At 39.1% G+C, this 288358-nt stretch overlaps 2 protein-coding genes, 1 non-coding gene and 2 pseudogenes across 10 annotated transcripts; 4 read left to right on the forward strand and 1 right to left on the reverse strand.

Moving 5' to 3' along the window:
- The first annotated feature begins 14320 nt into the window (after positions 1 to 14320).
- Positions 14321 to 14427, forward strand: LOC139039571 (U6 spliceosomal RNA). The gene has a single exon (XR_011492910.1). It is a non-coding gene; the product is annotated as a U6 spliceosomal RNA (small nuclear RNA).
- Positions 14428 to 49973: 35546 nt separating this feature from the next.
- Positions 49974 to 191954, forward strand: RIC1 (RIC1 homolog, RAB6A GEF complex partner 1). Of its 7 annotated transcripts, none has more exons than XM_070480446.1 (26): positions 49974 to 50395; positions 91958 to 92065; positions 111367 to 111446; positions 126864 to 126971; positions 135860 to 136002; positions 136281 to 136414; positions 142360 to 142451; positions 147717 to 147805; positions 153799 to 153943; positions 154621 to 154669; positions 156265 to 156417; positions 158187 to 158390; positions 162993 to 163031; positions 163337 to 163447; positions 164412 to 164501; positions 173046 to 173206; positions 174191 to 174326; positions 179929 to 180045; positions 180519 to 181247; positions 183329 to 183487; positions 183577 to 183716; positions 185280 to 185566; positions 186560 to 186751; positions 189318 to 189495; positions 189649 to 189837; positions 190646 to 191954. In XM_070480446.1, exons 1-26 carry the CDS (start codon positions 50252 to 50254, stop codon positions 190932 to 190934), a joined length of 4266 nt encoding a protein of 1421 aa, XP_070336547.1. In that variant the 5' UTR covers positions 49974 to 50251; the 3' UTR covers positions 190935 to 191954. The 7 variants fall into 7 exon arrangements, with proteins under 7 accessions (XP_070336547.1, XP_070336548.1, XP_070336546.1 ...); XM_070480445.1 differs by having other exon boundaries at positions 49975 to 50395; positions 136278 to 136414; XM_070480448.1 differs by lacking the exons at positions 49974 to 50395; positions 91958 to 92065 and adding exons at positions 122028 to 122136; positions 124983 to 125081 and having other exon boundaries at positions 136278 to 136414.
- On the forward strand, positions 130556 to 131041 carry LOC110144626 (cytochrome c oxidase subunit 7C, mitochondrial pseudogene; annotated as a pseudogene).
- A 3815-nt stretch (positions 191955 to 195769) lies between the features above and the next one.
- ERMP1 (endoplasmic reticulum metallopeptidase 1) lies at positions 195770 to 250067 on the reverse strand. 2 transcript variants are annotated; one of them, XM_070480453.1, is made up of 15 exons: positions 249629 to 250067; positions 247986 to 248287; positions 244156 to 244283; positions 243427 to 243532; positions 227732 to 227878; positions 226968 to 227060; positions 224390 to 224602; positions 221649 to 221869; positions 218682 to 218856; positions 218119 to 218309; positions 213951 to 214103; positions 211681 to 211898; positions 210992 to 211107; positions 199098 to 199261; positions 195770 to 198972 (listed from the first exon to the last, which is right to left on the reverse strand). In XM_070480453.1, exons 1-15 carry the CDS (start codon positions 249982 to 249984, stop codon positions 198808 to 198810), a joined length of 2748 nt encoding a protein of 915 aa, XP_070336554.1. In that variant the 5' UTR covers positions 249985 to 250067; the 3' UTR covers positions 195770 to 198807. The 2 variants fall into 2 exon arrangements, with proteins under 2 accessions (XP_070336554.1, XP_020760251.2); XM_020904592.2 differs by having other exon boundaries at positions 211681 to 211883; positions 249629 to 250066.
- A 37985-nt stretch (positions 250068 to 288052) lies between these two features.
- The window catches only part of LOC110144624 (ubiquitin-like FUBI-ribosomal protein eS30 fusion protein), a 387-nt pseudogene continuing 81 nt past the window's right edge, over positions 288053 to 288358 (forward strand).

Consider the following 288358-nt stretch of genomic DNA (forward strand, 5'->3'; position numbering starts at 1 on the left):
AAGTATTTTCATTTTTGCTGTTAGCATTTGCTTTGTCCAGACTTGTACATCATCTCAGTATAGTTGTTAACATGTCATTTTCTGTCCTTTTTTCAAATTCATCATTGTACATAAGTTCACAGATGAGCTTCCCAGGTGGTGCTAGTGGTAAAGAACCTGCCTGCAAATGCAGGAGACATAAGAGATGTTCAGTCCCTGGGTTGGGAAGATCCCCCTGAGGGGGGCGTGGCTACCCACTCGAGTATTTTAACCTGGAGAATCTCATGAACAGAGGAGCCTGGCAGGCTACAGCCCATAGGGTCTCAGAGTCAGACATGACTGAAGTGACTGAGCATGCATGAGTAAAACCACAAATACATTGCTGACTGGGCTTCCTAATTATAATTTTTAATGGATGCATGGGTCACAGATCCATGATGAGCTGGAATTGGGCCCAAAATTTGTTTATCACCTGATCACTCTAAGCCCCTATTTTGACCATTAGATCACAGTGGTATTTGGGGTTCCTAAGGATTAGTGTGATTTCAGAGCAGTGTTTTGGAATCCCTGAAAAGTTTGGATATTTCCATTTCTCCCAATGCACAGACACCTTAGTAAATGACTATGTCCTTTTAGGGATATTTTGGAGGAAGACCTCCGCTAAGTATTTGCAGCATTGTTGCACAGTCCTTTCTTAAGGGTCCATCTTCAACCAGGAAATTCAGATCTGTGAACTGGTTGGGTCTAGGAACTGGGTAAGAAGCTGATTCTCAATTGTGGTAAGTCAAATTTCTATCATATGGGTCAAGTAGTGTTTTGGTAGGCCAGCCACCCACCGCCCCACCCCCCAACTCTGGGATCCAGTCATCTCCACTGAAATCAGGAAGCCCATCTCAGTGGCAGCATTACCCAGCATCAACTTTGGCCTACAGAAAACAGCTCCTTGGAGGAATTCAAGGTTGCTGGGGCTCCCTCACTAACGCATTTCTCAATGCTTTAATGGGGGAAACATTCCTTGGACCCTTTCAAGGTGAGGAAAGACACATAGGTTACATGATATATTACTCCATTATTCCTATCTCCCTAAGCCATTCAAAATTCATGAACCGTGAATTTCCAGATGTTCAAGCTGGTTTTAGAATGGGTAGAGGAACCAGAGATCAAATTGCCAACATCCACTGGATCATCGAAAAAGCTAGAGAGTTCCAAAAAAACATCTATTTCTGCTTTATTGACTATGCCAAAGCCTTTGACTGTGTGGATCACAACAAACTGTGGAAAATTCTGAAAGAGATGGGAATACCAGACCACTTGACCTGCCTTTTGAGAAACCTATATGCAGGTCAGGAAGAAACAGTTAGAACTGGACATGGGACAACAGACTGGTTCCAAATAGGAAAAGGAATACGTCAAGACTGTATACTGTCACCCTGCTTATTTAACTTATATGCAGGGTACATCATGAGAAACGCTGGGCTGGAGGAAGCACAAGCTGGAATCAAGTTTGCCGGGAGAAATATCAATAACCTCAGATATGCAGATGACACCACCCTTATGGCTGAGAGTGAAGAGGAACTAAAAAGCCTCTTGATGAAAGTGAAAGAGGAGAGTGAAAAAATTGGCTTAAAGCTCAACATTCAGAAAACGAAGATCATGGCATCTGGTCCCATCACTTCATGGAAAATAGATGGGGAAACAGTGGAAACAGTGTCAGACTTTATTTTTTGGGCCTCCAAAATCACTGCAGATGGTGATTGCAGCCATTAAATTAAAAGATGCTTACTCCTTGGAAGGAAAGTTATGACCAACCTAGATAGTATATTAAAAAGCAGAGACATTACTTTGCCAACAAAGGTCCGTCTGGTCAAGGGTATGGTTTTTCCAGTGGTGATGTATGGATGTGAGAATTGGACTGTGACGAAAGCTGAGTGCCGAAGAACTGATGCTTTTGAAGTGTGGTGTTGGAGAAGACTCTTGAGAATCCCTTGGACTGCAAGGAGATTGAACAAGTCCATCGTAAAGGAGATCAGTCCTGGGTGTTCATTGGAAGGACTGATGCTGAAGCTGAAACTCCAATACTTTGGCCACCGGATGCGAAGAGTTGACTCACTAGAAAAGACCCTGATGCTGGGAGGGATGGGGGCAGGAGGAGAAGGGGATGACAGAGGATGAGATGGCTGGATGGCATCACCGACTCGATGGGCATGAGTTTGAGTAAACTCCTGGCATTGGTAATGGACAGGGAGGCCTGGAGTGCTGTGATTCATGGGGTTGCAAAGAGTTGGACACGACTGAGCGACTGAACTGAACTGAAATGAAGCCGTTAGAATCCTTTCTATACATTATTCCAGAGAAATTCTATCAAGTTGATATCATTGAATGTATTGTTGAACATAGGTTTCTGAGCCAAGCCAACTGAGCCACTCCAAGCTGCTCAAACTAATACATTTGTTTTACCTAGCTTTTGCTGTATAACAGAACTTAGTGGCTTATGTTTATCATATGTTTTTATGATTTTGTAGATTAGTAATTTGGGCTGGACTCAACTGGGGCGTTTCTTCCTTACATGTGAGCTGGGCTTACTCATGTGTTTGCAGTCAGTCTGGTGGCTTAACAGATTGGCTGAAAGATGCTGGTCTCAACTGGCCTTACATGTCTTGGAGTTGCTGCTGATTGCTAGTGGGCCTTCTGCCTCCAGCAGGTTAGTCAGGCTTCATCAACATGGAAGCTGGTCCAGAATAGGAAAAAAGAAGGCAAGCCCCAACATGCAAAAGTTTTACAGGTTTCTGTTTGCATCAAATTTGTTCCAGTCTTATTGGCCAAAGCAAGTCAGACAACTATGCCAAAAACCATTGTGGAAGGGGTTACATAAGGCACAATATACAGAGTGGCATGATTCTCTGGGGGCTATTATTGTAACAGTTTATCATAGCATTAAGTCCAAAAATCTATGGAAAGTGTATTATATCAAGGCTACCTAAATTTGGCCCCAACCCAATGTTATGTTCTGTTCACCTTGGTCTGATACCTTAGAATCCACCCTCTGTTATATTAGATATGTTTCTTCTAATATAAATTTGACCAAATCTTGCTATTCTTTTGGAGTATAACCCTCTTCCTCCTGAACAAGACTGTGCCCTTCTCTCCCTAAGCAGGCTGGGATCTGACTCCAGATAAAAGACTGAAGGCCATGAAAGTTGGGAGCAAAGGAGTTTAAAATGAATAGGGATCTCCATGCAAGGCAACTGCTCCATATATAGTCATTACAGATTTTCAAGCAAAGGAAGGCTAGTATCGTCAAATAGGAAAAAAGAGGCTTATTCAAAGGAAGCTCAAGGATACTTGGGAGATTCAAGATTCTCAGCTTCATCCAAGTTCACTCAAGTGTTTCCATTTCTCAGAGTCCTATGCCTTCCAAATTACTGCCTAAACTTTGACATGTGAGACTTGGCCAGTATGTGGATGCTTAGTTTGGATGTGAATGTTTTAGATATATCTCCTATATGTAGAGGGAATAAGAGATACTCTTAGGGGCAGCCTTAGGAGCCCTCTGATGCCCTGAATATGATTTGAGTTGAAAGATATGAGCTTGTAATTTTTTCCCTGCAAGCACCATATCAGCATCAGAAGTAGCCATCTCACCTTGCATTCCTTATAGTCATCTTCTCTACCATAATGATCACATACAGCAGTTACTTGATCTAAACCAGCTGCCCAGTGGCATTAAACCTGAGAAGAACAGATGATGATGTCATCTGTCATCAATAAATCATGATGTCATCACATTTCATAAATTACCACTTCCCATCGTCCATTGGTGAAGAGCTTAGCTCTGAGTGAAAAGCAAATGAATCCAGATTCCTGGTTTGAAAGTCTGTCCTGAGACCACTCCTAGTATCAAATACTGTATCAGCCAGGGTTCAATCAGAAAAACAGTGTATTTCATATTAGGAATTGGTTATAAAAATATTAGAAGGCAGAAAGAGTAAAAAGTGATACTAAGGAAACCCAATATTAGAACTGCAGAGAACAGTTCCCTTTCTGCTGTGTGCTGCTACAACACATTCAGGAACTAGAAATAGGAAGGAATTCTCCCCCTCCCACATTCCAGTCCCTGAGGCTTCCCATTTATTAAACAGGAAGCCAGCTGGCAAAGAAGGCTGGTAAAGAAGGTTTACTGAATGAGAGCCCTACCACCAGCTGGGCAGAATAGAGGAAGGTAGGCTTAGAACCAAGAACAGTTCAAAGGATCTCGTTTCTGGATCAAAACTTACCTGGGTAAAGGAGATGTATTCCTTGTGAGAGGAAAATGCAGAGATGATGAATTCCAATTGAATTGTAGGACAAGGAACTTGCCTAAACTTTGTGACAACTCACCACATAACAAGAGCCCATTATGTATTTCTTGATTCAGTCAGTTCAGTTCAGTCACTCAGTCATGTCAGACTCTTTGCAACCCCATGGACTGCAGCATGCCAGGCCTCCCTGTCCATCACCAACTCCCGGAGTTTACTCAGACTCATGTCCATTGAGTCAGTGATGCCATCCAACCATCTCATCCTCTATCATCCCCTTCTCCTCCCACCTTCAATCTTTCCCAGCATCAGGGTCTTTTCCAGTGAGTCAGCTCTTCGCATCAGGTGTTCAAAGTATTGGAGTTTCAGCTTCAACATCAGTCCTTCCAATGAATATTCAGGACTGATTTCCTTTAGGATGGACTGTTTGGATTTCCTTGCAGGCCAAGGAACTCTCAAGAATCTTTTCCAATACCACAGTTCAAAAGTATCAATTCTTCAGCACTCAGCTTTCTTTATAGTCCAACTCTCACATCCATACATGACTACTGGAAAAACCATTTCTTGATTAATTGAGTAAAAAAAATAGCAACTAGGAACTGCTTTGGCCATGAGTGTAGAACAAAATTAACTTATTTTAACATGCACTTTGCAGAAGAAGTTATATCACTTGGTTACAAGCAAAAGAATTCTGATGCAAACTGGCTTAAATTAAAAAGCAGAACATGTCAGCTTATGTTAACTGAAGAGTCAAAGGTGCTGCTAAAGTTACAGTTGGGCAGAGACGTCTGACAGTATCTTCTGTATCTCTCTACTATCTCTGTCCAAGTTCTCTCCACTATCTCTTCACTCTGTTGCCTTTTTGTGACTCTACATTTGAAAATCATCTCCCTTTGTGATCACAAGGTGGTTGCAGTAGTTATTAAACCTTCCATGTTCAAATCTACACACACAAAAAAGCCATTTTGCCAGCATTTGCAGCAATTCATGTATTAACTCTAGACAAGTTTATGTCATGTGCCCTTTCCTAAACCTATCACTAGAAGAAAAAGAATATGTGAGTGATGTCTTAAGTTTGGAGCTCCACTCAACTGTTGTTGTTGTTGAGTCACTAAGTCATGTCTGACTCTGTGATCCCATGGACTGCAGCACGCCAGGCTCCTCTGTTCTCCACGATCTCACAGAGTTTTCTCAGATTCATGGCCATTGAGTCAGTGATGCTATCTAACTGTCTCATCTTCTGCCACCCCCTTCTCCTTTTGCCTTTGATCTTTCCCAGCATCGGGGTCTTTTTCAGTGAGTCAGCTCTTTGGATCAAGTGGCCAAAGTATTGGAGCTTTAGCATCAGTCCTTTCAGTGAATATTCAGGATTAACTTCCTTTAGGATTGACTGGTTTGATCTCTTTGCAGTCCAAGGGACTCTCAAGAGTCTTCTCCAGCACCACAGTTCAGAAGTATCAATTATTTGAAGTTCAGCCTTCTTTATGGTCCAGCCCTCACATCTATACATGACTACTGGAAAAATCATAGCTTTGACTATATGGACATTTGTCAGCAAAATGATGTCTCTGCTTTTTAATATGTTATCTGGGTTCCTCATAGCTTTCCTTCCAAGGAGCAAGAATCTTTTCATTTCATGGCTTCAGTCACCATCCACAGTGATTTGGGAGCCCAGGAAAATAATATCTGTCACTGCTTCCACGTTTTCCCCATCTCTTTGGCATGAAGTGATGGGACTGGATGCCATGATGTTAGTTTTTGAATGCTGAGTTCAAAGCCAGCTTCTTCAGTCTCCTTTTTCACTTTCATCAAGAGGATCTTTAGTTCTTCTTTACTTTCTGCCATTAAATGGCATCATCTGTATATCTGAGGTTGCTAATATTTCTCCCAACAGTTTGATTCCAGCTTGTGATTCATTCATCCCAACATTTTGCATGATGTACTCTGCATATAAGTTAAACAAACAGGGTGACAATATACAGCCTTGACATACTCCTTTCCCAGTTTTGAACCAGTCAGTTGTTCCACCTTCAATTCTAGCTCTTGCCAATCAAGTTTCTCAGGAGACAGATAAAGTGATTTGGTATTCCCATTTCTTTAAGAATTTTCTACAGTTTGTTGTGATCCACACAGACAAGGGCTTTGGTGTAATTAATGAAGCAAAAGTAGATATTTTTCTAGAACTCCCTTGCTTTCCCCATGATCCAACAAATGTTGGCAATTTGATCTCTGGTTCCTCTGTCTCTTCAAAACCTTCCTTGTACATCTGGAAATTCTTGGTTCACATACTGCTAAAGTCTAGCTTGAAGGATTTTGAGTATAACCTTGCTGGCATGTGAAATGAGCACAATTGTAGTGTAGTTTGAACTTTATTTGGCATTGCCCCTTTTTTCCACTCAGTACATGTGAACTGAAAGTGTGGAGTATGGTAGGACCCCAAATTATAAATGGATGCTGGAGAGGAAAACCAATGTCTACCATCAAAGCCAGTTATTTAATCAGTCAGCAGTTGATGAGCTCTAACTATCCACAAGCCTCTGGTAATTTAAGATGGCTAAATTATGGTCTTTGTCGCTCACCACTAGGCTGAGAAGACAAAGATGAATGTAACCCTCGTATCTGCCAGATGTTGGCATAGATGGATATGAATCCTAGTGATGTCATTTGTGCTGAGATGTTGGAAGTGGCCAGATGTTTCTCTGGGCTTCTCCTAGAATATATTGCACAAGATGTCAGAAGCCTATTCTAAGAAAAGCATTGCTCTCACATTAAGACCCTAAGGAAAAATACTTCCAAAATATCACATTTTCAAAAGTTGATCATCCTGCCTTTTCTGATGATGTATTTCCTACCTCTATGGTATTTAGATGTGTTAAAGTGTGGGGGAGGGTTTGGACTATACATTATTCCTTTTGTTGAGCTTGAAACAATAGATAACCAATGTCATAGTGTCAGTATCCATCATGAGGTTAATTGTTTATCATTGTAGCTAACTTTCATACCATGTGCCAGACATAGTTCTAATGGCTTTACATGTATCACATTATTTAACCTTTACAGTTGAATGAAACAGAGGCTATTCTTGTCTCCACTTTCATGTAAGCCAAGTAAAGTCCACAATAAAAGCTCACATCACATAGAAGAACTAGACCTCAAGATTCTGCAGGTTTCCCTTGGTCCTAGTCATGTAATACAGTCAAGCTTACACCACATGGTACTTGTAATTACATATGTGTTTGGTTTTCTCCAAAAGCCTGCATCATACCTAGGAATAGGAGCTGGATATTTATTCATTTACAAAGTCCTAGAACCCAAACCCAAATGCAATACCACTTCAGTATTCTTGCCTTGAGAATCCCATGAACAGTATGAAAAGAGAAAAAGATAGAACACTGAAAGATAAACTCCCCAGGTCGGAAGGTGCCCGATATGCTACTGGAGAACAGTGGAGAAATATCTGAGGAAAGAATGAAGTTCAGTTCGGTTCACTTCAATCACTCAATCATGTCTGACTCTTTGCAACCCCATGGACTCCAGCATGCCAGGCTTCCCTGTCCATCACCAACCCCCGGAGTTTACTCAAACTCATGTCCATTGGATCTGTGATGCCATCCAACCATCCCATCCTCTGTCTTCCCCTTCTCTCCCTTCTTCAATCCTTCCCAGCATCAGAGTCTTTTCAAATGAATCAGTTCTTCGCATCAGGTAGCCAAAATATTGGAGCTACAGCTTCAGCATCAATCCTTCCAATGAATATTCAGGACTGATTTCCTTTAGGATGGACTGGTTGGATTTCCTTGCTGTCCAAGGGACTCTCAAGAGTCTTCTCCAACAGCACAGTTCAGAAACATCAATGATGCAGCCAAAGATGGAGAAAGAATGAAGTTACAGAGAAAAAGCAAAGACAACACCCAGTTGCAGATGTGAGTGGTGATGGAAGTAAAGTCTGATGCTCTAAAGGACAATATTGCATAGGAACCTGGAATCAATGTAAATTGGAAGTGGTCAAACAGGAGATGGCAAGAGTGAACATCGACATTTTAGGAATCAGTGAACTAAAATGGACTGGAATGAGTGAATTTATTTCAGATGACCATTGTATCTACTACTGTGGGCAAAATCCCTTAGAAGAAATGGAGTAGCCCTCATAGTAAACAAAAGAGTCCAAAATGAAGTTCTTGGGTGCAATCTCAAAAACAACACAATGATCTCTGTTTGTTTCCAAGGAAACCATTCAATATCATAGTAATCCAAGTCTGTGCCCCAACCAGTAATGCTGAAGAAGCTGAAGTTGAACAGTTCTATGAAGACATACAACACTTTTTAGAACTAACACCCAAAAATGTGTCCTTTTCATTATACGGGACTGGAATGCAAAAGTAGGAAATCAAGAGATACCTGGAGTAACAGGCAAATTTGGCCTTGGAGTACAGAATGAAGCAGTGCAAAAGCTAAGAGAGTTTTGCCCAAAGAATGCACTGGTCATAGCAAACACCCTCTTCCAACAACACAAGAGAAGACTCTACACATGGACATTACTAAATGGTCAATACTGAAATCAGATTGATTATATTCTTTGCAGCCAAAGATGGAGAAGTTCTATATAGTCAACATAAACAAGACCGGGAGCTGATTGTGGCTCAGATCATGAACTGCTTATCGCCAAATTCAGACTTAAATTGAAGAAAGGGAAAACCATTAGACCATTCAGGTATGATCTGAATCAAATCCCTTACTATTATACAGTGGAAATGACATCAAATTCAAAGGATTAGATCTGATAGAGTGCCTGAAGAACTATGGATGGAGGTTTGTGATATGGTATAGGAGGCAGGGATCAAGACCATCCCCAAGAAAAAGAAATGCAAAAAGGCAAAATGGTTGTCTGAGGAAGCCTTACAAATAGCTGTGAAAAGAAGGGAAGCTAAAGGCATAGGAGAAAAGGAAAGATATACCCATCTGAATGCAGAGTTCCAAAGAATAGCAAGGAGAGATAAGAAAGCCTTCCTCAGTGATCAATGCAGAGAAATAGAGGAAAACATTAGAATGGGAAAGACTAGAGATCTCTTCAAGAAAATTAGAGATACCAAGGGAACATTTCCTTCCAAAGATGGGGACAATAAAGGACATAAATAGTATGGGTCTAACAGAAGCACAAGATATTGAGAAGAGGTGGCATCAATACACAGAAGAACTATTCAAAAAAGATCTTCATGACCCAGATAATCACAATGGTGTGATCACTCACCTAGAGCTAGACATCCTGGAATGTGAAGTCAAGTGGGCCTTAGGAAGCATCACTATGAACAAAGCTAGTGGAAGTAATAGAATTCCAGTTGAGCTATTTCAAATCCTAAAAGATGATGTTGTGAAAGTGCATCACTCAATATGCCAGCAAATTTGGAACACTCAGCCGTGGCCTCTGGAAAAGGTCAGTTTTCATTCCAATTCCAAAGAAAGGCAATGCCAAAAATTGCTCAAGCTACTGCACAATTGCATTCATCTCACAGGCTACCAAAGTAATGCTCAAGATTCTCCAAGCCAGGCTTCAACAGTACATGAACCGTGAACTTCCAGATGTTCAAGCTGGATTTAGAAAAGGCAGAGGAACCAGAGATCAAATTGGAAAAATTGAAAAAGCGAGAGAGTTCCAGAAAAACATCTACTTCTGCTTTATTGGCTACACCTGAAGCCTTTGACTATGTGGATTCCAACAAACTGTGGAAAATTCTTCAAGATATGGGAATACCAGACCACCTGACCTGCCTCTTGAGAAATCCATATGCAGGTCAAGAAGCAATAGTTAGAACTTGACATGGACAAACAGAGTGGTTCCAAATCGGGAAAGGAGTACATCAATGGTGTATATTGTCATACTGCTTATTTAACTTATATGCAGAGTACATCATGCGAATTGCTGGGCTGGATGAAGCACAAGCTGGAATCAAGATTGCCAGGAGAAATATCAATAACCTCAGATATGCAGATGACACCACCCTATGACAGAAAGCGAAAAAGAACTAAAAGGCTCTTGATGAAAGTGAAAAAGGAGAGTGAAAAGGTACACTTAAAACTCAACATTCAGAAAACTAAGATCCTGGCATCTGGTCCCATCACCTCATAGCAAATAGATGGGGAAACAATGGAAACAGTGAGAGTCTTTATTTTCTTGGGCTCCAAAATAGCTGCAGATGATGACTGCAGTCATGAAATTAAAAGACGCTCCTTGGAAGAAAAGCTATGACCCACCTAGACAGCATATTAAAAAGTAGAGACATTACTTTGCCAACAAAGGTCCATCTAGTCAAGGCTATGGTTTTTCCAGTAGTCATGTGTGGATGTGAGAGTTGAACCATAAAGAAAGCTGAGTGCTGAAGAATTAATGTTTTTGAATTGTGGTGTTGGAGAACAGTTTTGAGAGTCCTTGGACTACAAGGAGATCTAGCCAGTCCATCCTAAAGGAAATTAGTCCTGAATATTCATTGGAAGGACTGATGCTGAAGCTGAAACTCCAATACTTTGGCCACCTGAGGCAATGAACCATTGGAAAAGACCCTGGTGCTGGGAAGGATTGAAGGTGGGAGGAGAAGGGGATGACAGAGGATGAGATGGTTGGATGGCATCCCTGACTCGATGGACATGAGTTTGAGTAAACTCTGGGAGTTGGTGATGGACAGGGAAGCCTGGCGTGCTGGAGTCCATGGGGTTGCAAAGAGTTGGACACGACTGAGAAACTAAACTGAGAACTCAAACCAACATTGGCTCATAGAAGATCTTAACAAAATACTATGGAATTGAATTGAGGACAAAAGCAGAGAGTCTAGGAAAAAGAGACCAATGTGGAAAATTGTAATTATGAATCTCGAACACATCCAGTGGCAAGGAGTCCCTGTCCCCTCTAGCACATGCATTCCTACTACCTGTGTGGTCTGTCCCTCCATTGGTGATGTGTGCATTGGATTCACATTGCTTGATGACCAGCCATTAACATTATCCAACCACCATCCTCTCTTCCCACCCCTTCGTAATTCTATAGCTCCTGAGCAAACTGATTATAATCTGGCTTTTCATACAGATTTTTCTATGGGAATAGAATGTTGTGAACCAATTTCTGATATGCACGTTGATGGTATTTCTTACTATTTTGAAGTCCTAGGAATTTGGTTACCATGGTCCAGTTTTTTAGTTTAATTCTGAGTGTCCTGACAGAATCAAATTTCTGGCTTTTACGGTAAGACCTTGGTGATGTCAACTTTTCCTGTAAGGACACTTATGGTGGTCATCAGCTGCCTCCTACAACACGTGTTGTCTATAACTGTGTATTCTCAAAAGCAGGCTCCACTTAGGAGAGGCAAACTCAAAGAGAGCAGCATGGTTTCTGCTCAGTTCTATTTGTTCTATAAAAATAGAATTCCATTTTAAAACAGAACAGCTGCAAGAAGTACAGAGGAAGCAACCAACGCCTGAGATTTTGTGCTGTACAGATCAAAGAGGAATATAATCAGGCTGCTAGTCAAGTTAGGCAACATCCCAGTGTCTCAGTTCCCCTTGCTTTAAAATTCAAAAAATGAAAGGCTTTACAAGTCATTTAAAATTCAAGTCAAAACAAAACTTAAGTAGGCCTTTTAAATCATTACATTGGCAAAAATGTTTTTAAATTTTAACACATAATGCTCCACAATGCGTTGTTAAATTGATAGAAGTTGAGCCTGGTGGGATATAGTCTATAGGGTCACAAAGAGTCACACACAACTGAAGCGACTTAACACACACACACACACTGAAGTCATTAGTGGTCATATAAATCGGTACAAATTTGGGAGGAAGGTGATTTGTCTATAGATCAGGGCTCTTAAAGTTTTTCATACCATTTGCTTAAGGAATTCTACATATTTTAATCTGAGGAAATAGTGGAAAAAAACACAGAAAAAGCAATAAACATGGAGAGGTTAATTATGAACGTAAATAAATAAATATATATATATATATGACTTTTTTAAAAGCTTTGCCATAACACTGAAAGAAAAAAAGGTACAAAACTCTATACTTGCTTTGATTACTCAAGTTTTTAAAAAATGAAGTAGAAAAAATTATTGAATAAATAGCAAGAATCATGTCAATGTTCATACTTTCATCCAAAAATACCATTCCAAGGGTTTTTTGAAAAAGGAAATCCATAGACTGACGTAGAATACGTTATTATATGAAAACATACATTACAGTGTTACCTGTTGTTGTTTAGTTGCTAAGTCGTGTCCAACTCCTCTGTGGTTCCATGGACTATAGCCTGCCAGGCTGCTCCATCTATGGGACTTTCCAGGCAAGAATATTGCAGTGGGTTGCCATTTCCTCCTCCAAGGGATCTTCCCAACCCAGGTATCAAACCCGGGTCTCCTGCATTAGCTGGTGAATTCATTACCACTGAAGCATCAGGGAAGCCCATACAGTGTTATCTGCTGCTAAGTTGCTTCAGTCGTGGCCGACTCTGTGCGACCCCATAGACGGCAGCCCACCAGGCTCCCCCATCCCTGGGATTCTCCAGGCAAGAACACTGGAGTGGGTTGCCATTTCTTTCTCCAAAGCGTGAAAGTGAAGTCGCTCAGTCCTGTCCGACTCTTAGCGACCACATGGACTGCCTCTGTCCATGGGATTTTCCAGGCTAGAGTACTGCAGTGGGGGTGCCATTGCCTTCTCTGATACAGTATTATCTAGCTGGCCCCAAACTGGAAATAATCTGTCAAACAAAACAGAAGGGAATTAGCCATAGTGATATATATTTGCATTACAGATCACTATCTAGTTTTAAAAGTGACAGTTATAAAGATTATGTAGAAATATGAAATAACTATGATATAATTTTAAATAGAGAAATAGTTTCTATATATTGAACGCTTACCATGAGCCTGTCATTCTGTTACTCAATTTATATACATTATCTCTCTTTGTGCTCACAGAACCTGATAAGTAGGTAGAGTGCTATCCTCAGTGTCAGTAGACAATTGTAACAGGGTTGCTTAATAATTTTCCTGAGTTCACACAGCTAGTAGTCAGACCTAAAGTTAACTGCTATCAAAGCCATTTATCCTTAACTAAAATGCTATAAAAGCCCTAGACACCTAAGGTAGTAAACAAAGGTAAATATAATATATACATATATGGAAAAAAAGAGAAAATCAGAGTGGAGCAATGGTGTTCAGTTTAGTTCAGTTCAATCACCTCAATTGTGTCCAACTCTTTGCAACCCCATGAACTGCAGCACCCCAGGCCTCCCTGTCCATCACCAACTCCCAGAGCCTACCCAAACTCATGTCCATTGAGTCGGTGATGCCATCCAACCATCTCCTCCTCTGTCATCCCCTTCTCCTCCTTCCCTCAATCTTTCCCAGCATCAGGGTCTTTTCCAATGAGTCAGCTCTTCGCATCAGGTGATCAAAGTATTGGAGTTTCAGCTTCAACATCAGTCCTTCCAATGAACACCCAGGTGCAATGGTGTACATAGTCTCATAGTAATTGCTTCCCTTCTATTACAATGTTGAGTACAAACAAACTAGCAAATAAAATGTTAACAGTGAGAATTGGACATAAGTATGGAAAGAAGTATACTAAAGTATTAATAGAGTTTTGTTAAAGTGGTAGACTTCAGTGTAATTTTCTCCTTTTCTCTATTTTACAAGATTTTTGGGTAATGTATAGTGCGTCCCTGGTAGCTTAACTGGTAAAGAATCTGCCTGCAATGCAGGAGCCACAGGCTTGATTCCTAGGTTGGGAAGATCACTGGAGAAGGAATAGGTTACCCACCCCAGTATTCTTGGGCTTCCCTGGTGGCTCAGATGGTAAAGAATCTGCCTGCGATGGTAAGACCTGGGATCGATCCCTGAGTTGGAAAGATCCCCCGGAGAAGGGAGCAGCTACCCACTCCAGTATTCTTGCCTGGTGAATTCCATGGACAGAGGAGCCTGGCAGGCCACAGTCCATGGGGTCACAAAGGGTCAGACACGACTGAGTGACTCTCACACTTCACATAAGACTTCTGAAAAATACTTTAAACGCTCACTTCAGCAGCACATATGCTAAAATTCGAAAGATACCGAGAAAGATAGTATGGCTCCTGCAGAGGGATGACACACAATTTCATAAAGCATCACACACACACACACACACACACACACACACACACACACACACATCTGTCCTCTGTGATACAGAAACCAGAGCTCTGTAAAACTTACTGATCATTGAAAAGCTGTCATGTTCAGAAACAGCAATGGTACTCCTGGCGGTGTGTTATTAAGAATACAGTATATCTGTCATTTCTTTCAAAATTCTTGGGGTTACTTTCCATAGAGTCCTATTTTTTAAAACAGGTTTGAGAAGACAATCTAAAAGCTGATATTCCTTCCTGTTTTTTTTACTCCCTTCCTCTCCTTTCCTTTGCTTTTTTAACTGTAGAAGTTGTGTGGTATGGTGATAATAGTAACTCTCTCTGTTTATGTGATAAGTACAGGGGAAATTTTATTTTCATTACAGTCTTCCTGTATTTGAAAGGTTTTGAAAAACACATTTAACAATTTAAATCTGAAAAATTATCTTTAAACTTAGCATTCTAAATTATTAAATTTGAAAGAGTTTAAAAGTATTTTTGAAATTTTAGAAATGCTGTGTTTATTGAAAATCAAAGCGTGGCACACATACCAAAGTATAATGATATGTTTGGCAAAAGTCTTGTATGCACAATTCATGGTTTTTCCCTTTCTGATACAAACTTTCACCTGTGTTTTGAAGAGACTCTAAAGAGAAACTAAAAGGAGAATTTGCTAAGTGAAAGTTTGAGAGGGTTCTGGGGTTGCCAACATCCTGCTGCTTCATTGAGCTTTGCGTTGGTGGCGTTGGTCTCTGTACACACTGCCTGGCTGGGCTGCAGACAGAGCGCATGGTACTCAGGTGACAGCACGAGCCGGCTCTGGGGAGTCATCCTCAAGAGCCACCCTCCTAAAGGCAGGAAATTCAGGGCTGGGGAGCGAGAGGGGTCTTTCCAAAACACAAAAACTCTCCTGAGTGTTCTAAAAATGAACAGGAGGAAAGAACAGTGATTACTAGATGCTAAAATGTGACATTTGAAAGTGTTAGGAAAAATGCCAGACTGACAACTCCAGCTATATCCCCCCGAGTCAAAATGAAAGTTCAAGCTCAGGCTGATAGAGGCCCTATTTTCTCAATGTTCATCAGCGTGATGGGAAATTCATCGGACTACCCGGACAGCATGTCCTCCCTTTCTGAGCTGCTGGGAGGAAAGGTTTAGTTCCCAGGATCTATCCAGTTCTGTCTTGAAAGTCTGAACCTCAATCAACATTGTGTGAGATACAAAGTCTGTATTAGGTATGCTTCACCCTGGGGACTTTATAGGAAGTGGGAGGAATACATCATACATAGCAAAAGTTGTATAAAAAACAAGGCCACATAAAATTGTCTGATGTGTGGAACAGACCATAAAGCAAAGAAATTCAGAGTGGATGGGAGCTTCTACGGAAGGGAGAAGCCCTAGAGACCTGAGGGGAGATGAGAAATGCACTGGGCCTGGAGGATTTTTCATGATGAGTGAGGAGTAATGGGAGCAAGGCTGATATTAAAAAAAAATCACCAGGCATTACGAACAGGAGTAAGAAGGGAGCAAATAAAACACAAACTAATTCTATCAACATTAGTGACAAATCATCATCATTTTAAGCTAGATTCCTGTGACAAGTTAAAATTTGCAAAAGATTTTAAAAATGTATTTATTTTTGGCTACACTGGGTATTTGTTGCTGTGTATGGACTTTCTTTTAGTTTCATTGCTCAGGCTTCTCATCACCACGTCTTCCCTTGTTGCAGAGGACTGGCTCCAGGGTGTGCAGGCTTCAGCACTTGTGGACGGTGGGCTCTGGAACTCTGATTCAGCAGTTGCGGCATTCAGGCTTAGTTGCCCTGCAACATGTGGAATCATCCCAGACAAGTGATCAAATCCATGTCTCCTGCTTTAGCAGGCAGATTCTTAACCACTGGACTACCAATGGACTCCCTGACAAGCATTTTTAAATGTGTTTTGATTCTGGTTGAGCAGCTAAGTCGTGTCTGACTCTTTTGTGACCCCATGAACTATAGCCCGTGGTATTTCCCAGGCAAGAAGACTGCAGTGGGTTGCCATTTCCTCCTCCAGGGAATCTTCCTGATCCAGGAATCAAACATGTGTCTCCTGCATTGGCAGGTGGGTTCTTTACCACTAAGCCACCTGAGAAGCAGCCTTCCTAACAGGTGAGGGAGTAGGGAAACTACTCCTATTTCAGAGATAAGGAAACTTGGTTCAGAGAAGTTAAATAACTTGTCCAATTTACTCCATTTCTTTTTTTAGTAGCATTGCCAGTTTGGTAATTCAGGGAAGTGCCAAGGACACAGAATATCTTTATTTGTAGCATAGCATATAATAAAGTATTACATTTGTATGCATGTGAATAAATTAATATGATTAGAGAAGAAGTCAGGCTGACAAAGCAACTGTTAAGAAATTGACTTCTTTCTGGAGGCTTAATATGAAAAAATATGACTGATACCATACTTGTAAACTATAACTGTGCCACAGCTACAAGTGCAAGCTGAATTGAAATCCAGTTGCCAAAGACTAAGGAGAACTTCAGAACCACCAATAGCAGGATATTGTCCAAAGCCGGGAGAAAATAGTCTTACTGTCTTCCGACTATGTCTACACCTGACTGCATCTAGAATGTTTGGTCTATTCTGGGATCTATCTGTTAACTGGAACACTGATATGTGGAAATAAATCTGCACCAAAGATGGTAATGGGGCTGGAAACCACCATTACCTAGTAATACCTTAAAAGTTGGGTGTATTTCTCCTGAAGAAGGGTTATTAAGGGAAGACACGAAAGTCAAGTTCAATGGGTACAAGTTACATTTAAGTAGAGTTTCAGCCAGAACTGAAAAGGACTTGCTTACAACTTGAGATACTCATCAAAAGTTAACCTCCCAGTTCCTAGAAATAGTCTCATAGCCTGGAAATGCCATTTTTCATGATGCTCTAGAAGGCACTCTTTTTTAGGAGGTAAATTTATAAGGTCTCCTTCTTTCTCTAAAACCCTATGATTTCTCAGACTAGCCATTTTACTTCTCTTGTGGGAGTGGAGTTAGGATGAAACAGTTCTTAAATTCCCTTCTTGCTCTCTCCTTCTATGCAGTATCTCATTCTAAAGTTCAGCCTCACTTGTGTTTCACAGTGATATCAGAGACAGGAATCTTTCATTTCAGCTTGACTCCCAAGATCCTATCCTCAAATGAACTTACCACTACCAACTGAAATATGTTCTTAAAATCTTCTAGTCAATCTATCATCAAGTGAGTCAGCTTTTCAAGCTTAATTGGTATGGTTCCTTAATAACTATGTCACTTTGCCATATTCCTTTTTTAGCATTATTTTTTTTTTCCTAAACTCTGTTGTTAAACTCAAACATCCTGCTTTCAACACTCTTTGTATCTAAGAACATAGTGGGGCTGATGACAAAGGATGAGAAACTTGTAAAGGGTAACAGATATCTTCCTTTTGACTGGTAGATGTTGTCAGAAGTAGAGAAGGACTGATGTGAAATTCTGGGCTTGACCTTAAGGCAGTAACTAGAAGTCTTAGGAGTATCATCTTAAAGACTTGCCTCCAGACAGGATCAGTCACTGTAGGAAAAGTAGGTGGCTGTGTTTGCATGTGTTCTGAGGGATTCTGGGAAGTCCCTACCCTTTCCCCTACATGTATACCTACCCATTGCTCCCTCCTTCTGTCTTTAGAAATAATTTCATTTAGGCCACAAAGTCTTTTAAGACTTTAAAAAGCTCCTTGTTCATGCTAGGTGGCTTCAGGTGTGTCTGACTCTTTTCAACCCTATGGACCGTAGTTCCTCCAGGCTCCTCTGTCCATGGGATTCTCCAGGCAAGAATACTGGAGCGGGTTGCTGTGCCCTCCTCCAGGGGATCTTCCCAACCCAGGGATCGAGCCCACATCTCTATGTCTCCTGCATTGGCAGGCAGGTTCTTAACACTAGTACTACCTGGAAGCCCAATAAGCTCCTTAGGAGTTATTATTTAGCTCAACCAGGGCAATACACCAAGACTTGAGAGAAAGAGCATTGTTGGAGTCTAAAGCTATGTTTGGAAGGTGAAGTCATGGGAAAACTGGACTCTTATCCTTCCTTATTTATTTTACCACTGATATGGCGTAAGCACTATACTGGGCACTAGGGATACAGAGATAATAAAACACCATCCCTGTCCTGAGACAGGACACAGAAGGTCACAGAAGCCCCTCTAACACAGGCGACATCGTATGTAAAAATAAGATACTACAAGATGACTAAAATGGGTATGTGTGGGTGGAACAGCCCACGTTTTTACCCTGGTACTGACTACCCTGGTAGTGACTTTACCTTCACTCACTAAGGGGAATGGCCAGAACCTGCTGGTGTGGTCATGAGGGCACCAAATCAAGGGAGGGAAAAGTGGGAATTCTGTAAGAACTAGAAGGAAGTCGAACACAACCTCTCAGCCAAATGTTGGAGCCGTGAATTTTTGCTGCAAGGTTTTATGTTTTCTAGACATCATTTACAGATTTCAGTAGGAGTCACTCTGGGCAATACTGGTCAGGGTGAAGAACTAGAATTCTCAGAAACTTTCTTGTGGAGCTTCAGACAGAGGAAGGCTGATGAGGGAAATAGCGTGTTGTGGTTCTCAGGCTCCTAACCTCAAAACACTGAAGGATAATGCAACACTCTCCATCTGTAATAGCAATGGCTTGGGTAGATATTCACCACCATTAGGGGTATGGGGCAGAATACTGTGGAGAAGCGGGAAATGGGGAGTAATTTCATAAAGGCCTAGTTGAGTCTGTCTGTTCCTTTACAACCAGCCTTAAGGCTAAGAGAAGGTGTAGACCTGGGTTGAAGGCAACTCTGCCACTAACCAGCTACATCACCAGAGGCAGCTGATGCTCTCTCAGCCTTAGTTTCTTCCTATGTAAAATAATGAATCTTATCTGGCTGTATTTTGAAGGAATTAAAGATAATACATTGAATTTCCTATCACAGTTAGTATATAACCATAGAGCCAGAACTTAAGGAACCCTTAGCTACTAGTATAAGTAATTTGTATTAAAAGCTGGATTGGGGGATAACAGAGTCTGCTCAGCCAGACTTCATGCAGAAGTGAAAATCCTGGGATTTGCAGAAAATATGCTCTTAACAGTAAATGCCCTCTATAATGAGGTATGACAGCTTAGGCTGGGGGCAAATATTTCATGAAATCTTAATTGCTAGAAATAAGAAGTTGAGGTGCAGAAATGGGGAGAAGCTCCTTGTGTTTTTAGTTTTCTGGGGTTTTTTAGTTTTTCTAGAAGAAAGATATTAAATTTACATTTGAGATGGATTATTTCAGGGTAAAAAGATTAATAAATTTTTTTTAATCATGTAAAGGTAAAGCCAAGATCCTGATCTGGAACAGAAAATTTGAGACCATTCATTCCTTTATTCCCACAGTCCCAACCTTTTTGACACTAGGGATTGGCTTCATGGAAGACAGTTTTTCCAGACCTAGGTGGCAAAGGTGGGGGGCACAGAATGGTTTAGGCTATAATGCAAGCAAGTGGGGAGTAACAGATGAAGCTTCACTTGCTCGTCTCCTGCTGTGAAGCCAGGTTCCTAACAGGGCTAGGGGTTGGAGACCCCTGCTTTATTCACTTGGCAAATTTGAGTACTTGCTACATACATTGCACAAGGTAGTGAACATAAAAAGCAATGATTATGCAAAGAGGTTGTCTTTGTAGTGAGTAGAATTACAGTCTTGAACCTGTGTTTCCTTGGGGTCTGGAAGGAGAAGCCTGGTTAATGGACTCTGGCCTACAGGAAACTTGGTCCCTCCAGCATGGCAGCAGGATAGGGACTGAGAGATACCCTTCCTTTGAGACGAGGATAGGAAATGTTCTGGGCGTTCCCAGTGGCTCAGCAGTACAGACTCTGCCTGGAATGCAGGAACTGCAGGAGACATGGGTTCGATCCCTGGGTCAGGAAGATCCCTGTTTCGCATAAATTATATCATTTAATCCTTTGCAAGGGTTTCCCCAGTGGCTCAGGCATAAAGAATCTGCCTGCAGTGCAGGAGACGCAAGTTCAGTCCCTGGGTCAGGAAGATCCCCTGGAGGAGGGCATGGCAACCCACTCCAGGATTCTTGCCTGGAGAATTCCATAGACAGAGGAACCTAGCAGGCTACAGCCCAGGGGGTCACAACGAGTCAGACATTAGTGAGCATGAACACATACATAAGCCCTTACAGCAGTGTGGCAAAATAAGTAAGGTCATCGCCTTTCTCTGATGAGAAATGGGAGCTGAGGGTCCTGTGTCCAAAGTAGCACAACCAGCAAGTAGGTAGCAGTCCTGGGGTCCAAGTACAGGTTTGTGTAACAACAAATCTCTTTACACCAAACCACAGAGGAAAATGTATGTTGGGAGAGAAACATAATTAAAATGGAAACCATATTAGGAGATATGTTTCTGCTTCCAAGCAAACATAAGTAATTACATAAGTGGACGATGACCTCCAGTTGTAACTAAAACCCAAGACTCAAGGGGCACAGGTTCAGACACTTCCTCTCCACCTAGAAAACTGCCGCAGAGGAAAAAGAAGTGGTAAAAAGCAGTTTCAGGTAGATCATGACAAAGTCAACTAATTTTTCTTGGGTGATAGGAGTAAAGGAGCCGTATCCATCTGTCCTGGGGAAGCAAACAGTTGCCTCCAAGGTTAATGTAAATCTGTTGTTTAAAATACAGGTTGTTTTATATATACAGCCCCAAAAGTTAAAGCTTAAAAAATAATCCCTCATTCATGCAAAATCATGTTGATGTATAAAGGCACATCTCTGGCCACAGCTTGATCATTTGCAGCCCTCTTATAAAGCACCAACCACACAGGGCTTTGTAGACCAGTAACAGTTGGTGGGTGGGCACAGATGCATGAACCACACTTTGACAGCAATGACACTTTCACTTTCAATTACAACACTCTTAGCATGGGCTAGTCAAAGGAAAATCCACACATTTAAACCTCAACATGGTCTCCACATATCAAATATCAGTGAATTCTTTCTTTCTTCTTTTTCTTTTTTTTTTAAACTCAAGCAATCTGTGGGGTCGCTTCAAAGAAGTCTTTAGTTCCTACAGACTTTCTGAAAGAAATGAGAGACACTAGGAGGTCTCAATTATATTTTCTTTCCGGTGACTGCTGCATAAATCTGAGCAAGACTGTTATTTTTTTTTTTCATCTCAAAGATTAGATTAATGTTGCCGCTGGCAGCACAAGGGTAGAATCTTGATGTTGTGCATTTCTTCCCTGTTTTCCCCGTCTCCTGAGCCTGTACCCACACACAGAAAGAACACATAAGCTAAGCGACTTACTCATCCCAAGCATTTGAACTGGTCTTTTTATAGTCATACTGTGGAATCTGTTTAAAAAACCATACCAGACACCACCATGCCATCCACTTCACCTTTCTTTTGTCATCCATGTTTTGTGGTAACGTGGTTTTCTATCACAGAATGATGACACTCTTGCCCTAAGTGGTTTCTGTGATGAATTCCCAGACAGAGTTTGGGGAAAAAGCATTATTTCTCTTTTGCTTCCCCTACCCCAAAGGTCCCTTCTGTGTACCTCAAACGCTTCAGCCTAGTCTTCTCCTTTTGAGGGGAAATTAGTCAGTGGCTCATAGGGATATACCCCAGCTCTTACCTCAGTGGCCAACCAAAACCAGAACGGGCCCCTCACTCAGTCAGGTCCAATCATGACCTTCCACAGACCCTGCAGCCATACTTGAACCTGTATTTTCTCCCCCCTTAGGAATCCCCTTGGAGGAAAAGAATCAGGGAAACCACATGCAGAGGGGTGAGCAGAGAACAGAAACCCCAGAGCCTTCCAGATTCAACTGTTCCTACTGTCCTGATGAGCCTCCCAGGGCTAGAGAGGAAGAAGATCTAGCACAGGGAAGAGAGTGGCTTTTAGATCCCTTGGGGAAGGGATCTCTTGGGCTCTCCCATGAGATCTGAAAGTATGTAGAAATCCCTGCAGTTACCAGGAAAATGTAGATATCCATGCCTGACAAATAACTCGCGCTCAGTATATACACTAAATAGTTGAATGGTTGAATGAATAAATGGGCAAAAAAAGCAGAGGAGAGGATGAAGCAGCACTTCACAGATCACTTTCATTTGCCTTCCTTCCTGGGCTCTTTTTTTTCAACATTTTTATTTGTTTATTTGATTGTTTGGCTGTGCTGGGTTTTCACTGCTGCCTGCAGACTTTCTCTAGTTGCGTCAAGCAGGGGCTACTCTCTAGTTGCAGTGTGAGGGCTTCTCATTGCAGTGGATTTTCTTGTTGGGGAGCACTGGCTCTAGGCTCGCAGGCTTCAGCGGTTGGGTCCTGTGGGCTCAGTAGTTGCGGTTCGCAGAGTTAGTTGTCCTGAAGGATGTGAAATCGTCCCAGACCAGCGATTGAACATGTGTCCCTCACTGGACCGCCAGGGAAGCACAGCGGTTATCCTTTTTCTTGTTTGCTCTTCACCCTTAGAAATAGCCGTGCCACTTTGCTTTTCTTATTTCCTAATTACTCTCTTAATTTTTTCCCAGATGTTTCATGTGCATTGATTTAAAAAGCGAGATCACACAGAAGAGCTAATAATGCAAAACAATCCAGTTACAAGGAAAAGCTCTATTCTTTCAGCTTTAATCCTTTTCTCCAGAGGGAGACAGTTTTAACTCTGTTAACTTCTGCTTGTTAGAATGCAGGTTCAGATTCAATAGGTCTTGATGAGGCCCAAGATTCTGCACTTCTACTAGTTGCCTGGTAATGCCAAAGCTGCCCTATGGAGGAGTCTAGAACTTTGAGTAGCAAGGACCTAGACCATTGATATAGTGTCTTCTAGGTTCAATTCTTGTCAAATCTCTTCCATCCTCATTCCCCCACTCGGCACTCTGCCATCTATGAGTCTGAGACTCATAGAGCCTCAAACATGCCGTGCTCTTCAAACCTCCATGGCTTTGTACATCTTCCCTCTGCTCCTCAGCCCCTTCACTGAATGAGCTTCCTTGTGTCTCAGCTCATACTTGATCTCTTCTATGAAACCTCCCCCAGATTCCCATCCTACCAGATGCTCAGGCCCTCTCTTCTCTGTGCTCATCACACTGTAGATAACATGGTGTTTCCATGTCCAGGGCTATTGCATAGGATTGCTCAGGTTGTGCCCAAGGATAAGGATCCCTGGCCAAGAAAGCAAGAGGGGCTGAAGTCCATCCTGTTCTCTGCTTGCTGCATCAGTGCAGGTCACGTGCAGAGCTGCCTCTGCTAGGAGGCAGGGATGACTTTTCCTGTTTCACACAAAGGTACCATATGGGGTGGTTTTCTGTCTTTTCTACCAGATGTGGTATCCTTGAGGAAGGAATCAAGTCTCTTTCACCTTTATGTTTTTATTTACTAGCATAGTGCCTGTGACAGTTCAGTCTTTAATGAAATGTTTGTTGAATGGATAAATGATAAGAAAAAGAAATGAAGAACTACCGAAAGCAAAGCACAGACAATAATTTCACTCAGTTCTAAAATTAACTGAATTGTAAACAAGAGGTCTGGAATTTGCTAATTTCTGATAAAAAGGCAAGGACTTCAAAACTCCACTTTGCTAAAGAGGATGGTCATAAGTATTACTGAAAAGATATAAAGGCTATAGTCAGCACCTTTAGAAGACTCATCAGAACCAGTAAAGAAATAGGCTGCCCAGAATCAGAGCTAAATGGTCATGTCTTTTCAGACCTAGGGAAATATGAGGAAGATTCTGAGGATATTATTTGGTCATAAGATTTAGAGACTCCTAAAATCAGCAAGAAGGTCCTGAGAACAAGAAGAAGTGATGACAAAAAAACATGCATAGAGGGGCTGAAGTCAGAAACAAAACAGAGAATGCATTAGATTGTGAAAATGAGATTCCCATGACTGCTAGGAGCCTGGGCTTTATTGAGAGAGGCACAACCCAGATAAAGAAGCATCTTGATACGGATCTTTTAAATGGGGTCCATTCAATCTGCTTTGCATGAGCTCCTTGGGTGTTTCCACAGAATGTCTCTCCAATAAGACTGGAAGCTTCTGGAAGTTGAGACCAAGGCTTGGACACCTTTTATCTTCCTGAGAGTGTGTGATACTCTATGAAATGAAGTAGGTGCCAGACATGCAGGGAGTTTACAGCTGTCGATGACCATAAAGTAAGGAAGTGCAGAAGTGCTAGTCATCCTCCGCCAAAATAGCAATTTCACCTCAGCACTGAGAAAGAGATTCCTTTGAGAAACATCCTGATACGTTGCAAAAACCCAGCCTGGGCTTTGCTTTCTTACATCATCTTATTTTCATTAAGGCCAGTTTCTAAGATACAACTGGTGGTTCTGTAGTAAGGGGAACTGAGAATCTTAAATACTGTATGCTACCATGTGATAGCATGGTATAAAATGTTATTCAAAACAAAACCTAAATTAAACACACACAAAGGAATGTAGGATAAGGTCATCAAACTTACATGTACCTCTCACCAAGATTTAACCTCAGATCTCCAACAAACAAATTGGAGGTGTTTGGAGCATCTGGGGCCTTATCTTGTCATCTAAGGGGTTTTCTGGTCTAGTTATCCAGCACCAGCACTTGTGATCAGTGTGATAAAGAGTCACTATCAAAAAGAGTAGAAATGAGGTCTTTCTGACACATCACCATCATGAGACTTACCACTGATTACTGCCCAGGACCCATGGACAATGCTGGAATTGAGTATTGAGCAATTGCAAAGTTTCCTCTTTTTAAGGCATAAAAAGTGCTAACTTCATGTCTTTATTCCCTGGGGCATTTCTAAAAGGAAGGCCAGCTAATTAACTTTTTTTCTTAAGAAAATCAGCCAAATAGCAAATACTCATTTTAAAAAGACTTTCAGTTATTAAAAAACTCATTCTCATTTTAGGAAAAAAAAAATTAAAGTTTAAAGAAGTCCAAAAAAAAAAAAAAAAAGAGAGAGAGAGAAAGGTTATGGCAATCCACCTACTGTCACCAGCTAGGTGGATTCTTTACCAACAGATCTACCCGGGAAGCCCAGCACAACTTTACCAATGTCTTACTGTAACTTTTCAAGTCATAGAGAAAATCAGCACCTGAAAACTATTCTCATGCTCAGTGGGTAAACCAAATGTAGGCTATGCTCTTACACTCTGAGTTCAGTTGAATTGTGCAAGTAAAAAATATTCTGGAAATCTTAAATGCCAAATTCAAAAATTAAGAAAATATATGACTATTGATCACTTCTTTCAATGGATGACAGTGCAGATTTCCTGATCTGTCCCATGGCTGTCTTTTTAACCAAACAGGAAAGGTTTTGACATCCTTGTTTGCTGTTTCCACATCTTGAAGAAAAGCTGAAAGCACCTTTCTAGATACTGGCTGGCACACACCAAAAAACTCCTTTCAGGAAAGTTAGAGAAATCCCAGAATGTTATTTATCAAGCAGTTCAGGTGTATCCTTTGAAAAAGGTTGACTCTGCAGATTTTATTACTTATACTGTCACCTATAAGACATTTCTTCTGAGTGTCCATAACATTTTTACTTCTTATATAGCTCTTTGCGGGGGGGGGGGGGGGGGGGGGGGTGGGTGGGGTGGTGGTGTTATTTACCCAGTTCTCAGAGGAAATCTGAAGTGATTTACCACCTTTGGAAACCACATAGTAGGCTGCTAAATTTCTTACTCTGTGATTCAGAATTGCTTTTAAGCTGAGTTTTGAGGCTGTAAACTTCAAACTCTGATTTAAGCACCAAAGATATTTCAGCCAAACTGTGTTGCTTGGCATATAAAAAGCGACAGTAGCAACCACAAAATTCTTACAGAGTGTCAGGACCTATTTTTTGTGCTTTGCTACCGTAACTAACTCACACTTAAGCTTCATAATAAAATCCTCACAATCATCCTATGAACCAGATACTGTTATTGTTCCCATTTTATATATGAGGAACAGAAAGTAATTTGCCCAAAGTCACAGAGTTGTTAAGTGGCCAAGCCGGTGATAGGAACTGGCCATCTGTCTCAGGGTCTATGCTTCTAAGTCTCATCTAGCAATCCACCCCCACACCAGTTGAAAATTACATTGACTCCTTCTAGCCACCCTCCTCCAACATGAAACCCACTGAACCTTGCCAGGTTCAGTAAAGCTGCACTCTCTTAACAACCCCTTTCCCCAAGGTCCATGGGAGAAGCCGGCTATTTGCCCGGGGAAGCCTGTCTGAAAGGGTTTGTGTGTGTACACACCTGCTCAGTCGTGTCTGACTCTTTGCGGCCCCATGGACTGTAGCCCACCAGCCTCCTCTGTCCATGGAATTTTCTAGGCAAGAATCCTGGAGTGGGTTGCTGTACCTCTTCCAGGGAACCTTCCCAACCCAGGTATTAAAAACCCTTGTCTCTATGTCTCCTGCCCTGGTAGCTGGGTTCTTTAGCACTAGCACCACCTGGGAAGCCCTTGAAGGGTTTTAATGGAAACTAACTCAGTCTGTCACTGGGGAGAGAAAGGTGAGTTTTCTTGTTCATTTAGCGTGAAAAACCTCTAAAACTGACAGATTTCCTTCCCCCTCTCTGTTGCCAACAGCTACGGGTGAGAAGGTCTCCTGGGTATATTTCACATGATCTGCATCATGTAAAGAAATGTCATGTGCCCTCAAAGAACACAATAACTTCTCACCTCAGCTTTTCTGCTAACTGCAGATTGCATCTACAGGAAGAGTGTAAGGGGAACGAGCAGGAATTATAAAACTCTGTTGATGACGTAAACAAACCTCATCAGCTTTTATTTTCTCAGCTGGGAGGGCAACCCACATGATTAAAGCCAAGAAAGCAACTCTCAAGCTGTTGTATTAACAATTCTGTTCTTTGGAGGAGACATCATAAAAAACCTTGGGATGGTAGAGCTGGAACTCTTTTAGCATCATCCCCCACATTTTAAAGATAGGGAAACTGAGACCCATAGGGGACTCCTGGCCTGCTCGTGATAACACAACTAATTTGTGATTTAAAAAAATATGTATATATTTCTTTTTGGATTATTTTCTTTAAAAAAAAAAAAAGAACAAATTAATTAGCCACTTGGCCTTCTAGAAATGGCTCATGGCATAAGGTTCATGACATGAAGTCAGCATTTTATTGCCTTACACGGAGGAAACTGCAGTTATTACCTCCCATCCCAAAATGGTTCATTTTAGGCCCTAGGGACTACACACTGGCATGAAAATGGGGAAGTGTCTTGGTCTTTGGTCACATAACTACTGTGCCTCTTACTCTCTGTTGCTGGCTGGTCCTGTAGCCTCTGTTGGGCTCTTTTGCCCTCGGCAGGTTGCAGAGATACTCCCAAAACGGTCATCTCTTTTGATCACAGGTCTGCCACAAGGAAGTCCTGTCACTGCCCTTGAGACTGAAGGGCCCAGGCCAGGCTCCCACAGGCAAGCATCCAGGCTTCTCCCACCAGAGGTCTCAATCCCTTTGGAGTACTATGCACAATTGCAGTCAGATCCCCTGCACTTATAGAACCTCCTGCCCATCTGTTCCTCCCAGTAGCCTATCCATGCCAGTCTCGTGCCTTCTCCCTTCTCCTTAGGGTCTGCCTACTTCCTTTCCCCTCCTCTTGCACAGCTCCAGTTCTTACCATCCCAGACACTTTCCAAAGTAAGGGTTATAATGCAACCCTCAGACTAGGAAGCCCTGACCTGGAGTAGAAAGCAAGATCCCTGTTATCCTGAACCAATTATTTGTGTAATGTCTGTTTAATGTCTGACTCTCTTCAGACTATGAAGACAGAATGAAATTGAGGATTAGGATCAGGTTAAAGTTAGAGGGAGACTTAGGATCCTTCTGTCTGTTCATTTTTGCCTCCCCTCTGCCAGCTCAGGGCCTGATAAATAATAGTCACTCAACACATATTTTCAGAGGCGAGAAAGGGGGGAAGCTATTACAGTGGTATTGAAATAACAAGTTGAAATAACAGCAGTACTGAAGTAACAAGTGTCTGATTCAAGGTAGTCTTAGAGGACATAAAGAGGAAGGAGTGGGAATGAAGTTGAAAACTATTAGAAAGAAATAATTTACAGGATTTGATAAGAAATTTGCCCTGAAATATGTGAAATACAGCAGTCATGGGTGATTCTGAGATTTTATTTACTTATTTTGCTGCACTGGGGCTTCACTGTAGCACATTAAGCATGTGGGATCTTAGTCTCCAACCAGGGATCGAACCTATGTCCCCTGCATTGGAAGGCAGATTCTTAACCAATGGACCACCAGAGAAGCCCTTATCCTGAGGGTTTTTTAAATGAACTTACCTAAATGTGCTCTGGGACTGTGGGAGAACTGAGTTGGTTTTATTGGCAAAGAATGGAGGTTGATGAAGGGCCTGTGAACAGTGAGTCTAGTTTGGAAACTGTAAGGCATCTGGGGAGCATGTGCAGCAGGCAGATATATCTGTGGGTCTCACTGTTTTAAATACATGTGAACAGGAAAACCAAAATCAAACTGTGAGGTGGGAAGAGTTGTCTTTAGAAAGTCCCTTCTCTTTTAGGACCCATTGCAAGGCCCCAAGTTCCCTAATTTTTTGCCTGTTTTTCTTCATCTACATCTGTTTTTAAGAAGTGATCTGATCATCTCGATGACCTCAGTTTAGAAGACAAACTGTTGATGAAACACAATGAGTTAGTTCCTCAGGTTGTACTGGAATGCTCGAATGGAAGCACAGCCTCAAACCAAAGAAATGATAGTAACACAACCAGTAAGAGGCAGTGCTCATGTGCCTCCTCGTGTACCCCAGGCACTGCATCAAGCCCCTGCTGCTCTCTGCAACACCATGAGGCAAGAATCTTATCAGAGAAAACTGAGGAACCAAGAGGCTAACTGACTTGCCCAAGGTGCCAAGGCCTACTAATAATAAAGCAGGAAACTACCCTGGTGTTGGGGCTCTGGAATCCATTCTTGTAACCAGTATACTGGGAATGAAAGTATAATGGTGGAAGTTTAAGAAGAGTGGAAAAGTGCAGTAAATTTTTCAGGGGAGGGACCCTAGTAAGATTCAGATCCCGTTGTGCAGCTCACTGCAGTTTCATCCTTCAAACGGATGACCACGATGACATGGGTTCTGCCGAGAATTAGCCTTAGGCAATGTACTTAATCTCTTTCAGTTTCATTTTCCTCACAGGAGAAATGACCTGTGTAAAAGGTTATTCCTTATAGCAGCATATAGGGATGATGCTGGAAACAACCTAAATGTCTACTGAGGGGACTTGCTTAAAAAAAAAAAAAAAAAAGATTGTATACTTATAAATGGAATATAATGCAGCCATAAAAAAGAGTAAGGTAGAGGTCTATAAGCTGTTATAGAGTGATTTCTAGTATATATTGTTGTGGAACAATACAGTATGCCAGCAGTGCCAACCTTTTTGGCACCAGGGACTGGTTTGGTGGAAGACAATTCTTCCATGACCAGTGGGTGGAGGGGATGGTTTGGGGATGATTCAGGTGCATTACATTTATTGTGTATCTCAGATCATCAGGCATTAGGTCCGGAGGTTGGGTACTCCTGGCATATGCTACAATTTAAGTATATAATGGTGATAGGGCTATATGGGCTTCCCTGGTGACTGAGTGATAAAGAATCTGCCTGCAATGCAGGAGACTCTGGAGACGCAGGTTTGATCCCTGGGTGGGGAAGATCCCCTGGAGGAGGGCATGGCAACTCACTCCAGTATTCTTGCCTGGAGAATGGATAGAAGAGCCTGGCAGGCTACAGTCCATAGGTTAGCAAGGAGTCAAACACGACTGAAGTGACTTAGCACACATGCATATACATTCATTTATGCTTGTATGTGAATACATACAGGTGAAAGTGAAAGTGAAATTCGCTCAGTTGTGTCCAACTCTTTGTGACCCCATGGACTGTAGGCCATGGAATTCTCCAGGCCAGAATACTGAAGTGGGTAGCTGTTCCCTACTCCAGGGAATCTTCCCAACCCAGGGATCAAACCCATGTCTCCCACATTGCAGGCAGATTCTTTACCAGCTGAGCCACAAGGGAAGCCCATACATACAGGAAACCTGTAGAACTGATTGCTTCAGGAGAACTGGGTGGCTGGGGGACAGAGATATAAAGAGGAAGCTTGCACCTATCAGAATACCAGCAGAAGTATACTCAAAAGGGAGTTGAAAGAAAGAATGAGTTACAAAGGTGTGGACGGGGGTAAGCACCCAACAAAGGATGGTGGTGTGTCCACCCTTGGACTAGCTACAGAGGAAAAGTCATTACCATGCCTGGGCCCTAAGGGCAATAATGCTTACTTGAATCCAGAGAGAGAGAGAGCTGTAGGTATAGAAGAAGCCAGGGCACAGAAGCCACAGACTTTGAACCCACAGCCCCGCAGAGAAGGCACTGGGGTTTAAGTAAAGACCCTGACTCCATTCTTCTCCTGTCCTCCTATCTCTTGCCAGGGCCGAGAACGCTGTAAGTGCACCCTCACAGAAGAGCCTCTCGGGGGCTGAGGCAAGTGGCATTGGGTCTGGAGGGCAGAGACTATTCACCACAGAAAGGGCCTGTATAGCCTTTGACCTTGTATGTTTAGAAACAAGTGAATATATAACTTGTGTGAAAGTAATAAATTTTGCACACATAAAGAATAAATTAAAAATAAAGCATAATTAGGGATTAGAGTGAAGTGAAGTCGCTCGGTCGTGTCCGACTTTTTGCGACCCTGTGGACTGTAGCCCACCAGGCTCCTTGGTACATGGGATTTTCCAGGCATGAATACAAAAGTGGGTTAGAGTAGATGGTTGCAATGTCTCTCCCCCCACCTCCAAATTCTATTTATTTGATGTGTGAGTTTTTCACCTAATGACAATCCAGGGCTCCACCTAGTGTCAAAGCAGCGCTTCACTGCATTCTAAGCAGTTTCACTAGAAGGGATTCTGGGGCAGACATGCTGACTGCCCCCAGTCACTGGTATGTAAGTAGTCTTCACTGTGTTTTATACCCACTTGGTGAATGATCTTATCCCCTGAAAGTAGAAAGTAATTATTTTGAGACACAGAATATTTGTTGTTATTTCTCTTAGAGAGGTAGTGAAGCTTGAATTTTAATTCAATTTTGAACTAAATAGTTAAGATTCCCCTCCCCCATATTTCAAACTGTTAAATAAAATTAGAGGTAAACAGCATGTGATCTAAGATAGTAAATCTTCCATAAGCCCACTTCTGAGCTTGTCACTTCTCTGTTCATAAGTCCTTAGTGCAGTAATTCTCAACCCTGGCTACAAAAAAAAAAAAAAATGTATTTCTTGGGGAGTTTTAGAAAGCTCTTACTGGAAATTCTAATTTAACTGGTTTGAGGTCTGGGACTCAGGCATTGATCTTTTGTTTGTTTCTAAAATCCACAGTGGGTGTAACGGGCCACCAGGCTGGGAGTCCCGGCTTTAAGGATTTGTTGCTGTCTATGAGGTGTGTTTCCCTCACTACCCAGACTGTGCTCTTTTCACTTGAGGCAAACTAGGTTACATGTAAGACAGTTTTCCACTCTCCATGTTCTGCTCATGCCAGCCGCTCTGCACCGCTCATGCCTTGAATGTTTTGCCACCCCTGCCTGCATCTGCTGGCACAGTCTTACCTATCATCCCTGACCCTGCCTTAAGGTTGTACCTCCTCCAAGGTCCCCCTGCCCCACGTTCCCAAACAGCTGTCTCTTCCCCCTCTGAATCCTTGAAGATTTTAAAATAACTTTTTTTATTTTTTTCTTAGTAGAAAATGAATGTATTTATACAGTATTCTCTTTATTTATCAAATTGACAACAATCAAAAAGTCTGATACAGTAGTCCCCTCTTACCCATGGTTTCACTTCCCATACTATCAATTACCTGTAGGCAACCACATTCTGAAAACATTAATAGAAAAATCCAGACAAAAACAATTGATAAGTTTTAAATTATGCATTCTTCTGAGTAGCGTGATGAAATCTTGTACCACCCGCTTCATCCCACTTGGAAAGTGAATCATCCCTTTGTCCAGCATATCACCCCAAATGCTAATTTTAAGTTTATTTTAAAAAGATAAAATATCTGGAGCAATTTTGGGTTTATCTAGAAATGCAAGGGAAGTTAAATACTAGAAAATAAATATAATTCACCACATTAAAATTAAACAGGAAAGAACATATGATCATCCTAAATATGCTGCTGCATATTTAGTAATATGTAATATCCCTAATGATGGAAAAATGAGAAGCAAACTCTAAAAAGCTCAGGAACAATGTAAGTCCATTTACTTCTATTTGGTATTATAATATATTTCTTAACTAGTGTGGTATTACAAGAAAAAGAAATAACAGAGCACAAAGATAGGAGAAGCAGTAGCTGGTAAAAGTATTAGGATGGTCTTTTTTTCATAAAAATATAGTTGTCTACATTCCAGTGAATCTTCGGGTAAATGATTAGTAGTGATAGCAGAGCTCAGTAACATGGCTGAATAGAAGACCAATATACAAAATCAAATATACTTCTAAGCGCCGGCAAAAAAGAGTTAGAAAATACAATTTTGAAAAAAAAATGCAGTTTGCCATAACAATTAAAAAAACATAAGCGACCTCTTTCATAAGGCCTATACGCAATAAATTCCAAAACTCTATTTGATGAACATCAAGGAAGACCTATCACAGAAATACATGGTGGAAGATGTTCAATAGGAAGACTCTTTTGTGAAGTCGCCAGTTCTCCCCAATTTGACCTATAGATTCAATGTAATCTAATTCCAAATCCCGTGGGATTCCCGTCCCCCAACCCTGACTAAAACTGATAAGCTGATTCTAAAATTTGTACAGATAAAACAAAAGTTGATATATAACAAAGACTCTTTTGGAGAATAAGGTAGGAGGACTTGTATCAGATTTCAAGAGTTTATCAAGTCTTAAGAATGAAGAGAGTGTGGTACTGATGCTGCAGTAGACAAGTGGATTCACGGAATAGTAGAGATTCCAGAAGCAGATCTATGTATTTATGGACATAATATAAAAGAGGAGTGGTGGAGTTCCCTGGTGGTACAATGGATAGGAATCAGCCTGCCACTGCAGGGGACACAGGTTCAATCTCTGGTCCAGGAGGATTCCACAAGCTGTGGAGCAGCTAAGCCCGCACACCACAGCCACTGAGCCTGCACTCTAGAGCTTGCAAGTCGCGACCACTGAGTTTGACTGCTGCAACTACTAATGCCTGCATGCCTAGAGCCAGCGCTCCGCAACCAGAGAAGCTACCATGATGAGAAGCTCACGCACCACGACTAGAGAAAGCCTGTGCACAGCACCGAAGACCCAGCACCACCAAAAACAAACAAATAAAAAGGAGAAGTGGTATGGAACATACTATGAAAAGGAAGAATTAGTCAATAAGTGGTGCTGGGGAAATACAGGGGGAAAAAGCAGATTCCTACCCCATGGGCATATAGGAAGTGAATTCTAGTTGTACTAAAGACTTGAATGGGAAAGCTGATTTTTAAACATCTAAAAGGAAAATAAAGAATAGTATCTTTATGCATTTGGGGTAGAGAAGAATTTCTTAAAACACACACACAATCTTATCCAAGACTGACAACTGAAAAGATCAACAAATTTGACTCTACTAAAATTAAAAGATTTCTGTTCTTCAAAAGACCCCACAAAAGAACTTGTAGACAAACCACAAACCAAGAAGAGATATTTGCAAAATATATAACTAGTGGTGTGCTTGTAAATGTTTTAAAACTAAATTTCCAGGGGAAAAAGCCATGATTTGTAGGGTTTGATGTTTACCATGGAGGAAATAATCCCACCATAGCCTATTTCAAACTACCAAAACGATGTCTTACACACAGTTTGGAAGAGATGCACAAAATTACTCTTATGAGACCGGGCAAGCCAGCTCCAGTGCACCACTGCATATTGCATTAAAGGATTTGTTTCCAGAATATACGAAGAACTCTTTCTGTATATCAATAATTAAACATCAAGCAATGCCATAGAAAAATGGGTAAAAGACATGAATAGTCATTTTACAGAAGAGAAAATGTGGAGAACAGAAATATACAAAGATTCTCCACCTTCTTTAATAATCATACAAATGTTATAATTAAGATTACAATAAGAAACCATATATACTCTATAGGTGGGTTAAAACTAAGAAGTACATTAATACTAAGAAATTGCAAAGACTTGGATCAAGAGAAACTCTTTTTCTTAAAACTTTTTACTTTGTATTGGGGTGTAGCTGATTTATGTTGTGACAGTTTCAGGTGAACAGAGAAAGGACTCAATCATACATATACATGTATCTATTCTCCCCCAAACTCTTGTCCCATCCAGGCTGCCACATAACAATGAGCCAAGTTCCATGTGCTATAGTTGTTGTTGGTTATTCATTTTAAATATAGCAGAGTGTACATGTCTATCCCAAACTCCCTAAATATCCCTTCCCCCCATACCTCCCACTGGCAACCACAGGTTCGTTCTCTAAGTCTGTGAGTCCAAGAGGAACTTTTAAACAATGCTTCTGTGAGTATAAATTGGCACAACTACTCAAGAATTTTAAAATTTTATTATCTTAAAAGTTGAATATTTGAATACCCTACAATCCAGAAATATGTACTCTTTAGGCATCTATTTTAGAGGGATTTTAGCACAAATATACCAGAAAGCACAAACTTGAATGTTCATGGTGGTATTTCTATAATAGTAAAAAACAAACACATAAAATTCAGTCCAAATGTATCAGTCAGGGTTTGTTTGAAGAAGCAGAACCACTGTGAGAAATTAATGCAATAAGGGATATATTATAGGGGATTTAACTGTATGCAATTGTAGAAGCTGGCTGCACTGTCTATGTGAAGCTGTTGTTCCTATATCTGATACTAGAGCTAAAGTCCACAGGACAGGAAGACAGGATGTGAAGTGGGGGGAGCAAGGACATACTAGAACCCACAAGGGTAGACTGGAATCTACACCAGTCTTTCCCTCCTCCCAAACCCCTGGTGACATTCATTGTGGAGTTAAACACATACCTGGCCCAAGAGTTGGAGAAGCTGAAGCTGACAATTTGAAAGAAATTGGGGAGCTATGGGCCTGCAAGGACTTCCTCCATATAAGGAAATAGGGCCACTCCTTCACTGCTACCTCTTTACTGAGCACAAAATGTCACTGTTTTTTCACATAACCCTGAGAGGCCCAGAGAAGTGAAGTGACCTGTAACCTATGGAAGCCTACTTTTAAGCAATGTCTTTCTGCATCTTTCTGCATTTCTTCTCAAGAGAGTTCATTTCAATATTTTGGATCTGAGTACCTGCTATTCCTCCTCTCCAAAGGACATTCCTGACACAGGTTCTTGTGCCTGTTGCCTCTCATGATACCGTATAAGCAGGCTTAGGTAAAAACGGATCTGCTAAAAACAGATCTACTTATATGATTAGCCTCCAAGGAAGTTCCTTATTCCACTGAAAAGAGATGTCATCTTAGGACTGATTTCCTCCTGAATAACATAATCTTATTCTAAATTTGAACAATGCATCCAAATGTACATTTTATTTAAATTGAATTGCTGGCTTTGAGCTAAGAACAAATTCTCAAACCTCTGTCCAAATCTGGTACCAAATTATCCATGGTTACTCTGCAACTACTAATCTAGGGGGGAAGCACTCCTTGGCAGAAGAGGAAGTCAGTTCCCAGCCTTCATTTCTCTGTTCTCAGAGACATCCGGATGAAGTTTAAATCCATTACCAAAACATAGCAATAGAATTAAAATTATTTAAGGGAGAGACTAAGTCTTTGCCAATTCATTTATTTTGAACAATAATAATACAATAAAGTTCCAGTACTGGAAAAGAATTTGGCTAATATTCTTAAGAACAATATCACAATGTTAACTTGAAGTGCCTTTTTCTCCCTCTGTATATAAAAGCGCTGGGCCAAGGGTAAGTAATCAGAAGTGAATGCAATTTTATATTAGATGTTTTGGTGTGGCTTTAGATTTTAAATAACAAATACTTTAGTTTAAATCATTTCAGTGAGTGAAAATCTGATTCTATAAGGTAACAAATTGGAAGTTAGTGATTTTAAGTTGCAATTCTTTTCTCTGTAAAACTATTTGTCATAAAAGTCTTCATATGGTGAGTTCTGCTACTGACTTTAAAGTATAATTTAACGCACCGAAATATGATTCATAGTCCAGTTTTTCAGAGATGTATTTTTTTTTACAAAGTGAGATATGTTAGTATTTCTTTCATTTCTAAATCTCTTTCTCTATTCTTTTTTGCTAATTTGTTTTTACTGTAAGATAATTTTTTATAAATACGGTACTTACTGAGTTATATTCTGATATGGTTATTATTCAGAAACCCCAAAAGAGAGAGATAGACAAAGTTCCTCCTGCAAGGCAGCCATTGATCACTTAAACCACCAGTCAACTGAGCAAAAGACAGTTCTACATACAGGCAATAATAGACTGCTTTGACCCTCTCTTTCTTTACTCCTTTGGGTCTAGACTTAAGGAGTTAAGGTATCTAGATATTTGTACCTGGGCTCTGGGTACCTGCCATGAGAACTGGGTTCAAGACAGAGATTAAGGTAAGGAAGTTTATTAGGAAGTGCTTTTGGAATCAAACCAATCTATTGCTCTGGACTAGGCCAATATTATTGTTTTGTTTATTAATTTATTTTTGGCTGCACTGGGTCTTCATTGCTATGTGCTGGCTTTCTCTAGTTGCTGAGAGGGGGCCTACTCTCTAATTTCGATACATGGGCTTTTCACTGCAGTGGCTTCTCGTTGGGGAGCGTGGGCTGAAGACGCAGGGGGATATAAGATCCAGCTGTTCCTTTCCATGTGGATATTCTCTTTTGAATGTTGATTTTGGAGGATATGTGTTTATTTTAATTAAAGAAGGCAACATTTTTTTAATCAAGGGCCTATAAATATTAGTGGCTAAACATTTTCAAAATTTGAAATTCAATCACAATCTTCATCATCAAAGAGTGATTTAGAAAAAACACAGCATTGTTATTGAAACAAATTTACTATGTTTTCCAGACACTATCTGAAGAATTAAAAAACTGGTGGCTTTTACTTTTTGGAAAATACGATACATTTTCTTCTCAAAGTTTCCTTTTGTTTTTGCCTTATGCCCCTCATAGCTCTCTCCATACCCTGTGTATCACTTTCCAAAATCTGTTCTTGCTGTCAGGTAGAGATATTTAGCAACAAGGAAAAATCTAAGCAGGACTCACCCAGTTTTTATATCCTGCATGGCTGAACTTTAATGAAAGTTTGAGTTTTTCCAAAAGTCTGGTATTCACTGACTGGGGAGGAAAACCAGTTTGGAGAAAAAGGGGAAAAAAAAAGCCTTCAGCATGTGAACCATGTAATTTTATTTGAACTCAGGAATTCCAAAAATACTTTCTTATTGAAAACACAGTTATGTTTTTGTGTTTAAACTTGTTATGGAGAAGGATAAGTGCTAGTTCTTTCCTCCACTACTTTTTCTCATAAATCTAAAAAAAATCAAAGCTGAATGGCTGAGCAGAAAAATAATATGGAGGGGATGATTCGGACCATGTCCTGTCCTGAAACCTATGCCTTCCTTGGGAGATCTGTATCTATTTTGTGGGATCTACTGAGCCCCACTCAGCTTCAGATAACCCTTTCCCCCTCTGATGAGAATTCAGGGCTCCCTCTGGCCCGGTCTTCAAGACTAGTTGGCTCACTGTTCTGGTTGTTGACGTCAGTGTAAATGCTGAGCCAGTAGCAAGACTAGAACTTCTGGGTTCCTGCAGGGCAAATTGGCCAGGCAGAACATTTTAAGGTCTGACTGGGTTTAAGGGGATCCAGTGTTAAGAATAATATTAATAACTAGCATTTTGGGGAATATATACTAGGTGTCAGTCGCAATACCGGGTGTTTGTTGTTTTCTTTTTTAAATGTGAATTACCTTATTTAATCCCCACAACAATCCTTTGTGGAATTTGACACTTAGGGAAGTTTAAGAACCCAGAGTTTGAAACCAATCAGCCTGTCTCCAGAGCTCTTGATCTTCTTCCCTATTCTGCGAGCCCTGACATTTATTAATGGGTCTCCATGTACTAGATTGGAATCTCAGGCACCAGTGTAACAGATGCTGTTGGTGCCCTGCCCAAGTCTCCTTGAGGCTGTACCAGCAACTGCACCACCTATCAGTGACTTTCTGTAGTGATGAGAGGTCCAGCTGTGAGTATGAAGGCTGGGTATGTGGAGATTTAATGCCTCGCAGGAGCAGCCCTTAACTAATGATTGGTAGGAGCTGGTTTATAAATCTCCAGCGCCCTTGCTTCTCAGATGCAGTAATTCGGAAGTATGGGATCTACACTGTTTCCCAGAATTCCCCAAAGGGACTAAGCACCTGTTACCCACAGTGCTCATGTGCTTGAAAACACTCTCCTCATTGGTTGTCTTCCCATCCTTGCTTATTTCCCTGCTGGCATTTCCTGATACCAACACCCAAATGAACTGTTGGCATGTGTATTCTTGTTGGCTTCTAGGGGAACCAAAACGAAGACAAGGAGTAAAGGAAAGGAGGGTCTGTGAAGAAGGAGAAGGCAGGTGGAGGAGCTGCTGCATTTCTGGAAAGAGCACGGGGTTGCTTCTGTAGAAAGCAGCCTCATAGGTTCCCTGCTCTTGAAGGTGACAGTGTCTTTGTGAGACATGAGAGAAAGGTTTCGAAGGATTATTGAATATTGACACGCTGGATGGTTCTTTTATGGCTCGGGCGGTGAGATGTTCGTCAGAGGTCTCTTTTCCTCCATTGCTTTTAAGTGTACATTTGCCTAGCGTTTTAGTTGGAAGTAAGAGAAGCTTCCCTGGTGGCTCAGATGGTAAAAGAATCTGCCTGCAATGCAGGAGACCTGGGTTTGATCCCTGGGTTGGAAGGATCCCGTGGAGAGGGGGATGGCAACCCACTCCAGTATTCTTGCCTGGAGAAACCCATGGACAGAGGAGCCTGGGCGCTACAGTCCATGGGGTCACAAAGAGTTGGACACAACTGAAGCGACTTAGCACAAACGCATTCCAGGTAAACTGTTTTTTATTTCCTTGATCATGGAAGGACGTGGGCTTAATAACAAATATATACAGGCAGTGGCCAGCTTCTTCCAATACACCTGGCTGATAGAAGATGTTTCCTTCTACCTGGTTAAGGTAAAAACCTGGAGGGAGCTCTTGCCACCTTTGTCAGTTTTCTTGTCTTTATTACAGAGGGGACAACCTCTGAGAACAGTGAGCTTGCTTGGGATTGGGAAACTGTAGGTTGAGGGGAGAAATTATAATGCTCCCTTCCTCAGGGTCCTGCAAAAATTGCTCTCTGATGGGAAGCAACAGACAGCACGCAATCAAATCCCAAGGGCCTTTCACAGGAAACAACCTGCATTTGCTCACTTTCTAAAAATGCCCACCAGGTAGGGGAGAGTCTTCCTTTGGTGAATCATGTATTGAATGATGTGGTGCATTAATGTTGTTGAAATACTATCCAACTGCTAAAAGGCTAATTCCTTGATTCACTTTATAGATTCAACATCCTACCTAAGTGATGCAATTCCTTCTTCCCTCTCTTCCATCCACTGCTTATTAATATTTTCACATGACCTTTTGGATAGATCCAACCAGTCCATCCTAAAGTTGTTAAGTGTTCATGTTCCGGGTTCAAGTTTTGACTCCACCACTTCCTTCTTTACTCTGAACCTTGAGCCTTTCTGAGCCTTAGTTTCTTCATCTGTAAAATAAGGATAATAATAGCTACCTCATATGATTGTAAGGATGATAAACATTAAGTATTATCAAGGCTTAGAGCAGTATCTAGCACATAATGAGAGCTGAATACTAGTTATTATTATTATTATCATTTATTATTATTAGTGTAATTATCATTATTATTAGTGTAATAGCACTAATCATTAGGAAGTTCTTTGTGTCTAAAGCAAAATATGCTTGTAAGGGCATAGATTACTCTGAGCTTTCAGTCTCCAGCATCACTAAAAAAAAGAATCTGATAAGATAGATATTAGCATCTCCACCCCACAGACGAGGAACAGTTTAACATAGTTTAGAGGGCTAGCAAGGCAACACAAAGGTGATGAACAGGGCCAAGTAGTCCATAAACATGGGCTCCACTCACTCATGAGGACCACTATTGAATGACCTAAGGTTACTTCAACCTCTTGGTATCCTCTGGCCTCTGCAGTGGAGTTGTTACACCCGTTGGATAGCTCTTTCGCCAGGAAATCAAGAAAATTCAGATTTACTGGAAGAGGATTCATGCCCACCCTTCCTGAGAATCCAGTGCACCAGGATTTTGACTTGTTTGTATGTTGATAGGAGAACTGTATAGAGATTCTAGCCTACATACAGAGTACAGACAGAAGGCACTTTAGCTTTTAACTCCTAATCAACCCTTTATTAACTCTTATTAATATGCATGAGAATCCTGTGGGTATTTATTTAAAATGTTAATTCTTGGGCCACACCGTGAAGGGATTCTGACTCAGGAAGCCTGGGATTTGGTCATGGAATCTGCATTTTATTTTATATTGTTTTGTGTGTGGCAGATTCTCTTTTCTTGTTTAAATTGAAGGATAGTTATATACAATATTACATGTTACAGGTGTATAATATAGTGATTCACTATTTTAAAGGTTATACTCCATTTATGGTTATCATAACATACTGGCTATATTCCTTGTGCTGTACAATATATCCTTGTAGCTTATTTTATATACAATAGTTTATAGATATATGCATTTTAAGTGTATCTCCAGACAGTTCTGATGAAGGTAATAAGTGGACCACAATTTGGGAATACTGATCTCCTCAATAACAAATTAACATACAAAATAGCTATTTTTTCTGATTAAAAAAGAAAAAATATTACTATTTTTCTGCTTATAAAAGAAAAAAACAGAAAATGCCAAGAATGAAAAAGAAAAGAAAACTATGCATCATTATATTTTCTAGAGATGAGTACTGCAAATATTTTGATGGCTTTCTCTTTAGTTTTATTTTTTAATGTGTAGCCACTTTTTCATATCCTATAGTACTTATAATCAAGTGTATTAAATGTGGTTTCATAGATATGTTCCTTTTATATTAAGTCTTTAGTGGTTTTATAAATTAATTTTGTGTTTTAAATACATGTAAACTTACTCTATGAAATCTACTTATATTCTTGTTGAGGCTGGAGATCAGACTAGATAATATTTCAGGCCCATTCTGATCTCATACTTGTAAGATTCGTGTAATTCTTTGAGTGTAAGAACTAACCCCATTCAAACTTGATACAGAATCTAAAATTACATTCTCCAAAATGTAAGCTCAAAGATTTGCTCTTGGGCTTTGTCTTTCTCTACAGATCTGCTGATGTGACATTGTATCAAAGGTAATAATAACATTTGTTCAAAGATGGTATACACATGCCAACAACTATGTAAAAAGCTGTTCAATATCACTAATCATCAGAGAAATTAAAATCAAAACCCAAAATGGATATTATCTCACATCCATGAAGATAGCTACTGTTAAAGAAGCAGAAAATAACAAATGTTGGTGAGGATGTGGAGAAATTAAAACCCTGTGCACTGTTGTCTGGATTGAAAAATGGTACAACTTCTATGAAAAAAAGTATTGGAAGTTCCTCAAAAAATTACAAATGGCACTACCATATGATCCAGTCATCCCATTTCTGGGTATGTATCTAAAGGAATTGAAAGCAGGAACTTGAACAGATGTTTGTGCACCAAAGTTCCCAGCAGCTTTATTCACAGTAGCCAAAGTGTAGAAACAACCCAAGCATCCACATATGGATGAATGGATAAACAGAATGTGTAATATATTTATACAATAGGCTATTTGCCTTAAAAAAGAATGACATACTATCACATGCTACATACAACATGAATGAATCTTAAGGACATTATACTAAGTGAAACAAGCCAGTTGCAAAAAAGACAATTATTGTATAATTCCATTTATATGAGGTGGAAACTAAACTAGTCAAACTCACAGAAATAGAAAGTAGAATGGTGGTTATTAGGGGCTGGGAGGGAGGGGGGGAAAGAAGCTATTGTTGACAAGATATATAGTTTCAGTTTTGCAAAATGGAAAAGTTCTGGTGATCTGTTTCAGACAGGGTGAATATACTAAAAATAGTTCAGTTCAGTTGCTCAGTCATGTCCGACTCTTCGTGACCTCATGGACTGCAGCACTCCAGGCTTCCCTGTCCATCACGAATTCCCGGAGCTTAGAACTCCCGGAGCTTAGAACTCTCGGAGCTTATTCAAACTCATGTCCATCGAGTCGGTGATGCCATCGTCTTTCGTCCCCTTATCCTCCTGCCTTCGATCTTTCCCAGCATCAGGGCCTTTTCCAATGAGTCAATTCTTCACATCGGGTGACCAAAGTATTGTAGTTTCAGCCTCAGCATCAGTCCTTCCAATGAATATTCAGGACTGATTTCCTTTAGGATTGACTGGTTGGATCTCCTTGCAGTCCAAGGGACTCTCAAGAGTCTTTTCCAACACCACAGTTCAAAGGCATCAGTTCTTTGGCACTCAGCCTTCTTTCTGGTCCAACTTACACCCATACATGACTACTGGAAAGACCATAACTCTGGCAAAGTAATGTTTCTGCTTTCTAATATGCTGTCTAGATTTGTCACAGCATTTCTTCCGAGGAGCAAGCATCTTTTAATTTCATGGCTGCAGTCACCATCTGCAGTGATTTTGGAGCCCAAGAAAATAAAGTCTGTCACTGTTCCCATTGTTTCCGAATCTATTTGCTATGAAGTGATGGGTCTGGATGTCATGATCTTAGTTTTCTGAATGTTGAGCTTTAAGCCAGCTTTTTCACTCTCCTCTTTCACCTTCATCAAGAGGCTCTTTAGTTCCTCTTCACTTTCTGCCATAAGAGTGGTGTCATCTGCGTATCTGAGGTTATTAATATTTCTCCCCGCAATCTTGATTCCACCCTGTCATTCATCCAGCCTGGCATTTTGCTTGATGTACTCTGCACATAAGTTAAGTAAGCAAGGTGACAATATACAGCCTTGAAGTACTCCTTTCCCAATTTGGAACTATTCTGTTGTTCCATATCTGGTTCTAACTTTTGCTTCTTGACTTGCATACAGGTTTCTCAGGAGGCAGGTAAGGTGGTCTGGTATTTCCATCTTTTTAAGAATTTTCCAGTTTGTTGTGATCTACACTATCAATGATGCAGAAGTAGATGTTTTTCTGGAATCTCTTGCTTTTTCTATATCCAACAGATGTTGGTAATTTGATCTCTGGTTCCTCTGCAATTTCCAAATCCAGCTTGAACATCTGGAAATTCTCGGTTTATGCACTGTTGAAGCCTAGCTTGGAGAGTCTCATTTGCATCTATTCAGTTGAGTCAGTTCAGTCGCTCAGTTGTGTCCGACTCTTTGCGACCCCATGAATTGCAGCATGCCAGGCCTCCCTGTCCATCACCAACTCCCGGAGTCCACCTAAACCCATGTCCATCAGTGATGCCATCCAACCATCTCATCCTCTATCGTCCCCTTCTTCTCCTGACCTCAATCTTTCCCAGCATTAAGGTCTTTTCAAATGAGTCAGCTCCCTGCATCAGGTGGCCAAAGTATTGGAGTTTCAGCTTCAATATCAGTCCTTCCAATGAACATGCAGGACTGATTTCCTTTACGATGGGCTGGTTGGATCTCCTTGCAGTCCAAGGGACTCTCAAGAATATTCTCCAACACCACAGTTCAAAAGCATCAATTCTTCGGGGCTCAGCTTTCCTTATAGTCCAAATCTCACATCCACAAATGACCACTGGAAAAACCATAGCCTTGACTAGACGAACCTTTGTTGGCAAAATAATGTCTCTGCTTTTTAATATGCTGTCTAGGTTGGTCATAACTTTCCTTCCAAGGAGTTACTGTCTTTTAATTTCATGGCTGCAATCACCATCTGCAGTGATTGCATCCATTAAGGCTTATTAATAATAAGCCATTCTGGCTTTATGGTTAATTAAATGATTCTTAGCAAAATTTAACACTGTTTACTGTGAGGAGGACTTTGGACAAGGTAGACTGGTTAATCACATTTTCATTTACTGACATTTAAAAAAATTTAAATGTTTGTACTTTTCAAATCAAAATTTCAACCATATGGAAAAGTAGAGTGAATAACATGTTGAGTTCCCTAGTAGTCATCATTTAGCTTCAAATATAATCAAGTCATGGCCAAATTTGTTTCATACATACTTCCACCTTCTCCACTCACCCTCAGATTATCTTGAAGCACAACCCAGGCATCGTATTATTTCAGCTGAGATATTATCAATCTTCAGGAGGGCATAAATGCAAATCAAGAATCCATCCCAGAAGCAAATACATTAGCAAATATAAATACAAAAATATCATACAATTTTAGTATATGTGCTGCTGAAGCGAGCACCAAAAATAAAATACAAAAAAAATACAAAAATACATGTGCAAAAATATCATAAAGTTGAATGTTTAAAGCATATTAAACAATCCAAAACTAAAGCAGTATCATATTCAGTGAATATTGTGATAGGCTCTTATAGAGGTCCCACCAAGTTGGGAGTGGTGTGCGCAGAATCAGAATCCAGTCAGTTATGTACCGTCATAAGAAGTCTGTGAATGTGTGAAGGGCAGAGAGCCTACTTTTAGTTTGATGACTCAGAGTGCTTTTCCTCCTAATCCTTCTCTCGCCAGTCTTGCAACAGTGCCTGAAGCTCCACATTAGTACATTGCTTTCTTTGATTTGCCTGAGCTGTAGGCCTCACTTAAAGTGAAAAAGTGGGGCATTATCAATCATTAGCAACTTAACTTTGTCTTATGGAATTTTTTCTCATTACAAAAGTAAAATGTATTCTTTATAGACAGTTTGGAAAACACAAAAAAAGCCTCCCAAAGAACATAAAAAAGCTCCCATAATCAGGGGTCAACACCAATATTTTAGTGATTTTCTTCTATTTTCTCCTAGGCATTTTTAAACATTTTTTTTCATGAACATGGGATATTTTATATACCGCCTTTTTTTCTGCTTTCATTAGTTCATAATATATACTGAATATACTTCTATGTGATTAAATTTTCTTCCCCATCATAACTTTATTTTTGCAAAACATTTCATTGTAAGGAAGGACTATAGCTAATGTCTTTTGAAGGACATTTAGGTTATTTCCTCTTAGCTACACCTTTGTGGGGTACATTCTTAAAGCTAAACTCTGTACATACTGGTGTTTATTTCTTAGAAAATCACCAAAGGAAAAGAAATTGTTGGTTCCAAAGGAAGCGTATCTCTAAGCTCTCTCTCTCTCTTTCTAAAAATTTAATACCAGCTATTCTCTGAGCTTCCCTGGTGGCCCCGACAGTAAAGAATCTGCCTGCAAAGTGGGAGCCCTGGGCTCTGTCCCTGGTTTGGGAAGATCCTCTGGAGAAAGGCATGACAACCCACTCCAGTGTTCTTGCCTGGAGAATCTTAATGGACAGAGGAGCCTGGCAGGCGACAGTTCATGGGGTCGCAGAGAGCCAGACACAGCTGAGCGGCTAAGCACACAGCACACCAGCTACTCTTTAGAAAAATTGCACCAGCTATTCTTCCAGCAACAGTGTATAAATGTACCTCTGTTCCTGTGTCCCAACACTATTGCTTGTAATTAAAAAGAGTCCATTAGTTTGAGACATGAAACTTTGTACCTATTAGATTTCCCTTACACTTCAGTCTTAGAGCCAGACATCCTGGAATGTGAAGTCAAGTGGGCCTTAGAAAGCATCACTACGAACAAAATTGTGGAGGTGATGGAATTCCAGTTGAACTATTTCAAATCCTGAAAGATGATGCTGTGAAAGTGCTGCACTCAATATGCCAGCAAATTTGGAAAACTCAGCAGTGGCCAAAGGACTGGAAAAGTTCAGTTTTCATCCCAATCCCTAAGAAAGGCAATCCCAAAGAATGCTCAGACTACCACACAATTGCACTCATCTCACATGCTAGTAAAGTAATGCTTAAAATTCTCCAAGCCAGGCTTCAGCAACACGTGAACCGAGAACTTCCAGATGTTCAAGCTGGTTTTAGAAAAGGCAGAGGAACCAGAGATCAAATTGCCAATATCTGCTGGATCATCGAAAAAGCAAGAGAGTTCCAGAAAAACATCTATTTCTGCTTTATTGACTACACCAAAGCCTTCGACTGTGTGGATCACAACAAACTGTGGAAAATTCTGAAAGAGATGGGCATACCACACCACCTGAACTACCTCTTGAGAAACCTGTATGCAGGTCAGGAAGCAACAGTTAGAACTGGACATGGAACAACAGACTGGTTCCAAATAGGAAAAGGAGTACATCAAGGCTGTATATTGTCACCCTGCTTATTTAACTTATATGCAGAGTACATCATGAGAAACACTGGGCTGGAGGAAACACAAGCTGGAATCAAGATTGCCGGGAGAAATATCAATAACCTCAGATATGCAGATGACACCACCCTTATGGCAGAGAGTGAAGAGGAACTGAAAAGCCTCTTGATGAAAGTGAAAAAAGGAGAGTGAAGAAGTTGGCTTAAAGCTTAATGAACATTCAGAAAACTAAGATCATGGCATCTGGTCCCATCACCTCATGGGAAATAGATGGAGAGACAGTGGAAACAGTGTCAGACTTTATTTTGGGGGGCTCCAAAATCACTGCGGATGGTAACTGCAGCCATGAAATTAAGACGCTTACTCTTTGGAAGGAAAGTTATGACCAACCTAGATAGCATATTAAAAAGCGGAGACATTACTTTGCCAACAAAGGTCCATCTGGTCAAGGCTATGGTTTTTCCAGTGGTCATGTATTGATGTGAGAGTTGGACTGTGAAGAAAGCTGAGTGCCGAAAAATTTATGCTTTTGAACTGTGGTGTTGGAGAAGACACTTGAGAGTCCCTTGGACTGCAAGGAGATCCAACCAGTCCATCGTAAAGGAGATCAGTCCTGGGTGTTCATTGGAAGGACTGATGCTGAAGCTGAAACTCCAGTACTTTGGCCACCGGATGCGAAGAGTTGACTCATTGTAAAAGACCCTGATGCTGGGAGGGACTGGGGGCAGGAGGAGAAGGGGACAACAGAGGATGAGATGGCTGGATGGCATCACTGACTCCATGGGTATGAGTTTGAGTAAACTCCTGGCATTGGTGATGGACAGGGAGGCTGGCGTGCTGCAATTCCTGGGGTCGCAAAGAGTCGGACACGGCTGAGGCCACTGAACTGAACTGAACTGAAACACCTTAGTCTTAGCTCAGAATAGAGTTCAATATGTTTGACTTGAAAGTGACAGTGGTGTGCGGAAAGGAAGAGAAGGTACATCCAGAGCATAGTAATTGCTAGTGTGTTTTACAGATTAATGCTAGACTGTGATATCTGAAAGTTGGAAAATCCCATTCATAGGGTTTCTATCACAATGGAGAGGGGGACTCTTAAGTAAGGGGGTTGTAGAGAGAGTCAGATATTTCACTTCTCCCTCGACAGGGAGAAAGGGCTATAGGATTTCACTGTCTGGAGCAACTACCACAGGTCAGTTCAATCTAGAATCACTAGATCTGTAGAAGGAAGACCAGTTCTTTTCAGAACTGGTGACTTTAGGCATGTCCACCACTCTGGTCCTGTTAACATCACACCAATATTACCTACCTTGAAGATTAGCTGTGGAACAAAATCAAGTCATGCAGTTGAAAATATTTTGCAATCCTTAAATGCTACAAGGAATGTGTTCGGGAAATTATATTATAAATCAGCAAGTAAAGTTAAAACTGAGTGCAATGAAAAGTACTTACAAGTTCCTTAAACTGTGTGAGTGCAGTTAAATGCTAACATTTAGGAGGCACGTGAGAACAAAGACCCTCTGAAGGAGAGCTGGGAGAAATACACCCTTAGGAAATTTTCAAGTGGAATTGGTGCCCTCTAACTTAACTTTAATTTCCTCTCTCTTTCTGCCAAATGCATAACTGAATCTGAGAATGTTAGATGACTGTATGATGCAACTGTGTTATTTTTCTACAATTTTATATTAGCAAGTCAAGAAACTGCTCTGGGCCTCTTTGTCTAATGGTGCAGTTTAGTTTTATCAGGGTTTCATCCAAAGCTTCCTTTGACAAATATTTTCAGTTTACCAGCCTTACTATTTAATATGTTCCAGGCTGCTATGCTGTTTGTCAGGAAAAAAACACCAGGAAGGAGACACAGTCTGGCCACAAGAGGCTGGTGAGTGGTGAGGCAGTTTAAACTTTGCTTTGAGGAATCCTGGATTCTTTGATCACCTTCTGGGGAATGCAGTGAATGTTTAGGAAAATTATGGAAAGTTGCATATTTTGCTATGAGTACCAGCTAAAATACTACATCTGATATGGATTAAGTTACTTTTTTCCTTTCTTGCTGTTTATTTATTCATGTGAGTTAACTTAAAAAAAAAAACACTTGGGCTGACTCTTAAAAAAAACCAAACTTTTAATTGAAACACAGGGAAAAATTCAGACTGTACAAAGACGCAGATAATGATAAAAAAGTCTTTTAATCCAGAACCCCATTCCCCTACTCCACATTCCCTCGCCACTCCTACATCCTCCTTTTCAGAGGTAATCCCAGGGTCAATGCTTAAAGGAACTCTTACTGTTAAGGTGATCCCTGGGGTCCAAAAAATTAAACATCGAACTACAGAATCGCTAAAGGCAGTTCCAGTTCCAATATTAAATCACATACTCTACTGAGAGTGCAAAAGAGAAAGCCTTGCCTTGTCTAACATTATGGCTGGTAAATGGACACAAGATTGCAAACCGAATTTAAAAATATACACTACATTTAGAATTCCTGAAGGACAGAAAACAGGATTCAGGCACTTTCACGGCAAGTGATTTATTTATGATTTGAAATAAAGGCCCCCTCTAGGGTGTAAACTCCATGAGGGCAGGAACGTCACCACCAGCTTTCATTGCAGACCTTGGCATACAACAAGGGTTCACTGGATGAGGGACCCCACAACCCTGCACAGAGACCGCGGCCCACAAGCCAGGACAGGAACTGGAGCAGCAAACGTCACGTGAGTCGCCCTCCCCTGCACGTGCCTCCCGACCCAGGCGATGCAGCTCCGGACCCACTCCCACCAGAGACTTCACCAATCAGGGAAAGAAAGTTAAATTTGGCCAGGCAAGGGGCAGTCCCAGATCGTAGTCGCCGAGTAGCTGCGTCTTGCCAGCTCGGCCCACTTGTCGCCGAGTCCCAGGCACTTGTCCTGCCTGCCAGCCCTGACTATACACCCTACATAGCAACTGGGAGGCGCAGAGGAGCCAGAGCAGGGCAAAGCGCATGCGTGTTGAGCTGAAGCCCAAGGCGGAGTTTCAGACAGCAGAGTGGAGCGAAGATATCTCCAGTACGCACGCGCGCAGCAGCCCTCACAGGCAAGACACACGCGGCGCGGCGTGGTGACGCCAGTGCGGCCCGAGGAAGGGGCGGGACCAGGGCCGGGGAGGGACTTCCAGCTCCTCCCGCCCCCTCTCCATCCAGGCTCTCCCTCCCCCTCCTACCCCCACACTGGGCCCCGTCTGCGCTGGGTTGCCTTCGTCGCTTAGCGTAGTGTCGGCCTGGTCCGGCCCGGCCAGAGGGCAGATGCCCGGAGCTGCCACCGGCGCCGCCGCCGACTCGGCCGGTGGCGGTGTGGGAGACGGGCGTCCGACCCTGGGCCGCTGAGTGTGACGGACGGGGCCGGGGGCCGCCTGGCGCCGCGGCGTCTGAGGCTCCGCGCGGACCATGTATTTCCTGAGCGGCTGGCCCAAGAGGCTGCTCTGCCCTTTGGGGAGCCCGGCCGAGGCGCCTTTCCACGTTCAGTCCGACCCCCAGAGGACTTTCTTCGCCGTACTGGCCCCAGCTCGCCTCAGCATCTGGTACAGTCGGGTAAGTAGAGCCTCTCGCCGCTTCCTCCCGGCTTCCCGGCACAATCCCGCCCCCAACTTCCACCCAGAGTCTGGGACCCCTGCCCCTTCGCACCAGACCCACTCGTCTTCGCCGTCCTTGTTCCACCTCCTTGGCTGCGCGAACCCCCGGATCTGGACACGTCCTCTGGCCAGGGCTCCGGAGTGGATGCCGTCGCTGCTGCCCCAAATCCCTGCACCTCCCTGCGTTGGGCCGGCGGCCGCGCACTGTGCGGACCCCACGCGCTCCTTCGGCCGAGTCCAGACTTCCCTTCCTCTCTCTTCCCCCATTCGCCGAGGAACAAATTTGTTTAAACTTTCCACAACTAGGAATCTGGCCGCTGTTGTGTTCCTAGTCCTACCTTGCTTTAAAGGCCATTGTTTTGAAGTTGGGGAAAGCCTGTTGGGCTTTACCCAGTCAGTGCCAGACTTGACATGCGGTGATAACATTTCTAGCAACTACAGCCAGAGGTTTTTTTTTTTTTTTTTTAACTGAAGGTCTGGTAACCCAATTCCTCGCCTTACCCCAACTTCTCTCCACTTTTAGGTCAGTTATTTTCTCTGCAGCTCTTGGACTCTCCTGTAGAGAATTATAGGGGGGTTAGTAGGAGCGGAAGTGGGACTCAATCTGTCCGCTCGCCTCCCGGTATTCGCACCTGGAAGTAATAAGATTTGGGAAGCGCTTGAACCGGTGTAATGTTTTTGCTTTGTGTGAATCGTGCTTTTTTATTTCTTGTATCTAATTAGTGAGTGGTTGAAAGAATAACTTAAAAAATAAGTGTTGGATTTCCTTATTTTCCTTGAACGCTGCTACAGATCTGTTTATGAGCAACAGAATAGAAGATAAAAATTTCCCCCCACCCTCCCAAGAGAAGGCGGTACTAATCTATGTCAGAGTGAAGTTGTTATCCGTTGAGAGCTGATTTTTACCAGGTGGAAATAGGTTTCGACCTTAGCTTTGTTAGATACATGTGAAATACTGGGTTTAATCAAATTAGTTAAAACTGTCACATCTCTGTGACTATTTGAATGCCTGTAAGGCCCTTGACTATCCTCACACACAGCCCTGGTAAAAGTAATGATGAGATTTAGGTATTTCTGGTATCTTTTATATACTGTAATAGTTAGGTTTTAAATTATAGTGTTTGCCATTAAGTTTTGGCTGATTTAATTTTTAAATACATCTCAGAACAAAACAGGGCTTTGTGTTGTTTTGTTGTCACAAAACAGCAATGTGACACTTCTGTCTGGTGCTTGATTGTATGTTTTTATGTATTGCATATCATCTGGTTCTTAAATGAGAGACTGATTCATTTACATCATGTATGCCACTTGAGTAATTTCTTTTTTTGTTTGTATATATTATTTTTAGGGCATATAAAGAAAAAATAATTAGAAGGTGAATTTTAAATTGCCTTCTGAATTTAGTTCATAATTTCACTCTAATGTAACAAACTGTAAAGCCTGAAATATAACTTTCCTTAACTCCAAAAAAGGCCTAACTTAATTTTATCACCCAACACCTGGTGGCTCAGACGATGAAGAATCTGCTAGCAATGCGGGAGACTCGGATTTGATCCCTCGGTCAGGAAGATCCCCTGGAGGAGGGAATCTCCAGTACCCACTCCAGTATTCTTGTCTGGAGGATTCCATGGACAGCAGAACCTGGCAGACTATAGTCCATTGAGTCACAGAGAGTCAGGACTGAGCCACTAACACAACTTAATTTTAGGCATAACTAAACTTAATATGGGCTTCCCTCATAGCTCAGTTGGTAAAGAATTGTCTGGCAGTGCTGGAGGCCCCGGTTTGATTCCTGGGTTGGGAAGATCCCCTGGAGAAGAGATAGGCTACTCACATTAGTATAATTGGGCTTCCCTGGCGGCTCAGTCGGTAAAGAATCCACCTGCAATGCAGGAGATGTGGGTGTGATCCCTGGGTTGGGAAGATCCCCTGGAGGAGGGCATGGCAACCCACTCTTAATATTCTTGCCTGGAGAATCCCCATGGACAGAAAAGCCTGGCAGGCTGCAGTCCATGGGTCAGAGTCAGACACAACAGCGACTAAGTGCAGTACACAGCATAAATTTAATATGAAGGAAGAATAGACCAGAAGCCTGTAGGCTACTTTATTTATCTGTAAAAGAAACAAAAATGTTCCTTGACTTTATTAGGGATGTTGTGGATATTGAGAATATCAGGGTTTTTTTTTGTGTTTTGTTTTTCTTTTGGACTGAGATACTAAACAAATCTACGGCAATCCTGGAATGTAAAACTTGTCATACCCCTTTCCTTCAAATTCTGATGATGCACACAGATAACTACCTTCTATAGAAATGCTGGGGTCACTGTCATTAAGATTGTGCAAAAATTTAGGTTGTACAGAGTGTATGGGTTCAGAAGTATGTGAAAGGAAATTCAGGAATACCTCAGAGGAGGCTCCATGGTACTGTAAATTCACTTATGGTTAACTTTGACATCACCGTCACTTTAGAAATCAAATATTGGACGAGATGATTTTAAAGTCTGTAGCTGGGTGAATGGGGAATAGGTGCTAGACTCCAGTGTTTATTTTGATTTTTTAAATTTCTAAACTTAAACTGTGTAAGTTAAACCTATGTAAGTTAGGTTAACAAACTTCTTTTAAAAGTGAAAAGACCTCTAGCTAAATTGAGTAGCTATCAGTCGTTCCTGTGTAATGTAGAGTGAATGGGTTTAAAATGTTTGCATGAGAACATGAAAGCTTTGATTTTGGAGAGATTGTATATGCAAGTAATATTTTACAGAATAAAGCGAATTTTGAAGATCTGAAGAAGGGTTTTATGGAATTTGAGGTTTTAAAAGAAGCTTGAGGGCATTTAGAGACATGGAGAAACATGCTCAAAAAGATGTGAGGATATAACACAATTTGCTTTCTTAAAATTTTGTTAGGGCTCTTTTAGTAAATTAAATTCACTTAGGAGGAATGCATTTTTAAAAAGAAAAAACTAGCCTTGTGGGAGGAACGTGCATTTAATACTCTAGCTGCTTATTTATTTATTTTTTAATGTCTAAAAGAATAGCTGCCTGGAAAATGTTGATTAGAGATGAGGCTATGAAAACAGTAAAATAAAATCTCTAAGAATAATGTGTGCATTTTGTGGGTCTTCTAGTGAGCTTTTATGTACCTCTTACAGTGACTGTTGTATACCCTACGTAGCTGTTTGGGATCCAAGTGTTATCGTCATATCTTTTCAAAATTCTTTCCTGACTTCAAATTTGAGAAGTGTAGTAGAGTGCTTTTTAGATGTATCGATAACTAAGAGTTTCTGTTGATAGTCATTTTGCTTTTGATTTCATTTTTAGTCTGAGGGTGTGACTCATTTTCATTGTAATGTGTTGGTGTAAATTTGCTTTCTCTACTTAGTGATTATACTTAGGAGTTTTAAACTACTTGAATTTACAACAGAGATCCATTCATATATTTTGGAACCAAAAATGGGGACTCCAGAAAGGTTTGGTATGTCTGTTAGATTGGGGCACTAGAGGTGCGAGTTACTTGATGGAGCAGTTGATGATGTATTTCTGCCAAGGGTATTGTAAAAGGACTGATTTCAGCTTTGAAGATGAAGCTGCTGTTTAAAGCACATTATGATTTATGATTGACATGGGGGTTGTATGAGATAAATTGTGTTTTGTACTGTATCAGAGAGCCTAGAATTATTCCTTTAATATACTACTTAACTGTGAATATAAAAGTCTCTGTGAACCACAAAATGATACTTTAGAATGCTGTAATTCTAAATTAATCTTATCTTAATTCTCAGGTCATTGGTTATTTTAAATATATGAACACTTTCTATGAAAAAGATAGTTTTAATAGGCAGTGTATGAAAAGGATTAAAGGGACGTATTGTATGTGAGAGAAAACCATTCTGTTCAAAGATGCTGGTATGTTAATGAAAATTTTGTGAGTTATCACTGCTAATAAAATGCTGAAATAGTTAGAATTACTGGACTTATGAAATATAATAAATTGTCTTTGAGCAACCCTGAGTAAAAACTTATCCTCTTTTTGCTGTGTACTAATAATGGAAAACAATGAGACAGATACTCAATCAGGTGTATGGTTAAGATGTCATGGAAAAACTCAAACAAACTTTTTGGTTAACCCAACAAATTAAACCTGTATTTTTTCCAGCTGTCTCATTTCTCTCGCTCTCAACCCTATTCTGTTAATGCCTCCAAAGAGCCTTCCTTATAAACCCACTGCTTGGAAGTCATTTAGGGTTCACTGTTGGTTAAAGGATAAGGTTCAAACTCCTTAGTTTAATATCAGAGACTTTCCTCTCTTGAAATGCTGTCTTGCCCTGTCTCTGCCTATCAGAATATTACCCAAACCTTAGCTTCTGTTGAAATCCTGTTTCAAGTCATTCTTTATTTACTGTAATTGTTTTCGACGAGCACTGTTTTTCATTGAGAGCATTGTTTTTGATGAACAGTACTGTTTGTAGTGTAGTTTTTCACACTTGGTTTATTTCTCCAACTGGTTTATAAGTTTCTCGAGGGCAGAAGTGATCTTATTTATTTTTAATTGAAGTATAATTGATTTACAATATTACGTTAATTTATAAGGAATCTTATTTTGTATGTGTTTTGCACAAAGATGTTTAATAAGTATTTTAAAAATAATGAATTTAAGATATCTGTCCTATGCATAACACATACTTTTTTCAAGTTTTAATGATTTGAAGATTTTTAAATGTTGACATGTAACTTTAAAAATGTGATGATATTACAATTTAAAATCAGAAAAAATTGTATTAGAGTTATAAAAGTTAAGGTGAATTAAGTGCTTTTTTGTTACACCCAGCCCAAATTATATTAGAAAAGTAGTACGTTACTCATAATAGCCAAGATGTGGAAATAACCTAAGTATCTGTCAATTGATGAATGGATAAAGAAGATGTAATATATATGCATAATGGAATATTGTTTAGCCATGAGGAAGGACATCTTAAACTACTTGCAGCATATATGGAAGGACCTAGAGGGCATTATGCTAAGTGAAATAAGTCAAAGACAAATTATGTATATATCGCTTACATATATGCCATCTAAAAAAGTGAAGTGGATAGAAACGTACTAGAATGGTGGATATGAGGGTCTGGGGAGTGGTGGAAAAGGGGAGATTTTGATATGAGAGCATAAACTTCAAGCTGTAAACTGAATAAGTTCATGTACAGCATGGTGATTATAATTGATAATACTGTATTATATGCTTGAAAGTTGCTTAGATGAGAGTAGATTTTCAGTGTTTTCTCTACAAAAAAAGAAATGGTAATTATGTAACATGATGCATGTGTTAGCTAAGACTGGTGGTAATCTTTTTGCAGTGTATAAGGGCATCAAATCAACATGTTGTACATCTTAAACAGTGTTTTATGTGAATTGTATCTCATTAAAGCTGGGCAGGGGTGGTGGTGGAAGTGCTACCTTATGAAGGGTCTTTCTTTAATTATTAGGTAATCTGCAGTTTGCCAGAACTTAAATTACTGTGCAGTATTATATATAGCCAGTTGAACTCTTTATTTCCAATGTATATTTATATTGATGTGATCTATAATTTGTTAGTGGGACCACATGTGTGTGCTTTTAGTTTTTCAGTGTGTCTGACTCTTTGCAACCCCATGGACTGCAGCCCGCCAGGCTTCTGTATTCATGGGGATTCTCCAGGCAAGAATACTGGAGTGGGTTGCCATTGGCTTCTCCCAGGGATCGAACCCAGGTCTTCCACATTCCAGGTGGATTCTTTACCGACTGAGCCACTGGGGATAGGTAATCTGTTATTTGTGTGGATTCATTTCAGATTTCTGAGGAGATCAATATACATCTATGTGTGTCTCAGAAAGGGCAGCAGTGGGGGAAGAGTAATTTGGTTCTTCATTATAGTCCTCCTTATCTAGTGTTTGACTATCAGTGCTGGAAAAAATGTATGGACTATTCATACACTACATTTCAGCTTTCTAGATTATCTCCCTCCTTTATACTATGATTCACTTATTTATCTAAAGTATGGTCTCAAACTAGTACAAGTTGCCTGAGAGTCTAGCAGCCTTTAGTTAAAGGTATCTAGCCAGTTAACGTAGTTTTCATACTAAACTGCCACCAGGAAGATGTTAACTTACCCTGTATATCAGGGTCCAAAATAATGATGTTCCCAAATGGAAAAAATTAAGATTTGGGCCGGTCAGAAACTAACATCAGTACCAGTAGAGGTGCATGCTTAATGTCAATCAGTATAGTTTCCAATTACTGCATCTTTTAATCACTGAAATAAAAGCTTCTGTGAGATTCAAGTCTGTGATTGAGAAGGCTTTCTTTTCTGGTTATCACATGCACTCTGAAGAGATTTGGTGTGGGCTGGTTCTAAGACTGAAATGTAGTAAGCCTGGGTTAACTACAACGCCATAACCTTCTGTGCAAGTTATGGCACAGTATTACAGGGACCCCTGACTTTTCTGTGAGAAAAGAGGACCTTGAGGTGAGATGGAAAGGAAGGAGTTCAGAGCTGATGGTCAGTTCCCTCAGTGTAGTGGAAGAGATTTTAGTGACTGGATTCCCCTCCTCTTACTTCAGATCCTAGTGGAATGGAATGTAGACCTAAACTGGAGCTACTTGTTGGGAGTCTCTAGTACCAATCCATGAAAGCTGGAAAATATACATTTCTAGAAGCCTTGAGTCCCTGTTTAACTTCCCACTATACGGGCACTACAAGGAAAGTTTGAGAACTTTTGATGCAAACACAGTAAAATGAACATTTAAGTACTTACTCTGCCAGACACTGGTGCCAGAAGGTCAAATCTGCCAGACACTGGTGCCAGGATGTCAACAGTCTACAGAAACATTCCCTGCCTGCATGAAGCTTCTGCTTTGGTGAGGGGAGACAGGCAGCAAACACATCCATATGTCAATGTAATGAGTGCCATGGAGAAGAGCAGAGTAAGGGTGTCAGGGAATGTTCGTGTGGCATTGTTATTTTAGCCAAAGATGGTTGGAGAAGGCCTCCTTGGGGAGGTTGCATTTCAGCAGAGACCTTAAAGAACTAAGTGACCAAGCCGCGTAGGTATCTGAGAGAAGAAGATTTCAGGTAAGTTCAGTTCAGTTGCTCAGTCGTATCCAACACTTTGCAACCCCATGGACTGCAATACATTGGCTTCCCTGTCCTTCACCGACTTCAGGAGCCTGCTCAAACTCATGTCCATCTAGTCGGTGATGCCGTCCAACCATCCCATCCTCTGTCGTCCCCTTCTCCTGCCTTCAGTCTTTCCCAACATCAGGGTCTTTTCCAATGAGTCAGCTCTTGGCATTAGGTGGCCTAAGTATTGGAGCTTCAGCATCAGTACTTCGGATGAATCTTCACAACTGATTTCTGGTTTGACTGGTTTGATCTACTTGCAGTCCGAGAGACTCTCAAGAGCTTTCTCCAACAACACAGTTCAAAAACATCAGTTCTTCAGCGCTCAGCTTTCTTTGTAGTCCAGCTCTCGCATCCATACATGACTACTGGAAAAACCATAGCTTTTCTAGATGGACCTTTGTTGGCAACGTAATATCTCTGCTTTTTAGTATGTTGTCTAGGTTGGCCATAGCTTTTCTTCCAAGGAGCAAGTGTCTTTTAATTTCATGGCTGTAGTCACCATCTGCAGTGATTTTTGGAAAACAAAAAAATCAAGTGTCTCACTGTTTCCATTGTTTCCCCATCTATTTCCCATGAAGTGATGGGACTGGATGCGATGATCTTTGTTTTTTGAATGTTGAGTTTTAAGCCTACCATTTGACTGTCCTCTTTCACTTTCATCATTGGAGCATTTGTCTCAATCAGTTGTAAGAGTTCTTTATATATTCTAGGTGCAAATTCTTCATCAGATATGGCTTGCATGTATTTTATCACAGTTCTGTGATTTGTCTTCTCAGTTTCTTAATAGGGCCTTCTGAAGAGAAAAGGTTTGGTTTTGGTGAAGTCTAGATTATCATTTCTTTTATGAGTCATGCTTCTTGTGTCCTATGTAAGAAATCTTTTGCCAGTACAAGATCACAGACATGTTCTGTATTTTCTTTTATAAATGTTATCATCTGAACTCTTGTACATATGTCAAATGCTTTGACTTGATTATTATGTATGGTTTCAGGTAAAGATCTAAGATCAGTTTCTTTTTTTACATATAGATCTGATTGCTTTAGCATTATTTGTTAGAAAAACTCTTTTCACTATTGAATTGCATTGGCATAGAAATCTATTGACCATAAATGTAAGGGTTTATTTCTGTATTTTCTGTTCTGTTGATCAGTATGTCTGTCATTGTTCTTCAGGGACTCTATCAGATCTAATCCCTTGAACCTATATTGTCACTTCCACCGTATAATTGTAAGGGATTTGATTTAGGTCATACCTGAATGGTCTAATGGTTTTCCCTACTTTGTTCAATTTAAGTCTGAATTTGGCAATAAGGAGTTCATGATCAGAGCCAGTCAGCTCCTTGTCTTGTTTTGCTGACTATATAGAACTTCTCTATCTTTGGCTGCAAAGAATATAATCAGTCTGATTTCGGTATTGAGCATCTGGTGATGTCCATGTGTAGAGTCTTCTCTTGTGTTATTGGAAGAGGGTGTTTGCTATGACCAGTGCGTTCTCTTGGCAAAACTCTCTTAACCTTTGCCCTGCTTCATTTTGTTCTCCAGGGCCAAATTTGCCTGATACTCCAGGTATCTCTTGACTTCCTACTTTTGCATTCCAGTTCCCTCTAATGAAAAGGACATTTTTTGGGGGGTGTTAGTTCTAGAAGGTCTTGTAGGTTTTCATAAAACTGTTCCCTGATAGCTCAGTTGGTAAAGAATCCGCCTGCAATGCGGGAGACCCTGGTTCGATTCCTGGTATGGAAGATCCTCTGGGGAAGAGATAGGCTTCCCACTCCAGTATTCTTGGGCTTCCCTTGTGGCTCAGCTGGTAAAGAATCCTCCTGCAATGTGGGAGACCTGGGTTCAATCCCTGGGTTGAGAAGATCCCTTGGAGAAGGGAAAGGCTACCCACTCTGGTATTCTGGTCTGGAGAATTCCATGGACAGTCATGTTGGGGTCGCAGAGAGTCAGACACGACTGAGTGACTTTGACTTTCACTTTATAGAACTGTTCAGCTTCTTTAGCATTACTGATTGGGGCATAGACTTGGCTTACTGTGATACTGAATGGTTTGCCTTGAAACGAACAGAGATCATTCTGTCGTTTTTTGAGGTCGCCCCCAGGAAATGTATTTCAGACTCTTCTGTTGACTGTGAGGGCTGCTCCATTTCTTCTAAGGGATTTTTGTCCACAGTAGTAGATATAATGGTCATCTGAGTTAAATTCACACATTCTAGTCCCATTTTAGTTCACTGATTCCTAAAATGTCGATATTCACTCTTGCCATCTCCTGTTTGACCACTTCCAGTTTACCTTGATTGGACCTAACATTCTAGGTTCCTATGCAATATTGTCCTTTCGAGCATCGGACTTTACTTTCATCACCAGTCACATCCGCAACTGGGTGTTGTTTTTGCTTTGGCTCTGTTTTCTTCATTCTTTCTGGAGTTATTTCTCCACTGATCTCCAGTAGCATATTGGGCACCTACTGACTTGGGGAATTCATCTTTCAGTGTCCTATCTTTTTGCCATTTCATACTGTTCATGGGATTCTCAGGGCAAGAATACTGAAGAGGTTTGCCATTCCCTTCGCCAGTGGACCATGTTTTTTCAGAACTTTCCACTGTGACCTGTCCATCTTGGGTGGCCCTACAAGGCATGGATCATAGTTTCATTGAGTTAAGACTAGGCTGTGTCATCAGTTGGTTAGTTTTCTGTAATTGTGGTTTTCCTTCTGTCTGTCCTCTGATGGATAAGAGGCTTATGGAAGCTTCCTGATGGGAGAGACTGACTGTGGGGGAAACTGGGTCTTGTTCTGACGGGCGGGGTAATGCTCTGTAAATCTTTAATCGAATTTTCTGTTTTGGGGCTGTGTTCCCTCCCTGATGTTTGACCTGAGGCCAAACTGTGGTGAAAGAAATGAAGATAATGGCGGCACACTGCCCTGACCCTGCAACAGGCCACCGTCGACCCACACCTCTGCCGGAGACTCCTGGACACCCCCGGGCACATCTGGGTCAGTCTCTTGTGGCGTCACTGCTCCTTTCTCCTGTGTCCTAGTGCACACAAGGTTTTGTTTGTGCCCTCCATGAGTCTTTTTCTTTAGTCCTGTGTAAGTTCTGGCGGCTGTATGGTGGGGTTAATGGCGACCTTCTCCAAGAGGGCTTATGCCATGCCCAGGTCTGCTGCACCCAGAGCCCCTGCACCTGCGGCAGGCCACTGCTGACTCATACCTCTGCAGGTGACACTCAGACACTCAAAGGCAGATCTGACTCAGTCTCTGTGGCATCTTCTGGTGCGCACAAGGTTTTGTTTGAGCCCTCTGAGCGTCTCTGGCAGGTATGCGTTTTGATTCTAAACGCAATTTCACCCTTCCTACTGTCTTGCTGGGTCTTTGGCTTTGTCCTTGGACATGGGGTATCTTTTTTTGGTGGGATCCAGCATTCCCTTGTCAACAGTTGTTTGCAGTGAGTTTTAATTTTGAAGTTCTCGCAGAAGATGAGCACATATCCTTACTCTGCCATCTTGGATTGGATTTTTTTCAGGTAAGGGTGATGCCAGGTCCAAACATTCTGAGGAAGGAACTGCATGCTGTGACACCAGTGTAGTAGAAGAGTCGAAAGTCAGTGTGGCTGGAGTAAGATGAGTAAAGAGGATATTAAGAAATATGTCAGAGACAAGGTTGGGGGTGGGGCAAAGGGACATGCACTGATGATGCAGGGCGTTATAGGCCATTGTGAGGACTTGGCTTTTAACAAGCAAGATGGGGAGCCATTTGAAGGGTTAGTATGATGTGATACAACTTAAGTTTTAGTAGTGGCTGGCAGCTGTTTAGATAGCATATACATGGTAAACAAGTAGTAGCAGCCACAACAAAAGAGTACGAGTAATGGCATTTAAGTCCAGGAAAAATCAGTCTTTTAGATTGAGTATCTGGTATATTTTGTATCTCAAAAACAACAAAATGATCTCTGTTCGTTTCCAAAGCAAACCCATTCAATATCACGGTAATCCAAGCCTATGCCCCAACCAGTAACGCTGAAGAAGCTGAAGTTGAACGGTTCTATGAAGACCTACAAGAACTTTTAGAACACCCAAAAAAGATGTCCTTTTCATTATAGGGGACTGGAATACGAAAGTAGGAAGTCAAGAAACACCTGGAACAATAGGCAAATTTGGCCTTGGGGTACAGAATGAAGCAGGGCAAAGGCTAAGAGAGTTTTGCCAAGAGAATGCACTGGTCATAGCAAACACCCTCTTCCAACAACATAAGAGAAGACTCTACACATGGACATCACCAGATGGTCAACACCAAAATCAGATTGATTATGTTCTTTGCAGCCAAAGATGGGGAAGCTCTATACAGTCAGCAAAAACAAGACCGGGAGCTGACCTTGGCTCAAATCATGAACTCCTTATGGCCAAATTCAGACTTAAATTGAAGAAAGTAGGGAAAACCACTAGACCATTTAGGTATGACCTAAATCAGATCCCTTACAATTATACAGTGGAAGTGAGACATAGATTTAAGGGACTAGATCTGATAGACAGAGTGCCTGATGAACTATGGATGAAGGTTTGTGACATTGTACAGGAGACAGGGATCAAGACCATCCCCATGGAAAAGAAATGCAAAAAGGCAAAATGGTTGTCTGAGGAAGCCTTACAAATAGCTGTGAAAAGAAGAGAAGCGAAAAGCAAAGGAGAAAAGGAGAGATATTCCCATTTGAATGCAGAGTTCCAAAGAATAGCAAGGAGAGGTAACAAAGCCTTCCTCAGCGATTAGTGCGAAGAAATAGAGGAAAACAATAGAATGGGAAAGACTAGAAATCTCTTCAAGAAAATTAGAGATACCAAGGGAACATTTCATGCAAAGATGGGCTCGAAAAGAACAGAAATGCTATGGACCTAACAGAAGCAGAAGACATTAAGAAGTGGTGGCAAGAATACACAGAAGAACTGTACAAAAAAGATCTTCATGACCCAGATAATCACGAAGGTGTGATCACTCACCTAGAGCCAGACATCCTGGAATGTGAAGTCAAGTGGGCCTTAGAAAGCATCACTACAAACAGAGCTAGTGGATGTGATGGAATTCCAGTTGAGCTATTTCAAATCCTGAAAGATGATGCTGTGAAAGTGCTGCACTCAATATGTCAGCAAATTTGGAAAACTCAGCAGTGGCCACAGGACTGGAAAAGTTCAGTTTTCATCCCAATCCCTAAGAAAGGCAATGCCAAAGAATGCTCAAACTACCACACAATTGCATTCATTTCAGATGCTAGTAAAGTAATGCTTAAAATTCTCCTAGCCAGGCTTCAGCAACACGTGAACCGAGAACTTCAAGCTAGTTTTAGAAAAGGCAGAGGAACCAGAGATCAAATTGCCAACATCCACTGGATCATCGAAAAAGCAAGAGAGTTCCAGAAAAACATCTATTTCTGCTTTATTAACTGTGCCAAAGCCTTTGACTGTGTGGGTCACAATAAACTGTGGAAAATTCTGAAAGAGATGGGCATACCACACCACCTGACCTGCCTCTTGAGAAACCTGTCAGGAAGCAACAATTAGAACTGGACATGGAACAACAGACTGGTTCCAAATAGGAAAAGGAGTACATCAAGGCTGTATGTTGTCACCGTGCTTATTTAACTTATATGCAGAGTACATCATGAGAAACGCTGGGCTGGAAGAAGCACAAGCTGGAATCAAGATTGCCGGGAGAAATATCAATAACCTCAGATATGCAGATGACACCACCCTTATGGCAGAAGATATGCAGATGACACCACCCTTATGGTAGGAAGTAAAAAGCCTCTTGGTAAAAGTGAAAGAGGAGAGTGAAAAAGTTGGCTTAAAGCTCAACATTCAGAAAATGAATATCATGGCATCTGGTCCCATCACTTCATGGGAAATAGATGGGGAAACAGTGGAAGTAGTGTCAGACTTTATTTTGGGGGGCTCCAAAATCACTGCAGATGGTGATTGCAGCCATGAAATTAAAAGATGCTTACTCCTTGGAAGGAAAGTCATGACCAACCTAGATAACATATTAAAAAGCAGAGACATTCCTTTGCCAACAAAGGTCCGTCTAGTCAAGGCTATGGTCTTTCCAGTGGTCACGTATGGATGTGAGAGTTGGACTGTGAATAAAGCTGAGCGCAGAAGAATTGATGCTTTTGAACTATGTTGTTGGAGAATATTCTTGAGAGTCCCTTGTACTGCAAGGAGATCCAACCAGTCCATCCTAAAGGAGATCAGTCCTGGGTGTTCATTGGAAGGGCTGATGCTGAGGCTGAAACTCCAATACTTTGGCTACCTTATGTGAAGAGTTGACTCATTGGAAAAGACCCTGATGCTGGGAAGGATTGGGGGCAGGAGGAGAAGGGGACGACAGAGGATGAGATGGCTGGATGGCATCACCGACTCGATGGACATGAGTTTGAGTAAACTCCGGGAGTTGGTGATGGACAGGGAGGCCTGGCGTGCTGTGATTCATGGGGTTGCAAGGAGTCGGACACGACTGAGTGACTGAACTGAACTTAATTACTTTACAGTATTGTAGTGGTTTTTGCCATACATTGACATGAATCAGCCATGGATTTACATGTGTTCCCCATCCTGAAACCCCCCCCCCCCCACCTCCCCTCCCCATCTCATCCCTCTGGGTCATCCCAGTATACTTGGCCTGAGCACTTGTCTCATGCATCCAACCTGGACTGGCGAGCTGTTTCACACTTGATAATATACATGTTTCAATACTATTCTCTCAAATCATCCCACCCTCGCCTTCTCCCACAGAGTCCAAAAGTCTGTTCTATACATCTGTGTCTCTTTTTCTGTCTTGCATATAGGGTTATCATTACCATCTTTCTAAATTCCATATATATGCATTAGTATACTGTATTGGTGTTTATCTTTCTGGCTTACTTCACTCTGTATAATGGGCTCCAGTTTCATCCATCTCATTAGAACTGATTCAAATGTATTCTTTTTAATGGCTGAGTAATATTCCATTGTGTATATGTACCACAGCTTTCTTATCCATTCGTCTGCTGATGGGCATCTAGGTTGCTTCCATGTCCTGGCTATTATAAACAGTGCTGCGATGAACATTGGGGTGCACGTGTCTCTTTCAGATCTGGTTTCCTTGGTGTGTATGCCCAGGAGTGGGATTGCTGGGTCATATGGCAGTTCTATTTCCAGTTTTTTAAGGAATCTGCACACTGTTCTCCATAGTGGCTGTACTAGTTTGCATTCCCACCAACAGTGTAAGAGGTTTCCCTTTTCTCCATGCCCTTTCCAACATTTATTGCTTGTAAACTTTTGGCTAGCCGCTATTCTGACTGACGTGTAGTGGTACCCCATTGTGGTTTTGATTTGCATTTCTGTGATAATGAGTGATGTTGAGCATCTTTTCATGTGTTTGTTAGCCATCTATATGTCTTCTTTGGAGAAATGTCTGTTTAGTTCTTTGGCCCTTTTTTGATTGGGTCATTTATTTTTCTGGAATTGAGCTGCAGGAGTTGCTTGTATATTTTTGAGATTAATCCTTTGTTGCTTCATTTGCTATTATTTTCTCCCAATCTGAGGGCTGTCTTTTCACCTTGCTTATAATTTCCTTTGTTGTGCAAAAGCTTTTAAGTTTAATTAGGTCCCATTTGTTTAGTTTTGCTTTTATTTCCAATATTCTGGGAGGTGGGTCATAGAGGATCCTGCTGTGATTTATGTCGGAGAGTGTTTTGCCTATGTTCTCCTCTAGGAGTTTTATAGTTTCTGCTCTTATATTTAGATCTTTAATCCATTTTGAGTTTATTTTTGTGTATGGTTGTTAGAAAGTGTTCTAGTTTCATCCTTTTACAAGTGGTTGACCAATTTTCCCAGCACCACTTGTTAAAGAGGTTGTCTTTTTTCCATTGTATATCCTTGCCTCCTTTGTCGAAGATAAGGTGTCCGTAAGTGCTTGGATTTATCTCTGTGCTTTCTATTTTGTTCCATGGATCTATATTTTTGTCTTTGTGCCAGTACCATACTGTCTTGATGACTGTGGCTTTGTAGTATAGTCTGAAGTCAGGCAGGTTGATTCCTCCAGTTCCCTTCTTCTTTCTCAAGATTGCTTTGGCTGTTTGAGGTTTTTTGTATTTCCATACAAATTGTGAAATTATTTGTTCTAGTTCTGTGAAAAATACCATTGGTAGCTTGATAGGGATTGCATTGAATCTATAGATTGCTTTGGGTAGTATAGTCATTTTGACTAATATTGATTCTTCCAATCCATGAACATGGTACATTTCTCCATCTATTTGTGTCCTCTTTGATTTCTTTCATCTGTGTTTTATAGTTTTCTATATGTAGGTCTTTTGTTTCTTTAGGTAGATATACTCCTAAGTGTTTTATTCTTTTTGTTGCAATGGTGAATGGTATTATTTCCTTAATTTCTCTGTTTTCTCATTGTTAGTGTATAGGAATGCAAGGGATTTCTGTGTGTTGATATTATGTCCTGCAACTTTACTATATTCATTGATCCGCTCTAGTAATTTTCTTGTAGAGACTTTAAGGTCTTCTATGTAGAGGATCATGTCATCTGCAAACAGTGAGAGTTTTACTTCTTTTCCTATCTCGATTTCTTTTATTTCTTTTTCTGCTCTGAATGCTGTTTCCAAAACTTCCAAAACTATGTTGAATAGTCGTGGTGAGAGTGGGCAGCCTTGTCTTGTTCCTGATTTTAGGGGAAATGCTTTCAGTTTTTCACCTTTGAGGATGTTTGCTGTGGGTTTGTCATATATAGCTTTTATTATGTTGAGTTATGTTCCTTCTGTGCCTGTTTTCTGGAGAGTTTTTATCATAAGTGGATGTTGAATTTTGTCAAAGGCTTTTTCTCCATCTATTGAGATCATCATGGTTTTTACCTTTCAATTTGTTAATGTGGTGTATTACATTGATTGATCTGCGAATATTAAAGAATACTTGCATTCCTGGTATAAAGCCCACTTTGTCTCTTCTCAGTTTCTTAATAGGACCTTCTGAAGAGAAAAGGTTTGGTTTTGGTGAAGTCTGGATTATCATTTCTTTTTTGAGTCATGCTTTTTGTGTCCTGTGTAAGAAATCTTTTGCCAATACAAGATCACAGACATGTTCTGTATTTTCTTTTATAAGTGCTATCATCTGAACTCTTATACATAGGTCTGTCAAATGTTTTGAGTTGGTTATTTTGTATGGTTCAGGTAGAGATCTAAGATCAGTTTCTTTTTTTACATATAGATCCAATTGCTTTAGCATTATTTGTTAGAAAAACTCCTTTCACTATTGAATTGTATTGGCATATTTGTCAGAAATCTATTGACCATAAATGTAAGGGTTTATTTCTGTATATTCTGTTCTGTTGATCAGTATGTCTATCATTGTACAAGCATCGTCACACTGGAGCTTTTATAGCAAGTTGGTGAAAGTCCTACTTTTGGTTTTCAAAATTATTTTGCCTATTCTAGATCTTTTGCAATTCTATATAGATTTTAGAGTCTTTGTCAGTTTCTACAAAAGAAAGAAAAGAAAAACCTTATTGGGATTTTTCAGGAAATGACACTAAATCAGACATAAACATGAGTGTCTCTTCATTTATTTAGATTTTGAAAAGTTTCTGTTGGCAGTATTTTTTTAGTTTGCAGTGTACAGGTCTGTTACTTTTTTGAAGCTTATTTCTAAGTTGTGTTTATCTTCTATGATGCTATTGTGAATGTAATCAGTTTCATTTTCAGATCATTATTGACACACAGATATGAAGTTAATTTTGTATATTGTTCTGCAGCCTTGCCAAAATTTGTTTGCTTCAGTAGAATTTTTTTTTTTTTGGTAGTTAGAACTAATAAATGAATTCAGCAAAATTGCAGGACATAAAATCAAGATGCAAAATTCAGTTGCATTTTTATACAAACACAGTGAACATCCAAAAATGAAATTAAGGAAATAGTTCCATTCCACAATAGCATCAAAAGGAATCAAATACAGAGTGTGAGGGGAAATGGATTAGGAGTTCAGGATTAACATATACACACTGCTGTGTATAAAATAGATAAGCAACAAGAAGCTACTCTTCAGCACAGGGAACTATATTCAATGTCTTGTAATAACCTAAAATGGAAAAGACTCTGAAAAAGAGTGTGTGTATGTGTACACTTGATATAAGTGAGTCACTTTTCTACATACCTGAAGCTAATACACAGCTTGTAAATTAACTATAGTTCAATTTAAAAAATTGATATTAATAAAGAATAAATTCTTAGAATGAAAATTAATTAAAGATGCTAAAGACATATGCTAAGAACTACAAAAATTGCTGAAAGAAAAAGATGCAAATAAATGGAAAGACATCCCATTTTTATGGATTGGGAGACAATGTTGTTGAAATGCCAGTACTGTACTGCCAAAAGCAGTCTACAGGTTCAGTGCAATCCCACCAGTGCTTTTTGCAGGAATATGAAAATCCATCCTAAAATTGATACAGAAACACAAGGGACTTCCCTGTTCAATCTAGCTGATATTTTATCAATTTTTTAGATCTTTACAGAGAACCAACTTTTGTTTTTACTGACCTTAGTCTGTTAAGTTTCTGTTTTCTATTTTATTGATTTCTGCATTGATTTTTTTTAAAAATTATTTTCTTCAACTTGCTTTGGGTTTAGCTTGATTTACTTTTGCTAGGTTAAAAACCTAGGTTATTAAGTCGAGGCATTTCCTTTTTTTAATGTAGGCATTTTAAGCTCTTACGTTTTCTTCTAAGCACTGTATTAGTTGTATTCCATAATCTTTTTCTTTTGAACATTTTCAGGTTTACAATAAAATTGAGAGGAAATTGCCATTTCCTCCCTCGGGAGATCTTTCTGACCAAGGGATCAAACCTGAGTCTGCTGCAGCTTCTGCCTTTTGATTGGAATGTTTAGTCTATTTCACATATGTATGATTGTTGATGTGGTTGGGTTTACATTAGATAATTTGCTATTTCTTTTCTATACGTCAGATGTTTTCTGTTTATCTGTTATGCCTTTAATCGCTTTGATTTCTTAAACATACTTTTTGAGTTATTTTACTAATGGTTGCTCTAGCAATTAAAAATGAATCTTATTACAATATATTTCAGGTTGATTCTGAATTAACTCCAGTAAGTATAGAAAATGTTTCATCCCGCTTTTTACTTTAATCTTTTAAAATGGTAAAATATGCATAATATAAAATTTACCATTTTAATAATTTTTAAATATGCAATTCTGTGGCCCTAAGTATATTCACATTTGTGCAGCCATTACTTTCATCCATTTCTAGAACTTTTTCATATTGAAACTCCATTTCTGATTAACAGTGATTCCCCGTTTCCCCCTCCTCCCAGCCCCTGGCAACCACCATTTTACTTTGTTTCCCTATGAATTTACCTATTGTAGAAACACAGTGTTTGTTAGTGATAGACTTAATTCACTTAGAATGTAGTCAAGGTTCTTCCATGTTACATAGCAGGTCCCAAAATATGCTACCTTTTTAAGGCTGAATAATACTTTATTGTAGGTGTATATTATAGTTTATCCATTCATATGTTGATGAGCATTTGAATTGCATCCATTTTGGGGGTTGCTTTCACTTTTTGTGAATAGTACTGCTGTGAACATTGGTGCACAAATATCTGTTTCAGTCACTGTTTTTAACTCACTTGTATATATCCAAAGTGGAATTGCTGGATCATATGGTAATTCTCTGTTTACTTTTTTGAGAAATTGCTGGGGTTTTGTTTTGTTTTGTCATACTGTTGTTTCACAGTGGCTGCAGCATTTTACATTCCCACCAGCAATACACGGGGGTTTAGATTTTCCCACATCTTTGCCAAAACTTTCTTTTTCCTTTTTTTTTTTTTAATGGTAGCTATCCTGATGAGTGCAAAGTGGTATCTCATTGTGGTTTTGATTTGTATCTCCCAGGCTTCCTTGGTGACTCAGTGGTAAAGAATCAGCCTGCAGTGCAGGAGACGCTGGAGATGTGGGTTTGATCCCTGGTTTGGGAAGATCCTCTCAAGTAGGAAATGGCATCCCATATTCCAGTATTGTTGCCTGGAAAATCCCATGGACAGAGGAGCCTGGAGGGCTATAGTCCACGGGGTCACAAAGAGTTGGACATGACATCACTTGTCATTGTGTATGCTCAGTTATATCTGACTCTGTGACCCTATGGACCGTAGTCCAGCAGGCTCCTTTGTCCATAGGTTTATCCTGGCAAGATTACTGGAGAGGGTTGCCATTTGCTCCTCCATGGGATCTTCTAGACCAAGGGATCAAACCTGAGTCTCTTGCAGCTCCTTCATTGGAAGGTGGATTGTTTACCAGTGAGCCACCTGGATTGAATACCTTTTAATGTATTTATTGGTTGCTTCTGTATCTTCTTTGGAGAACTGTCTCTCCAAATTCTTAGCCCATTTTAAAATCAGGTGACTTTCTTTTTGTTGTTGAGTTCTTGGCATTCTGTATTCACAGTTAGCCCTTGAACAACGTGGGTCTGGCCTGACCCAAACGTGTGAATGTTTTTCATTAGTAAAATACTATAATACTACATTATCAATGGTTGGTTGAATTCTCAGATGTGGAATTGCAGTGATGAAAGGCCCACTGTTAAGTTATACTGAGGTTTTTGACAGAGGGTCAGTTCCTGCATTGCAAGGGTCAACTGTATTCTGAATATCAATTCCTTATATATATGATTTGCAAACATTTTCTTCCATTATGTGGGTTGCCATTGTACTCTGTTGATAGTGTCCTTTGATGTCCAAAAGCTTTTAATATTGATGAAGTCCAGCTTAACTGTTTTTTCTTTTGTTGCCTGTGCTTTTGGTGTCATATGCAAGAAATGATGGCCAAATCCAAAATCATGAAGTTTTTGTCCTGTGTTTTTCTTTTAAGACTAATAGTTTTAGCTTATATTTAGATTTGTGATCCATTTTGAGTTGATTTTTGTATATGGTGTAAGATAAGGATCAAATTTTATTTTTTTCCTTGTGAATATTCAGTTTTCCTGGTGCAATTTGTTAAACACTATTCTTTCCCCCCATTGAATGGTTTTGGCACTTGTTGAAAATCCTTTAGCCACATATATGATGTATTACTATTAATCTTGGGCTCTCTGTTGTATTTCATTGTTGTGTATGTCAGTCTTTATGCCAGTGTGGTACTATTTTGATTACCATAGCTTTGTATTAAGTTTTGAAATCAGAAAGTGTGAGACCTCCAACCTTCTATTTTATGCTTGTTTTAGCTATTGAAGTCCCTTGAGATTCCATGTTTTAGGATGAATTTTCACAATATCTGCAAAAAACAAAAAACTGGTGTTGTAATTTTGATAGGGCTTACTTTGAATCTGTAAATTGCTTTGGTATTATTGACATCTTAACTTTGTTTTTTAACCCATGAACATGAGATGTCTTGCTATTTACATGCATCTTCTTTATTTCAGCAATATCTTGTAGTTTTTAGCATACAGGTCTTTCACTTCCTTGGGTAAGCTTAATTCTAAATATTTTATTGTTTTCAATACTACTGTAAATGTAGTGCTTTTTAAAATTTTATTTGTACATGTTCCTTATTGCATAGAAATTCAACAGATTTTTGTGTGCTAATACTGCATCTTGCAGCTGTGCTAAATTGTTAATCACTTCTAACAGTTTTGTGTGAAATCTATAGGGTATTCTACATAGAAGATCATATTTTCAGAGAAGAGAGATAATTCTACTTCTGTTCCAGTTGGGTGCTTTTTATTTTCTTTATTGATTTCTCTGGGCAGGATTTCCAGTACTGTTTTGAATGGAATTAGTGAAAGTGAGCACCCTTGGTTTGTTTCTGATCTTAGAGAAAAGCTTTTCAGTTTTTCACCATCATGTATGATGTTGACCGTAAGTTTTTTTATATATTACTTTTCTTACATTGAGGTATGTTCCCTCTATTCCTAATTTGTTGAGTGTTTTTCTTATGGAAAGGTGCTGAGCTTTGTCACATGTTTTTTTCTGAGTCAACTGAGATGATCATGTGGTGTTTTTGTTTCATTCTGTTAATGTGGTTATTACAGTTGTTTTTCTTGTGCTGAACTATCCTTGCATTCCAGGAAGAAGTCCCACTGACTTACAATTATTTTCATAATGCTGCTAAATTTGGCTTGCTAGTATTTTGTTGAGTATTTCTGCATATGTATTCTTAAGGGATATTGATCTGTAGTTTTCCTTTCTTGCAAGTCTTTGGCTTTAGTAGTATCAGGGTAATGCTGGCCTTATAGGATGTTACTAAGTGTCCTTCTTCACTTTACTGAAAGAATTTGAGGAGGATTGTCATTTATTTCGTGTTTGATAGAATTCAGTAATGAAACCATACAGACTTTTCATTTTGGGAGATTCTTTTTATTGATGATTTAATCTTATAAATTTATTCAGATTTTCTATTTCACTATTCATTTGTAAAATTTCTCCATTTTACCTAAGTTTTGTGATTGGTTAGAATACAGCCAGCTGTTCAGAGTACACTCTTATAATCCTTTTTATTTTTGTAGAACTAGTAATGTTCCCTTTTTCACTTCTGATTTTAGCTATTTAAAATTTTTACCCCCTTTTCTTAGTCAGTCTAGCTAAAGATTTTCCAGGTTTGTTGATCTTTGAGAAGAATCACTCCTGGTTTCTTTGATTTTCTTTTTGTGTGTGTGTGTTCTTCATTTCTCTCTGCTCTAATCTTTATCATTTTCTTCTTTCATCTAACTTTGGATTAATTTATTATTTGTGTATTTCTATAAGATGTGAAATAAGATTGGTTTAAGACCTTTTTCTTTTTTAATGTAAGCATTTATTTGTAAATTTCCCACTTTGCATTGTTTTTGTTACATTTGTATGTTTTAGTGTACTGTTTTCATTTGTCTCAGGATATTTCCTGATTTCCCTTGTGATTTTTTGTTTTTTTAATTTTCTTTGTGTTAAGAGTATGTTAATTTCCATGTTGTGAGTTTTCTGTTTTCCTTTTGCTGTTCATCTTTACTTTCATTCTGTTGTAGTCAGAAAAAAAAAACTTTCTTTTTGTATTTTTGTTCAGTCTTTTATTAAAGTTTATTAAGACTTGTTTGGGTTCATCCCTGGTGGTCCAGTGGCTAGGACTCCATGCTGTCAACACAGGGGTCCTGATTCAATCCCTGGTCAGGGAACTAGATCCCACAGGCTGTATTTTGTCACCCTGCTTATTTAACTTATATGCAGAGTACATCATGAGAAATGCTGGACTGGTTGAAGCACAAGCTGGAATCAAGATTGCCAGGAGAAATATCAATAACCTCAGATATGCAGATGACACCACCCTTATGGGAGAAGGTGAAGAAGAACTAAAGAGCCTCTTGATGAAAGTGAAAGAGAAGAGTGAAAAAGTTGGCTTAAAACTCAGCATTCAGAAAACTCAGATCATGGCATCTGATCCCATCACTTCATGGCAGATAGTTGGGGAAACAATGGAAACAGTGACAGGCTTTTTTGGGGGGGGGGCTCCAAAATCACTGCAGATGGTGACTGCAGCCGTGAAATTAAAAGACGTTTGCTTCTTGGAAGAAAGGTTATGACCAATCTAGACAGCATATTAAAAAGCAGAGACATTTCTGACAAAGGTCTGTCTAGTCAAAGCTATGGTTTTTCCAGTAGTCCTGTATGGATATGAGAGTTGGACTGTAAAGAAAGCTAAGCACCGAAGACTTGATGCTTTTGAACTGTGGTGTTGGAGAAGACTCTTGAGAGTCCCTTGGACAGCAAGGAGATCCAGCTAGTCCATCCTAAGGAAAATCAGTCCTGAATGTTCATTGGAAGGATTGATGCTGAAGCTGAAACTCCAATACTTTGTCCACCTGATGCAAAGAACCAGCTCATTGGAAAAGACCCTGATGTTGGTAAAGATTGAAGGCAGGAGGAGAAGGGGACGACAGAGGATGGGATGGTTGAATGGCATCACTGGCTCAATGGACAGGGAAGCCTGGCGTGCTGCAATTCATGGCATTGCAAAGAGTCGGACACGACTGAGCTACTGAGCTGAAGACTTGTTTTGTGGCCTAATTTGTAGTCTATCTTAGAGGATATTATATGTGCACTTGGAAAAATGTGTATTTTTCTGTTGTGTGGAGTTATCTGTGAAAATGTTTTAAGTGAAATTAATTAGTCTATAGTGTTATTCAAGTTCCCTCTTACTGATTTTTTGTCTGGCCATTATGTTCTCAGGTGCTTTTTTTGAAGTGTTATTGTCATGTATGACAGAGATGGGAATACCACACCACCTGATCTGCCTCTTGAGAAGCCTGTGTGCAGGTCAGGAAGCAACAGTTAGAACTGGACATAGAAAAACAGACTGGTTCCAAATAGGAAAAGGAGTTCGTCATGGCTGTACATTATTACCCTGCTTATTTAATTTATATGCAGAGTACATCATGAGAAACACTGGGCTGAATGAATTGCAAGCTGGAGAAATATCAGTAACCTCAGATACACAGATGACAACACCCTTATGGCAAAAAGCAAAGAACTAAAGTGCCTCTTGATGAAAGTGAAAGAGGGAACAGTGAGAGACTTTATTTTTTTTGGTTTCCAAAATCACTGCTGATGGTGACTGCAGCCATGAAATTAAAAGACGCTTACTCCTTGGAAGGAAAGTTATGACCAACTTGGACAGCATATTAAAAAGCAGAGACATTACTTTGCCGACAAAGGTCTGTCTAGTCAAGGCTATGGTTTTTCCAGTAGTCATGTGTGGATATGAGAGTTGGACTATAAAGAAAGCTGAGCGCCAAAGAATTGATGCTTTTGAACTGTGGTGTTGGAGAAGACTCTTGAGAGTCCCTTGGACTGCAAGGAGATCCTCATCCTACAGGAGATCAGTCCTGAGTGTTCATTGGAAAGACTGATGATGTAGCTGAAACTCCAATACTTTGGCCACCTGATGTGAAGAACTGACTCATTTGAAGAGACCCTGATGCTGGGAAAGATTGAAGGTGGGAGGAGAAGAGGATGATAGAGAATGAGATGGTTGAATGGCATCACTGACTCAATGGACATGAGTTTGGGTGAACTCTGGGAGTTGGTGACGGACAGGGAGGCCTGTCGTGCTGCAGTCCATGGAGTCGTAAAGAGTCAGACATGACGGAGTGACTGCAGTGAACTGAACTGATGTAATGTCTGTATGTTATGAACCCCATAATAGTACAGTATACTTTATTTTTAAAAGTTATTTTGTAGAGTGATATATTTTAGAAAAATTAGAAGGAGGAAAGATAAAAATACATTTATTCAGTCTTTTGCACTTATCCACTTACCATTTCCTATTGTCTATGTTTCTTCTTTTGGATTTGAGTTACCGTCTTTGTCAATAGTCTCCCAGATCATCCCCCACTCCCAACTCAGTGATTTGCTTTGACGACTCACAGTACACAGCATATAGTCATACTCATAACTGATTTTTTACAGCAAAAGTATACAAAGCAAATTTGCCAAAGGGAAAAGGTTTAGTGAGCAAAATCTGGAGGAACTAGCTGTAAGCTTCCAATAGTCCTCTTTCAGTGAAGTCATGTAGGTTGTGCTGATTTTCTCCAGTGTCATTTTGTGATAGCATTTGTATAGTGTTAAACACCAAGGAAGTTCATTATAGACCTAGTCCCCAAGGTTTTTATTTGGAGCTTTTCGCCCAGTGCATACCAAATTTCACATTCTCTGAAAGAAAACAGGTTTGTGTAAATAGTTTAGGCACAGTCAGCCACTCTGATCAGTTAAGGAATGGTGGGAACCCTCCCAAAATCCAGGTTCCTATATGCCAACTCAGGACCAACATTGTATGTGGGCTTTTTTTTTCCCCCCCAAATACTGCAGTCTTAGACATTTTAGGTTAACTATTTTTAGCATACCGTTTGATGACATTTCCTTTTTTTTTTTCTGAGGGATTTCTTTTAGTATTTCTTATAAGGCGGCAGGCTTGCTAAGAACAAATTATTCTTTTTTTTGTCTGGGATAACTTGGCTTTGCCTACAGCTTCAGAGGATAATTTTGCTGGATATAGTATTCATAGCTGACAGTTTTTCTGTTTTCAGCATTTAAATATGTACTTTCAATGCCATCTGGTCTCCATTACTTCTGACAAGAACTCAGCCATTAATTGTATTTTTGTTCTTTTGTGTATGGTTACCTGTTCTACACATGCTCTTTTAACATCTTCTTGTTGTTGACTCTAAGTAGTTTATGATGTATGTATACAAGTGTTTATCCCACTGGGGTTTTGTCAAACATTTCAAATCTGGGGTTTACTATTTATCACCAGACTTAACATTAACAGTCATTATTTGTTTATTTTTTATCCCTTGTGTCATCTCATGGAACTTCCCACTACACATATATTAGTGCACTTGATGTCCTACAGATCTCAGAGGCTTTCTTCAATGTTTATTTTCTGTTTTTTAGATTGCTTAGTTTTACTGAACTATTTTCGTGTTTTTTGATTGTTCTGCCATCTCAAATCTGCTGCTGAGTCTATATAATGAAGTTTTCATTTCAGTTATTGTACTTTTAAACTGAAATTTCTAGAGTGGGTTCTGTTTTATTGATTTTATACTCTTTTGAGATTCCCAACTTGTTTGGGTGTCATCATATTTTCTTTTCATTACTAAACATACTTTGCTTTATTCCTTTACTATATTATCATGACTGGTTTATTTGCCTGGTGTTCTGGGTCCACTAACAGTAATTTTGGTTAATTTATTACAATAGCTCTAAAGTCTCTCTTTTTTTCCCCTAAGAGTCATTGTTGCCGATTTTTTGTTTTAGTATTGTGTTTTATTAAGTTAATTGGATTTAATCTGCAAAATTTATGTCCCCTGCAAGTGCAGCAACTGATTAACATCTCTGGTTATTCTTACTTTCATTTCCCGGCTTTCTAGGAGCCGCCTCCATGTCTGCATAGTGAGTGTTTAGATGTTCAAACATCTTGAGCCAGTAAAGCTGAGTTGATTATCGGTTGATATATGAGTTAGAGAGTGTAGGCAACGTTTAGGATGTTTTTATGTCTGACTCAGCTTTTACTTCCTGTCTGGCCCTTTGGGAACTTCTTTGCAAACAGCCTCTTAGTGAGTCTGTCTTGTATGGAGAGCTTATTAGCCTATTGGTACTCTTTATGTGCATGTACACAGCCTCGCTGACAGACAGGGATGAGTGTGGAGCTTGGGTGCCTAAGAATTTTTCCTCTTACTAAGTTCCGCCTCCCATTGAGCCAAGGATCTGTGGCAATCTTACCAGTTCCCTCTTTGACTCGCTGGTTTTCAGGATTTTCCTGTTAAATTTCTGGCTGGTTGTGGGATGTGCTACTTGCCCAAAGCAAGTCTCCAAACTGGCTTAGCAGCACTGTCAGCTTTTTCTGTTTATCTTCTAAGAACTTGCCACTTTTATCAACAGTGCTGAAGGGTATAGTGCACTCTGCTCCATATCAGGGCAGCCTACCTTTAGCAACAAAACTGCTGGTTTTTCACTAGCAGCCCCACCCTGGTGGCACTACTGCCTACCAAGCTTCCTGTAGGGGATAGGAACAGTCCTGGCAAAAACATCATTTATTGCCACTGTTCTTACCTGAGATTCAGCAGTTTTTCATGCATAAAGTGTTCTTAATTTGTGTAAGCCATCAGTCACTTTGCAAATACAGTAAGTTGATCCTTAAATAACAGGGGTTAGGGGCCCTGACCTTCTCTGTAGTTGAAAATCTGCATATAACTTTATTGGTTAATGATTGACAATCCAAATTAATTTTTAAAATGTTTCTATCCAATAATACCTGTGAATTGAAATAATATCGCACAGGATAAAGAACAGTAACATGGTAGGAGAGAAGCAGCCTGATTTTAAGAGCTTGGAAGTGGGAATCAGGGATTTCTCAAATGTTACTCACTGTGTATAGAAAAGAAAGAAAACAGTTTATTGGCTGTCTTCTTCCTGTGCAGGAATGTGAACATCTTAGTTGGATGCCAAGAGCATTGATGTTGAGATTGGGTCATCAGTCACAGTGCTGCCCTTAAGGAAAGTTGGCACTTTGAAATTTGAGGAATGGTTGAAGCATAAAGTTAATTACTCATCAGTACTGTCATGATATCAATAGAAGAAGTAGCATATTACTGATAAAAGTGCCCTGTGTCTACCCTAATGGAATGTCAGTAGTTAACCAGAAAAACTTTTTTTGAAAATCATCTAAAACACATTTATAATCTTTTCTGTTTTTGTAAATAGCATTAAATATACTTAAATGGTGGCCTATTTACTTACTTTTGGACTTTTTTTGATATGCGGTGAAGTGTTGATCTTAAGTAGATTTTGACCAGTGTATATACTGATATAATGATTATTCCAGTCAGGATTCAGAGTATTTTCATCACTCCAGAAAGTTCCCTGTGCCCACTTCTAGTCAGTCTGGTTCTTTTCCCCATTCAGGTATCTGGTGGTCCAAGCCCTGTATTGCCAGAAAGTTGGACTGATCTTATCTTTCTTGACTGCATGTGGGCATGTGAGGTCACTTTAGTTGTGTCTGATTCTGTGACCCTTACGGACTGTAGCCCGCCAGGCTTCTCTGTCCATGGGATTCTCCAGGCAAGAATACTGGAGTGGGTTGCCATGCCCTCCTCCAGGTGTCTTTGTTGATTAAGCTAAGCTGTAGCAGAAAGTGTTGTTATTGGTGTCTTAAGTAGGTGTGTCAAATAAACTATTTCAAGGAAGCCGTTGGGAGTTTTGTTCTGTAGTATGTTTAATAATGTAATCTTGAAACATTAAAATAATGAAACAGCAACAGATAACCTGGTGGGCTGCAGTCCATGGGGTCGCAAAGAGTCGGCCACGACTGAGCAACTAACACACACAGTGCTTATTGAGTGCTAAACATTCTGCCAAGTGCCGTATTATTTATTTAATTTTTGCAGAACCTACCAGTGAAGTAGGTTCTATTGTTGGATTTATGTAAAGATACAGAAACTGAAGCATAGGAGAAACTAGTTTGTTTAAGCTCACAAGCTATTAAATGGCAGAGCAGATATTTGAACATTGTATTCAGACTTCAGAGCCTATATTCTTAACCACTATATTATGTTCCCTGTTAGTATATGTGGGCTGAGTAGACCTTTTTGAGCTGATGAACCAATCTAATCACCATTTATAGTGAGTTTTCCTATAGGACCCCAATAATCAATTTAAGACAGATACTGGAACATTACTTCTTTGAAAGTTGGAGTTCCCAGTTAAAAAAATGGATTTGGATAGATGTTTCACCAAAATGATGTAATATATATAGCCAATAAGCACATGAAAAGAGGCGCAAAATGAGTTATTCATTAGGGAAATGGTAAATAAACTATAAGATACTACCATACTCACTAGAACAGATACCATTAAAAAGATAGCAAGTGTTGGCAAGGAGGTGGAGAAATTAGAACTCTCATGGACTGCTGGTGCAAATGTGAAATAGTGCAGTCACTGTGGAAAACAGTTTGATAGTTCCTCAAAAAATTAACACAGTTATCATATGGCCTGGCAATTCCATTCCTATGTATATAGCCAAAATAATTGGTAACAGGTGTTCAATCAGGAATTTGTGGATGAACATTGATAGTAGCGCTTTTCACAGTAGCCAAAAGGTGGAAACAGCCCACATATCCATCAATAGATGAATGGATAAACACAATACGGTAGGTATATAGATACAAGGGAATATTATTCAGTTATATAACAATAATGTATTGATACATGCTACAACATGGAGGAACTTTAAAAGATTATGCTAAATAAAGAGACCAGATATGAAAGTCCACAAATCATGATTCTGTTTATATGAAATCTCCAGAATAGGCACATCCATAGGTCAGAAAGTAGATTATTGGTTGCTAGGAGCTGGGGGATAGGGAGGGATTGAAGAATAACTGCTAGTTACAGAGTGTCTTATTGAAGTGATTAAAAATACGCTGGAATTATATAGATGATTGCACAACTCTGAATATACAGAAACCTGGTAAATTTAGACACCATAAAAGTAAAAAATAGACTTTAATAGTTGATAATATTTAGTTTATCAGACATAATATACATTTATAACTATTTGAAAAGTAGATTAGAATTCCCTGAAGGCTGGCATAAGGAGCTCTTTATACTGTGTGATAATCTAGGGGAAAGGTGAGTTGTTTAATCAAATAGACTTAGGAAATATACATACTGTATCTATTGAAGATTGATAGTGTACTTCAGCCCACTAAAGATTTGCTAAAGCTCGTGGTAAAGACACATGTTCAACTTTAACACAGGATTTTTGCAGCTGAATGGATCTCTAGTCCTTTAAATAATCACTAGTTTCTACAGAGCCTACCTAGGCATATCCAGCATGGAAACCGCTGGTCACGTTATTAAAATTCTTAGTTTATTAAGAATTAAGTAAAATAAATTCCTTAAACTGGCCACATTTCAAGTTTTCAGTAGTCACGTGTTACTAATATGTATTATATTGGACCCTGCATTTCTCTTGCTGAAAGCTTGACTGGGAAGTGTTAGTATAGGTAATACAATAAGACATACAGTCATAGGATGTTTTAATTTACTCTTAGTATTCTACTTTTCAGTTATTATGGAGCATTACGAAGAGAGAATATGATAGATTGAATCATGTCTCCCAAGAAATGTCCTAACCCCAGTACCAGAAAAAGAATTGTTTTTGTTTTTTTTTTTTTCCAGTAAAGTCAACAGTTAATTGGGGGGCCTTTAAACATGTTGATTTCTGCTATCTACAGAGTCAGAGTGTTATTTATAAATAACATTTATTACCTACTACATTTAGCAAAATGTAAGTCACTAGAAGAGAGGTGAGACCTGAAGACTGCTCCTTGTCTGCTTTACATAAAAACTTGGTAGTTCCATAAGCCCATGTTATTGTACATTATTCTTTTGTTTCAGTATGAATCCAAAAAGAGTGAAAAAAAAAACTTCAGGTTTAGTATGCTTTCTGACTTCCAAGTTAGAGAAGTATTCATTTTGAGAATTGAAAAATTTATGAAATATTTAAACACTGAGATAGAAATTAAAAATTAGCAAATACTAAAACATAGCTATGATTTTAATTTAGTGATTAAATGTCACTCTGATTGACTCTTTTACATTTATTAATCCAATAGGCAAGTTATTGTCATTGCTAATAATGACAGTAGAAACCTTTTTGTTTTCAAAGCCCTCTTACTGGTTAATGTCTTCTTTGTAATCAATATTAAACAATTTTTCAGATAGGTCAAAGATCCATAAATCATCAAAAATGTATGCTAACTTGTATCTTACATGTATTTTAGTTGCGAAACAAATTACAATCAGTTTTTGTTGTTTTCGTCTTCTTTCTGTCCCTCCTACCTTTTGCCATAGTTCATGCTTCTCTTTAGGCTTTTGCAATAGATTCTGAGTAGACCTAAGTATGTTTTCCCTTTAATTAGTTCTTCAAAAGACCATATAAGATAACTTGTTTTTAACTTTGAAACAACCTTTTTTAGGATATAATTGACATATGTATAAATTGTACATATTTGACTGGAGAAGGGAATGGCAAACCACTTCAGTATTCTTGCCTTGAGAACCCCATGAACAGTATGAAAAGAAAAAAGATAGGACACTGAAAGATGAACTCCCCAGGTCGGTAGGTACCCAATATGCTACTGGAGATCAGTGGAGAAATAACATCAGAAGGAGTGAAGGGATGGAGCCAAAGCAAAAGCAACACCCAGTTGTGAATGGGACTGGTGATGGAAGCAGGGTTCGATGCTGTAAAGAGCAATATTGCATAGGAACCTGGAATGTTAGGTCCATGAATCAAGGCAAACTGGAAGTTGGTCGAACAGGAGATGACAAGAGTGAACATTGCTGAAACCCCAGTTCTTTGGCCACCTGATGCGAAGAACTGACTCATTTGAAAAGACCCTGATGCTAGGAAAGATTGGGGGCAGGAGGAGAAGGGGATGACAGAGGATGAGATGGTTGGATGGCATCACCGACTCGATGGACATGGGTTTGGGTAGACTCCAGGAGTTGGTGATGGACGGGGAGGCCTGGCGTGCTGTAGTTCATGGGGTCGCAATGAGTCAGACGTGACTGAGCAACTGAACTGAACTGTAGTTTAAATTTGATTTTTTGACATGTATATACTCATATAACTATCACTGTGATCATGATAATGAACACATCTTGTATCACTAGATGTTTCTTCCTGTCTCTTTATAGTTGCTTCTTGACAGTGACTCATCTGCTTACTTCTCTCACTGTAGATTAGTTTGCATTTTCTAAAATTTTATATAAATGAACTCATACATATGTACTTGTTTTTTGGTTGTTGTGTGTCTTTCACTTAGCATAATTGTAGAGAGGAAATTAACATTGGTACAGTAAGTATAAATCTCATTGACATTTTCCCCAATTTTTTTTACTGATGATTTGTTTCTGTTCTAGACTTGTATTTCACATTGCATGTAGGTTTTATTTCCCCTCTGTCTTTTCCATTTAGTACAGTTGTTCAATTTTCCTTGTCTTTTATTATCCTTTGGAACAATATTGGTCAGTTTATTTATAGCATCAATCAGCTTTTTTTTTTTTTTCCTTCATGAACAGACTGTGCTTATGTATTTTTGACAGAAATATCATGAAAATGTCCTTCTCAGCATTATATCAGAGTTTGTGATGTTCATATGTCTTTCTGTTCTTGACCTTTACCTTGATCACTCGTCTGCCAGTTTTCTCTACTGTAAAGTTATTGTAACTCGGAGAAGATATTGTGCATATCCTGTTTTTCCTGCAACTTTTGCTTGCTGATTTTAGTGTCCATTTTTGGATCTTGGCTGCAGCTAATATGCTGTTATGTGATGTTTATCTAGTGATGATTCTTTGCATCCCTGTTGCCTTTTACATTTATTAATTGGAACTCTAATGTAAGAAAGAGCTGTCCTTTTGCTTTCATTTATTCAATAATTTATATCAGTATATTTTTGTATATATATGTTAAAATACAATGCTAATTTCATTTAAATTTTTGACTATTTAAAAAATTGAATTTTGTTTTTACTCTTAAGAATTTTTCATTTGTTTTGGATACAGGTCACTGATGCAGATATGATTTGCTTTTTTTAAAAAATTTCAGTTTGTAGCATGTCTTTATTTTTTTTAGTAGTGTTTTCTAAAGTGTTTTAAAGTGTTTTTTTAATGTTTATAAGGCTCACTCTGTCAGTTTTAATAATACTTATTTTGTGAGTCATGATTTTTGTATCTTATCTAAGAAATCTTTTCCTAATCCAAGACCACAGAAGATTTTCTCCTGTATTCCTGAACTTTGATGGATCAGGTCTTACATATAGGTCTGTAATAGGTGAATTAACTATATTAATTAATGTATGTATATTAATATAGCTTTTCATTTCAGTTCAGTTGCTCAGTCGTGTCTAACTCTGCGACCCCATGAACCACAGCACACCAGGCCTCCCTGTCCATCACCAACTCCCGGAGTTTACCCAAACTCATGTCCATTGAGTTGGTGATGAAATCCAACCATCTCATCCTGTCATCCCTTTCCACTCCTGCCCTCAATCTTTCCCAGCATCAGGGTCTTTTCAAATGAGTCAGCTCTTTGCATCAGGTGGCCAAAGTAATGGAGTTTCAGCTTCAACATCAGTCCTTCCAATGAACACCCAGGACTGATCTCGTTTAGGAGGCTGCTGCTGCTGCTGCTAAGTTGCTTCAGTCGTGTCCGACTTTGTGCAACCCCATAGACAGCAGCCCACCAGGCTCCGGCGTCGCTGGGATTCTCCAGGCAAGATCACTGGAGTGGGTTGCCATTTCCTTCTCCAGTGCATGAAAGTGAAAAATGAAAGTGAAGTCGCTCAGTCGTGTCCAACTCTTCACAACCCCATGGACTGCAGCCTACCAGGTTCCTCTGTCCATGGGATTTTTCTAGGCAAGAGTACTGGAGTGGGTTGCCATTGCCTTCTCTGCCTTTAGGATGGACTGGTTGGATGTCCTTGCAATCCAAGGGATTCTCAAGAGTCTTCTCCAATACCACCATTCAAAAGCATCAATTCTTTGGCGCTCAGCTTTCTTTATAGTCCAACTCTCACATCCACACATGACTACTGCAAGAACCATAGCCTTGACTAGACAGACCTTTGTTGGCAAAGTAATGTCTCTGCTCTTTATTTATTTATTTATTTTTCCATTCATTTTTATTAGTTGGAGGCTAATTACAATATTGTAGTGGTTTTTGCCATACATTGACATGAATCAGCCATGGATTTACATGTGTTCCCCATCCCGATCCCCCCTCCTGCCTCCCTCTCCATCCCATCCCTCTGGGTCTTCCCAGTGTACCAGCCCTGAGCACTTGTCTCATGCATCCAACCTGGGCTAGTGATCTGTTTCACCCTTGATAGTATACTTGTTTCAATGCTATTCTCTCAGATCATCCCATCCTCGCCTTCTCCCACAGAGTCTAAAAGTCTGTTCTGTGCATCTGTGTCTCTTTTTCTGTTTCGCATATAGGGTTATTGTTATCATCTTTTTAAATTCTATATATATGTGTTAGTATACTGTATTGGTGTTTATCTTTCTGGCTTACTTCACTCTGTATAATGGGCTCCACTTTCATCCATCTCATTAGAACTGATTCAAATGTATTCTTTTTAATGGCTGAGTAATATTCCATAGTATATATGTACCACAGCTTCCTTATCCATTCATTTGCTGATGGGCATCTAGGTTGCTTCCATGTCCTGGCTATTATAAACAGTGCTGTGATGAACATTGGGGTGTACGTGTCTCTTTCAGATCTGGTTTCCTCGGTGTGTATGCCCAGGAGTGGGATTGCTGGGTCATATGGCAGTTCTGTTTCCAGTTTTTTAAGGACTCTCCATACTGTTCTCCATAGTGGCTGAACTAGAATGTCTCTGCTTTTTAATATGCTGTCTAGGTTGGTCATAACTTTGCTTCCAAGGAGTAAGCATCTTTTAATTTCATGGCTGCAGTCACCATCAACAATGATTTTGGAGCCCCCAAAAATAAAGTCAACCACTGTTTCCCCATCTATTTACCATGAGGTGATGTGACTGGATGCCATGATCTTTGTTTTCTGAATGTTGAGCTTTAAGCCGGCTCTTTCACTCTCCTCTTTCACTTTCATCAAGAGCCTCTTCAGTTCTTCACTTTCTGCCATAAAGTTGGTGTCATTTGCATATCTGAAGTTATTGATATTTCTCCCAGCAATCTTGATTCCAGCTTGCACTTCCTCCAGCCCAGCGTTTCTCATGATGTACTCTGCATATAAGTTAAATAAGCAGGTTGACAATATACAGCCTTGATGTACTCCTTTTCCTATTTGGAACCAGTCTGTTGTTCCATGTCCAGTTCTAACTGTTGCTTCCTGACTGCATAGAGGCTTCTCAAAAGACAGGTCAGGTGGTCTGGTTTATCTATACCTATTTTAATACTTTTGTCTTTTAACTTTTATACTAGGATTAAAAGAAATTTACCTATCACCATTACAATATTCTGTATTTATATATTTATAGTAGTGAAAGTGTTAGTGACTTAGTCATGTCTGATTCTTTATGATCACACGGACTGTAGTCTGCTAGGCTCTTCTGTCCATGAAATTCTTCAAGCAAAAATATTGGAGTGGATAGCCTAAGCCCCCTACATACAAATGAGTTTTGTTCTGAAAGCAAGTTCATAAGTCCAGTTTGTCCTAAGTCCACCAAAGTTAGCCTAGGTACCCAACTAACACAATTGGCTGTGTAGTATTGTACTATAGTAGGCTTTTTTTTAATTAAAAGAATTAATTGGAGGATAATTGTTTTACAATGTTATGTTAGTTTCTGCTGAACAACAATATGAATCAACTATAAGTATACATATATTCTCTCCCACCCCCTCCATTCCACCCCTTTAGGTCATCACAGAGCACTGAGCTGGGCTCCCTGTGTTATACAGAACTTCACACCAGCTGTATATTTTACACATGTTAGTATATGTAAGTCAGTGCTACTCTCTCAATTTATAACACCCTCTCCTTCGCCCACCACATCCACAAGTCCATTCTTTACTCAGGCCCTGCAAATAGGTTCATCGGTACTATTTTTCTAGATTCCATATATTATGTGTTCATAGATGATATTTGTTTTTCTCTTTCTGACTGACTTCATTATAATATGTCTATAGTACTTTTCACACAAGGAATATGTAAAAAACAAAAAATAAAGCATTTTTAATTTTACAGTACAGTGCCTTGAAAAGTACTGTAGCGTAGTACAACAGCTGACATAGAGGCTGGCTTTGAGTGAATAGGGAAGAGGAGTTATTGATGCGAGGAGGGAGAGAAGGTGGGAGATAGGGATGGAGGGCAAGCTACAGTTTGCCTGATATTGATGGAAGTTTGCAACTTGAATGTTCATGCGTACTCGCTGTACCTATGCCAGCCAATTTTATACTTTCTTATGCTAGTATGTTGCTGTTTAGTGAGTCTTCATTTCAACCTGAAGAGTTGGTGAGTAGGTCTAGTGGCAATGAACTTCCTCAACTTTTGTTTATTTGAGAAAAATTTTAGTTTTACTTCCTTTTTGAAAGATAGCTTGCCATTGTAGTATTCTTGGTTGACAGCTTTTATCTTTTAGCACTTTGAGTATATCGTCCCACTACCTTCTGACCTGCAGAGTTTTTGCTGAGAAGTTCACGTGATTCCCTTGTACATGACAAATTGCCTTTTTCTTCTACTTTCAAAATTCCGTCTTTGGTTTGACTTTTGACAGTTTAATCTTAGTTTGTATCATTGGGGATTTCTTTGAGTTCCTTTTCTTTGGGATTTTTTGGGGCTTCTTGGATCTCAAAATCCATTTCCTTCCTCAGATTTGGGAAGCTTTCAGCCATTATTTCTTTGAATAAATTTTCTGGTCATTTTTCTTCTATACATAATTGGTCTGCTTGTTGATGTCTGACAAGTTCCTTAGATTTTTTTTTTTTTACTGTTTTTTTTTTCTTTATGCTTTTTGTGCTTTTGTTTTTAATTTTCATGGTTGTGCCACACGGCATGTGGGATATTAGTTCCCCAACCAGGAATCAAACCTATGCCCCTTGCATTGGAAGTGCAGTTTTAACTACTGGACCGCCAGGGAAGTCCCATTGCTTTTGTGACTGAATGATTCCTGATCACTTTTCTTAGACCTTTCTGCTTGATAATTACCCGTTGAACCCCTCTAGTGAAATTTTATTTTAGTTATTATGTTTTTTAGCTCTATGATTTTTGCTTGGCAGACATATATATATGTGTGGGTGTGTATAAATATACATATGTAGGTGTGTATATATTTAATAATTATTTGGTATTTTATGTTGGAGTTCTCACTTTGTTCATGCATTGTTTTCCTCACTTAAGTGAACACCTTTGTGATGGTTATTTTGAATCTGTCCAGTAAATCATATATCTCTAGTTCACTATGGTCTCTTTCTAGAGATTTATCCTGTGTCCTTTGGAACATAGTTGCCTGTTTCTTCATCTTCCTTGACTCTCTTTGTTGGTATCTGTGCATTAGACAAAGCAGGCAACTTTCCATTCTTAATGGATTGACCTTATATAGTAGATGATCCCTACCAGTCAACCCAACCAGAGATTCCGATGGCATCTCAAAACTTTATGCTAGTCCCACATGCTTACTTTGTTCTTTACAGCCCCCGAGTATCTGGGTTATGCTGGATCCCCTCAGAGCATCAGAACTAGTAATACCGAAGCCATTTCTCAGGCCTCCTCTAAAAAAGTTGGATTATTTGATGCTTCATCTGTTTCCCTCCCTAGGGAGAAGCTAAGAGCTGGGCTTTTTAATCCACTTGCTCTGTGCTGAGCTGGAGGAGGAGCAGCACTAGCCCAAACCTTGGTCTCTATTCTCATAAACTCCTTGGTGGCTAAATTATATCAGTATCATCACTGCTCAGTGGAAGGCAAGACAGACCCCCCCCACCCCCACCCCTGCTCTGCACTCTGGGCAGCCCCCAGAAAAGTTGAGGCGTTGAAGTTGTGGACTAATTCTTTAGTTCCACAGGGAGAAACTACGGTTGGGGAGGGGCAATGGTTATCCACTCACTCTATGCTTAGTGAAAGAGGAGAGTGAAAAAGCTGACTTAAAACCCAACATTCAGAAAACGAAGATCATGGCATTGGGTTCCATCACTTCATGGCAAATAGATGGGGAAACAGTGACAGACTTTATTTTGGGGGGCTCCAGAATCACTGCAGATGGTGACTGCAGCCATGAAATTAAAAGATGCTTGCTTCTTGGAAGAAAAGCTATGACAAACCTAGACAGCATATTAAAAAGCAGAAACATTGCTTTACCAGCAAAGGTCCATCTAGTCAAAGCTTTGGTTTTTCCAGTAGTCATGTATGAATGTGAGAGTTGAACCATAAAGAAAGCTGAAGAATTGATGCTTTTGAACTGTGGTGTTGGAGAAGACTCTTGAGAGTCTCTTGGACAGCAAGGAGATCAAACCAGTCAACTGGAAGGACTGAAGCTGAAGCTCCAATTCTCTGGCCACCTGATATGAAGAACTGACTCATTGGAAAAGACCCTGATGCTGGGAAAGATTGACGGCAAGAGGAGAAGGGGACAACAGAGGATGAGGTGGTTGGATGACATCACCGACTCAGTGGATGTGAGTTTGAGCAAGCTCTGGGAGTTGATGGATCGGGAAGCCTGCGTGCTACAGCCCATGGAGTTGCAAAGAGTTGGGCACAACTGAGCAACTGAACTGACTGACTATACTTAGCCAGGGGGAGCAGCTATGGCAACTGCCTACCCAAACCTATGTCTCTGTGCTCACTAGCCCCCAGACAGTTAGACATTTCCAGGTCCTGTCAGTACTCTGAGACAGGTAAGACAGAACCCATTCGTTTGAGTAGACCCCTTAAAGTTGGGGTTTTGGACATGTGGACCAACTCTTTCTTTCTTCAGGGGAGGCTGAGAGCTAGAATTTTCTTCTCTGCTAACCTTGTGCTGAGCTATAGAGAACAATGACAGTGACTGCTATTCCAAGCCACTGTCTCTGTCCTCTCCTAGGTAGCTTGATTATGCCAGTCCTGACAGTATCTTATGCAGGACTGACATGATAGAAGCCTGTCCTCTGAGGAGCCCCCATGGAAAGGTTGGGGCAGTAGACACACAGACCACTCCTTTTCCTTTGTAGGGATTAGCTGTGGGCTGGAGGGTTTCATCCTGATTGTATGACACTGTGTTGGTGGTAGGAATTCTGGTGAGAAGGTGTCCTGAGTTTCCCTACTAGTTTTAATGAGCCTTTTCTCTCATTCATCCAGCATTCAGGTGCTTTTCAATTCATTTCTGTATTCCTCACAAAAGGGGATCTATCTGTGAATTGTTCGGGGTTGAGGAGAGAATCCAGAAGTACTTATTCTGACATTTTGCTAATGGCATTTCCTGCCATTATTTGTTATTTCCCGCCAAGGTATTTGTTTTTAACTTTTAATTGATATTTGAAGTACAAACACTAATGACTAGCAGTTTTAATGTGTTCAGAGCTTTGTCAGTGTCTTAGAAACTTCTGTATTTCACTCTTAGAGATTAAAAAAAGCTTCTGAGGGGATGACTTATGTAGCTTTGGAAAATGGTGTTATAACTGGTTATTCTCAAGCTAAATTAAAAGAAGTTATCCATAATAACTGTATTCTATTTGGTAAAATTGGTTTTTTATGGGAATATATTTAGCAATTCCAAAATACTGTCTACGTATGTAGAACAGAGAATTAAATTAGTTGTATGAACTGATAGCCAAGCACTCACTGCCAGAAGAAATTTCCAAGTAAGGGTGAAGTCTAGAATGAAGCACATTGTGCTTGGTTATCATCACAAATGTTTCTGTTTATAAACATTTGCATATATTAGAAGTATTTATAGATATGTGGGCATATGTGGGTTAGTATAGGTTCATATATTTCCTACTGTATTTTCTGAGAAAATCTAAAGGTAATGACATCCCACTAGCAGTAAGTGTCTTGTTTTCAGGTCTTGTTTTCTAAATACTATTTCTAATTAAAAGAGTCAGGAATCTCTGAGAAAGTTGCTGATTCTAGAGCAAAGGCAGAGAAAGTACCAGATGACCTTGTGGAGCTTTTTTTTAGTGCCAGAAATTGGATGTCCAGTTGTTCCAGCATCATTTGTTGAGAAGACCATCTCTTCTCCATTCTGTTGCCTTTGCTCCTTTGTCAGAGGTTAGTTGACTGTATTTTTGTGTGTGTGTTTCTGGGCTCTCTATTCTGTTGCATTGACCTGTTTTCTACTCTTTTGCCAATACCACATTGTCTTCATTTCTTTGTCTTTATAGTAAGTCTTGAAGTTTGGTGTCAGTTTTTCAATTTAGTTTGTTTCTTTTAATATTGAATTGGGTGTTCTGGATATTTTGCCTCTCCATGTAAACTTCAGAACCAGTTGGTCAGTATCTATAAAATAAGTTGCTGTGATTTTGATTGGGATTGTATTGAATCTGTAGATCAAGTTGGGAAGAATTGAAGATTTTTCTTTTGTTCATTGAAACTTTGTAGATTTCTTTACATCAGTCTTACACATATTTTGAATTTGTACCTAAGTATTTTTTGTTGAAACTTCAACTTATTCATTGCTAGTATATAGAAAAGCAATTGATTTTTATTTATTAACACTTTATCCTGCAACCCTGCTGTAATCACTTATTATTTTCACAAGTTTTTTGTTGTTCATTCTTTCTGACTTTCTGTATGCACAGCCATATCATCTAAGAACAAGTTGAATTTTTCTTTTCAATCTGTATGTCTTTTATTTCCTTTTCTTGTGTTATTGCCTTAGCTCAGTATGATTTTGAAAAAGAAGAATGCACTTACCTGATCTTATCAGGAAGACTAGTTTTTTCTAATGAGTATGCTGTTAGCTATAGGCTTTTGTAGATCTTTGTCAGTTTGAAGAAGTTCCCCTCTGTTCCTAGTTTGCTGAGAATTTTTGTCCAGAATGGTGTTGAATTTTGTCAAATTCTTTTTTCTGCATCTGTTGATTCCTTTAGCCTGTTGATATGATGGTTGATTATATTAGTTTTCACATGTACCAATCTTGAAGACCTGTAGTAAATCCTGCTTGATTATCATATATAATTCACTTATACATTGTTGGATTTCATTTGCTAATTGTGTTCAGAATTCTTGCATCTGTGTGCCTGAGAGATACTGGTTTGTCATTTTCTTATAATGCCTTTTCTGGTTTTAGTATTGGGGTGATACTGGCCTCAAGGAATGAGTTAGTATTCTCTGCTTTTATCTTCTGAAAGAGATTGTAGAAAATTTGTATAATTTTTTTCTTAAGTGTTTGGTAGAATCCACCTGTGAACCCATCTTGGGCTGGTCCTTTCTGTCTTTGAACCCTATTAATTATCAGTTCAGTTTCTTTAGTAGATATAGGCTTATTTAGATTGTTTTTATTTATGGTTCTTTTTATATGATTTGTTTAAACTTATAAATTAATATTGTTGTTCAGTTGCTAAGTTGTGTCTAACTCTTTGCAACCCCATGGACTGCAGCACTCCAGGCTTCCCTGTCCTTTACTATCTCCCAGAGTTTGCTCAGATTCTTGTCCATTGAGTTCGTGATGCCATCCAGCCATCTCATCCTCTGCCATCCCCCTCTCCCCCTGCCCTCAATCTTTCCCACAATGAGAGTCTTTTCCAGTGTGTTGACTCTTTGAATCAGGTGGCCAAAGTTTTGGAGCTTCAGCATCAGTCCTTCTGATGAGTTAAGGGTTGATTTCCTTTAGGATTGACTGGTTTTATCTCCTTGCAGTCCAAGGGACTCTCAAGGGTCTTCTCCGGCACCACAATTCAAAAGCATCAATTCTTTAGCCCTCAGCCTTCTTTATGGTCCAACTCTCCCATCCATACATGACCACTGCAAAAACATAGCTCTGATTATATGGACCTTTGTTGGCACAGTGACATCTCTGCTTTTTAATACACTGTCTAGTTTTGTCATAGCTTTTTCCTTCCAAGGAGGAAGCGTCTTTTAATTTTGTGGCTGAACCCATTTGCAGTGGTTTTGGAGCCCAGGAAAATAAAGTCTGTCAGTGCTTCCACTTTCCCCCCTTCTATTTGCCATGAAGTGATGAGACTGCATGCCATGATCTTAGTTTTTTAATGTTGAGTTAGAAAAGGTTTTGTTATCTATCATTATACTTCTAAAATTATTAAAATACTGTCAGTACTTCATGATGTTATCTTAGATTTACTTATAATGAGACATTAATAAAATACACCTTTTTTCTTCTAGCCCAGTGTATTAATTGTAACCTACAAGGAACCTGCAAAATCGTCTTCTCAGTTTGGGTCCTACAATCAAGCTGAATGGAGGCCAGATAGTACCATGATAGCTGTGTCAGTAAGTAGATTTTAATGGTGGTTTCTTATGAGATCATTACATTGCATCTAAATTGGATTTTCTTGGATAAATCTTTTTACTCTTTCACACCCTTTAGTATTATGTCTGTGATAGCAGTTGTTCTATTTAGGTTACTCCTCCTCCTGTATCTTCTTTCTTGATTCTTCTACTTTTTCCCATCCCTAAATGGTGCCTACCTTCTTTTCTTTTTATTTCTCTCACTTTCCTTAAAGTTTAATCCAGATTTTTTAAGCTTTCCTCTATATTCACATGGTGTTCTCAAATTTATGTTATGAATCCTTCCCTTTATTCCCAAGGATGTTTCACAGAAATGATAAATTTTGTGTTTATGTCATACAACATTCTCATATCCATTTGAATTTATTTCTGCATCTCTTCTCTGGTCCATTAATGTGCTTAGATCTGGTTGATCTTACCTTTCCAAATTCTATTTTTTCATTGTCATCTCTTGGGTTGTCATCATCACCTAATTTGAATTAGTGATGTTAATTTGAATTAGCATGGTTAACATTTATTGAGCACTTTCTATGTAAGTGTTGTTATAATCAGATTATGTGCATCATCTCTTTCAATCTTTAGATGAACACTTCAAGGAAAATACAGTTGCCCTTTCTAGTAGATTAGTGTATTGAGGGTTTGAGAAATTAAATTTTATCCACAGTTACACAGATAATATACATTAGAGAGAAGGACTTTAAAATGAGGTACTTACATTCCACTTACTGTCCTTTCAACTACTACACTAATTTATCTCTGTGCTTTCAGTCCTTTCCCTGTTCATGCTGTATAATACTGACTGGGTAAATCATCTGAAAATGCCTCCATAAAATAAAAAGTACTGAGTAGTTACTCACTTCCTATAGAAAGGTTTTGCAGCATCATATCTACTAGCTGCTTCCTGTTGGTATGTGGACTATAAACTAAGAATAGTTTTACGCACTTAAATGATTGAAAACAATCAAAGAGGAAGAATACTTTTGACAGTTGAAAATTATTTAAAATTTAAATTTTACTATCCATAAATAACATTTCCTTGAAAATGCCTATTTATTTACATGTTGTGTACAGCTGCTTTCAAGTGACAGCATCTGAGTTGAGTAATCCCCACAGTGACCATATATGGTGCTTCATCTTGTCACTCTTCCGCTCAGTGTACTATAAATTATAGTGAAACATTTATAAATTTTGTGTTTCAAGTACCATGCATATTGCTATACTGTGACATTTCATATTATTTTTATTACTAGTGCATAAGGAATGAAATGGTATCAGAATGAAAGAAGAGAAAAATAAATTTTGAAAGTCATGCTTTTAAAGCACATGGGAGTGTGCATTATTTTATTATTGAATTAGATGGCAACATATTGTTTATTTTAGAATGACTATAGTGATGTGAAAAGAATACAATATAAGTTGACATTACCCAGCTAAGTACTCATCATAGTATTCTCAACTCACTGAAATAAGTAGTCAGGAAAAGTTAGAAAATTTAAAATAGACTGTCTTATCAGAATTTTTTTCACAAACATAAAAAATTAAAATGAAGGTGCAATCAAAGTAAGTTTGCTTGGTTCTTGTGATGAATTGACAGATGTTAATTCTGCTCAGTTGTTTATTTGAATAGTTAAGGCAGATTGTGAAATGATTATGAATTATTCCCTATGAACAGCATGTGTGAAACAACAGGTGAAAAAATTTTCAAAAAGGTTGAGAAAGCGCTAATTCAGTATAACATGAAGTAGAATCTGCTAACGTGTTTTAATTGATGGTGGTAAAAACATGGAGCAGAAAAAGGCTTAGTCGGACAAATTTACAGAACTAATCCTTGTGTAAACATTATAAAACAGATGGTTATATTTTAAGTTTTTGTTAGAAATAAAAGCTGAATATTCTGACTTGCCCAAACCCAAAGCCTTTCAATGACTCAGCAGTCAGAAATTTATATGTGGTTAAGCCATTTTGATGACAACTAATGTTTGAATTAAAAGTAATGTCAGACTGCTTTTTATACTTCCATTGCTGTCAACAGTTAATAAGAAGTGAGATCTCTAAGAAAAATTAGCAACGGATATTTTTTCTGAACTCAAACCATGGTTCTGATAGTATTTTTTTGAACTTTGATGCCCCTGTGGAAGAAATTTCCTTATTTCAGAACCCATTAATTGTACAAATTAGGAGTGCTTCCACCTAACCTTCAATTGGAAGTGATTACAATGTAATGACTTGTCAACATGCAAACATAGAAGAAATCTAGTAGACTTTATAATTGCCTATCAAGTGATGAATGTATTCAATTAAAATCATGCTCATGGATTGATATCAGTATTTGGCAGTATGGGTTTGAAAAGACATTTTCACATGAAATTTGTAAAATTACAGATTAGCATTGAGGAAACTTTGAGGAATCAATTTTGATCATAGGGAACACTAAATTTATTCTTAATTGAAATATAGTTAATTTACAATGTTGTATTAGCTTCTGTTGTACAGCAAAGTGATTCAGTTTTATATTTATATCTGTTTGCATCCTTTTCCTTTGTGGTTTGTTACAGGATATTAAATATAGTTCCCTGTGCTATATAGTAGGACTTTGGTTATTTATTATATATTTAGTTGTCTGTATCTGCTAATCCCAAATTTCTAATTTATCCTTCCTACACCTCCTTTCCCCTTTAGTAACCATAAATATGTTTTTTATGTCTGTGAGTCTGTTTCTGTTTTGTGAATAAGTTCATTTGTATCATATTTTAGATTCCATATGTAAGTGGTATCACATAATATTTGTCTTTGTGTATCTGACTTACTTTCCTTATGATAATCTCTGAGTCCATCCATGTTGCTGCAAATGGGCATTATTTCATTCTTTCTATGGCTGAGTAATATTCCACTGTATGTACAACATCTCTTATTCATGCATCTGTCGATGGACCCTTAGCAACTGAACAACAGCAAAGACAGGAAAGCAACCTAAGTTGAGTCTGACTCTGCAACCCCATGGACTGCAGCGTGCCACGCTATCTCCCAGAGTTTGCTCAAACTCATGTCCATTGAGTGATGATGCCATCTAACCATCTCATTCTCTATTGCCCTCTTCTCTTGTACTCAGTCTTTCCCAGCATCAGGGTCTTTTCCAGTGAGTAAAGCTCTTCACATCAGGTGGCCAAAATATTGGAGCTTCAGCTTCAGCATCCGTCCTTCCCAATGAATATTCAGGGTTGATTTCCTTTAGGATTGACTGGTTTCATCTCCTTTCTGTTCAAGGGACTCTGAAGAGTCTTCTTCAGTACCACAATTTGAAAGCATTAATTCTTTGGCATTCAACTTTCTTTATGGTCCAGCTCTCCCATTTGTACATGACTACTGGAAAAACCATAGCTTTGACTATACAGACCTTTGTCGCCAAAGTAATGTGTCTGCTTTTTGTTACGCTGTCTAGATTTGTCATAGCTTTCCTTCCAAGGAGCAAGCCCTGTCAGCACTTACTTATGGGAGCAGTCACAGCATGCTTTTTGATAACTGTGTTGTATTCCCAGATGGCTCAACAGGTAAAGTGTCTGCCTGCAATGTAGGAGACGCAGGAAATGCAGGTTCGATCCCTGGGTTGGGAAGAGCCAACCCACTCCAGTATTCTTGCCTAGGAAATTCCATGGATGGAGGAGCCTGGCAGGCCACAGTCCATGGGGTGGCAAAAGAGTCAGGCACCGTTTAACGAGTAAGAACAATAGCAACTGAGAAAAGAAGAAAGTTAGGAATGTGGGTTCAGTCTTTCCATCATAGCAGAAGCTAACTTAAAGTAAACCATTTCATCCCATTGTTCAACTTTTATTTGCCTCTGCCTGCAAAAGAGGTTATATTTTATCTTCATTTTTTATATTATAATGTACAATAATATAGAATAATACAGATGGAGAACTATTAGTTATTTGATAATAGTTTAGTAAGGTCACTGATATTTTTGTATTATCTGTTCAGTGAGGCAATCACTTGAAGTAGGAATTATTCTTGCCTGGAACATTCCATGGACAGTGGAGCCTGGCACAGCCTCCACAGGGTCACAAGGAGTTGAACATGACTAATCACACACAATACAAAGCAATCAATCTTCTTTGCAGTCATTGGTACTAAATCAAAGCACACATAAAAATAATCTTAAAAATTGTATATTACCATGCCATGTGTATTAGATAAGTGAACTTTCTAGATAATTAGAAGTTTAATTGAATTCTGGAGCTTTATAATTTTGATGGTCCTTTGTCTCAAATGTATTTTACATTTTCTTAGTCTCATACAGGAATCCATTGATTGTGAATTAACTACTTATTAAAAAATTGAGTTATTCTGATGGTGAACTTTTTTGGTGTCTGTTATGTGCTAGGCGCTGTTTAAGTGCCTATGTGTGTTAAAATTATTCTTCGTAACAACCCTCTGATGATAGGTAATTTTGTTACTTCCATCATACAGTTGAGCTGTGGTAGACAGGTTAAAGCACCTGCCCCAGATTACATCAGTACTATGTACCTTAGATCACACTCAGTTCAGTTCAGTCGTGTTCGACTCTTTGTGACCCTGTGAACTGCAGCACGCCAGGCCTCCCTGTCCATCACCAACTCCTGGAGTCTACCCGAACCCATGTCCATTGAGTCGGTGATGCCATCCAACCATCTCATCCTCTCTCATCTCCTTCTCCTCCTGCCGTCAATTTTTCCCAGCATCAGGGTCTTTTCCAGTGAGTCAACTCTTCGCATCAGGTGGCCAAAGTACTGGAGTTTCAGCTTCAGCATCAGTCCTTCCAATGAACACCCAGGATTGATCTCCTTTAGGATGGACTGGTTGGATCTCCTTGCAGTCCAAGGGACTCTCAAGTCTTTTCCAACACCACAGTTCAAAAGCATCAATTCTTCGGCACTCAGCTTTCTTTATAGTCCAACTCTCACATCCATACATGACCTCTGGAAAAACCATAGCCTTGACTAGGCGGACCTTTGTTGGCAAAGTAATGTCTCTGCTTTTTAATATGCTGTCTAGGTTGATCATAACTTTCCTTCCAAGGAGTAAGCGTCTTTTAATTTCGTGGCTGCAGTCACCATCTGCAGTGATTTTGGAGCCCCCCAAAATAAAGTCTGACCTTGTTTCCACTGGTTCCCCATCTGTTTGCCATGAAATATGGGACTGGATGCCATGATCTTAGTTTTGTGAATGTTGAGCTTTAAGCCAGTTTTTTCATTCTCCTCTTTCACTTTTACCAAGAGGCTCTTTAGTTGCTTTTCACTTTCTGCCATAAGGGTGGTGTTATCTGCATATCTGAGGTTATTGATACTTCTCCCGGCAATCTTGATTCCAGCTTGTGCTTCTTCCAGCCCAGCGTTTCTCATGATGTACTCTGCATATAAGTTAAATAAGCAGGGTGACAATATACAGCCTTGATGTACTCCTTTTCCTATTTGGAACCAGATCACACTACTGATAATGAAATTCTGACCCATGAAGCCTGGTTCTAGAATTTGAAAGTCTTAATAATTTTGCTTTAGTGCCTTTCACTGTTAGCATGGTTGTTTAATGCTACTAGCTATTATGGAATAAAACTGAATCTAGTTGATATTTTGCAATTTGCTTTTACAAAAACATTGATAGACTATGTGAGAAGCATATACAGTTGTATGACCTGTAGAGCAATAAAGCATCAGTCTCTCTCTGCACTTTAAGTCAAATCCAAAGCAATTTTTACGGCCTTCCCCCCAACCCCCAAGAACAGTCATTGTGTGCTCTGGCATGTCATTTATATTAAAAATTCTATTACTGTATCATCAACAGAACCACAGTCACCTCCTTATCAAGTTGTACCTTGATAAGAAAGAAATCTCACTGACACTATTTTTTAAGTGCGAGAAAGAAAAGCCTTTACCATTTTAAGAATTGGCCCATAATATTTAGGAGAGTGTTTTCTCTGAATATCAAAAGTAGAATATCATTTTAGTAGATATGATACTAGACCATAAATATCCCTCCAGTTTTCCTCAGTTTCAGACAGTTAGTATATATATATGTGCACAAGGAACATTAAAATGAATTTTAAGTGCTGTCTCATTACTAGTACTCTATCTGGCAAGTAGCACCAATATATTAGGCATATGCATTAATACTTTTATTTAGGCTTTGCTTATAGTAGGCAAAAACCTGGAGTCTCTTGATTCTGCATTCTCTTCCAATCAGTATTTTGCTAATTCCTAATTCTAGTTTATTGACATCCTTTTTATTCTCATTGGCATTACCTTAACACAAGTCTTTAGTATATTTTGTAGAATGCCTAGAACTCAAAACTTTCAGCTTTTTTTTTTTTTTTTTGTCTACTTGAAATGCCCCTAAATTATGCATCAGTTCAGTTCAGTTCAGTCAATCAGTCGTGTCCTAGTCTTTGAGCTGTTTCTAAATCACAGCCCTTATTCTTACTTTCAAACCTTTCGGTGGCTTCTCCTTGTGTTCAAAATGTGTTCTAAACTTCTTAGTCTGATATTCAGGGCATCTTGTGATCTGGCTTCAACCTGCCATTCCAACTCTGTTTCTCCTTGCTACCCTTGATATTCTGTTTCACACTTAGATAAAGGGAAGTGTACATTGTTCTGCCCCAACATGAGAGTTAACTGTAACATGTATTAGAATATAATTGTTTTTTGAATAAGGGAAAAACATCAGTTTAACTTAGAATTCCTGTTGTTCTGTTATTGAGTTTTTTCCCCCCTCTTGCTAACATGTTAATTGAGTCACCAAATAACAGCCGAAAGCAGAGAGAGTGGACTACAGCAAGTTGTAGAGGAATGTAGTGTTCTACATAGTACTCATTCATCTCTTTTCTTTCCTTTTCATCTTGGTTTGACCAAACACTGTTTTGAAGTGATTACTCTGCTCTTCTCCTGGATGGCTTTGAATTTTGCTATTTCTATAACTTGGTGTCCTTAAATTATACTATTTATATTCCCTTAAATTATATACATCCTTAAATTACACTGTTTTTGTTAGAGTTATTTTTCACATTTAATATCTAACTTCAAAATGGTGGCTCAGAACAACCATTTGTTCCCTCTCCTGTGATTTGCTGTGGGTTTGGTCAAGTGGCTCTCCTGATCTCAGTACCTGTAGTGCTGATGTGACTGCAGACATCTGACAGCTCTGCTGATGCTGGATGGTCAGTTTATTTTGCTGACGTAATTTGAGCACAGTTATTTTGAGATTCAAGCATGTTGTTATGAATCAGTAGTTCGTGCTGAATAGTATTCCATCTCATGGATATAACACAATTGGTTTATCCATTTATCTGTTGATGGGCATTTGAGTCCTTTACAGTTTTGGTCTATTTCAAGTAAAATGTTGTGGACGTTCAAGTACAAATCTTTATGTGGATATACATCTGCTTTTTTTCTTGAGTAAATAACTATGAATGGAACAGCTAGATCAAAAGATAGGAACCTTATGTTTAACTTTTTAAGGAAATGCTAAACTTTTTACAGAGTAATTGTACCAGTTTACATCCCGGCCAGCAGTGTACAGTTTTCATTCCCCTTTGCCAGTTTATGGTATGCCTTTTAAGTTTAGTTATTCTGATGGGTGGGTGGTGGTATCCAATTATAGTTATAATTTACATTTCTGTAATGATGTTGAACATATTTTCATTTGTTTATTTGCCTTTTACCCATTTAATTTATTTATTCTTTGCTTTCTTTTTGAGTTTTTAGACTTCTTAGTATATTTTGGATAAAGGTCCTTTATTACACATATGCTTTTACAAAGAATTTCACCTAGTCTGTTACTTGTCTTTTCATTCTCTTAACAGTGGTTTTCCAAAGAAGTACTTACTTTTGATGAAGTCCACTTCATTCTTTTTTTTTTTTTTTAATGTGTCATATCTTCTTCCTGTGCTCTCTTTTAGAAGTCTTACTGATTTAGGTTTTATATTTAGGTCTGTGCTATATGTTGAATTAACTTTTGTATATGGTGCAGGGTATGGTTCCAAGTTAATTATTTGCCTGTTGATAGTCAGTTGTTCAGCACAGTCTACTGAAAAGGTTATCCTTTCTACACTGCATTTCTTTTGCATCTTTGTCATAAATCAGTTGTCCTTGTGTATGTGGGGTTTTGTCTGCATTCTCTTCAGTTCCATGAAGTGTTTGTCCGTCTTTATGTTAATACAGTATTATTTTGATTACTCTAGCTCTGTAATTATTTTTGAAATCATATAGTGTTACTTTTTAAACTTTCTTTTCAAAGTTGCTTTCACTGTTGTAGGACCTTTTGTTTCCATATAAATTGTAGAACCACCTAGTTGGTTTCTATGAATATGACTGTTGGGCTTTTGATTGGAATTGCATTGGATCTGTGGATCCATTTGAGGAGAGTTGTCATCTTTGCAGTCTTGAATCTTCTGACCTATAAACAAGTTATATCTCTTATTTAGATATTTTTAACTTTATCAATGTTTTGTTATTAGTGTACAAGTATTTCACATCTTTTGCCAGATTTATCCCAAAGTATTTTATATTTTTTGATGTTTTTTGGAAACTTAATTTTCTAATTGTTCATATCTAATATATAGAAATGCAGTTGATTTTTCTATTGATCTTGTATCTTACAACCATGCTAAACTCACTTATTCTACTACTTTTTTTGTAGATATCATCATATTTTCTCAAAAGACTATGATATCAATCTGGATACATTTTATTCCTTTTTATTTATTGATTTTATTGGTAAGACTGTCCAGTACAATTTTAAATAGGAAAGTATTTATCTTTTAGTATTAAGAATCATGTTATAGGTATTTTTAAAATTCCCTTTATTACATAGTAGAAGTTAACCCTCTCTTGTTAATTTGCTGATAATTGTTAATTAGTAGTGTTATATTGAATTTTGTTTGATGCCTTTTCTGCATTTATTGAGACTCATACAATTTTTCTTTTTTAGTTTTTTAATATTGTAAATTACACTTATTGATTTTTGAATGTTAAACCAACCTTGTATTCCTGAATAAACATGATCTATTATTCTGAGAATACATTGTTAGATTTAATTTGCTAAAACTTTGTTTAGAAATTTTACATCTGTGTTAATAAAGGATATTGGTTTGTAGTTTCTTTTCCTCAAAATGTCTTTGTCTTGTTTTGGTGTGACGGTAATGCTGGTCTCATAAAATGAGATCAAAACTTTCCATTCTTTTTGGTTTTTTAGATGAGTTTGTGTTGAATCGATAATCTCTCTTTTCTAAATATTTGGTAGAATTCACCAGTGATAGCATCTGGGCCTAGAGTTCTGTTTTGAGGAAAGGACTTAATTTCTTTAGTAGATACAAGCAAGTTTTGATAGTTTATGTCTTTCACAGAATCTATCTGTTTCATGCAAGTTGTAAATTTACTGTCATAAAATTCACACAGTACTCACTCGTTATTTTTAAATATGTGTAAACTATGTAGTGATGTCAAATCTCTCTCATTTCTTATAGTGGTTATCCTGTTTCTTTTTCTCCTGGACACTGTGACTAGAAGTATAGAAGATTTTAATGATCTTTTTAAAAAAATAAAACCCAGATACTAGTTTCATTGATTTTCTTTTCTGTTTCACTGATTTCCATGCTGATCTGTATTATTTTCTTTATTTTAAAAAATTGTTTACTTTTGGTTTCATTTGCTCATCTGTTTCTAGTTTAAAGTAGAATCCAGGGTCACTAATTTGGCATTTTTCTTTTTTTCTAATACAGGCATTTGAAGCTATAAAGTTTCCCTTAAGCACTGCTGTAATAATACCCCACTAATTCCTGTGTTCTTCTAAATTTCTGTCTTGATTTCTTTTGTGAATTACTTAGAAGCATATGTATTTGAGAGTTCTTCAGAAAGCTTCTGTCATCAATTTCTAGTTTAATTCTATTGGGTTCAAGGAACATATATTATACACATTTTATTTTTAATATATGGTAAGACCCCAGCCTACATTTCTGCTGTTCTTGTTTTAAAAGTCAGTTATCTTTTAAAGAAGTTCAAGTGAAACAAATGAAATTTGTATTAAATTTAATGCAACTCTTTTTTTTTTTTCCCTCTCACCCCTCTCCTTTGGGAACTCTGTCTATGTGTATGTTAGGCCACAATCTACTGATACTCTATCAGTTTTATTCTTTTTGTGTGTGTTTCATTAAGGGTAATCTTTATTGCTATGCTTTCATGACCAGTAAACTTTCTAATGTCTAATTTGTCATTAATTCCTTTTAGTGTATTTTTATCTCAAATAGTTTAGATTTTTTTATCCCTGGAGTTTGTTTTGGGTTTTCTATGTTGCCTAGCCTTTGAATATATCAAACACAGTTATAACTGTTTTCAGTGTCCTTTTGTGCTAATTCTAACAGATTGAATTCTGCATCATTTTTGATTGGTTGATTTTTCTTCTTACTGTGTCTTGTGTTTTTCTGCCTGTCTACATGTGTAGTAATCTTTAATTGGCTGCCAGGCATTATGGTTTTACTTTGTCGTTTGCTGGATATTTTTGTGGTCATATAAATCTAGCTTTATTCTGGGAAGTACTTATGTTACTTGGAGGCAGTTTGGTGTGTTCATATTTTGTTTTGTGGGTTTGGATTGCGATTTTGGAACAATACTCAATCTACAGCTAATTATTCCCTACTACTAAGATAATACCTTTCTAAGATTTACCACAGCCATACCTGAAAACACTGTTATGAGCAGCTAATCAGTGCCATGTGCATTATGAGTTTTCTCAGTCTTGCTGATGGGACAGGGACTGTTTTCAGGACTGTTGGAGTGCCACGCACTGCTCCCTTTTCTAATCCTTTTGGTTTTCTTCTGCATTGGTAGTGTCTTCACATACATATGCTTATTGGTGCTCTTGGATTCTTTCTCCATAGAACTGTCTTGTCCCTGGTAGTACTCTGTCATATAAATTGTAAGTGCCTGTTCTTCCTGAACTCTCAGCGTCATCTTCTCAACACAGGGAGTCTCCTAGGCTTTATCTCCATTCCCCTTCTCAGTGCTGTGACCTCAGAACTCTCAAGAGAGTAAGCTGAAACAATAGAACTCAGTTCAGTTTCCCATCTCTCAGGGATCACTGGCCTTCACTGCTGATGTCAGTGTTTTGAAACCATTGTTTCATATATTTTGCTTGGTTCTGGGTTGTTTATTTCAGATGGGAGCATAAACTGTCTTCAGCTTAATCCATCTTGGTTAGAACCAGAAGTCTTCAAGTGCTGTGGTATAAAACAATGTTATAGAGCTAGGAATAATGATGTGATGACTATTTGTATCAAAAGAATTCATTACCTGTCTTTGAGAGAATGTGCTATTTACAACTTTTTGTTATTTCATTTAAATATATTCATATGTATGTGCAAAGTCCAGAAGTATTCAAAATGTACAGTCATTCTCTTAGAGATATGAATTTTATATACTTCAACATGTATAATAAAGAAATATAGCTGAAAACAGTAAACACCATTTATAAATCAGTGTAAAGAATTTAAAAATGAATGTTTTTCTGTCAGCCATATTTGAAACCTAATATGACCATATGTTGGGATAAAAGATAAATCTCTAAATCATCAAATCCATATCTCTTAAATTATTATAGAAATCCTTATGATTCCATGATTCAAGTCATTGGAGCCAGATGCATAAATCCGTTCTATCCCTGATGATAAAAATGGTATATGCAAAGTAAGAAATGCCCTGTGACTCTAAATTCTGAAATATCTGGTGAATTCATGTGTAGTAAAAGCATTTGGTTGGTAGAAGAAAGTATTGCAATGTTGCCCACAGGTTAAGCATTGGTTATATGTAACTGTTGATTTGTCTGATTACGCAGTTAGTTTTATTTTAATTGGAGGATAATCGCTTTACAGTGTTGTACTAGTTCACAGTTAGATTTAAATTCTTCCTGTTTACAGAATGTTACTATTTCTATTATATATATCACTCATCAATCATAAAATAATTTTAAAACACATTTAATTTGGAGTGGCTAGTGAAACTTCCCAAATGCCCAAACACAGCAGAATAGAAACAGGCAATTAATACTAATGATAACCATATCAACTACCACACCCAGAGAATTCAGTCTCTTCTTTTTAAAATGTGAAATTAAGTGAGGTAATTTGCATGATTTTTTTAAATGTCTATTACTAGATTTGCAATTAAAAAAATGAAGCCTAATATCCATGCCTCTCTGAATGTTTATTGCCTTGTTGATATCTTTAATGTTATTGTTTGTAATTCTTTTTCTCCTATGTGGCTTTAATGGAGACAAGTGTGTTTCTTCTATGCTTTACTTAAGTAATGATTTCCTTCTTTCATCCTCTTAATATCCTTTATCCTTATGATCTTATGGCCCTAATGCATGGATATACAAAAGACATGAACATAAAGAATGTCATATAAATTGCCTGCAGGTCGTTGGACCTCTGTTTGGTTCAGTAGCTCAGTCATGTACAACTCTTTGTGACCCCATGGAGTGCAGCATGCCAGGTCTCCCTGTCCATCACCAACTACCAGAGTTTACTCAAACTCATGAGTCGGTGATGCCATCCAACCATCTCATCTTCTGTCCTCCCCTTCATCTCCTGTCTTCAGTCATTTCCAGCATCAGGGTCTTTTCAAGTGAGTCAGTTCTTCGCAACAGGTGGCCAAAATATAGTAGTTTCAGCTTCAGCATCAGTCCTTCCAATGAATATTCAGGACTGATTTCCTTTAAGATGGACTGGTTGGATCTCTTTGTAGTCCAAGGGACTCTCAAGAGTCTTCTCCAAAACCACAGTTCAAAGGCATCGTTTCTTCTGCACTCAGCTTTCTTTATGGTCCAACTCGCGTCCATACATGACTACTGGAAAAACCGTATCTTTGACTAGATGGACCTTTGTTGGCAAAGTAATGTCTCTGCTTTTTAATATGTTGTCCACGTTGGTCATAACCTTTCTTTCCAATGAGCAAGCATCTTTTAGTTTCATGGCTGCAGTCACCATCTGCAGTGATTTGGGAGCACAGAAAAATAAAGTCTGTCACTGTTTCCATTGTTTCCTCATCTGTTTGCCATGAAGTGATGGGACCAGGTGCCATGATCTTAGTTTTCTGAATGTTGAGTTTTAAGCCGACTTTTTCACTCTCCTCTTTCACTTTCTCAAGAGACTCTAGTTCTTTTTCACTTTCTGCCATAAGAGTGGTGTCATTCGCTTCTGAATAACCAACACATCACAGAAGAAATCAAAAAAGAAACCAAAATATGCATAGAAACAAATGAAAATGAAAACACAATAATCTGAAACCAATGGGATTCAGTAAAAGCAGTGCTAAGGGGAAGGTTCATAGCAATACAAGCTTACCTCAAGAAACAAGAGAAAAATCAAATAAATAACCTAACTCTACATCTAAAGCAACTAGAAAAAGAAGAAGAACCCCAGGTTAGTAGAAGGAAAGAAATCACAAAAATTAGGGCAGAAATAAATGAAAAAGAAACAAAGGAGACCATAGCAAAACTCAGCAAAGCTAAAAGCTGGTTCTTTGAGAAGATAAAACAGACAGGCCATTAGCCAGACTCACCAAGAAAAAAAGAAGAATCAAATCAACAAAATTAGAAATGAAAATGGAGAAATCACAACAGACAACACAGAAATACAAAGGATCATAAGAGAATACTATCAGCAACTATATGCCAATAAAATGGACAACTTGGAAGAAATGGACAAATTCTTAGAAAACTATAACTTTCCAAAACTGAACCAGAAAGAAATAAAGTGGTAACAGACCCATCACAAGCACAGAAATTGAAACTGGGATAAAAAATCTTCCCAACAAACAAAAGCCCAGGACCAGATAGCTTCACAGCTGAATTCTACCAAAAATTTAGAGAAGATCTAACACCTATCCTACTCAAACTCTTCCAGAAAGTTGCAGAGGAAGGTAAACTTCCAAACTCATTCTCTGAGGCCACCATCACTCTAATACCAAAACTAGACAAAGATGCCACAAAAAAAGAAAACTACAGGCCAATATCACTGATTAACATAGATGCAAAAATCCTTAACAAAACTCTAGCAAACAGAATCCAAAACATATTAAAAAGATCATACATCATGACCAAGTGGGCTTTATCCCAGGGATGCAAAGATTCTTCAGTTGTCAGAAATCAATCAATGTGATACATCACATTAACAAATTGAAAGATAAAAACCATATGATTATCTCAATAGATACAGAGAAAGCTTTTGACAAAATTCAGCATCCATTTATGACTAAAACCCTCCAGAAAACAGGCATAGAAGGAACATACCTCAACATAATAAAAGCCATATCTGATAAACCCACAGCAAACATTATCCTCAATGGTGAAAAATTGAAAGCATTTCCCCTAAAGTCAGGAACAAGACAAGGGTGCCCACTCTCCCCACTACTATTCAACATAGTTTTGGCAGTTTTAGCCACAGGAATCAGAGAAGAAAAAGAAATAAAAGAAATCCAGATTGGAAAAGAAGAAGTAAAACTCTCACTGTTTGCAGATGACATGATCCTCTACATAGAAAACCCTAAAGACTACCAGAAAATTACTAGAGCTAATCAGTGAATATAGTAAAGTTGCATGATATAAAATTAACACACAGAAATCCCTTGCATTTCTATACACTAACAATGAGAAAACAGAAAGAAAAATTAAGGAAACAATTCCATTCACCATTGCAATGAAAAGAATAAAATACTTAGGAATAAATCTACCTAAAGGAACAAAAGACCTATATATAGAAAACTATAAAACACTGATGAAAGAAATCAAAGAGGACACATGGAGAAATACACTAACAATGAGAAAACAGAAAGAGAAATTAAGGAAACAATTCCATTCACCATTGCAATGAAAAGAATAAAATACTTAGGAATAAATCTACCTAAAGAAACAAAAGACCTATATATAGAAAACTATAAAACACTGATGAAAGAAATCAAAGAGGACACAAACAGATGTAGAAATATACCATGTTCGTGGATCGGAAGAATCAATATTGTGAAAATGAGTATACTACCCAAAGCAATCTGTAGATTCAGTGCAAGCCCATTCAAGCTACCAGTGGTATTTTTCAGAGACCTAGAACAAATAATTTCACAATTTGTATGGAAATAGAAAAAACCTCGAATAGCCAAAGCAATCTTGAGAAAGAAGAATGGAACTGGAGGAATCAACCTGCCTGACTTCAGACTATACTACAAAGCCACAGTCATCAAGACAGTATGGTACTGGCACAAAGACAGAAATATAGGTCAATGGAACAAAATAGAAAGCCCAGAGATAAATCCACACACCTATGAACACCTTATCTTTGACAAAGGTGGCAAGAATATACAATGAAGAAAAGACAATCTCTTTAACAGGTGGTGCTGGGAAAACTGGTCAACCACTTGTAAAAGAATGAAACTAGAACACTTTAACACCATACACAAAAATAAACTCAAAATGGATTAAAGATCTAAATGTAAGATCAGAAACACTACAACTCCTAGAGGAAAACATAGGCAAAACACTCTCCGACATAAATCACAGCAGGATCCTCTATGACCCACCTCCCAGAGTAATGGAAATAAAAGCAAAACTAAACAAATGGGACCTAGTTAAACTTAAAAGCTTTTGCACAACAAAGGAAACTATAAGCAATATGAAAAGACAGCCTTCAGAATGGGAGAAATTAATAGCAGATGAAGCAACTGACAGAGAATTAATCTCAAAAATATGCAAGCAGCTCCTGCAGCTCAATTCCAGAAAAATAAACGACCCAATTAAAAAATGGGCCAAAGAACTAAGCAGACACTTTTCCAAAGAAGACATACAGATGGTCAACAAACACATGAAAAGATGCTCAACATCACTCATTATTAGAGAAATGCAAATCAGAACCACAATGAGGTACCATCTCATGCCAGTCAGAATGGCTGCTATCAAAAAGTCTCCAAACAGTAAATGCTGGAGAGGGTGCAGAGAAAAGGGAACCCTCCTACTGTTGGTGGGAATGCAAACTAGTACAGCCATTATGGAGAAGAGTCTGGAGATTCCTTAAAAAACTGGAAATAGAACTTCCATATGACCCAGCAATCCCACTGCTGGGCATACACACTGAGGAAACCAGAATGGAAAGAGACAAGTGTACCCGTGTTAAGCGCAGCACTGTTTACAGTAGCTAGGACATGGAAGCAACTTAGATGTCATTGGCAGACGAATGGATAAGAAAGCTGTGGTACATATGCACAATGGAATATTACTCAGCCATTAAAAAGAATGCATTTGAATCCGTTCTAATGAGGTGGATGAAACTGAAGCCTATTATACAGAGTGAAGTAAGTCAGAAAGAAAAACACCAATACAGTATATTGATGCATATACATGGAATTTAGAAAGATGGTAACAATGACCCCGTATGCGAGACAGCAAAAGAAACACAGATGTCAAGAACAGACTTTTGGACTCTGTGGGAGAAGGTGAGGGTGGGATGATTTGAAACAATAGCATTGAAACATGTATATTATCGTATGTGAATTAGATCACCTGTCCAGGTTCCATGCATGAGACAGGGTGCTCAATGCTCATGTACTGGAATGACCCTGAGGGATGGGATGGGGAGGGAGGTGGGAGGGGGCTTCAGGATGGGGAACACATGTGCACCCATGTCTGATTTCATGTCAATGTATGGCAAATACTACTACAATATTGTAATTAGCCTCCAATTAAAATTACAAAATTAATTTTAAAAATTAAAAAAAAGTGGTGTCATCTGCGTATCTGAGGTTATTGATATTTCTCTCAGAAACCTTGATTCCAGCTTGTGCTTCATCCAGCCTCTCATTTCTCATGATGTACTCTACATATAAGCTAAATAAGCAAGTTGACAATATACAGCCTTGAGGTATTCTTTTCCCAATGCGGAACCAGTCTGTTCCATGTCCAGTTCTAACTTGCTTCCTGGACCTCTGTAGTTAAAGCCGTATAATCCAGTGATATGCCTTGGAGAAAGAAAAAAATATTTTAAGATTAGGGATGATAACAGGAAAGAGAGGTTTGAAGTCTTTATTTTGTCTTTTCATTAACTTTTTAGAAAAGCTGGCTTTAGAGGGTGTACTTATGTTTATTATGTATACTAGAAGAAAGTTTCGAAATTGTTGCCTGTAGATTGAGCAATATACTTATTGAGTTATATACTTCAATTTGCAGTATTTGGGGATAGGAAGAGAAGGACCGTCTAACTATGGTCTCACAACATAATAATAACCACTTTGGTATAGATTCACCATAATGCTCTTTTTTAAGAACAATCGTTTACTATCAAAACTTTCGTTGTTCAAAGGCAGGCATGTTTATGAAATTATTACTGATGAATGTCATTAATATCTGGAAATATATAGCATTTAATATACACGCAAAGCCAACTTTACCTAGTAGAGATGATTGATACAGAATATCAAAATAGTAAGTCAAGCCATGTTTGTAATTTCATCTAGTATACTGTCTATGTAAAGTTTCTAACTGCTGGGGCAAAGTGATGCTGTATTTTCCCTGGCATTATAGTCTTCTAAGCAATTGTTAAAATTCTCAGTATATTATTAGCATTTGATGTTGTGAAATGTTAAACTTTTGACTCTGAGTGACTGATATTCCAAAGTATGTATGCTGTTTATCTAAGTATTGTACTATGTTGTTTCACTTTTCTAGCCCATGTGGTAGTAGAGTTTACACATTTTAAACAGTCACTAATCTATATAGGGGTCGTGACATCTGTAAAACTTTCAGTATTTAAGTATGGTTTGATTTGCATCCATTTTTTATCTCATAGTTTTCACATTAGGGCAATGTAAAATTGCACATGAGGAATTAGAATGACTATCTTATCTGGAGGATTTTACCTTTGGTATCCCAGTATGTTGAACTAGAGTTTTGGAAAACATTATGAAATATTAAAGTTTTTAGCTTAAAAACACAACACCTGGCTTTGCTGAAGAAATTGAGTATTTCCTCTTGCATTCCTTTATATGAAAAACAGAAAACTTGTACTGGAAAGAAATTTGAAACCTTGAATAATTTTTTAATTTTTTTTTTCTGTTTTTGGTAAAAGCTGTCCTGCCACTAAAATGCCAAGAATTCAGTATGAATATAAAGTAGTTTGGGTAAAACATTGCCACTTGATTCTGTTATGTCTGAAAGTATTTGTTTAGAAAAAGCTAAATATAGCTTTTTCTATATTTATATAAATGTAAAATGGTTGGTTGAACTTCACAAGTAGATATCTGCCATGATCATATGACACTTTGTTTTAGTACAATTTATAATTTTTTAATTGAAGTGTAGTTGATTGCAATGCTGTGTTAGTTGCAGTGCAGCATAGTGATTCAGTTATATATACACACACATGGTCTTCTTAATATTCTTTTCCTTTATAGTTTATCAGAGGATATTGAATATTGAATGTAGATCCCTGTGCAGTACAATAGGACCTTGTTATTGGTCCATTCCTTTTATAACCATTTGTATCTGCTTAATAAACACCCAGTCTGTCCATCCCCAACCCTGGCAACCATGGCTGTTTTCTGTGTCTGTTAGTCTGTTTCTGTCCTGTAAATAAGTTTCATTTGTGTCATATTTTAGATTCCATATATAAGTGATATTGTATGGTATTTTTCTTTCTGACCTACTTAATACAGTTTGAAGCATTTTGCTAACTTAGAAAAGTTAGCTGATGTTCAGTCTTTTGAAATTGAAGGTTCTCTATTTTTCTTGTCTCAAGAGTATTTTGTAATAAATCAGGCTGATTTATTGATTTTGAAATGTATAAAGTATGTTGAATTTCATCATACTATTAGCATTTGGTGATGTCATTGCTTTAAAAACTCAAAAATTTTGCCATATTATTCCAGAGTTCAGAACATTCTGTTGTATATTTTGCAAAATAACCATCTATTACCTGAATAATAGTTATTTTAGAATACTAATGTCTACAGCATATTATAAATTAATTTCAATTACCTATGGAATATTTCGAAACCTATAAATCCCTTTCATGGGTTACTTTATAAACAAGATAGATTATACTGAAACAAAGTGATTCGTTTACTTGCATAATTTAGCTGTAGGTCTTCAAGAGAGTATTCTTAAGGGTAAAATATTTTCAAAGAAAGAAATACTTTGAAATAAATACTTTAAATAAAATTAAAATTAAGGTTACAGTCATAGCTTTACCCTTTAATTCATGGTAAATAAAATTTATCTTTCAGACGGCAAATGGCTACATCTTGTTTTTTCACATAACATCTACAAGAGGGGACAAGTACCTTTATGAACCAGTGTATCCCAAGTAAGTTCATTATCTTTTATTTTTTAAATATTTGATCTCCGTACTTTGTATTCACAAAATGTTGCAGTTTAGGGCTGTCTGAAGTGCTGAGCCAGCATTTCCAAAAACACTGTTTCAGAAATTACCAGGTCTTCAAACTGCTGTCACTTGAATAAAAAAATTCTATAGTAAGTCTGGAAATCTTGGATGAATATATTCTGTATAATGTTTTATGGAAAAATCCAAATAAATTTTTGGCCAACCCAATACTATCTGCCTTCTTGAACATTCAGAATTACTATTAATATACTCTAGTTTTAGCATTCTTTAGTCTTTAATGGGGATGTATGAGCTAAGAGATTATGAAGAGAACAGATAAAATGTCAGTAAGCTATAGGTACTTTTTCCTGTATACTTTAGTATATGCATAGACTAAGCACATGCCCTGAAAGAATTTGAGGGAACTTGGACTTTTGATCTTTATGTTGTTCAGTATGTTTTATATTGTTTTGTTGTTGTTGTTGTTTGCCTTTTGAAATAAGAACATTTTATTGAAAGAACTTTTGAAATAAACATAATTTTCAAGTATGACACCTTTTTAAAAAAAGATCAAGCCATTAAAACTGGATGAAAATATAAATGAATTATTTATCACGTTTCTAGATGGTGGGAGACAGATGTTATTGGTTATATAAGAAGTGAAAGAGAAGATAGATTTCATTATATGAAAGTTTAAGTTTCTGAAAATTAACAATGGTAAAACAGACAAACATTAAAAGTAGCAAACTGGGGGAAAATCATGCAGTCAGTAGGACCAAGGCTTACTATTTTTTTGTGACGGAATCATATAAATTGTTAAGAAACACAAAGATTTCAAAAATAAATAGGTAAAAGCAATCTTATAAGAGGAAAGGTAATCCATTTTAATTCTCAATTTAGACATGCTCCTGTAAATAAAAAGCAATAAACAGGATCACCTTATAGGTGATTATTATTATTATTCTCTTCTAGATGGGCAGGGGAGGTAAATGACATCTCTGGAAACAGTGAAAAATACAGTTTACTTCATTTCACCAACGTGATTTACATATATTTACAGTGTTTTGAAATAGTATTTTGAGATTCATTTTTTGTTTTCCAGAGGTTTTAAAAAGCTTCTTACCTTGTATTACTAAGGTAGTATTCCAACAATGCATGAATTTGGCTGTTTGTGTATGTTAAGCTAGAGATATAAAGAGCATTACTGTATTATTTTTTGACTTGGATGATCTTCATTATATTGAAGATTTTTTAGTACGTGAGCCTCAATAAAATATGTTTTGCCTTAGAGCAGCATGAATAATAATGAAAGGGGATATAGCCTTTGATGTCAGATAGACCTGGAATTAAATGTCAGTTCTGCTGTTTTTCAGCTGTATGACTTCTATCAAGTTAATCCCTCTAAAACTTCAGTTTCCTCATCTGTAGAATGAGATAGCAGTTGCAGTTATTTTAAGGATTAAATGAGATCATGCATATTAAATGTTTAGATAAGCACCTAGTAGATGGAAAAAGAAATATGGACAACTGCTATTATTTGTACACTTTTCCTTCACCAAATTTTAACTTCATGTCTAATGTTTTCTGTGTGTGTTAGTTGCTCAGTCGTGTCTGACTCTTTTATGATCCCATAGACTGTAGCCTGACAGGCTCCTCTGTCCATGGGATGTTGTACATTTTTTGCTTTTGAGTTGATAGTATACTTTTTTTAGAGTCTAACTTCTAGTAACTGCTACATAAAATCAAATAAAATCTCTTATATAGGAATAGTTTTACAGAGCAAATTAGTCAGTCTGTTATGTATTAGGCTGGCCAAAATATGTGACTGAAAAAACCCAAACAAACTTTTTGGCTGATCGAATGTTTGTGTGCTAGACTATTTTCTAGTTGGATTTTTTAGTCTAGTAAGTTTCTTAGTTTTTCTAGTAGAACCTGTTTATAAAATGGGAATAAAAATATTTTCTTCTTTAGGCTTTGCAGGATTATATGGCTTAGGTTTTTAAAATCTGATTTGAGGAGAGTTTTTAAAAAAATACTTAGTTTTTATAGGATGTAATATAGGCTCAGGGAGGTATTGCACAACAATGGAAATACAGCCAATATTTTCTAATAACTATAAAGGGAAAGTAACCTTTAAAAATTGTATAAAATTTTTAAATGAAAAAAATTTAGTTTTAAGAGTGTATTATTATCATCTGTGCCATTGTAAACACTTATGCTGTTCAAGACACTGTTCTAAGCACTTTTCAAACTCATTTAATCCCTGTCGCAACCAGATGAGGTAGTTATGGACAGTTACTTGTAGCAGAGAGGCCAAGTAACCCACCCAGAGTCGCACACTAATAAATGACACACTCAGGATCAGACTTAAATGTTTTAACTTCAAAATCTGTGTATTTAACCACCAGTAGTACACTGCCTCATCCCTCTCTTCCCATCTAGTCATCTGTTACTCTTGGATTTATTTGGGGAGTTAGGAATTTAAAAAAAAAAAAAAAAGGATAAATGATCTGGAGTGGTTTATAATAGTCTTAAAGAATAGAGGCAGCATAGTTGAGGCCAGTAGTCAGTCATCTTCTCAGTTTTAGAAATGCTCTTGTCTCTTGCTTCTCTTCTCTGAATCTTATGAGTTTATCACATGAGTTTGTCTAGAGTATCTCAGCATCGTCAAATTATGTGACAGCATCTTAACTCTCAGACTGCCTATCTTTTCTCATTTGCTCCATCTTTGTTGTTGTTTAGTCACTAAGTCATGTCTCATTCTTTTATGACCCTGTGGACTGCAACCTCCCAGGCTCCTCTATCCATGGGATTTCCCAGGCAAAAATACAGGAGTGGGTTGCTAGTTCCTTCTCCAGGGAACTTCCTGACCCAGGCATCAAACCCATGTCTCATGCATTGCAAGCAGATTCTTTACCATGGAACCACCAGGGGAGCCATGCTCTATCTTAGAACAGGTTGTTGTTCAGTCAGTCAGTCATGTTTGACTCTTTGTGACTCCATGGACTGCAGCATGCCAGGCTTCCCAGAGTTTGCTCAAACTCATGTTCATTGATTGGGTGATGCTATCCAGCCATCTCGTTCTCTGTTGTCCCCTTCTTCTCCTGCCTTCAGTCTTTCCCAGAATCAGGGTCTTTTCTAATGAATCGGCTCTTCACATCAGTTGTCCAAAGGATTGGAGCTTCAGCTTCAGCATCAGTCCTTCCAATGAATATTCAGGATTCATTTCCTTTAGGATTGACTGGTTTGATCTCCATGCAGAGATCACGGATTTAGAGGGCATTGTGCTAAGTGAAATAAGCCAGACAGAGAAAGACAGAAAAAGAAAGACAAATACTGTATATCACTTCTATGTGGAATCTAAATAAATATAACAAACTAATGAATATAATAAAAAAGAAATAGACTCACAGATACAAACTACTGGTTACCTGTGAGGAGAGGGGCCATATAGGCGTGAGAGAGTAGTAGATAAACCATTGAGTGTAAGATAGATTTCAAGGATATATTGAACAGCACAGGAAATTTATCCAGTGTTTTGTGAAACCTGTAAATGGAGTATCATCTTTAAAAAATTATATTAAATGCACAAATAGAGACATATAAACATTAAAAAGTGAAATTGTGAACCTAGTCTGCTTTTTCAGATTCCAGTCTCATTTCACTCTCCAGTTAGCTTTAGATTTGAGTAAATAAATACCTAGGAGTTGAATTGCTGGGGCATATCACATGTCTAGTGATTTAAGATTAAAGGATGGACATTGTATTACATATCAAGTGTCTGATTTTTATTCTTTTGCTTTAGAGAATGCTGAGGTTTGTCTTGGAAAGCAGTTAAGTTGGAGATCTTCTTGATCCTTTTGGAGCTTATTTATGTATTTTTAGGGCGGATTCAACCTGTAGGCTACATTAGCACTTCTGAGCTCTGTACTAACGTCCTGGGTCTTTAAACAGGTCTGTTTGATATGGTCAGAACTAGAATTTCCCCAAGCCCTTTATGTGAGGTACAACTTGAAACTCTGAAGTTTTTCTTTGGCTGACCTTGTGGAGTTTCCCTATATACATGCATAGCTTAGTATTTAGCAACATTTAAGGGGAACCTATGTTGGTTTCCAGAGCTCTTTTTCTGTATCTCCTGCCTCTCTTGTACTCTGTTCCACAAATAGCTGCTTCTGCTTCCCTAAACTGTAATCTTTTTCTCCTCAACTTAACAGGTCTGCTGTATTATGCTTGCGTTCTCCTAACTCACATGGTAATCTCGAAAGTGACTTCTACCAGAAAGCTTTGTTTGCCTCCCTTCACTCAGGAGTACAGTCCTGTGCTGCTTTGTTATGCAGTGTCTGAAAACTGCTTCTTATATTTTGTCGTTTTTTTTTTTTTTCCAATTGTATCTGGAGGGCTAATTTGGCACCAGTTTTCTGTTATTATAATAATAAAGTGACTGACCATCTATGTCCCTGTCAGTCAACTTGAACAGTTTCTGGTCTTTTTTCACTGGGTATGTTTTAGCACATTTAAGATATCATCATTTTATTTCATCCCAAAACGCTTTCATTATTGACATTCTGGTAAACAATTAGATTGACTCAGAATGATGCCATATGAGGTATGGAGTTTGAAGAAAGAAAACATCCTGAGCCTTACCAGAACTCTGGTTGGAGAATCAAAGCCTTTTGGTCCAGAATTCACCTCGGACTGCCAGAACTTTCTGGATCAAGTCTAACACATTCCAGACATTTTAAAACTTGGTAATCTGAGTTGTAAGAGAGTAGATCTTAAAAGGTCTCATCACAAGGGAAAAAAAATTGTGATTATGTGAGGTGTTGGATGTTAATCTTACTGACGTAATTACTTTAAAATATATATGTAAATCATTTTGTTGTGCACCTTAAACTCATACAGGGTTCTATGTCAGTTACACCTCAGTAAACTAGGGGGGGGGGGAAGATGTGAAAATCTGAAATTAGATTCATTTTCATTATCATCTTCAAACACTTATTGTGTGCTATAGTATCATTTGTGAGACATTAGCTGTCCTGATGCTGGAAAGGTAGAAGATGCTAATGAAGAAAAAAGTATTTAACGGCAGTATAAAATGGCAGATGCCAAGTGAACATCCCTTAAAGTGATAATAGCATTTCAGGCAAAGATGCTTGAATTGAAGATAGGCCTTGGGTAAGTTATGTTGCCGGGAAAACTGTACTTTTGAAATTCCTGTCCCATGTTCCTGTGGTATTGTGCCCTCCATACCCCTCCTTGCCCCTCTGCGATTTATCAGGTTATCTGCCATGTTGTTTTCTTTAGCTGGCATTTAAAGTATTTGAGATTTCCTGCACAAATAGACCTTGTTGAAATAAATGCCTGTTGAGTTTTTTTTTTTTTAAGAGAAGTAAGCCTTTATTTTAATTGCGTGCACGTGCATGTGCACAGTTGTGTCTGACTCTTTGCAACCCCATGGTCTGTAGCCCGTCAGGCTTCTGTATCCATGGAATTTCTCAAGCAAGAATACTGGAATGGGTTGCCATTTCCTTCTCTAGGGAATCTGCCAGACCCAGGGATCCCTTGTCTCTTGCATTGGCAGGTGGAATTTTTACCAGTGCACCACCTGGGAAGCCCTTATTTAATTGCATAGTGAAACTGCTTTTAATTCATGAAAAATACATCAGTAAAACAAAACTCTAAAACTGGCTTAATTTCATTTTTCATTCTTTCTTATGATATTGGACTTGGTATTATTACTTCTAATAAATACATAGCAGTTTAGAGATGTGGAAAAGAGAATAGAATTTGAAATTGGAGACACCTGGGTTCAATCTGTGTCCTACTTTTTGCAGGCATTGACTTTGGAAAAGCTGCTTGTTCGGTCATTTTCTGTTTTTGTGCATCTGTAAGAGAAGAACAGTGAGTTCGTAGGTCTTTAGTAAGTTGCAGTTGTTATTGTCTGGGTTGCCTTTTGAGTTATTAAACATAATATACTTCCATTGGGTATTTGACAATGTGTGTGTCCGGAAAAGAAGGACATTCAAGATCACTAAATATATGAATTCTCTTATAATCCATTTATTTCTCTATGGTCAGTCATAATGCCCATTCTTTCTAATTTTAGTAAGTTGAATCTTTTTTCCTTAGGTTTTTCAGTTTTGTTGCTGTTTTCAGAGAACTACCTGTGCTTTATTTGATTTTCTCTGTTATTTTCCAGTTCTCTGGTTTTTTTTCTTGTTGTTCATATCCATTCCAGTCTTAATTATATCCTTCCTTCTGCTAGTTTTGTTGTTGTTCAGTCAGTAAGTCATGTCCAACTCTTTTAAGTTTCCCCTTTCTCTAGTTCCTTTTAAGGTGTGAAGTTAGGTTATAGATTTGAGATTTTTCTTCTTTTTTAAGTGTAAGCATCTTGGCTGTAAATTTTCCTCTGATGACTGCATTTACTGCCCCCTATGACGTTGTGTTTTCATTTTCATTAGTCTCAAGGATTTTCTAATTTTCTTTTTGGTCTTTAACTTGTTGGCTGTCTCTCAGACTTGTTTAATTTCTACATTTTTGTATATTTTCTAATTTCCCTTCTGTTGTTGCTATGTAGTTTCATTCCATGGTGATCAGATGCTTTGCATGATTTCAATCTTTTTAAATGTATTGAGGCATTTTGGTGACCTAATGTGTTCTATCCTAGAGAATGTTTCATGTACATTTGTGAAAGAATGTGTATTCTGCTGTTACCTGGTAGTTTGGTATATGTCTTAGGTCTGAGTGGTTTATAATTTCAGATTCTCTATTTCCTTACTAATCTTCTGTCTAATTGTACTGTGCATTATTGAAAGTGGGATATTGAAATGTCCAATTGTTACTTTTGAACTATTTCTCCCTTCAGTTGCTTTAGTACTTGCTTCATAAGTTTTCAGACTCTTGCTATTAAAAGTTTTACCTGTTTATAATAGTTATATCTTCTTGCCGGATCGACTCTTTCATCAATATGCAATGTCCTTTATCTCTTATAACAATTTTTGATTTAAGGTATTTTGTCAGAAATTACTACAACCACCAGCTTTGTCTTAGTTACTATTTGCATGAAATATTTTTTTCATCCTTTCATATTCAACTTATTTCTTTTGCTCTAAAATGAGTTTTTTATAGAAAACTTAGAGGTGGGATCATATATATTTTTTTAATCTATCCAGTCAATGTGTCTTTTAATTGTTTACATATAAAGTAATTGATGATAAGAAAGGAATTCTATTTTGCTATTTGTTTTTCATGTGTCATATCTTTTTTGATCCTCAGTTCCTGCATACTGTCTTCTTTTGTGTTTAATTTTGATTCCTTTTTCATTTCCTTTTCTCTGTATATTTTGTTTTTCTCAGTGGTTACCTTGGGAATTACTTAGCATCTTACATTTAAACAACCTGGATTGAATTAATAACAACTTGATTTCAATACCAAAACTATATTCCTGTACAACTTCATCCCTCTCATTTTTTCTTATTGTCACACATTACATCATTATGCATTGTGAGCCCATAATGTAGATTTAGAATTATCTTTTTATTCATTGTTGTTGTTCTTTTCTCAGTCGTGTCCAACTCTTCACTACCCCATGGATGGCGGCATGCCAGACTTCCCTGTCCTTCACTGTCTCCCTGAGTATGTTCAATCTCAAGTCCATTGAGTCTATGATACCATCCAACCATTTCATCCTCCGCTGCCCCCTTCTGCTTTCGCCCTCAATCTTTCCTGGCATTGGTCTTTTCCAGTGAGTTGGCTCTTTGCATCAGATGGGCAAAATATTGGAGCTTCAGTATCAGTTCTTCCAGTGAATAATCAGGATTGATTTCCTTGAGGATTGGAAGGGAAAACCCTAACCCTAACCCCTAACCCTGGTTTGGTCTCCTTGAAGTCCCTTGAAATCCAAGGGACTATCGAGAGTCTTCTCTAGTGCCACAGTTTTAAAGCAGCAGTTCTACCTTTGATGCTCAGCTCAGCCTTCTTCATGGTCCAGCTCTCACATCCGTACATGACTACTGGAAGAACCATAGCTTTGACTAGGCGGACCTTTGTAGGCAAAGTGATATCTTTGCTTTTTAATGTGCTGTCTAGCTTGGTCATAACTTTTCTCCCAAGGAGTAAGCGTCTTTTAATTTTATGACTACAGTCACCATCCATAGTGATTCTGGAGCCTAAGAAAATAAGTCTGTCACTGTTTCCATTTCTTCCCCAATCTAGCTGCCATGAAGGGATGGGACCAGATGCCATGATGTTCATTTTTTTGAATGTTGAGTTTTAAGCCAGTTTTTTCACTCTCCTCTTTCACTTTCATTAAGAGACTCTTTAGTTCCTCTTCAGTTTCTGCCATTAGGGTGGTGTCCAGCTTGAGCTTTAGCCAGGCATTTTGCATGATATTCTCTGCGTAGAGATTAAATAAGCAGGGTGACAGTATGCAGCTTTGATGTACTCCTTTCCCAATTTTAAACCTCCGGTTCTGACTGGTGCTTCTTGACCTGCATACAGATTTCTCAGGAGACAGGCAAGGTGGTCTGGTATTTCCATCTCTTTAAGAGTTTTCCACAGTTTGTTGTGATCCACAGTCAAAGGCTTTAGCGTAGTCAATGAAGCAGAATTAGATGTTTTTCTGGAATTCCCTTGCTTTTTCTATGATCCATCGGATGTTGGCAATTTGATCTCTGGTTCCTCTGCCTTTTCTAAATCCAGCTTGAATATCTGGAAGTTCTCGGTTCATATACTGTTGAAGCCTAACTTGAAGGATTTTGCACGTTACCTTGCTAGCATGTGAAATGAGTGCAATTGTACAGTAGTTTGAACGTTCTTTGGCATTGCCCTTCTTTGGAATTGGGATGAAAACTGACCTTTTCCAGTCCTATGGCCATTCCTGAGTTTTCCAAATTTGTTTGCACATTGAGTGCAGCGCTTTAGCAGCAGCATCTTTTAGAATTTAAAATAGCTCAGCTGGAATTCCATCACTTCCAGTAGCTTTGTTTGTAGTAATGCTTCCTAAGGTCCACTTGACTTCCCACTGCAGGATGTCTGGCTGTAGGTGAGTGATTATCTGGGTCATTAGGACCTTTTTTTGTACAGTTCTTCTGTGTATTTTTGCCACCTCTCCTTAATATCTTCTGCTTCTGTTAGGTCCTTACCATTTCTATTCTTATTGTGCCCATCTTTGCATGAAATGTTCTCTTGGTATCTCTGATTTTCTTGAAGAGATCCTAGTCTTTCCTATTCTATCATTTTCCTCTGTTTCTATGCATTGTTCATTTGAGAAATTGTTCTTATCTCTCTTTGCTATTCTTTGGAATTCTGCATTCAGATGGGTATGCCTTTGCTTTTCTCACTTGCCTTTCGTTTCTTCTCTTTTCTCAGCTATTTGTAAGGCCTCCTCAGACAACCATTTGCCTTATTGCATTTCTTTTTCTTGGGGATTGTATTGATCACTGCTTCCTGTTACAGGAATATTACAGGTTCGTACAATGTTACGAACCTCCATCCATAGTTCTTCAGGCACTCTGTCTTGTCAGATCTAATCCCTTGAATCTATTTGTTACTTCTGCAGTATAATCATAAGGGATTTGGTTTAGGTTATACCTGAATGGCCTAGTGGTTTCCCCTACTTTCTTCAATTTAAGCCTGAATTTGGCAATAAGGTGTTCATGAATGAGCATGCAGGCTTAGTTGCTATGTGGCATGTGGGATCTTATTTCCCCAACCAGGAATTGAACTCACATCCCCTGCATTGCACAATGGATTTTTTACCACTGGACCACTAGGGAAGTCCTGAGGATCCTTTGTATATGACAAATCACTTCCCTTGTAGCTTTCAAGATTCTGTCTTTCAGTAGTTTACAGATTATGTATCTTGGTGTGAATCTTTTTTAATTTATCCTTCTTGGGAGTTTGCTGTGTTCCTTGGATCGTAGATTCATGTAAAATTCATTATATTTGGAACATTTTTAAGCATTATTTCCTCAGTTATTCTTCCTGCCTCCTTTCTCTTGCCTTGCCTTTGGGACCCCCATTATATGTGTGATGGTATGCATGGTGGCATCCCATGGTCTCTTAAGCTACGTTCATCTTTCTTCATTCTTTCTGCTCCTCAGACTGCATACTTAATAAAATCACCTATGAATGATAATCACAGACTATTGCTGGGTTTTATTGGACCACAGTCTAATAACTCTTATAGTTATTTGACATAGTATATAGATGACCCTTGAACAACATGGGTTCGAACTATGCAGGTTCACTTATGAGTGGATTGTTTTCAATAAACATATAGTACAACACAACACATGGCTAGTGGAATCTGTGAATGCAAAGCCACAGGTAAAGAGGACTAACTGTGGGACTTAAGTATCAGTAGATTTTGGTATGCATGGTGGGTCCTGAAACCAGACCTCTCCAGACACCAAGAAACCGCTGTATTATATGTCATCAGCTAAGCTTATGACAGCTAAGTCCCTGAGATAGAGGATTAAAGCAGAGCATCATGTGCTAAGTGTTGTCTCTTAAATCCTCTGCCCAGAAGTAACACAAATCCCTTCCCCTTGTGTTTTATAGGCCAAAACAAGTCACATGGTCGTACCTTATTTTCAGTGGTCAGAAAAGCACAATTTTATGTGCCCAAGAATGAAAAACATTATTTTTCAGTAGCTTAAATGACAACCAGGTATGCATACAGTGTGATTGTGTCTGTCTCTGAGAAGCCTCTATTACTGAGAGTTATAATTCTCAATATGCTTTTATTATCACCTTTCAAAAAAGATTATGATAAAGTTGTCTGAAAAGACATTCTACTGCCACTGCCAGTAGATGCCTTTGTGTACTCTTACTAATAGTCTCCTAAGTAATCTACGGACTGTTCCTCCCCACTGTATCCCTAATCCCTTCTTTGGCATTCATTGTAATATTTCTTTGTGTACACAAATGTTGTTATTAACCTCTTTAATTCTACTAGTTCTCAGTTTCTTAGCACCTGGTATTGAAGCCACTGGCTCACGTGTCAGCTCCTTTGCTTACTCGTTGTGTGACCATAAACAGAATTCTTAATAATAAACTGAAGCTTCAGTTTCTTTTCTGGAAACATAGAGATAATAATGCCTGATTCAAAGGATGGTAATCAGTCGATTGAGATGTGTGCAGAACTTATTGTATACTCATATTTAGGGAATGCTCAATTTACTGCCTTTTTTTCCTCCTGGCATTCACTGCTCTTCATAGTTAGGCTTTAACTTACCCTTCCCTCCTCATCTTCCATGCATGAGTGAAAGTTGCTCAGTCATGTCTGATTCTTTATGACCCCATGGACTGTAGCCCGCCAGAGTCCTCTGTCCATGGAATTCTCCAGGAAACAGTACTGCAGTGGGTAGCCATTCCTTTCTCCAGAGGATCATGCCAACCCAAGGATCGAACCCAGGTCTCCCACATTGCAGGTGGATTCTTTACCATCTGAGCCACCAGGGAAGCCCGCCCTTTCAAAAATCTGATGCAGTACTTTCAAATTATAGTTGAGTTATTAATAGTAGTATTTTTGATCAGAAAGTTAATTTTTTTGTTACTGTGATTTTAACAGTTTACAGCATTTTTAGTACATTTAGAGGAAGCAATGGAAACTATACTGTGAAATATATGTCTTAATTTTGCAGTGAAAGTCACTGAGAAGTCAGAATTTACTTAAATTTGCCATACAGTTCTTAATAACTTTAGCTTTACTAAATGATAGTATTTATAAAAAAGAAAATAATTTCCGGTTTAAAGATGGGTTTAAAAATGAGGTTTCACTTTTCTCTTTTATGCATTGGAGAAGGAAATGGCAACCCACTCCAGTGTTCTTGCCTGGAGAATCCCAGGGATGGGGTCGCACAGAGTCGGACATGACTGAAGTGACTTAGCATAGCATAGCAATGAGGTTTCCACTTTTCTTTTTTTGGTTGCTCTGGATCTTCGTTGCTTTGTGCTGGCTTTCTCTAGTTGTGGCAAGCAGTGGCTCCTCTATTATGGGGCACAGGCTCTAGGCGCCCAGGCTTCTGTAGTTGTAGCTCATGAACTCGGTAGTTATGGGGCTCCTGCTCAGCTGCTCCTCAGTATGTAGACTCCTCCCAGACCAGGGATCAAACCTGTGTACCCCGCATTGGCAGGCGGATTCCCATCCATTGTACCACCAGGGAAGACCTCTGCTTTTTTCTTGAAAATCACCAATTAGAACGAAAAGTTGAAATACTGTTTTTACCTTTAATGACAGCTGGAAATATCTAACCAATAACCAAAAAATTGGATGAATAAGAATAAATGACTCAAGAAGAATATCAAACCTGAGAGCCTGTGGTTGCATATATGATATTGATGAACAACAGCTTGTTTGATCAGAACTCTAGAATGGTTCAGGCACTAATATCACAGAATATAGGGGGCCATAAATGGGGATTGTTTGAAAAATCTGAACAGGGAATGGAATTTCTATGTTCTTACCTCACAGGAGACAGGAAATATACTATCTGTTTAAACCACAGGGATTCTGGACACAGAATAGGGCAAGGATGAGATGCTAACCTAAGATGGGGATTAAGTGAAAGTTGTTGTGCTGAATGATACGATGTCAAACTTTCTTCCCTTGCTTGGCTCCAGACATCTGGCTTCCATACTTAAATCCCAGACAGGATTGAGGGATTCTTCCTGGAGAAATTAAATCACTCCAGATGAATGACCCAACAGGCTCTCATATTGGAAGACTTCTGGCCAGTATACTGAAGTCCTCCGTTGACAACCCAGCTTAAACTCACAGAGCTTATAATTTGTTTTTTCTTGCTAACCTGTTAAACATGAAGAAATATTGTTAGTCAAGGATTGTTAGCCATCTTAAGAAAGTTTTCAATGTAAAATAGACACACACAACAGAAAAAAGGAAACTCACAGGAAATAGATGGACCTGGTGGTCCAGAGGTTGAGAATCTGCTTTCCAGTGTGGGGAATGTGGATTTGATACCTGAATGGAGAAGATCCCACGTGCCATGAGGCAACTAAGCCCGTGTACTGCGACTAGAGAGCCGGCTCGCTGCAGCTGCTGAGCCTGCACCCTCTAGAGCCCTGTGCCACAGCTGGAGAAAGGCTGCGCATTGCAGAGAAGACCCAGTGCAGCCAAATAAATAAATAAACCTTTTTAAAAAATGCAAATGATGGAAAAGAAATAGTGCAGGGAAAAAAAAACACTTTGGGGAGATAATAATAATCAACTTTAAACAGGTATTGCCTAATTTTAAAAAATTGATGGTATAAGAAAAAAGGGGAAATTGGTGAGAAAGTTCCTGGAATTGAGAATTATGATAGCAGAAATTTTAAATTCAGTAAAAGCATTGGAAGAAACATTTGTGGGACCCTGTTAGGATGTAGGACAGTGGCAGAAGAAATGCCTTTATCATACTCTTTTTTGGAGGGACAAGCATTCATTCAAGTGTCATAATAAAATAGAAACATTTCAGACTTGAGAGTTCTAAGTTTACTTCTCATGCACCTTTCCAGGAAGCCCCAAGAATATGTGAACCGAGGAAGATACGGGATCTATAAAATAAAGGATTCACCATAGGAAAGAAGCAAAGAAATCATAAGGATGATGACAAAGTAAATATCATATTTGATAGCTATGCATTAGACTTAGGCAGTAGGCCATTGGGCATAAAGAGTGGTGACCCCAGAGGCAGGGACAGGGGATGGAAATGGTAAGTTCTGTTAACAGGTTTGACCAAATAGAAGATTATATTGAGAGTTGTTTTGTCAGAGCTGTTAAGGAGTATGAGACAATTAGGTATAAGTTTAAAGGAAATCAAGCAAATAGAGGCATGTGGTAAAATTAACTTTAAGAAGATTAGCAAGTTATATAAGGAAAGAACTTTAATTACTGAACACTACTTGACCCAGAAGTGAAACATATTTATATAATCATCATAATGAAAATATTTGGTATAATTATGTTGGGAGGATGGGGGAAAATGGGTAGATGAGAATAGAAAGTTAATAATGTCTAAAATTAATGATGCTAAAGCAGTGTAAACACATGGTTTAAAAATACGTAAGTAAATAAAAAAGACAACAGCTCAAAGAATTCAAGCTGGCTGCTTCATTACTGAAAAAAGACTACTTCTGTAGTTTTCTTGGTCATAAGCCTTCTAGCACTGTTTAACTTTTTATCAATATGTGTATGTATTACTTTGAAAAATAACTTTAAAACTAGATGTACGTGGAGAATGTCTCAGGAAATTCATCACAGTGGTTTGTGTGATTAGTCAGGTGTGATTCCTGTAAATTATTGATAATAATTCATAGTGGCCTTCTAAGGGTATCATATCAGTCAGATATACTAATTGAACATGAACATGTTTGGTTAAACATTAGCCAGTTTAGCCATTCAGACATGTAGAAATAATTAGATATTCCAGCATATGGCAGTAGCTGGATGATGATAAAGCCCCACCAGGCTTCAATATGGGAAATAACTTAAAACTAAAAAAGTATCTGAATAATTTTCTTAGCATCCAGATAATTTTCTCAAAGCTAGGACTCCTAAAAGCTGTTTAATTTGTTAGACTCTTTGTACATAATTTTAGTAATATTGACAAATTGGTTTATAGGATTATAGCTAACAAGATGAAAAGATGATGGAGGCAGACTAACTGTTGCCTTGAGTTAGCTGATAGTAGGAGAATAGACAGATAGCTATTAAATCCTAGCACAGGCATTGAGAAAGAATGGTCCAAATAAATAAAATATATATATAAAAAAAAAAGATTCCAAAACAGCTTTATAGTCCTTTTGAGGAGTTGTGTGTGACAGCTCAGTTATATTGGGCATTGGCCTAGCTGCTCTCGTGCAGCCGTTTAGTGCCAGGGAGTTTTTGCATTTAGCCATTTTGCCATTTATTACCACTTACTTAGAACATCTCCTAATTGTATCTCTGAATCTGACTTTCTGTCTGATACGCACCTAAAGGATAAAAAGCAAGAGTGAGGTGTGACTAAGGTAAGATGAGGTGACGATTTGGATCACTTCAGATGTGTACTATATGATAGAATGGTATGTAAGTTCCATAGTTGCCCAACTCAGAAAAAGGCAATCAGTCATTTTAAATAAGTTATCTCTTGGTTCCTCTGAGAATTCACTTTTATCCTGTCATGTGTGTGTGTGTTTGTGTTTTAGTTTCTTTGGTTTTCTCCCTCCACTCCCAGCCCCTCCCCAACACAGGTTACGTTGGTCAAACACATTAATTTCTAATTGATAGATATTGTCTGCTAAAATCGAATTTAAATATGTTTTTTACTTGAGAACCTAAAGGATGAACACTTGATTTGTACATATGATTGAATTAAATATCTTTCTCTGTAATCCTATATATTCTTTTTTTTTTAGAGGAAGCCCACAAATGAAAGGTACACCCCATTTTAAGGAAGAACAGTGTGCTCCAGCATTAAATTTAGAGATGAGGAAAATACTGGATTTGCAAGCACCCATCATGAGGTACAGTACTTTGGTTATTAAACTTTGCATTTTGTGATGACAGTATATAGTGTATGGTTTGTTAATTGCATGAGCAATAAGAAAGTTGATTTTACTTCTTGTCATTGAGGATCATTTCTTTTTAGTCCTAGAAATTCTTGATTAGTCCTTATAAAAAATGTAAAAGCTTACAAGATGGTACATTATTATATATATATTACGGTAATAATAATAATCCCACAATTGGGATACATCAACTATAATTTTATTTAGAAATTTTTTTTATAAGATCTAGAATTATTCAAATGGTATAGTTGAGTTAGTTGCTTAGTCGTATCCAACTCTTTGTGATCCCATGACTGCACACGCCAGGCTTCCCTGTCCTATCAACTCCTGGAGCTTGCTCAAACTCATGTCCATCGAATCAGTGATGCCATTCAATCATATCATTCTCTGTTGTCCCCTTCTCTTCCCGCCTTCAGTCTTTCCCAGCATCAGGGTCTTTTCCAAGGATCATGGTTGGAAAAGGGTTGAACCAGGGTCTTTTCTGGTTCTTCACATGAGATAGCCAAAGTATTGGAACTTCAGCTTCAGCATCAGTCCTTCCAATGAGTATTCAGAACTGATTTCATTTAGGATGGACTGATTTGATCTCCTTACAGTCGAAGGGGCTCTCAAGAGTCTTCTCCAACACCACAATTCAAAAACATCAATTCTTCAGCACTCAACTTTCCTTATAGTCCAACTCTCATATCAGTACATGACTACTGGAAAAACCATAGCCTTGATTAGATGGACCTTTGTTGGCAAAGTAATGTCTCTGCTTGTTAATATTCTGACTAGGTTTGTCATAGCTTTTCTTCAAGGAGCAAGCGTCATTTAATTTCATGGTTGTAGTCACCATCTGCAATGATTTTGGAGGCCCCCCCCTCCAAAAATAAAGTCTGTCACTGTTTCCATTGTTTCCCCATCTATTTGCCATGAATTGTTGGGACCGGATGCCTTGATCTTAGTTTTCTGAATGTTGAGTTTTAAGCCAACTTTTTCACTCTCTTTCATTTTCATCAAGAGGCTCTTTAGTTCTTCTTCACTTTCTGCCATAAGGTTGGTGTCATCTGCGTATCTGAGGTTATTGATACTTCTCCAGCAATCTTGATTCCAGCTTGTGCTTCTTCCAGCCCAGCATTTCTCATGGTGTACTCTGCATATAAGTTAAATAAGTAGGGTGACAGTATACAGCCTTTATGTACTCCTTTCCCTATTTGGAACCAGTCTGTTGTACCATGTCTGGTTCTAACTGTTGTTTCTTGACCTGCATACAGATTTCTCAGGGGGCAGGTAAAGTAGTCTGGTATTTCCATCCCTTTAAGAATTTTCCACAATTTGGTGTGATCCACACAGCAAAGGCTTTAGCATAGTCAATAAAGCAGAAGTAGATGTTTTTCTGAAATTCTCTCGCTTTCTCAATGATTCAACATATGTTGGCAGTTTGATCTCTGGTTCCTCTGCCTTTTCTGAATCCAGCTTGAGCATCTGGAAGTTCACCGTTCATGTACTATAGAAACCTGGCTTGGAGAATTTTGAGCATTACTTTGCTACATGTGAGATGAGTGCAGTTGTGCAGTAGTTTGAGCATTCTCTGGCATTGCCTTTCTTTGGGACTGGAATGAAAACTGACCTTTTCCAGTCCTGTGGCCACTGCTGAGTTTTCCAAATTTGCTGGCATATTTACTGCAGCACTTTTACAGCATCATCTTTTAGGATTTGAAATAGCTCAACTGGAATTCCATCACCTCCACTAGCTTTGTTCGTAGTGATGCTTCCTAAGGCCCATTTGACTTTGCATTCCAGGATGTCTGGCTCTAGGTGAGTGATCACACCATCATGGTTATCTGGGTCATGAAGATCTTTTTTGTATAGTTCTTCTGTGTATTCTTGCCACCTCTTCTTAATATCTTCTGCTTCTGTTAGGTCCATACCATTTCTGTCCTTTATTGTTCCCATTGTTGCATGAAATGTTCCCTTGATATCTCTAGTTTTCTTGAAGAGATCTCTAGTCCTTCCCATTCTGTTGTTTTCATCTATTTCTTTGCACTGATCACTAAGGAAGGCTTTCTTCTCTCTCAGTGCTATTCTTTGGAACTCTGCATTCAAATGGGTTTATCTTTTCTTCTTTGCCTTTCACTTCTGTTCTTTTTTCGGCTATTTGTATGGCCTCTTCAGACAACCATTTTGCCTTTTTGCATTTCCTTTTCTTGTGGACGGTTTTGATCACTGCCTCCTGTGTGTCACAAACCTTTTTCCATAGTTCTTCAGGCACTCCGTCTATCAGAGTGCCTTGAATCTGTTTGTCACTTCCACTGTATAATCGTAAGGGATTTGATTTAGGTCATACCTGAATGGTCTAGTGGTTTTCCCTGCTTTCTTCAATTTCAGTCTGAATTTGGCAATAAGGAGTTCATGATCTGAGCCACAGTCAGCTCCCGGTCTTGTTGCTGACTGTATAGAGCTTCTCCATCTTTGACTGCAAAGAATATACTCAGTCTGATTTCAGTATTGAGCATTTGGCGATGTCCATGTGGAGTTGTCTCTTGTTGAAGGGTGTTTGCTGTGACCAGCGCGTCCTCTTGGCAGAACTCTGTTAGCTTACCCTGCTTCTATGGCCAGATTTGCCTGTTACTCCAGGTGTCTTTTGATTTCCTACTTTTGCTTTCCAGTCCTCTATAATGAAAAGAACATCTTTTTGGGTGTGTGTTCTAGGTCTTGTAGGTCTTGATAGAACCATTCAACTTCAGCTTCTTCAGCATTACTGGTTGGGGCATAGACTTGGATTACTGTGATATTAAATGGTTTGCCTTGGAAATGAAGAGATCATTCTGTCGTTTTTGAGATTGCACTGACTCAAATTGTTTGACTTTTGTTGACTATGAAGCCTACTTCATTTCTTCGTTTCAAATGGTATAACATAGTCTGTATTACTTAATAAGATATTTCTGCTTTTGTACAAACATTGAAGGCACTCTTCCTTGAAAACACTTCCCAAATATGTTGTTGGATTAAAAAAAAAGCAATGTATGTTGTATGTAATAATGCTAACATTACTATCCCTCTTTTTAAAGAGAGCTGGTGGTGGTAGAATAGGTCTTGTTCTGAAAGAATACATAAGAAACTGGGCTTGAGAACTGAGTGGCCGGGGGATAGGTTTCGGAAAAAATATTGATCTATATGGATGCAATATGTGAACACATTAAGCTATTGTATATGAATGCAGTACCTATGTGTTTTAAATCCTTCTGGTTCACAGTTGTAATGAAAGGCTTCTTTTATTGTTTCTCTTATTAGAATACAGTACAGATACTAGAACATATTAAATAGTATTGTGTGCAAGTGGCTGACTATTGTCTTGCCTTGTTTATTCTATCCTTTTTCACTCTAATTCTCCTCAGAGAAAAGGAATGCCTTTTTGGTGTTTTTATTCACTTTCAAATGGGATGAGGGCTACAAAAGTTCATGTTAACTCTTCGTCTCGGATTTTATTTCAGCATAGAGATTCTGTTTAAGAATGTAACTTGTGGAGAAACAAGGTCGTGAGGAAGCAGCGCGCGTTTTGCGGCCGCCATTTCTTCCTCCTTCAGTCTCGATCTTTTGTAGAGCTTCCAACAGCGCTATGTTGGGACAGAGCATCCGGAGGTTCACAACCTCTGTGGTTCGTCGGAGCCACTACGAGGAGGGTCCAGGGAAGAATATATCATTTTCAGTGGAAAACAAGTGGAGGTTACTAGCTATGATGACTTTGTTCTTTGGGTCTGGATTTGCTGCACCTTTCTTTATAGTGAGACACCAACTGCTTAAAAAGTAACCCATGAGACAGATAGAAGAGGAACATATTAAGAGGTGCAGTCTCTTAAAAGGATCAAACCCTTCAACTCAGCATCCTAGATACGTTTGTAAATAAACTTATGGCATAAATCCTTATTGCCTCTTCTCTGAAATATGGAACATGATAATTGAACACATGCTTACATTTTATTTGGGTAATAATGCATTATTAGTTTCTTAATTAAATATGTATTTGATAAAAAAAAAAAGAATGTAACTTGTGTGAGGAATTTTGAATGTCTAGGAACCAAACCGTACAAGCATGGCTTTCTGCCTCCACCTGGTGGGGGGAACATATACAGTTCATGGAGATAGGATAGAAAAAAGCCTTTAACCAAGGAAACCAGATCTGAAAGAGACACATGCACCCCAATGTTCATCGCAGCACTGTTTATAATAGCCAGGACATGGAAGCAACCCAGATGCCCATCAGCAGACGAATGGATGAGGAAGCTGTGGTACATATACACCATGGAATATTACTCAGCCATTAAAAAGAATTCATTTGAATCAGTTCTAATGAGATGGATGAAACTGGAGCCCATTATACAGAGCGAAGTAAGCCAGAAAGATAAAGACCATTACAGTATACTAACACATATATATGGACTTTAGAAAGATGGTAACGATAACCCTATATTCAAAACAGAAAAAGAGACTCAGATGTATGGAACAGACTTGTGGACTCTGGGAGAAGGCGAGGGTGGGATGTTTCAGGAGAACAGCATTGAAACATGTATATTATCTAGGGTAAAACAGATCACCAGCCTTGGTTGGGTGCATGAGACAAGTGCTTGGACCTGGTGCACTGGGAAGACCCAGAGGAATCGGGTAAAAAAAGAATTCCTGCTATCTTGTACAAGTGTAACTTGTGCTCGTTTTTAACCTACTTATTTAGGTGATTGGAAATCTCTAAGGTTTCTCTCAAAACTTCAGTAAAATGATTGCATTTCAGAACAGTGTTGTTATTAGCACCTATAACATGTACCTCCTGGAAATTTAATTGAAGAATTCCTATATAATTTTGAATTGAGTGAGGAGGTATGAAAATTGGGCTTTAGCCTTCTGTTTTCTCGCTGAAAACTGCTGGAAATAAGTCAAATAAAGGTAGGGACAGACTGCTGCTTATAAGTGTAAGATGGCAAGAGTAGTGCTGTCTTTAATTTTTGATTGAAGAAGGAATAGGGTTAAATGTTAAACATCTTTTTCATGTTATTAATTAAGGGTAGAGTATGTTTAGAAAGTAAAAAGTACTATCATTGCTATACTTAAAATGGATAAGCAGCAAGGACCTACTGTATAGCACATGGACCTCTGCTCAGTGTTATGCGGCAGCCTGGATGGGAGAGGGGCTGGCAGGAGAATGGGTACAGGGCTGAGACTCTTCTCTGTTCATCTGAAGCTGTCACAACATTGTTAACTGGCTATATCCCAGTATAAATTTTTCTTTTTAATTTAAAAAAAGAAAAAAGTACTAGTATAATTTATAATTAAAGCTCTTACTGAATTTCTAACTAATAATAAATGGTAGTAAATTTTACACTTTATTCTCTATCTTCCTTCTTCCCAGGCACATAGAAAGCCCCATGTAGTATATATAGTGTTTAATATTAGTTAGGTAACAAACATATTTACATATTTGAAAATTGGTAATTATGAATTATATATTTCCTATTAAGAATATTTGACTAATAAGATCCCCAAATCCTATTATTCTCCTTCCAAAATCCTGTTATTCTGCTTCTAAGATCCTTAATTAAAATAACAACAGCAATAACAGACACCCCTGTGATATCACACAGCTGTTAGTAAAGCCCATAGAAGTTAGTGATTGGAGAGCCTCTCTCTAAAGGAATAACTTAGAGTATGTTTATATGTATTCTGTGTTTACTTACACCCAGGGTGATTTTTAATAAAAATCAGTGCGACATACAAAGACCTAAGTAAAAAAAAAAGTAAAAGTCAGTCGTGTCCACCTCTTTGCGACCCCATGGACTGTACAGTCCTTGGAATTCTCCAGGGCCAAATACTGGAGTGGGTAGCCATTCCCTTCTCCAGGGGATCTTCCCAGGGATATTGATTATTCGTACAGGATCTTGACATCCCCCAGATGCCCAGAATCAATCCTTTAGTTCTTAAATCTTTGTGAGAACAGGAATCAGTGGTGGGGGAAAACACTTGGGTGACTTGGAACCAGACCTGTTTACTAAACTATGGAAATATTCAGTACTTTAACATCTGACATCAGCTTTTAATTGGAAGTTTGTTTACTTTCAATTAAACAAGAAGGGTCTATCTTTTTGTATAGATTGTTTATCATGTTTGTCTCTGTTATTTTGAAGTCATTGTTAATTCCAACATCAGGATTTTTTTATGAGTCAGTTTACATTGATGGATTTTTCTCTTAACTCTGGATCATGTTTTCCTATTTATTCAGATGCCTGATCATTTTTGTCACAGCATGGTGAATGATGGTAGAGATTCTGTATCCTGTTAACTTTGTCAAAGGAATGTTGAGTTTTGTCTGACAAGCGGTTAACTTACTGGAGGTTAACCTTGATCTTGTTCCTAACCATCATATGCAGTGATTTTTCTAGGGAGATATGCGAAAGGAAGAGAAGGAATGCAATTTGAAATAAACCTAGGCTGACTCCTACTGAATGAAGATCACTGGTAAACCAGTGACTGAAAGTGAAAGTTGCTCAGTTGTGTCCGACTCTTTGCAACCCCATGGACTATACAGTCCATGGAATTCTCCAGGCCAGAATACTGGAGTGGGTAGCCTTCCCCAGGGGATCTTCCCAACCCAGGGGTCGAACCCAGGTCTCTCACACTGCAGGCATGTTTTTTACCACTGAGCCACCAGGGAAGCCCGAGAATACTGGAGTGGGCAGCCTGTCCCGTCTCCAGCGGATCTTCCCACCTGCATTGCAGGCAGATTCTTCACCACTGAGCTACCAGGGAAGCCCAGTGACTATTCCACTAAACTACTTCTTTTGACATGTGGTTGTCGTTGTTCAGTCGCTAAGTCATGTCCGATTCTTTGTGACCCCGTGAGCTGCAGCACACCAGGCTTCCTTGTTCGTCACTATTTCCCAAAGTTTACTCAAATTCATGTCCATAGAGTCAGTGATACTGTCTAACCATCTCATTCTCTTCCACCTCCTTCTCCTTTTGCCTTCAGTCTTTCCCAGCATCAGGGTCTTTTCCAGTGAGTCGGCCCTTTGCTTCAGGTGCTTGAAGTATTGGAGCTTCAGCATCAGCCTTTCCAATGACTATTTAGGGTTCATTTCCTTTAGGATTGACTGGTTTGATCTTCTTGCAGTAGCAGGTCTAAAACATAAAGTTTTTATATTCTAGCCACCACATGCTACACATAAATTTTACCATTAAAATATAAATTTGAAATAAAAATATATAATATTTTAAAAGATGAACTTTCTTTAAACTGGAAATTGTAATTGATTACAAATGCTCTGAAGTTCAAGAGATGGAGTTCAGTAAGGGGACACGTTATTCTGATCTTTTGAAATATTTTTATAGTTGGGAAGAAATTACAGTAAATTGTTAATTATCTGAACTATATAGTGGAATAAGTCATTGGACTCCAAAGAATTGAAGGTTAAAGAAAACATTGAAAAACATTGTTTTCACCATTATGAATTAAAATATTTCTGAAATAAACTTTTAACCTCTTAAGTATGAAAGCTAATTTAATAGTATATAATAGAGTGTATATTAGACATACATTTTTCATTCTTTCTTATGCTCAATTTTTTTTTATAGCATTTGATACTCTTGAGAGCTTCCCTGGTAGCTCAGACGGTAAAGAGTCTGCTTGCAATACGGGAAACCTGGGTTTGATCCCTGGGTCAGGAAGATCCCCTGGAGAAGGAAATGGCAGCCCACTCCAGTATTCTTGCCTGGGAAATCCTATGGACAGAGGAGCCTGGAGGGCTATAGTCCATGGGGTCTCAAAGAGTCAAACACAGTTGAGCGACTGACACTTTGACTGTTCCCTTGGCTTTCTTAATGCCAGTTTCCATTGGTTCTCTTTCTTTCTTTCTTTCTTTCTGCCGGTATCTTTGTAGCTTCACTTTTGGATTACTCCTCCCTCTTGACCCATAAATATTTGGTACCAGATGTAAATAACACTGCCTTCCAGACTTGGCATTATAGGAGTAAGCAAATTAGGCATTTATTGCCGTGGAAACCATAATTGTTAAAGCTCTTTGCAAGTATCAATAAATGCTGAGATCATACTACATAATTTCCAGTACTTAGTTAACTGAGAGGTCCTCTGGAGGGAGAAACTATATTTTCTTCACCTTTGAATCTTCGACAAGCATAGCGCCTGTCACAGAGCCCAGGCAATAAATATTTGTTGAATGAATGTACACCATGAGATTCTGTGATACCTTAGAAATACTGTGGTCTGGAACTGTGTTTTCCACGACAGTAGCCACTAGTCAAGTGAAGTGACTTAAATGTTAATTTTAGGTTAAATAAAACTTAAAATTTAGTGTTTTTGTTACACTCGTTCAGTATTTCAAATGTGCGGTCACCACACATGGCTAATGGCTACTGTGTTCAGTAGTACAGATAACAGAATATCTCCATCATTGATGAAAGTTCTCTTGGACAGGGGTAGAGAATGGGTTCCACTACGCTCCCTACCTGTCATTCTGTCATTAGCTCATTTTTATGGTTTCTCTGCCTCTTTCTTTTCTTGTCAGCTTCACTTATCCTTCCATCTTCTAATCTGTCATTTCAATGTGTCTAGTTTTTAAACTCAATCTATCAGGTTTGTAATAACAGCAGCTATGGTCATTTTTTCCCCCCAGAATTTCTGATCTAGATTGAATTATACATAGATAAACTCCTGTATAGTGAAATTGTTGATAAATGGCAGTTTTAAAAGTGGTTTCATGATCTTTGCTTGAATATTCTCCAGAGCAGTTATATTCATTGCTTTCCCAGTATGCTTTTCTTAAAAGATAACTGATAAATTGCTTATTGCTTCCCTACAGTTTGCAGTCTGTGCTGGAAGATCTCCTGGTTGCTACTTCTGATGGACTTCTTCATCTTATTCACTGGGAAGGAATGACAAATGGGAGGAAAGCTATTAATCTTTGTACAGTACCCTTTTCAGTAGACCTGCAGTCATCTAGAGGTAGTAATACTTTTTACATGAGATAGAACCAGGTGTTTAATATTTTATATAATCTAGTTAGATATTTTCTATGGATGAACATTGATTTTTCTACTTTGGAATTGTGAGTTGAGTGAGTGTGTGTGTGTGTAGGAAGGAGTAGTTTAACTGTTTAGTGTTGTTAGTTCTTTAAATTTTGACCTTTTAACTGTTCTTACATGGTTTGTAAGCAAAAGTGTAACAAAATTAATTTACTATATTTATATTCATATTTCAAATACTTATTTTTTCATCAGCAGGTTCATTCCTGGGTTTTGCAGATGTGCACATTAAAGACATGGAATACTGTGCCACACTTGATGGATTTGCTGTTGTGTTTAATGATGGTAAAGTTGGATTTATTACACCAGTGTCAAGTAGATTTACTGCAGAGGTAGGACTTACTTTCAGTGTTTGTTTTTCAGTTTTGCATTTATTAATTTTAATCTTCATTAAATCCCCCTCCAGTTTTCCTTATTTAAGATTTTAGGAGTGGTTGTTAATTTTTTTTTATCAAAGCCATACATACAACTAGTATAAACAAAGAAGTCTTTTGACATGTTAATGAAAAATGATCGTTCCTTTCCTCTTTTCATGCCCAGTGTTCATTCTCAGAGGCAACTACTTTTTACTCCTTTATTGATTATTTTGCTGTTTATCTCCACTACTCTGAGCATTTCCTGTAATTTTTAGTTTTTAGGCTGTGTTTATTGACTTGCTGTTGTGGAAAATGACCATTTACTTCCCTCCTCCCTGGTCCCACAGCGTCTATAAGTTCTTCCCATCTTCCCAATATAGATAATGTGATTTTTATTATATTAGTATCTATTTCATCATCTTGAAGAAATTTCTCTTGGATCCTTCTGGATGGATTGCTTGCTACGCATACCTTTAACACAGCTGCATGTTGGGGCTGTCCATCATCATCATCCTGTGGATTCCCTATATTCCTTTACTCTTACATCCTTTCAGAGTTAATGGTAAATATTTGATTAGTTAATGTATGAATTTGGTTGTGACAGAGACCCAGAATAAAAATTTAGATTCACTGAAAGCTGTGTGGGGTTTGGTGGGTTTGGTTGACTGTGCTTTTCATAACATGAGCTAACTGGGTTATTTTTTTCCTCCCCACGCTGTATCCAGTCTTCTCCAAAGACTGTGTACTTGGCCGGCCCAGTATTTTGGGATTTTGAGTTATGAAAGAGTTAGACTAGAGATTCCAAATTCAGGAACTAAACTCCCACGTATCCCTATTTTCAGTGTTGTTTAGAGACCACTGAGATTTTTTCTTGTTTTTGTCTAAAGAAAAATTGCAGTTTTCTCTTGGAGTGGAGGCAGAATATTCCTTAGCGGCTTAGAGTGGGAGGTAGCCTAGGCAGACCCAGCTACTGAATAAACAGTCTCTGAACCAGTCCTGCTGCTTTTAGTTCAGCTTTTGAGACATTTTACTTCCCAAGCCTTTTGTGTAACCTGTAATGCAAATTTGACTGTTTTTCAAAGTGTTCCTTACTGCTAGTTAAGGACTCTACTCATCCACTTGCTTCCCAGCTTAGTAAATTTTCTGATACTGTCTCCTCTCCCATTCTGTCCTTGCCAACTTACACATTTGGGGTTTTAAGAATCAGAGAAACTAAATATTCATGTTCAGCCTACTCTCTCTAATTGGAAAGAATTTTAAGTTTTTAAGGGCATATTTTTCTGTATGGTATCAGCTTTCTCTAATTTATTTCATTCAGCATGATGCTCTCAAGGTCCATCCATATTGTTGCAAAAGGCAAGATTTCATTCTTTCTTATGGCTAAATACAGTTGACCCTTTAACAACATAGATTTGAACTGCACAGGTCCACTGACATCTGGATTTTTTTCAATAAATACACACTGTAGTACTCTATAATCTGCAATTGATTGAGTCCACAGATGCAGACCCATGGATATGGAGGGCCAGCTGTAAAGCTGTGTGTGTATTTTCTACTGTGGGGGGTAGGTACCTCTAACCCTCATGTTGTTTGAGTCAACTGTATTCCATTTTGTGTGCTTGTATGTACATATACCAAATTTTCTCTATCCATTCATCCATCAGTGAGCACTTAAGTGTTTCCATATTTTGGCTTTTAGAAACAATGCTGCATAGAACATGGAGGTATAGATATCTTTTCAAGTTAGTGTTTTCTTCTCTTGATAAATACCCACATATACATGGATTATATAGTAGTTTTGTTTTTACTTTTTCTGAGGAAGCTCTTCTATAGTGGCTGTACAAATTTACATTGCCATCAGGAATGCACAAGGGTTCCTTTTTCTCCCATTGTCGCAACACTTAATTATTTCTTGTCTTTTTGATAATAGCCGTTCTGACAGGTGTGAGATAACATCTCATTGTGGTTTTGATGTGCGTTTCTCTGATATTAGTGGTATTGAGCATCTTTTCAGGTACTTTTTGGGCATCCCTATTTGTTCTTTAGAGAAATGTCTGTTCAGATCGTCTGCCCATGTTTTTAATCAAATTTTTTGCTATTAAATACATGAGTTCTTCATATATTTTGAATATAACCTTTTGTCACATATGTGATCTGCAAATATTTCCTCCCATTCAGTAGACTGCCTTTTCATTTTGTTGACGTATATTTGGGATTTAAATTTATTTACTGAAAATAAACATGTTAGAGCTGGAAAGTGATTGACTCATTCTGAATATAAGCTTTTGTTAGTATTTGGTTAAAGAAAATTTTCTAGTAATTTAAGGATTTAAATAATGAAAAGTAGATGGACATTATTAAGAAAGTTATAAGTAGAAAATATAAGTTACATGAAAACATTACATATGTATTACTGGTAATTGGGAAATACTCTAATGGTGTATTTATATTAGACATTATTTAAGTGCCTTATAAAAACTCCTGTTTGGCATTCTATAGTGGCTGTACACATTTGCACAGCTGTAAATTTGTACAGCCACTAAGCAGTATACACATTTATATATACATCATACATATGTATACACTATTTATAATTTATAGTATACACAGTATACACTGTAAAAATACAGTAGACACTTCTATTAAAATGTGTCAGACTATGCCACTCTTCTGCTCAGAACCCTTTAGTAGGACTAGATTTTTAGGACAAAACGGGCTGAGGACAACTAGAAAAGCTGGAGAAAAAATAATTTTTTTTAATGTACTTAGAGGCTTTGGAGAGCTAACAAAACGGTAAGGAATTAAGAGACTGGGGAGGCCAGAGGCTCAGTGAGCTAAAATGAGCAATGAGCAAACAAGGCTGTATGCAACATGGATGAATCTCACAGAAATATTCAGTGGAAACAGCTGGACACAAAAAAGTACATGCTGTGATTCTATTTTACATAAAACAGAAGGAAATCTTAAAACCTAGGCAGCTCTGAATTAGAGTTTGTATGAGTGCATGTTTAAGTGTTAATAGTTTAAAGGAAAAGAAGAAAGTGATTACCATGTAAGTCTGGATATTGGTTACTTTTGTGGTTGGGGTGAGGGTATATTGATCAGGAGTGACACTCTTGGGAGATTTTTGTTACTGGTAATTCCTAGCTGAGTGGTAATTTCACAAGTGTTTCCTTTGTAATATTATGATGATGTACATTTTTGGTTTGGGTATTTTTCTTCAATGTATCATAATTCATAATAGAAAGGGCTAAAAAATTAAAGACTCTCCAAATGACTCCCCATATGTGAAATGGAGAAAAAGTCAAAGATCTCATGGTGGCTTTCAAAGCCCTCTAAATCTGGTCTGCTATTTCATCCGTTACCTCCTTTACTACTTCTTCCCTTATTCCACTCCACTCCAGCCACACAAGTTTCTTTTATCTTTGAACATGCCAGAAATGCTGCTATGACAGGGCCTTTCTCTTGCTCCATCTCTTTCAGTACTTTCCTCGTGAGGCACCTTCATCATAGGGAAAATAGTTTAATTTTACATCCTTCCCCCATACACTGTCTTCTCCATAATTGCCTTATTTTTTTGGTAGCATTTACCATCTTTCTGTGTAATACTGTACAATTTTTTTAAACTTGTCAGTCTCTTAACAAATGTAAGGCAGGGATACAGCTGAGGATTTAGGTATGTTTGAATATCTGCAGTATCCTCAGTATCTAGAGCAGCATCTGGTGAATAGTGGGTGCCTGGAAGACTTTTATGGTAGGGATGAATGAATGAATTCCAGTGTAGACAGTAGTCCAAAGAAATAATGCTCATTGCTATCTTTTGCCATTTTCCATTATCTGAAGTAATGTATAGTTTTATTATTAAAGTAAAATAAATAAAACTCCTACAAAGAAGCACACATTTCATATTTAGATAGTAGATTATATAGTTTATTTAGGAATTTTAAAAAATCTATAGTATTATATTTTGAACAGCTTAATTATATCAGATCATCTAATGTTTACTGTTGTGATAATCCAAAAATAAAATGCTGTATTGTAGTGTGCTAATTTTTGTGCTTACTAAACTAGCAGTCATGGTGACCTTTACCTTAGAATATATGATCTAAGATGCCCTTGATTTGACAAATAAAAACAGACAATAGAGTTGACTCTATTCTGTGTCTGTATTCAAAATTAAGTAGCATATAAAGCTTAATAATAATATCATTCAGTCATTGAAGCTTATTTAACTTGTTGAATTCCTGGCATTATATTAAGTGGGTTATATGTATTGAATATATCTACTCCCATTGAATCTTCAAAACACTCTTAAGAGGTAATTTACAGAAAAGAAAACTGAAGCTTGAAAATGTCATAAAGTCATTTTTACAAGTGAGTGGTAGATCTGAGATGTGATGTTAGGATGCCATATACCATGCTATTAACCATTATACTATAAAGCAAAGGAATAATAGAGAATAGTAAGCAATTGACAAATCATTAGTCACTTCTAAAGAATGTCATTGTTGTTCAGCCCCCGAGTCATGTCCGACTCTTCAAGACCCTATGGATTGCAGCACACCAGGCTTCCTTGTCCCTCACCATCTCCTGGAGTTTGCCCAAGATCATGTCCGTTGAATCAGTGATGCCACCCAACCATCTCATCCTCTCTCACCCTCTTCTCCTTCTGCTGTCAGTCTTTGCCAGCATCAGGGTCTTTTCCATTGAGTCAGCTGTTTGCATCAAGTAGCCGTAGTATTGGAGTTTCAGTTTCAGCACCAGTCCTTCAAAGAGTATTCAGGGTTGATTTCCTTTAAGATTGACCGGTTTGATCTCCTTGCTTTCCAAGGGAGTCTTAAGAGTCTTCTCCAGCACTACAATTCAAAGCATCAGTTCTTCAGCACTCTGCCTTCTTTATTGTCCAGCTCTCACATTGGTACATGACTACTGGAAAGACCATAGCCTTGAGACCTTTGTTGGCATAGTGATGTCTTTGCTTTTTAACATATTGACGAGGTTTGTCATGGCTTTCCTACCAAGAAGCAATCATCATCTAATTTCATAGCTGCAGTCACCATCTGCAGTGATTTTCTCTTCCCAAGAAGAGGAAATCTGCAACTGCTTCCACCTTTTCCCCTTCTATTTGCCATGAAGTGATGGGACTGAATGCCCTGATCTTAGTTTTTTTTTAATATTGAGTTTTAAGCTGGCTGTTTCACTCTACTCCTTCACCTTCATCAAGAGGCTGTTTAGTTTCTCTTTGCTTTCTGCCGTTAGAGTGGTATCATCCGCGTCTCTGAGATTGTTGATATTTCTTCTGACAGTCTTGATTCCAGCTTGTAATTCATCCAACCTGGCATTTCGCATACTGTGCTCTGTGTGTGAGTTAAACAAACAGGGTGACAGTAAACAGCCTTGTACTCCTTTCTCTATCCCGAACCATTCAGTTATTCCGTACAGGGTTCTAACTGTTACTTCTTGACCCCCATACAGGTTTCTCAAGAGACAAGATAGACCAAATAAAATTGACTAATTCCCATTGATTGGGAAAGTTAAACAGTATGTGCTAAGTGGAAAGAAGAATAATAGTGAGCAACTTAGATGCAGTTTCTACCATCAAGAGGTTTACTTTTTAATAGGAAAATTGTCTTCAATTAATTTGAATTTAGAGATCAGATATCCATCTTTTAGTGTTTTATCAATGAATTAGCACTGGACTGAGCTCATCTGGAAATATTTATTAAACCAGCTAATGAAATTGAGATTTTAAGGGGAAAAATCCAGATGGTAGTCCTGATGGGATGTTTTCCTATCCAGACGAAACCATATAAAGAACCATATGAAACCTTATGAAATTATGTTTACTGAATGGAAGTTATGTTAATTGAAGTATATTTGGAGAACACATTTTAAATCTTAACTATTTTTCTTAATTTTAGCAGCTTCATGGAGTTTGGCCACAAGATGTTGTTGATGGAACTTGTGTAGCAGTAAATAACAAGTATCGACTGATGGCATTTGGTTGTGCAAGGTAATTATTGCCTGTATTTTAAGACTTACTGCCAAAAATAATTTTTTTTAAAAACATAAGATGTTCTTATTAACACACTTAGGAACTTTGTTGTGCCTTTCATAATTTATGAATCAACCTTAATATAAAACGTAAAAGTATTTTAATTGAAGCAAACAAATACAAAGGGCAGATTTTGGAGATTGGGTGTTTTAATTTGTGAGCTTTTTTCAGTGGTAGGAAACTGAGTCACAAATTAAGGTTAAATCAGTTAAAATTTAGGCTCTTTATTGTTTTAAATAACATCAGGAGGAGGGTTTATTTATCCTCGGCTGTGCTGGGTCTTCAGTTGCTGTGCAGGATCTTCCCTAGTTGTGAGTGGGGGCCACCGGACTTCTCACTGCGGATGGCTTCTCTTGTGTGGAGCACAGGCTCTAGGGGGCAGAAGTTTCAATAGCTGTGGCGCGTGGCCTTGGCTCCTGAGCTCTAGAGTTACGGCACATGGGCTGAGTTGCTCTGCAGCATGTGGAAGCCTCCCGGACCAGAGATCAAACCTGTGTCTCCTGCAGGTGGATTCTTTACCTCTGAGCCACCAGGGAAGCCCCTAAATCCTTTCTCTTTAAGACATCAGTGTTGACTTGCCTTTGCATTAGTGAGTGTGCCTTAGTTAACAAGCAAGTTTAAATCTCATTTGTAAAATCATTTTCTTGCCTTGATTCAAATAATGCAGATTTTCAAAGTAAAATTGGCCACCAGTTCATTTTTAAAATAGCCTTATAGGAGATTCAGATTTTTCTATCTCTTCCTCAGTCATTTTGGCAAGTTTTATTTTTCTAGGAATTGGTTTCTTTTATATACACTGTCAAATTTATTGATAGAAGTTATAATACCCTTTGTAATTTTCATATTGTAAAATAAGAAATGGGGAAGTGCGTAATCAAGATAGTCACAGTTTTACAAATAATTATAATACAAGCATCCCATCTTTTCACAACTTGGTCAAGAAATAGAACATTGCTAGCCAATATAAATTTTATCACTCCTACTTCCTAATCATGACTCCCAGTCCCTTCCTAACTCATTTTCTCTTACATAGACACACAATCTTAAATCAAATGCATGGGTAAATTAATGATAAATCCTCAATAAGATCTAAAACTCATTCACATTCAGAATAACCTAATTACCACCAAATTTCCTTTATATCTCTTTTTTTTAGTCAGAATCATTCAAAATTCATGAATTATGTTTGGTTATCATTTCTCTTTAATTACCTTTTGCCTATAAAAATTCTTAGATTAGTACAAAAGTATTTGCAGTTTCAGATGATGAATTTTAAATCACTATAACTAGGGTCACACACATCTGTATTAATCAAAATGGGAACCATTACAACCAACACATTTTTGCCAGTGAGAAATAAGTTTATTTCGTGGTGTAAAAATCTGTGCTTCAGAATTTGACAAACACTTGGAAAGCATTTTCTGTGTCCTGCTGGTTGTGGAAACATTTTCCCTGCAAAAAGTTGAGCTGCTTGAAGTAGTAGTAGTCGGTTGCAGAGAGGTCAGATGAATGGATGAGGAAAAACTTAGTAGCCCAATTCATTCATCTTTTGAAGCATTGATTGTATGACATGTGGAAGAATTGGGCACGTCCTATTGACCAGTGCTGGCGGCAAGCATTGCAGTTTTCAGTGCATTTCATTGATTTACTGCGCATACTTCTCAGATGTAATGGTTTTGCTGGGATTTGGAAAGCTGTAGTGGATCAGATCACCAAACAGTGACCATTACTATTTTGGTGCAAGCTTGGCTTTGGGAAGTGCTTTGGAGCTTCTCAGTTCAACCGCTGAGCTGGTCATCGCCAGTTGTGTAAAATCCACTTTTTGTTGTGTGTCACAATCTGATCTAGAAATAGTTCATTGTTGCATAGAATAAGAGAAGATGACACTTCAGAACGGTGACTTTTTGATTTGTGGTCAGCTGGCAACCCACTCCAGTATTCTTGCCTGGAGAATCCCATGGATGGAGGAGCCTGATGGAGGACTATAGTCCACGGGGTCGCAAAGGGTCGGACACGAGTGAGCGACTTCACTCACTTCACTTATGAGGCATTCACTTGAGCTTTTTCATCTTTCCAGTTTGCTTCAAATGCCGAAAACGGTCGATGTTGAGTTCTTCAGCAACTTCTAGTTACAGGAGGATCAGCTTCGATGATCCTCTCGGTTGTTGTCAAATTCTGATGGCTGGCCACTGCACTTCTGTTCAGGGCTGTCATCTAGTTTGCAACACCAATTGAACCACCACTGCTCTGTATGTTCATTAGCAGTTTCTGGGCCAAATGTATTGTTGATGTTACTAGTTATCTCTGCTGCTTTATGACCCATTTTGAACTTAAATAAGAAAATCCCTCGAATTTGTTTTTTGTCTAACATCATTTCCCTAGTCTAAAATAAATATAAATAGCAAGTAATAAGTCATTAGCAAAAAAAACATAAAGCGAGAAATGCCCATTAAAATGATGTGTAACATAACCACATTTACTTAAGAATATATTCCAGTATCAAACAGCAAAGTTCAGCAGTGCAAAAATGCAGTTACTTTTGTACCAACCTGTAATGCCTTTGTTGTTTTTATGTTATGACATTAGCTTTTTGACATTAAGCGTCTTATGACATTAAGCGTCTAGGTCAACTGTTTACGAATATCCTACATTCTAAAGTGTCTTGTTATGTTTTCTCATAATGGCATTTAATTACTTTCTGTAACACCTGTTTGAACCTTGAAGGTGGTTCTTACTGAGCCATTACAGTCAAATGAGTAGGAAGCTCACAGACAGGAGCAGTGGTGGGTGTGTACTTCTACATCATCTACATTCAGGGCTAGCACCCAGGGGTCTAGCAAGGCCAGATGGGAATCCAGGCTTTCAACCCTTCTTCCAGGATGAAAATGGAATCTTGGCCTTCAGCCTTTTAGTCATGTCAGTTTTCATGAGTTGGGGAAAAATCAGCCCTTCTTATGGCATGATCGTGGGTTGTGATGAAAGTTTTGTGATTATAGCTACGTGACATACCAGACTAGTGGCTTCTAGCCTTGATCTCTCAACACTTACCAGGATGAATTACCTTGAACAATTAATCTGCAGCTGGTGTCCTTAGAGTTCTCTAGAAAGTCACCTTTCTTTTAGGATACCAGTTTAAAACCTTATTCTTACCCTTGTATTTAAGGTTTGATTAGATTCTAGTTAAAGATTTTTGTTGTAGGTGATGTTTTGTACTTCCTACGGCATCATGAAGCAGTAACATCAAGCTGTCTCAATATTGATGAGCTAAATTTGATTACTTATAGTGATAATAGCTGTGTGTATCTTTAATATAAAAGTTTTTTTGCTTTGAGATTAGTAAGTAGTTTTTTAATTAAAAAAATACTTTAATGGTGGGCTTATGAGAAATAGAAAGAAAAGAATATAGGCACTATAAATACTTAAATTGTCAGTCTTTTGTAACTATTGACACAACATCCATTTCTTATATTAGCGATATCTGGATTCCTCACTGACTTGTTAGAGCTCAGCAACCCAGAGTTAGCACTTGACAATTTTAGATGCAAAGCAAAAACAGTACCTGCTAGCCATTTAGTACTGTCTCTCCGCAAGGTATCTAATTGGGCGGGTAGTCTGGATAGATATATGTTCCAGGCATTTGTCTTCTGACAGGTTGGAATAACAGATCAGATTTTCTCTCCCACCTGAAATAGTCAAGAAAATGGACAAAAAGATGAAACAGATATTTCAAATTCAAGACATAGGACATCAGGCAACAAAGGACAGTGATCCCTGAGAGATGAGAATCTAAATTTTAAAAAAAGACAAAAACTCTTCAACTGGCCCAGTTTTAATTTCTTTGAGAGAGTTTCCAGCACATGGATGGGGAGACAGGGTCTGGCAGATTCCCTTGACTGAGTGTGTGCAAATGAAAATCTGGGAGACCAAAGCAGCAGGGGATCACAGACCAGACACCAGAAAGGAGAGAGTGGCACAAAGAGAGAACTCCAAAAAGCTATAAAGGGTTTCTTTTGAGTATTAAATTGAAATATGGAAGATAAAAGACCCAAATCAAATATTACAGAAGAAAAGATTAATATACTTGAATAACATAGCAAGAGAAATGATACAAAATGAAACAGGAAAAAAAGGAATCTAAAAACAGAGCATCAGGGAGCTGTGGGATAGTTTTAAGCAGCCCGTTATTGCAAGTTTTATTTAGTCCCATTCTGATCCCTGTGAAGAGTTAGGCCTGGCTGGAAACCGATCAGAGATGCTGTGAGGAGACCATCTGACTTCTCCTACCTTGAAGGAGTACACATTATGGTCAGAACATTCTCATATGCTTGGTGTCATCCTAGTGTGTGCAGAAGCAGCCTTGGATTTAAATCATTTTGAAAACAACATTGATGTTAAATTTTGGTCTGAGAATTGCCATGTAAGCAGAAATGGTATTTTTTTATGATTATTATAGTTCAATTTTGAAATGTAGCTTAGATGTAATATACAAACTCTGTTCTGGTTTCTGGCCCTTTGTAAGTTTAACCCTTGTAAAAAAAATTTTTAACAGAATCATAACCCGTACCATAGATAGAAGAGTATATATAATGTATACATACAAAAAATAATATAAAATGAAAAATAGCATATTACCAGTATTGAACTGATGAAGCCCCTGCTTCCTCCTCTTCTTTCATATTCCTCTTTTTCTACCAGGGCAGTTACTAACCTGGAACTTGTGTGCACTAGCTCTTAGTTGTATTTTTACCACAAATGTATTTCACTACTATGTTTTGGATGTTTTTCATGGTATAGAAATGAAATTATACTATTTATATAGATACATAGATAGATGGGTGGGTAGAGAGAGATGCTGTCCATTTTAAGGTATAGGACAAAAATTCATTTTCAGTACTATATGGTATACTATTATGTGAATATACCACAGTTTCTCTTCCCTTTCTCATTGCTGGACATGTGGATGGTTGGCATTTCTTTGCACTTACAGTCTTATAATGAACATTGTGTATGTTGCAAAGACAAGGATATTTCTGGGGTATATCTATAGGTGAAATAGCTAGACTATAGTATATGAATTTGTTTCAGGTTATGAGATGACTGTAAATTATTTACAAAATGGTTGTGTTCTAGTTTACACTCCTGTCAGCAGAACATATTTCCATAGTCATGTTTTTTATATTTGTATTTGTCTTTTTACACTGAAAGTCTTTTTGGTTTTCACAGTGGTTCTGTACAGGTTTATACAATAGATAACACCACTGGAGCCATGCTGCTGTCTCATAAACTAGAGTTAACAGCAAAACAGTATCCTGGTGAGTCCTCTTCTTTTTTTTTCCCCCTTTCTTCTTAATTACAGATAATATGTGTAGTGAGTTTTGATTTGAATTAGATGATGGATGTCAAAGGCCAAGTATTATTAAAACGTGTAACAACAATTCTCTCTGACTCAAGGATTTCTACTAGAGGCTCCTGGGAGACCTCTTTTAATCTCTTCCATTTAGTTTTCTTTATCCTCACTTTAGTTGTAGCCCCCATGTTACTTGTCTGGGCTTTGCTTTAGACTCTTTCCTAATTTCATTGCCTCTGTTGTTTTATGCCTTTATTTCCATTTAGTCATTCAACAAGTAATTATTGAGTACATACTGTAGGCCAGACATTATTCTAAATGCTGGTACACAGTAGTGAACAAAACAAAAAGTCTCTCTCGGAACTCCCTTTGTGACTCTTAAGTGAATTCTGTCCACTGGAGTAAGTGTAAAATCTGTTATTATTGGAAATGTTTTTGACTGAAACTAACAGAAAACCCAACTTACTATCCCTTAAACAGGTAGCATTTATCCTCTATAATGGCAAGAAATCCAAAGGCAGGCTGCTGTTGGCATCCATTTGGCCTTTTCTTCCATGGTCACAGGTTAACCTAAGCCCCAAGCGTCACTTCTTGAGTCAAGAAGAAAGGAGGAAAGAAAGCATATATATGTTTTCTGATCAGGAAAGCAGAAACTAGATTGAAATGAGTTCTTGCAGAGAGGATATCTGTTTGTTTCTTCCAGTCACCTGGGAAAACTACATTAGTCTGGAAGCCTTTGCCTTATATTCTGTTTGAGATTTTTTTCTTTTTTGAATGCTACAAGTTACACAGATTATAGATGAGCCTGAGGACTGGCTTGTGGTTGCAGATTCTCACAGGAGCTTCTTTATTTTCCATTCAGTACCATGGGCAAAAACAGGAAAGTGCTCCTTGCTATTTTTTTCACCTTCTATGTGGTAGTTTATGTCTCACTCTCCCTTGAACATGGAATTGTATTCTCAGGATTACATGGTTATCTTCTATTCCCCATCTTGGCCAAGCTCTGAGTTTTATCTTCTGTTCCTCATATGCTGAGAGAGTCGTCATAGGTGAAAGTCAGGTCTCTAGGTTTTGGCAGAAAGATGCAGGGCAACAGCAGTTTGTTGCTTACCTCCTAGTGTTTTTTAATATTTTGAAATATTTAAGTATTCTGTTTAACATTTTACTTATTGCAGTGTGGAGAGTCATTCCAGCTATCAAATTTGCTGTCTTGCCAGAAATAGAAATTAGTTCCTTAAATATTTATCACTCTTATTGCATAGCTTTTAAAGATTGCATTTTTTTTCTTATTTCCTAAAGAGTTTTTGCTGCAGCTGGCAAGAACAGGGTGCTGTGTATTTTGATTGTATTTTCTAGCCCTTTTATCTGTTTCTTTTTTATCCATACTGTTGATGTGATGTCCAGTACAATAGCTACCAGCCACATGTTGTTATTTAAATGAAACTAAAAGAAAACCAAAATGTTTCTCAGTTGCCTCAGTTAGTTCAGTCTCTCAGTTGTGTCTGATTCTTTGCAGCCCCGTGGACTGCAGCACACCAGGCTCCCCAGTCCATCACCAACTCCCGGAGATTGCTCAAGCTCGTATCCATCGAGTCGGTGGTGCCATCCAGCCATCTCATCCATCTTCCCCTTCTTCTCCTGCCTTCAATCTTTCCCAACATCAGGGTCTTTTCCAATGAATCATTTCTTCGCATCAGGTGACCCAAATATTGGAGCTTCAGCTTCAGCATCAGTTCTTCCAGTGAATATTCCAGACTGATTTCCTTTAGGATTGACTGGTTTGGCCTCCTTCCAGTCCATGGGGCTCTCAAGAGTCTTCTCCAACACCACAGATCAAAAATATCAATTCTTCAGCGCTCGTGTTTCTTTATGGTCCAACCCTCACATCCATACATGACTACTGGAAAAACCATAGCTTTGACTAGCTTTGTCAGCAAATTAATGTTTATGCTTTTTAATATGCTGTCTAGGTTGATCATAGCTTTTCTTCCAGAGAGCAATCGTCCTTTAATTTCATGACTGCAGTCACCATCTGCAGAGATTTTGGAGCCCAAGAAAATGAAGTCTGTCACTATTTCCAGTTTCCCATTTATTTGTCATGAAGTGATGTGACTGGATACCATAATCTTCATTTTTTGAATGTTGAGTTTTAAGCCAGCTTTTTCACTTTCCTCTTTCACTTTCATCAAGAAGCTCTTTAGTTCCTCTTCATTTTCTGCCCTCATGAGGATGGCATTCTGAGGTTATTTTATTTCTCCCAGCAGTGTTGATTTCAGCTTGTGCCTCATCTAGCCCGGCATCTTGCATGATTTTCTTCATATAAGTTAAATAAGTAGGGTGGCAATATGCAGCCTTGATGTACTTCTTTCTCAGTTTGGAACCAGTCCATTGTTCCATGGGTGGTTCTGACTGTTGCTTCTTGACCTGCATACACATTTCTCAGGAGGCAGGTAAGGTAATTCTCTTTAAGAATTTTCCAGTTTGTTGTGATGCACATAGGCAAAGGCTTTAATCAGTAAAGCAGTATATGTTTTTCTGGAACTCTTGTTTTCTCTGTGATCCAGCGGGTGTTGGCAGATTGATCTCTCGTTCCTCTGCCTTTTCGAAATCCAGCTTGAACATCTGGACGTTCTTGTTCACGTACTATTGAAGCCTCACTGGGAGAATTTTGAGCATTACTTTGCTAGCCTGTGAGATGAGTGCAATTGTACAGTAGCTTGGCATTGCCTTTCTTTGGGATTGGAATGAAAACTGACCTTTTCCAGTCCTGTGGCCACTTCTGAGTTTCCCAAATTTGCGGGCATATTGAGTGTAACACTTTCACAGCATCATCTTTTAGGATTTGAAATAGCTCAACTGGAATTCCATCACCTCCACCAGCTTTGTTCGTAGTGATGCTTCTTAAGACCCACTTGACTTCACATTCCAGGATGTCCGGCTCTTGGCGAGTGATCACATCATCATGGTTATCTGGATCATGAAGATCTTTTGTGTATTCTTGCCACCTCTTCTTAATATCTTCTGCTTCTATTAGGTCAATACCATTTCTGTCCTTAATTGTGCCCATCATTGCATGAAATGTTCCTTTGGTATCTCTGATTTTCTTGAAGAGATCTCTAGTCTTTCCCATTTTATAGTTTTCCTCTTTCTTTGCATTGATCACTGAGGAAGGCTTTCTTATCTCTCGGTGTGATTTTTTGGAACTCTGCATTCAGATGGTTATATCTGTCCTTTTCTCCTTTGCCTTTTGCTTCTCTTCTTTTCACAGCTATCTCTAAGACCCCCTCAGACAACCATTTTGCCTTTTTACATTTTTTTTTCTTGGGGATGATCTTGATCACTGTCTCCTGTACAGTGTTATAAACCTCCATCCATAGTTCTTCAGGCACTCCATCTGTCAGATCTAATCCCTTGAATCTATTTGTCACTTCCACTGTATAATTGTAAGGGATTTGATTTAGATCATACCTGAATGGCTTAGTGGTTTTCCTTACTTTCTTCAATTTAAGTCTGAATTTGGCCATAAGGCGTTTATGATCTGAGCTACAGTCAGCTCCCAGTCTTGCTTTTGCTGACTGTATAGAGCTTCTCCGTCTTTGGCTGCAAAGAATATAATCAGTCTGTTTTCGGTATTGGCTATCTCATGATGTCCATGTGTAGAGTTGTCTCTTGTGTTGTTGGAAGAGGGTGTTTGCTGTGACCAGTGCGTTCTCTTGGCAAAACTGTATTAGCCTTTACCCTGCTTCATTCTGCACACCAAGGTCAAACTTGCCTGTTACTCCAGGTATCTCTTTGACTTCCTACTTTTGCATTCCAGCCCCCTATGATGAAAAGGACATCTTTTTTTTTTTTGGTGTTAGTTCTAGAAGGTCTTTAAGGTCATCACAGAACCGTTCAGCTTCACCTTCTTTGGGATTAGTGATTGGGGCACAGATTTGGATTACTGTGAAATCTCAGTTGCCTCTTTACACCTAAATGTTAAATAGCCTGATGTAGCTTAGTGGCTGTCTGTTAGACCAAGCAAATGTAGAATGTTTACATCATTTCAGGAAGTTGTGCTGATCCCTTCTGTTGATCGTTTGACAACACTGTACTGAATTTTTCAGGTTGTTTGCTTTTCTCAGGTTCTTGGAATGCCAGTTCTCCCTTTAGTTATCTGCTAACTCCCTCTCTTGTGGTCTTTGTTATGGGAGAGGGCTACCCTTTTGGATTATGTAACTTTTGGCTATAAAGCTGCTTAAAATGTTGGGAGACTTGGGTTGTCCTGCCTCTTGAACAGACATAAGCATCTGTGTTTTCTTCTGGCTTCACTGGCTGATTTTTACAGGTGGCAGCAGATCAGGAATCCTTACATGATCATCAGTTTCCATTCTGATTCTCAGACTCATGTTGCCCTGAAACCCTTTTTTTTGTCTTTGTATAAGGATGTGAGACCCCCAACTCCCTAGTCACAGCTAGGTCCCATTCCAACCTTCTGTCCCTGTATTTCCAACTGGTTTCATCTCATCACTTCCCACTCTTCACACCTAGGGTGCCTTAATTCAAACACTAACCCGTCTCACTTTTGGTTTTTTTCTTTTGGCTCCTGGAGATCGTCCTTTCTGTCTTGCAAATTCAAAACTGTAACAGCAGGTTTGGGGATTATTTTTTATATTTTTCTCATTATGCAAATTATCACAATCTAAGTTTATGATAGGTTACCAGCTAGATAATTATCTGTATTCCTGCCACTTGGAAATTAGGTTAAACATCATTGCTATTTTATTGTACATCTCTGTACCTAGATTTTTTTAACATGTGTACAATGCTTGGAAAATATGTATATATGTGTGTATGTAGATATAGATACAGATATTATATATATTTACTTGGGATAATAGGAATACTATTTGTAAGCTAAAACACTAGCAGCTTTTTGTGATAGTAAATATACATCTAAACCTTATTTTTTTTCTTGCACATGGAATTACTTTCATTTTGTAAGCTTTGATTTGAGTTTGTATTTTTTCTTGGTTTGGTTTTAAATTTATCTCCTAGGTGTGTAAAGTATACTAATAAGATGTTTCTTATACATGTTCCTTTTTTTATATACATAAGTAACAGTTATTCATATACCTGAATTATGGTGGGAAATGCTAGTGTGAGGATTCAAACATAGGCAGAGGGAAAAAGTTCTTACTCTGTTAACCAAGCCTGTCTTCTGTAGGCTAATATCTGTATACCACCCCTTTGCAGCAGATATATTTACAACAAAAATTTATTAATACTTCAAATGTAAAGAACTGTAATTGTAAAGAAGGTCATACAGATCTGTTTGAATTCCTGATGGGAAATGCTGGTATGTTTCATTTAACTCTGCAGTAAAGAAACTTGGATTTTACTAGGCAATGAAATTTTCTCCTTTAGAATTATATATAGGTTTAGAAGTATTATTAGTTAGAAGAAGATATAAGCATCTATAGTGCTGAAGCTGGAGTTTACCTACTTAATCCTAATATAAGGTTAAACTTCAATTTAATTTGAGTCCCTTTGATATTACTGAAAAAACATGAAGATCATGGTAAAATATTTTATGTTTTGAAACACCTCATACTTTGTAGAGTACTTTGACATTATATTGAATTATTCAAGGGAAATATTATTCCAATCTGAGAGAAACTGATTTTCCCAAAGCCAAAGAGTTTTTAAGACCACACAGTTGCATCAATAGTTACTTAAACTAATAGTGGCCAGAAATGGTTCTGGGTTCTTACGAATCCTTTGGGTACAGAGTTTGTTCTTGTTAGATCAGGCTCAGGCCAATGATCATACTGATTTTAAATAGCCCTAAATGAACTGAATTCATCTCATTGAAGCAGACATGCCTTTCTGCTTGTTTCAAGTTGAAGATAGAGGCTGTAAAAAGTACTCAGTATGAAGCAGTCATTTATTCTCAACTTTTCTGTGGTTTCTTAACAGACATTTGGAACAAAACAGGAGCTGTTAAGTTGGTCAGATGGTCTCCTGACAATAGTGTTGTGGTAGTGACCTGGGAATATGGAGGCCTTTCTTTATGGAGTGTATTTGGAGCCCAGCTGATTTGTACACTTGGAGGAGATTTTGCGTGAGTCAGTAAAGAAATTTTGGACAAAATAACTCCATTTTCTCTGAGACAATACACACACGCGCGCACGCGCATGTAAACTTTGTCATACAGCTACCAGTTTGCCTTATTTGACTTTTACCCCAAAACAGTTTATAAGGTTCAGAATTAATTTATTTAGAATGTATCAATCCTTCATATATCCATCCTCTTTCAGTTGATTGTTCCTTCAATAAAAATGCATTTATTTATCGAACCCCTGTTGTGTATGTGATAAATGTTTGATTCAAGGCTAAATCACACATGAATCTATGTTCAAGGAGCTTATTATCTAATGAGAGCTGTAAACTATTTATATAAGTAGCCAGTAGAAAGTGAAAAATTACATTATCTCATTGAGTTATGGGGTTGACAGAAGAGGGTTAAGGTTAATACTCTGCCCATTTCATGTACTACCCTGAACTTTAGTCCTGACATAATGAGCACACCTGTCCAAACTGCATGACCCTGTCAAGAAATTATTTAGTACCTGGAAGACTGTATCTCAGTGACATACCTAGGTATATTGACCAGGAGTCTCATATTTCACACTGTATTGTGTATTTCTCTTTCAAAGGAAGAAAGTCATTTTTAAAAAAATTAAAGCTGAATGTTTTATGCAATTAGAAGATTCTTTTTAATTTTCTGTTCTGTTTCAGTTATAGGTCAGATGGTACCAAAAAAGATCCCCTTAAAATCAACTCCATGGTAAGTTCTTTCTATAAAATATTGACACGGTGTGGAAAACTTGGTTTTTTTCTTCTTCCTGTTTTCCCTTCATACTGACCTAATGAAATTAAAAAGTTCTTCTAGTCTCATGAGACTCTTCTTACACAGTTCTTGCTTTAATGAAAGTGTTATGTTTAACAGTCTGTCTTTAACAGGCTATCTAATTTTTAATGTTTGATTTTTATTTTGTTTTGATGTGTCCAGCAAGGCCTGTCATCTCTGTGAACACAGTGACTGTTCAGATCAGGCGTTTGTTTTTCCAAAACATACCTGCATTTTTTATGTTATTCAACACCCACTTCCCGTAGCCTCCTTTTAATGTGAAGTGCTCTTTGGGTCTTTTTCCTGGAGGACATGTACATTATATCAAAAGAATTGCAGTCCTTCTTGTAATAGTATTTTTACAGTCAATTTTCAACAGCTTCTGTAGAAAGCAGTGAAGTATAACTACCCTGTCTTTACATAAAATCATTTTCTTACTATAGCCCCCTCTGTACCACCTTTGTGATGTTCGTGGCTGTGAGGCTCAGGCTTATCACTGCCTTTCTCCCCTGCTCCTCAGAGGAAGGCATTTTCTGATCGTGGGTTTCTCGAAGAATTTAAACCACCGTGGTTGCCTTGAACAGGGGTTTCCAACCTTTCATCACCAAGGATCCCATCTGATGACTATCCACACCTTCATACTTTTAAGTTTTCAAACACTGTTTCTGTGACTGCCCATCAGTGCTTCTGAATGGCATGCAACAAATGCAACAACTGGTGTTACCAGCCTCATTAAGCTGATATTTTAATCACAAACTAAGAATCTAAGCATTTTAGTTAACATGTGCAACTGAAACTTTTCAAGGGAAAGCAGAACTTTTGAAATTTTGCAGCAATTCATGGACCTCTCCTCCCAATAGTGTTTTCTTGGCCTTGCAGGATGGGGATTACTACTCTTCCCATGATTTTTTTTTTTTAAGTGATTTTCACAATCATGAAATCTAGTTATAGAATATTAAAATTGACTGGGCCTGGTTAATTTCTTTGAGCTCTCTCATTTTATAGAGGAAGAAACTTACACCCTGTAAAACCAAATACTTTGGCCAAGATAGTACAACTAAATGGTAGGCAAGCTGCAGTGGAAACCCTAGTCTCATAGTCACCAGTCCATTTTCTTTGTTCTGTACAAGATTGTATCTGTTGCAGTGCTTGTTTGTCAAGCTTCAGCTATGTAATGTGGATCTTGTCTCTGTGAGGAAGTTCTTTGTATTTGAGAGGCAGTTAAATTAATAGACAAGTTACAGAGAGCAGTAGGCATTTCTTAACATTTGTAGCTAGGATTAGTACATAGTGTTTTCACTATTCTAGGTGGAGAGCAGTGAGGGTTTCTACTGGTGATCTAAGATGTAGTAGATGTAGGTATATGATTCTTGTCTGTGTTGTTTGCCACGGTATCTCCAGCCTTCAGAAGTAATTAATAATGCTTATTGTTGGTTATTTGAGAATTTAAATATTTAAAACCAGGAAAAATAACTAATTTTCTATTACTTTGATTTCCCCCTCTTCTTTTTCTTCCCCCGTCTTTCCCTAAGAGCTGGGGTGCTGAAGGCTATCACCTCTGGGTAATCAGTGGATTTGGTTCTCAAAATACTGAAAATGAGTCTGACTCCAAGAGTATAGTTAAACAGCCTGGTATTCTACTGTTTCAGTTTATCAAGAGTGCACTCACTGTAAACCCTTGTATGGTAAGTTTATTTAATTAAAACTCTGTTTGGTTTTGTTTTTAATGGCTTTCATGTTAGAACATATCAGACACATATGCCCTTATGACACAGATATGTTGCATGTACTCCTAAAATTGGCATACGATCTTCTTTTGTATATTTTCTGTGATTATTAGGTTTCTTTTTAATTTATATTAAATAATACCCCCAAATTTTATTTCTGAGCAGGATTAGCTTTTGGAGGGGATAGGCTGCAAGATCTTAGCTCCCTGACCAGGGATCAGACCTGCACCCTCTGCAGTAGATGCACTGAGTTGTAACCACTGAACCACCACGGAAGTCCCATGCTTTTTTTTTTAAAGTAGGATCGTAAGCAGCTTGAGGAAAAGCAGTGTTTACAGACTTACTTGAATAACTTGAATAAAATTTAGTGTTAATAGCATTCCCCAAAGTGTGTTCCACCAGGCACAATTTGTGAGAAATGTAAATAGCAATTACATAGAATAAGAAAAATTTCTGTTGTCTTGTGTGAAATAAAGGAGTTAAAGAAAGCTGTAGAGATTTTTTTAGCATAGGAATCTAGTCTTTAATATGCTAATGTGCATCATAAAAGTCCAGGAGTTGGTATATAAAAAGCAATATTTCCCTAGCTTACTTACCTATGAATTTTTAAGGAAGACCTGCAAGAAAATAAGCCTAGAATCCTGCTTTGGGAAACACTTCCCCAGATTATAACATAAATTCATGTTTATCAGTCTGAAATATGATATTAATATGCTATGTGTAAGAATAGTATATGTTGCATGATAGAAATGCATATCTTAGTATCTGCCATCAATGGGTTTTTAAATATATGGTGCAGCCAGTTTCTAATTAAAATTTACAACACACTGAGAAAGAATGAAAATACTGTGGATCTCAGACCTTACTACTGTAGTTGAATAATAAGAAAAACAAGAGTAGAGGATTTCTTCCTCTGCTCCCTCATCCAAAATAATAATATAAAAACACCCTGAGTTTTATGTTAAGATGATGTTTGGACTACAATGGGAAGATGAGGGGTCAGGGTGCTGATCTGTCTAATTTATAAAAAACAGTGAGTGCATAATCTGCCTACATTTGAAAACACTGGCCTTTCACAAAAGTAAAAACTTTTTGTCTAAATGTCTTCAGAGCCTGGCATATCCCTTGGTACTAAGCAAGCAGTTATTGAATTGTTCTGAACCAGGACCACAGATGTAGGCTACTCTTCCTCCTCCCCATGATTTAAAAGATCCTCCAGAGTCCAGTTATCCCTGTGTCTAATCCACTCCTTGCCGTGTGGGCACATGGGTGAGCATATACACAAAGTGTCTGACCAGACATGTTTTCTTATCACCATTCATGAGATACTTTATATAAAACTGCTTTGTAAACTGTAGACATTGAGTAGTTTTATTCAGTTTTCAGATGGAAAATCTCTCATAGCATTGCCATTTTGAAGTAGTTGCGAAAGATACTGCTATAGCAGTTGTAACCCTGGGCATGTTTTGGAATCTATATGATAAACTTTAATAAAGATTTTTTTTTACACTGGGAAGAAATCATTAAAATGTTGCCTGTTAGTCTTAAATGTAACAGTGTGAGCAATTTTTATGTAGTCTTGTCCTCTGTGAGGAGAATCAACGCTGAAGTGTATGGTATATTTCCAGCAATAAAACTAAATCGACATTTTACTTACTTTCCACCACCTTATATTGACTTGTTTTTATTTGCTTCCCTTCCCTCTGCTTCCTTTTTTTCTCATCTAGAGTAACCAAGAGCAAGTGTTGCTTCAGGGGGAGGATCGATTGTACTTGAACTGTGGAGAGGCCTCACAGAGCCAGAATCCCAGGAGTTCTTCAGCTCACTCTGATCACAAAACCCATCGGGAAAAGAGCCCCTTTGCAGATGGCAGTTTAGAGTCTCAGAGTTTAAGCACTTTACTTGGTCATCGGCATTGGCATGTAGTACAGGTAAGTCTTGAGATGCTGTTGACTAGTGACTTAGTCCTTGCTAAGGTAGCACCTAAAACAGATGTTTAAGTAGTTCATTTGCTGCTTTAGAGAACTGAGGAGCTTTCTAACCTTTTTTGACTGTGACTCTCTTCTGCTTTTCTGTGCTCTTGTCCTCTTGTCTTCTCCTTTCTTTCCCCCTGATGTAGATTGTATTCCCACCTGGTTTAAGTCCATTAATAAGTGAATAGTTTGAAAAACTACAAGTGTATGCTTTGCCTTTTATGGTGCAGGAATGTTTATTTTACTCCCAGCCTTCTTTTGGTACAAATTTGGCTCTAGATTTGCAGAGGGAGAAGAGTGGTAATTTCATGAAAAGTGACAGTCAGTTAGTCCCCTGTCCATATGACCCTGTAGTCCTAATGGGTGCACATTGAGGTTAATTGCCTGACTCTGGACCCAAGTTGAAGACTTGTCTAGAGCATTACTGTTAATAATTTTATTGTTACTCAGTCTTACTCCAGATTATTTACTCATTCTGATATAACTTTCAAATTAGTGGTTTCTTTTAGTAATTCTGATAAATTGACATTTAATATAGAAATTCTGAGGTTTGAAAACAAAATTAATTTGGACAAATTAGTAAATTGAAGTTTCTTGAAAGAAACTTTCATACATATTTGAGAGTCCTGAGTGTTTTCTTCCCAGTTTTGTCACCAAAGTGTCTTAGGTACATCAGAGTCTACTCTTGAGTCAGTTTCTTTTAGTCATTGTCTATTTCCACAATTCTTTGTTTTCTACATTCTATACTTTTACCTTACTAGCTTACTTCACCTCCCATGTTATTTTCAATTGACTTTGAGTGGAGATAATGAGAGATAGAAGAATGGTCACTGTGTGAAAAATTAAAGGAAGACTATCTCCTACATTGACATGTGGTATACACTAAAAGAAAATGTATTTAACTTACATTGATAAATTCATAAAATCAAACAATGTGCATACCATTTTATAATTAGTAACAGTTATTAAATAAAACTGCATCAGCTACTTCCTTGACTAAAATTTTCCACTGCTCCCTTCTCTCCTATAGCCATTTCTCTGCTATTTTCATTCCCCCATACTTTGAACTATTCATTCTACACTGACCTAGCATGAATGCCAGTTCTGCCTAGCCAGGTCTGTGTTGCCAGAGAGCCAAGTAGAGCAGAGGATCGAAGAAGGTAGGTCTGGAACTCAAAAATCCATCAGGCAATAACAAAAACGGAACTTCCTTCCAGCTCAAAAATTCAGTGATTCTGTGATTCATAGCCATTTATGAAGTATCCTGTGTTAGAAGCATATAACACTGCTTTTACAACTTCAGACAAATAGGTACTAGCAAGATTTTTCTGTCATTCTGTTCTTTAGATATCTAAAATATTCAGAAAGATAAACTTAACTCTAGCTTTACCTAATGGTTTCCTTTTCCTTAAAAACTAATAAAAATAATGCTAGAGTTGTTGTATTCCCCCCAGATTAAGTTATAATGGACTCATAGAATTTTTAGAGCTGGAAGGACCTTAGCAATCATGTAGTCCAACTAGATTTTATACATGAGGAAATTGAAGCTCAGGGAAGTTAGGTGACTTGCCCAAGGTCACACAGCAGAATAGTGGCAGACTTGATCCTTATCATGATACAAATTAAGGGAATAATAGAACCTATTTTAAAACCTAGATACTAAATGTTAAAGCATATAATATACTGCTGACTTAGATCTAGTAATAAAACCTAGCATGTGCCTACTTGGCATTGTTTTTACTTTGAGTTGCCCTATGCTATGTTTGCTGGTAATCCAGCCTCAAGAGTCAATGCAGTGTTTTGGTGGTATGTGTTTGGTAGTGTGGTTTACAGTGTCCATATAATGCTAATGCTTTACCTTCCATACATTTTAGCCTTTAGTAAGTATTCCCTGAAGAAACATGGGTGCCTGTCTAATTCTGCCTTCAGCACATTCTCTTATCCAGGAGAGTGCCTGCATCCTCCATTAAAGTGGCTTTGTTTGTGTGATTAATATTTTGTATGCTTCTTGTACAGCTTAGAGTTCATCAGATGAGCTCAACTAATTCTGCTGCTCTGTCTGTTCCCCATCTAGATTCCTAGGTTTTTTGTTTGTTTGTTTAAGCTTTCTACCTTATACTCATTAGTTTCCTGGTCAGAAGACTCTTTGTTAATTATGTTTTCTCCTTTAACAAAAATAACACAAATGCATACTTGTCAGAAGCAGGGTAATGTATCAGGCACTTTGTTAGGGAGGTCAGCAAAGGCTATTATAATTTATAAATTGCCATGTAATTTACAAATTTATAAATTTTATATTGTAAAGGCTATTTAGTTTATAAATGATTTGCTGTCATTCCTACAGTGTGAATCAACTGTTCCAGGTATTTGGCACAGATCAGATCTCCTAGGATGATAGTTTTCACAGTCTCACCAGATACAGACAGAAGTAAATCTGAGGAGGAGACAGGGTTTTAGCAGAATGACTTTAAAGGAAAAAAGGTAGATTTAGGTTCTATGAGAGATGGAAAAATCCTAAGTTGTTAAGAGTAGAGATTCTGTAGCTTAGCACTGGATTTCCCAGTGGTGTGACATGACTTTTGTGCCCTGAGTATGCAGTCCTGACCTGAGTTTTCTTCGTCATTCATTAGCCACCTCTTTTTTTAGTTTTGCCATTTTTTGTTCTCAGTATGAGGGGTGGAACTCAGAAGTTCAGGTAATATGTAGATCTCCTGGGGAAAATTTTTTGTTCTTATTTCATAGCATCTTCAAGACATAAAACTGTATAAATAAAGCTTCAATGTAAGTTTTGAAAGCAAACCATTTGCCATTTGTGGCATCTCATACACTTTTGGAGGATAGAAGAATAAATTGTTTTCTCTTAGATATTCATCAGAGTCTGATCAACTGATAAGATTTAACCTTGGTTCCTGTGATTAGAAACTCTTCATGTTGGAATCCACTTTGGCAGTGAGATCTCACTTCCCACTTTACCCACTCACATTTCATAAATACTATGAAATACCAAGGTTTGGGGGAAGTGGGGCATTTTGTTTGTTTGTTTGTTTTTTCAGTATCTTGAGTGCTAGTTCAGTTGTACTCCAGGAACATCCTTCATCAAGTGACTGTTTTTATTTTCTTCATTCAAAAAAAGAATTTCACTTATAACTACAAAACTACTTTCAAATTTTACTTTGCCACCTGATCATTACCTCAGATTATCATTATTCTGAACTAATTTCACCCATCATAATGAATTTTACTAGTTGGCCTGAATGGTACAGCATATCTGTTAAGATACAAGTTAAGCATTCTTCAAGTATATCTGTCACTTAATTCTGTAAGGTAGGCATCCACACATCAGCAGTTCTGGGGTTAAGAACTTCCTAATGTACTAAAAGTTATTAATTTATTTAGATTTTAGGATGACTAACTGGATAGTAAGTGAAGTCTAACAAAAATAGTTTTATGAATAAATTTTATCAAGATTAATACAGATGTTTTCAGAGTTTTTGGGGGTTTTTTTGCTTGACTTTGGTTTCGTCTTCACATTACACAAAGAAGCTTATTGGCTTTGATTGCATTTACTTGGCTTTTTCATTTGGCTTTCCTTTTTTAAATGTGTAATAATTTTTATTTGAGTAAAAGGCAAATAAATAAATTGAAGGTTCTGTAGTTATTCCGGAACAGAAGATTTTTCCTTTGTTCTGTTGTTCTGTTAATTTTCACCCTTCATTCACCATGTGCTCATGAAATTATTTAATCAGCAGACTAAGAAAGGTCACAGTTTCAATAAAGCTAGACTTGACTTAATATGCATTGATATCTCACAGAGGATTTTCTAAGTTTAAAATTCTCATTAGAGTAATAAAATGACATCATGTACAAAACTGAGACAGACAGCATGGAAAGATAATCTGTTGTTGATGCTGCAGATGTAGAGTTCATATCTGTAATATATTAAAAGTACTTATAGGTGAATAAATAGCCATGACTTATACACACTCTTACGTGTACATGGCTGTTTAGAAACAGAATAAAAACTAACCAGTTGTTTCCCTTGAGCAGTGATGTAAGAGAAGAATTTCAGTTTGTACTTTGTGTACTTATATTTTGTTTAAAATTTATAAGCATGCATTGATTTTTTAATCAGAAAAATATAAAAATAAGAAAGAGAGTTCTATTTAAAAAAAAAAAACTCTTGCTGAGGCTCTGATTTTATTAGATAAGATTTTAGGGATGGTTCATATCAGCAAAACCAGACTGTTCATCTACACAGTTCTTGGCTACCATTGTAGATGCTTCTCTAAATATCTTTTGTCATTCCATTATTTATTGAGTGTTCAATATTTAAAACAAACAAAAACTGTATAGAGAAAAAAGAGGAAAGCCTGATGTGTAAAAACATATAATGAAATGGATGAGACAGGAGATATGCAATATTGGCTGCTAGTAATACTCATTATTTGGGAGCACTTTAAACATTACAGGAAAATTAATCTCATATTATGATGCTAATGCTTTACATTTAAATATAGTAAACATTTCAAAAGTCTTACAAACTGATGTGTTATTTCCTAGATTTCCAGCACCTATCTAGAGAGCAATTGGCCTATACGGGTGAGTTATTTGTTACTTTGTTGGTGTTAACTTTCATTGGATGGCATGTGCTGCAAGAGGTATTCTGGGGATTGAGCCTTTCAGTGGGTGCATTGATAGAAGTTTCAGTGCTTGATTCCTTGTACATTGTTAGTGTAAATCTATAATTTTGTTAAATATAACTTAAATATGAGTTTTGAATTTAGCATTTTATATTTAATTCACTTAGCAAATGTTTATTAATAGTCTGCCGTCCTGACATAATCCTTAGCTCTTATGTCTAAATAAAAAATTCAAGGAAGAGATCTTAATTTTTTTTAATTCAGTTTTCAGCTATTGATAAACTTGGCCAGAATATTGCTGTTGTTGGCAAGTTTGGTTTTGCACATTACTCTTTACTCACCAAAAAATGGAAGCTTTTTGGAAACATTACCCAGGTTAGTCTTTTTGAAATTAAAAACCTATTTCTCAAAGTGTGGGAGAACTACAATATGAATTAAGTATAGAGTAAACCACTGCTTACTTACTAAGAAGTAAAATCAAGACATTACAAAATGACTGAATTGTGTCCAAGGGTCAGTTCTGATAAGGTACTTGGTATTTGATAATGGATTTTGTATTGAGATAGTTGTTGTTCAGTTGCTAAGTTGTGTCCAACTCTTTGCAACCCCTTGGACTGCAGCATGCCAGGCCCCGCTGTCCCTTACCATCACCTGGAGTTCGCCCAAGTTCATGTCTGTTGAGATAGATAGTTTGTTTTTAATTCTTGTTAAGATTAGACGCTAATCCTGTAATTGAAAATTTACTCTTCCATTTCAGGTAGAGTTCATCAGATATGATTGGAATAAATCTCCACAAATTTGAGGTTGTTCCCTGCTTGTCTGTGTACAATATAAACATCTGGGTAGCATACAAATGTGCATTTGGATTTTGCAAGAATCAAATAGGAGGAAAAGAAAAGGAAGTTGACATTTACTCAGTGCCTGCTATGTACCAGGCACTTTTCATATATCTCACTGATCTTAATAACAACCCAGTGAGGGCACTGCTATTACCATTTTATGTAGGATTCAGAGTCAGGCAGCTGGTAAACGATAAAGCCAGAATGTAAACCAAGATGTACTGAATGTGGAATAATGATGCTACATGGTTCCCAGTGACTTTGAATGATGTATTTTCTGTCTTACAGAAATACACATTTTTTTCAAAATAGGATCTGAATCATTATTAATAAAGGCCCTCGAGTAACACTTTATGTTGTCGGGAGGGAGGAATAGAGAGTGGAGCAGAAATAATTAGAGCTTTCATTGTCTGATTAGGAATATTTTACAAATGTATTACTGGCAAGAATAAATGTGTGTATATATATATATATATATATTTTTTTTTTTTTTTTTTAAGGAGCAGAATATGATTGTGACAGGTGGCTTAGCCTGGTGGAATGATTTTATTGTCCTTGCATGTTATAACATAAGTGATCGTCAAGAAGAGGTATGTTTTTGTTCTCTCAGAAATAATAGATTTTTATATTTTAAAAATATTAAGCATTATTTAAGGGCTTTCCAGGTGGCTCAGACAGTAAATTATCTGCCTGCCAAAGATCCCCTAGAAAAGGAAATGACAACCCACTCCACTATTCTTGCCTGGAAATCGCATGGACAGAGGCAGGCTACAGTCCATGGGGTAACAAAGAGACACAACTGAGTGACTAACATTTTTCACTTTCACAAGCGTTGTTTTATTTTTTTTCCATTTATTTTTATTAGTTGGAGGCTAATTACTTTACAGTATTGTAGTGGTTTTTGCCATACATTGACATGAATCAGCCATGGATTTACATGTGTTCCCCATCCTGATCCCCCCTCTCGCCTCCCTCCCCACCCCATCCCTCTGGGTCTTCCCAGTGCTCCAGCCCTGAGCACTTGTCTCATGCATCCAACCTGGGCTGGCGATCTGTTTCACCCTTGGTAGTATACTTGTTTCAATGCTGTTCTCTCAAAACATCCCACCCTCGCCTTCTCCCACAGAGTCCAAAAGTCTGTTCCGTACATCTGTGTCTCTTTTTCTGTTTTGCATATAGGGTTATCGTTACCATCTTTCTAAATTCCATATATATGCGTTAGTATACTGTATTGGTCTTTATCTTTCTCGCTTACTTCACTCTGTGATGGGCTCCAGTTTCATCCATCTCATTAGAACTGGTTCAAATGTATTCTTTTTAACGGCTGAGTAATATGTACCACAGCTTCCTTATCCATTCTTCTGCTGATGGGCATCTAGGTTGCTTCCATGTCTTGGCTATTATAAACAGTGCTGCGATGAACATTGGGGTGCACGTGTCTCTTTCAGATCTGGTTTCCTCGGTGTGTATGCCCAGGAGTGGGATTGCTGGGTCATATGGCAGTTCTATTTCCAGTTTTTTAAGAAATCCCCACACTGTTCTCCATAGCAGCTGTACTAGTTTGCATTCCCACCAACAGTGTAAGAGGGTTCCATTTTCTCCACACCCTCTCCAGCATTTATTGCTTGTAGACTTTTGGATAGCAGCCATCCTGACTGGTGTCTAATGGTACCTCATTGTGGGTTTGATTTGCATTTCTCTGATAATGAGTGATGTTGAGCATCTTTTCATGTGTTTGTTAGCCATCTGTATGTCTTCTTTGGAGAAATAATGTCTGTTTAGTTCTTTGGCCCATTTTTTGATTGGGTCATTTTTCTGGAATTGAGCTGCAGGAGTTGCTTGTATATTTTTGAGATTAATCCTTTGTTGCTTCATTTGCTATTATTTTCTCCCATTCTGAAAGCTGTTTTTTCACCTTGCTTATAGTTTCCTTTGTTGTGCAAAAGCTTTTAAGTTTCATTAGGTCCCATTTGTTTAGTTTTGCTTTAATTTCCAATATTCTGGGGGGTGGGTCATAGAGGATCCTGCTGTGATTTATGTCGGAGAGTGTTTTGCCTATGTTCTCCTCTAGGAGTTGTAGAGTTTCTGGCCTTACATTTAGATCTTTAATCCATTTTGGGATTATTTTTGTGTATGGTGTTAGAAAGTGTTCTAGTTTCATTCTTTTACAAGTGGTTGACCAGTTTTTCCAGCACCACTTGTTAAAGAGGTCGTCTTTTTTGCATTGTATATCCTTGCCTCCTTTGTCAAAGATAAGGTGTCCATAGGTACGTGGATTTATCTCTGGGCTTTCTACTTTGTTCCATTGATCTATATTCTTTCAATCCATGAACACGGTATATTTCTCCATCTGTTTGTGTCCTCTTTGATTTGTTTCATCAGTGTTTTATAGTTTTCTATGTATAGGTCTTTTGTTTCTTTAGGTAGATATACTCCTAAGTATTTTATTCTTTTTGTTGCCATGGTGAATGGTATTATTTCCTTAATTTCTCTTTCTGTTTTCTCATTGTTAGTGTATAGGAATGCAAGCGATTTCTATGTGTTAATTTTGTATCCTGCAACTTTACTATATTCATTAATTAGCTCTAGTAATTTTCTGGTAGAGTCTTTAAGGTTTTCTATGTAGAGGATCATGTCATCTGCAAACAGTGAGAGTTTCATTTCTTCTTTTACTATCTGGATTCCTTTTATTTCTTTTTCTGCTCTGATTGCTGTGGCCAACACTTCCAAAACTATGTTGAATAGTAGTGGTGAGAGTGGGCACCCTTGTCTTGTTCCTGATTTTAGGGGAAATGCTTTCGATTTTTCACCATTGAGGGTAGTGCTTGCTGTGGGTTTGTCATATATAGCTTTTATTATGTTGAGCCATGTTCCTTCCATTCCTGCTTTCTGGAGAGTTTTAATCAATTGAATTTTGTCAGTGGCTTTTCCTGCATCTTTTGAGATAATCATATGGTTTTTATCTTTCAATTTGTTAATGTGGTGTATTACATTGATTGATTTGTGGATATTAAAGAGTCCTTGCATTCCTGGGATAAAGCCCACTTGGTCATGATGTATGATTTTTTTTAATATGTTGTTAGATTCTGTTTGCTAGAATTTTGTTGAGGATTTTTGCATCTATGTTCATCAGTGATATTGGCCTGTAGTTTTTTTTGTGACATCTTTGTCTGGTTTTGGAATTAGGGTGATGGTGGCCTCATAGAATGAGTTTGGAAGTTTACCTTCTTCAATTTTGTGGAAGAGTTTGAGTAAGATAGGTGTTAGCTCTTCTCTAAATTTTTGGTAGAATTCAGCTGTGAAGCCATCTGGTCCTGGGCTTTTGTTTGATGGAAGATTTCTGATTACAGTTTCGATTTCCTTGCTTGTGATGGGTTTGTTAAGATCTTCTATTTCTTCCTGGATCAGTTTTGGAAAGTTATACTTTTCTAAGAACTTGTCCATTTCTTCCAAGTTGTCCATTTTATTGGCATAGAGATGCTGGTAGTAGTCTCTTATGATCCTTTGTATTTCAGTGTTGTCTATTGTGATCTCTGCATTTTCATTTCTAATTTTGTTAATTTGCTTCTTCTCCCTTTGTTTCTTAATGAGTCTTGCTAACGGTTTGTCAATTTTGTTTATTTTTTCAAAAAACCAGCTTTTAGCTTTGTTGATTTTTGCTATGGTCTCTTTAGTTTCTTTTGCATTTATTTCTGCCCTAATTTTTAAGATTTCTTTCCTTCTACTAACCCTGGGGTTCTTCATTTCTTCCTTCTCTAATTGCTTTAGGTGTAGAGTTAGGTTATTTATTTGACTTTTTTCTTGTTTCTTGAGGTAAGCCTGTAATGTTATGAACCTTCCCCTTAGCACTGCTTTTACTGTGTCCCATAGGTTTTGGGTTGTTGTGTTTTCATTTTCATTTGTTTCTATGCATATTTTTATTTCTTTTTTGATTTCTTCTGTGATTTGTTGGTTATTCAGAAGTGTGTTATTTAGCCTCCATATGTTTGAATTTTTAATAATTTTTTCCTGTAATTGAGATTTAATCTTACTGCACTGTGGTCAGAAAAGATGACTGGGATGTTTTCAATTTTTTTTGAATTTCCCAAGGCTAGATTTATGGCCCAGGATGTGATCTATTCTGGAGAACGTTCCGTGTGCACTTGAGAAAAAGGTGAAATTGATTGTTTTGGGGTGAAATGTCCTATAGATATCAATTAGGTCTAGCTGGTCCATTGTGTCCTTTAAAGTTTGTGTTTCCTTGTTAATTTTCTGTTTAGTTGATCTATCCACAGTTTTGAGTGGGGTATTAAAGTCTCCCACTATTATTGTGTTACTGTTAATTTCCCCTTTCATACTTGTTAGCATTTGCCTTACATATTGTGGTGCTCCTATATTGGGCGCATATATATTTATAATTGTTATATCTTCTTCTTGGATTGATCCTTTGATCATTATGTAGTGTCCTTCTTTGTCTCTCTTCACAGCTTTTATTTTAAAGTCTATTTTATCTGATATGAGTATTGTGACTCCTACTTTCTTTTGGTCTCCGTTTGCGTGAAATATTTTTTTCCAGCCCTTCACTTTTAGTCTGTATGTGTCCCTTGTTTTGAGGTGGGTCTCTTGTAGACAGCATATATAGGGGTCTTGTTTTTGTATCCATTCAGCCAGTCTTTGTCTTTTGGTTTGAGCATCAACCCATTTATATTTAAGGTAATTATTGATAGGTATGGTCCCGTTGTCACTTACTTTGTTGTTTTGGGTTCGCCTTTTACAGCCTTTCTGTGTTTCCTGTCTAGAGAAGATCCTTTAGTATTTGTTGAAGAGCTGGCTTGGTGGTGCTGAATTCTCTCAGCTTTTGCTTGTCTGTAAAGCTTTTGAATTCTCCTTCATATCTGAATGAGATCCTTGCTGGGTACAGTAATCTAGGTTGTAGGTTATTCTCTTTAATTACTTGAAGTATGTCCTGCCATTCCCTTCTGGCCTGAAGGGTTGCTATTGATAGATCAGCTGTTGTTCTTATGGGAATCCCTTTGTGTGTTATTTGTTGTTTCTCCCTTGCTGCTTTTAATATTTGTTCTTTGTGTTTGATCTTTGTTAATTTGATTAATATGTGTCTTGGGGTGTTTCGCCTTGGGTTTATCCTGTTTGGGACTCTCTGGGTTTCTTGGACCTGTGTGACTATTTTCTTTCCCATTTTAGGGAAGTTTTCAGCTATTATCTCCTCGAGTATTTTCTCATGGCCTTTCTTTTTGTCTTCTTCTTCTGGGACTCCTATGATTTGAATGTTGGGGCGTTTCACATTGTCCCAGAGGTCCCTGAAGTTGTCCTCATTTCTTTTGATTCTTTTTTCTTTTTTCCTCTCTGCTTCATTTATTTTCACCATTTTATCTTCTATCTCACTTATCCTATCTTCTGTCTCCGTTTTTCTACTGTTGGTTCCTTCCAGAATGTTTTTGATCTCATTTATTGCATTATTCATTTTTAATTGACTTTTTTATTTCTTCTAGGTCTTTATTAAACATTTCTTGCATCTTCTCAATCTTTGTCTCCAGGCTATTTATCTGTAACTCCATTTTGTTTTCAAGATTTTGGATCATTTTTATTATCATTATTCTAAATTCTTTTTCAGGTAGATTCCCTATCTCCTCTTTTGTTTGACTTGGTGGGCATTTTTCATGTTCCTTTACCTGCTGGGTATTTCTCTGCCTTTTCATCTTGTTTAGATTACTGTGTCTGGAGTGGCCTTTCTGTATTCTGGTGGTCTGTGGTTCCTTTTTATTGTGGAGGTTTCTCCCCGTGGGTGGGGTTAGACGATTGGCTTGTCAAGGTTTCCTGGTTAGGGAAGCTTGTGTCGGTGTTCTGGTGCGTGGAACTGGATTTCTTCTCTCTGGAGTGCAATGGAGTGTCCAGTAGTGAGTTCTGAGATGGGTCTGTGTGTCAGGTGTGACTTTGGGCAGCCTGTATGTTGACGCTCAGGGCTGTGTTCCTGCATTGCTGGAGAATTTGCGTGGTATGTCTTGCTCTGGAACTTATTGGCTCTTAGGTGGTGGTTGGTTTCAGTATAGGTATGGAGGCTTTTGGATGATCTTTTATTACTTAATGTTCCCTGTAGTCAGGAGTTTTCTGGTGTTCTCAGGTTTTGGGCTTAAGTCCCCTGCCTCTGGATTTCAGTCTTATTCTTACAGTAGCCTCAAGACTTCTCCAACTATACAGCACTGATAATAAAACTTCTGGGTTAATGGTGAAAAGATTCTCCACCATGAGGGACACCCAGAGAGGTTCACAGAGTTACATGAAGAAGAGGAGAGGGAGGAGGGAGATAGAGATGAGCAGGCAGAGAAAAAGGGGGACTCAAGAGGAGGAGACAGATCTACGCAGTTCTCTGTTCCCTAAGTGTTCTCCGATGCCCAGACACCCACAGAGATTCACAGAATTGGATTGGGAAGAGAAGGGTGAGGGAGGAAATAGAGGTGATCTGAGGGAGATAATGGAGAGTCAAAAGTGGGAGAGAATAATCAACACACTCCTGAATAAAAATAGGTACTGAATATTGGATTCCTAAATGTCCAAAATTGATATCAAATACTGAAAAACAAAGATTAAAAATCTAGAGTAGAGGTTAGACTCTTAAAAAATACAATATAAAAACAAAACCACAAAAAATTTAAGAAATATATATGAAGTTCAGTTTAAAAATAGGGCCTCTTTTTTTTTTTTGCAAGGTTATAGTGAAATGAAAATGAACATGTATATTATCAAGGGTGAAACAGATCACCAGCCCAGGTTGGATACATGAGACAAGTGCTCAGGGCTGGTGCACTGGGAAGACCCAGAGGGATCAGGTGGAGAGGGAGGTGGGAGGGGGGATCGGGATGGGGAAAACATGTAAATCCATGGCTGATTCATGTCATTGTATGGCAAAAACCACTACAATACTGTAAAGTAATTAGCCTCCAACTAATAAAAATAAATGGAAAAAAAAATTAAGGAGTAATAGAGGACTTTAGAAGAAAATAAGAGAAAAAAAGAAAAAAAATTTTTTAATAAAAAAGTAAAAATATATGAAAATGAAAGTTAAGGAGTAATAGAGGAGTAATAGGGAATTTTAAAAGAAAATAAAAGAGAAAAAAGAAAAAAAAAGTCAAAATATATCTAGGAATTTCTCTGGAGCTGTTGTGGGCAGTGTGGGTTCGGTTCAGTTTCAGATAGCTCCTTGTTCCAGCTTACACTTCTCGATATCTATAGGCCCCTTCCGATGTAGTTGGTGTTACCTACAGGTATTTTAATCTGTTTTACCGGTCACTTCTGAAGTGATTCCCTTTGTTTATTTGGCTTCTGTTTGCTGGTTTCTTCAGTGTCTAATTTCCGCCCTGACACAAGCTCGCAGAGGTGGTCTCTTGTTTAGGTTCGCTTGTTCAGTTGTGCTGCGGGAAGGGAGGGGCGCTGCAGACAAATGTCACTGGCGTGTGTGGGGAGCACTCACAGTGTTCCGGCCACACTGGGTTTGACCCCGCTCACGGTGAGCGTGTGTGCTTCCCCCATCTACACTGCTCAGGCTCCAGGCTGCTCTATAGGGTGCGGGCCCTGCGTTGTGTGCGGTTCCAGTTTTTGGGTATTCCACAAAAGCAGGGACTCGGTTGGGCCTGCGTTTTGTGCCTTCCCCGCCCGAGCAGCTCAGGCAGCCAGGAGCTTGAGAGGCGCACTCTCCCTCGGTGCGGTGCGCCTTCTCCCCTTCGCGGTCCCAGCCTCAGTTTCCGCCCTCGCCAGTCGGGTGCGTGCGCCTTGTGTCTATTCTCCGGAGCTGGTCTCTAGCCGCGACCCTCCAGGCAGATGTCAACCATCTAGAATCTCAGGAAGTCTTTGGTTAGAAACTGGAAGCCTATTTGCAGTTTGGTAGGGGGTGCCCTCTCTGGGGCTGAGTTTGCCCCTTTCCCTTCCCCCCTGCCTCCTGCCTCAGGCCTGGTCCGCCGCCAGCTAGCTCTTCTCTGGGATCGCTCAGTTCTTCCTTTGTTCTGCGAATGGCCACAGTGTTTTCGGGCCAGTTCATTTTCTCTCTCTCTCTTGCTATCCCACAGTTTTAAGTTGCTATCTCATATTAGCTCCCTCGGATTACCCTCAGGGCATTCAGGCCTGGTCCTTACCCTAAGCAACAGGGCCCACTCCTCTCTGTTCCGCACTTGCTGGTGGCGGATGTGGGCGTCTGGGGTACTTTTCTGCTGTGAGTTGCTTTTAGGCATGTAATCTGTGGGTTTTATTTTTATTTTTCCTCCCAGTTAGGTTGCCCTCCGAGATTCGAAAACTTCCCCCAGACCCGCCAGTGAGAGGGTTTCCTGGTTTTTGGAAACTTCCTCTATTACGACTCCCTTCCTGGGACGGGTCTCCATCCCTAGCTCTTTGGTCTCTCTTTTTATCTTATATTTTGTCCTACCTCCTTTTGAAGACAATGGGCTGCTTTTCTGGGCACCTGATGTCCTCTGCTAGCCATCAGAAGTTGTTTTGTGAAGTTTGCTCAGCGTTCAAATATTCTTTCGATGAATTTGTAGGGGAGAAAGTGGTCTCCCCGTCCTGTTCCTCCGCCATCTTAGCTCCTCCTCTAGCAAGCGTTGTTTAATCTATATACAAATAACCTATTGGAAATGAATGAGACATTTTCTTTTTAATCAAAAATTCCACATTTTTAGCTAATAGTATTTTCATTTCAAGTTACTGTTTAAAAAAAAATGAAAGGAATAATCAGGACTTCCAGGATTACTTTTTCTAATGATTTTAGCCATTCTCTATAAAGTTTGTAACCAATAAAAAAAATAGTTAAAAGTTGAAAAGTTTATAAGAATGTCTGTCCTTAGAGGTATATTGATTGATTTGATATATTTATTTTTTGAGAAACTACACCTCCTGATGTCATGTCTAAATGTGCAGGTCTAAAAGGCGTATCTCATAATAGTACATCACAGTTTTGATCACTCATCTTTTAGTTATTTGTAGAATGAGCCTACTTTGTCAAAATAGAAATATCCATTTATTATGAATGCTCAGATTAGTCTTTAGCTCCTTTTACTTGCAAAAAAGTAGTTTAAAAAACAGTATGTCTATGTAGTCATCCATGGTAGGTATCTTCTTTTTACAGTTGTCTTTATTTTTATTTTCTACAGCTCAGAGTGTATTTGCGAACCTCAAATCTGGACAATGCTTTTGCTCATGTCACCAAAACACAAGCAGAAACATTACTGCTTAGTGTTTTCCGGGACATGGTAATAGTTTTTCGAGCAGACTGTTCAATATGCCTTTATAGTATTGAAAGAAAATCTGATGGGTAAGTATATAAAATATACAGAATCATTTTTTGCTCTTATTTATCATGCTTCCTCTGTAGTTTTATTTCTCAAAACAGTTACTCTAATTTTATATTTGGTTTCCTTTGTTTTAGGAGTTTAATAAAGCAAGGAATTTTAATTAGTGATCTTCATATGGTAGTTATCTTTAGCTACCAAAAGAAATAAACTATAAAGCTTTACCAATTTTTTCAGCTAATCTTACTGGACTCATTTGAGGGGGAAAAAAAAAAAAGCTAGTTTCAGATGGGGTAAAATTTTAAATATTAATTTTTTTTTTTTTACAGATCTTGATAACAGGTTGTTACTAATCATCCTAGTGTTCTACAAACTTGGGGAAATTTATAGTGTTTCTACAGCTTCAGGGGCTTAGGAAGCATGGCCTTAGCAGACTCTTGTACATTTTCACTGGCCTAGGTGGCTAAAGTCTGGAAAAGGAAAAACTAACTGTCTTCTTGCTGTTTGTGTGTGTTGCTCATATTCTTCTTTGCTTCTGGCCAACTTGCAGCATTTAGACCACACTTGTCGAGTTTTATTTTGTTCTCAGATGGCTTTTGTTTCTTTTTATAAAAAAGCTATGAAGTGTGTGTTTGCTGAAGTAGCTTAGTAATTGAGGATCTCTTTTATAAAGATAAAAATTAGCAGATCACCTTAGATAGAACCCATTTCCTTCCTCAGCCAACTACATCTCAGCTGACGAAGCTATTCCTGTAACGTTCTTCCCAATTTCTTTTTTCTATGTCTTACTCTCCTTTTTTCCCTCCCCTTATCTCCATTTGTGTTCTTGGGTGCCACAGCCTTGTCATTCTGCTGTTTAAAGGATACTTGGGGAGGTGGAAATGGTAGGTAGAAAGTATTTGGGGCCCCTATAAACATAAACTCTCATACTATTTGTAGTAGAAATGGGGAGGGAAAAAAAACCTCATTAGAATTGTTGAGGTATATGGTTTCTTTCTCTTTTACAGTCCAAATACTGCTGGTATTCAGGTTCTTCAGGAAGTATCCATGTCACGCTACATTCCTCACCCTTTCCTGGTGGTATCTGTCACTCTGACATCAGTGAGTACAGAGAATGGAATCACCTTGAAGATGCCACAGCAGGTACCATTCTGTTATCAGAGCTCTTTACAGTTTTCAGTTCTTTGTGTTTTAATTTGATATTAGGAACTATTCATTTGTTCAGAAAATACATAATAAATATCTAGAATTTGCCTTGTATGAAGATGCTGGGTTACAGTGCCAACTAAACAAACATGGTTTTTGCTACTACTGGAAAGAAATAATTACATAGATAATTAATTATAAATGTGATGTGTATACCAAAAAGTAATACAGGTTACTGTGTATACCAGAAAGTGATACTGTGTTATAACGTTATACTGTGTATAAAAGTTACACTGTGTGTAACGAAAGCCTGGAGTAGTCTAAGCAATCACATATGGTTTCTCTATCATTTAAATTGAAACCTGAAGAATAAGTGGTGTTTATCTAAGTAAAGAGGAATTTCAGTCAGAGGGAACAGTTCAAAGGCCTGTAGATAAGAGAGAACATGACACATTCAGGGAATTAGAAGAAATTTCACAGTGACTAGAACATAGAGTATGAGAATCTTATTGATACTATGGACTTTGTCTTAAAGTCTAAAGTGTTTTAAGCTAGAAATTATTAGATCTAAGCTTTGTAATATTAGAGAAAACATTACAAAGGAGGAAAATGAACCAGACTTGGACAATACTGGATGAAGGGAGAGCAGCTAAGAGGCCATTGCAATGATCTAGGTGAATGGTGTTTGTGGTCCAAACTTGGGTAATGAAAAGAAGATAGAAAGAAGTAGAAGGAATATGACATATAGAGGACTCCATGATTAGTTAATTATGAGCAAAGAGAAGGGATACCCCCATAGTTTCTGGTTAAAGTAACTGTGTAAGTAGCATTGCCACCAGGACCAGGTTGCATAACTTATGCAACTTCATGTCAATGTGGAACCCATCTTCAGAGAAAAGTTCTGTGTGGATTTACTTGTCATCCCTGTCTGTCTAGTCTTTTAAAACTTCCTATTAAGGCACTTCCACTGACTGCCTTTAAAATACAGGTTCCATTTTCTCTGCAAACTCATATTTCATGTAACCAGATAGTCCTAGTTAATAAAAAAAAGGAATGTTTTACAGATTTCTAGCTAAAAGATATGGAAGGAATTTGAGAATTAAGAATCAGTTTTGCAGCCTTTGAAAAAAATGAGTGGATTCAGTGACCACCGGTTGAAACCAATGAATGGTCGATGGGAACTTCACAGTGAAGTTGTCATGCCTAAGCCTTATTAGTCAGTCTTAGCAGCACTAAAAGTAGGAGAACCATGCATGCTTCCTGGGGTAATGCAGCCTGAGGTTCACATGAGGAATTACTGCCAAAAGCACTGAGCCTGAACTGAATCAAGCTTCTCGAGTCATCTTCTATTCATCGAAAATACAGGGATAAAGGTTTAGTTTAATAACATTCTATAGGAAAACTAAGTCATTAATGCAGACGAAAAAAGAAGAGTCTTCTAAATAAGGCTTTAGAGCTATGACAACAAAATGTAATGCATAAGGTCATTTGTATTTTGATTCAAATAGACTACAAAAAGACACTGTTAAAACAATTAGCGATGTTGACTGAGAGTTGACACTGAGAAATAGTTCTAAATTTTATTAAATTTAGATGTGATGTTAGCATTGTAATTATATAATCAAATGTCCGTATATTTGAGAGATGCCTATTAAATGTATAGGAGTAAAGTGGCATGATATCGTCCTGTAAAATACATTGGCAAAGTAAGTATTAATAAAAAGAGAAAAGGGATAGGTGAAACAAACCTTGGTAATTGTCAATCTGAATAATGAGAATAAAATAGGGTGGTGTACATTTTATGTACTTTTTATCATGTTTGAAGTCATATTAAAGAAAAAGCTTCTTGAATATTCTAGATAGAGTAGGCAGTCAGAAGATGAATAACACTGGGTGTCCCATTTTAATTAAGAGGCCCTTTTACAAAGGAGATACTTAACTTTGTAAAGAGCAGAATAAGAAGTTGAAAGATAAGAGGAAATAGATTACATCTTGCACAGAGAGAAGGCCAAGGTTTAAAAAGCAAAGCAAGTCTTGATTTAACAACAAAAAACCAGCAGTGAGAACTGTTCAACAGTAAGGTGGCCTCCCTCAGGAGACAGGTGAGCTCCTTGTCTCTGAAGCTCCAATGAGAATTACCTACCAGGAATTTTTTAGGGTAAGAGATGGTTTGTTGGGTTCCTTCAGATTTAGGACCTTGAGGATACATGTGGTCCCAGCTTTTGTGTTACACTCAGTTTCTGAAAAGTTCATCAAAGTTGCCTGAGAGGGCTGTAATGGTCACCTGTCCTTATGTACTGTGATATTATCAGTAAAAAATGTTGACTGCGTGGCTAGAGCTGAAGGGAAAAATAGAGAATTTTGTGGGGTTTTTTCTGTGCTGGTTGTTCATTGCTGAGCAGACCTTTCTCTGGCTGTGGCAAGCGGGGACTACTCTAATTGCAGTGCACAGGCTCCTCGGTGCGATGGCTTCTCTCGTTGCAGAGCACTGGCTCTAGGGTGTGTGGGCTTCAGTAGATGCAGCTCCCAGGTTCTAGAGCACAGGCTCGGTTGCTGTGTGGGGCATGTGGGATCTTCCCAGACCAGAGATTGAACCCATGTCTTGCATTGGCAAGCAAAGTTTTTACCACTGAGTCACCAGGGAAGCCCTGTTTGTTTGTTTGTTTTTAATGAAATAGTATAAAATACAGTGGTGAATTTACTATCTGAAAACTTAAAAGTGGTCATTATGAACATTAACATATTTTAGAGAACTGCAGTGAATGTTCTTCGGGTCTTTGGAAGTATTTGAGGAGTTTCTCACTGTGGGAGTGTGTGTGTTAGTCACTCAGTCATGTCTGATTCCATTACCCCATGGACTGTAGCTCATCAGGCTCCTCTGTCCATGGAATTCTCCAGGCAAGAATGCTGGAGTGGATTGCTATTCCCTTCTCTAGGCAATCTTCCCAACCCAGGGATTGAACCTGGGTCTCCTGCATTGCAGGCAGATTCTTACACCATCTGAACTACCAGGGAAGCCCTGTGCCAGTCTCCAAACAGTATACTGTTTGATTCTTGGGATTGCATGTTCGGTTTCCTCTCCTCTCTATTTCTTTTAATTCTCACACAGCTTTTCAATTCCATTTTTCCTTCTCCTAACTCTTAAGTTATTTACTGTTTCTCATGTGTTATGGACAGATGTTCAGATTTTTAGTTTATGTGCTAAATCAGGAACGGAAGACTCATTTCCAAGTAGAATTCTTCAGCTTTGTGACAGTTGCTTACAGATTTTTGTGGGAGTAATTTTTCAAATTCCTGCTTTTTAAATTAACATGCTTATTACCTACCTGGATGATATAGAGCAAAAATGAGTGACAAAGTCCCTGAGTATTCAGCACCCTTCTGCCATTTCTTTACACACAATCTCCTGTGTCTTAGAGTGGTACAAACGAGCATTTCATATATCTGATTATTTTTTCAAGTAGAATACATTGTTTTCCTGACTGAACCGTAAATGATATTGGAGCTTAAATTCATCCAGCCAGCAGGAGTCAAAGCTAGGAGACAATCCATGTCATCTTAATAATCATCCTTTCCTTCCTAAAACTCTTTCCTTCTTTGGTTAGTGGCATCATGCTGTGTTTCTCTTCTTGCCTCCAAAAGCTTAGCCAGCGGCCCTCTGCTCTGTTGCGCCCATATACCTTGCTTCAGAAAATTCATCTGTTTCCTTCAGTTTACCAGCCTTACCATTATAGTTCAGTGATTCTGGTTTTCATCTCCAGTTGGTCATCTCTCACATTTTTATCTGGAAGTCTTAAGATTCTTTCTAATTTAATGGGCAGTGAACTTATATGCAGAGTACATCATGAGAAACACTGGGCTGGAGGAAGCACAAGCTGGAATCAAGATTGCCGGGAGAAATATCAATAACCTCAGATATGCAGATGACACCACCCTTATGGCAGAAAGTGAAGAAGAACTAAAGAGCCTCTTGATGAAAGTGAAAGAATCACTTCATGGCAAATAGATTGGGAAACAGCCGCTGACTTTATTTTTCTTGGCTCCAAAATCACTGTGGATAGTGACTGCAGCCATGAAATTAAAAGACAGTTGCTCTTTGGAAGGAAAGTTATGACCAACCTAGATAGCATATTAAAAAGCAGAGACATTACTTTGTTAACAAAGGTCCGTCTAGTCAAGGCTATGGTTTTTCCAGTGATCATGTGTGGATGTGAGAGGTGGACTATAAAGCTGAGCACCGAGGAATTGATGCTTTTGAACTGTGGTGTTGGAGAAGACTGTTGAGAGTCCCTTGGACTGCAAGGAGATCCAGCTAGTCCATCCTAAAGGAGATCAGTCCTGGGTGTTCATTGGAAGGGCTGGTGTTGAAGCTGAAACTCCAGTACTTTGGCCACCTGATGTGAAGAGCTGACTCATTTGAAAAGACCCTGATGCTGGGAAAGATTGAGAGCAGGAGGAGAAGGGGACAACAGAGGATGAGATGGTTGGATGGCATCACCAACACAATGGACATGGGTTTGGGTGGACTCTGGAAGTTGGTGATGGACAGGGAGGCATGGCGTGCTGCGGTTCATGGGGTCACAAAGAGTCGGACAGGACTGAGCGACTGAACTGAACTGAAAGGAAACTCTTCAGATTCCCTTTCCTAAGTTATTATCTCCTTCTAACTTCTGTCCATGAAGACTGCAACTTCTCTAGCACCTCACCTAGATTCAGCACTCTGAAATCATCTTTGACTTAGCTTTGTTTTTTTACCCTTCATGTCTAGAATACAAGTAAGCTTTTGGTTTGTTTTAATCAAAATGTTCTTCCTCTTTACAAGTGAAAATAACTTGATAGCTGAAATTAAACTTTAAAGCAGTGCTCCTAGCTGGGAGTCCTACGTTTTCTACTTTAGGGTTTGGTTGACATTTTCCTTAATAAAACGCAGACTGTTTACTTCATTTCTGAAGTCACCACCCATGATATCTTCCTCCGCTCAGTCATCCATCCTGAATAACTCAGAATTTTTAATAACTCTTTTATTCAAGGACCATAAGTAGTGGCTTATTTCCTGATATATTTTTACTTGACTTTCCAAGCCCTCCATGAAGGTCTATTACCATCAGTATTTTTTCTCGTAATATCCCTAATCTAGCCAGATTGTTCTCACTTTCCCAGTAGAACTATTTTATCTTCTTGTGTCATTTATATTTCATTCTTCAACTAAAATACCAAACGTTTTTCTCCCACCCATGTATGTCATCCTCACCCTTCAAGTCCCACTTCATCCTTAAGCCTTCTCTAGCTATGCCAACCAGGTCACTGAAGCAATGTCTCACTTTTATGAATTTCTGGAAGTCTGTTAGTTTTTTCAGGGTAATTCAACTCTGCCATCAATTTGAATTTCACTTTTTCACTAATTAATTATTAATTGCATTGTGTTAAGCTTGTACTAGTGGAGCCAGACAGCTCCTTGACTCCAGCAGAGTCTAACAGAATGACTCACCATGATACACACTCAGTATTGTTTGTTTAACCTGTAAGCATTATGCCTTGGTGGGGGAAATGCTGAAAATATACCTATTAATTCATATGAATCCAATTATTTTCCTTTCAGGCTCGTGATGCAGAGAGCATTATGCTAAATCTGGCAGGACAGCTCATCATGATGCAGAGGGACAGGTCCGGCCCTCAGATCCGAGAGAAGGACAGCAACCCTAACCAAAGGAAACTTGTGAGTTAAATGCGAGTCACTTAAAATGTAAAGAATGTCTGGGAGAAGGATGAGGGAATAAAAGAATTTAAGAGCAGAGTATTGTCTTGTGATTTGGATACTGAGAAAGTATATAAAATTAGTTGTGAGCCTTTGGATGCAAGACTGTGAAAAGTGGAGAATAAGACCCTAAAATGATAATAAAATGTTCTGTATGCCAGACGTTACTGGTTAGGTGTTATTGTTTGGAATAATTCTAATGGAAAAACAGGATAAATTGGTGAAGTTCCTTGGGGGAGGGGGGTTGTTTTGTTTTTAGATTTAAGTACACTTACTTTGAAAGGCAGGGCAGTATTGTTAACTTTAAACAGATTCTTCTAATTCTCCCCAGAATTTATACTGTCATTTTGAAAGCCTTGAGAAACTAGTACCTAGGAAAGCTTCATCTACAAATTAAATGGGAAAAGAACTGATTTCAGTCTCTTCTTCTCCAGTTGCCATTCTGTCCTCCTGTTGTACTAGCCCAGTCTGTTGAAAATGTCTGGACCACATGTCGCGCAAATAAACAGAAGCGTCACCTGTTGGAGGCCCTCTGGCTGAGCTGTGGTGGTGCCGGGATGAAAGTCTGGCTCCCTCTTTTCCCCAGGGATCACCGCAAGCCCCATTCCTTCTTGTCCCAGCGGATCATGCTGCCTTTCCACATAAATATCTACCCCCTGGCTGTTCTGTTTGAAGATGCATTAGTCCTTGGTGCTGTCAATGACACTCTGCTCTACGATTCTCTGTATTCTCGGAACAGTGCTAGGGAACAGCTGGAGGTGCTCTTCCCTTTCTGTGTCGTGGAGAGAACCTCTCAGATCTACCTCCATCACATTCTGCGTCAGCTGCTGGTGAGGAACCTCGGGGAGCAAGCTCTGCTCTTAGCCCAGTCCTGTGCCGCGCTGCCTTACTTTCCCCACGTGCTGGAGCTCATGCTCCATGAAGTGCTGGAAGAAGAAGCTACCTCACGGGAGCCCATTCCCGACCCTCTGCTTCCCACGGTGGCAAAATTTATCACCGAGTTCCCGCTCTTCCTGCAGACAGTTGTTCACTGTGCCAGGAAGACTGAGTATGCCCTGTGGAACTACCTGTTTGCAGCTGTTGGAAACCCCAAGGACTTGTTTGAAGAATGTTTGATGGCTCAGGATTTAGATACTGCTGCGTCTTACCTTATTATCTTACAGGTAACAATTATCTTCTTGTAAATGTATAAGAATTAGTGAGCATAAACCTAAAGGAAAAAGAAAGCAAATGTCCTTGGTTGGCACTGTGATCGTGATTAAAGAACTAGTACAGGCACTTCCCTGGTGGTCCAGTGGTTAAGAATCCACGCGCACCAATGCAGGGAGTCTGGGTTCAGTCCCTGTCTCAGGGATCTAGATCCTGCATGCTGCAGCAAAAGAGTCCACGTGCTGCAGCTGAGACTTGGTGCAGCCAAATAAACAAATAAAAAAAAACTATTAGAGTCAAGTTTTCTGTTCAGTTTTTATCTTTACTTTTGAAGAACTCAATCTTAGTATATGATGGCAGAAAATTACTATTAAAAAGCAGCATTGCAAGGTTTGGTTTTTTTTTTTTGTAATCCTGTTTGCCCATTAAAAAAACAAATTAATGAATTTACAGTATTATTTTGAATAATATTAAAGGAGTGTCTCCTATGTATACATATAGGTATATGCACTGTGCTTAGTCGCTCAGTTGTGTCGGACTCTTTGTGACTCCATGGACTATAGCCCAAGCTCCTCTGTCCATGGGAATTCTCCAGGCAAGAACACTAGAGTGGGTTGCCATGCCCTCCTCCAGGGGATCTTCCCAACTCAGGGATCGAACCCAAGTCTTCCACACTGCAGGCAGATTCTTTACTGTCTGAGCCACCAGGGAAGCCATGTATGTTTATCCATATAACACATTATAATACATAATAGTATGCACATACTACATAAGATTGTCAAAATATTATATAAGAAACATACTAGTAAATAATTATTTTTAATATTAGTGGGTTTATCTGAGCCCTCCACAATAATTTCTCTCCTTGTACTGTGGAATTGCTGAGAGGTGAAAGTTCTTTCAAATTACCGCAGAGTTGTTTTTATTGTTTAAAGAAGCTAACCATAAACCTGGTTTGAGATTTTTCCTGAAGCAGTTTTCCTGTCAGCTTATTTGCTTCATGGCAGCTGACTGAAGTCAGAGAAGATATTGTGGCAGAAGGTGCGTGGCCCTGAGATTCTGGCTATTCTTAAAAGACCACGCAATCATAAAAACAGAAACAAGATAAATGCAGTTTTTTGTTTGTTTGTTTAATTTAGGCCACTGCTTAGATTTCAGTGATCTCCCAAGCAATGGAATTAGAAACTTTATCAGGATTCCTAAGTTGTGACTGACAGATAAATAATTATAGTTGAACTTACCTGTTAGGCGCCTCTCCATGAAGACCAGGGCAAGCAGCAAGATTAAATCTGTGAAAGAACCACTGTGGATGCCCATTGTGTAGCAATATATATATATACTGTTGCCCAGAGCAGAGTTTTTTATTAAGTCACATCATCAGAAAGCTCTGTCACAGGACATAGACCAGAGCTTTTTTGGAGTCAGTATACTCCTGCTTTTCTGCTGATCTTCAACAAGTTATTTCTTTCTTTGTTTAGAACATATATTTTTATTTCTCTCTCATCTAACTGTCCTGTTTTTGGCAACCAGATTTCTTTCATTTTGGATTTCTAACACTCTTGAGGGCAGGGGATTCTCAATGTGTGGTCTACAGAATTCCGGGGATTTCCTAGACATATTCAGGAAGACTTCAGAATCAAACTAATTTTCATATTAATACTGAGATACTATTTACCTTTTTATCCTGTGCTTCTATTTGTACACTCTGCATTGCCATGCAATTACAATTTTTAAAAAGTTTTAAATGCATAATTTCAACAAGTTGTTTAACTCAGTTTTCTCATGTGTAAAATGAGAATGATATATCTCTTTTGAGAGTCACTAGGAGCAATGAAAAGAAAGAATGTATGTAAAGTTTAAGATATCTGGCACTAATGGGAGTGCAAGAAATCATATATTACACCAGGGAAATATTTGCCTCACTTCTTCTTGTATGGTACTTTTTAATGCTTCTTTTGATTTTACTAGTAAATTATTCCTTACAGTGCTATATCTGCATTACTTGTCTGGGTTTAGGGAAGTGTGGAGATAGAGAATTACTCATATCTTCTCAAATCATTTGCAGTATAAAAGGAATTCTTGTTTTTTTTTCTAGAACATGGAAGTTCCAGCAGTAAGTAGGCAACATGCCACCCTTCTTTTCAACACAGCCCTGGAACAAGGCAAGTGGGACCTGTGTCGACACATGATTCGATTTCTGAAAGCCATTGGCTCTGGAGAATCTGAGACGCCCCCATCCACACCTACAGCTCAGGTTAGGTGAAGAATCGCACAGCTTTGCTTGGCCACACACCCACTTGACATCTCCTCTAACCATACTGTGCACCTTGTGTGTGATCACAGGAACCCAGTTCAAGTGGTGGTGGATTTGAGTTCTTCAGGAATCGAAGCATCAGTTTATCCCAGTCAGCTGAGAGTGTTCCTGCTAGTAAATTCAGCTTACAGAAAACACTAAGTATGCCATCTGGTCCTTCTGGAAAAAGGTAAAAGAATGAAGAACTGTTACTTTTAGGGCATTCTACAACACATTGCATTTCAGGGTATTTGTAAAACTGGATCTTAGGAAAAAACTATTTGATCCGATTGCAATTCCTTTTTACATTCCCAAAAGGCTTCCCTTTTTTCTTTCTCCTAAATTCACTTCTTTATTCTTTGTACAGTTTTTGCCCTTTGTACTAGAATAGGTCTTGATATGCCCATTCTAAATGTGACTAACATTAAATTACCTCTAATAGAGGACCAGAATAAAAAGGAAGCTAGATCTGCAAATAATTCAAAAGCCTTCTTATAGTCAACAGTTTTCCCCTTCTTTCCCAGTGTACCTTTTGACCGTAAGAAAATTTTAGTCCTCATGTACTGGACTCTCTTGTGACTCTTTTGAGTGGAGAAGTCATTAAACAGTTCATGCCAAAAAAGGGTATCCTGGAGCCTGAAACCTCTATTACATGTAGATGGGTTACAATGCCCTGAAGGGTAGCTCTGAACTCATGCTGAACGTTGTAAAATAGATTTTCCTGTTTTGTGAGGTCCTGTGTTCCTTCCTGTGTTGTTATGTGGTCTTGGCTCTTGGTTTCTTTCTCTCCCCAGTCCTTTCTTTATATTCCATGTATATTCTTACTAGAGCGCCTGACACAGAATGACAGCTTCCTGAACATTTGTATTGTGATGTTTTGCAGCTTTTTCTTATCAGAGCCATTAATACACCTGCATTTCCAACACACATACTCAGACACACACACACCATAAACAAGTTAAATGCATCTGTGAAAGACTATAAAACAATTGCCAGGCAAACAGTAGCTACTCAGCTGTACCCTGAATGCAAGTGGTGTTTAATATACACTAAGTGCTCACTGCACGCCAGGCACAGTTCAAACATTTCCGTGTATAGGTTTTTCAGTAACAGCTCCATATGGGTAAATATACTGTTATTATCCACATTATACAGGTGAAAAACAGAGGCCCAGAAAAATAAACTTGCTTTATATTCACAAAACTGTGTGGCAGAGCCGAGTTCAGAATGCAGGTAGTCCTGCTCCAGTACTGCTCTCTGAAGGCACCCCATCACCCTGGTACCAAACCAGTGGTGACACATCAGTTCATAGGAGTAAGGGATGATAGACGATATTTAGTCATTCATTTTTTAAAATCTGTTTTTTTCTTATGTGTCTATAACTCACATTAAGAGACTGCATTTCACTTTGCTTCTCTTTAGTCTTCTTGATCTGATCTCCTTCCCTCTTTTCAAATACAGCATTTATTTGCTTCCTTTCTTTACTTCATCCAGTCACTATCCTCTTCCTGGTTTGGCTTTGTCAGTCTTCTGTTTGTTTTCTATTTTGTACTTTTATTTTACAGACATGTTTAAGAGGCTGCTTTCTGTATTCCAGCTATTGCTCAACAGGTGTGCTATCGCATGGAGAAGCTCTGATACTTGATCTTCCTCTTCCCTCAAATCTCTTAACCTCCTTGTCAGCATTTTCAGGGCTACTTCATAAGAAGTATGTGAAGATTGTTCTGTAGCTTACTTGTGTTCCCACTTACAGATGGAGCAAAGACAGTGACTGTGCTGAGAACATGTATATTGATATGATGCTCTGGAGACACGCTCGGCGTCTCTTAGAAGAAGTTCGGCTAAAGGATCTCGGCTGCTTTGCAGCCCAGTTGGGCTTTGAACTCATTAGTTGGCTGTGCAGGGAGCGTACCCGTGCTGCCCGAGTAGACAACTTCGTGTTGGCCCTGAAGAGGCTCCACAAAGATTTCCTTTGGCCACTTCCCATCACCCCAGCTGCTTCTGTCAGTTCTCCTTTCAGAAACGGAAAATACCGAACAGGTGATACAGGCTTTGTGTTATTTAGACAAGAATTATATTTGCTCCAAATGTTTAGACATTTTTCTATTAGTTGATATTCAAGGAAGTCTTTTCATTCCAAGCTTAGATAAAAGCTGACTTTTTGTAGATCAGTTGGAACATCCACCATTTGACTAAGGATGTAAACAAAAGTAGATCATGTGTCTCTAGGTCTTATAACTTTGAAGTTTAATTTATAAATCCAACTGATTGTTTTCTCAGATTATCAACAAGTTGAGCATGACTGAGTATAGAAGCTTCCACACTTTTTTTTTGTAGGAAGTTTCCTGAAATGCAGGAGACCCCGGTTCAATTCTTGGGTCAGGAAAATCTCCTGGAGAAGGGAACAGCTACCCACTCCAGTATTGTGGCCTGGAGAATTCCATGAACTGTATAGTACATGGGGTCGCAAAGAGTTGGACACAACTAAGTGACTTTCACTTTGGCATTGGTTAGTCCCAGATCTCAAAATAAGCTAAATTGTGACTTACCTGACAGGATTCATTCCAGAGAAATGGTAAAAATATGTCTTTGAGAGCTTGGGCCATCTTCTAAATTTGGAGAGGGCAAAGTGAATTGTATTTTGGTAAAAAAATTTTTAGGTTTTTTAGTTCAGGTTATTATTACTTACAAAAATTCAAACAAAAACCTTTTTATTATGGCATTTGGAAGTTTCATGTCATCTTAAAACCAAGGAAAATCATTTAAGGATGAATAAGGTTTTGCCTAGTTTCTGGTAAGTTAAACAATAATAGAAGATGACTGCTAGGTGGCATTATCTAGTCAGTCCATTCTGTTCCAGTCCAACTTCCCTGGTTCATGGATGGGTGATGCTGTGTAGGGACATTAATCGGCTTTGAACTTTTAGTAGTTGGGGTTGGTGGGGGAAGAGAAGCTGAAAGAACTGAATTGGAAATAGCAGTGTGTGTGCCTTTAATTCCCCCCCCCTTTTTTTCTTTGTTTCCTACCTTGCAGTGGGAGAGCAGCTGTTAAAGTCACAGTCAACTGACCCATTTTTAAACCTCGAGATAGATGCTGGTGTCTCTAACGTCCAACGAAGTCAGAGCTGGCTCAGCAACATTGGCCCTGCTCATCAAGAAATAGACACAGCTTCATCTCACGGGCCACAGATGCAAGATGCCTTCCTGTCACCTTTATCTAATAAAGGTAGATACCATTTTAAATCCTAGCTCCTCATTGATTTCTTTGGAGGAAAGTTTATATGCAGTATGTAGCATTTCAGAGAGAGCTTCACTCATTTCAAGATGTGTCCTTGAGAATTAGCATTAGTATCTGCTGGAGAATTAGCATTAGTGTCTGCTGGAGAGGTGAATAGTTACTAGCACAAGGCCAAAATGACCTTGATTATATACTTTGCCATGTTTATTTTACATAAATGAAACAGGTAAAACCTCACTACAGCTAAACACTAATAAATGAACCTTTGTAATCAATTTTGATGATACAGAAACACTGACTTTGAACCTCAAGTAAACAAAACTTTATCCATGTGTAAAGAATTCCATTCTTCTCATAGGTGCACCTGTATTGTAAAAAATTGTTACCAATTATTGTTTATTTCAGCTGTAAAAAAATTATGGGAAAATTTTTTTCTCTTGTAAATTCCTGCTTGATACCCTTAATTTTGCACCTCAGCCTTCAAAGCCTAAGATATTACTGTCTGACCCTTTACCAAAAAAATGTGTGTCTTCTGCAATTATAGTAATAGGTAAATTACAAGTTGAAGAAGCTTTAAAGTGATTTCTGTTGTTTAGGTTTATGTAAGAACTTAAGTAGCAACTGACCTGATTTTCTGCAGGTTTTTAATGGCCAGGCGTTCGCCTGGTGTTTGATTTTCAGTATGTCATCACTCACCGGAGCTGCTGCTGTGTAGGGAGGCATACAGAAGTCATGGCTTCTTTTATTGTAGTAGAATACATGTAAAATTTACTACCTTAAGGATTTTTAAGTGTACAGTTCATTTATATTCTTGGCCAACCAACCCGCAAAACTCTCTTTTATGTTGCAAAACAAAACTTTATACCCATTAAAGAAAACTCCCTCTCTCTCCCTCCCCCAGCTCCGAGCAACTTTTCTGTCCCTGTGTAATTGTCTTTTTGTGTCTGGCTTATTCCACTTAGATAATGTTCTCAAAGTTCATCCTTGTTGTAGCGTGCATGGGAATTTCCTTCCTTTTTTGGGTTTGGCAATATTCTATTGTGTGTCCAGACCACATTTTGTTTATCCATTCATCAATGGCCACTTGCATTGCTCCCACCTTTTGGTTATTGTGAATTATGCTGCAAAGAACGGGGGAGTACTGTGAATATGGGAAGTCTCTTTGAGACTGTTTTCGTTTTCAGTTCTTTTGGGGATTGTCAGCTCATGTGGTAATTCTATTTTCAACTTTTTCCTCATAGCAGCAGCCCCACTTTATATTCCTATCAGCACTGGCAGGAATTCCAGTTTTGCCACATCCTTGCCAACACTTCTTTGATGATTTTGTTGATAGTAGCATCCTAATGGACCTGAGTGGCATCATTGCTTTTCTTTAGAAAATTTTTTAAAGAGATCATTTCAAACATATTGTAAATGGAGAAATAATACTATAATGGGCACCTTCCCTCCAACCCCCACTTCAGTTATTACCAACTCATGAATAAATTTGTTGATAAAACACTTTCTCCTTCCTGTATTATTGAACTCAATCTAAGATATGGTATGTTTTATTTGTGAATGTTTCAGTATATATTTCTAAAAGGACTTTTTAAAAAAAATAATAATGTTACATCTCTCTAAAAATTTAACAGTAGTTCCTTAATACCATCAAATATCCAGTAAGTATTCAAATTCCAGCTGTTTTACAATGTCAGAATATTTTTGTGGTTTAAAAGAAAGTGAAAGTCACTCAGTCTTATCTGACTCTTTGCAATCCCATGGACTGTATAGTCCAGGTCAGATTATAGTCCAGATTCTCCAGGTCAGAATACTGGAGTGGGTAGCCTTTCCTTTCTCCAGAGGATCTTCCCACCCCAGGGATCTACCCCAGGTCTCCCGCATTGCAAGTGGATTCTTTACCAGCTGAGCCACAAGGAAAGCCCAAGAATACTTTGAATCAAGATCCAAATAAGATTCATACACAGTGATTATGTTTCGTAAATTTCATATTTAGTGCTTGTTCCCCTTCCCCATCTTTTTTTTTTCTTCTTGCAATTTATTCATTGAAGAGACTTGCTTCTGTGGATTTTCTCGTGACTGGATTTTAGTTGATTGCATCTTCATGGTTTAAACAGTTTCTATATTTCTTGTAGATTGGTGATTGAATCTAAAGACTTGATTGGGAATCCTCTGGTGGTCCATTGGTTAGGACTGTGTATTCCAGTGCTTCAAAGATCTGGAAACTAAAATCCCATAAACTGTGTGGCACCTCCCTCCCCCAAAAAAGACTTGAACAAATTATAGCTAGGTTTGTTGCTGTTTCCAGAGGTGGGCAAGACTGCTTAATAGGTAGTAGTGTACTTTTCTTTTCCATGGCACATAATGCCTGGTTACCTCTCTGATGATTTTTTTTTTTAATACCTTCTACTATTTAACATGGGAATTTTAGTAATGAATTTAATGTTTTGGTCTCAAAATCCTAAAAAGAAAGCAACATCTGAGAGACAGTGAATATTTTTAATTAAAGGAAAACATATATTAAGCTACTTTGTAACTTTTGACAATTCTTCATCAGGTGATGAATGCAGTATTGGTTCAGCCACGGACTTGACTGAAAGTAGCTCCATGGTGGACGGAGACTGGACAATGGTGGATGAAAATTTCTCCACACTCAGTTTAACCCAGTCAGAGCTGGAGCATATCTCCATGGAGTTGGCGAGTAAAGGGCCTCACAAATCCCAGGTCCAGCTTCGGTGAGTTTCTCAGCATTTTGGAAGCATAGAATGCCTCCTCAGGGTGTTTGGGCAAATTGGGTATGTAGGCTACTTTCCTGATAACGACTGCCTTTCTCTTCATCCATAGATCCTTCCTAGCATGAGTCACTGTGTTTCTGCTTCTGTATATAGGTATTTGCTGCACATCTTCATGGAGGCAGGATGTCTGGACTGGTGCATTGTTATAGGCCTGATTCTTAGAGAATCCTCAATAATCAACCAGATTTTGGTTATTATACAGTCTTCAGAGGTAGATGGAGAGATGTTACAGAACATAAAGACAGGGCTGCATGCTGTGGACCGATGGGCCTCCACAGATTGGTAAGTTATTAGGCTCACTACCTTGACTTCCTCTGGAGACTCCTCCCCTTTCACATTAAGGCTTATTTCTGTTTATTTGGAGATTCATAGGTTGCTGGAAATAAAAACTCCTTTTGTATATTCATTTTTAAGATTATTTTCTTTAATTACCATTTTAGACCATTATTTTAAATGAATCATATCCATTGTTGTCAGTGAATGTGTGTCACTGAGGACTAATACAGTACAAATGACCCCAGAACTAGGGTGGAACTTGATATTTCTAATTCTGTGGAATTGAAAATGATAACCTAAAAACAAGATAAAAATTTAAGGTCCATGTGAGTTGAACATTCCATGGCAGTTACTGACAAGCCCAAAATAAGAATAGTGAATGGAAGTTAGAAGAGCCTAGAATCTGCCCCCTTTGTCACCAGTTACCTGTGGATTTGGGGTTTCCCTCACTTGGGTCTAGTCTTCCTTAATTGGCAAATTCATTTAGGTTAAATGTTCTCTGAAGGTCCTGTTTTTCAAGTCTGAAAATCCTATTAATGGTGTTTACGATTATAGAATATGCTTTTTAATTGCAATACTGGATAAAGAATATCCATCTTTGCTGTTTATGCTTATACATTACGTGTAGCCCCATCCATGGGGGCCTTGGCGTCTCAAAGCCTTTCCCTTCCTATCACCTCTGTGCCTCCTCCTGTACCCCATAATCTATCAGTGACCCTACTGTATCAATGCTTAGTAAGAATCTATCCATAACATGCTATGGAGCCTTTTGAATGTGGCTGATAAGAGCCAATTTCCTTTTTCTTCTGCTTAGTCCTGGATATAAGCCATTTTTAAACATCATTAAGCCACACCTGCAGAAGCTTAGTGAGATAACAGAAGAGCAGGTTCAGCCTGAAGCCTTCCAGCCGATGACTGTGGGTAAGACTCCTGAACAGACTAGTCCCCGGGCAGAGGAGAACAGGAGCTCCTCGGGCCATGGGAGCATCCCCCAGGGCGAGGTCGGAGGCAGCAGTTTGGTCAGCCGGAAAGAAGAGGACACAACTCGAGCAGAGGAGGAGGAACCTTTTCAAGATGGGACTTACGACTGTTCTGTGTCCTAACAACAGTGAGTACCGTCACCACGGGCAGTATTAATTAGCATCAGCGTGCAGCTGAGGACACTGTGACCTAGCTGGAAAATTTAACCAGGGAGAGAACACAGTTCAGAGACTCTGGTAAGGTGTTATTAAATTTTAACTTTTTCCTCTACGAAACCTTGAGTCCATAAAAATGTGATATCAAAAAAAATATCATCTTTCATAAAAGTTTTTTTTTACGCTGCAGTGGAAAGTTGTACAGAATATTGTACAGATGTATATGCGAACATTTTGGTTTTCTTAAAGATTGGTAACTCTTAAACCACAGGGATTGTTTTGCCCCAGATGAGCTTACTTTTTCACTACTTAAAGCTTCCTATGTTTTCTGGTTCAGCGTGTGTTCCAGACTGCTTTTTAAAAATAAATGCTAAGGTGCTTGCTGTAGCTCATCAAGTACTTGAGCTACCTGTGTGCCCCCTGGATCAAGAGCACTGGACTCCCTAACTGGGCCTCTGAATAGATGCCTGCCCCGGTATAACAGGTACCTGTAAGATGCTCCTCTTCTAGCCTGTTAATCCCGGTCCTCAATTGATGGAAGCTATTTACCTGTGTCAGTGTGCCTGCTTTTTGTCTAGCTTGGTTCCTACTAGGGGAGTGTAGGCAGAGGCCTGAGGAGTTCTTATCAATTATGCTATTAGATACCACTGAACTATTTTGTATCAAAGAATCGTATCTTTTTGTGAATAATTTTGTGTAAATATACTCAAAGGCACTGTTCCTATTTTTAGGGCTTGTACCATAATTTGTAAGGTTTTATGCTGGATTCTGCATGGCTATAGATACTCACTCTTAGAACAAAGACAGGGCTTGCTCTTCTTTCCAGATACAAGCACTCTTCATAGAGGAAGACAGATTTATTGGCTTGGTCATAAGGTAACAGAAATGGTCACACTGATCATGAAATGAAACAGGTTTTGTGCAAATTAATGTAGTTTCTTATTTATTGCTTTTGTAAATTGAATAAAAATGAACTATGTAAATAGACTGCTGAATCCTGTATTATCACGGCTACTAAAAATTAGTATGTAAAGAATGCATTCTTCATCATAACTTTTTAAATATTTTATGTATTTCTAGATATGACTTAAATCTTAGTTTTCATACATTATGAAAACACAGTTGTAGACTCAGTTGCTTCAGACTAAACACATATCCACTGTATGTATATCAATTACCTTATAACAGTATTAATTTAGATAGCTTGTTTGTACTGTGCAATTTGAACAAAGGAATGCAATGTTATTTTTTACAAAAACAAACTTATTTTTATAATAACAACGTATTTGATGTGGACCAAATTCATACCACTATGTAAAACAGCCTCTCCTCTCATAGTGCAATTTACAGTTTAGAAATAAAACTTGGTCCTCTATCCTTGCTTTTTAAAATTAATGGCTAGATTTAGTTGTCCTAGCCAGGTTTCCTTTGAAGGGAAACTCAAATTTGAAAAATGTTTGTTTAAAAGTCATCAGCGGTTTTAAATTACTGAGTTTGATAATTTACTATCACTTACTTTTCACATTACAAGTGCAATACTTTCACATACTAAAACTCCTGAATGGGTGGAATATGTGATTACTGGTACCTGGCCCTTCTGGTGCTATGTTTATTTAAGCCTTTGTTTTAAACCACCTTTCCCTAAATCTTAAGATAGATAAATGTTTCCCATGTGAGTCCATGCAGCCCAGCAAGAAACTGGAGAAATTCTTCTCCTGTCCTAGTCCATTATGAGAACAGGACTAGCATTACTTTTGTGTTTGGTGTGAGTATTTAGTCAATAAAAATGATTCGCCATTGTAAACAGCCATGATCTTTTCAGATATCCTAATGTGCTGCTGGGTTCATCTTGCTCTCTTAAAAGCAGGACGCCATTAAGTTAACCATATTCCTCTGGTTAATGCCATGACCGAAACTTTTCTTGTATAAAATACTTGTTTTGCAACCAACAGATAATAGGTGGCCCCAAGGCAAAAAGATTGGCAGCTTTACAGAAAAACTTTCCTTTGGTAGTTTGTTATATACTTTAATTTTTTAAATCATATTTTAATTTTGCCTTGTTTGGATCACGTATTTGACTGTTTAAGCCATATTTAACCAATGAATTTAAATATTCAATATAACTATTTGACGTTTAAATTATTTGCTGATACCAAAACAAGAAGTTATTTGGGGGTAGAGTCAACCTTTGCTTGTAATTAAAAGTTGCTGCTACTTCTGTAATGTGTATTTTTTTTTTTTTGAACTTGGTAAAGGGCAATAAAACCATTACATGAACTTTTTGTTTATTCATCAAGTTAACAGCAAAAAGTGTATGTATTAAAAGTCATACTTGCATTACATAATTCCACCTTTTAGAATTTTCCTTATAACTAGAAATTTATATTTAAAATGTATATGGTATACCATTTTAAGGATATATTATATTTCTTTACTCATCAGTTGAGGGACATTTGGATGGATTCCACTCGGACCATCATTCATAATGACACTGATATGCAGGTTTCTGTGTGGACATAAGTTTTTGGTTCTCTTTAGGAGTGGAAATGTTGGGTTATGATAACTGATTAATTTGGGGGGAGCGGGTGCGGCGGGGAATGCTTAACTGTATTACAAAGTGCCTGTATCATTTTTTTAAATTTTTTATTAGTTGGAGGCTAATTACTTTACAATATTGTGGTGGTTCTTGTCATACATTGACATGAATCAGCCATGGATATACATGTATTCCCCATCCCGATCCCCTCTCCTGCCTCCCTCTCCACCCGATTCCTCTGGGTCTTCCCAGTGCACCAGGTCCGAGCACTTGTCTCATGCATCCAACCTGGGCTGGTGATCTGTTTCACCCTAGATATACATGTTTTGATGCTGTTCTCTTGAAACATCCCACCCTCGCCTTCTCCCACAGAGTCCAAAAGTCTGTTCTATACATCTGAGTCTCTTTTTCTGTTTTGCATATAGGGGTATCGTTACCATCTTTCTAAATTCCATATATATGTGTTAGTATACTGTAATGGTCTTTATCTTTCTGGCTTACTTCACTCTGTATAATGGGCTCCAGTTTCATCCATCTCATTAGCTTGTACCATTTTAAAAGAAAAAATCATTTCCACTAGTAGTGGATGAGGGTTCAAGTTTCTGTTGTCAACATTTGTTTTTGTACTCTTGGTTCTAGCCATCTGAGTTATGTATGAAGTCTCATCTTATGGTTTAGATTTACATTTCCCTGATGGCTAACATCTTTTCATATATCATTAGCCATTCACATCTCTTTGGAGAAAACTGTATTCACATCCTTTTCCCACTTCACAGATGGCTCATTAATCTTATTGTTGATTTGCAAGAGTTCTTTATATATTTTAGATACTAGACAGTTATGTTTTGCAAATATTTTTTCATTCTGAGGGCTTTTCACTTTCATGATACTGTCTTTTGAAACATAAACTTTTTCGTTTTGGTGAAGTCCCTTTTTCTTTGGTTCCTTGAGCTTCTGGGTGTCATATCCAAGAAACCATTTCCAAATCCTAGGTTATGAAGATTTATGCTTATGTTTTTTTGTTTTATATTTTAGCACCTACATTTAGTTCTTTGATCCATTTTGAGTTAATTTTTGTATATGGTATGAAGACATCTAACTTTGTTCTTTTGTATGTGACTACTCAGTTGTTATAATTTACTGAAAAGTTTACCATTTACTGAAAAGGTTTTTTTTCCTATTGTCAAAAATCAATTGAGTACAAATGAATGGGTTTATTTCTGGAACTGTCAGTTGTATTACATTGATTTCTGGGTCTTTCCTTGATGCCAGTACTACACTGTCTTGATTACTGTTGCTACTTAGAAGAAGGAAGTTTTGAACGTGAGAGATGTTAAGTTTTTTCAGGACCATTTTGGCCCTTCTGTGTCCCTTGCATTTCCATATGAATTTTAGAATCAGCTTGTCAGTTTTTGTGTGCACCCAGACACACATATAAGGCAGCTAAAAGTTTGATAAGAATTATATTCAGATCAATTTTTGGAAAATCTTGTCATCTTGATAATATGCCTTCCAGCCCATGAACATGGAGTGTCTTTCCAGTTATTCATGGCTTCAGTTTCTTTCAGGAGGGTTTTATAGGTACTTTTAATAAGATTATCAGTATTTTATTCTTGATATTGCAAATAGAAAAGTTTTATTTTTGGATTGTTAGTATATAGAAATAACTGATTTCTCTATGTTGCAATTGCATCCTATAACACTGTTGAATTCACTTACTACTTATATAGTAGTTTTTTGTGTGTGGATTCCTTAGCATGTCCTATGTAGAAAATCATGTCATCTATAATTAGAGCCTGGGCTAGAGCCTCCAATACAATATTCAAGTGGCAGTAAGTAGATACCTTCGTCTTTCTAATGTTAGGGGGAAGTACTGAGTGTCTCATATACATTAGGATGTCAGCTATTGAGTTTTCATAGATGACCTTTATCAGGTTAAGGAAGTTCCCTTCTATTAAATTTTTTATCATAAAGAGGTGTTAACTTTGTCAAAAAAGTTTCACTTCTGTTGAGATGATTATATTGTTCTTTATTCTAATAATATGGTATATTACGTTGACTTTTAGGTGTTAAACCCACATTCCATTCCTGGGCTAAATCTCATTTTGGTCATGATATAGGCCAAAGTTGAAGAAAAGAAATTATCAATATACTTGTTGTATTTTCACTAATCAAATAAGGAAATAGTAGTATCAAAAGAAAAGTACTGATACACTTCAAAAATGCCCAAGATGTTTTTTCAAATAAAAACAGACATAAGGAGGCATAGGTGCATTTTGGCTTTATTGGCCTTAAAAGACAAAGTGTTATTAAGAACATAAGTTATTTGGCTGCTTCACCTTGTGCTGAACTGTTCTGAGGGAAACTCACTTGGAAAGGGAGGTAACTTGCACAGAGCTCTTGGAGCTCACAAGTGGGTTCTCTATTTTGAGGCCTGGTGGGGCGGTGCCTTCCTTGTGAGCAGCGGGTCACTCTGACTGAAAGATAGTATTTTTCTCCCCCTGCCCCGCATCCCCCAATGAAAGAACATCCTTTATTAGCCCTTTAGTGATTTTCTTTGCCAACAATGATGATAAACCTGCTAAAAAGGCTGTAGGCTCAACATTTAATTTCTGTGAAATTCAAACGCACAATTTCATTCCACAGTAAGATGGATTCCAGTTGTAGCCATGTTGAGTTCTTTGCTCACGTGACCCTTTAAAATAGCAATTATACCCACAGAAGCCAACTAGGTCTTTCTAACAGCAAAGTTTTTTTTTTAAAGCTCTAAAAGGCTTTATGGATTTAAAATAATTCTTCAGATGAGGGGATTACAGGAAAATATAAATAATGATGATCTGTTTCTCTGTTAATGATACTGACTAGTATTTAACATGTTTATTTCAGTTAAACTGTAAGGCAACAATTCATCCCTAGCAAACCAGTGAAAAGAAATGGACATATTCATTCTTCCTTTCCTGAGTCCGCAGGCTGGCTTCTTAAATGGTGGTGACGATTTAGAAATCCGATCATGCCTATGTACATCTGCTAAAGTATGGAAACAGAAATACTGCATGCAACCGTCATTCTTAGGTAAATTTTTAAGAATTTTTCCAAAATCACAATCCTTCACACTTCCCCCAATTGTGCAGTGCTGTGCAAAAACTAACAAGTTCTTCAGATTGCTGATCTGACAGTGTGCATATTAAGAGCCATGAGTATTGTCTGCAATTATTTAATGATTTTTGGCGTTAAAGCAGTCGCCCAGAATATGAAGCATGCCCTGAGTCTAATGTGGTTGTTACTGACCTTCTACAACATTAGCGCTTTATAATGCCACAGAAAGCCAAAACAAGAGCGAACTGTCCACATAGGAAAATAAAGGCAGAAAGAAAACCATGATTAGCATCAAAAAGGAGTTAACAACATGTTTCCCAAGGAGGTGGGGGGACGGAAATCACAGGGAACTCAGGTACTGCCCTTCCTCCACATTTGGAAGTTTGCTTTTCTTTTCCCTATAAATAATTTCCAGTAATCTATTTCAGATTAACCACAAGAACAGAAAATACGCCTGTATTTTGAAATTCATTTAGATACTATTTTTCTCCACAATTGTGAGTCTATAAAGGCTATCAGCAGTGCAGACTGTGTGTGTCACTTGAATTATCTAAGACTAGTGATACAGCTGAACCTTGACAACATGGGTTTGAGCTACAGGCCCAATTATACAGGGATTTTTCATTAAATGGATATTACAGTACTACATGATGATCTATAGTTGAATCCACAGATGCAAAACCTTGCATGCAGAGGTCAGCACTCCTAATCCCTGTGTTGTTTAAGGGTCAACTCTACGGTTCTTAGGAAGTCCAGGAAAAGCACTGGGGCCAGTGTCCATGCGTGTGACAGCATGGTACCACCGTTCAGCTCTGGCTGTACCCCTGCTGTCTGTGGGCTCAGCTTTTGAGGACATATGAGGAGCATGATTCAGAATGTGCACTGTATACATCGGACAAGCAGCTTTAAGAAGTAATTTCAAAGACACATACTACTGTGCTCTTTCTGTTCAGGTAGATTGAGTGCCACTGTATTGTTTGTTTCACTATGGCTTTTCTTTAAAAAAAAGGTTTTTTTAGCCTAGACTTGCTAAAGACAAACACTAACTTTTTATGTTTTTAATGGAAAAAAAGAAAGCCAGCAGAATTTACCATTGCTCTCACCAAACTCTTCCACTGCTGGAGCCAACAGCCATCCTCCTCAACATGAAAAGCACCTCTAAGTCCTAGAGCTGCTCTTGTGCAGAACCTAAACACCAACAGCTGTAAGGACAGTTACAGAAGGACACTCCGTGCAAGCCACAGGCTCGAGTCTCAGGAAAGCCAGCTCTGCCAGACACAGTAAGTTACTGAGAAACTAACCTGTTCCATTGGCTAGAAAACAAGGACCCAGTGCATCAATAATACTATGCCCTGAAGGATTAACCTTGGATAACAAGATTCTTATAAAAAAGAAATGAGCAGAATAAATATAAAATGCCCAGCTACTCCCACTCTCCTCCCACCCCCAGAACAGCCACCATGGCAGTTCAGCGCTCGGAGGAGGAAGTTCATGTCCTGTACTTCCACAAACAGTATTCTAGACCAAGAGAGCCTGGAAACCCCAGAAGGAAACAGGTTTTGAAAACCACCTCAGAAAAGCATCCCAATAATGGATCTTGGTGACCACGTGTCTGAAGGACAGGAGCCACCACTTCAATACAGGTTTCCACATCGGAGTACTAGGGCCCCAGAGCCCTAGTACCAGGCACACTCCAAAGACTGCCCAGAGGAGCCCAGCTCCCGGCGCAGGCTGGCGCCTCAGAAGCCAGTCTTCCTCTCAGTTTCTTATGACCTACCATTAACTCCTGTGACACTTTACCACACACCAAAAAATGGCCTTGGGCTTTAACTGGAAATGTCCCTTGTCTCATTAACAAGGGATTTACAGTACCTTCTGCATCTTTCTTGATCCTAAGGGCTCAACTGTTAAAACTGGTTTGCTAGCTTTTATTGTTAAGTCATATAAAATGACATATGTGTGTAGTACCCATGTGTGCTTAGGTGCCAGAAAACTGGTATTTTCAAGTGTCAAAAGGGCCATGCACTCTACTCCACAGAACCATTATAGATCATGCTCAGCCCCTGAAGAGTGTTAGCCCACAAAGCTCTTTGAACATATGCTCGTTAAAATTCACTGACTTACATACAACCGTCCATGCAACATAAGGAGAAACTGTGCCACATGGAGTAATCCCACTGGACATGTACTCAGAGCTCACCCACAAGATTAAAATACAAAGAGATTATAGGTGCACACCCAGGCAGAGGGAAATGTCCAATCTGGGAGCCTCTCTCTCAGAGCATCCAGCTGGGAGGATCTCTTGTCTTCCCCAGAAAAATAGTGGGCAGCAATGGCCACAGTGACCATTCCTTCAGGCTGTTCTTCCAAGACCTGCAGGAGAGAGTTGATTAGTTCTCTAGCTCTAAGGAGGCAGAATACTAACTGATCCCAAGGGTCTTGCCAAATACCACCTGGGAACCTGATCAGTGATACCAGCAAAGCTGGGAGCTTCCCACCTGTACTTCTATCCAGAAGTGCCATGCGGAGGCCTGAAGTCCATGGGAATAAAAGACAAAATAGTCCCCTCCTTTACTTGTGACTGGGGTGCCGTTGCCGAGAGACCACTGAGAAAGCGTAGCCCCTTTGTGGGTTCGGACATAGAAGGACATATGGCTTGGTCCTGCAGGATAAAAGGAAGAGCAGTTAAAACCACCTTCTAAAAAAGCAACAAGAAAAGCAACCCAAACCAGACTATGAAGTTCATGCTTCACTAGCAGTGAAGACGGTCAGTACAAACCTAGTGGAGGGCTTCTGGTCTGGACATTCATTATGACTCAGCAAAGGTAAGTAGTGAGGTGCAGAAAAAGCACAGCGTTCATAATAAGAACACTTGTGTTTACAGCTTGGCCCAGGCATTTAAACATACAAGAACCTACCTACCACTCAGAAGCCCATCTTCAGAAATCTAGAGAATAACTGCAAAAACTACAGCAAAAAAGCACTGATGATTTTAATGTACATTGTATTAAGACAAATATTAATGTAAAGATGGAAGACTAATGTGCAAATGCTGCCTGTAACAAACACAGAGGGAAAGGGAAAAGCAGATAAAAACTGTTGTGTTGGCTTTGCTCTTTAAAAAAGTTTCTGGCACTTAAGGTTTATATTTTTGTTTAGATTGCCTATTTAACTTTTTGCTATATGTATACCCATTTTTGTGGTATTCTTATCAGCTTATACATCATAGAAAAAGGAATACAAATACTGTGAGACCATTGCAACTTCAAGTATTGATCATAAAAATAAATGTGAATAGACACAAGCCAGTTACTAAAAGAAAAATGTAGCTTACAAAACTAGACCTAACCACACACTGTATCCCAAGATATTCAGAAAGGGTAAAAATAAAAAACAAAGGTTATTTCAGGCAAGTGGACAGTCTTTAAAGGATAAAGAAATATTACAGATGAAATCAATGAAATAGACAATGGAACAAACAGACCTAATAATCAAAATCTGTTTTGTTTTTTTAAACTTAACAACACAACCACTCGGTAATCTGACTGGAAAAGAGGCAGGGGAAAAGAGCAGAGCAAACACAAATATACACAAAGATAAATAAGAACTGATTCATGTCAATTTATGACAGAACCACTACAATATTGTAAAGTAATTAGTGTCCAATTAAAATAATTTTTTAAAGGCACCAATAATAGATTTAAACATGACACAACCAATAACCAAAAAGATAAATAAGAAAAATAAACAAGAAATTTAAAAAATCACTACATGAGTTTGAAAACCTGAATGAAATGGGTACTTTGCTAGGACAATACAGGTTATCAAGATTGAACACAGAGATAATAAAGCTAAAACAGGCCAATCTCTCTAGAAAAAGAAACCACTCTAAGAAAAAAGCACCAGGCCCATGGGGTCTCAGAGGAATTCCAGTCAGCTTTTTAACAGAACAGTTCTAATGCTCCATAAACTGCTGTAAGACATGAAAACTAAGGAAAATTTACCAACTGTTTCTGTGATCTGTAACAGTCATAGTGTGTTTACATTTATAATGTATATCTAAACTGTTAAAAACAGTACAAAAAACACCCCAAACCAGTATCATGTATAAGCACTGATTCAAAATTTATAATAACATTATTAACCAAATCCAATATCACATTAAGAAAATACATGATGACCTAATACACCAAGGGAGAAAAATCTAATGATTATTTTTGTAGATGCTAAAAGATTTTCACAAAATTAAAACCCATTCCTTATAAAAATATTCAAGGAATGGTAAGTACTGAATGCTTATTTAACATGATAAAAAAACATACACTCTTTTAGTCCTAAAGTCAATTATCTTATATAACAGGAAAACATTAGAGACTGTGGTTCTAATGTCAAGAAAAAGGCAAGAATGCTTACTATCTCCACAACTGTTCTATCCTATATTAGAAGTATAGGATATACTATTTATAGACAGATCAGAGGCGTAAGAGTTGGTAAAGAAAAACTGTATATGGCTCTTGGGCTAAAAATGGTTTTGTTGCTTTTAAAGAGTGGCTAGCAAAAAAGGAAAGAATCTATAACAGAGACATATGGCAAAGCCTACAATATTTACTATCTAGCCCTTTAAAGTTTGGCAGTTCTTGGTATACCTGGAGAACATTAGTATCAATGATTAATTTTAAAAAATTAAAGATTCAGTAAGATAGCAAGATGGATAGGGTAATTCAACATTACAGTGTCAGTTCTTAATTTATAAATTTGTAATGACCCTAACTAAAATAACTTTATATTAGAGAATACTAAAGTTCTAAATACTAAAATTATGGAACAATAGCATGCAAAGAATGACAAGGAAAACAGTGAAAACCAAAAACTACAAAGGATCTTCACTCTCCTAATCATTAAATGATTAAGCTTCTATAATTTTTTAAAAAATGTGGTAACTGGTGCACAAACAGACACATACATACCACCAATTGTCTTTTTAATGATTTCTTAAACCTTTGTAATCACAAAACACAGGTCAGTAGATGTGCAATCTGCCTGTCAGGGACCTGATTTTTATTGGAATTCTCCAAATTGTGCATAAAGAAGAGACGTTTAAATTTTTCTGTGCTTCCTTTCTACAGGCTAGCGTTTAAATAAAAACCAATTAATGGCATGAATAAGAAAACCAGTTGGTACAAAATGAATTTATTCCTAATTAAAATGTTAAAGCCTAGAAAAGGGAAGTATTCATAAGAGGTGTCAGCGAGGGCCCTTACCTCCCACAAGTGCTTCATCCCACTGCTTAACAACCAGATCTTACTGTTTCACGACGACCATCTTGTGTCCTCCAGCTTCCCCATTTACTAGATTTTCAAGTCCCCTCTGTGTCAAAACTGAATGAACTACACCGTCACATAAATGCAGTTACTTTTCAAGTTGATAGGATGGCCACTGGTCACCAAAACATACAAAAGCCAAAGAGACTACTTGCAGAAGAGAAAGTTCAGAAGGAAGTGGGCAAAGCTGAGGGATACAGAGTCACAAAGTGACTCAGTAAGCAGAATCTTCAACAGATGGTGCTGGAACTGAATATCTGTAAGGGAAAAGGACCTTGACCTCTACCTCAAGCCATACACAGAAATTAATTCAAGGTGGATCCTAAGCCTAAATATAAAAATATAAAGCTACAAAGTTTCTAGAAGAAAACAAAGTCTATTTTCATAATGTCTGGGTAGACAGGCTTTTTTGGAGAACACATAAAGCATTAATCCTAAAAGAAAAACATGATAAGATGGAATAGAAGTCTCACCAGAAGACATTATTAAGAAAATGAATGGGCAAGAAAATCTGGTAACCTGTATCTAATAAAAGATTTTATCTAGAATGTATAAACTCCTCTTAGACAACAAGCCCAGTTTTTAAAGGAGAAAAAGACATGAGGAAACAAAGCAGATGAATGGCCAGTAAGCGCTTGGAAAAGTGTCCACATATTAATTTTAAGAGGAACGCGAGAGATGCTACCACTCAACACCTATAAGGAATGATCCGATGAAAAAACAAAAGGAAAACCAGCAAATTCAGGAAGAATGGAAAGCAACTGGAATTCTTGTATACTGGTGGGAAAGAAAAATGGAAACAGAATGTTTAGAAAGTTAGACATAAGTCTGTCCTATGAACCAGACAATTCCACTGCTAGATATTTATCTACGAGAGATGGAAGACATATTCCCAAAAAGCTTTTTATAAGAATGTTTATAACAGCTTCATCCACATTAGCCCCAAACTGGAAAGAGCCCAGGTATCCATCAATAGGAGAGTGATAAGCCATGAGACAGTCTGACTTACCGACTGATACACTGACTACTAGTCTGCAATGAAAAGGAACAAAATACTGATAACTTAAAAACACCACAGCTCACTCTGAAACACATTATGCTTAACTGACCAGACACTCACTATTACATACTGGATGATTCCATGTGTATATATGAAATTCAAGAACAGCCAAATCAAATCTCTCAATGCAGAAATCAGAAAGGTACTGCTCAGGCTCAGGGGGACTAGAGTGTAAGGGAACTTTATGGGGTGATGGGAATTAAGATCTGGACATGTCAATGTATGTAAATTAGGCCTTAAATGTATCTATAGAAATATTCATTATATATTATATATTATTTATATATGAATGAATAAAAATAAGAGGGAAAGTTATGTTTGAAGATACTTTTCACTCAAAGTCCTAGACAACTTTCTGTCAACCTTTTTTAAACTCTGTAATTAAGGTACAGAGTGAACAGCACCAGAAACTTTTAAAAGTGAACTTCCTGTATTAGGATTTTCTAGACAAACAGGATATGTAGAAAATGTGAATTATTTCACAGAACTGGCTCATGTGATTGTACAGGCTGGCAAATCCAAACTCTGCAGGAGGTGCAGGAAGGCTGGAGACTCAGGGAAGAATTAGAATCCCCAGGACATGCTGGCAAAACTTCCCATCCTTGAAGGAGGCAAGTCTATTTTAAGGCTGTCAGCTGATTGAACAAAGCCCACCACGGTTTCGGAGAACAACCTGCTTTACTCAAAATTTACTGATTTTAAATTAAATGTCAATCCTATCCAAAAAATACCTCCACTAGAAATACCTAACATTTTTTTTTTCTTTTCCCCTTGTATCTGGGTACCACCTTAAAAAAAAAATTGCCAAATGTAACTCAATAGAATTGAGTGCCCATTAGGTGCTAGTAATATTTACTGGGCACAGAGACTAGAGAGAAAAATAAAAGCACATCCATGTCTGCCTCCCTTGAATGCTAGTGGAAAATCAGACATGAACTAAATAACCATGATACAAAAAGGTCAGTACTACAATAGAGATACGTACAAAAGGCACAAAATAGATAGCAGTTGCTCAGTCTGTTAGAGAACAATGAGAGAAAGGTCTGAATAATACTGACATTTTGCCAAGAGAAGAAACAGTGCCAGAGAGAGAGAGAGTAGCAAGAAAACATCACTCTCAGGAAGAGGGAGTGTGTGCCGATGGAAATGAGCACTTGGATGCAGCTAAGGAGTGCATAAGGGAAGTCCTGGAAAAGTTGAAATACCATAAGCCAAATTACCGAAGACCAAACATACTCTCCCAGAGAATTTGGGTGCATTCTGCAGCGGCAGGAAATCATGGAAAAGCTCTTTTAAGTGGGGAAGTGACATGATCATTTTGCAAAACAAAATTAGAAGACTTATAAGCCAGACCACCAGTTGAGAAGCTCAAGGACCTACTAGTTCCAAACATGATAAATATACCAAGAAAGGTCAAACGGTCTACTCATGCCAGGCCAAATGCTCTTATATCTGACAATGAAAGTTTTTTAATAAGGCTCCTTAAAAAGTATTTGCTTCAATTACTTTTAGAAACACAAATCACTGTGGATGGTGACTGCAGCCATGAAATTAAAAGACGCTTGCTCCTTGTGAAGGCAAGTTATGACCAACCTAGAAAGCATATTAAAAAGCAGAGACATTACTTTGCCAACAAAGGTCCGTCTGGTCAAGGCTATGGTTTTTCCAGTGGTCATGTATGGATGTGAGAGTTGGACTGTGAAGAAAGCTGAACGCCGAAAAATTGATGCTTTTCAACTGTGGTGTTGGAGAAGACTGTTGAGAGTCCCTTGGACTGCAAGGAGATCCAACCAGTCCATCCTAAAGGAGATCAATCCTGGGTGTTCATTGGAAGGACTGATGCTAAAGTTGAAACTCCAGTACTCTGGCCACCTCATGCGAAGAGTTGACTCATTGGAAAAGACCCTGATGCTGAGAGGGATTGGGGGCGGGAGGAGAAGGGGACGACAGAGGATGAGATGGCTGGATGGCATCACCGACTCGATGGACATGAGTTTGAGTAAACTCTGGGAGTTGGTGATGGACAGGGAGGCCTGGCGTGCTGCAATTCATGGGGTCGCAAAGAGTCGGACATGACTGAGTGACTGAATTGCACTGAAGCACCCAAGCTGCTGATCAAAAATAAGTCTGAGGAGAAAAAAACCCCACATGTAACATTAAAAAGCTTAAGAAGTAAAAGAGAGAGAGAGAGAAAAGTTGCTGACTTATCCACTGCTTCAAAGATCAACTTAACAGAATTCCAGGGAGGAAAAAACTGCAGATACTATGTTATAAAATGTCTGAACTACCCATGAAGCAGTATAATGTTACTTGAAAGTTAACTTAATAAAAGCTTGAAACCACTGAAAATAATGTTTAACAAGTATAATTAAAATGCTAATATATCATTAATGCAAAATTTAGGTTTAAAGAAAGTAGGGAAAACCACTAGGTCACTCAGGTATGACCTAAATCAAATCACTTATGATGATACAGTGGAAGTGACGAATAGATCAATGGGATCTGGTAGAGAGTGTGCCTGAAGTATGAGTGGAAATTAGTAACACTGTACAGGGGGCAGTGACCAAAACTGTCCCCAAGAAAAATGCAAGAAGGCAAAGTGGTTGTCTAAGAAGGCTTTACAAATAGCTGAGGAAGGAAGAGAAATGAAAGGCAAGGCAGAAAGGGAAAGATTCATCCAACTGAATGTAGAGTTCCAGAGAACAGCAAGGAGAGATAAGAAGGCCTTCTAAAATGAACAATGCAAAGAAATAGAGGAAAACAATAGAATGAGAAAGACCAGAGCTCTCTTCAAGAGAATTAGAGATATCATGGGAACACTTAAGACAAAGATGGACACAATAAAGGACAGAAATGGTAAGGACCTAACAGACACAGAAGATATTCAAAAGACGTGGCATGCATACACAGATGAACTGTACAAAAAAGGTCTTAATGACCCAGATAACCACGATGGTGTGGTCACTTACCTAGAGCCAGACATCCTAGAGTGTAAAGTCAGTGGGCCTTAGGAAGCATTACTACGAACAAAGTTACTCCAGGTGATGGAATTGCAGCTGGGCTATTTAAAACTCTAAAAGATGATGCTGTTAAAATGCTGCACTCAATATGTCAGCAAATTTGGAAAACTCCCTGGTGGCTCAGATGGTAAAGAATCTGCCTGCAATGTAGGAAACCTGGGTTCAATTCCTGGGTCAGGAAGATCCCCTGGAGAAGGGAATGGCTACCCACTCCAGTATTCTTGCCTGGAGGATTCCATGGACAGAGGAGCCTGGCAGACTACAGTCCATGGAGTTGCAAAGAGTTGGACATGACTGAGTGACACTTTTACTTTCAGCAGCAGCCACAGGACTGGAAAAGGTCAGTTTTCATTCCAATTCTAAAGAAAAAAAATGCCAAAGAATGTTTAAACTATCACACAGCTGTGTACATTTCTCATGGTAGCTAGGTTATGCTCAAAATCCTTCGAGCTAAGTTTCAGCAGTATGTGAACCGGGAACTTCCAGATGTTCAAGCTGGGTTTAGAAAAGGCAGAGGAACCAGAGATCAAATTGCCAACATTCACTGGATCATGGAGAAAGCAAGGGATTTCCAGAAAAATTTCTGCTTCACTGACTAGACTAAAGCCTTTGACTGTGTGATCACAACAAACTGTGGAATATTCTTAAAGAGATGAGAGTGCCAGACCACCTTAGAACCAACGGTTAGAACCGGACATGGAACAACTAACTGGTTCCAAATTGTGAAAGGAGTACAACATGGCTGTATATTATCATCCTTCTTATTTAACTTATATGCAGAGTATATCATGTGAAATGCCAGGGTGGATGAATCCCAAGGTGGAGTCAACATTGCTGGGAGTTATATTAACAACCTCAGGTACATAGTTAATAGGCTAATGGCAGAAAGTAAAGAGGAACTGAAGAGCCTCTTGAGGAAGGTAAAAGACGAGTGAAAAGCTGGCTTGAAATTCAACATTCAAAAAACTAAGATCATGGTATCTAGTCCCATCACTTCATGGCAAAGAGAAGGGAAAAGGGTTGACGCAGTGACAGATTTTATTTTCTTGGGCTCCAAAATCACTGTGGACGGTGACTCCAGCCATGAAACTAAATGATGCTTGCTTACTGGAAGGAAAGCTATGACGAACCTAGACAGTGTATTGAAAAACAAAGACATCACTTTGCTGACAAAAGTTCGTATAGTCAAAGCTAAGGTTCTTCTAGTAGCATGTGTGGGTATGAAAATTGGACCATAAAGAAGGCTGAGTCCTGAAGAATTGCTTCTTTTGAATTGTGCTGGAGAAGACTCTTGAGAGTCCCTTAGACAGTAAAGAGATCAAACCAGTCAATCCTAAAGGAAATCAACCCTGAAGAGTCATTGGAAGGACTGATGCTGAAGCTCCAATACTTTGGCCTCCTGTTGTGACGAGCCAACTCATAGGAAGAGACCCTGATGCTGGGAAAGACTGAAGGCAAAAGAGAAGGGGGCAAAGGATGAGATGGTTAGAGCACATCACCAATTCAATGAACATGAATTTAAGCAGGCTCTGGGAACTAGCTGGAAAACACCACCATCAAAAACATTCATAGTACTTCAACACCAGAATACACCTTTCAAGCTCACATGAAACATTCACCGAGAGACCATATCCTGCAGCATAAAACACACTTCAATAAATTTAGAATAGAAATACAAAATATGCTCTTAGACCCCAATAAAATTATGCTAGAAATCAATACTGAAAAACAATTGGTAACAAAGTAAGGTGAACCAGAATTTTAATTTATGAGATGCACCAAAATAGTGCTTAGTGGGAAAAATACAGCATTGAAAGCATATATTAGAAAAGATGATCTAAAATCAATACTCTTTAAGCTTCCACTTTAATAAACTGGATTTAATTTACTCTTTTTCTAAACTAAGTAGAAGAAATAAGTAATTAAAAACAGCAGAAATTCATAAAATTGTAATAGGAAGTCAAGACTGGTTCTTTGAAAATACCGGTAAAACCAATAAGGCTCTAGCCAGGCTAAGAAAAAAAGAGATGACACGGATCACTAATCTCAGAAATCAAATAGGTGACAACACTATACAATGAGCCCATTGACGGTAAAAGAATAATGAAAGAATATTACGAACTCCGTAGGCACCAAAATTTGATAACCCAAATGAAATAGACCAATTCCTTCAAAGACACAATCTGCCAATACACACACAAGAAAAAACAGTGGATCTGAAAGTCTTTTCTTAAGCAAAACTGAATGATTAACAACCTTCCAAAACAGAAAGAACCAGGCCCAGATGAGTTCACTAGTAAATTCTACCAAATATTAAAGGAAGAAATTATACAAATTCTCTACCATTTCTTCCAGAAGATAGAAGCAGAAGGAATAATTTCTAATTAATTCTGAGGCCAGCATCACCCTCATACCAAAACCACACAAAGACATTACAAGAAAACTTAAAAATTAGTATTCCTTCATAAACACAGATATAAAAACCCACAACATAATATTAGAAAATCAAATCCAACAATGTATAAGAATTATACACTATGACCAAGTGGAATTTATTCCAGGTGTACAAGATTGATTCAACATTTAAAAATCAAGTAATGTAATCCATCACATAAAACAGGCTAAAAGAAAAACCACAAGGTCATATCAAAAGACAGAAAAACATTTGATAAAGTCCAACATTCATTTACAATAGAAACTAGCAGCAAACTAAAAACAAATAGGAACTTCCTCAACCTGATAAAGAACATCCACAGGAAATAGCATACTCAGCTAATATCATACTCAGTTGGTAAGAAAGCTTTCTCATTAAAGTCAGGAACAAGGCAAGGATGACCTCCTCTTACCACTCAGTTTGAAAATCAAACTGGGAAGTCCTAGCTTATGCCATGAGATAAGAAAAGGAAATAAAAAGCATAAAGACTGGGAAAAAAGAAACAAAACTGCCTTTGTAAATGACGTGATCATCTATGTAGAAAATCCAAAAGAATCAACCAAAGAAATCCTGGAACTAACAATGATAGCAAGGCTACAGGATACAAAGTTAATATACAGAAGTCAGTTGCTTTCCTATATACCAGCAGTGAGCAATACTATTTACATTAGCACCTCAAAAATTACATACTGAGGTATAAATCTCACAAGATATGAGCAAAAGTGTGAACCTACATAAGTCAGATATAAATGGAGAGATTCCATGTCATGGATCAGAAGAGTCAGTAACGATGTCATTTTCCTGAACTTGATCCGTAGGTTCAATGCCATTCCAATCAAAATCACAAAAAGCTATTTTGCGGGTATTGCCAAATTGATATATGGAAAGACAAAAGACAGGAAATAAGCAATATACTGAAGAAAAGTAAAGTCGAGACAACGACATTACCCAACTTCAAGAAATACTATAAAGTTACAGAAATCAAGACAGTGCAGTGATGGAAAAGGAATAGAGAAACAGAATAAAATAGAGCCCAAAATAGTCCCACATAAATATAGTCAACTGATCTTTGACTAAGAAAGGCAACTCAGTGGAGACAGGATAGTCTTCAACAAATGATACTGGTACAAATGCAAAAAAATGAATCTAGACACAGACTGTATACCTTTCGCAAAAATTTAGTTCCAAACGTATCACAGACATAAGTGTAAAAAGCAGAATCTTAAAACTTCTGGAAGGTAACATCAGAGAAAATTTAGAGACCTTGGGTTTGGCAATGACTTTTAGATACAACACCAAAAGTGCATTCCATTAAAAAAAGTAAGTTGGACTTCAATAATTTAAAACTCTTATGCTCTTTAAAAAACCTTTGTTAAGATATGAAAATACAAAGTGGGAGAAAATATTTGCAAAACACATGATAAAGGACTTATACCCATATATAAAGAACTCTTAAATCTCAACAATAAATTAATAAATGGACAAAAGATCAGAATAGACACCTCACCAAAGAAGTTATACACATGGCAAATAAGTATGAAAAGATGCTAACAACATATATGTCATTAGAGAATGACAAAACAGTAACGAGATACCACTACACATCTATGAGAATGGCTAACATTCAAAACACTAATAGCACCAATGCTGGTGAGAATATAGAACAACAAGAACTCACATTCATTGCTGGTAGGAATTCATACTTTGGAAAACACTTCGGCAGCTTCTTACAAAGGTAAATATAGGCTTATTGTACAGTCCAGCAATTGCACTCCTAGATATTTATCCAAATGAGTTGAAAACTTATTTTACACAAAAGTCTGCACGTTTATAGCAACTTTATTCAGAATTACCAAAAACTGGAAACAACCAAGATATTCTTCAACAGATCAGCAGATAAACTGTGGTACATTCACAGCAATAGAAAGAAATAAGCTATCAAGCCATTAAAAGACATAAAAGCACCTTAAATGCAAATTACTAAATAAAAGAAGCCAATCTGGAAAGGGTACCAAGTAAACTTCCAAGCTATATGATATTCTGGAAAAGGCAAAACTGGATATGGTAAAAGGTCAGTGGTTGCCAGAGGCAGTGAACAAAGGGTCACCGAGGGGGGGCGGTGAATCTATGCTGTGTGATATTGTAATAGTGAATACATGACAGTATGCATTTGTCACAACCCACAGAAGTAAGCAACACAAACAATAAACTAAGGACTTTTGTTATTAATAATGTATCAATATTGGCTCATCAATGATAAGATATGTTCCACACTTAATGCAAAAGGAGAATAATAAGGGAAGCTGGAGGGTGGGGGGGCAGACATGGGGAATTTTTGTACTTTCTGCTCAAATTTTTCTGTAAACATTTTCTAAACTGCTCTAAAAAATAAAGTATTACATTTTATTTTTAAAAATCATAACCAGCTTCAATTGCTTTTAAAAACGCTAAGTTCTTCCTAAGTTGCTGGTCACTATTATAAATTTGAGGAAAAACTAAACGTGCGTATTGAAATTTTTAAGAAGTGATAGAAGAAAAAAACTATCATCTGACTTACCTGTTGCTTCAAAGGTCAGCTTTATGGAATCCCAGGGTGTCTGTTCTTTGGATACAAGTCTGAAATGAGCAGGTTCTCTTGGAGAGACTTCTGGGGCAGGAAGATACCAGTTTTTCCTATTTGGAAAGGTAACTTCAATATTTAGGTTGCTTTATTGATTAACTTCTAGCTATAACTCATGGACACACTCAGAATATAATAAACACATAAACTATGATGGAAATGATGATAAACAATGTCAGTTTCTCTGAAGCTCAGGTTATTGTGCCGTAAAACCTTCCTGAAGAACAAGGATCCCAGGTGATCTGAGTTCCATTACCCATACTATTTCTTTTCCTCCATTCCTTCACTGCCAAACCATTAAATGTCCAAAAAATAAAACAATTAGAAACTTATGCTTAGCTGCTTGCTATCTGTTAGACCAGTTAAGAGGGCTACCCTTTGTAACTATTCAGGTTTCTAGAGGAAAGACATCCTAAATTTGAAAAAGCAGAATTTTGAAAGGGAAAAAAAAAAACTTCCGAGTGCTTTATCTGTAGTAATATCGGAGCTTTTGTAGTGATATTAAAAAAAATAATATAAACAGCACTCAACTTCTACGTTAACCAGTTTAAATAACAGTACCGGCATAGTGATAGGAACTGAGAACACACTACCCCCATCTCAAAGGAGAGAAGTGATGAACCGACCTGATGAGGAAGTGCACGGGCAGATACCAGGGGAAGCCACAGAGCGGGGCGCTCTCCTCACAGTCAGCTCGGACGGTGTCGTTGATTTCAGAAATGTGAGGTGTTATGTGGGACATGCCTGTATAATCAAATGCGTTGATCCACACTCCAGAGTCCCGTTTAACTACGTTTCCATCCAGACCATGAAACGTTCTGGTTATATGCTGAGAAGAACAAGCCTGATGAGGAAAGTACTGTTTGAACTCCTTCACCCACATCCCTGCCCCACATGGACGAAAATGACTAGGTAACAAAACCAAGAGATGAAGAGGCTACCGAGCAACGGGAACCCTCACATACCACTGGGCACCAACACTTCAGGAGACTGCTTAGCATCGCCTAGTAAAGTCAGCATGCACATACCCTGCACGCCAGCAACTCCACTCCTGAGTGTGGACCTCAGAGAAACGTGAACAGGGTACAAGAGTGTTGGTTCCGCACTGTCTATATGAGCAAAAGCTGGATATAACCCAAATGTCCACTGATAGCAGAATAGACAAATAAATTAGGGTGTCATCCTAGAACAGAAGTCTATGCAGCAATGGAGAATAATGAACTACAGTGACAGAGTTCATCCTGGAACACGCTGACATGCTGCTGGGCAATAAGAAGCAAGTCAGCAAAGAGTATTTTTGGTTTGGCTTTATCTACAAGAAGCTCAAAAACAAGCCAGACTTCTATGTTGCTTAGAGATTCATACGTATGTGGCACAGTGATGGTTAACTGCAACCTTTAAGATAGTACTTTGGCGGGTGGTAAGGAGAGGAGCAAAAGACTTGGGATTAAGAAGGGAACACAAGGGTTTTCTAAGGTGCAACTAATGATCTTTTAAATTCAAGATGATTGTTTTACTGTTTCTTACAAATATACTGCTATATTTGTATTTCATACAAATTTTTTTTGAAAACCAACTATTTCAGATTTAAAACACGTGAACACTAAAACTCCTAAAAGGTCTTATTTAAAAGAAACACACACACACACACACACCCCTTTCCCTTTCAGTCTGTTACATGAAGCTAATTCATGTGCAAAGAAAAACAGAAATCACAGCTCACCACTAGATGACAGACCTGTGCCTAACAGAATGAAAAGGCACCTTGCTCCATCCTGAATAGCTCTATTGACAGCAGAAACCACCCTGAAGAATATCAAATTTGAAAAGAAACAGAACAAAGGGCAGGGGTAAACCAAAGCCCACAGGCCAAATGGCCTGCTACTATTTTTATAAATAAAGCTTTACTGGAACATGCATCTGCTGGTATTGTCCATGGCAGGTTTCACTCTGTAAAAACAGAGTGGCTAAAACAGAGACCAGCTGGCAGAGCCTGAAATATTACCTGGCCCTTTATAGGAAACGTCTGCCAAGTTCTGAAACTGGGGAAGAAGAGAACCCCAAAACAAATCAGGACAGGAGTTTTTTTAAAATAATAAAAGTCTAGTTTCTCCTAATGATTACTGATGTAACATCTGTCACATAAAAATGGATCACTGTTCTACAGGTCTGTAAACAAGGAATAGTTGGCTCTTCCTCGAAATCTCCTCTCTGATATTTAAGTTCAAACATATTATTATTAACTTACTCAAGTCTTTGAATAGTAATCAAGGTTATGACTCTTGGCTTTTCTGTTTGGCCACTCCATTCCCTCTTACAGGAAGACTGAAAATAAGATGACTTAAGTTCTTTTTCCTGTTTTTTACCAGCTCTAAAAAGTTTGCAGAAAAACCTGAAATCTAAGAAAGTTGCAAATCTCATTCTATTAATATCTAAGTTGTTATACTTTCACTATCCCGTATTACCTTGAATATTACCTAAGATCAGTCTTACTAGCATGTTAAAGAATCTGTTTCCTTTTGCCAGTTGATAGGAGTTCATATTTTTACTCAGTCTGCAGACAGCTTTACAATCTGTATTTCTAACAGTTCATTACTTCATGATACATATATGTGCTCATTTTTCTAAATACATTTTTGTAATCTGAACAGTAGTAAAAAAACAAACAGGTTTCCTTTCAGTCCCTTGGGAGAAGGGTTTCTAGCTAATCAGAATGCCTCTTGATGGTCAATCTTTTCCTCAATGCCTTACACAAAATAGTCAAGGTACAATTAACAGGTCAACAGTAGAAAAGTCACTTATGTGTTTTGAGCTTTACTGTTGACCAGTGAAACTCAAAATACTATAAACCTTTCCTGTCCAGAATCTCAAATAGGTCACACAAAATCACTCTTACCTGAAGAAACACTCTCTTTGGCTTTGGACTGGCAGGGTTGGAGCTGTACGGGAAAAAAGTTCCACTGCAAACAAGGAGGAATGTAACTGTACATACCAAAGTTAAACTTAGCATTGTTCTTTTTGTGCTTTTGGCAAGGTAGATGAAGTTAATCTAAAAACACAAAAACAGAAAAATTAACCACTGGCAGGAAAAGTGGTTTTAGTGACTTTCTAACAGGCATTGCAGCAGATAATGAAGGACATGTATCAGCATGTGCTAACACACTCCAGCTTCCGGTACACCAAGCACTCCTTATAAGGGATTTCCATCACAAGTCGAGTCTAAATAAATGAGAGATGCCAGCACCATGGAGACAGTACGCAGACTTCTTGACAGGCAGCAAGGCAGTGAGGGGGAACAGGGAAACTGAGACAGGGGCTCTGCTCAGTCAAGAGATTACAGCATGGTCATCTGTCAGTCAAACAGTGGCCGTTTTTTATTTCTATCAATACTCTGCAGCCAACACTACAGCAGACAACTATTTAACTATATTAACAACTATTTAACTGTATTAACTATTTAACTGTTTAAAGACATCATGACATGATTTTATTAAAGAAGTAACCTTTTATGCAAGTAAGCAGGCCTATTTCAAAACAAAACTCAAGTTCTATTTGTAATGCTTTCATAACATGCCTAGATTCACCTAAATGAGCATTTAGATGCACCTTCAAGACTGCCCTGCATGTAAAGAAAAACTGCTATAAAAGTAGTTCTGCACCTGAAGCTTACACAGTATCATAAATCAACTTTTATCATAAATCAACTTTTAGTTCAATTGCAAAAAAAACAAAACTCTGAAAACTGAAACAAACTGGGAAAGTAAAAGTCATTCTGCTCTTTTCACTGCCAAGTTAACCAAAGCCAACACAAAACAGCAGATCTGAACTTGGGCAGGAAAACAAGTGGCTCAGTCTCAAGATGGGCATCCTGAAAGTCCTAAATATACTTATATTAGTTTCTTAATTGTAATGAAATCACTGAATTAAAGTTTTGGAGGACACACAACTCATAGAATATGTCCACAGATCCCCTAGGGGTTCTGAAGGAGCCACTCCAAGAAACAATGACCTAATCCCTGCTTCCCTTATCAGCTACCCTCCCAGGGTCAATAAGAAGAAAAGTGAAGAACATAAAGGTGAAAATGTGTTTTTGAGATGAAAATGAAAAATGATTCATTCCAAGTATTCAACTATATGAAACTAATAAAAAGATTTTATATCTACAGTGTAACATATGCCATCCAGAGTAATCTCCAGCAAAGGAGTACTGGCCTTATATTTTCACACTGGAGCCAGAAAGGAGAAAAAGTACCCAAGGATTTAGGGTAGTGAGTTAGCAAAACACAATTTGTTACCCTGTCTGTCCCTCTTCCTCCTAAGAGTCACAATATTTAAAATGTGGCTCCTTAGAACAGTATCAGTATCAAATATCCTGCCACGTAATGAGTTTCGCCTCCAGTGGAAGGCTGGTTAGGTTTCGGTACAGAGTTGTGTGGGTCCAGATAAAACCTCCCTGTGGTTCCTGCCATTCTCCACCCTGCTGCTACCTAGAGCTGTCCTACAGCTTCCGGTTAGGCTACAGTTCCCACATCCACATTCTCTCTTCTCCATGTTATGAGGCTCATCTTTTCTGCCTCTTGTGTCCACCTTCTGGAAGAGGTTTGGTAATGGTGATAAATGAAAAGGTGATCACAGAGGGAGAGAAGGAAGAAGAGAATGGCCTAAATAACAATGTATCTGGATCCCACTGTCTTAAATGTCACTATCTTTTGTCTTAAATATTATATCTGATACCACTCTAGGTTCCAAAATGGGTGTGAATTAAAATGAAGAGAAGCATGAGAAGGGACTATGCAATGTCCAGTGTGTACTGGCTTTTTCTGTTTCTCTCTGACAGTTTCCTCCTGGTCCCACTCCTATCAGTAGTCTTATGTAATCAATATAACCACGACGACCCCAGCACAAGATAACTCCCAGAAACCTGTTAACCAGTCATTTGACAGCAATTTAATTGCTTCCTAGCAAATTATATTTAATAAATCCCCACAGACTAAGAGAAAAGCTCTCAGAAGTATGCATGTGGTTCAGTTCTCCACTACCCAAGAAGAAAAGGCTCACTCTATTAAAAAGCCACTATCTATAACACAGGTACACACAAATAAGAAGAGTGAAGAGAATGGTAACCCACAGCATCAAAGAGCAGCAGAGTTATCTCACAGTATGATGACAATCAAATTCGAGCTTAAAATACTCGAAGAGGCACTTTCCAAAAGCTTTCCAAATAAAATATAATTTAGAAGATAATAACTTTAATCTAGTTGCTTATGGTTTCAAAGATGTCCATGCTTTGGAGTCACTCCCAGTTTTCAGGGTTCTTTTTGTCCCCGGTTCATACTGAACTGATCTGAAATGCCCCACATTTTGATCATCTTTTATGAGTATTAAGAGCCTTCATTCATGGACGATGATTTAAATACATTTGGGGGTTGGAGGATCCAGTTCATAATTTCGCTTACTCTAGATTAAACCTAATCTCCATGTGATGACACTACAAACTCCTTTAATTCTCACAACAGCCAACCTATCAAGAAACACAGAGGATTTAAAGGCTTAACATTAAAACCAAGAGAAGTAAGCTTTGAAGAGGACAAAGAGCACTTCAGAATTTTCCATCCATCCCTGCAAATACCAGTAAAGACTTAACCATGGTATTAATAGTTAAACAGTTCTGTGTATAAGAATTACTCTACAGGGCTGCAGACACAGTCACATACACAGCTATTTATTGGTTATTTTGGAGAAGGAAATGGCAACCCACTCCAGTATTCTTCCCTGGAAAATCCCATGGGTAGCAGAACCTGGCTGGCTACAGGCCATGGGCTCACAAAGAGTCGGACACGACTTAGTGACTAAACAAGGACAAACTCTGTTGAAGGGCCTTCCATGGATAGTGCTGACCATATCTCTGGTTCCTAGATCTTAGTCTTCACATGAGATGCCTTTTACTGTATCTGTGTGAAAAGCTCATTATTATCTCCATGGAGGAAAGAATTCTAAGAGTCCTAACTACTTTTTCTGTTTTGTCTGCTAGCCTCAAGTCTCAGAGTATAACTACAGGTATTCAAGTAAGACAGGTATGTCTTACTCTTAGGAACTGTAATGAAAAGAACCACAGAACAGGGGAGTGCTGACACCATGCTAAGGGCAGAGCTCCGCCTGCAGCTTGCTCCAGCAGGGGGGGTGTTATCCACTCTGCACCATTTCTTCCCCCCTCTCCCCTCTGGAGGGTCCCTGGGAAGAGAAGCAGGCATGGCAGAGGCAGGACTCTCTCTCCGAGGCCGGAACACTGACAGAGCAAAATGACAAGGCCGGTGACACGTCCTCATTACTCGGTAAATGAAGGCATGTTTGGGTGCTGTAAGCGTGTCACTTAAGGACACAGACTCCACCAAGGACCTTGGTGGTGCCAGCAGTGAGGCAGGTGAGTGACAGTGGAAAAGTCCTCATCAGAATCAGTCTCCCTTCACTAGCTCTAACAGCAACAGTGAGACTACCACGTATTTATTAACACTTGCCTCTAGTCAGTAAGTTCAAAACACATTCTAAAAATTCACCACCAAACAATCTACCATTTCTCACTTGATATTCATTCCACACATTCACATTCAGGTGGTTTGAAAGCTATCTGAAAAGAAGTATCATCAGAGGATTTGGGAGCATGAGAAGGCAAAAATAACAACAAAACCCCCCTTCTACGTTTTCTGACCACACCGAACCTACAATATGCACCATTTCTTTTGCTTAAGAGTAGAAAGTAAGTGTTGGCCACTCGGTCGTGTCCGACTCTGCAACCCCATGGGACTGCAGACCACCAGGCTCTTCTGTCAATGGAATCCTCCAGCCAAGACTACTGGAGTGGGTTGCCATTTCCTTCTCCAGGGGGATCTTCCCGACTCAGGGGTTGAACCCAGATCTCTTGCATTTCAGCGGATTCTTTACAGTCTGAGAAACCAAGGAAGCTCTTCAATGCTATTTCATAAGATATAGCACGGTTAAACTCATCATATATTTATATATAAAATGAAGAAGGAAATTAAAAAAAAAGTTTTACAGTTTTTCCTTACAAAATAGGATGAGAGAATCATGGTACAACCAGCCAAAATAGAGGCCAGCACAACGTCAGGTGGAATTTCCGAACCACTCCTGCCAAGGATAGGGGTAAACATCTCAAATACGGCCCAGATGAGGTACAGTGCATACAGATATGGAATAAACATCCCCAAAAGGTAAAAGGCAATAAATTTTCCTCCAGCACCTAGAGAAAAAGAGAAAGAAAACATACATCTCTGAAATTCTCCAGTGAGATAATAGCTTTTTATAGCAACAGTGTATCTTTACACCTAACAAAAATTAGGTTAGCAGTGACTTGGCCTTTTGGTATATGTTATAAAGAGAGATAAAACACTTTGAGAGGGTAAAATACGAATTAAGAAAACAAAAAATGTAATATATTACCATGTGTTCATTTATGTGAGAATGATGGATATAAGATAAACATCTGTGTGATCTTAAAACAGCAATAATTTTGAAAGCCTACCCAAGAAAATCAAATAAGGAGACAAGTCTCTGGAAGCCTTAATGTATTTTAAGGCATTTCCCATTTGTATCGCAATCAAAAATACCCTACCATGCTGCTTCAAGTCCTTTTGCACGCAAAGCTTTGTGAGCAGCGGGAATGCCACCCAGACAGCGCTAATAAATGCAGAGCAGAGCCCCCGGTAAGTGAGAGCTGTAAGGAACCCACAGTGCACAAACAACGAGACATCAAAAAATACTTCTCCCAGATACTGGCCACTGGCATTCTGAAAGAAAGAAAATACAGACAACTCATCAAGATCTTTTATTGCAGTATAATTTCCACTGCTCAGAAAAGCTGCATTTTGTCTTGAGCAGGGTCTATCCTTTAGACTATGAAGTAAACACTGACAAAGCTACCTCCTCTCATGAAGCAATAAGTTCAAACTGCTGCACCGGAAAGGAGAATTTAACAAGTTGGGGTAAAAACATCATTACTCATATATAAGCTTTCCCTCCACTGGGCTGAGAGACCTTTGGAAATGTTCTAAAGCAAAAGAAAGCACTTCCCTTAAAACATTCACTTCTGTAAGCTCTTTTAACATGAAATTTTCAAAGAATGTCAAGCAAACCAGAGAAACGACCCATATGAAGAACAGTATAAGCCGTTGCAGCGCCACCAACAGCACGCCTCAAGAACTGCAGGACCCTTAGAGCACAGGGCCATGGGGGGTTTGATCAACACTTTGAGCTTTGAAGTCTGAAAGTCTGAGGATTCCTGTGCAGCACCTTGAGTTCTTCAGGAGAAAGTTGCCTTTGAACTTTATACATCTTAACTTCTACACCGGTGATTCTAATAGTGTAAACATGAAAGTTGTAATTTCGGTGCACAAACACCAAAACAGAAATACGTATGTTTAAGCTTTTCTCTCTCCTCTGCCTTCTCATTTCTATACAGTCCAGGGCATGTCTGTTAAAAGAGCCCCTACTTCAAAAGTGCAAAAGAGTTTCAGTCACACGTGATTCAAAACAAACTAAAGGTCACTTGGCAAACCTCCTTGGACAATGAAAGATAGGCTATTGTCGGTAAAATATTATATGTTCAACACTATAATCAAGAGTCATGGTCTCTAAAAAGAATAAAATAGTTCTCAGGATTCAATTTGAAGCAGAATTCCACTGATATTTAAAAACAAAGACATCAACAATGAAGACTGTAATAACTGAAGATGTTTTACACTGTCCCCACTTTGTACCAAGTTCAAACATCCCTCAAATCTAGTTCCCTTCTCCCCACCTCCATCACCCTTTCCCCCTTCCAGTCCATTGGTAAAGTATACTGTTACCAGTGTGTTCCTGCTGAGTCACAAATCTTCTCATTCAATATCCTGCTTAGAAAGTTTAAACTGTGGCCCCAGTGATTTTTAGGGTTATGCTCTATCAACCTTATCTTCACCACACTGAACTTTTTATTGCCTGTGACCCAAACACATCTTGTATATTCTGACCTTTGCCCATCAACCAGTTCCCTGGTACACTTCTACTCAGGCCACAAAAAACGCAGTTCAAATGTCACCACCCCCTTCATGAAGCCTTCCTGACTTCACAAGCAAAATTCATCTCTCCTGGCCCTACAATCCTACAGCACTGTGAAACTATCACTCTATTTCACTTCATCCCAGTACACTGAAATCACTGTGGTTTCCCCATCATTTCATCCCCCAACTGAGACTGTGACCTTCTCAAAGAAAAGACTATGTCCCCAATCTCTGTACCAGGCCCGAGGATGGGAACACACTGGGTACTCAAAGACAGTGTCAGACAAAAATGAAAATATTACTCTTTCTACTGTGCCTTCAGCCCAAAGTTTCATAATTGGACAACTGAAATTAGACAGAATTTTACTAAGCATGTCTGTCTTACCCTCTACTGTACCCCAATGCCATATCAACAACAGTCAGCCATACTCTGGTTACATCCCACTGCAGCAGGAATAAATACCTGAAATTGAGCCGCATCATGTAATTCTTTTGGAAACTGAAGTCATGAAGATATAAGTATTGGCTCAACCATAAACAGATGGCTAACCTCAGTGTATCTCTTCAGTAGGGCCTGCCACACAGAAAGGCTCCTTACACCATATCCCAACATGAACTGAACTGAGACCAAGCTTCAGTTCCTGAAGACATGCTAGTCAAAGTATGCTGTTTATAATCTTTCATGTCTCCAGTCTAATCCCCAGCAGGACAAACTGAAATAAACAGGTGTGTACATGCCATACTGAAAATGACGGAAGAAAGAAAGGTTTTCCCTTTTATTATCTTAGAAAACCAGAACATGAGAGTGGCTTGCTCTCTAATTATTCAGTTTTTAGTCCTGCTCTCTCACAAACCTAATACTTAACTTTGTTTTTACCAAACAAATGTATACAGTTGAAACCATGACAATACGGCTATTTCTCTACGACAGCATATGTCATTTTGGAACTCTATCTCCCTTCCCTTTCTCTCTTCAGCAATGTGTCATTAACCCCCAGACCACCTACCATGCTGACAGAATCTGTATCAACAACATACAGGTTAAAAGAAAAAGTAAAGGAGACTGAACATGTTCAGTGCAGCGTTAGATACAGTGCTCATCCAGGCAGAAAATAGTGCATCAATTCTGTGCCAGAGACTGCCTAAGCACGGGGGACACTGAACCTCATCCTCCCTGCCCTCAAGGAGCTGACAGTCCAGTGGAGAACAGAGCTGTTCAGATAAAAACAGCTGGTGGCCCCAGGGAAGGTTGGCAGATTAAACATCATGGTTACAAAAACTGCCGCTGCCAGCAGAAGAAGACTACGCTAACACACCCCAAACACTGTTTGCCAGCCATATAAACTCATTTATTTAAAGTCTGCAACCCTCAGAATAAGAAGTTTTCCAGAAAGTCAACATGGTTCTGGGAGTCACTTTTCCATAACCATGCCAAACAATTTTTGGTGTCACAAAAGGTCAAACATAAGGAACCCCACCTGAGTTTGTCTTCAATTCTGGAAGGTGGCAGAAAGAAATCAATAAAAAAGCCCAAAACTTACCACATAATAAAATCTTTTTGCAAGGGTATGTATGAATATTATTTTGGCTACAGCTGCAGTTCCATACAGACAAACGGAGACATAGAAGTGGTTATACCATGAGAGGGACTGTCCAATAAGGGAGACGAATACTGCTATAATGAGAACTGTAACCAAGCTGGTAAACCAGCTTATCAGAGTGATGCCAAGTCCACAGAAGAAGTCCTTTGTGTAGGTAGCAGCTGTCGGAGAGAAAACAAGAGTAGTGACCACTGTCTTTATCAGTTTCACAAGCAGTCAGTAAAATTAAAGGAGCAAACATTAAAACAAAATTTACCACTATAATTGAAAATATTAAAATTTCCTAGGGGTAAGCTTTGTTAAACATTACAACAAGGAAGGTATCAGTGAATACAATTCAAGTATGAACATCTGCTGAGAGTCTGTGGGTACAAAAGACCCAAAGAGGTAAGTCTTCAGGAAAAGTTCAGATATATTCCTGACTGGGAAAGGGAGTCATCTTGGGTTTTATCACCTCTGGAATGCTTTGTGTATTGAAATAACAGCAAAAATGGAATGCAATGTTACATATAAAATCTTACCAAAAGAAACTAACACAGGAAGAGAAGCAGCATGAGAAAATAACCAGTGATTAAGGAATATTTAAATCACTGCTAAATATCTGACCAGCTAACAGCACACACTAACTTAAAGACTATAAAATAGTTCAAGCAGAAGCAGACCAATTTAACCACAAGCAGTTCATTCATACTCCAGAACAGGGTGCTACTGGTCTGCAATGTGGACATTTTTTAAGGGGACTCTTCACTAAAAGTCAATACTTACAAACCATTTTCTACAAGCTTTTGAAGTACTTCCATGAAGTGCATAAGTACATAAAAACTGCATGCCTCACCAAGACTAAAAGTATAATGAGCATATCAACCTGATACTCATTTAGAAATTTCTTCAGTTCAGTTGCTCAGTTGTATCCAACTCTTTGCGACCCCATGGACTGCAACATGCCAGACTTCCCTGTCCATCACCAACTCCCAGAGCTTGCTCAAACTCATGTCCACCAAGTCGGTAATGCCATCCAACCACCTGATGGATGTCGTTCCCTTCTCCTCCTGCCTTCAGTCTTCCAAAGCATCAGGGCCTTTTCCAGTGAGTCAGTTCTTTGCATCAGGTGGTCAAAATATTGAAGTTTCAGCTTCAACATCAGTCCTTCCAGTGAATATTCAGGACTCATTTCCTTTAGGATTGACTAGTTTGATCTTGCACAGTCCAAGGGACTCAGCAGAAGAATCTTCTCCAACACCATAGTTCAAAAGCATCAGTTCTTCGCTGCTCAGCTTTCTTTATGGTCCAACTCTCACATCCATACAAGACTACTGGAAAAACCAGAGCTTTGACTAGATGGACCTTTGTCAGCAAAGTAATGTCTCTGCTTTTTAATATGATGTCTAGCTTTGTCATAGCTTTCTTCCAGGGAGCAGGCATCTTTTAATTGCACAGCTGCAGTCACCACCTGAGTGATTTTGGAGCCCAAGAAAATAAAGTCTGTCACTGATCCATCGTTTCCCCATCTATTTGCCATGAATGATGGGACCAAATGCCAGGATCTTGGTTCTTTGAATGCTGAGTTTTAAGCCAGCTTTTTCACTCTCCTCTTTCACTTTCATCAAGAGGCTCTTTAGTTCCTCTTCGCTTTCTGCCATAAAGGTGGTGTCATCTGCATATGTGAGGTTATTGATATTTCTCCCAGAAATCTTGATTTCAGCTTGTGCTTCATCCAGCCCAGCATTTCGCATGATATACTCTTCATATAAGTTAAATAATCAGGGTGACAATATACAGCCTTGACATACTCCTTTCCCAACTTAGAACCACTCTGTTGTTCCATGTCTGGTTCTAACTGTTGCTTCTTGATGTGCATACAGATTTCTCAGGAGGCAGCTCAGGTTGGCAGAGGCAGTCCCATCTCCTGAAGGATTTTTCCACAATCTGTTGTGATCCACACAGTCAAAGGCTTTGGTGTAGTCAATAAAGCAGAAGTAGATGTTTTTCTGGAACTCTCTTGCTTTTTCTATCCAACAGATACTGGCAATTTGCTCTCTGGTTCCTCTGCCTTTTCTAAATCCAGCCTGAACATCTGGAAGTTCTCAGTTCATGTACTGTTGAAGTCTCACTTGGAGAATTCTGAGCATTACTTTGCTAGCGTGTGAGATGAGTGCAATTGTGCAGTAGTTTGAACAGTCTTTAGCATTGCCTTTCTTTGGGATTAGAATGAAAACTGACCTTTTCCAGTCCTGTGGCCATTGCTGCGTTTTCCAAATTTCCTGGCATACTGAGTGCAGCACTTTCACAGCATCATCTTTTAGGATCTGAAATGGCTCAACTGGAATTCCATCACCTCCATTAGCTTTGTTTGTAGTTATGCTTCCTAAAGCCGACTTGACTTCAATTCCAGGATATCTGGCTCTAGGTGAGTGATCACACCATCGTGGTTATCTAGGTCATTAAGATCTTTTTTGTATAATTCTTCTGCGTATTCTTGCCACCTCTTCTTAATATTTTCTGCTTCTGTTAGGTCCATACCATTTCTGTCCTTTATGTAAGAAATTTCTTACAACAGTGTAAATCAAATGGTATTTTTCTTAAGATTTGTAACTTCTTGGAAAGATACAAGAAAAGTGCCAAAAAACTTTAGGTAAATTCTATACCCATCCAGTATTGTAGTTTTAGAGGAAAACACTTACTTTTATATTTGGGATGCAGTAATTTCCTTCCCAGGTATAAAACAACAGCCATTACCACCATATAGTTAATTATTGAGCCAACACGAGATGGGTAGGCGATGACAAACAGGCCAAGCACATCAAAGAAGACCATGTTTCCATGTTGATACTTAGAAGAAGAAGCCAACATATCAGATGTAGCTAGATATTTAAGAACTGCTAAAATGTTGTCACCTATTAGTAAAAAGAAATGAAAGGTAACAAAGTTGAAACAACCATCCACTGTTGGAGTCAAGGAGTACCTAGAAAGACTACGAACAAAAACAGCTTTCTACCATCCTACTGTTCTCTCCAATTTTTCTTGCTAAATATCTCTTATAAGGTCCATGCCCTCTATGCTGTTTCTTCTCTGCTTTGAAGCTCAGTGACCTGGTCTTCATCCTTTCTCTTCTATTTATTATAGCTACTCCCTGATCAACTGCACCCTTGCTGGTGACAAACCTAACAGCTATTTCTCAGTCTCTATTCATTTAACATATACTTAATGTAGTGGACACTGCTCTGACATAGAAATTCAGCGGGGAACCAAGAACCTCAAGAAGCTCACAGACACCAAACAAGTTATTACACACGTATTAAGAATTAATAAGGACTTCCCTGATGGCCCAGTGGTTAAGAATCTACCTTGCAATGCAGGGCATGCAGGTTCAACCCCTGTTCAGGGAACTAAGGTCGCACATGCCATGGGGCAACTAAGTCCTCGTGCCACAACTACTCTCCTGAGCCCACGCTCTGGAGCCTGCGCCCACAACTGGGGCAGCCTGCATGCCCCAGTCAAAGACCCCTGTGTGCCACAACGGAGAGCCAATGCAGCCGAATAAATAAATATTTAAAAAAAAAGGAACATCAATAATATCTGAATTAAAAAAAGAAATAGTATGGAGAAAGTGCCCTAAGAACATATCAGGGAGACTAGTGGAGTTGGAGAAATCAAGGAAGCACCTGAGGAAGTGAATTTCTAGCTAAAGGATGGATAGGAGCCATGACGGGGGAGAGATTTTGTTTAGAGACCTATGTAGATTAAGGCCCCGAGGAGGGGAAAAGTGTCCAGAATAACGAATGAGAGTCTTTTGCAATGAAGCTGAGAGCGGCCGAGTCACTATGAGGCGGAAGCTGGCACCTCAGAGGCCGTCGTAAGTATCTGTTACATCCATCAGTGACTGAGTTTAAACTACAGTGAAGAATTATAAGAAGCTCTGCATGGTTGGCATATCTTCCTGATGCTCATTCCATCCTGGACTTTCTCTTCTTTTCACTGAAGACACCACACTGTCTCACTGTGGGATTTCTTTTATTGGCTCTCCTGCCGCCTTCAAATGTGTCTTCCCCTAAGCTTCGGTTTGTTTCACTCTTCCAAAAACCATTTCCATTTTCCAGACTTCTGTGGTTTTGACTATGCCTTTAATTTCCAAACCCAGGTACCCAGTTCTGCCATGGTCTCTAATGGCGTATCTACATTTTCATCTTGTCAGTTCACAGACATCCTCTGTCTCGTGTCTGACAGAGTTCACAGCCTCTTTCCCCTCCTCACTACTGCTCTGAGCAAAAGCCACCTTCCCATGTCCAGTTATGGTCAGTGGTGTCATCTCTCCCCAGCCAGCCAGGCTTTACCCTCTGAGGTCTTCTTTGCTGTCATTCATCTGATTCATCCCTGCTATGTAACCTATCAAGTCTTGCTGAGTTTTCATTCAAAATGTACCTATTTTTCCACCCTTGCTTTCATGTATATCTTTTGCCAGCACTACAGTCTAGGTCCTCCATATTCCACACTAAAATCACTGTTGGCACAGCCCTGACTCTTGGCTCTGTCCCCTTCTCTCCCATACACTCCATACAGCATTTTAAACCATCATTCATTCACATATGCAGGCCTTTAATGACTTCTTATTCCTACAGCATCCATTTGCTGACTCTTAAAGCCATCTACAGCTTTCTCTACCTCCATACACCTCTGCCTCATTTCCCTCTATGTCTGAAAAATGCAGCCTCCATTCACACTGGAGTCTAACCGTCCTCGCCACAAACGATCCCTACTCATGCAGAGCTCTTACTAGAACAGGCTCTTTCCCACTGCCAAATCCTAACTCTTTGCAAGGCTCAGCCTCAGACTCACCTCCCCTGACTACTACTGATGTCTCTGGAAAACATTTTAACTCCTCTGTCCTATATAACTGGCTCCCCTGTCCTCACCACCCAACCTGGGATCAATGTAACTTTTCCATACCTGGGCAAGTTGCCCAAACATGTGCTTGTGCCACCTCCAGTGTACAGCTTCCGTTTTGGCTACACTCTCAGTACTCAGCAGTATGTGCATAACCCTAGGTCAGCTCCCTTTCAGATTCCTCATAATGAACAGTCTTACGTTCTTAACTGCTAAACTAGACTTCGAGGCTAAAATTCAAAGCCTCATCCAACTCCAAAACCCCACTTCATTCACACCATACACTGCCTCCCTAATGCACAGGACACAGAGTCATAGGCTCACAGGTCATCCATAATATCCCATCTTAATATCAAAAGTCTAAATGAGAATACCAACCTGCTCTCTGAATGGAATCTGTTAGAATTCTGTCCGCTGTATCATACTTGGTGTGATAAATGTATCCATTCTCAATAAAAGCTAAGTCTATTCCTAAGACATACAGGAAAAAAAAACAAAAGTCATTTTACTTTAAAGATCTACCTCAATTTAAGGCCTCTTTGTTTAATGTATTAAATTCCTAAAAGACATCAGAGCAGTACCATGACTGCTTTGTCACATTCTTGAAGGAATGATGAAATTCTCACAGAACTATAGCTGTGATACATAATTCCATATATAATGACTGGGGCATTACAAGTCACACAGTAAGGAGTAGGAATACTGGCATGGGAGGCCAGCAAAACTTTGCCATCTACATCCTTCCCGGGCCAGAGCCAAACTTTCACGTTAAACAAGCTGTGCAAGTCCCCAGGGCAGCTGGCAAAGCAAGGTAACGATGAAAAAGACCCCGAAGGGTCTGTGACCATCTTTTGGGAATGAAGCGCTCAACAGTTCTCCCCTGTTCTTCTGTCACACTGTGGGCCAAGATGACATGTGCTAGAAAAAGGAAGCATTTAAAGTAAGTTGGGGAAAAAAAATAATAAAGTAAACTGGAGTTTAAAAGAAAAGGAGATGACCAGGAGCTCTCTTTCAGGGAGTCAGAATATACAGTTCTCACATAAAAATCTGCTCTCAGAAAACGCTGCTTACTTACAAACTTCCAAAAAGACTTGTTTTTGATTAATCATTGTCACAGAAAAGTCCATAGCAATTGACAATACCCGGAATGTTCCCAAAATCCCTGTAGATCCGGAAGTCAGTATCTGAAGGAATGATTCCACTCTGGAAAACCTCCTGAGCCACCACTGAAGCAAATGGGTGTTTAGCTGCTGAGACATAAGCTTGGACCAGCCAAGGATTTTCAGGACCTGAAATGAAACATGACAACAATATGAGGCTAATCTGGATTTTTTTTTTTAACATACATAAAATAGTTACTATGGTGATTTGGGGAGACAGGTCAAGAGTTTTGTTTTTTTAATCCTCTTTTCTGTATGTTTCAACATTTCTTTGATAAATGTGTATGATTCTTTTAAATGAAAAATAACCTTGTGGAAAACAAAATTTCTTTTAATAGTAACAGCACTATAAAAAGTTTAAGTTTAAAAATGAAAAACCACTCACAAGCCCATCATCCAAAGATAACTATTATCATTTTTATGTCTTCGACTTATGTATGACTTATAAATGTATGTGTGTACACGGATGTACTGATAGGGTATGTATAATCTTGACATTTCTCTTTCACTTAACATTGTACTAAACACACTCCTATGTTGCCAGTTATTACAATGATTATTTTAGATAGTGCAATGACCATGGTCCAGTGGTTAAGAATCCACCTTTCAATGCAGGAGACGCAGGTTCAATTCCTGGTCAAGGAACTGAGCTCCCACGTGCTGCAGGGCATCTAAGCCCGCACACGACAGCTAGAGAGCCTGCACGCTGCAGTGAAAAGATGCTGCCTGCCACAACGAAGACCCGACGCAGCCAGATAATTTTTAAATGCTCATTTTAATAACTGCATAATTACTGAATATATCATAAAGTTCCTTATTATTACATATAACTTATCATTATTAATAATTCCACATTAACATCTCCATGCATATACAGTTTTCAAATATAGGAGTTTTTTCTTTTGGATAGCAAGATAAATTATATTACTGTCCCCAATTATTCACTCCTCCCTCTCACATAACTTACAATGCCTCCTGTGGAAGCAGCACATACATGAATTCCTTCAGCCAACTGACTGTGAATGGGAGAGACATGGACCCTGAAGAGCCATCACATGGTCCACCTCTCCCATTAACTTTGGCCCTGAGATCGCTATGTCCCTGATGGGGGCTTCTTCAGCCTGGATCCCAGGATGAATAAGACGCATGGAACATAATAACCAGGGGATGTAGCTGCAGTTACCCAAGAACCAGAAGGTAACATGAGCAACAAATAAACCTTTGCTGCTGTAATCCACTGAGATTCAGGGGTTGTATATTACAACTAAATTTAGCAAAAAGTTATCTGATGTTGACTGATCAAGTAACTCCCTTTCAGAGAATCCAAGAATATTAACATTTTTATAACTTTATAACCAGATAATCAATTTGCTTTCCTACAGAAAAAAAAAAAAACAAAAAACCATAAATGGTGGAGGATAGAAGGGGTGAAAAAACACTACAAATCAGATATCTAGGTGACCCAGATACTGGAGTTACCAGGCATGAATTTTAAAATAAATATTATTAATTATTCATAAACACAGATGATAGCAACGGTATCACTAGACAAGTACAAACTATTAACAAAGAGTGTGTCAAATAGAAACCCTAGAACTGAAAACAATAACTGCTGTTAAGAATTTTAATACATATACAGCTTAATACAAAGGTAAAAACAGCAGAAGAAAAAAATGACAGATCCAGAGAATTAAAGCACAAAAGGAAATAGGAATAGAAAATTCAAAAATGCTTATAAGACATATGGGACCAAAGTCTGTTCTGTACATCTGTGTCTCTTTTTCTGTTTTGCATATAGGGTTATCGTTACCATCTTTTTAAATTCCATATATATGTGTTAGTATACTGTATTGGTCTTTATCTTTCTGACTTACTTCACTCTGTATGATGGGCTCCAGTTTCATCCATCTCATTAGAACTGATTCAAATGAATTCTTTTTAATGGCTGAGTAATATTCCATTGTGTATATGTACCATAGCTTCCTCTATGGGAGAAGGCGAGGGTGGGATGTTCTGAGAGAATAGCATTGAAACAAGTATACTATCAAGGGTGAAACAGATCGCCAGCCCAGGTTGGATGCATGAGACAAGTGCTCAGGGCTGGTGCACTGGGAAGACCCAGAGGGATGGGATGGGGAGGGAGGTGGGAGGGGGGATCAGGATGGGGAACACATGTAAATCCATGGCTGATTCATGTCAATGTATGGCAAAAACCACTACAATACTGTAAAGTAATTAGCCTCCAACTAATAAAAATAAATGGAAAAAAAAAAAAAAAGACATATGGGATAGAGTGAAAAGGTCTAACATGAGTAACTGGAATCCCAGAGGAAGGGGAGAATGGGAATTGAAGCAACATTTAAAAGAAGTTAAGGCCAATAATTTCTGAAAACTTACAGGAAACACCAAGCTATGAATTCAAAAGGCCCTAGAAAGTCCAAACAAGATAAACAAAAGAAAAACATACTCAGCATCAGGTCTTTGCTTTTGAATACCATTTTCCACTAAAAGAACCAGTTCTCCCTAGAGATATGCCGAATTCCAAAACTGAGGCTAGGAAAATACTCAAAAGTGGGAACATCTTGTGCCAGAAACGAAGTGCTCAAACACGTCAGAGACGTGTCAAAAGGACAGGCACCAGCTGAAGGGCTGCCATTGGCCTGAACTGGATCAAATCATACATTAAAATGGTTACAACAGAATATAAAATCCATAAAATAAAACACATGAAAAACACTGAAATAAACACACACACATAAGGGAGAAGCCTTACAAGGAGCTGAGAAGAAGAGAAGTGAAAGGCAAAGAAAAGGAAAGATATACGAACTGAATGCAGAGTTCCAGAGAATAGCAAGGAGAAATAAGAAAGCCGCCTTAAGTGAACAGTGCAAAGAAATAGAGGAAAACAACAGAATGGGAAAGACTACAGATCCCATCAAGAAAACTGGAGATGCCAAGGGAACGTTTCATGTAAAGATGGGCATGATAAAGGACAGAAATGGCAAGGACCTAACAGAAGCAGAGGACATGGGAAGAGTAAACAGAAGAACTACCTAAAAAGTCTTAATGACACAGATAAACACAATGGTATGGTTACTCACCTAAAGCTGGACATCCTGAAGTATGAAGTCAAGTGGGCCTTAGAAAGCATTACTACATATAAAGCTACTGGAGGTAGCGGAATTCCAACTGAGCTAAATAAAATCCTAAAAGATGATGCTGTTAAAGTGCTGCACTCAACAAGTTAGCAAATTTGGAAAACTCGGCAGTGGCCACAGGACTGGAAAAGGTCAGTTTTCATTCCAATTCCAAGAAGAGCAATGCCAAAAAATGTTCAAACTACCACACAGTTGCACTCATTTCATATGCTAGCAAAGTAATGCTCAAAATCCTTCAAGCTGGGTTTCAACAGTACATGAACTGAGAACTTCTAGATGTACAAGCTGGATTTAGAAAAGGTAGAGGAGCCAGAGATCAAATTGCAACATCCATCAGATCATAGAAAAAGCAAGGGAATACAAAAAGACATCTGCTTCACTCACTACGCCAAAGCCTTTGATTGTGTAGATCACAACAAACTGTGGAAAATTCTGAAAGAGATGGGAATACAAGACCACCTGACCTGCCTCTTGAGAAACCTGTATGCAGGTCAGGAAGCAACAGTTAGAACTGGACATGGAACAACAGACTGGTTCCAAATAGGAAAAGGAGTAAATCAAGGCTGTATATTGTCACCCTGCTTATTTAACTTATATGCAGAGTACATCATGAGAAACACTGGGCTGGAGGAAGCACAAGCCGGAATCAAGATTGCCAGGAGAAATATCAATCACCTCAGATATGCAGATGACACCACACTTATGGCAGAAAGTGAAAAGCAACTAAAGAGCCTCTTGCTGACAGTGAAAGAGGAGAGTGAAAAAGCTGGCTTAAAGCTCAACATTCAGAAAACTAAGATCATGGCATCTGGTCCCATCACTTCATGGCAAATAGATGGGGAACCAGTGGAAACAGTGTCAGACTTTATTTTGGGGGGCTCCAAAATCACTGCAGATGGTGATTTGCAGCCATGAAATTAAAAGACGCTTACTCCTTGAAAGGAAAGTTATGACCAACCTAGACAGCACATTAAAAAGCAGAGACATTACTTTGCCAACAAAGGTCCGTCTAGTCAAGGCTATGGTTTTTCCAGTGGTTATGTATGGATGTGAGAGTTGGACTATAAACAAAGCTGAGTGCTGAAGAACTGATGCTTTTGAACTGTGATGTTGGAGAAGACTCTTGAGAGCCCCTTGGACTGCAAGGAGATCCAACCAGTCCATCCTAAAGGAGATCAGTCCTGGGTGTTCACTGGAAGGACTGATGTTGAAGCTGAAACTCCAATACTTTGGCCACCTGATGCGAAGAGATGACTCATTTGAAGAGACCCTGATGCTGGGAAAGATTGAGGGCAGGAGAAGGGGACGACAAAGGATAAGATGGTTGGATGGCATCACTGACTTCAATGGACATGGGTTTGGGTGGACTCCGGGAGTTGGTGATGGACAGGGAGGCCTGGCGTGCTGCAGTTCATGGGGTCGCAGTCGGACACGACTGAGCGACTGAACTGAACTGAACCACTCTAATGGCAGAAAGCAAAGAGAAACTAAAGAGCCTCTTAAATAGTATGAAAAAGAAGAGTGGAAAAAGCCGGCTTCAAACAAAACATCAAACAATGAAGATCATGGCATCTGGTCCTGTCACTTCATGGCAAATAGATGGGGGACAAAGTAAAAACAGTGGCAGATTTTATTTTCTTGGGATCCAAAATCACTGTGGACAGTGACTGCAGTCAGGAAATTAAAAAGAGGCTTGCTCCTTGGAAGAAGAGCTATGAAAAACCCAGATAGTGTATTAAAGAGAGACATTACTTTGCCAACAAAGGTCCGTAAAGTCAAAGCTATGCTTTTCCCAGTAGTCATATATGATGTGAAAGTTGGACCATAAGAAGGCTGAGCACCAAAGAATTGATACATTTAATTGTGAAGCTGGAGAAGACTCTTCAGAGTCCCTTGGACAGCATGGAGATCAAACCAATCAATCCTCAAGGAAATCAACTCTGAATATTCACTAGAAGGACTGATGCTGAAACTCCAATACTTTGGCCACCGGATGCGAAGAGCTGACTCACTGAAAAAGACTCTAATGTTGGAAAAGATTGAAAGCAGGAGGAGAAGGGGAAGACACAGGATGAGATGGTTAGATTTCATCACTGACTCGATAGACATGAGTTTGAACAAGCTCTGGGAGTTGGTGACAGACAGGGAAGCCTAGTGTGCTGCAGTCCATGAGGTCACAAAGAGTCGGACACTGAACGACTGAACTGGACTACAGCCAGTCAGTTCCTAATAAATTATTATTTGCTCTTTATTTTCTATGTATTTTAGACTATGGAAATGATGTTAGAGAAAAAGCAAATTTGAGCAATTTTCTTATTTGACTTCAAACAGGTCATAAATCAGCAGACAACTCACAACATCAACAACACATCTGGCTCAGGAACTGCTAATAAGCGTACAGTATAGTGGTGGTTCAAGAAGGTTTGCAAACGAGACGAGTCTTGAAAGTAAGAAGCACAGTGGCTGGCCATCAGAAGTTGACAACAATCATCTGAAAAGATCATTGAAACTGATCCTCTTATAACTACACAAGAAGTTGCCCAAGAACTCCATGTCAACCATTCTATGGTCATTTGGCATTTGAAGCAAATTGGAAAGGTGAAAAAGCTCAGTAATTGGGTGCCTCATGAGTTGACTGCATCTATTTCTGCTTTATTGACTATGCCAAAGCCTTTGACTGTGTGGATCACCACAAGCTGTGGGAAATTCTTAAAGAGATGGGAATATAAGACCACCTGACCTGCCTCCTGAGAAATCTGTATGCAGGTCAGAAAGCAACAGTTAGAACTGGACATGGAACAACAGACTGGTTCCAGATAGGGAAAGGAGTACATCAAGGTTGTATATTGTCACCCTGCTGACTTAACTTATTTGAAGAGTACATCATGAGAAATGCTGGGCTGGATGAAGCACAATCTGGAATCAAGATCGCCAGGAGAAATATCAATAACCTGAGATACACAGATGACATCACCCTTATGGCAGAAAGTGAAGAAGAACTAAAGAGCCTCTTGATGAAAGTGAAAGAGGAGAGTGAAAAAGCTTAAAGTGTTGGCTTAAAGCTCAACATTCAGAAAACTAAGATCATGGCATCTGGTCTCATCACTTCATGGCAAATAGATGGGAAAACGATGGAAACAGTGAAAGAGTTTATTTTGGGGGGCTCCAAAATCACTGCAGATGGTGACTGCAGCCATGAAATTAAAAGACGCTTGCTCCTTGGAAGGAAAGTTATGACCAACCTAGACAGCATATTAAAAAGCAGAGACATTACTTTGCCAACAAAGGTCCATCTAGTCAAGGCTATGGTTTTTCCAGTAGTCATGTATGGAAATGAGAGTTGGACTATAAAGAAAGCTGAGCGCCAAAGAATTGATGCTTTTGAACTGTGTGTTGGCAAAGACTCTTACTGCAAGGAGATCCAACGAGTCCATCCTAAAGGAGATCAGTCCTGGGTGTTCACTGGAAAGACTGATGTTGAAGCTGAAACTCCAATACTTTGGCCACCTGATGCGAAGAACTGACTCATTGGAAAAGACCTGATGTTGGGAAAGATTGAAGGCAGGAAAAGAAGGGGGTGAAAGAGGATGAGATGGTTGGATGGCATCACTGACTCAATGGACATGAGTTTGGGTTAACTCTGGGAGTTGGTGATGGGGAGGCCTGGCGTGCTGCCGTCCATGGGGTTGCGAAGAGTCAGACATGACTAAGAGACTGAATGAACTGAGTTGACTGCAAATCAAAAACATCATTTTGAAATGTTGTCTTCTCTTATTCTATACAACAACAATGAACAATTTCTCAATCAGATTATGAAGTGCAACAAAAAGTAGATTTTTTACAACCAGAGACAACCAGCTCTGTGACTGGACCAAAATGAAACCCTGAAGCACATCCCAAAGCCAAACTTGCATGAAAAATAGGTCATGGTCACTGTTTGGTGGTCTGCTGCCTGTCTGATCCACTACAGTTTTCTGAATCCTAGTAAAATCATCACATCTGAGAAGTATGCTCAGCAAATTGATGAGATACACCAAAAACTGCAATGTCTGCAGCTGGCACTGTTCAACAGAACAGGCCCAATTCTTCTCCACCACATCATCTGTCCACTCATTGCACAACCAACATTTTAAAAGTTGAACAAACTGGGTTACGGACTTTTGCCTCATTTGCCATACCACCTGATGCAAACAGCCCACTCATTGGAAAAGTCCCTGATACTGGGAAAGACTGAAGGCAGAAAGAGAAGATGGCAACAGAGGATGAGATGGTTGGATGCCATCACTGATTCACTGGACAAGAACTTAGGCAAATTCTGGGAGATAATGAGGAACAGGGAAGACTGGTTTGCTGCAGTCCATGGGGTCCTGAAGAGTCAGACACAACTTGACAACTGAACAACAACACAGATTAGAAAAATTAGTATTGGTAAAATATCCACGCTACACTAGGTAATCTATAGATTCAGTGCAATCCCTATCAAAATGCCAATGGCATTTCTCACAGAATTAGAACAAACAATCCTCAAATTTGTATGGAAGCATAAAAGACCCCAAATAGCCAAAGCAATTTTAAGCAAGAAGAATAAAGCCAGAGACATCACACTTCTTGATTGCAAACTGTATGACAAAGCTCTTGTCATGAAAACAGTATGATATTGGCATAAAAACAGAAACACAGATCAATGAAACAGAATAGAGAATTCAGAACTCCATACATATATATGGTCAATTAATTTACAACAAGTAGCCAAGAATATACAGTGGGTAAGGAACAGTGTTTGAAACAAATGGTATTGGGAAAACTGGACTACCACACACAAAATAATGGAAATGAACAACTATATTATACTATACACAAAATTAACTCAAAACGGGTTAAAGATTGAATACATAAAACTGAAATCATACAATTCCAAGGAGAAAACATAGGTAGTGAGCTCCTTGACATTGGTCTTGGTGATGATGTTTTGGATTTCACAGAAGCAAAGGCAACAAAAGCAAAAAATAAATAAGCAGGGCTACATCAAACTAAAAAGCCTCAGCCCAGCAAAGAAAATCATCAACAAAGTGAAAAGGCAGTGTACTGAATGAAAGAAAATATTTGCAAACCATATATATAAGGGTTAATATCTAAAATATAAAGAATTCATACAGATCAAGAGCCAAATAAAAAATCCCAATCTGATTAAAAATGGGCACAGGACTTGAACAGACACTTGTCTAATGATGATAAACAGATGCCTAAGATGTATTTAAATGGTGCTCAACATCACTAATCATCAGGTATATGCAGATCAAAACCACAGTGACATATCACTTCATACCTGTCAGGACAGCTGTTATCAAAAAGATAAGAAATAAGTGTTTGTAAGGATGTGGAGAAATGGGAATCCTTGTGCACTGCTGGTGGGAAAGTAAATTGGTGCTTCCATGAGGGAAAACAATATAGAAGTTTCTCAAAAAATTAAAAACTATATGGTTCTACTTCTGGGTGTTTATAAAAAAAAAAACACCAAAAATGAATTCAAAAAAATATCTGCACCCCCATATGCACTGGAGCATTATTTACAACAGCCAAGACATGGAAACAACCTACGTCCATCAACAGATGCATGGATAAGGAAAATATGTGTGTGTGTGTATACACACACCTAGACAGGTGGGATGGGGTACGGGAAGTAGGGAAGCAGGCTCAACATGGAGGGGTATATGCATGCTTATAGTTGATTCATGTTGTTGTATAGCAGAAATTAACACAACACTCTCAATTATCTTCCAACTAAATTTTTTTTAATTTTAACAAAGTTGCTAAGAAAACAGATCTTAAACCTTCTCAACGTAAGGAAAAAAATCTGCATCTGTATGGTAATGGATGTTAACTAGACTTATTGATGATCATTTTGCAATACATACAAATACTGGGTCACTGTGTTGTATACCTGACAGTTGAAAAATCTTATATTCCTGAAATAAGCTTAACCTGGTTGGAAACATTATCTTTTTTGTATGCACACATATACATATAAATACACATATTGATACATGGCTGGATTCAGTTTGCCTTTTTTTTTTTTTTTTTAGGATTTTTGCATCTCAGCATGGCATTTATTTACCAAAACTATCTACCAAACCTGAGACTACACACACCTTATGGCTAGTAGTCTCACTAAGAAATGCGTATACACAAACATGTATACTAAGGACACTCATTAAGAATGTTCATAAGACCACTCACAAGAGCCAAAGCCTAGAAACAACCTAAGATCACCAGCAGAGTGGTAGCCTTCTCAATGGAGTATTATTTGGCAACGAGAAAGAATGAACTAAATGTAACACAGATGCATCTTACAAACATAACACTGAGGAGAAAAAAAGCCATACACAAAAGAAACACTACGTGTGAGTCAATTTAAAGTTCAGACACAAGCAAGAGTAAATCTACCAAGACACACGTTAAAGTAGGGTGATCCTGGGGAAGGAAGGACTGAGAAGGGACCGCAGCAGAAGCTTCTGGAAGCAACCAAAATACTCTCAATCTTGATCTGGGTTCTAGTTACATTACTTATTCAGTGTATAAAAATTCATTAAGCTGAGCATTCAGAGCTGTGCACTCTTCTTAGCTTATTATAAAAGATGAGACAGGGACTTTCCTAATGATCCAGTGGTTAAGAATCCACCTTCCAATTCAGGAGACTCGGGTTCAATCCCTGGTCAGGGAACTAAGATGCCACATGCCACGGAGCATCTAAGCCCATGCACAGTAACAAAAGATCCCGTTTGCCACAACTAAGACCCAACCCAGCCAATCAATGATGAAATAGACACCTAAAGATAAAAGTTTAAGTTCATTTTATGCACTATACCATAAAAAATATTTGAGAAAACCATAAGATCCATCAATAGGAAAAGGTTTTGAGTAGCTGCTACCTGGCCTTTGACCACTTATAGACCCCATGGCTGTCCAGCAGTGCTCCAGCCCTACCCAGGCTCTCACTGATCATCCACAGAGGCCTACAGGTCACAGACAGGTCCAGTGACGGTGTAAAAGGGAAAACTGCAGAGATTGGGATGGGGAAGGCAGATGAGCTCCAGGCTAAGGTAGTTTCTGTGAGCTCTTACACAAGAAAGTACAGACTTGAGGTTTTTACCAAGTGGTTATTCATCCTAAAAGGTACACACCAATACTAGCCCCATTTTACAGATGAGGAACTGAAGTATGGAGTGGTTGTGTGACTTGTCCAAGGTTGCAATGCTACAGCTGAGATTTGAACTTGGATCAGCAGACTATAGAGCCTGTGCTCTTTACCACCACCTACCCTGCCTCCCCCAGAAAGCTCTTATCTTAATTATCTCATAGAGAAATATTTTCACCTTATAGTCTTTCTCCTACCATCATCTAAATCCCATGATGCTCCCAGTTTCTTGTGCATTAATTTCTTCTTAAAGAATGAAGCCCATCTTCCTTAAAGCAAAAGTTATGTGTGATACTGAGGGAAGGCAGATCTCAATGTCAACAAACTCACCATTAATATAAACAGTCTCTTACGCATGGACCTGAAAGGTGTTTTCAATTTTTCATTCTTAGAGAAAAAAAAACAAGAAGACTATGCAGGACTTAGATCTATGCATCTATGTGCAACTATTTCTACAGAATAAATTCCTACAGGGGGACCTGCTGGAAGAAGGATCTGTACATTTTTTAAAGTGATATATATGGCCAAACTGCCCCAAAACTACACCAATCTATACTTCTAGCAATAATGTATAAAAACGCCTGTTCCTCTCTATTCATTAGAATTGGGCATTATCATTCTACTTACCTTTTGCAAAACTATTAAAAAGTTCTTACTGTTGTTTGAATTTACATTTCTTCTAAAATAAAACTTAGTTTAACAGTTTCTCAAAAAGTTAGAACATAAACTTGTCATATAACCCAGTAATTCCATTCTTAGGAATCCACTCCAAAGAAATAAAAATACATGTCCAGAGAACTACACACAAATGCTCATAGCAGCATTATTCACAATGGCATAAAAGTGGAAACAATCCAAATGTCCATCAACTGATGAATGGATCAATGAAATGCAGGATATTCCTACATGAAATATAATCTAGCCATAAAAAAAAATGAAGTACTCAGGAATGCCCCTGTGGTCCAGAGGTCAGGACTCCACGTTTTCATTGCCAAAGGTGCAGGTTCAATCCCTGGTTGGGGAACTAAGATCCCTGGAAGCCATGTGGTGTGGCAAAAAAATAACAGTAATGATAATTTTTAAAAGAGGATGAAGTATTGATACACACTACAACATGCATGAACATCAAAGAATACTGTAAGAAGTAAAAGAAGCCACTCATGAGTATGGGGTTTCTCTTTGGCGTTATCACCCCAAAGGGTGGGAGATGAAAAGATTCTGAAATTGATTGTAGTGATGACTGTGCAACTCTGTGAATATACCTAAAAACTACTGGGGACTTCCCTCGTGGTCCAGTGGTGAAGACTTCACCTTCCAATGCAGGGGGTGCGGGTTTGATCCCTGGTCAGGGTGCTAAGATCCCACATACCTCACAAACAAAAAATCAAACATAAAACAGAAGCTGTATTGTAACAAATTCAATAAAGACTTGTTCAAGTCAAATTCAAGCTTACATATAGTATATATTTATATATAGATGAATAGAAAAAAAAAATAAATCCCAGAAGGATAGAGACTAAACTATAGCAATAGTTTGCTCTGGGTTGTAAGATTACAGGGTCATGGATATTTTTCACAAGAGGAAAAAAAAAAAAAGATTTCATTGACCCCGTTGTTTATGGGCTTTCTTCTACTCAAGGTTGATAGCATGTGATTTCTTTACAAGGAACATGTATTACTGGTTTAATCACTTTAAAATTTTAAACAATGAATTTTATAACACCTTCAAAACTATTAAATTAAGACTTGACTCATGATATATATCATCAGTCTGATAAATTATACCATTCTTTCATGCATTCTGGCCCTTTTAAAAAAAATTAAGTAGTAGTGATTATTCTAGTCACTAAAAAGTCCCCAAATGAATGTGTCTCTGAAGTGACAACAGGACACTGGAGAGTACAAACTGTTTTAACTGAAACATTCCCGGGCAGGACAAACGCTACTGTGCAGGATAAAAGCGCCTGCTACAGAAGCTGAGGACGGAGTGGTCTGGCAGTGTTCCCCAAGACTGCAGACCCAGGGGGCCTCCGCCTGCCTCTGCAGACACGGAAGCAACACTAACTAGCTTTCTGAAAGCAATGCCCATGAGAAAGCCAGTGTTTTGTAGCAAGAACATTTGGAAGTGAGAGATATACTGAAAAAGGTACTGGACCATCAGAAGATGCCCAGAAAGCTTTGGGGTACAGCATTTAGCCACAGGACTAAACTACCAAAATCTAGAGGGGAAACAGCATACAAAGACTCAAAGAAAACGGAAAAACATTCTTTACAAATCTTTTGTTGAATGCCCCTTCACAAAGAAAATTAATTTTGAAATATGGGAATTTTATTCTAGAGTAAGTAAAACATTTAAACTGTATATATATTGCTCCTCTGTCCATTGGATTTTCAGGCAAGAATACTGGACTGGGTTACCATTTCCTACTCCAGGGAATCTTCCCAACCCAGGGATCAAACCCACGTCTCCTGTGTCTCCTGCACTGTAGGTGGATTTTTTACCTGCTAAGCCATATATATTGCTAACTAGTAACAAGTCTGTTTTTATTTTATTATTAATCATGTGCTGTGCTTAGTCACTCAGTTGTGTCCAACTCTTTGCAACCCCATGGGCTATATCCCACTAGGCTCTTCTGTCCATGGGGATTCTCCAGGCACGAATACTGGAGTGGGTTGCCATGCCCTTCTCCAGGGCATCTTCCCAACCCAGTGATCGAACCCAGGTCTCTCACATTGCAGGTGAATTCTTTACCATCTGAATCACCAGGGAACCTCAAGAATACTGGAGTGGGTGAGTGAGTGAGTGGTCACTCAGTTGTGTCCAACGCTTTGTGACCCCATGGACTGTAGCCTACTAGGCCTCTCTGTCCATGCGATTTCCCAGGCAAGAATACTGGAGTGAGTAGCCTATCCCTTCTCCAGGAGAACTTCCCGACCCAGGAATCGAACCAGGGTCTCCTGCATAGCAAGCAGATTCTTTACCAGCTGAGCTACCAGGGAAGCCCATATGAAATGCAAAAATGTAAACAGTACAGAAAACTATAAAGAGTATAAGTAAAGCTGCAATGGCAATTCTGGTTTTAAGTTTATGAAACAATGGAAAATTCAAATTGGCTTTTCACAGTCTGCCCCATCCTCCCCTCTAGTCACTCACACCACAGCTCCATCAACAATGCCCACCATCCAGTGGTGAATGTTATTAACAGTTTGTTTATATCCTTCTAAATAATGCCAATATATCTAAAAATGTAAACTGTAGGATTCTTGAGCTTAACTGTCTGCATTTAGTAAAAAGAGCATGGACTATAAATTAAACCGGTAAAGTGAGTACTCAATAAATGTAAAGAAATAAATGACACGACTTGTGTCTTGGCCTCCCTAGCCCTAGGTAAATGTGTTTCTTTTTAAAAAACTTTTAACACAATTTTTAAAGGTTACTGCATCTAAGTTACTGCAAAGTATGGACTAGATTCCCCATGTTGTACAATGCATCCCTGAGCCTGTTTTACACTCAATAGTTTGTACCTCGTCCTCCCTCACCTCTGGAGTGCCCCTCCCCCTCCACTGGTAACTGCTAGTTTTGTCCTGTGAGTCTGCTCCTTTTTCGTTATATTCACTAGTTTGTTGTATTTTTCAGATTTCACATATAAGTGATATCATACAGTATCTGTCTTTGTCTTATTTCACTTTGCATAATATCCTCCAAGTCCATCCACAGTGCTGCAAATGGCAAAATTTCATTCTTCTGTATGGCTGAATAGTATTTCACTGTACATACACATACATACACACACACACACTCTCTTATACATTCATCTGTTGATGACACAGTTTGCTTCCATATCTTGGCAATTGTAAATAATGCTGCTAGAAACATTGCAGTGCATGTATATCTGAATTAATGGGGTTTTGGGGGGTTTTTTTGGATATATACCCAGGAGTTAGGTAAATGTGTTTGAACTTCTCTGGATTATATGTATGAAAGATATATTAATATATACACACAGAATATGTATGCATGCATTAATACATATGCACAGAAAAAATTCAGGAAAGGCACAGACTAAACCTTAAAACTGGTTCTTCTCTGGGTTACAGAAGCTCAGGGCAGGGTCCTGTGATGACAAAAAGAATGCATGTGGCACTTCCCCGGTGGCACAGTGGGTAAGCATCCACCTGCCGACACAAGGGACACAGGTTTGCTCCTTGGTGTGGGAAGATTTCACACGCCGTGGAGCAACTAAGCCCATGAGCCACAACTACGGAGCTCGCATGCTGCAACTACTGAGGCCCATTTGCCTAGGGCCTGTGCTCTGCAATGAGAAGCCAAAACAATGAGAAGCCCATGCACAGCAATGAAGAGTAGCCCCTCTCGCCTGCATGCATCAATGAAGGCCCACCACAGCCAAAAATAACTAACTAAAGCATGGATTAAATTATAGTTTACTTCCAGGAGAGAAAATATAAAAAGACACACTCTTCTTGCTCATGTGTGGTCCAGATATTTTCAGAGAAAAGAAACACACAGTCCTCTCTGCTTACAGAATGTTCTCCTGCTGCTTTTTGATCTGGTGGTTATTATAATCAAGTGTTTCTCCTATCCTGACCAACATCCAAGAATTAGAGGGAAATGGTTAATAGTGAGTCATCCATTTACCCCCACAGACATTACATACCAACTTCTTCTCACTATTCAGATGAAGAGTAAGCAGAAAGCTATGAGTTGAAAAGAAGGGAGAACCTTGCTTCTGACCACGCAACTTTAAGATCCTCAAAGGTTTAACTAAAGTCAAAATATACATTTGAGTGGAAAAAGTCTAAAGTAAGTTGGACAGAGAATATTAAAATGTGTATTCTTTAGGTTATGAAGACACACTTAGCATATCTTTATAATGTAAACAATACCATGTCTGTGAAAGGTGCTAAAAATATAAAAAAGTTCCCATCTCACCTTATTCACCTTCCCCTAGCCCACTTCATGCCTAAAGATACTGTTCATTATTAAGTTTCTAACAAATGTGACATCTCTGGCTAAAATCCATTACACACATTTCTAACAGAGCGGAAAAATAATAGCATGAAACCACCAACAGCAGATTTCAATATCTCCTAACTAAACAAATCTGAGCTCTGAACTCTAATATGATTTACCAGATTTTTACAACATTAAATATTATTTTGTTTAAAACTTTAAAAAGACAAGCTAAAACTATCTCATGCTTTAAAAAGAATGTTCATGTCATTAGATTATTTACATTCAGAAAGTTTTCGCTTTTATAAAAACAAAAATTGGATTACAATATACAATGCATAGCCTCACATACCTGTTTGGAATACAAGTTCTTTCCCTCCTACACCTGCTGCCTCCAAGTTAATAAAAGCACGGATCAAGCTGGCCCAGGGGTGCTGGGTAATAAAACCATGACTGGCCTGAATGAGAAGAAAACAAATATTGGTTAAACCATCTTACATTATTGAAGTCTTTATTTTGCTGTTTTAAAAGATGGAACGTCTATGCTGATGAGGCAAAGAAAAAGAAAAAAATAGAACAATCATTTTTTTCAAAGGCAGGATCTAAAGACATCCTCTGTTGCTCTCCCTCTGCCTAATGGCCGTGTGCGATTTGCTCAGTGGAAAGTCACTCATCACAGAAGGCGGCCTCATTTCCATAAGTGAAGCCAAATAGCATCTTTAGTAAGTGTGAGCCTGTGCAAAAGAAAACGCAAAACAAAAGAAGGCACTATTCCTATGGTTGGGCACTCATGACATGTGCCTGCCTCAAAGCATCTCTGAAACTCTAGAAAACCTGAGGCAAATAATTATGCCAGAGAGCCCTTTAATGAATAAAACACTGACAAGATGATCTGTCCTAAGTTTTCAAAATTAAGCATGCATACATAAGTGGCTATCGATTTTTTTTTAAGCACTGCCTGTACGGTATTTCTTTCGCATGTCATTTTCTACTACTCCATCAAAACCCATGTGTTAGCTATTATTATTATTCTCATTGTCACTATTACTCAAGCCTAGTCTTTAAAATAGTGAAAGCTCACTTGCAAGACGTTCTCCTCAGCACCATTAAAGAGAAATATGACCGCATGATATAAGGCTTCTGAAGATGTCGACAAGACACGAAGGACTTCCAGCATCACTGAACAGCTAACTGCGTCATCGCTGGCACCTTTAAATCAGAAAAACAGATTTGCTTCTCAGATTTTAAAACCTTTACAGCACAAACCATCATGGCAAGAAATGGAGGCGGCATCACAACAGCTGCAGCGGCACAGCTCTGCCGTCGTCAGGTGAGAACCGCACCCACCAACAGCGACCCCCAGGACAGCGATCTTCAGTTTGCTCGCTGACTTACTCTCAGTATCTCCAACTGTGCCTGGTCCCACAGCAGTTGCTCAGTTAGCATTTGTCAACTAATCAACCTGAGGGGACCTAAAGCAATACTGAAAACTGCCATGCTCGTCACCAAAAGCAATTTAATTTATCCTTATTCTACATCCTCTGTAGTATCTTCACTTCTGGTTTCCTGTGTCATCTCCAACTGCCACCTACTCCTTTCCTGCTAGTTTTTCTGCCAAAATCATAAAAGCTGCAGATCACTCCACATTTAGAGGGGTCAGTTTGGATAATGTAGCAATATTTTAAAAGTTTCTCCAAGGGGATCGTGTGATGGAAAAATACAAAGAAGACACCTAATAAGAAAGGAAAGGGGATTAATGACCAAAGTATTAATAATATCCCTGGTCTAAGAATTGATAAAACAGAGGACCTTATCAAATCACTTAACCTCTTGATTCAGAAACTTTAGCTATTAAGCAAAGGTGACTATAAGGGTGACTTTTGTACTTAGACACTTTTAAAAGTACCATAATAGGTAATTAAAGAAACTAACTGGATATTCTGATATTGTCAGCATGCTCAGTCATGTCTGACTCTGTGTGACCCCATGGACTGTAAGCCCGCCAGGCTCCTCTATCCATGGGATTTTCCAGGCAAGAATACAGGAATCGGTTGCCATTTCCTACTCCAATTTGCTGGTATTAAGGAATTACTACTAAGGTTTTCAGTGAGGTAATTCATGGTATTATGAGCATGTCAAAAAAAGAGTTCTTATCTTTCAATGATACAGCCCAAAATATCTACAGAGGAGCTGATATACCTGAGATCTGCTTCAAAATAGTCAAGGGGAGGCGGTGGGGGAGTACAGAAAAAACAAGATTGAACTGTTGAAGCTGGGTGACAGGAACACTCAGGTTCATTAAACTATTCTTTTTGTATACACTTGAAATTTTCCATAATGAAAAGTTTAAAGAATAATCAAAGTAAACAGACACAGTAATAACCCAGGCAACAGCATTTCTGGGTTTACATACTGGGAGGCAGGGTGCTACAGAGGTTAGTGTAGGTTTTGGAGTAAGAAAGACTTGGATGTAAATTCTAGCTCTGCCCCTTTTCTCCTTCCTGGACTGGAGGGCAAATTAATGACACCTACTCCCAGATGTGCTGTGAGGATGACAAAGCAATGTAGAGTGTCCAGTGTGTGTGTGGTAGGCATTCAGTGTCAGTTTTCCCTTCTTTTCTCTACACATTTATGGGCTGCTTTGCAGCCAGCTAAAGTGTTTGTTTTGGTGTTACTCAATTCAAGACGGCATTCCTGCTTGAGAAGAAACTACCTGTTAGCTATGCTTGTCTTAGTAGTGATTACTGGACAGTAATTTAATCAAAGTGAAACAAAGTAATAATTACCTCATTACTATCGAGCAGGAAGTACATGTAGCTATCAATAAAAAGTGCCATCTTTCAAGAACCAAATGAAATAAATGGTCTTTAACTTTGAGACTGTGAGTTACTTTAAAATAAAAAGCAGTAAAAGTTTTCTTTATTCAAAGGAAGACAAATGGAAGTTGAAAGATACATATCTCTATAGGGTGGATTAAAAGTTAAACTGTACTTTTATCATCTATTTTAATAGCTCTGGTGTCTAAGAACAAACCTAGAGAAGGGTCAGACGTCTTTAAGAAAGACAAGGAAAGTTAGAGGACAGTATCAAAAGGGCTGGATGCTTAACCAACATCCCTTTCCATTTAGAATTAACATTGAAACTGCAGCCACCTCCAGAATAACAGCCTGGAACTATGCAAACCCAACAAGGTATTTAAGGCCTCTCTGTGGGTAACATTACTCCTAACTGGTATCAGTTCCTAAGTTTCAGATATCTTGCTGAGAAATACTCTTAAAAAATACTCATACTTCAATTTGTTCATCCACTAAAAAAAATTTAGGTGATAGTCTATTTTATAAAATGTCTTTAAAACTATCTTTAACAATTTATTAATGACAGAAACTTCCCTGAGATTGTTGGCATGGGTATCCTTACAAAATTTTAGTTAAAAATGGGTTCCAGTAACCAAATGATCCCATCCTTATGCCTGGACTCCATATATGATTTCTAACATTTAGCACTGTTTCTGACACTTGTATAGACATCTTTCTTATATAATGCTCTTAAATAATCATGGCGTTAATTTGTCCCTTCCTAGATTTTAAGCATCACAACAGTAAGCAAAGGGTGATGCTTATTACTGCTTTGAATTGGACATAAAAGACCACTAATTTCCCCAACACAAAAAGGTATTTCTGACTTTGTAAAAAAACATGAGTGCCCGCTGATTTTTTAAAAAGCATGTTACATTCTAAATGCAACTGGCAAGATTTCCAACTAAAGATATCCTAGTATGAAAAATTTTATCAAGCACATAAATTTTATTTTAGACTTTGTATAACTCTGCATGTTTACATTGAGCCTGGTTTAAGTTTAAACATTCTGGAAGAACCTAATATTAAATAAATACTAATAACAAAAAAAGGATTTTTCATGCCAGTTGCTAGTCTACTGTTTCACTCATATTTAATCCTCACTTAATCCTCTAAGCAATACCATTAAGAAAGTACTATTATATCTCTATTTTTCTGATCAGAAACTGAGGAAAGAAGAGGTTAGGTAGTTTGCCAAAGGGAGTGTTAACTACATCCTAATACTCCCCTTTCTTTCAAATACAGCTAAAAGAACCGACTAGTCAGAAAACCCAGGTCCAGGCCCTGTCTAAGATCAGTGGTGGTCAGCTAAGTGTATACCTATGTTAAATGAGGGGACTGAACCAGACGCCATCTCACTGTAAAATGCTATTTTCTATTCTTCCCTATGTACATTCCCTAGCTACTGAAAACCTTTTTCTGAGGAATCTTACTTTAAAAAACTGAGGTTGAATTTAGGAGCTATTCATTCAACAAATATTTATTGTTTCAGGCCCTGTCCTAAACATCAAGTACTCTATTTTGGTAAACTATTTTCAGGGCAAGATTTATGGATTAATAATCAAAGAGCTCTAACAATATGGCATCCCCAATGGACCAAAATTCTCACTTAACAGGTCAAAAGAAAATGCTAGGAGAATCAGTCTCCAATTACATGTCCCTTGAAGGCCAAGACTGTTCCTTAATCCCATATCCCCAGAGCCTAGCACAACACCTAGCTGAGTAAACACTTGAAGGGGCAGAACCTAACTCCAGGACTCAAGAACACACACTGGTAACAATGGTAAGGCTATTTCAGTCTGGTAGAAACACTCGATACCCTGTAGCTGGGCTGCTGGCACTAATGTTTAAATATTAAGTAAATAAAGCACCTGAGAGAATACTAAAAGGTAGAATCTTAAACAAAATTATACTATTCTAATTATCCTGTCTTCCACCACAATGAAAAAAAGGGTTTGTCTCAGAAAATGGTGTCCCACAATTGCTCAAGCAGTTTGGAGTTAACCAACTTTTTGGGCTATGAGGACCTCAAAATGACCAAAAAACAGGCACATACCTGGTGAGTTTGCCACTGAGTCAAAATGACAGTTAGCCAGGACAGCATGCTGGGCTCCATCTCTGGGTTCCAGCTTTACCACAACATTGGTAATGTTGTCATAGTAGCTTGTAAACCCTCCCAAGAAGTCAATGCTAAAGGAGCCTGTGGGCCGTTGTACATCTACTGAAATCTTGTGAAGGCTGTTGCTTTGAACTTCAATCAGTTTAATCTGTTCCAAAAGGTAATGTACTGTCAGAATTTCATTTTCTGGACTTCCTGTAGTCCTGGGGCCAATGGATGTTATATGTTCAAGATAATCCCTGGAAGCAACGAAAAGAAGCATGATGACAGGGCGTGCTGGCTGAAAACTAACACTTAGAGCAACTTTCCCTCCACACTGCCCCTACCCAAAAGACAAGTTCTTTGACATAAAACAAGTTCTTCTCACACAAAAAAGGCTGCCTTTAGTATTTCAGGTAACATGTGAAAATCACTTGCTAAGTTCCATCACTTTTTTTGCCTTCCATGAATTCATCCCTTCAGTTTTCTCCACCCACACCACTCCCAACTTCTCCCAACACCCACACAGAATCAATACAAGGACCAGGGAGTTTATTCAAAATGGGTAACTGCCGATGGCTAGATGGGAAAGCATACAACTTTATTTTGTCATACTCTGGAGGGTTACTGACTCTGGGTTACTGATTCTAAGCAGCAGAAACCAATGAGCAAAGACAATTTAGTCAAGAGGTTAAATAAGCAAAGAAAAACTTTTGATTTTGAAGAATGGACTCAGTCTTGCCAGTGTGCACAGAGGGCCTAGTAACTTCAATTCAGGGTAAACCAACTCTACCCCTAAAACAAACAGAATTTTTTTTTTTTTTTTTTGTCTTTTCATTGCATGGGGTGGAGGTGTGTTTCAGGAAGCCTTTAAAAAAATAAGCTTCCAGTGCTTTGTACTTAAAAGTTTTTTGAAACACAATAGTTGTTGAAAACTCTGCAAGCATATGATTTTATGAGCTTTGGTTTTTACACTTAGGTTTTTACACTACCTCTGACTTAATTCACGTTTTCTGGCATACTTAAAAGAAAACAATGAGCAAAGTTTTAGTTAAAACTTGTTTTTAATTAAAACAAACAAACAAAAAAACCTGACACAGAAGGACAAGCTCCAGGAATCTCAGAAGTTCTGAAACTGTAAAACTGTGAATGTGCCGTGTTCCAGAGAAAGCCTCCATAGCGCTCAAATTTGAGACCTGTGACCTTAAAAACTTAGATCACTGCATTATTCCCTTCCGAACCCTCCCCGAAAACCTAACTGGGTTCACAAATTTCACAGCTTTTCGTTTGTAGAGCAGGAAGCCAAGTAAAAAGTGTAAGTTGCTCTGAGAGACGGGGGACGACTAACAACCAGAAAGTGGGTGGAAAAGCCGACGTAATCGCCCTGACTACCAGCAACACGAGCTTAACAGGGGACAACGCGAGCCCCGCGTCCCTTAAATTGTACCTCCAGACAGGGGATGCGCGAGGCCACGCTCACACCACCCCACATGCAGCCGGACAGGGCGGGCGAGCCCGGGCGGTCCCGCGGGGGCAGGCACACTCAGGTGAGGTGCCCCGGGTCGAAAAGGAAAGCACCGGCCCGATGAGAGCCGCATTACCTGGCTTGGTGCGCATCGAACTCTCCCCGGCGGCCGACAGCGGCCCCGCGGAGCACGAGCTGCTGCAGCGAGAGCTGCACAAGCGCCCGCAGCGCGAGCAGGTAGAGCGCTAGCCCCAGCGCGGCGCGCGCCTCAGACAGTCCAGTCCCCGCGCGCCGGCTCGCGCCGCCACCGCTCCCCTCCCCGCTCCGCTTCCGCGTCCTTGCGCCGCCGCCGCCGCCGCCGCTGCACGCGTCCGCCAGGGGCTCCTGCACCAGGGCCTCCCTCTCCGGCTGCTGCGCGGCCGCCGGGCCGTCCCGGCGCTCCCCTCCGATGCGGTGCCGCCTCACGGCCCCCGACTCCGAACCCCACTCCATGGCCACGAGAATCAGCAGCCAGCCCAACCGCCCCGGCCCGCGACAGCTCTGGGAGCCGCGGCGGCGGCCGCAGCGCCTCCTAGTGAGCGGACGGAAACTGCAGAGGGCCAAACTTCTTCTGATTGGCCGGTCCCGCGACGCCGCGCCTCAGGTTCTTTGGGCAGATTGCCTGAGGCTGAGAGGCAGGGCCCACACCCGATTGGGTGTGATGGGTGTGCCTTCTTATGCAGGGCTTCCCTGCCAGGTATTGGGACACAGATTAATAAATGGAAAGATAACCATAAACTTGGAAACGTGAGAAAAGAGACTGCTTTTTTCCATTTATTTTTATTGGAGGCTAATTACTTTACAATATTGTAGTGGTTTTTGTCATACATTGACATGCATTAAAAGACTGCACGAGGGTCATCATTTATGCTTCATGAAGGCAATGGCCCAGCTTGCGCAGGGAGCATTAGAACAGGCTCTGAAAAAAGGAGGCTCCTGGCTCTTCTGACTAGAAATAGGACTGCACAGAGGAGGCCTAGCCTCATGCTTACACGTACTGTGATCTAATCACAGATCATCATAACCATGTGAGGTAGCCACTGTCTCCATTTAACAGACTAAGAAAAATAATAGCTATTATTTCTTGAATACCTGCCATGAGCCAAGGACTGTGTTAAGTGCTTTAATACACTATCTCATTTGGTTCTCACAAGAATCCTGAAAAGAAAGTATTTTTATTCCCACTTATTAGCTAAAGAACTTATAGGTAAACAGATGAAGGGCTTAAATCTAATTTAGTGGGCTCCCAAAACAACCTATTGCTTATGGCACTCTGGAAAGGAAGGTTTAGAAAAGTATTCCTCTCTCCATGTCACCCTGTGGGGGATGAGGTAGAGCCTTGGTTTTAGAGCAGATCCTAGTGAGCATCTAGTGTTCTTCCTGCGTGCTGCTGCAAGGAGCCTGTCTGCTTCAGAGCTCCGCATCTCCAACATGGAGTTGCTGCAGTACCCTGTCTGTTAACCTAGAGACCAACTGGGAAAGTGCAGTACCTGGCTGGCCTGCTCCTGCCAGCCACTTAGGCCCACTTGAGACCAGGGCACTCCTTATTCCCAATTCTCCAGTCACACTGACCTTTCAAAGTCCTTCCTGCTCACCATCTGTCCTTCTGCAGAGGATCTTTTCCCATGCTGAGTTGTCTAGAATGTTATTCCTTCCCCTCACTGCCTTGTTTTAACTCCTGTTTCTCCTTCAAGTCTAAGCTTAAGTGGAACTTCCTCAAGCAAGAACCTCCTAATCTAATGAATCCAGTTTCCTCTAACTGTAAGATGTCATGGCTCAGATCATGAACTCCTTATTATTGCCAAATTAAGACTGAAATTGAAGAAAGTGGGGAAAACCACTAGACCGCTCATGTATGACCTAAATCAAATCCCTTATGATTATACAGTGGAAGTGAGAAACAGATTTAAGGGACTAGATCTGATAGAGTGCCTGGTGAATTATGGAAGGAGGTTCGCGACATTGTACAAGAGACAGGGATCAAGACCATCCCCAAGAAAAAGAAATGCAAAAAAAGCAAAATGGCTCTCTGAGGAGGCCTTACAAATAGCAGTGAAAAGAAGAGAAGCGAAAAGCAAAGGAGAAAAGGAAAGATATAAGCATCTGAATGCAAAGTTCCAAAGAATAGCAATGAGAGATAAGAAAGCCTTCCTCAGCGATCAATGCAAAGAAATAGAGGAAAACAATAAAATGGGAAAGACTAGAAATCACTTCAAGAAAATTAGAGAAACCAAGGGAATATTTCATGCAAAGATGGGCTCAATAAAGGACAGAAATGGTATGGACCTAACAGAAGCAGAAGATATTAAGAAGAGGTGGCAAGAATACACAGAGAACTGTACAAAAAGACCTTCATGACCCAGATAATCACAATGGTGTGATCACACACCTAGAGCCAGACATCCTGGAATGTGAATTCAAGTGGGCCTTAGGAAGCATCACTATGAACAAAGCTAGTGGAGGTGATGGAATTCTAGTTGAGCTATTTCAAATCCTGAAAGATGATGCTGTGAAAGTGCTGTACTCAATATGCCAGCAAATTTGGAAAACTCAGCAGTGGCCACAGGACTGGAAAAGGTCAGTTTTCATTCCAATCCCAAAGAAAGGCAATGCCAAAGAATGCTGCCAAACTACCACACAGTTGCACTCATCTCACACGCTAGTAATGCTCAAAATTCTCCAAGCCAGGCTTCAGCAATATATGAACCGTGAACTTCCAGATGTTCAATCTGGTTTTAGAAAAGCAGGGGAACCATAGATCAAATTGCCAACATCTGCTGGATCATCGAAAAACCAAGAGAGTTCCAGAAAAACATCAATTTCTGCTTCATTGACTATGCCAAAGCCTTTGACTGTGTGGATCACAATAAACTAGGGAAAATTCTGAAAGAGATGGGAATACCAGACCACCTGCCCTGCCTCTTGAGAAGCCTGTATGCAAGTCAGGAAGCAATAGTTAGAACTGGGCATGGAACAACAGACTGGTCCAAATAGGAAAAGGAATACGTCAAGGCTGTATATTGTCACCCTGCTTATTTAACTTATATGCAGAGTACATCATGAGAAATGCTGGGCTGGAGGAAGCACAAGCTGGAATCAAGATTGCCAAGAGAAATATCAATAACCTCAGATATGCAGATGACACCACCCTTATGGCAGAAAGTGAAAAGCAACTAAAGAGCCTCTTGGTAAAAGTGAAAGAGGAGAGTGAAAAAGTTGGCTTAAAGCTCAACATTCAGAAAACGAAGATCATGGCATCTGGTCCCATCACTTCATGGAAAATAGATAGGGAAACAGTGGAAACAGTGGCTGAGTTTATTTTTCTGGGCTCCAAAATCACTGCAGACGGTGACGGCAGCCATGAAATTAAAAGACACTTACTCCTTGGAAGGAAAGTTATGACCAACCTAGATGGCATATTAAAAAGCAGAGACATTACTTTGCCTACAAAGGTCCATCTAGTCAAGGCTATGGTTTTTCCAGTAGTCATTTTTGGATGTGAGAGTTGGACTGTAAATAAAGCTGAGCGCTGAAGCATTGATGCTTTTGAACTGTGGTGTTGGAGAAGACTCTTGAGAGTCCCTTGAATTGCAAGGAGATCCAACCAGTCCATCCTAAAGGAGATCAGTCCTGGGTGTTCGTTGGATGGACTGATGCTAAAGCTGAAACTCCAATACTTTGGCCACCTGATGCGAAGAGATGACTCATTTGAAAAGACCCTGATGCTGGGAAAAATTGACGGCAGGAGGAGAAGGAGATGAGAGAGGATGAGATGGTTGGATGGCATCACCGACTCCATGGACATGGGTTTGAGTAAACTCCAGGAGTTGGTGATGGACAGGGAGGCCTAGCATGCTGCGGTTCATAGGGTCACAAAGAGTCAGACACAACTGAGTGACTGAACTAAATTAAACAGCTCCCTGTATGCATGTAATTATTTAGTATCTTCCTCATTATACTGTAAGCTCCATGAAGGCAGGAATCATATCTGGCTTTGCTCACCATTTTATTTCCTTCTTTTAACACAAAACATGAAACGCAGTATGTTGTCAATAAATATTTCTTGATTGTGTGAATAAATGAAATCAAAACAGTTTTATGGCAGAAGCATAATTTTAGATCAATAAGATCCTTTTTAGTCTTTAAGACCCATGAGACCAAAGACAACGTCTATCTTATTTCTTTGTTACTGTGTCCCCAGTGCTTAGCCCTGTGCCCAGCCCATGGTCATTGCTCAATACATATTTACTGAATGAGGAAATGAGTATGTATTGTCCTTTGTAAGAACCAGCTCTCTTGCTGTCTTGTCTCCTTCTAAAAAGTCAGCATTTCCATTGTCTTTAGAAGGTAAGACCTCAGAAGTGCCTCTATCCAGTGCAGAACAACAAGATGTGAAGATCTCTAGTTCCTAGGGGTAGGGCTCAAACATCTCGTGGTCTTTTAAACTTTACACTGTGACTTGCTGAGCTGGGTGGATGTCAGAAAACCTAGGGATAAGTTCTACCTCTCAGGAGCTGTGTTACAACTTAAGTTGTTTGAGCTTTCTTTTCCTGAACACATAATGTTTGCTAAGCATTTCTGACAATATTCCATGGGAGGCAATGTACCATAGTAGAAAAAAAGCCTGTTTGTCAGTCAAATAGAACTGATCAGTGGAGCTGACTCAATTCATCTGGCCTGACAGACAGTTATGTTATTTTTTTTAATGTGTCCCTTTATGACAAAGTGAGTTAAACCAACTTGCCGGGAATTGAGAGTCCCAAGTCCCCGTTTCACCATCTCTCCATTATTTCCTATTAACCTGGCCAAGGCGAGTGGAAGGGCATGCCACTTGTCAGGTTTCAGGTGAATTGCCAGTCTCTGTCTTCCACAGAGGTCATCTCATGGCCTGTGTACCTCCTTCCTTGGAAGAGGGGTTAATGGGGGCATATGGTAGAAGTTCTCTGGGACTGACTTTAACATCGAGGGAAGTGCCAAGCCAAGAGGTGAAAAGAGAATCCAAACCATTTGCAAAAGACAGAGCAGATGTCAGAGGCTAACACAGGATCAAAGACTGAGAAATCAAGAACAGTGATTCCAAAGGCAAAAGAGATCTTTGATAAATACTGTAGATAGGTCCTATCGCTACAACAACAGGATTAGATGTACTCAAGGTGGTGTGAGGATGGGTCAACTATGTCTAAACATGCAGGAATAGGGCTATGCCAAGGTTCAGGAGACACCATTAGTTTGTTTTCTGGTTTGTTTATTTGGGGCTCAGAGGGCAGGTTTAGGTCCCATCAGGTTTAAGAGAGGGCCTCAGGGTGCTAACAGGCGATTGGTCTTCCCAATTATTCCACTCTGCAAGGGAACATTTGAGAGCTGGTGACAATGGTCAGCTGCAGGAAGCACCTGCAATAAGCCAGGCAGCCTGGGAGCTAACAGTGCTGGTGGAAAAGAGCTCTCTCAAGGGCACAGAAGCCAGATCTGCAAATCTCCCTTTGTTCAGAGTTTTTCTACCCCCATGAGCTGAGCTGTCCCTGAAGCCTAGGAAGAGGGTGATAGTACACCATTCATACCTCCCCTTCAAGCTCCAGGCCGGTCCCTCCTGTTCTGTAGTGTCCTGTCACTGGTGGCCACACAGGAGAGAGAAAACCAGTCCAGTTGCATTATAGCTGAAGCCACCATGTCCAGTTACTTTTTTCCATGGCCAATTGGAAAGGAGATGCTCTAATTTTGGAAGAACCTATATTTGACTAAAAAGGCCTTTTGAACGGGCAGAAGACCTAAGGAGACATTTCTCCAAAGAAGAAATACAGATGGCCAATAGACGTATGAAAAGATGCTCCACATCACTAATTATGAGAGAAATGCAAATCAAAACTACAATAAGGTATCACCTTACACCAATCAGAATGGCCATCTTAAAAAGTCTACAAATAATAAATGCTGGCGAGAAGGAGAAAAGGGAACCCTCCTACACTATTGATGGGAATCTAAGTTGGTGCAGCCGTTGTGGAAAACAGTATGGAGGCTCCTCAGAAAACTAAAAATAGAATTATCATATGATCCAGCAATCCCACTCCTGGGCATATATCCAGACAAAACCATGACTCAAAAAGAGATATGCACTGCTATGTTCATAACAGCACAATTCACAACAGCCAAGCCATGGAAACAACCTGAACGTTCATCAACAAGAGGAATGGATGAAAAAGCTGTGGCATATGCATACAATGGAATACTACTCAGTCATAAAAAAGAACAAAATACAGCCATTTACAACATGGATGCAACTAGAGATTGTCATACTAAGTGAATAAGTCAGAAAGAAAAAGACAAATACTGTATGATATCACTTATATATGGAACCTAAAATATGATACAAATGAACCTATCTATGAGAAACAGAATAAGGGACATAGAGAATAGACTGGTGACTGCCAATGGGAGGGAAATAGGAGAGTGTAAGAGTGGGTGAGAGTTTGGGATTAGCACTTGCAAACTGATATGTATCGAGAATGGACAACAAGGAGGTCCTACTGTATAGCACAGGGAACTATTAGTATATTTGATATTCTGTTATAAGCCATAGTGGAAGACAATATGAAAAAAATGTGTATTATATATAACTGAGTGACTTTGCTGTACAGCAGAAATTAACAACATTGTAATTCAATTATGCTTCAATAAAAAATAATTTTTTAAAAAAGACCTTCTGGAAACCAACGGGGTAAGAAAATTGGCTCTTTTGGAGGAAAATATAAAATTGGAAACTTGTGCCACATTACACTCCCCCCAAATCAAGTAAAAATCAGAATACGAACAACTTTTTAACTGATAAAAAATAAGGTAAACATAATTTTAAAATTATAATTAAGATTTTAAATGGCCAAGGACTCTAATCAAAAAAGATTTAGAGGAAATCATAAAGTGAAAAAAAAAATCACATGTTGAGCAAATAATATTTTAAATTTCTGCACATCAAAAGCAATCACCAAAAAAATGAAAAGTGTAATGACAAACCTGAAACATTATTTTAAACAAGTTTTAAAACAAGAGACTAATATGTTGTGTACTCTGTCTCTCATCCCCTCTGTCTTGAGAGATTCAATGTACATATCTAATTTCATTATATATTATTATACATAATTTATTATAAATTAATAGCTATATTTAACTTAATATATATAAAATCAGCAAGAAAAATATCAATGCCTCATTAGAAAAATATGTAAACCATTCACCCTTTGTATCAAAGGAGCACATGTGAAAATGTAGAGCATTTTAAACTTATCACATGGAAAAAGCTTCTTGCATTCTACTTTTAATTAGAATATGCCTGCTGGCAAAAATTTGATTGATAAGCACTTACATGACGTAGGTGGAATAACTATCAGAATGCCTTTTTGGAAAGCAATTTGGTAAGATGTACCAGGAGCCTTAAAAGAATTCACAATTTTTGATGTAGTATTTTCACATGAAGGAAAGTGTTGATGTGATAAACTTTAAAAGAAAGAAAAAAAAAGAAATATGCAGGTTCCCTGATGACTCAGTGGTAAAGAATCCACCTGCCAATGCAAGAAACAAAGGTTTGATCCCTGATCCGGGAACATTCCACACGACACAGAGCAACTAAGCCTGTGTACCACAGCTATTGAGCTGTGCTCTAGAGTCGGGCGTCACAAATTCTGAACCTAGGTGCCAGCACTAATGAAGCTGCATGTCCTAGAGCCTGTGTTCCACAACAAAAGAAGCCACCACAATGAACCATGTGCCCCACCCATGCACCACAACTAGAGAGAAGCCTGTGCAGCAGTGAAGACCCAGCACAGCCAAAAATAAATAATGATTTTCTTAAATGCAAAAGGATTGCTCATCTATTAAAGTCAAATATGTGGAAATGACTTCAGCATATAAAAATCCAGTCCAATAAATTATAGTACATCCAGAGTGTGGGACATCATGTAGTATTAAATACAACATTGCCAAAGTCTATCTGATAATGTGGGAGAAATGCTCATGTTGTAAATACTAACAGAAAGGAAAAATATAGCCAAAAGTGAATAAAGGATATACTTAAGAATATTAAAAACATGGAAGGAAATACATGGATACAATGACAGTGGTTTTCTGTGGGTGATTTTTTTCTTCTTCATTCATTTCTCTCTCTTCCACCTTTCCTATCATGATCTCAGTGTTCCCTTTCAGAGCCTCCAGCTGTGATGTCAGGCTCCTCAACCCTGTGCCTAGGATGACACTTTAAAATCTGCTGCAATTTAGAAGGCAGTTTTTAAATTGATTCCAGCATGGATGTGATCCAACAGGGGAATGCAATGTCAAAACCTCATCTCTGGCCTAAGCACAAGTACATTTCTAGACTAAAAGGTTTTAGGGTAAAGATTCAACAATTAATAAATAGCTGAACCAATTAAAAAAAAATTAGGGGAGAATTTTCAATAGAGCAGAATTCACGCTTAGACTTTTAAATGGCTTTGGATTTTGCATTTTCTCTTCGATCATCCATAGTACATTCCTTGTATTAGAGGAAAAGAACCCAGAGAGCTGGAAGTCTCTAGGAATTTACTTGAGGGCCACATGCCCAGGGCTTTGTTTGCGTTTGTCCCTGGGCTGTAGGGGCAGGAGAGCCGGGACAGAGATGGGTGACTCAGCAGTTTAGGGGGTGGAAGAAGCTGACTCCAGGCCTAAGTTCAGCTGTTTTGGACATGTAACAAAATTAATGTTCATGTATGTTGCCAGGGCTCAGCGCATCTAAGAAAGCACGCCCAGAGACCACCATCTCTAAGCAACTACTTCACCTGCAGCCCCCAGAACCCCTCTTGCAGGCTCTGACCCAGGCCCATTTCCTGTGGCCTGTGACCTCCGCTGGGACCTCCGCAACTGTGCTTCTCCAAGACGCCCAAAGGAGAAAAGGGACAACAACGGATCTGGGATGAGAATAACAAATCTCTCTCCCAGTGTGGTCTGAGGACCATGTGGCATGAGAATCACTTGGGTACCTGCTAAAAAAAAAATCTTCCTGTGCCCTACCCACCTATTGCATCTGACTCCCTGCAGGTAGAGCCCTGGAGCTGTGATTCCTGCATACACTGAAATGGTAAACCATGGTGTAGTCAAGGGCCTTCCATCTCTGGTCCACAAGCCCAAGATGGCACATAGGCCGACTGTGAGCAGAGCCTGGGCCAGATGCCCCTTCTCTCACCTTTAGGAAGATTGGGTCAGCATCGCTGCTGCCACCGTCTCCCAATCTGCCTGCTCTCCTGCACCCGCCATGGCCAGAAGGACTGTGTGGCACCTTGCCACATCTTATTAGCAGTTAGGAATGTCAGACCCAGATGGTTTCTGGTTAAGAGCATGGGTTCTGCACTCAAACTGCTTCCATCTGGGCTCTTTACTAGCAGCCTGCTTGCTGTGTGACCTCCAGTGGGTTATTTACCCTTGCAGTGCCTTAGTTTCTCCAACTGAGAAGGTTAATAGGGCTATTTTGAGGGCCTTGAATGGGAGACCTGGCAAGAGCTCAAGGTGTGAGAGCTGTTGCTTCTTTTCTGTGGTTTGAACCTATTCTGCAGGACATTCACAAGATGAAGAGACATCTCTGGGTCTCTGACCTGGTTTCCAAAACCTCCAGGTCACTCTTTTGCTGGTGGCTATGTGAGTGAAAGGAAATGAGAGAACTGGGACAGACCCTTTACAGAAACTTAAAGTTGTGAAGATCACTGCAGACGGTGACTGCAGCCATGAAATTAAAAGATGCTTGCTCCTTGGAAGAAAAGTTATGGCAAATTTAGACAGTGTATTAAAAAGCAGAGATGTCACTTTGCTGACAAAGGTCTCTATAGTCAAAGCTATGTTTTTTCCAGTAGTCATGTATGGATATGAGAGTTGGTCCATAAAGAAGACTGAGCTGAGCACCCAAGGAAAACTGATGCTTTCAAACTGTGGTTTTGGAGAAGACTCTTGAGAGTCACTTAGATAGCAAGATCAAACCAGTGAGTCCTAAAGGAAATCAACCCTGACTATTCATTGGAAGGACTGATGCTGAAGTTGAAGCTCCAGTAATCTGGCCACCTTATGCGAAGAGCCAACTCATTGGAAAAGACCCGGATGCTGGAAAACATTGAGGGCAGGAGGAAAAAGCGACGACACAGGATGAGATGACTGGATGGCATCACCAACTCAGTGGACAAACTCAGTTTGAGCAAACTCCAGGAGACAGTGAAGGACAGGGAAGCTTGGTGTAAACCTCAGAGATGAGGTCCTTAAAAGGGGCTAACTGGCGTGCTGAACCGATGGGGTTGCAGAGTCACACACAAGTTAAGCCACTGAACAATGACAACAAAGTTGTGAAAGGCAATTTGCAATCTTAGCCTGAGGGAAACTTGCCTAACCTTGAAATACAGGCATTCACATCCTTGCAAGTATTGTACATTTTTCTCTATCCCCACCTTCTTGGTGAGAGGGTTTGTGGAAAAACTATTTTCCTTTCTTATCTCAAGTTTTGGTCTTCTATGGTACAAAGCAGTCAATGAGCAAAAAACCAGAAGTACCAAGAATAGGTACTCTATTTTTTTTTAATAATAAAGAGTATTCAGTCATTAAATTATTAATATTATACAGTCATAAAAAGAAATGAAGTGCTGATACATACTACAAGTGGATGGACTGAGAAAGCATTATGCTACATGAAAGCAGCCAGACATGGAAGGTTGCCTTTTGTCTGATTCTGTTCACACACAATATCCAGAATAGGTAAACTCATACAGAGAAAATGCAGATTGATCATTTCCAGGTATAGGGAGGAGGGGGGATGGAATCAACTGCTTTATGGGTACAAAGTTTCCTTTGGGGGTGATGAAAACATGTTGGAACTAGACAGAAGTGGTAGCTTGTACAATATTGTGAATGTAATACATGCCATTAAATTGAACACTTTAAAAATGGTTAATCTTATACTATGTGAATTTTACTTCAGTAATAATAAAGTTATATTCACTATAAATTATACACAGCTGACCAGATAGTAAGTGGAATTAAAAAGAATTCTTAGCTCCAGAAACAGATGCCTGTCCAAGTTCAAAGTTACAGTACAATGATTTTCTACACCAATGCTATTGTTATAAATTGTGATGATAATAAAATCTGTGGGTTACGATAGCCTCTTATTTCCAAGCGACTCAAACTAGGATTTCTCACCCGAGGATTATTTATTAATTTATTTCTAAGATAAGCAGACAGATCTGTGGCAGAGATGCTCATTCTTCAGAGAAAGCAAAGAAAGGATCTTAATTCATGGCCTCATTTTTAAAACCATTTCCTCCACGGTTCTAATTTCACTGAACAGAAAGAGTTACCCAAATACCCTGGTCAGAGGTAACACTAATTTTTAAGGGACTCCTGTAAGATCGGGAGGCCAAGTCGAGAGATTCAGAGATAAAAACCCACAAGGTTTTGTGCTGCTGTGCTCACAGGGTGGTTTTGACTAATTTGGGGTGACAGAACAGAGCATTTATAAACTATTTTCTGATATGGGTAGATAAGGTAAGACTAGAACAGTTCAGATTACGGTTGCAGGGAGTGGTAGAAACTGGGGTGAACTGTGACCCCCAAGCCCCATCTAAATCTGTGACGACTGCTCTGTGGAATTGGGAAGCCCAGCATAGCCAGGTCTTCTAATCTTTCAAGAAATGGCAGAAATTCAGATATTTATTTGAAAGTTTCTGCTCTGCTAATGTCAAGAACTAATTTTAAAAAGAGAAGGTCATTGTGCACACCAAACAAAACAGGTCTGTAAATGATCCTGCCTGCCAGCTGCCAGTTTGGAACCGCCGAACCCTTATCTTTAAGCCTTCAAGGACACCCTTGCCAAAGATAAATATTTCCCTGAGTAAGAATCAGATTATACACTGAATTCTTAGCTCTCAATTGAGGGTAAAGTTTATAGTGCTAGAGTGGATCAGTTGGAGCCAGTGTAAACAGGCCTCTTTCGTTTCTTTGCAGGTGACAGGTGAGTCCTGTCCAGTGCTTCTCCATTCTACTCCTCACCATACCCAACTTTATTTTGCTTTGAATACACTGGAGCATGAAACTGGTCTGCAGTTACAGCCCCGTTCCACCCTCTTAGATTTGGACCAAGCTGGGGCTATGCCGCTGTGTTTGCTCTCCGTGTGTCCCATGGGAAGGAAGGGAGGGAAGAGCAGAGAGTGAGTGGGCCCAGGACAAAGCCCATAGCTGTGGGAAACAGCATTTCTCCATAGAGTGGCCAATATCAGTAGCAACACTTTTTTTTTTTTTTTTAATCTTTTGGCCATGCCACATAGCTGTGGGATCTTAGTTCCTTGGCCAGGGATTGAACCTGCACGCCATAGGTTGGAAGGCAGAGTCTTAATCACTGGACTGCTGGGAAAGTCCCTGACTTTTGATTTGAAGTGGAATCCTCTGTAAAGTAGGAGGGAACTTCCAGGAGTTGAGACTCAGTCAAACCTACAAATCAGTTCTGAAGTAAAGAAAAACACTTTCTTCTTAAAATTAGATCCCTGTCCTAAAAAAACACTGCCATCCTACATCCCAGCACCTTCATTCCTGCACCTTCCAGCTCTTTTTGTCCAGGTTCAGACATAAGTGGACCCAACAGGAGAGATTAAATTCAACTTTTCTAAGAGCTGAAGAGAAACCTCTGCAGTCTGTCTTGCTGAGACCTAACAAAAAGCCACTTGGGTCAGGCTGAAAGGCCCTTGCCCCTCTTGAAGAAACCCAGGCAAGCTACCTGCATCCGTTCTTCCCCCGATTTTGTGTATACTGGGTGGGTTTTTCAGCTTTATAGCCTTGCAGGAAACCATAAATAGACTCCAGTTGACACTCATGCATTCTGGTTATGTCAGCCCCAGTTCTTCCTTCCAGAGACACCATTGTGACTATAGAGATAAAATTCAACAAATATCACATTTTTTCCAACTGGTCTATCATAAATAATGGCTGGTTTGAGCGTGTCAGCCTTCTGGTTTTCTCCAGAGTGCAAGCTGTTCCCTGGCCCCACTGGTGGCTTAGCTGGGTTTCCTGCTGACATGAACAGAGGGAAATGCCTCCTTCCACTGGCCGGCCCCCTCCCTAGGAACAGCATCTGGCTGGCCTTTGAATCTTTTAAAACTCCACTTGCTGAGCCTAAAACCTATATCTTGGTATTTTGCTTGTTTCTGTTTCATCAGGCAAACTTCAGTGCCCTTTCTGTATTGGCTTAAAAAATATATATTGTTTATTTTTAAACCTGTAATGCCCCTGACCTATGACCCTGAGAGAATCTGACAATTATTTGCGCTCTTAAAAAAAGAAGTTTCTTAAACTTTGGAGGAGTGGGAAGGAGAAAGTGTGAAAGAAACTAATTTGTTCAAGTTATTTATCTTCTCTCTTTTCTGTCTGGCAAAAACAACTCCTAATTGACTGGTTATCTGTGCTCTTCCTGGCTTGCAGTTTAATCACACATGCCCTCCCCGCCTCCCGCCACCAATACTTCACCCCTTCCTTCACTGCCAAGTATCTTTGTTGTTTCTGCTAAGGAAGAGGAAAAAGAAAAAATTCGAATTAGTTCTCTTTGATTACCCAAGAGAGGTTTATGGGGCCCAGGCCTTATCTTGATCTCTCTTAAAGCAAATAATGGGGTCTGCTCTCACCTCTCAGGGAGTACATCTTACTGAGAGCCCTTTGAGCATTCTGTGAGAAAACTTCCTAGAATGAACTTCTTGCTAGAGTGAGCCAGGACTCCAAAGTGGAAGGGCTTAACAGAAAAAATTGTGGGGAATGAACAAGCCTACGAAGTTCTTTTGAGGCCATAAAGCCATCAACTGGTACAGGCGGAAGTTCCAGAAGGAAAGAGGAAATCAGTGAAATTCCATTGTTACAACCCTCGTGGTGTTTGGGACAGGAAAAAAGGGAAGAGAAGGAGTCGTTTTGGATTACCAGGTACACAGATATGGAAGGGTAGGGCTTCCTGAACTTGATTGTGTGTAGGAGACACCTAGGATCTGAGTCTGGAGGTCTGGGGCGGGGTGGGGGGTGTTTCTAACAGGCTTCCTGACAATGCCAGTGTTGCTACTTTGCTACCCTTTTAGAAGAAAAATGATAAGAGTATTTTGGGAACTAGGGACTAGCATAAAGGTGAGGGGCAATGAGGGGCAGAGGCAAGAGAGAACAAAAAGAAGTCTGCTACCACTTCACAGATGGACAGCCTTCCAGTGAGTCAGCCAAGAACAGAACAAGACAGCCAGTGGAGATCAATGTAGGTTGACATTCCGGCTCTGCCACTACTCTGCGGTCTGACCTTAAGGAAATCATTTCATCTCTTGGTGCTTCTGTTTCTGCATCTGTAAAAGCGGAGATGGTAAAACCTGCTTTGGCCAATTTCCAGGGTTACCCTAAGGATTACATGAAATGAATATAAGGAAACTCTTTATAGACACCAAAGTACTTTGCAAATGTAACCTATGATTATGCTGATACCACTGCAAAGTTTCACCCACATATGATTAACATTAACTCTAACTACCTTTCTCAGAGCACTGGACAAGCACTTATTCCCACGAGACTGGAAAAGAGGAACTTGTATCTGTTTCATCATCCTTCAGAGCCTTTGTGATGTTCACTGGTCCATGTCCAGGCCTTTGCTATCCTTCTGGTTCAATATTAATCACTTCATCTGTTTTATTGGATGATTAGTCCTCTCTGAAAAGATGAAGGAAGTGTTTGGGCTGTCTCACATTTCACCTACACTCTTGGGCAAAAGTTGATTTTCCTGTTTGATGTGGAACTAGATGCCCTTTCGTTAGGAAACTCCAAATGAGTAGCCCACAAAGATGTGTTGCAAATACTTCTGAAAACAGGGCTCATTTTCCTCCCAGCTCGCCAAGCAGTGTGACGGGGCCCCTCCCACCAGATTCAGTACCTTCCTTGCAGCACAACCTCAGCACCAATGCATAGGCACCCACCTGGGCAGGCCTCCAGGACCACAAATACCAAGGGGAGAAGGGAAGAGACTCTGGCAAATAGAATTTTCTGTTTAACTCACCATTATATCTAGAAAATATGAAGGTCCGTTCCCCAAGTCTTATAATTAAGAATTTCTCTAAGACAGTACTCTCCAATTTACTACCTTAATTAGGAGAATATCTCAAACAATTAAAGCTTTTGAAGATTACGATTTTGCAGCAGCTGAGTCATCATCCTGAATATCATCACTGATTACACATGATGCTAAGGTGTAGATGACTGCAGACAGGCTCCAGATTGGTTTTTAAACTAAAGTCCCAAATTTTCTCCTCTTAAGTATAGCACACAGCAGGTAGACAGTATGCCATGGCTTAAGCATTTTCTTATTTAATCCTCAAAAAACCAACCAATTAAAACAAAACAAAAAACCATACAGTGATTGGTTATTAACCCACTTTAATTGACGAAGAAACTGAAGTCCAGAGAAAGGATATAATTTACCAAAGGTCACATAGTGGCTAAGGTGGGATTTGAAAGTAAATCTGCATGTCATGCAAAATAATAGCCCCCAACAATGTCCACACCCTAATGTCAGAACCTGCGAATATATTGCCTTACTTGGCAAAAAGGAGTTTGCAGATTGCTTAAATTAAGGATTTTAAGATGGGAGATTATCCAGGATTATCTGGATGGGCCTAATGTAAACATAAGGGTTCTTATAAGGGAAAGTGAGAGGTGGGAGAATCAAAGAAGTGATGACAGAAGGACAGGCTGGAGTGACACAGAGCTATAAGCCAAGGAATGCCGACAGCCTCTTGGAGCTAGAAAAGGCTAGGATATGTATTCTCCCCTATGGCCTCCAGAAGAACAGCCCAGCTGAGCCATTTTGGCCTTTTTTTTTTTTTTTCTTTTTTAAAAAGAAATTATTTATTTTAATTGAAGGCTAATTACTTTACAATATTGTGGTGGTTTTTGCCATACATCAACATGAATCAGCTACAGGTGACCTCCAGAACTATAAGGTAATACATTTGGGTTGTTTTAAGCCACTGCATTTGCAGTAATTTCTTATAGCAGCAATAGGGAACTAACACACATACAGGTGTTTCTTGGAGATACTTCAGATTTGGTTCCAAACCACCACAATAAAATGAATATGCCAATAAAGTGAGTCACATGAATTTTTCATTTACCAATGCAGAAAGAAGTTAGATTTACATTTACATTACTGTGCACTTAATGGATGACAGTAGTATTACATATACATATACACTGGATCATAGAAAAATCAAGGGAACTAAAAAAAATAACATCTGCTTTATTGACTATGCTAAAGCATTTGACTGGATCACAACCACCTTTGGAATATTCTTAAGGAGATGGGAATACTAGACCACATTACCTGCCCCCTGAGAAATCTGTATGCAGGACAAGAAGCAACAGTTAGAACTAGATGTGAAACAATGGACTGGTTCAAAATTGGGAAAGAAGTATGTCACCCTGCTTATTTAACTTAAATGCAGAGTGCATCATACAAAATGCTGGGCTTAATGACTCACAAGCTGGACTCAAGACTGCCAGGAGAATTATCAATAACCTCAGATATGCACATGATACCACTTTAATGGCAGAAAGTGAAGAGGAACTACAGAGCCTCTTGAAAGACGAGACTGAAAAGCTGGCTTAAAACTCAACATTCAAAAACTGAAGATCATGGCATTTAGTCCTATCACTTCATGCAAATCGACAGGAAAAAAGTGGAAACAGTGTCAGATTTCATTTTCTTGGGCTCCAAAATCACTGCAGACAGTGACTGTAGCCATGAAATTAAAAGACGTTTGCTCCTTAGAAGAAAAGCTATGACAAACCTAGATAGTGTATTAAAAAGCAGAGACATCACTTTGCCAACAAAAGGTCCTTATAGTCAAAGCTATGGTTTTTCCAGTAGTCATATATGGATGTGAGAGTTGGACCATAAAGAAGGTGGAGTGCCAAAGAATGGAAACTTTCCAACTGTGGTGTTGGAGAAGATTCTTGAGAGTTCCTTGGACAGCAAGGAGATCAAACCAGTCAATTCTAAATGAAATCAACCCTGAATATTCACTGGAAAGACTGATGCTGAAGCTCTAATGCTTTTGCCACCTGATGCAAAGAGCCAACTCTTTGGAAAAGACCCTGATGCCAGGAAAGATTGAGGGCAGGAAGAGAAAAGGGTGAGAGAGGATGAGATGGTTGGGTGGCATCACTGACTCAATGGACATGAGTTTGAGCAAACTCAGGGAGTTAATGAAGGATAGGGAGGCCTGGCATGCTAAAGTTGATGGGGTCACAAAGAATCAGACACAACTTAGTGACTGAAAAATAACAGCATTAAATATAAAAATGTACATGTATTACATATATGTTTAAAAATACTTTACTGCTAAAAACAATCTGAGCCTTCAGTGAGTGGTATTCTGTTTCCAACAGTAACAACACCGATCACAGATCATAACATATAAGAATGAAAAAGTTTGAAATATTGCAAGAATTACCAAAATGTGACACAGAAGTATTCACAGAAATGAACAAATGTTTTGAAAAAATGGTGTCAAAATAGCTGCTTTGACACAGGATTGCCACAAACCTTCAATCTGTAAAAAGTGCATTCTCTGAAGTGCAATAAAGTAAAGCACAATAAATCAAGGTCTTCCTGTATCAACAGGAAGAAGAGTGGAAAGAAAAGTCTGGTTTTCTCAATGAGTCATATGTATGTTGCTGTTAGACATTTCTAGTTTTACATATAGATTTAGGGAACTGTAATTATTTTTCAGTGCTCAGAGCCTGAACTATTAACCATAGAATGAAATAGCCTCTCCTCACCTCCACCCCCAAACAAGCCTTTGTTATTTGAAAGTGGTTGTGTGTAGCTAGAATTCTGGTTTAATACAGAGTATTAAAGAAACAAAGACTATCATGTTTATTTACATTGGAAATTACTGGTAGACTTCTTGAGTATCACCTTTCTAAGAGTGAATAGTGTGGACTGGTTTACAGACGTGTCAGTTTGAATGCAGGTTGAATGGCCGAAAGGGAAGGAAGGACCCACTTGGTTTACTCTGATCACATGGGGTGATTCTGAGCAGAGAGAATGAACGGAGAAGACTTTCAGTGCTTCAGTCTTGCAAGCAGATAGCCATATCCTGTGGGGGACAAAAGGGACCCTCAAGGTAATCATCCAAAACTTCATTTTACAGAAGAGGAATTTAATCCCAGGGAGGAGAGCCAACCTGCCCAAGGTACACAGTGAGTCCTCGGGCAGGACTAGAGCCCAGATCTGGCTCCTGGCTCCAATCTCTTGCCAATCTCTTGCTCTGCCCACTCCCCTGACTTGGCACGTAGTGTAGTTTTTGTACATTAATTGGGCATTTCACATAAAAAACATACACAGTTTGGTCACTGTTCAGAGAACAGTATTTGTAGACACTGTCTTAAATCAATAAGAAATTTTCATACTTCAATAAATTGTCCTATTATACTTGTCCAATAAAACCCATGCTGCTTTTTAACAGGTTTATTTCAGAGCCACAGGTGTTACAAAATCATTGAATTGTAACATGTCTTTTTCAAGTTCTGTTCTTGTAGGAGTGCCTATGTCAGCAGTGGCTGTAGGATTACATCTAAATCCACGCAAATTTTGACATAAGATAGGCGAAACCAGGCCAAAGGGCACCCTTCCACCCATGCCCTAAATTCACACACACAGGATTAAATGAATAAACCTAGAGACCTAGATTTCCAGAATTTCAATCTAGTCTTCTGTACACATATCAGCCCCCTGCCATGCACACACCTACCCACCCAATAAAAATGCATACCTGGTGGCCACAGACATACTTAACCCTTTTAAAATCTGCTTTCCTACATAGAAGCACATCTTCAATTTAGCTGAGTGCCTACTGTGTGCCAGGAATCGATATAGGTTTGGGGCCGGGGGGGATACAAAAACCAAAACGCCCCAGTCCCTGATTGGTGGAGCTAGGTATTAATAGATGTAGGTATAGCAGATTATTTCTATAACCATTTTACCAATGAGGAGCAAAACTATAGTACTTATTAATAGGCCCAAGGTCACACGGCCTGCTGTTGTCAGAGCAGACTAGACCCCAGGGTGTTCCTCCTTTAAACTGGTGTGAGCCTGTGAATAGGCTGCCTCATAATTACCTAGGGTTCTTGTTGAAAATGTCGAATTCCTCAGCCTTCAGAGTCGGAGGCTGGGAGGATTAGGAGGCATACTGTGACTGAGGAATTTTAATGTTTAACAAGCTCCTCAGGGGACTGATAACACACTCAGGTTTGTAGACTTCCGAGTATACCCAGTTGTCTGTGTGTCTCTACTCAACTGTCTATACATAAGAATTAGCTGGAACATTTAAAATATATATGAATTCTGGGCTGAATCCTAGAGGCCTATATCCAGTTCATCTGAGTGGTGCCTAGGCAATTACATACATAATTTTGGAAAGTTGCCAGAATGATTCTAATGTGCAGAGTTCAAAATCCACAACTCTGTGAGCAGTGATAACAAATACTACACCCCAAAGTCAAGGTAACTCCCCAAGTAAGTCAACCCTATCCTTCTGGCTGTGTTCTAGCTTGCAGGCTCCCAAGAGGAAGTGTGGGGTTTAGAGAGACTAGAGAAGGAATGAGGAACAAGGTTGGGTCCCCTGAGAAGACTAGGGCTTTGGATCAGAAATAAGTGTAGAAGTGCTAGTCCCTTAGCTGTGTCTGACTCTCTGCAACCCCACGGACTGTAGTGTTGCCCTGATGGTCTGGTAGCGAGCGATGAGAACAGACAGAACACGAAACCCGGTGCAATGGGTCAGGGGACCTGCAGCCTCTATTGGACTGAGGTGCAGAGTCCACTCTGAGTCCAGCTTTGATTCCTAATTGCAGACTACAAGACTTTTTTTAATCTTATCTTTCCCAAGACACTACACTGACTACTACTCCTTGTTTTTATCCCAGGCCGTTCCCTTTTGGGCTAGTCTCAGGAACAAGCAGCAAGTGTGTAGGCAGCGTTCATGCCTGACGCTGACCCCAGTGTTCCAAGGACCATGCTTTCATGGTCCCAGTCATACTCCCTTCTGGGTCTGGCCTTGGGGGTTGTAACAAGGAGATTATTCTTCAGAAAAACATGAAAGACAATTATTAATACATTTTCTTAATATATGCTGTCTTGCCAGGTGCTATTTCTGTGGAATTTCTCAAGGCTGTGAAAGGACGTTATTAGGAATTCCCATTACACTATAGCCTGCCACGCCCCTCTGTCCACAGGATTCTCCAGGCAAGAATACTACAGTAGGTTGCCATTCCCTCCTCCAGGGGATCTTCCTGACCCAGGGATTGAACCCAGGTCTCCCTCATTGCAGGCGGATTCTTTACCATTTGAGCCACCAGGGAAGCCCATTTCATTCCCAAATCAGTGAGGAAGGAACTGCTCAAACCCTTAGGTCTTTCCCTAATGATGTTTCCCAAAGATTCCCCCAGTGTTCCCTCTTTGCTGGTACCAAGCAAAGCTCCTGGAGTGTTTGTTTCCATTTTGTGGACACAGTGAATCTTATAATTATTTTTTCCTTTGTTCTCCTCTGAAACTCAGAGCCAAATCTAAGGCTCACCTTTAGCAATAATACAGCACTTATGGCATGCTCTGTGTATTTTCTTAGCCCTGAGCCACTTCTTATTTCCCTTCTTTGGTTTTTTTCATCCCTTGTTTCTGCATTTACCATTTTTTCCCTTGGACAAGTGTTCTCTTAATTTATTCTGACAGGCTATAAGTGAATAAATATTTAAAGAGCTATTATCAATACAGTTTTTTCTTTCTCTTAGGTCATAGAAAAATAAAAGAGCATGCAAATAATACTAGAAAGGAAGTGGGTAGGGAGAGAGGCTCCCGTGAGAACCTTGCGCAGTGTGATGCCCTCCAAGAGTGAGAGTTAATCTGCTCAGAGCCACTTAACAAGGGTTTTTAAAACTTTTGTGGTCAAACCCTTTCACACTTTCCTTCTTATTTAAAATCAGGCCACTTGTTGCATCATTGGCAGTAGGACTTACAATATCAAGGCCTGGCAGTTGGGAAACAGGTATTATAACTATGAGTCATTTAAAAAAGAACATGACATGGATCTCCTTGCTGGTCCAGTGGTTAAGAATCTGCCTTGCAATGCAGAGGACATGGGGCTCACTCCCTGGTCTGGAAACTAAGGTCCCACATGCAGAGCAGCTAAGCCTATGTGCCGCAACTACTGCGCCCAAGTGCTCTGGAGCCCGTGTGCTACAACTAGAGCCTGTGCACCACAAGGAAAGATCCTGCATGATGCAACAAAGATCCTGCTTGCTGCAACTAAGACCCAATGCCCAAATAAGTACTTTAAAAAATCATTTAAAAAAGGACAAGAATGAATGTCTTTCCTTTTTGCTTATTCATACGCACATAAAAATTTATTTTAAAATGAAAAATTGATAGTTATGACAGGGAAGCAACCTAGACATCCACTGACGGATAAAGAAGATGTGGTACATACACACGATGGGACATTATTCAGCTATAAAAAAAAAGAGCAAATTTGAGTCAGTTCTATGAGGTGGATCAATGTACAGCCTGCTATACAGAGTGAAGTAAATCAGAAAAACAAATATTGTATATTAATGCATATATATGGAATCTTAAAAAATGTTATTTTTGAACGTATTTGCAGGGAAAGAATGGAGACACATAGAGAGAGAGTGGATTTGTGGACACAATGGGGGAAGGAGAGAGTGGGATGAAAGGAAAAAGTAACTGGTGAGAAGTTGCTACATAACACAGGGAGCCCAGCCATGAGCTTTGTGATGATCTACAAGAGTGGGGTGGAGGCAGGGGAGGGTGTCTCAAGAGGGAGATGATAGATGTATAACTATGACTGATTTGTGTTGTTCTACAGCAGAAACCAACACATTAGAAAGCAACTGTCCTCCAATTAAAAAATTTAAAAAATTTTTTAAATTGAGAAAAAGTTATAACACTACATCTAAAATGATTCTGCAAAGGAAGTTTTCTTTACAAGTGGCCTGAAGTAGTCAGATAACAAATTAGGGAGATTTTGATTACATAGTGAGTCAACAAGGCATTTTTGGTATCATTTAAAGATACTCATTGCCTTACAGAAACATTTTTTAGTTTTTGATGATCCTGTAAACAAAAAAGCTCCCATTTCAAAATAAAAACTGAATCCCAGACCATATAGATATTTATAGCAATTATATTTATCTAAGTGACATACATAATTCAGTGGTATGGTGTTAACTACATTTCAGTAATAAATATGCTAAGAACAACATAGAGTGTGTAATACATAGAGCTTTTAAACATAAAGACATAGAGCTTTTTAATAGCTAAGAACAACATAGAGTGCGCAGAACCAGAAGGATAATCTCAAAGTCACTAAGTTTTTCTAAAGTCTTTACTTTAGATGCTATTTCCAGCACAGGTGACTAGCAGAGGCTTTCATATGCTCGCACACTGGAACCTTTGGTTGCTAGCATTCCAGCAAAGCAGCCAACCATTTTAAGAATGTTTTAAATGAACAATTTGCAAACCCCTATGATGTCTATTTTTTAGCCTTGTACTATATATATATTACTATATATAACTATATATAGTGTATATTAACATATATATATATAATTATATATATATATAAGCTGCCTCAAATCTGCATTTTGAAATAAGGGAGATTATAAAAAATAACAGCGACAGAAGAGAATCCATTCACCACAGAGAAGTGTTTTATAAGTGGGATGAAAATCTTTTCCGCTTTCAATACCAAAGGGCCATGCCACATGTCAGTTCTTGCCACTGAAGCAGGCAGGAAGAGGGGTAACTTTTCCCTCTATTCTCCAGTTTAGTCACTGGGACCTGCAAATTAAACTGACAGGAAAGGGAGTTCCCTGGTGGCCTAGCGGTTAGGATTTGGTGCTTTAACTGCAGAGGCCTGGGTTTGATCCCTCATCAGGGAACTATTCCACATGCCAGCCAAAATATAAAAACAAAACAAAAGCACCCAAACAACAACAACAAAACTGCCAGAAGAAAAGGCATACAAATTTTATATGCACAGGGGCTTCACAGAAAACAAGTGAAAACTCAAAAAAGTAGCTAGACTTATTTATTATTTCAACAAAGTGATAAATAGTGGAGAAGTGACTAGAAAAAGGAAAGAGGGTTTGCCCCTATTCTAGGGACAATAAACTATGGGAAAGTGACTAGGAAATATATGGAGGAAACTACTAGGATGTTAGAAGGTAGGGTTATTTTAGTAAGGTCTATTTATGCAGACACATCTTGGTGCCAGCCTTCCGCCTACAATGGTAAGTATCATTCTCCCCATCCTAGTGTAAGAAGTGGGAAAAATTATTGCCACCTTCAAGAGGGAAATTTATGCTCTGCTTTATAAAGAGGGAAGGGCTGAGAGCTCTTGCATTTCCTGTTTCTCAATTGCTTCAGCTCAAAATAATTAGCATGCCAAAATGGCATTCTTGGCATAGCTTCCTGGAACCACATCACTTGTCTTCCCTCTTGCCCTGTGGCTGTCTGTCGCTCAGAGATACCTGAGGTTTCAGGGCTGAGCTCCCAGGATTGTTTTATTTGTCCTGTAAGGAATCACACTCTGCCAGCTAAGAAACAGCCACCACATGAGGTTCAAAGGATTCCGCACCCCAGCTTGTGTGTCTTCCTAACTGTGCTTCAACCTTGAGAAACAAGAGTTGGGAAGCCTTGGAAAGCCAGGTAGGTAGGAGTCAGAGGCCCTGGCAGGGGTCTTAGAAGCAGCACTCCTCACCCCCGGTTCTCCAGGAAGTGGGTCTCAAACTTGAGTGTGCATGAGAATCATCTGGAGGTCTTATTAAAATCAGATTCCAGGGCTCTCCCCAATAGATCTAGGAGGCCCAGCAATTTGCATTTCTAGCAAGCTCCCAAGGGGTGCGCTGGTCAGGGGACTCCATTCAGTATCACTGCCCAAGAGGTAGGACCTTCCAGTCAGGGTGATGCAGGGAAACAGGAGCTGTTGAGAGTGAAGATCCCCTCCAGACTGGAGGGAGGAGAGGGGGCCACGCTCCTGTGGATGTCTAGGTGCTAAAAAGAAAACAGCTGGGATTTTCCATCAACTGAGTATTGGTCAGGATGGTACACTTAGATGGGATAGGAAGGGAGTTTAATAAGGGACTGTTTATAAAGGTGTGGGCAGGATGCAGGGAATTCAGCAAGGGACAGTGAAGCACTCTAGGGCTAACTGCAGTGGTGACATGTCTCCACCCCAGGCACCTAAAGGAGCAAGGAGAGGCAGCTGCTACCAGAAGTCTAAAACAAACAGTGTAGCTGCTACCAGAAGTCTAAAACAAACAGTGTAGCTCCAAAGAAGTTGCCCGGATGGCAGCCGAGGCTTTTGACAGATGGGTGGGATCAACCTCATGTCAACAGAGCAGGCAGGAAACTGCCTGGGGAGTAAATAGGTGATTCTCATAATTCAAGGCAGTTATGCTCCACGAAGTAGCTGCTAATATCAAATTAGTGAGCACTGAAACTTCGTTCCCAGGGGAGATCCAGAGTTAGGGTGCTGCCACAACATTTTCATCAACCAATCAATACATATCCTTGTTTAATGTTTGTTTCTTTCAAAGACAAATTGTTGTTGTTATTGTTTAGTTGCTAGGTCCTGTCTGACTTTTTGCGACCCAATGACTGTAGCCCGCCAGGTTCCTCTGTCCATGGAATTCTTCAGGCAAGAATACTGAAATGGGTTGCCATTTCCTTCTCCAGGGGATCTTCCCCGACCCAGGGATCAAACCCAGGTCTCCCAAATTGACAGGAGAATTCTTTATCACTGAGTCACCTGGCATATAAATTGTTGATTCATTAACCTTGAACTCATAGCCACGAGCACCTGAATGCAGCTTATGTAACACACACATACCAATTTCTTCCATAAGGAACACTATATAGCACTTCAGCAGTATGCTTGGGGGCCATTTAAAACAGTGAAATCACCAGCAAAAAAACACAGACGTGCGAAAACATGGTGTTAATGGACTGTGAAATGAATGCTTGTTCACAGTTTGAGAGCTGAAACAAAAAGGCAGAGCAGTTGCCTTGTCTGACCTCAGCTGGGAATGTGCACATTGGGCAGCAAACTTTTTTTTTTTAACCATTCTGTGCGTGTCTACAAATGACCACAAAGGCACCACAAGCATTGATTTGGGGATTACAAATAAACTTTAGCAAGTAAGCAAATCTGCAGCTGTAGAATCTACAAATAAGGAGGGTCAACTCCACATATACTTCATTCTTCTCCTCCCTCTAATCCATTGGTGCCTCCCATTGACTGAACCCAACCAGAGGGCACAAGGACCCTTGATACAGTCTTATAAAGGTCAATTTTCAAGGATACTGGGAAGGATGAGGAAAAGGTGGTGAGCAGTTCTGGGAAGGACCTAGAGAATGTTAGTGCATCATCCCTTATTATTTACAGACTTGGCTGAAACCCCAAGAGATACGGCTATTTTATAAGCCATTCATTCATTCATTCTCTCACTCATTCATTCATCATGGATTTTTTGAGCACAGAGCACTAGGCTATACACTCTAATCTGTGTAGGAGAAGGTTGAAAAGGTTAGAAGACAGTTTCCCATATGGAACTAATACAATACTATAAATAACTAAATAAAAGATACAGTTCCCATTGAGCTATTTAAGCATCTCCTACATTCCAGACCCTGTTTTAGGTGCCCAAGATATAGCAGGACCCAAGAAACATCCCTGCCCTGATAGAACTTACAGACCAGGAAAGGGGAAAGACAAGTGAGTGAAGGACCCTGCTCTGGGATCCTAAGTGGAGCAGAGAAGTCTCTACTGTCAAGGGAACAATGCGGGGCCCCGGATCTAATTAGAGCAGAAAGAATGACTGTGGAATAGTCAGGGAGAGCTTTTTAAAGGCAAGAATGAGTGTTTTAACGGACTCTGAGTCACTGCCAGGAGCCTAGAGCAGAGGAAGTAGGAAAGGCGAGAAGTGAAGCCATGTCTGTGCACAAATGTGATTACATCGTGTGTCCAAATGCTGAGAAGTGCCGATGAGAGCAAGAGATAAAATGCTGTCAGAGCTCACGGGAAGGCAAGGTCACACTGCACTGGCCCTGAAAGCATGAGGAGGACTCAGGAGGCTGGAGCACCAGGCAAGTTATTCTAGAGCTCCTGGCTCACTGTAATAATTTCCTAAAAGCAGGGACCTGTCTCCTGTGCCCGCCACATACAGGATGCACAGGGCAGCACTGATGGTACTTATTCTTCCAGCCTGCAGCTGCCTTGAATTGCCCAGGGCGGGCCACTGCCCCCTCTGGAGTCCAAACGTCGGAGTCGTAAGCAAAGTTCATAGAAGTAGGAAGGAAGGAAGGGAGGAAGCGAAAATGAATTGATGGATGAATGGTAACAAGTAAAACCTAACATTCTCTACACTTGTGGCACTGGGCCGGCTCCAAGCTGTGGTTCTTTCTACTCATCAGGTAGGCGAGTTCACCAAGCCGGTCCTGTGTGCCTGGCTCAGGGTCAGGCCCTCACACAGGAATGGACTCACTTCAGGTTTCCAATAACCCTGAGAGGGAGACACTGCTTCCTCCATTCACAGAGTGAGGAATGAGGGGCCCAAGGAAGCTGAGTAACATCTTCCAACTCCATGCTCTGTCAGAGGCAGAACTGAGACTGGAAGCTAAGCCTCTGTCTCCAATTCATGTCCTCTTTCCTTATTCCTTTTCTATTTTGCTTCCTCTTCTCCTTTCCTTCTCTGTTAAGAAGAAGGAAATCCTTTTGAAACAGTATTTTTTTCTGTTCTAAACAGGTCTTAATGGAGCTTTGTCACCTGGCAAAGATACTATTTTTGTTTCTGTGAGTTCTGGGTGCTCTTGCTACCCTCTTGGGAGTACCTTGTTCTTTTAACCTTTCAAGCACTTTCCCACCCCTCACACCATTTAAACCTTCAGTGGTCTATAGGGGAAATTATGGTCTCCATTCTACAGATGAGTACATACGCAGAGGAATTTAATGACTTACCTCAAAGTTGTGCATCCCTACCCTGAGATAAAAAAAAAAAAAAAGAAGACTCTCTGGACTCTTAGTCTCTTTCTCCTAGCCTAGGAATGAGAATCATTTTCTGCTTTATTGACTATGCCAAAGCCTTTGACTGTGTGGATCACAAAAACTAGGGAAAATTCTGGAAGAGATGGGAATATCAGACCACTTGACCTTCCTCTTGAGAAACCTGTATACAGGTCAGGAAGCAACAGCTAGAACTGGACAAGGAAGAACAGACTGGTTCCAAATAGGAAAAGGAGTACGTCAAGGCTGTATATTGTCACCCTGCTTATTTAACTTATATGTAGAGTACATCATGAGAAACACTGGGCTGGAGGAAGCACAAGCTGGAGTCAAGATTGTCGTGAGAAATATCAATAACCTCAGATATGCAGATGACACCACACTTATGGCAGAAAGTGAAGAAGAACTAAAGAGCCTCTTGATGAAAGTGAAAGAGGAGAGTGAAAAATCTGGCTTAAAGCTCAACATTCAGAAAACTAAGATCATGGCATCTTGTCCCATCACTTCATGGAAAACAGATGGGGAAACAATGGCTGATTTTATTTTTCTGGGCTCCAAAATCACTGCAGATGGTGATTTCAGCCATGAAATTAAAAGACGCTTACTCCTTGGAAGGAAAGTTATGACCAACCTAGATGGCATATTAAAAAGCAGAGACATTACTTTGCCAACAAAGGTCCATCTAGTCAAGGCTATGGTTTTTCCAGTGGTCATGTATGAATGTGAGAGTTGGACTATAAAGAAAGCCGAGTGCAGAAGAATTGATGCTTTTGAACTGTGGTGTTGGAGAAGGCTCTTGAGAGTCCCTTGGACTGCAGGGAGACCCAACCAGTCCATCCTAAAGGAGATCAGTCCTGGGTGTTCATGGAAAGGACTGATGTTGAAGCTGAAACTCCAATACTTTGGCCAGCTTATATGAAGAGCTAACTAATGTGAAAAGACCCTGATGTTGGGAAAGATTGAGGGCAGGAGGAGAAGGGGACAACAGAGGATAAGATGGTTGGATGGCATCACCAACTCAATGGACATGGGTTTGGGTGAACCCCGGGAGTTGGTGATGGACAGGGAGGCCTGGTGTGTTGCGGTTCATGGGGTTGCAAAGAGTCAGACACAACTGAGCAACTGAACTGAACTGAACTGAACTGAGGATTGAGAATGGCAAATGGGCTAAATCTCTGACAGACAGAAGGCTTCTGAGGCTATGTTCAGGCTCCAAGGGGAAGATATCTGTTAATTGATTAGTAGTCTGCTGTCGGAGAGGGAATAAGGTAAATGGAGGCATATGGGCTTCGTTTTTGCTAACTCAACCTAACATAACTATTTCTAAGCCTTATCTTATTTCTTTCTTTAATGAAGAATTTTGCTAGTTCCCTTAGCCTAGCACAAAGTTGATGCTCAGTACAGAGAGGTACTACAATTTATTGAGTGACTACTGGTTATCAGGCACAGACTGCTTAGCTACATTTATAGCCATTCAAGTTGATCATAAATAAACATTCGGATTCAGCTACATGGAAACAAGATGAGCTGTTTTTACTCCCAATACTTCTAACCAAATGTGTGGTGTTTTTCCCAACAGTGATTGGTTCTGCAGTTCTCTGGACACCAGCTGGGTGTCCAACAATTCTGTTCAACTCTGACAGTAACTGCCCAGAGTTAGAAGAGACCCCACAGGTGAAGGGCTCAGTCCCACAACACCATCCCCACTTTAGATACCGGTCACCGGTCCCAGATTGCCACCTGAACTTCTGACTGACTGGCTCTAAATTGAGAGTCTCAGGACCCCCCACTTCAGGTTTGGCAACTCACTAGAGTGGCTTACACAAGCAGGAAAACACTTTATTTAAATTCACTGATTTTTAAAATAAAAGATACAACTCAAGAGCCGCCAAATGGAAGAGATGCAAGCTATGGGGAAAGGGGTTGAAGCATCCTGCTATCTCTAGGAGCATCGCCTCCCAGCACTGTGTTTACCAACCCAGAAGCTCCCCAAACTCCATCATTTAGCAGTTTTATGGAGGTTTCATTACATAGTCAAGTTGGATTAAATTATTGCCCATGAGGTGGGGATGCAAATTAATACAGCCATTATGGAAAACAGAATGGAGGTTACTTATTGTACAGGGGACAGTGACCAAAACCATCCCCAAGAAAAAGAAATGCAACTAGGCAAAATGGTTGAGGAAGCCTTATAAAAGGCTGAGAGAAGAGAAGCCAAAGGCAAAGGCGAAAAGGAAACATATACCCATCTGACTGCAGAGTTCCAAAGAATAGCAAGGAGAGATAAGAAAGCCTTCTTAAGTGAATAGTGCAAAGCAATAGAAGAAAACAAGAGAATGAGAAAGACCAGAGATTTCTTTAAGAAAATTAGAGATACCAAGGGAACATTTCATGCAAAGATGGGCACAATAAAGGACAGAAATGGCATGGGCCTAACAGAAGCAGAAGATAATAAGAAGAGATTGCAACAATACACAGAACTGTACAGAAAGGTCTTACTGACCCAGATAACCACAATGGTGTGATCACTTACCTAGTACTGGACATCCTGGAGTGTGAAGTTAAGTGGGCTTTAAGAAGCATTACTATAGACAAAGCCAGCGCAGGTGATGGAATTCCAGCAAAGCTATTTCAAATCCTAAAAGATGACACTGCTGAAGTGCTGCAGTGCCAGCAAATTTGAAAAACTCAGCAGTGACCACAGGACTGGAAAAGGTCAGTTTTCATTCCAATCCCAAAGAAGGGCAATGCCAAAGAATGTTCAAACTACTGCACAATTGCATTCATGTCACATGCTACCAAGGTAATGCTCAGAATCCTTCAAGCTAGGCTTCAACAGTACATGAACCGAGAATTTCCAGATATACAAGCTGGATTTAGAAAAGGCAGAGGAACCAGAGATCAAATTGCCAACATCTGCTGGATCATCGAAAAAGCAAGAGAGTTCCAGAAAAACATCTACTTCTGCTTCACTGATTATGCTAATGCCTTTGACTGTGTGATCACAACAAACTGTGGAAAAATTCTTAAAGAGATGGGAATACCTGACTGTATTACCTGCCTCCTGAGAAACCTGTATGCAGGTAAAGAAGCAATACTTAGAACCAGACATGGAACAATAAATTGGTTCAAAATTGGGAAAGGAGTACATCAAGACTGTATATTGTCACCCTACTTATTTAACATATGCAGAGTACATCATGTGATATGCTGGGCTGGATAAAGCTCAAGTTGGAATCAAGATTGCCAGGAGAAATATCAATAGCCTCAGATATGAACATGACACCATTTAATGGCATAAAGCAAAGAGGAACTAAAGAGCCTCTTGATGAAGGTAAAAGAGGAGAGTGAAAAAGCTGGCTTAAAACTCAGCATTCAAAAAACAAAGATCATGGCATTCGGTTCTATCACTTCATGGCAAATAGATGGGGAAACAATGGAAACAGTGACAGACTTTATTTTCTTGGGCTCCAAAATCACTGCAGACGGTGACTGCAGCCATGAAATTAAAAGATGGTTGCTCTTTAGAAGACAAGCTATGACAAACCTAGACAGTGTATTAAAAAGCAGAGAAATCAGTTTGCCAAAAAAGGTCCTTATAGTCAAAGCTATGGTTTTTCCAGGAGTCATATACAAATGTGAGAGTTGGACCATAAAGAGGGCTGAGCACTTAAGACTTGATGCCTTCAAACTGTGGAACTAAAGATGACTCTTGAGAGTCCCTTGAACAGCAAGGAGATTAAACCAGTCAATCCTAAAAGAAATCAACCCTGAATATCCAGTGGTAAGAACTGGTGCTGAAGCTCCAATATGTTGGTACCTGATGTGAAGAGCCAACTCATTGGAAAAGACACTGATGCTGGGAAAGACTGAAGGCAGGAAGAGAAGAGGACAACAGGACGAGATGGTTGGATAGCATCGCCAATTCAATGGGCATGAGTTTGAGCAAACTCTGGGAGATAGTGAAGGACAAGGAAGTCTGGTGTGCTACAGTCCATGGGATCACAAAGAGTCAGACAGGGCTGAGTGACTGAGCAACAACAATGACCCAGCAGTCTGACCACTGGGCATATACCCTGAGAAAACCATAATTCAAAAAGACATATGCACTTCAATGTTCATTGCAACACTACAAGACATAGTGTCCTATAAATGCTACAACATGGAAGCAACCTAAATGTCCATCAACAGAGAAATGGATTAAGAAGTTGTGGTACATATATACAATGGAATATCACTCAGCCGTAAAAAAGGAACAATATACGTCACCTGTAGAGACGTGGATGGACCTAGAGTCTGTCATACAGAGTGAAGTGAGAAATGGAATATTTCCTGTTATAACAGTAAACAAAGGATGTCACAGTCATCAGCGATTGCAGCCAGCATGGATGGTGAGCTGGTGAGCCTTGAGGGAACTCAGGAAGGAAAGAATACCCACCATATAACAGCCATCAGACAGCAGCCACACTCTGTGGTGAGCCTTGAGGAAACTCAGGATAAAACACAAGATACTGGTCTCAGATAGCTGATTGCATATCAAAGGAATGATGTCAGTAAGCCCAGACTCTTGCATCTTCCCATAGGTAGAAAAGTGCTAAACTCCTTACCTTGACATATATAGCTTCTTTAACAAACATATGAACACCAAGTGGGGGAAGGGGAAGGTGGGATGAATTGGAAAATTGGGATGAATATATGTGCACTGCCATGTGTGAGACAGCTAGCTAGTGGGAACCTGCTGCTTAGTGCAGGGAGCTCAGCTTGGTGGTCCTCGATGACCCACAGGGGTGGGATGGAGGGAGGAGGGAGGCTTAAGTGGGAGTGGATATACATATACTTATAGCTGATTCACTTCGTTGTACAGTAGAAACCAACAACAGTGTAAAGCAATTACACTCCAATTTAAAAAAAAAAAAAATGTGTTGCCCACTGGTGGCTAACTCAATCTCCAGCCCCTCTCCCCTTGCTGGTGGTTGGGGGTGGGGCGAAAGTTCTAATAATCATTGGGAGACCAATCCCCATCCCAAAGTTATTTAGGGGCCAGTCATCTCATTAACATACAGAAGACTTTTTTTTTTTTTTTCAGAAGACTCTTATTGCTGTGGAGATTCCAAGCATTTTTAAAGAGCTCTGTGCCAGGAACCAGGGGAAAAAAACCAAATATATTATTTGTCACACTTGGCCTTAGACATACCTTGGAAAAACAAAACTCTTTTGTACACAGATGTCAGTACCGGGATTAAAGAATCCTAATATAACTTTCTTAGCAGAAAACAAGCTTACATTAAGTTTATTAAGACAGCAGTTTTATGTGTGATAAATACGATTATCAGTATTTTAGGCGTGAAGTTTACTGCCGGTGAGCACAGGGAGCATTCTACCCATTTTTCTGTCTCCAGTGTCTGACCAGTTTTGGGTACTAACAGATAAAGGGTGAATGAGTGAAGCTGAGAACCATCTGCTGATTTTAACTGGTGATATGTCGCATGTCCTCCCTCTAGTGGCCATGAAACGGTTGCAGGAACAATTCCTACACCTTTTCTCTCAAAATGCTCTTGTACGGACACTTTGGATATCTAAGCCGATGTCACTGGTGACTGCCATCTGTGTGCCTGTGTGGCTGTGGATGCATGCAAATATGGTTACAAATACCAAGGAGCAAACAGCCATAAGCAAGGGCCCAGAGGCAAGGTGTCTTCCAGTGTTCAGGCCCCCACGATTATTATGTACAGAAAAACAGTCTCTGCTTGAGGGAGGGAGAGAAAGTGGGGCTCTAAGTCTCGCCAAGGTATTAGGTTGAGGGCAAAAGAGAAACATGCTTCCTGAGACGGTGACTCCAAAGCCAGTGTCCTGCTTGGCCAGAACAACAGAAAGAGGATACCCCAAAATCATGCTCTTGAGAAACTTGGACAACCCACATCTTGTTCTCCATCCTCATTCTTTCTTTAGCTCCCTGCCTGTGACACTGGGACCACCTGCTTTCCTGGGAGAACACTAGATAGTGTGGTGCAGGGTGTATCAGCCCAGACCCAGGAAGCAAGACAAGACATTTGCTTTATTTTTCTGCATCTCAACTCAATTTCTGTGTCAAGCGCCCAGTTCCCGGGAATACTGGAAAGAAAGCTCATCAAACAGGAGCTGTGTCAGGGCCCTGTGGTTTGTCTTTGCCAACCCTTACTGAGATATTTGAGTTCCTGCCTTTCTGGCACCTTCAGTTGGGTGATATTTCTGCTCCCAGTCAACCAGTTGACGGCAAAGGAGTCATTCTGCTTTCTCGTGCCCTTGGGAGGTCATCACAGGCCTTTGCCTGCCAGAGACACCTCCGCAGTGGTTTCCCACTCAGGGATCTTGCCAGGGAAGCAAAGCCCCGAGCCATCTGAAACCCACTGACTCATCACTTTCCTTCCATCGTTTTGACCCCACTTTAGTTCAGGGGATCTTTTCTAGTCTATGGGAAAGTGCAGGGATTGGTAAGAAGTTGTGCTGTCTGGACATGTGTGCATTTTCTAAGACAATGAAGACACAACGGCCTAGGGTGGAGGTGGGCGTGTGTGTGCATAAAAATATGAACTACCAGCGAGGGAGAAAAAAAACAAAACACAGTAACTTACTCAATGTATTAGCCCAAGATTTTATTATTGGCCTGAGGCTATGTTGGATTTGAGAGAAAAGGGAAGATTTAAGGCGACACATTGTACTCGGGGTACATGACTGAGTTTTGATAACTTGGTTTTACTTCTTTTTGAAGCACTTAGGAAGAAGGACACAGGAGCCTTGTGTGTCCTTCTTGACTAAGGACCATTTGTCTAGTTCCAGAGATGGCAATAAAAAAGGACCCATTTGTCTGGTTCCAGAGATGGCACTAAAAGCAGGTGTATTTGCCTGTAAGGAGTGGACAGTTAACTGGAAACTCAGACCCACAAGGTAGGACCTCTGGAGATCTGGCAAGAAATGGTGGAGGGAGGTACTGAGCAAGTGGAGAGAGCCAAGGGGACGTTCTCTCCCCAGCGCAGACAGAGCTCACAAGAGTTGACGCTGAAGAAAGGATGAGAGTTCAAGCATCTTGGTAGGCGCAACAGCAGTGTCGGGGTGGGACACTGGTCGCTCCCTTTCCCTAGGCCACCTGGGGAGATGGCTCCTGGCCCCTCTCTTTACATGAGGCCAACTGAATGTAGTTTTTCCTGTTACTAAAAGTGGTCAGAGGTTCAGGGACTGCCTATCTAAACACAAGTCAACCATTTTTTAAAAAAAATCCTTTTTTCTTTTTTTAATATAAATTTCTTTCTTTTAATTGGAGGCTAGTTACTTTACAATACTGTATTGGTTTTGCCATACTTGACATGAATCCGCCACGGGTGTACATGTGTTCCCCATCCTGAACCCCCTTCCCACATCCCTCCCCATCTCCTCCCTCTGGGTCTTCCCAGTGCACCAGCCCCGAGCACCCTGTCTCATGCATTGAACCTGGACTGGCAGTTCATTCCATATATGATAATATACATGTTTCAATACCATTCTCCCAAATCATCCCACCCTTGCCCTCTTCCACAGAGTCCAAAAGACCGATCTATACATCTATGTCTCTTTTGCTGTCTTGCATACAGGGTTATCGTTACCATCTTTCTAAATTTCATATATATGCATTAGTATACTGTATTGGTGTTTTTCTTTCTGGCTTACTTCATTCTGTATAATAGGCTCCAGTTTCATCCACCTCATTAGAACTGATTCAAATGCATTCTTTTTAATGGCTGAGTAATATTCCATTGTGTATATGTACCACAGCTTTCTTATCCATTCGTCTGCTGACGGGCATCTAGGTTGCTTCCATGTCCTGGCTATCATAAACAGTGCTGCGATGAACATTGGGGTGCACGTGTCTCTTTCAGTTCTGGTTTCCTCGGTGTGTATGCCCAGGAGTGGGATTGCTGGGTCATATGGCAGTTCTATTTCCAGATTTTTAAGGAATCTCCACACTGTTCTCCATAGTGGCTGTACTAGTTTGCATTCCCACCAACAGTGTAAGAGGGTTCCCTTTTCATCACACCCTCTCCAGCATTTATTGCTTGTAGACTTTTGGATAAAAATACAGATGGCCAAGAGGCACATGAAAAAAAAAGATGCTCCACATCACTAACCAGAGAAATGTAAATCAAAATTACAATGAGGTATCACCTCACACCAGTCAGAGAGGCCATCATTAAAAAGACTACAAATAACAAATGCTGGAGAAGATGTAGAGAAAAGGGAACCCTCCTACACTGTTGGTGGGGCTATAAGGTGGTGCAGCCACTGTTGAAAACAGTATGGAGGTTCCTCAGAACACTAACAAAATTAGTTAATAATTAGTTAATAGAATTATCATATGATCCAACAATCCCATTCTTAGGCATATATCCAGACAAAACTATAACTCAAAAAGAGACAGTCACCCCCTATGTTAATAGCAGCACTATTCACAATAGCCAAGACATGGAGGCAACCTAAATGTCCATCACCAGAGGAATGGATAAAGAAGATGTGGTATACATACAATGGACCGCTGCTGCTGCTAAGTCACTTCAGTTGTGTCCGACTCTGTGCAACCCTATGGACAGCAGCCCACCAGGCTCCTCCATCCATGGGATTCTCTAGGCAAGAATACTGGAGTGAGTTGCCATTTTTTCTCCCACAATGGAGTACTACTCAGCTATAAAAAATAATGAAATAATGAGATATGCATAAATATGGATGCAACTAGAGACTGTCATACTAAGTGAAGTCAGAAAGACAAATGTCACGTGGTATCACTCATATGTGGGATCTAAAATATGATGTAAATGAACCTATCTACAAAACAGACCCAGTCACAAACACAGAGAAGAGACTGGTGGTTGTCAAGAGGGAAGAGGGGGAGGGAGGGAGGGAGTGGGGAGCTGGGGTTAGCAGATGTAAGCTTTCGTATATAGAATGGACAAACAAGGTCCTACTGTATAGCACAGAGGAGTATATTCAATATCCTATGATAAACCACATATATACATATATATGCTGTGCTAATTTGCTTCAGTCATGTCCAACTCTTTGCAACCTTATAGACTGTAGCCCACCAGGCTCCTCTGTCAATGGGATTCTCCAGGCAAGAATTCTGAAGTGGGTTGCCATGCCTTCCTCCAGGGGATCTTCCCGACCCAGGGACTGAACCCACATCTCTAATGTCTCCTTCATTGGCAGGTGGGTTCTTTACCACTGTGCCACCTGGGCACTAGTGTATATATATATATATACATATACATATATATATGCACTAGTGTGTATATATATATGTATATATATATATATACATATACATATATATATGCACTAGTGTGTATATATATATGTATATATATATACACACACACAACACACATATATATATAACTGAATCGCTTCGCCATACAGAAGTAATCAACACAATAAATCAACTATACTTCAACAAAAGTATAAAATAAAATAAAATTCCACCTTCTAAGAGTCAGAGAAGAAGGGAAAAAACCAACTGTTTAAAGGTAGTTAAAAGACAACCCCCCTTTGCATTTTACATACGGCATTCATCGATGGCTAAACCAAAGCTTCTGCCTTATAATCAAGGGTTATTGCCCAGCTTGGCCCTGAAGGCGTACAGCTTTCAGTCTCTCAGGGCACCAGCTGACCATCAAAGCGAGTTCTCATTATAAAGGGGTACGTACTTGTTGGGGTCATGGGGTGGGTCTTGGGCCCTGGGAAGGGATGTGTCCAAGGGACTCCAACCAAGACAGCGTATGGCAATCCAGTGAAATGTAACAGAAAAGCCAGCATCTGAGTGTCTCTCTTAAAGGTAGTAGAATTAAGGGAGGAAAAGTATCAGAGGAAAAGACTGAAAAGAGAAGAGGAGACGGAAATGTCTGTTTCTGGTGGCACACCTTCGGAGAAAAACTCTCCTGAGACGGTTTCTGCTCCAAGTTTGAAAACCCAGTTCCTGGAGCAATGGAAATACCAGCAATATCCTGTAATTATGGGAGTGAAATATCCAGTCTCTGTAGGGAGAGGACCAAGACCATGCTGCTTTCTTAGACTAGCATCACTTTAAATGCCTCATTAAATACACAATGTTAGAAATGTACCATTTCTGAGACTGAGCAGCTGAGGGGAGAGTTTAAAAGCAGTATTTCATAGCAGGAGTTTCTGCAAATGCTGTCATCCAATGACTTAAAAGTACACTGGGCCAGAACCTGGGACTTGGAAAATTCCAAGGAATATCTTTCCATCATCACCACCTGTTTTAGGACCAAGTCTTCATGGAAAAGCCCAATTCTCATTTCCACTCCTTGCACCAAGCCTAATGTAGTTTTAAGAACCATGGGCAAAGCCTGCTCTACCAGTGGTGATAAAAATGAGGCTGGGCTGAGCTGGGAGAGGGAAGGCTGGCATGGTTTCTATCCCTGGCTGGTATAACTGCATTCTGATAAATCTCACTGTTAAACAGGTTCTGTAAGGACGCAGGGAAGGTCAAGGGCATGCATGCATTTGGAAGCCAAGCAGAGATTCTTGGAGGCTTCAAAAACTAATTTAAAATATAAAATTCTTATCACAGAAGCCATACTTATTCATCATCAAAATTTAGCATATTAGTTATATCTTTCTACATATATATATATATATATATATATATATATATGTATGTGCTGCTTTTTAACAAAAATGGGATTATTCTACAACATACAAATTTCACTTAACAATATAGTATGGGCAATTTTGTGTATTAACATAAATCTACATCATTTTGGGGGCTTCCCTGATAGCTCAGTTGGTAAAGAATCCGCCTGCAATGCAGGAGACCCTGGTTCGATTCCTGGGTCGGGAAGATCCGCTGGAGAAGGGATAGGCTACTCACTCCAGTATTCTTGGGCTTCCCCTTGGGGCTCAGCTGGTAAAGAATCTGACTGCAATGGGGGAGACCTGGGTTTGATCCCTGGGATTTTGAAGATCCCCTGGAGAAGGGGAAGGCTACCCACTCCAGTATTGTGGCCTGGAGAATTCCATGGACTATATAGTCCATGGGGTCGCAAAGAGTCGGATACGACTGAGTGACTTTCACTTCACTTCACTCACCATGTGTAAAACAGTTAGCTAGCAGGAAGCAGCTGTATAACACAGGGAGCTCAGCTTGGTGGTCTGTGATGACCTAAAGGGGTGGGATGGTGGGGAGCAGGGTGGCTCAGGAGGCAGGGGATATATGTATACTTAAAGCTGATTCATGTTTTGTACAGCAGAAATGAACACAGGATTGTAAAGTAATTTTAACCCAGTTAAATAACACAGGTTATGCTTTCTCAACTCCATCTTTCAAGACAGTGGCAGCAGTGTCTGATCTAGTCAGCAACATGAAGCTCTTTGTCCACACCCAGGAGCTATACACTCTCCAGGTGACTGGCCAAGAGTCGCTCGCCCAGATCAAGGCTCATGTAGCCTTGTCGGAGAATGTCGCTCCAGGAGATCAAGTCCTGCTCCTGACAGGCACATCCCTAGAGGATGACCCCTAGGCCAATGTGGGGTAAAGCTCTGAGCACTCTAGAAGCAGCCGGCCACATGCTTGGAGGTAAAGTTCATGGATCTCTGGCCTGTGCTGGTAAAGTAAGAGGTCAGACTTCCAAGGTGGCCAAACAAGAGAAAAAGAGCACTGGCCGGGC

Source organism: Odocoileus virginianus, chromosome 18 (genome assembly GCF_023699985.2).
Source record: "Odocoileus virginianus isolate 20LAN1187 ecotype Illinois chromosome 18, Ovbor_1.2, whole genome shotgun sequence".
NCBI lineage: Eukaryota > Metazoa > Chordata > Mammalia > Artiodactyla > Cervidae > Odocoileus > Odocoileus virginianus.

What these genes read in the sequence shown, in the direction of transcription:
- RIC1 (XM_070480445.1), top strand. Translation starts at nt 50,252, where the DNA reads ATGTATTTCCTGAGCGGCTGGCCCAAGAGGCTGCTCTGCCCTTTGGGG. An exon ending in TTGCAAGCACCCATCATGAG is followed by an intron (nt 126,972 to 135,859) that starts GTACAGTACTTT and finishes GCTTCCCTACAG; the next exon opens with TTTGCAGTCTGTGCTGGAAG. An exon ending in GTCACCTTTATCTAATAAAG is followed by an intron (nt 186,752 to 189,317) that starts GTAGATACCATT and finishes ATTCTTCATCAG; the next exon opens with GTGATGAATGCAGTATTGGT.
- ERMP1 (XM_070480453.1), bottom strand. Translation starts at nt 249,984, where the DNA reads ATGGAGTGGGGTTCGGAGTCGGGGGCCGTGAGGCGGCACCGCATCGGA. An exon ending in CTGAGGAGAACGTCTTGCAA is followed by an intron (nt 243,533 to 244,155) that starts GTGAGCTTTCAC and finishes CTTCTCATTCAG; the next exon opens with GCCAGTCATGGTTTTATTAC. An exon ending in ACTGCATCCCAAATATAAAA is followed by an intron (nt 221,870 to 224,389) that starts GTAAGTGTTTTC and finishes TCTCTCCGACAG; the next exon opens with CTGCTACCTACACAAAGGAC.